This window comes from Oculina patagonica, chromosome 3 (genome assembly GCF_052425735.1).
Source record: "Oculina patagonica isolate OP01 chromosome 3, crgOcupat, whole genome shotgun sequence".
In the NCBI taxonomy this organism is placed as follows: Eukaryota; Metazoa; Cnidaria; class Anthozoa; order Scleractinia; family Oculinidae; genus Oculina; species Oculina patagonica.
The window spans coordinates 8582299-8822889 of NC_135760.1; the positions used below are offsets into that span (position 1 = coordinate 8582299).

Here is a 240591-nt window from a genome sequence, read left to right on the forward strand (position 1 = left end):
CTGAATTTATCAAAACCAGGTCAAGGAAATTTCCACCGTTCAGTGCGGTGTTGCGGTGATCTCAAACCCTGCGGTGTGCGATATTTGTCTTTTTAAACCTACGGTGTTCGGTGAAACGAAATTATTAGTCGTGTTATGGTTTCTTGTCTAACACTTGCGGAACTACATTTAGCACTGTTATCTTCGTCAATCCGTCCTTATTTGTTAAAAGCCGTTAATTTGTAACAAAATACAGTCAAATAGTGTCTAGTTAATATTTAACCCAATCCTAAGACGTTTTCATTGATTAGTAACTTGACTATATTGCGGTGTCGGTGTTTCGTCAAATTTTCTTGCGGTGATGCTGTGTTTGTGTATTATTTTTGCAGTGTTGCGGTGTTCAAGGTCCCCCCATTTCATTATATTTTTCATGTCGAAATGTCGTCCTTGGTACATGCTGTGAAACAATAGTCTCGTATACATTAAACTGCGCAGCATAATTAGTCAACAGCTCTTTGTTATTTTCCTTTGAAACTATTTAAATACCAAATCTAATTAAGCTATGATCAAGGCAAACGGCAATAAAGCAAGACTTTTAATGAAAATGAAAGCTACAAGGCAAATTTATAAACGGTAAAAGTTTGGCCCTTTCTCTGCGTTCATGCATGACTGGACTTGTCATCAGATTTGGGGGTAATCGTCCAGGCCGGCCGATCACGATCGCTTAAACATTGAACTTACCTGGAAATTACATTTCAGTGATTTATGCATTAGCTCGCCACTTGCAAACGCTGTATTACAGTTAGTACCACAACTTCAATATCACATAACGCCAATGAATCTGTGCCGAGCTTATCGTCCTTTGTCGTACCTATTTAAATTTGCCGAACCAAGCTGATTTAAGCGTTGCTTTGTTTGGTTCCACACATGAATGGAGCAGCGCCTAGACCGGGCCAAACCAACAATAGGCCTTTCAGCTGAGGTGTTAAATCAACCTGGGTATGCGAACGAGGCGAAAAGGTCAACACGTAGGTAAAAACAATGCAGAAGGCCTCGTTTCTATGTCAATCCGCTTAGAGCTGTATTCAAGGATACTGTATACATACTCATCTAATCGATAGTCTACCGCTTAACGCTTTCACGCTTCAAGGTACGTTAGGTCCATCTTTAATACATTTAAATATAAGAACAGCTTAAAAATTAGCTGAGTTTAGAATCAATTTGTGTACGGTAACGGTTCAGGATCGACTCTCGATCCTTTCGACTCAAGTCGCCTTTTCCAAGCTATTACCAACTTTTGGAGGATCACCGGTACCACTCTCGGGGGCTAACACGTGTAGAGTACATGGTGGACAAGAGAGAATTCATTAGTTTTAGTCATTATGTTCAGTGCGTAAAATAGTTGTGTAGTATCTTGTGTCTCTTTTGTTTTTCTACCCGCATAGTTCCGTTCGTTGCTTTAGTTATTTATGTAAATTTAGGCCTTTTTTCGTTTTCAAGTTGCATGTCAAGTAGATTATTATTCTTTCGGGTTTCAACGTTGGTTTAAGCAATATCGTTAGGACATTTTTCGAGGACATAAGGACAACTTCGTTTTGGACGTTTATTTAGTGTTTTGAATTAATCAAGTGCATGTGCATGGTAATCAGACATCGTGGAACGAACAATAAATGTTTCTTGTGAACACATGGGGCGATCGAACTTGAAGTATTTCAATTTCTTTTGTTTTCAACTCAACTACAATTGATTTGAATAATGCAACTTTTGTCCTTGCAGCAGTCTTCTTCCCCTAGATGTCAGTTGCTATTGGGTGGTAAAGTGAACCGCTGGAGTGAAATCGTTAAAACAGTTCTCCTGAGACGTCAAATATACAGAAAGTCAAGTTCGCTTCTTTCGAAGGTTTGTTATATCGCTAGCGCTACTTGATCGCATTCATGCCGACAACTGCGTGAAATTAATAAAATTATAATAAACGTTCTCTGGTTAAAAATATTTTAAAACTATCAGCTTTCGGCAGCTTAAACTTTTGTCGACGGATAAAAACATGTGGAAAATTGTTTAAGAGTTCTGGCTACCGTCGAAGCTCTAAGAACGTTGGCAAAAATTATAAATCCTGGTTCCGATCTTTCAATTCTCTTTCGCCACTATCGAACCCTTTCAATGTATGCACAAATTTAAAAGAAAAAAACAACAACAAGAGATCCCGGTCAGTGAAAGGATCCGGACTCACACACCTTTCTTTAGGGGCGAGAGAGAAAAATTGATTCCATTCTGTTGTATTATATATACCACAGGGGAAATGGAAATTTCAGCCCAACTGACTGCCTTTGAACGAAGCTATACTCCAACACGTTTCTTTAGAAATGAGAGAATAATTATGTTTAAACGAAACACATATATATGGAAATTTCAGGCCCTTCGGTCGCTTTTGCAGTCTTCAAAAGCATTCGCCGTTGTCAAGGCTTTGAACATAAATTAGTTAAAAGGCAAGTTGAATGAGCACTTTCGAAGTTCCAAAAACAAAATGCGTGCGTCGGGATAAAATTCATAATCCATGAAAGTGAAAAAAGGTAATAAGGTAATCAAGACAAATATTGAGGTCATGTTACCTAGGGAAATATAAGGGGCGCTTTCCATTGGACCAAAAATTCCGGTTTGAATTTCTGGAAATTTTCAGTAGCGAATGGAACAGCATTTTCCGGTTGACTGCACTAGAATGAAAAACAAAATTTCTATATTAGATGCATTTTTCCATATTAAATGCACTGTGGCAGGTATGCTACAAAAATAACTCAATATTTTCCCAAATGAAATACACCGATACACCGCCATGACCGACATCGTGGCCACAACAAGGAGAAATTTTCAAAAGCCACGCCAGCAACAAAAAAATCGCCAAACAAAAAAGTTCATGAGCATTACAAACGGCGTTTTAAATCCTAGTACGTACAGGAAATCGTATGAACTTGCTCGTGCATTACGTGATTTATGGGCACGAGTGATGTTTTAAAAGTTCTCAAAATTGCCCGAGCCGTAGGCGAGTGCAATTTGAGAACTTTTAAAACATCACGAGTGACCATAAATCACGTAATGCACGAGCAAGTTCATACGATTTTTTATTTATTATGTACTCAAAAAAAATTACTGCGTCGCGCTATTTGCACGCCATGCGTACCACATGAAACGCTTCAATGGTTTCCCAAATGCTCACATGTTTTATTTGAACCAATCAAAAAATATCATGTTGTGACAAGGCAAATCAAGCGTGAAGTTTTGAAAAGTTTCTGAGAAAATGTACGCTTACAAGCTGAACTCAAAAAGCTAAATTTCAGTTGTTAAAAGCGACAAGAATACTGGTTCACTTATCTCTTTTCAAATGTTCCTGAATGTTTTTAATCTCAATCGGACTCACTAAATAGCATTCGGATTCACAGACTTTGATGAAGTGCACTGTCCTTGAATCACATTAAATGTGACTTGGCAGTTGTGAAAATTGTTCACGGTGTAAGCATGGCTGCTTGTGTTCACCTGTTCACCTCTTGAAGTTGTAGCGGGAAAAGACGGCATTGCGGGTACACCTGCGAAACTGCTCGAAGCTGCTGACTGTGGAGGCATGCTGATAATGTTGGAGAGTTGTTGCTGTTCCTTCTCGCTACCTTCATCGTAGTCGTTAAGAGATTTCTCGCTTACGTGTCCAGTCACCTGGATTATCGACTGCCTCTCGACGCTTGCTGCCCTCAGTTTCTTCACAACCGTCTTCCTTGCGCTGTGGTTAGTCAATCTCTTCTTGCTTTTCTCCAGAGGTGTGTTCTTTACAACGCTCTTCATCATGTTGTCGATACTGTTTACGCCGAGGCGCTGCTTTTTGTACCAAACATTTGTTTTGGGGTTTTCAATTATGGCAAGGTAAAAAGGACCTTTTTCTCGCAGCTCTTGAGGACGTCTACTGAGGTATTGCTTCAGCAACTTCGGGGATGGAAGTGGAATAATGAATAATGAATAACGGACTAAAACAGAAAATGAATAAGGAATATTTGAGGTTTCAATGCTTGGAATAATGAATAAGTCATTTCCAGTAAAGGAATAATGAATAGTGGTTATTCACTGTGCTCAAACATTATCTTTTATCTTCGGGCCAAAGAGCAGGGTGGGACACTCAAAATAATTAATTGTATGATGGGCATCTAATAGCGTTTCTGGGGTTCAAAAAATGAAAATTTTCCTGGGGGAGCATGCCCCCCGACCCCCCTACTTTGTTATGCATCAAGAAGCATCAAGTCCATCCCACTAACTATTTGGTTGCAAACAATTAAAGCGGACCCACAGTAAATGACACAGTGACAATCACGTCCCATCAATACACTACAATATTTTTGTTATTAATTTAAACTGCAATTTTGTCTGATATTCAAAATTTAGCTTGCTTCGTTGTCATTTTTTGGGGGGAGGGGGGTCATATAAAAAAATAGGATTTACGAAGGGGGGCAGGGTAAAAATATCTGATAACGAAGGAGGGCAAACGCATTTTTCAGGCACTGTCGATCAAATTCCACCCCCATCCCATACAAAATGAAGGTTTACTTTATTTAGGCAATAGGGAATAATGAATAACAAGAAAAGTCTAAAAATAAATAATGAATAAGTCGTGAAAATTGTGAAGGAATAATGAATAAGTCACTTCCAATAATTCCTCTTCCACCCCCGAAGCAACTCAACGGGACATCTCTGACCGCCCGTAGCGAACATTTTTGGCAGAACACTACGATGTTTTGTGTTAAGTCCTCCCTGCCTCGTTTTTGTAGGATTCTCTTTAAATGTGACGTACTCTGTGCCGCTGTCGTCCACACAAAAACTAAAGTCCTCGACTTCCATTGAGTGGTGTTCCTGTCTTCCCCTCAGGCCAAAATGTTGAGTCAAGAGCCACCACATCGTCTGGGAAAGAACTCTTGGGCTGCAGTCACCGAGACTTTGTTCACTCCATAGCATTTCTTCTTCCTCGGTTGTCAGTGCGTTCGCGGCGTTGGGTCTTTTGCCTTTTCCTTGCTGTCGGAGACACTTCACTTTTCCTTCAAGTACCAATTTGGACTGGTGGAACTCTCGGTCTCTAATTATCGAGTCACACTTGTAGCCGTGTTCTTTTAAATAGCGGTCAAGGGCTGCCAGCATGGATTTTAAACTCTTAGGTTCGTATTCAAACCCGTCTTTTGTGCGTATTTCTGTGTAGAAGGTTTGCAACATCTCATCGAGTTGTTCGTGCTCGTATTCTTCCATTTTTGGGTTTACTTTTCTCTCTGTTGCCCATGTTTGACAAACATTCAACCAGGTCTGTGTAGCTTTCAACGTGTTTTTGTTTCTCGCATTTTCCTTAAGTTGCTCGACGATATTTTGGTTTGACAAAGCAAACCGGCTGTCCGCCATTTTTTAATTTGGTTTTCAAATTTGGCGCTTCCCCGGTGTTTCCATAGCAACTTCTGTATTGCACTCTATAACCCCAATTTGCACTCTATAACCTATTTATGCATTCGTCATTGACTAATCAAAAACGCGGTATTTTGTTGAGTATATAATAAATTTCTTTACCGCCGCCTGCAAAACAACATCGAAAAATAACCGAGTAAACCATGAGGGCTTAATTTTTTTGTGGAACTGAACGCTTTTTTAACACGTGTAGCTGGTGTAACTGCAGCTAATAATTCATGATCTTTCCTTCGTTCACATACATGAATATTTGATTTTAATCCGACGCAAGCATGTGTTTTCGAAACTCTGGTATCGCTTATACAAGAAAAGCAGGGCTTCGAAAACCAGTATGGAATGCTCTAAACATGCGCGAATTATCAAGCCAAAAGCAAACAAAAAGAATAAAATAAAATCAGTCGATAAAATAATCAACAAAATTAATATTCTCTTTCTTATCGTAATTTCTATTCAGGTCTATTCAAGGTTTCTTTTTTTATGGGAGACATATTACTTTGGAAACTCAGGATCATGGGACAAACACATTGTTCAACTAAGTTTTTACTCCTTTTTCACACTTATATACATGTAACACTTTGCCACTATTTTTAGAATTTGGGTCAAATATACTGGAAGTCTGTATGACATGGCTCGGAAAAGGAGCAGTGTGGCATGCACAGAGCTTGGAAAAGAAACAAATAAAGAAAAGGAAGAGGCTACAAGCGTTAATGACAGGGAGTCATTCTATTCCACTATAGCATATAGTTGGCTCTCTGAAACATTGAGTCTTGGATACAAGCGTCCTTTGGAACTGCCTGATCTCCCCTACACAGTGGGACAAGATCCAACTAGGGAGATTGCACAGACCTTTGAGACGATATGGTCCTGTGAGTTAAAAAACAGCCTGTCTGAAAATCGTCCACCCAAGCTGTGGAACGCTGTGGTCAAAAGTATTGGGTGCTGGAATCTTGCCCTTGTATTTTGCACGGCCACATTGGCTGGTGTGTGTCGAGTGATACAACAAGTATTACTAATCCACATTCTTGAGCTCATGGCAACTGGCACCCGTGATGGTCATCTATGGCTGGCTACATGTGGATTTATCGTAAGCATTTTTGTAGAGATTGTAGCAAAGAACCAGTACTTCTACCTTACCCAACAGGTTCTGCGAACCAGGATCACATGTGGATTGATTGCACTGGTCTACAAAAACGTAAGTACTTTAAGATGGCTCGTTATGGCTTAGACATTTCCGTCTTTGGCTTTTTGTCGCAGCTGCAGAAAACACTTTCGGTACAAGTCTGTGTAAGTATAATCAGTGAACAACTTGAAGTTGCTGTGATGACGTTAAAATGTGTTGTCCCGTCAAAAATGTTAAACATTCCACATATTTTACTTTTTAAGGCCTATAACGCGCAAGCTTATCTGTTTTTGTTTGTCACATAATTTTATTTCTCTTACCGACAAAACAAAGTTAATGTATGAAGGCTTCAGGACGGCTTCAGAGCCACCTTAATCTAAGAAAAAATACTGACACCAGTCGTCTTATTTTTTACAACGTGATTTGTTTTATCTAACAACAGCGCGGGAAAATTAATGGGTACGTTGCATCTGCTAATTATGCCACTCCGTAGTGAAATAATTTTTCAAATATATACAGTGGTTTTTAGAGGAGCCTTGGTTATCATTTGTGTTTGAGCCGTCTCTTGCAAAATCTGAAAATGCACAGAAGCGTCTGCTTGCATATAAGAAAGGCTTTCCACAGGCTTTTGCACTGAACGACCAAAATGGGATCCAACCCACAAAATAAGACCCGTGGAATATACTGCCAGATATGTAATGGTCGTGCAGCCTTCCAATTGACTGTATTCTTCAAGGCGTGGGATAAATGTATTTACCTACAAACTTCTGTTATCATAACTGAACAACTTGTTTTGTACATCTCTCCGGTAACAGCTTCTTTCTAAAAGATCATCCGAGCTGGCTGATGCCACTGCTGGTCACGTGATAAACCTCGTTTCTAAAGACCTGCAACCACTGAGGGTAGCCGTCAATTACCTCCCATTATTCATAGTAGGATGTCTGGAGTTTATAGCCATAGGAGCGCTGCTGTGGTATTTCATAAGCTGGATGGCTCTCACTGGAATGGTTTACTTGGTGTTGATTGCTTTGTGTCAATCCAGAACTACAAGTCCCATCTCGAAATTTCGTAAAGAAACACAGTCCATGGCAGATCAACGAATCGCAATGATCAAAAACGTAATTTCCGGAATACGTACCGTAAAAATGAACACATGGGAATCATTGTTTGAAAGAATGATCCAAGCTGTACGAAGGTAGGTTAACATGTATTCAACCAAGAGATTCAACTTAACAATTAGACTACGAGTTCGAGGTTTCTATGAGCGAACAGTCAACGAGGAGCAGCCGAGTTGACAGTTCGCTCATAGAAAACGAGGGCAAGTAGTCTAATTGTTTTAGTAGAAAGTCTAAAGGATTGCAGTCCAAGACCTTAAATTTTTATGTATTTTTAATTCAAAAATCAAGAATAATTCGGGCGATCGTGTTCTATCAGCGATTAAAGTTCACCACTAAATTTTCTCCGATTCTGATTGGTTTAAATTGATCACGTGACGCGATAGTGTTCATTCGCGGAGGGAAGTATCTGCCCATAGTGCTCGTCCGAGAAAAATTCCCAGATGGATAGTGCCCGCCCGTGAAATGTTTTGTAAACAAGTGTGCTTACAGACACAAAAACACAAGCAAATTCACTGCATTTAGTGGGTTTCTTGTCTGGTTTTGTTTCGTTTGTTTAATTTCGGCTGCAATTGAGTTTTTTATCCTGAAAGGTAAAAAATAATTCACGATGCTCTATTTTAATTCGCGCGGAAAAAAATTTAGTTGTGGACAATAAAAACGATAGAGTGTTTCAGTCTCGGGACTATCGGTCTGATAATTGCCCCTTGGAAATTTGATGTTCTTAAAACTAGCATATTAGCCCTCGAATTAAGCTTCGCTTCTTGGGTTAATATTTGTTTTAAGAACATTAAATTTCCGCGGGGCAACTATCAGCCGATAGTTCCTCGACAGAAACACTCTATTCTTTAAATAGAAACCCATGGGAAAACCAATATCAGATTCGCGGATTTCCAATAGAACACGACTGAGTTTCTACTAAATGTAGCTTTTTGATGATTTGCCGAGTGTCTATGATTATGCATACAAGACTTCTATGTAACTGTTCCCAACCTACCTCCCCTCGAAGGAGAAATTAAACGAAAGGAAACGTTTCTTTTTCTTTTACAGAAATTATACGTACACATTTGTTAGGTCATTCACTTTCATTATATCATTGACATGCCACTGACTGTTTCACCAAGATACAACAGGATCATTCCCCTCTTTACAACGTTAGTGTTAAAAATTGAAAAAGAAACCATAGGGATCGTTATAGATTAGAAGTAATAATAAATGATCTCTTATTTTAGGTGATCTTAGGTCTCAGCCCAATCGGCTGGTTGCCTCAAGGGGCGAGTTTGGGGAGGGGAGGAAAAAGAGAGCAGTTTAACCTTCAGAAGCCTGAAGCGAACTACATATTGTTGCCTGGAAATGGAACGTGCGCAGTGGCTTTCAAGGACTCTGACGTTCGTTTGAAATTTGGCCAAAGCCAGATACTGCAATCAATTATCATGCAAAAAAGAACTAAAAAAGAATTAGAGATGAAGAAAGATTGGAAGATTCCCGTATAACCCTGTACTGTGTTATGTATGCATTCTGTTCCAGGACAATGGAGCGATATTCGAGCAAATACGTATTGCTTTTTGACAGATTACATCATTTCAAACAAATTCAATTCCCCCAAGACGTTAGGCATTCGACCAAAAGTTTAATCAGGACTTTCGCTTTCAATTCCGAGCAAAATCTATGCTCTTGCGCAAAAACCGAAGGCTCTGGTGTTGAAATTACGATTTGTTTTCGCCTAGCACACAAAACATAAAAAGCAACATGAGGTAAAGTTTAAGGTTTGTGAAGAACATGGTTTCACGCTTCTTTCAGGAGCAAAAGAAATATTACGAATAGTAATAAAAATGGGCATTTTTCTCGGCGTTTCAGGGCGTTAAACTTGTTTCCAAAAGTGTCTGTCAAGCACCCCTTTCCTTTTTTTGGGAGTACTTATTGGTTTAATTGGTCTCTGTAACTGATAAACAAACAGCAGTAACTTATTAGCCTGTATTTTGATAAACCTGCCGTCTTTTTGCAACATTCGTCTTCAGAAAGGAGATCCGAGCTATTCAGAAAAAGAACATCATATATGGAGCCCTTACAGTCATCCGCACCTCGTACCCTGCAACAGCATGCTTTCTTTCCATCACCACTTTGTGGGGAGCTGGTATTAACCTGTCACCAGCGACAGTCTTCACGACTTCCTTGATGCTTGGGACGCTTGCCGCTTCTGTAGTTGAGACAGTCGTGCAGGGCCCTTACAGTTTTTCTTTACTTAAGGTGACGTTATCACGGCTGGAAGCGCTTCTCACGAGTAAAGATTCGCGTGGCAGCCCACAAGAATCGTGTGGTGAAGAACAACCGCATGAAAACGAATTCGAGCAACAAAGCCATTCGTTGGTGACTGAATTTGATATACCGGACAAGAGGTTTAAACAACCTTGCATGCAAATGAGAAACGTTTCCTGTCACATTAAAACAAAGAAAGACTCAAACATGTTTAGGATACTCAATGAAATTTCCTTACAGTGTCATGACGGTGAGTTGATTGCAATCACAGGCCCTGCTGGAAGCGGTAAGTCCTCAGTTTTGGGAGCAATCATTGGGGAGATACCAGTTACGAATGGACAAATTATAGTTACTGGAAAAATTGCCTACCTGCCTCAGAACCCGTGGTTGTTTTCCGGCACCGTACAGGAAAACATTTTATTTGGAAACCATTTTGATGAGAAAAAATACCAAGCGACAATAGAGGCTTGCGCTTTAATCGACGACTTTAAACAACTTCCGTTTGTAGATATGACCCAGGTGGGGGAAAGTGGGGTCAGCCTTAGCGGTGGACAGAGGGCACGTGTCAGCTTAGCTCGCACGGTGTATTCCGATGCTGACATCTTTTTGCTCGACAGCCCTCTGAAGGCGGTGGATGCTAAAGTAGGTGAGCAGATATACGAGAAATGCATCTGTGGGCTTCTCTCGACTCGACCGCGTATTCATGTTACCCACGACAGGAAATACCTTCGGAATGCCTCAGAGGTTTTAAAAATGGAAAATGGATGGATCGTTTCTCGTGATCGGTCACTATGCGAAGAGGACGAGGAGGATAAACAAACTGACGTTAAAGAAACAATTACTGATGAAGAGAATGCTGAAGCGAAAGTTGATTTAAATAAGCGTACGGTAACTAACAATGTACCGTCCTCTGGAGGCCAGGGGCTCTCCACAGCAGACGAGGACCGACAAACTGGTTCTGTACCTATCGAAACGTACATGAGTTACTTCAAAGCAGGAGCTTCTGTCCTTGGAGTTTTCCTCTGTATCCTTTTCGTTATTATTCCTGGAGGTAGGTTTTTAGACCAACCTTTATAATTAGGCTTAATCAGTTTACTATATCATTAATCCACTACACCAGATTTAGGCAGTTCCTTTCCAGCGTTGTTAACCTTTGTTAGGATATATGTCTCACTTATCCACGTTGTGTACACACTGTTTTTCTTAATTGGTCACATCCCATAATGTTTTTACATCAGTTATTGGGCCCTTGTATTGCGGAGGATCTGGTGCTGGGGCTAACAAGCTAAGCACAATGGTCTCTCCGTAACTATACAAGGCTTTATACAAAACATAAAATTCAGTCATCTATTATTGGTTAATTGTTTGCGTTTTTTTCATTCGGAGATGTTAGCAGTGTTGTTCGTTGTTTTGTTTGAAGTCAAATGAAGCTTATTGTTGACTTAATTAATAGATTGATTGATTGATTGATTGATTGATTGATTGATGATTGATTAATTGTTTTCCGATAGAAGCATAATTTTAAAGAACAAATGTCCGGTCACCATTGCTATAATAATTTTGCATTTTAACTTTCAGCCGTCAATCTGGCTCTGGGTTTCTGGCTGGCGGATTTATCAAGAAAATCCTTTCACGTGCAGCAGGAAAATGTCAACATTTATATCTATGCTGGATTTCAGTTTGGTCTCCTGTTGTCAAGGCTGCTGGCCGTGTACTTTCTCTTGCACCTCACTGTTAACTCCGCAAGGAACCTACACAATTCGATGCTTAAAGGAATCTTAAAAGCACCCGTGCTGTTCTTCGATACCAATCCCGCGGGAAGAATTTTAAATCGGTTTTCCAAAGACACAGAATGCTTGGACGAAACGCTGCCACAAACCCTGATCGGCATGAGTTTCTTTGTACCCGATAATATTTTTGCCATTCTGCTCATTTGTTTGGCAAATTATCGGATGGCATTGGCTTATATCTGCTGTCTGTTCCCTGCATTCCTGTTGGTGCGGTATTATCTACGATCTTCAGTGGAGATGAGGCGACTAGAGGCTATCAGTGCAAGTTCAGTGTATTCTTTTGTCGACGAAACCATTTCAGGCATTACCGTTATACGAAATTTTGGAAGGGAACAGCAATTCCAAGAGACCCTTTTCAGGTGAGTAGTTAAAGCCAAAAGAGCAGGATGCAAGAGTATTTTACGTCGAAAATTAAACGTCACATACACAAATAGCATTTAACGTGGAAACTCGCCTAGCTACATTTCGGTGCATCGGTGATAAATTAATTTCGGTGCAATTTCCATTTAACATAGTAAATGGTTTGAACCCAGGAGTATCAGTAGGTCGTACAGTGTGATCGTCCGGGTGAGAGTAGTTCTGAAAAGAGCTGTTGTTGGTGATTGACGTTTCGACAACCTGAGCAAAACCCATCTTCAGGGTCAAGTGGAAAGTTGTTGTGAGTCGATGAATTGTAAGTCTGGCCCATTAAAGCTGATTGGTCAGTTTGCCGTGATGTTATTGGCTGTCAACAGTAATTGGTCAGTTTCGATCCGTCTATTGTTAGTCAAATTAAGTCGTTCTGTTTGTGGTCCGTTTGTCAGCTTTGTTTACGTCCATATTTCCTTGTTAGCACTAGTAAAATTACTAATTTTAAAAACACGAAACAACTTTTTAAAGACATGTTTCGGCATGACTTATGCCATCTTCAGTTTATTGAGAATTTAAAATCTAGGGCTATATATATATACCCAAGCTACAAATACAAAAATAGAAATGTATACAAAGTAAAATTACAATAACAAAAGATAACGGTAAAGCCGTTACAAAGTGGCAGGTACTGTCTGGTACTGTCTAGAACAGTAATTACTCACAGTGTGAGCTTTAGACCGTACTAATAGAACAAAAGATTAAAATAAAAAGGTGTTGACATGCTGCACTTGAGTGTTTAAATCTGGTTTTAAACTATTAATGTAAAAGGCCTCTTTTAATTTAAGAAAATAAACGGTTTGAGCAGAATCCAAAATTTTAAAGCAATCAGATGTGTATAAATTTTTGCAATTAGATGAACTGTTAAGGTGTTTAAAAACATGTGAATTTTTGTCAGTTAAAGTATGCTCTTTGATCCTTGTTGAAAAATGACGGGAAGTCTCGCCAATATAACGGGAGTTACATCCCGCACAAGTAAATTGATAAACAACAGAGGATCTAATAGCATCAGGAATGGGATCTTTAAAACTGAAAAAATTCTTTATTTTAAAAGAGGAAAAAACTAACTTGATGTTTAAGTCGCTGCAAAAACGCCTAGATAACTGTTTAATTTTTATCTGGGTTATATTAGATACATTGCCGATGAAAGGTAGTTTAAAATAGCGAGTGCTGGTGTTGTTAGAATTACTAATACTAACATCACTAGAGGAATTAAGTCTAACATTATCTAGATAACGTTTAATGATTTTGTCAATTATGTGGGAGGGAAATGAGTTACGTTTAAGAGTTTCTGTTAATTTAGCGAGATCTTTGCGAAAACCCGTTATTGATTATTGATTTTAAAAGCTCTGTCAACTAAGGTATGAATTAAACCTATTTTATACTTAAATGAAGTAAAACTAAAGTAATTAGTAAGAAGACCAGTGTAGGTTTTCTTACTAGGTTTTCTTACTAGAATTTTTTCAGTTTTAAAGATCCCATTCCTGATGCTATTAGATCCTCTGTTGTTTATCAATTTACTTGTGCGGGATGTAACTCCCGTTATATTGGCGAGACTTCCCGTCATTTTTCAACAAGGATCAAAGAGCATACTTTAACTGACAAAAATTCACATGTTTTTAAACACCTTAACAGTTCATCTAATTGCAAAAATTTATACACATCTGATTGCTTTAAAAATTTTGGATTCTGCTCAAACCGTTTATTTTCTTAAATTAAAAGAGGCCTTTTACATTAATAGTTTAAAACCAGATTTAAACACTCAAGTGCAGCATGTCAACACCTTTTTATTTTAATCTTTTGTTCTATTAGTACGGTCTAAAGCTCACACTGTGAGTAATTACTGTTCTAGACAGTACCAGACAGTACCTGCCACTTTGTAACGGCTTTACCGTTATCTTTTGTTATTGTAATTTTACTTTGTATACATTTCTATTTTTGTATTTGTAGCTTGGGTATATATATAGCCCTAGATTTTAAATTCTCAATAAACTGAAGATGGCATAAGTCATGCCGAAACATGTCTTTAAAAAGTTGTTTCGTGTTTTTAAAATTAGTAATTTGTTTACGTCGCAAGTAAGTTGTTTGTAAGGTGCCGGAAGTTGTTGACATCTTTTGATAGACGTCTGTTCTAAGTTTGTGTAACAGCTTTTTAAAGTCAGTCGTTGAAACTAGTTAGTACTATAGGTTAAGCACTCAGCAGAGTCCCAGTCGATTTTTTTTATTAGTAAGTCGATGGTGTTCAGAAATGTTATTGTTGGCATCATCATTTTTCGTCGCTCGTTTGTGTTTATGTAGTCAGTCTCGTGTTTCGACCAGTCTCTCCGATGTAGGAGGTCTGGCAGTCAGAGGCCTGCACACTGTGCAATAATGATCCTACCACTGGCTTGATTTTGAATATACACAAGAGTGATAGCTGTCAAGTGAACATATCATGGATGTCAAATATTAAAGATTCAAGCCGAGATGGCAATCTTCTCCCCCACTCGGGTTGCCTTTTGACTCCCCACCCCCTTCACGAGATTCTGTAGGCGCGGGCGTACGCTCACTCGATAACCAATTTTTTTTGGCTTCATGGGTTACCAAATCTCCTTACCCATGGTGCTCCGCTATAACTACAGTTTCCCACGAGAAGTTATTGCATAACTATTTTATGCCCCTAAGTATTTGCATTTACGTGATTCAGGTTCGCGGCCTGGGGGGGGGGGGGGGGGGGGGAGGGGTGGTGAGACTCTTGGGAGCTAGCAATGGAAATGCAACTTGTGTCGTGTACAGCATCCAATGATGTTAACGTTATTGCTTACTTATAAAATATGACGTTTTATTTAATCAAAATGACGTGTATTGATAAAATATTTTAATAAATGGTTGAAGGCACTTACCATAAAAAGAGAACATTAATATAATGAAAAAAACTGAAAATTAAACTGAAAAATTCCAGACATTTGTAGAACAGCTTGTACAGACAGGCTTACTTTTCGCGAAAGTCAAGTAATTATGGCGTGCTATTTCTTTTTCATCTCATCCCCCCTCCTCTCTCCCCCCTCGAAAAAACGTGCAGAATTATCAGAATTTATGCACCTTTCCTCACTTACGCGATGTTTGTTTAAATTTTATTTCGATGCAGGCTTCAAGATAAGAACAACACGGCGTATATGTTCGCTGTCGGAGCTGGACGTTGGATGGCTATGAGGTTGGAGGGAATCGTCCTTTTTCTGTTCACTTCGGCGATAATTTTGGCAGTTTTCACCGCAGATGCTGGTAAGCTAGATGTTCGTTTTAATTTGTTTAGTTTGCTGTTGATAGAATTTCAGCGCTGATAAGAATACAAGAGTTCTCCATCCTAGTTTACTCTTAGTCACTTATAGCCAGTCATTAGCAAATATAAAACCAGTCTGTTCGATTTTAATCAGGTCGTACTCAAAATATATCTGATTCACAGTTGACGTTAGAGTCTCTCTGCCTTTTAACATTCAAATATACACTGATATATAAATACTCTAAAAATAGCCATTGACATCTCTCGGATACCACAGCTTTCTTCGAGCTTCGTTTTTAGAAAACTGTTCACTTTTCGGAACATATAAGAGGGCCCTGAAAGGGGGGGGGGGGGGTATAAATCCCATATCCCAGCCTATTGTTTTCCCAAACTCCCATAATCCCAGTACCAGCTCTATTGTTTTTCTGTCTGTGATTCCGATTCCCAGTTACAAAATCCCAGTCCTAGTAACCCAAACTCCTACTTACAATCTGTTTTATGGCTAGCTGACGTTAGTTTTTTTTTAAGTTGTTCTGTTCAACCCGTGGATAGGGAATTCTTTTTGAGTCAGTGAGTCACCTTGCCGTGTTTTTTCTTTCAGCTACAACTGGTCTGACTGTGCTGTACGCAAGATCGATGCTATTTGGCGTTTTTAGAATTGCCATTCTCTACACCTTACTCGAAACAGATGTGACCTCAGTTGAACGTTGTGTAAGCTACAGCCAACTGGAACCAGATCCCGGATACCTAGTTAAAGCCGTCTCACCACTAAGCTGGCCAGAAAAAGGGAGCATCCAGTTCAAAGACTGCTCTTTAGTTTACTATCCAGGAGGTCCCCGAGTATTGAAAGATTTTTATTTGACTATAAAACCCGGAGAAAAGATTGGTATCACTGGGCGTACAGGGGCAGGGAAGTCCTCCCTTGTATCCGCTTTGTTTCGAATGCCAGAACCAGAGGGGAAGATTTTTATAGATGGGATTCCCGTCAACACGTTGAACATCAGAGACTCAAGAAAGTCACTGACTATTGTTCCGCAGCAAGCCTTCTTGTTTGGCGGAACTTTACGACAAAACCTTGATCCAGAAGGAAAGCATTCGGACAAGGAAATCTGGGATATCTTGGAGAAAGTAACCTTAAAATCAATGGTTGATAAGAATCAAGAGAAGCTGGACTACTGGATAACGGAAAATGGATCAAACTTGAGTGGCGGTGAACAGCAGTTAATCTCCATTGCTCGTGCCCTGCTTCAAGACAGGAAGATTGTTGTATTCGATGAAGCGATGGCTAACATGGATTTCGAGGCTGATCAGCTTATTCAGAGCATCTTGAGAAAGGAACTGAAAAACCGCACGATTTTAACGATTGCCCATCGATTGGACTCCATCCTCGATTATGACAGAATTGTTGTTATTGATGAAGGTCAGATCGTTGAGGTTGGCAGTCCAGACTTCCTGCTGAAGAAAAAGGAAGGACAATTTTATCGTCTCTATGAACATTACCGTTTAAGCGCTTCATAAAAACAACGACAACAACAACGACAATTTTATTTGCATGGTTACATAGATGGTATTGCATGTTAAACAAAAGGGAAAAAATTATTACATAAATAACAAGATAACAGAGTGAATTTTTGATTTAAATGATAAATAACAATTATTGTTTTTTTTCCTGGAAGGCCTTAAAAAATAAAATAGCCTAATTTCTTTCAAACGAAGGAATCTATGTTATAAAAAAGAAAAATTATCTTATTAAAAATTGAACTGCAACCAGGATGAGACATATTAAAAGTGTAAAATAGCGTTCTCTGGTTTAAAAAGTTAAAAAATATGAGCTTTCGGCTATTTTACTATAGCCTTTGACGAATGTAAAAAAGATAAAGCGCGTGGTTGGAAATATATACAAGGGAGGGTGTGAAAATAATTAAAAACTAAAATACAATAGAAGTGTAAAAAGCTAAAAAAGGACAAAAACAGACAAATTAAGAATTACAATAAGATAGAATATTGTCTTGGTAACGGTTTGGAGTTATTGTCTGCGCCGATAGTTTTGGCAGTGTGCCAAGATTCTAGAGTTCTTCGAATGCGGTAATTGCCTTTGTCTATCACGGTAGCGCCATCAAAGTCAATTGAGTGATTATTTTGCCAAGCATGGTTAGCAACGTTCGAGCCTCTCGTATAGTTTTTAAGATTTCGTTGATGTTCCTTTCTTCGGGTTTTAAAACATCTGCCCGTTTCTCCTACGTAACTCCAACAGCAGTCAGCGCACGGAATTTTGTAAACAACATTACATTAGAGATCCAGGGGCTGCCTGAATTTAGGAGAAGGGAATTCTTGTTGCAGGGTTTTAGCTGGTTTGCTTACTACACGGATGTCATTTTTACGAAGTAAAAATGACTTACTTCGTAAAAATGACATCCGTGTAGTAAGCAAACCAGCTAAAACCCTGCAACAAGAATTCCCTTCTCCTAAATTCAGGCAGCCCCTGGATCTCCAATGTAATGTTGTTTACAAAATTCCGTGCGCTGACTGCTGTTGGAGTTACGTAGGAGAAACGGGCAGATGTTTTAAAACCCGAAGAAAGGAACATCAACGAAATCTTAAAAACTATACGAGAGGCTCAAACGTTGCTAACCATGCTTGGCAAAATAATCACTCAATTGACTTTGATGGCGCTACCGTGATAGACAAAGGCAATTACCGCATTCGAAGAACTCTAGAATCTTGGCACACTGCCAAAACTATCGGCGCAGACAATAACTCCAAACCGTTACCAAGACAATATTCTATCTTATTGTAATTCTTAATTTGTCTGTTTTTGTCCTTTTTTAGCTTTTTACACTTCTATTGTATTTTAGTTTTTAATTATTTTCACACCCTCCCTTGTATATATTTCCAACCACGCGCTTTATCTTTTTTACATTCGTCAAAGGCTATAGTAAAATAGCCGAAAGCTCATATTTTTTAACTTTTTAAACCAGAGAACGCTATTTTACACTTTTAAAAATTATCTTATCAGATCGAATTATCAAGGTTTTAAAGTTGGGATACTTACATCATCAAAGAACTTTTTTCATGCTTACCTCTTAATATAATTAAAGTGCATCAAGAAAAGAGAAAGCGGGATTAATTTTGTACCTTATTACGTAAACAAAATTTGCATATTGTAGATGTTATAGAATTTTTGGTATACAACGCCGGTCTGCCAGTTTCAATTCTTAAATCACGATTGCCTGACCTTAATTTGCTACAAATTATTTGAGTTGCACATTTTTCATAAATTTTTAAGGGACACTGTCACGGGGATTTTCTTTTCGATAAAAAGTACTTAAATTGGTGTCTTCTCGTATATGAAATGTACCTAATTATACATCAAGATGCATATATCCATACACGATGCATCCATATATCATCAACTGGATCATTAGCTTCCTTGGCAACCGCAAACAAAGGGTCGTTGTGGATGGAAAGATAACTGATTATGTTGATATTAACAGAGGAGTGCCACAGGGAACAGTCCTTGGGCCACTTTTATTCTCTCTGATGGTGAACGATATAAAGCTAGTTGATTCAAACAACGGGATCTCGAAATATGCCGATGATATCACTATTAGTTTACCTGTTAGGAGGAACTTTGACACGGCGCTCGCAGAAGTTAAGAACCTTGAGAGCTGGGCAGCCAACAATATGATGTCTTTAAATTTGTCAAAAACGTGGGAAATGCTACTGCATAGTAGAACTACTCAGCCTGCTCCTCCTCCAGTGCCTGGGATTGAGCGAAAAGAGTGGCTGAAACTTTTAGGAATTACCTTCCATGAAGATCCTTGTAATTGGGATCTTCATGTCCCCCTCTATAATCCTATGGCAGCCTTCTTGATCAGCATCCAAGTGACAGCAAAGAAGTGAGAAGAAAAAAGGAAGCGAATAAAAGTCTCGTGAATGTAGCAACACGTGATAATACAATTGTTTACCTGTTTGATTTAGAAAACGAAGCCAAACGAATTAACTCGTTAGCGTTTTGCGCCAAAACCAAACGCACATAAACCAAACCACGTGACCGAAATCGTAAATATTTTGCGCCAAAAATCAAAAGAATTAACTCAGTCAACTCTCTCTTAACGGACACCTTTATAAGACGGACACTTTCATAAGACGGACACCTGGTGTTGGTCCCGTCCCTGCCATTTTTCAGTCATTTTACTGTAACTTAATTCCTTATAAGACGGACACCTCTCTAATGGTGGATTTCCACTGACGCGTAATTTTTTACGTACGTGAAAAAATTAGAGACAATGTATGAACGGCTTGCGTACACGTTTACGCAGGCCGTTCATACATTGTCTCTAATTTTTTTCACGCACGTAAAAATTTACGCGTCAGTGGAAATCCACCATAAGATGGACAGTTGTAGCCGGTCCCGAAGGACTGTATTCTTTTCGTCAAAAACAAAACCACGTGACCTTTAAATTCTTTTCTTCGAATCCTGAACAAGTTTTCTTAGATTGATTTTGTAAGAAAAGTAAAAACTTAAATGAACGACGTTTCGGCCGTTCAACGGTCATTTTACTTACTTACCTTAATTTCCAGAGATGCTGCCAGCAAGATCTCAAGGATTTCACCTTTCTTAAAATGTATTTTTTATTGTACTTTTTTTATAATGTCTTCCACTACTAATCATTCCAAATCACGTGATACGTATTCTTGAGAGTTGTTTCTTTCATATTTGCATGTATTTGGTACTAACACGCGCGCATGAAAGAATTACGTTTTGGGGAGTGGAGGAACAATTATAATAATTCTCTGAAGAACGTTAATTGATCTGAAGTCAAAAGAGCAGTTATTACAATCGTGTACAAGGAAACAAAACGAAACACGATAAACGACCGAAAGGAAGCTGCCTAAACGGCCAAAACAAACGAAACGAACGAAATGACGAACGTCAGGTAAGGAATCGATTTCTCTTTAAATGTATTTACTTGCAGCCTACGCGTAAACCGGAAAACGAGACGACGTATTTATTTGCGTCGCATTTCTGGTTATGCGTATGGAGTCGGCTATTAAGCAAATGGAGTATGCGATTAAGCAATGGCGAAGCATGGCGAACTAATAAGGCAATATTGTTCTCGGTATTATTGTTTCCTTTATATGTCCTTGATAAATAACCCCAAAAGAGAGACTGATTGATAACCCATTGTATTCTCTTGGCAAAAGAACCTTATTTGTGCTGAAGATCAAGAGTTTAGGGCAGTGCAATTTTTCCTCTTGGTTGTTTAAGAAAAATGACCCAACAATTTGATTGGCGTGAATCTGAAGCAAGATTGACCCTAGAAAATATTACTCAGAATACGAAGACGCAATTTTTGACCACAGTTGTGAGCAAATTTGCAACCACAGGGTTGAAATGTACCGACTTGACTGCGATTAATCGATACGCTACAGATTAATCGCATAACTTCCATGCGTAACCAGGAATGTGACGCAAAAGAAGAGGTTCTCGAATTTTCAACTTTTTGTAATAAACTTACTGCGCAGCGAACTTCATGTATCTATACGGTCGCTAAGTCATTTACCGGGAAATTTTGAGGTCTCGTTTATTTCCAAATATATTTATTCCTCACAGAAATCTGAATGAATTCTAACATTCGCTACCCTGCGATGGACTAGCACCCCAACCAGGGGGAGTATAAATATTTCTAGCCGCTTAATGCTACCGAAACCGGGATAAGCTCAGGCAGTATAGGCCGCATGGCTCGAGGATTCCCTTCTTTAGCTTTTTTACCCTACTCTCTTAACTGATGCTAAGATTAAACACTATGTAAGTCTTATGCAACAAAAGTATATTTCACACTGGCAACACACTATTCGAAAATCTAAGAAATTAGAATTCTATAACACTGTTAAGGACGAATATACGACTTCCTGCTATTTGGATCTTACAAGAAAACTAAATAACAGGAAAGAATTAGTAAAACTTAGAATAGGTAATCATAAATTATTGATCGAAACTGGCAGATATGATCAATTCCCAAGGAATAATAGCCTCTGCCCTATGTGTGAATCAAACCAAATTGAAGACGAAGCTCATTTACTTTTCCATTGTACTAAATACTGTTGTTTTAGAGATGAATTTTACAAAAAAATAGAGAATCAAATACCAAACATAACACAATTACCTCCTATGCAAGCCACCAAAAAATTAACGAATTCTGATAATTATTATTTAAATACTCAACTAATGAAGTTCATTGTGAGATGCTAATCTTTACGAAATAATCTTCTATCGAATGAAAGTAATGTAACATACATAATTTCTTTTTTTCATTCCTATTACATGATTATTATCGTTATAAATTTCGCTTTAGTTTAATTTTACGCTTTTGCAATACTGTATTTACTTATAGTCATGCAAATAAAGCTTGTTGTTGTTGTTGTTTTTTTTTTTTTTTTTGCACCAATTGCAATTTAAAATTTCCTGTTCGGCAAAAATTCTGAAAAGCTTGAGATACAAAGGAATTTTTCCGTGATCGATTCCCATTACGCTTTCATTTCCTATTTTGCTTTTTTTTATCAAACTGATTTAAGATATGAAAGTATGAATAATTAGGAACCACCGGCGTACAACTGAGGCTGTTTCAGCCTCAAGTCCCTCCTCATCTATTTTCGTGTTTGAATCACTGGTCATATCAGCTTTGTCATATTCTGAAGAGATAGATTCCTTTTACCACTCGGTAAAACTTGTTCTGTGGTATTTTGTGGCATAAAGGCAGTACAGAAAAAAATTTCTCTAACCTGGACAGGTCTTTCAGTATGTGTCTTGGTGGATCCCAGGGGATTTGGAGGTCAATCAATCAATCAATCAATCAATCAATCAATCAATCAATCAATCAATCAATCAATCAATCAAACAATCAAACTTTATTTATAGAGGGTTACACGTGATAGTTTTACGAGTAATAAATGTGTGGCCCTCTCTGATGTACTAAAAAATTAAGAATCTACTATAAACAATAATCTAATTTAAAATCTAGTTAAAACCTAATTTAAAATCGAAATGTAAGTGCGAATTGATTTTGATCGTTAAGCACCCAAGGCAGTTCTTATATTATTTAGTTAGCCATTTATTTAATCATTGCTCCTACTCTGTTTTCCTTGTTTGTGTTGCTTTGGCTTCGGGTGGGGGTGCCCTTGCACTCATTCCTCGTGCGGGCTGTGGCGGTTTTCCCCTCACCTTTGCTGGGTTGATGCTTTTTATGTTTTTGTAATGTGATCTTTCTGTCACTGTTATGTAAATAAACGGCCACACCTGTGGCCAAAAAGATCCCAAAATGGCAAGTTTTGTTTTGTCCCAGCAAACAGAGCTCTGCCAAAGCAACACACACATGGTACTTCGAATAAGTAGTGTTTAATTAAGAAGGAGCAAGGATGCATAAATGCTATTTATTTGTAGAAATAAATAATTTTATGCAGCTTGCGACATATACATCTACCAACTTCCGGTCTGGGGATTAATTCCGGCCATACGGGATATTCTTCATGTGTCCTTATATAGAATCGAGGCAAGCGTGGCGAATTCTCTTTCGTTATATGTCTTAAACAAGCGACGACAATTTTCCCCTCCCACCACCCCCTGTTTTCGTTTACCCTTTGTAATGGTATGGCGGTTTTCCCCTCACCTTTGCTGGGTTGATGCTTTTTATGTTTTTGTAATGTGATCTTTCCGTGTCACTGTTATGTAAATATTAAAACGGCACACCTGTGGCCAAAAAGATCCCAAAATGGGAAGTTTTGTTTTATCCCAGCAAACAGAGCTCTGCCAAAGCAACACCCACATGGTACTTCGAATAAGTAGTGTTTAATTAAGAAGGAGCAAGGATGCATAAAAAAAGCTAAGGCTACGTTTACACGGACACGGTTATCAATCAACACGGTTTCATGACCTCGAAACCGCATCGAAAACGACACGGTTTCGAAGTGTTTACACGGAACCTATTTAACCATTTTCCAACTGTTTTCAAATGTGATTGTATAAGCAAGTGCTGCTCTCTATGCGCGTTTCACCATGTTTACCCTTCGTGAGCCAGCCAATTTGTGCCAAAATACGTTGCCGTTTTCAAATCGATGCGGTTTCGTCGTGTTTGACCGTTTACACGTCCAACGAAACCGTATCGTTTTGAAAACGCTCCACTTCCGACAGCGTTTTCAAAACGACCCGGTTTCAGTAGTGGTCTCGATCGGCGCCGTGTAAACGAAAGGCGTAACCGCATCGAAAGCGATGCGGTTACAAATGAAACCGTGTCCGTGTAAACAGTGCCTAAGCTACAATGTTAATTCATAGGTTATTACAAAATATCACAATCTAAAAATTGTTATCTAAAGAAGGAGGAAAAATATTATTCTTGGGCTGACTAAGTCATCGACGCATTTATTTGAAACTGGGCACGCGTTAGAAATGTAACATGTATACGCGTGTGTTGCAAATAAATACGCCCAAAGTAAACAAACTACAGAAACTTACATTTGCTATGTTAGCGGGAAAAGAAATAAAAAATGAAAACAACAATTAAATCCTTAAATAACGTTATGAATGGCTTGCGAACTTTGAAAGAATAATATAACAAACGATAGGAACACTAGAGGAACTGTAGAACTACAAAGTTAGGCCAGTGTTTATCTCCTTTAAGTTTGCTGCAGTTTGCTTAAGGATTTTAGTGTTGTTTTTCCAAATACATTTTCCTGCTTAAAAGAAACAACTGAGGAAACGTAAAAAAAGGAACAGTATCGAACTTCCTCACATACCGACATTCTGCTTATTTTTTAATATTTTTGGCAAGCACAGTAGTGGAAATCTACTCGTGTGCCTTTGAAGTGACTGACTGCAACCCCGATAATTGCCTTGCAATTTGTGAACACATCGTTCAGATTATATCTAAAAGAATCTATAAGAATCCCTCTACCGATTCAATACAATGTCCTTTTTTCATAAACAATAATGAATTAAAGGACTTTCTCATGAGCTGCTTAAGCGGTAGTGTTCATACAGGCGGTAAAATTGTCCATCTTCATTCTTTAGCAGGGACTCTGGACTGCCGACCTCAACGATCTGACCTTCATCAATCACAACAATTCTGTCATAATCCAGGATGGTGTCCAATCGATGGGCGATTGTCAAGATCGTGCGGTTTCTCAGCTCCTTTCTCAAGATATTCTGAATAAGCTGATCAGCTTCGAAATCCATGCTGGCCATCGCTTCATCGAATACAACAATCTTTCTGTCTTGAAGCAGGGCACGAGCAATGCAGAGTAACTGCTGTTCACCACCACTTAAGTTCGATCCGTTTTCAGTTATCCAGTAGTCCAGCTTTTCTTGAGTCTTCTCCACAATGGAATTTAAGGTTACTTTCTCCAAGATATCCCAGATTTCCTTGTCCGAATGCTTTCCTTCTAGATCAAGGTTTTGTCGTAAAGTTCCGCCAAACAAGAAGGCTTGCTGTGGAACAATGGTCAGTGCCTTTCTTGTTTCTATGACATTCAGGGTGTTGATGGAAATCCCACCGATAAAAATCATCCCGTCTGGTTCTGCCATTCGAAACAAAGCGTATACAACGGAGGACTTCCCTGCCCCTGTACGCCCAGTGATACCAATCTTTTCTCCGGGCTTTATAGCCAAACAAAAGTTTTTCAATACTCGAGGACCCCCTGGATAGTAAACTAATGAGCAGTCTTCGAATTGGATGCTTCCTTTCTCTGGCCAGCTTTTAGGTGGTACGGCTTCAACTAGGTATCCAGGATCTGGTTCCAGTTGGCTGTAGCTTATGCAACGTTCAGCTGACGTCACGTCCGTTTCCAGGAAGGTGTAAAGATTAGCAATTCTGAAAACGCCAAATAACACCGATTTCGCATACAACACGGTCAGTCCAGTCGTAGCTGAAAGAAAAACACGCCAAGGTAACTAAGAAAGATTCACTATCTATGGGTTGAACAGAACAACTTAATGGCAATTTATTCTTATCATTACGTACAGAAGAACAATAGCGCTTGCCATAGAAGAGATAATCGATGGAAGTATATAATATATAGATTTAGGCAAGCCTAAAGCGGAGCTCCCCATTTATTTAATTTTCACCGGAGTTTATAATGTTTTCATTTGATAAATATGCGGTCATTCAAAGCTTTAATGTATACGCTGGCCCATATATAGGTGTAAGACAAATTTAAATCGATCATGGTTAAAATGAATGTCTTAATACGGTACAACAAAAATAATAATCTCGAGGCAGAACAACTCATGGCCTAAAAATTATTTAAGATTAATTCTCTCTCTAAGAATAGAAAATAGTTTCGCGATCCTCTCATCTTTTTTCTTTATACAAAGAGACGTCAATATATTTCGTGGACAAATATTCCCGTCTCGCTTTTCTTGTCTTAACATCGGTGCACTCAAATGGGTTGCTTACGTACGCAAATTAAAACTTAACAAATTGGTGTTTATTTTTAGCTTTTTTGATTTCTTAAACAAATTTTAACATACACTAAATCATCTCCATTCAGTATAGTCATTCAGTGTAACAGTGAGCTTAACTAAAGCAAAAAAAAATGTTTGAACTACTTTAAGAAAAATATAAGTCAGTTTGTATTTTATACAGTTCGCGCTCTCTAGCTAGATGACGTAAACATGATTTTCAGAACAAGTTAAGTTTATAAAATAAATTAATTTTCCTCGAGCTTTCTGCTTTGTCGTCGTTCAGCACTTCAACAAACGTCACTTATACTGTATGAATTTCTTCTGCCGAGAGAATTTACGGCTTAAAGTCGAAATAAACTAACAGCAATATTAAAGAAATAAACTCTCATCTGACAGAACATCACTTCAAGGGATAAGAAATCGACTTTATACGGCCGAAGAAAATCAACTTACGCCAATAGATAATCAGTAAATCCATAGCAAAATAAGTCTAAAATAAAACCAACTCCAGCTGAACAAAAACAAAATAAGCGGCAAAGTATTTACAGAAAGATCTAAACCTTGCCGTCACTGGCGGAATTTCTCGAAACTGCGTTCAGAAAGTAAGAGCATTTTCTGTCATAAAATCAGGATCAGCAATTGAGTACAGGTTGTTAACTTGCATCAGAGTCCTGTCTCTTTCTTCAGCGGACATGATCCATGCAGTAGTAAGCTTCGTTTCAACACAATCATTTGAATTCTCGATGCATGACAGCCGCAGATTCAACCGCAAACAACAGAAACAAGCAAACTGGACTTGCACAAGGAATATCATTTGCAATTATTTCTGGTCACCTCGTAAACTTTTTTCGTTTTTCACAATTTCATGGAATATACTGTAGATGACTTTTTAGGTCATCATGCGAGAAATATTTCGGTAAGAAAGTTATTCTTTTACTGGCGATTTCATTCAGTCTACACAGTGAACACCGCGCAACAAATTTTCCCGCGTTTTCAAATCATAACTTCGTTTAGATCTAACTGAAACGTCCACATCATCCATTCGATAGAAGATCATAGAAGATAAAGGACCATAAAGTCAATTGCTCGTTTTACGGTTACGGAAAATGAATGCGACTAAAGACCAATAAAATTAAAATTTAACCGTGTAGCGATCGATCGCACATTTTTTTGCGTAAAGGCGCATAGAGGTTTCGATATACTCACACATGAAAAAAGACAAACAAAATAGAGCAGTTGGATAATAAATCTCTCAGATGTTTTGCTGTGTAGTGTCGCAGAGTAATTTTACCCGTTGTCTATATCTGCCTTGCCTCGAATCTTCGTTTAAGACCTTTAAAAATCTCGGATGACCATGGCCGCCATGTTGCACGACGTACATTGTTCGTTGTTCGTCGTTCGTCGTACGGCGCACGCGCCCGCGGACCATGCCGCTAGCCATGATGACCATGAAAACTTCAGCTACATGGTTCCTCTACTTGTAATTTTCTATGGCTATGGGGCTACGCTCAAGGAGCTCCGCTACGAAATGGAACGTATTTAGTAAACATGCAAGGCTACACCTAGAGTATAAATCGATGTAGTCATAATTGGTCAGGGAATCTTTGCCGTTTGCCATTTGTACTTGACAGATATCGTTTGATATACAGACACATTGCAGACATTGCACAGTGCTGCACATCAGCTAAGAATCAAGGGGGACTCCGCGCGATTTCGCGGGATAGTTCCCTAATATTTGATGCTAAGACTGAAACAGAGTGACTCAAAAATTAGTTATCGATACATATTACGAATATGAGTAGTTTGGAACCAATTAGATTAGTTTTTTATTTTTTTTTCTCAGCGCGGGAGCGGGCAAGATGAACCGAATCCTGCAATCTGATTGGTTCCGGGAGCGGGCGGAATTTTCCGATCTTGACCGCGGTCAACGGAACGGGATGCAGTTCCGCGCTAAATCAGTTTGCAGCGAGACGAATGAACACATGAAAGTTTTGCTCTCCAAAATCGAAATACAGTTGACTCCCGATAACTCGAACCTTCAAGGGAAATTGAAAATGGTTCGAGTTATCGGGAGTTCGAGTTATCGAGAGTTGAAAACAAATGACCGGAAATAAGGAAAAAACGGTGTTTGCTGATTTTCTATTCATACAGTGTAGACCAGTGTGCATTTTAAACAAATTTAATTAGAGTATAGAGAAGCCAAAAGAAAAAGGAACAATATATGTCTAAATCACTGTATAAACTAGAACGTAACGTAACGTAAAACAAAGCGAATCAGCTGCGAACGTTGCAGGTTTCAACAGAGAACAACACTATATAGGCTACTGCTGCAGATTTTATGCGATTTACTTTTTCGAGAAATGGTCAGTTAATTCGTCCTGATGATAATCCTTTAAAGTTTTCTAAAGTTGGATTAAAAAAAAAAATTGGTATTGACCTCCACAAACAAACTGAATGTATGTAGCACGTCAATGGCATGGCACATTTCGTGTTTTGAGGGGCGTTTCGGGGACGGCTCTGAATTGTGTACGTTTATATTTCGAAGCCTTAATTCAACGTTTTGGACTACAGTACACTGTTTGATTTGACTTGTTAGATATTGACAGGCATGGTTCGAGTTATCGAGGGTAAAATTATATGGAAAATGATCTGAAGGGAAACAAAAATTGGTTCGAGTTAGCGGGAGATTCGAGTTATCGAGGGTTCGAGTTACCGAGGGTAAAATTACAGTAAATGTATAACGGAAATCCAGGGGAAACCGATTTTGGTTCGAGTTAGCGCGAGGTTCGAGTTAACCTGTGATCAGGCTTTCTTTTTTTCGCGGTGGAGGGAAGGCAAAAAAAGGAAAGCCTGATACAATTACTTGTGAAGTCGTCTGCCGCCCCCTAATTAAAGTATCTGTCAACGTCGTCGAGAATGTCGGCGATGCCATCAGATAAGCGTGATTAGCGCCTTCAAATTATATTTTTACTCTCACAAACGTGTGTTTGAATAACCCTTTTGAACGAGCTGATCGGATGGTTTCTAAAATTTTTTTTCTGCAAAGGCTGATTTTGTGTAAGGCTCAGGCTAGACATTTCAAGGTTGTAGTTTTCGTCTCTGGCACGATCGTCTGGCTTCTTTGGTGGTGTGATGTAATAATCTTCGACACCATTGGTAATAGATCACGCTCTTGCCGAATTCCGTCGGAAGCACCGCCAAAACATCTTTTCTTTCACAAACTATTCGTCGAATACACTCCCTTTGTTCGTCTTTAAATGTTTTGTGAACAAAACTCTTGAGAGATTTTCTAAAAGCTAGAAGAACTCGCTCTCTACTTCATTCCGCTCAACACCCGCCATGATAACAATCATCTTCGCGTGATATATTTGGACCGGAAATTAGACTTGAACTCAATTAGCCAATCAGGATAGAGTTTTAATGTTGCCTTTTGTTTTCTGACCAATCAGAAAAAAGTCCAGATTCTGGACTTTTTACAGACGACTCGACAAGTAATTGTATCAGGCGTTCATTTTTCCGTTGACCCCTCCGCCGCGAGAAAAATTACGCCTGATCGCAGGTTAGGTTCGAGTTAGCGAGGGTTCGAGTTATCGGGAGTCGACTGTAGCTGCTCACCTATACTAAAAAGAACAAATTGTGTATCGCCATACAGCTACGATTTTAATAAACTACATAGGCCTTTCGACCGTAACGGTCCTCTTCAGTGTAGTAACATTTGAAATGGCAACGACCAGTAACATGATATTACAGTACAGATAGGGTGTGTCGAGATATTTATAAAATTAAGTAACGCCGGTGCGTAATGCACACGGATCAACCCTATTAAGGCCATCAGGCTCACTAGTGCGCAACTTACTTATCCAAATGGACTCTAACTCATTTAACTTCTCAGGAGAAGAATGGCTTAATACTACAAACTTAAATGTTTGGTTAAAAGTAGAATTATGGAAATCTAAATGAATTTTAAGGGCAGACTCCTTGCTGTTTCTATGCCCAGTTATGCGGTCACGCAACTTTTGGGTTGTGTTACCTACATATTGTTTTTTACAAAATATACATTCTGCCATATAAACTAAAGATCTAGAAGTACATGAAGATTTGCAATTAATACGAAAAGAATTCCCTGTAATGGTACTATTTACGGTGTTGATGGGGTTAATTAAATTACAGGATAAACATCGTTTAACCCCACATGGAAGTGTCCCTTTGCTCTCACCCGGAACAGACAAAGAAATAGCCTTACGTTTGTACAAAAGGTCTCTAAGATTGGATGCCCTGCGAGTGCAAATCATAACACGAGCTCCTAAATCCCTCCAAATGGGTGATTTGTCCAAGATCTTGGAGCCCTGTAGAACAAATTCCCTGGTTTGCTTAGCACCCGGGCCATATGTAATAACCCAAGGTACTATGTTTTTGTTCTCTTGATTTCTCATGTTGTACGACAGAACCCGGGGTTTGGAGGCTATCTTGTTAAGAATACGTTTAACCGACCCTCTGTTGTAACCACTGATTATAAAAGCATCAGCCAGCTCGTCTAATCTGACCAAAAGCTTGTTACCGTTCGTAGTTTGCCGTTGTTTGTGCATTTTGCAAATTATGATTTTCACGCCATTGCGGTAAACTTCACCGGTTTTTAGACTCTATATCTATGAGTTAAACAGCCTTATTTATCTGTCACGTTTTGCTAAAACAGAACACTATTTGCCACCATTCAAGGAAATGAGATTCTTTGATTAAAAACGGACAATGTAATTATCACAATATTGTGCCGTACGTATACACTACGCATTTCATTCAGTTTGGCACTGTTTTTCAGTGCCAAACTGAAAAAAGTGCAGAGATTATTAATTTGTTAAATACAAGTGTGAATAGCTTTAAATACTGCTTTCCAGTCAAAGAGTATTTTTGAGTCAGAGAAATAGGCTTAACACCCTGCGAGCAAAGATTATTTCAAGACTTTTCAAAACATTTATCGAGAAATGTTCGGGAAGCCGATTGAAATCGAATTAAATGTGTTAAGTTAAAATCGTGGCATATTTGTGCTATATTAATGACTTCATCTGCTTTTCTTGATTCTCTGCAGTGTAAGTTAAATTTGCTGAACCTTTTTTGAGTACGGTTCATTTTAAGTGAAGCTATTTTATTCGGAATAAAATTCAGATCAAATCTGCGCGTATACCAACAAAGATTTTGCGACACATTTTTTTCTTGGTTTCTTTTTCAAGCAAATTAAGTAGAAAAAAATAAAACGTTATTTGCCGGCCTAGGTCGGTCCGTACTGGGAAAAACTGTACCCTCGGTCTCCGTACTCAAAACCTCGGGTACAGTTTTTCCCAAAACAGACCTCCCGGCCGGCAAATAACATATATATAGATTACTTCATAGAAAGTGCGACGTACGGATTTTTATTCACGAGTTGCAAAACTTTGGAAAAACGAACGAGTGAGCGAAGCGAACGAGTGAGTTTTCCAAAGTTTTGCAACGAGTGAATAAAAAATCCGTACAAAGCACTTTCTATGCTGTAATTTGTTTATTATATATATAACGAGAATTCAACCATTGTAAACTTGACGCGATTTTTCTCGTAAGTTAATTCATAAACCTTTGACATATTACAGTTTGACCGTAGAGGGAGGAAAAACAAAGCAGCAAAATGCACATCGCTTTCCAAGCGAAATCACTTTTAACCAAATTCGAAAAATTACTGCCAACAAAATCCCCGAAAAAACTTTATTTAATTAAACGCATTGCGTTAATTTTTGAAAGCAAAACTTTTGGTATCGCATCGAGTAAGCGTCGCTACAAGCGAATCGACTATTAAAACACGCAGGCGAATTTTGAACAAAATTGTGATAACACAAGGAGTCGGTTAATTAAGCAATAATAGCGACGTAAATCCACATTCAGAAATACAATCTACTTTACCGTGGTGTTCCCAAGAGTGCTTGGATATTCTTAGAAAGTCTACGGATGCGTTGCAATTTGAAAGAAATTCTTGTCCGCCGGCTTCGCTTTCATTTATCGACACTTCGCTTGTCTTCGCTCCGCCTTTGAAGAATGATTTTTATCGTTATCATCTCATTACTGTATCCTTTCGGTTTTGCTTAGCGAGTTCCTGTTTGCTTGCCTTTCCATAAAGTTCTCCAAAGACCAAGGTTTAATTTATTAAGGAACAAATCGTGTAGCCATGTTTTCCAAGCATAAACTGCCGTCGGGAGCAAACTTGCCTCTCGCTGTTCAACCTTTTTGGAAAACCATTTGAGTTCGCGCGCTCTGATTGCTTGGGTCGTTCCACTCTAGATGCTGATTGGTTATATTTTTCACATGTGAAGAAAGCTATACGCGAAGCTGATTCGACGTATCGCTTTTCTCACATGTGAAAATATCGAATATAGAAATCTATTTGTAAGGTTTATTGCCCAAAATTCTCGCTATATATGTAATAAATATATTTACTCATGATTAGTTATGATTGGCCGAGGGTAATTCAATCAACGGGAAATTGAACAAAAATGAACACTGAACCTACCAGCATCTGCGTTAAAAACCGCTAAAACTAATGCTGCGATGAACAGCAGAAGAACGATTCCCTCTAACCTCATGGCCATCCATCGTGCAGCTCCCATGCCGCACATATAAGCCGTGTTATTTTTGTCTTGAAGTCTGCATTGAAAAATAATGTAAACACGCAGTTGAAGAAAGATCAAACAACTTTGATAAATCTGTACGTTTTGCCGGTGTGGATGGCAAAGAAACTGCTCGCCCTGTTTTCATGCCTTTTCCTAAAAGTAAACCTGTCTTTAGTGTACAAATATATAGAATTTTTCTATTCTATAGTTTAACTTTCTATTTTCGCATTATCTTAATGGGTTTTCCTCCTTTTTGGAGGGAAGTATCTTCTACCATAAAACTATTTAAAAGGCTTAATTAAAAGGCTTAAAATTTTTGTTTTAAAAACTATAAAAAAGGGAAAAAACCAAACGCTTTCGACTTAGACTGACCAATCATCAGGGTATAACTTACCACCGCAAAAAATGTCCATCAACTACTTGTTATGCGCATGGCAGAGACATGAGATATAATGATAATGCAATGTTTTCTCGTGAGAAGCCGTTAACATCCCACTCGATCGATTTTTTCTTTCTATGCACAGACGCCTAAAGACTCTTTTGTACATTGCAAAATCACGCCACACGTGGGAAATTTCACAGTATGCCACTTGAAATAACAATTAGTTGGAAATTAGTTTGTGTGTTTTGTTTTTTGCATCGAATGTTTAGCTATCTTCTATCCTGCTCACCTGAAAAGGGTCTCTTGGAATTGCTCTTCCTTTCCAAAATTTCTTATAACGGTAATACCTGAAATGGTTTCGTCAACTAAAGAATACACTGAACTTGCACTGATAGCCTCTAGTCGTCTCATCTCCACTGAAGATCGTAGATAATACCGCACCAACAGGATGGCAGGAATTATACAGCAGAGGTATCCTAATACCATCCAGTAATTTGTTATGCAAATCAGCAGCATGCCAAAAACATGCTCTGGTATAAAGAAACTAATGATGGCCAAGTTAGATGGCAGCGTTTCGTCCATGCATTCTGTGTCCTTGGAAAACCGATTCAATATTCTTCCCGCGGGATTGGTATCGAAGAACAGCACGGGTGCTTTCAGAATCCCGCTAAGCATCGAGTTGTGTAGGTTCCTTGCGGAATTAACGGTGAGGTGCAAGAGAAAGTACACGGCCAGCAGCCTTGAAAACAGGAGACCAAATTGAAATCCAGCATAGATATAAATGTTGACATTTTCCTGCTGCATGTTGAGGGTTTTTCTTGATAAATCCGCCAGCCAGAAACCCAGAGACATATTGAGGGCTGAAATTTAAAAAGCCAGAATTTTCTAAGACAGGTGACGTAACTACCGGTCATTTCTTCTTATCGCCATGATACTAAACAAGGACTAATTATGAAACGCAAGTTAATGGTAGGTTCTAAAAATTCCTTTATTAATATAGTCTTGTACAGTTATGGAGAGGCGATTAAACCTGTTTATGTTGATTAAAAGGAAAGGGGGGGAACCGGAAGGGTTCGTGTTGTGTTTCTAGTCTTTCACCGTAGAGACGTTTGAAAGCTTCTTTCGCAGTCGAGAAAGAATATCCAGTTGGATAAACTAAACAAATTGAAATTCAATAGTCTAATACTGGCTTTAGTCAAACAGGTTTCGATAAAGGCGATGCAGCTTTTTCGGGCCGGCGCAATTTCATGGTTGCTAAAACAAGAATCTTAAGTTCTAAACAATTGATGATAACGCTGGAAAGTACGAAACGACACTAATATCCTTTTCCAGCTCTTATACTTTGATGGGTCAGTACTAAAAATCTTTATAAGTTGCTGCTACAATAATTGTATCAAAAAACTGGTAAATAATTGGTAAACAAGTTGCGGTTATTTTCTTGACATCCTTGGCTACCATAGCAACATTATAACCTCTTAAAACATCCTTAATTTAAGCTTTAAGTGCTTACAACTCAAAAACAAGTTCAGTGTCCCCCTTTTTATTATTGAATAATGATCAGCATGTTAGGATACAACTTCTGACAAAGTTAAAATAATTCCTGGGAGCGGTTTCAGAGCCAACTGAATGCTTCGAGGATTTTTTTAACTCTGCAAAAAGTTCTATCGTAACATTTTAGAAATGGTGGTCACTGGACTCGTTTTTTTTGTTAGAAACACTTGAAGCTAAAACTAAGGAGGCTTTTAACAGGTTATACTGTTGCCATGGTTACAAGTAACGTCAAGAAAATAGCCATAGCTTGTTTACCAGTGATTGGGCATTTGTTTGATGCCGTTTTTGTAGCTGTAACTGGTAAAACTTTGAAGCACTGGCCCATCAAAATATAAGAACTGGAAAGCGATGGAAGCTGCTCTAATCTTAGCCTCAATTTTACGTGGACGTGGCTCCTGGCTGACTAGTGCACTTGTCACTTATCACTCATCGATAACACATTTTGAATTGGCATCTCTGGGGGGAGAAATCAATGCCTTCCAAATGGAGTCTGACTCATTTAGAGGCCTTCTAAAAAAAATCTTCGTCAATCTACATTGGAGTTCCACCGTGATTTAGATACTAATCTTTAGGATCCATCTTCCTACGGGGATAGTTCGGATTGTATCGGCCAAGATAAGGGGGGCTGTATAAAGAAACATTTTGGTGGGAATATGTACTTTCATCAAATCAACAGCACGTGCTCAGATTGAAACGGTTTTTTCTAATCGTTAGCAAATTAAAGATTTTTGTGATCACTTACCTTCAGGAATCATAATAAGAAGAAAGCAGAGGAGAACTCCAAGGACAGAAGCTCCTGCTCTGAAGTACCTCATGTACGTTCTGATGGATACGAAGCCAGTTTCTCGGTCCTCGTCTGCTGTTGAGAGCCCCTCTCCCCCAGAGGACGGTACATTGTTAGTGACCTGGCGCTTATTAACTTCAAATTCCGGTTCAACATCTTTAAGTGGTTCTTTTACATCACTTTCTACATCCTTCTCGTTATAGAGTGACTTATCACGAGAAACGATCCATCCATTTTCCATTTTTAAAACCACTGAGGCATTTCGAAGGAATTTCTTGTCATGAGTAACATGAAAGCGAGGTCGAGTCGAGAGAAGCCCGCAGATGCATTTCTCGTATATCAACTCACCTACTTTAGCATCAACCGCCTTCAGAGGGCTGTCGAGCAAAAATATGTCAGCATCGGAATACACTGTGCGAGCTAAGCTGACACGTGCTTTTTGTCCACCACTAAGACTAACTCCGCTTTCCCCAACCTGGGTCATATCTCCAAACGGAAGTTGTTTAAAGTCGTCGATCAAAGCACAAGCCTCTAGTGTCGCTTGGTATTTTTGTTCATCAATATGGTTTCCAAATGCAATGTTTTTTTGTACTGTGCCGGAAAACAACCAAGGGTTCTGAGGCAGGTAGGCAATTTTTCCAGTAACTGATATTTGTCCACTGGTAACTGGTATCTCGCCAATGATTGCTTCCAAAACTGAGGACTTGCCACTTCCAGAAGGGCCTGTGATTGCGATTAAATCACCTTCATGACACTGTAGGGAAATTTCGTTGAGTAACTTATACGCATTTAAGTTTTTCTTTGTCTTAATGTGACAGAAAACTTTTTCCATTTGTACGCCAGGGCGTTTAACCCTATAGGGGAAAAAATAAAAAAAACTTAATCCCTTGTCTGGTGTATCTACATGTGTCATCGACGCAGATCTTCGTTGCTTGAACTCGTTTCCGGCAGGTTTTCCCTCACCACTCGTAGCATCGTGGCAGGACAATGCTTTTGGAATGCCATGGTTATCTTTATTCGTGAGAAGCGATTCCAGCCGTGAAATGGTCACCCTTATTAGAGAAAAACTGTAAGCTCCCTCCACGACTGACTCTACGAACTTATCGGCAAGGGACTTAAGCATCAAGGACGTTGTGAAGACTGTGGCTGGTGTCAGGCTAATACCAGCCCCCCACAAAGTTGCGATGGAAAGAAAGCATGCTGTTGCCGGGTATGAGTTGCGAATGGCATTTAGGGCTCCGTATATGATGTTCTTTTTCTGGATAGCTCGGATCTCCTTTCTAAAGACAAATATTGCGGATAAAGGTTAAGGTTAAGTGTGCATAATGAGCCTAGTGGTCCATCAGGCCGGAGCTTATTCCGGTTTCAGTAGCATGAAGCGACCAGGTGTATTTCTGCTCCCCCCTGGATGGGATGCTAGTCCATCGCATGCAGGGTTAACTCCCATAACTCCCCATTAACTCTGATTACTACGAGTAAAGCATTTATCTTGCCACAGTTTTAACGTCATTATTTTTGTTTTGAGTTTTGCGTATGCTTGCAGTGGCCACTTAGGCAGTTTTTGATTACGATGACATAGAGCTCCCCGGAGTTTTGTGTCTTGCGCAATCAAGAAAGCGAAGGTCTGGTGTCGAGAATGCCTAGAGCTTTTCTCGCCTTTAGCTATGTGCAAAAGAGAAGATCTATCTCTATAGTTTGTTATTTTAAGGCTTATTGATACGAAATTATTCTCAACTTGTTGAGTTTCGCTTTCATATTCAATAACTTGGTAATGGTATACAGTCAACTCTCTCTAAGACGGACACCTTCGGGACCGGCCGCAGCTGTCCGTCTTAAAGAGGTGTCCGCTCTGAAGAGAGTCGAAGTAACACGACACCAGTAATTCTCAGATAATAATGCTAAACCTTTGCACAATGCAACAAACCTTTGCTAACTGCAACAAGACTAAAATAATAAAAGGAACGTATTTGCTTGTTAAAGCAGAAGTTGAGAGCTTCAACGCAAACTGTAAAACTGTAAGTAGAAAACGACCTCTTTAGTGCCCATACACGTAAGCAGAAAAGTAATGTTTATTGTTAGTAAGCTTGGCATACACGTATCCTTAGGTCGCTGACTAACTTTGCTTTAGGTCAATACGAAGTTTGGAAGTATTTTCACTAATAAAACATGATAAAGAACCCTTTTCAAGTGTCCGTTAATGATTTCAAAGTGTCCGTTGTCCGTCTTAGAGAGGTGTCCGTCTTATAGGGAGTTAGGGTACAGGAAAATGACTGAAAAACGGCAGGGACCGTCACCAGGTGTCCGTCTTATGGAGGTGTCCGTCTTATAGAGGTGTCCGTTAAGAGAGAGTTGACTGTAATAAGGGTAAGAGACCTTAACAGATGAGCTCGTCTTTCTTTATGTGTAAATGGTTTCCCTTGTTTCCTTCATCTTTTTGTTTGTTTTATAATAATTCTCTTTTGTTCTCCTTTGGAGGGAGGGAGGTTGAAAGCACTTGCATAGAAGTCCAATTGATTTAATGAGTATATTGACACCCACTTTGTAAATCACGGCAATAAGATTAAACCTACCTTCGCACAGCTTTGATCATTCTTTCAAATAGAGATTCCCAGGTGTTCATTTTTACGGTACGGATTCCGGAGATTACGTTTTTAATAATTGCGATACGTCGATCTGCCATGGACTGTGTTTCTTTACGAAAGTTCGAAAGGGGCCTTGTGGTTCTCGATTGACACAAAGTTAGCAGCACCAAGTAAAACATTCCAACGAGAGCCATCCAACTTATGAAATACCACATCAGCACTCCTATGCCAATAAACTCCAGACATCCTGTTATACATAACGGGAAATAATTGACTGCCTTCCTCAGCGGTTGCAGGTCTTTGGAAATGAGGTTTATCACGTGACCAGCAGTGGTATCGGCCAGCTCGGATGATCTTTTGCAAAGAAGCTATCACCAGAGAAATTTACAACATCAGTTAATTAATATAAAATATAATTAATATAATTAATAAAATATAATTAATATAAAAAAGGCGTGAGTACGTAAATCTCTGGCAGTATCCCAAGGGTCAAATTCAATGGCTTTTTTCATGCAAGCAGGTGATGCTGCAAATTTTATCATTTTTTTCCCTTGACACAGTACGGATTTTACGAGAGGAGGTTAAAACATGAATTATGAACCACGCTTAAATTTCTATTAAAGATGATTTCCAGTCCGTACTGCTCGACTACTTTTGACGTTGGCTTGACGTTTGCATGGCAACAAATTTTGATGTCAAAGCTACTTTTTATTGTTTATTTTTAAAACTTATACCAACTTGTACCAAAAGGTTTTCTGATGCTGTGATAAATTGCCAAATAAGGGAACGCTTAATCATCTCTAGCAACCTCAAAAGACTTACATTTTTGTAGACCAGTCCAATCAATCCACTTGCGATCTTGGTTCGCAAAACCTGTTGGGTAAAATAGAAGAACAGGTTTTTTGCTACTATCTCTACACAAATGCTAACGATAAATCCGCTTGTAGCCAGCCATAGATGACGGTCACGGGTGCCAGCTGCCATGAACCCGAGAATGAGGATCAGTAATATTTGTTGTATCACTCGGCACACGCTAGCCAATGTAGCCGTGAAAAATACGAGGATGAGGTTCCAGCATCCAATACTTTTGATCACAGCTTTCCACAGCTTGGGTTGACGATTTTTAGACAGGCTGTTTTTCATCTCAAGGGACCATGTCATCTCAAATGTCTCTGCTATTTCCCTAGTTGGTTCTTGTCCCACGGTGTATGGGAGATCAGGCAGTTCCAAAGGACGCTTGTATCCAAGACGCAATGTTTCAGAGAGCCAACTATATGATATAGTGGAATAGATTGATTCCTTGTCGTTAACGGCTGCAGCCTCTTTTTTCTCTTCATTTGGTTCTTTTCCAAGCTTTGTGTATGTCACGCTATTCCATTTTCGAGCCATGTCGTCAACTACGTATAGAGTAACAAAGAGCTAAATTAGTTGCTAAGCAAACTCTACAAGTGAGCAAGAAAGCGATTTCTATATATATTGGGATACCCGGGGGAAGGGACTATTCCCAAAAAAAATCCCGCAAAGAAAACTTGACTAAAAAAAATCCCGCAGGCGACAACAAAGAAAAAAACATCATGAAGAAGTAGGCTTTAAAAACAGTTCCTGCACTGAACGGTACAAGAGAACCCTGCGTGGTCATTGCAATGGACTTGAAAAGAAATGGTACATTGCCCATAGATCAAAGGACACGCCACCGACATTTTATTTCAATTTTAACGCGCGATAATTCAGATTTATCGTGCAAAAAAAATGTTAATATTGATCGCGCGAGAAATAGAAAAGTTATGCTTGCTCTTATGTCCGCTCCGACGCCCTTAATGGAAGCAGATCAATCTTCTCATCTCATCGTCGTTGCCAGGTCTTTTAATTTGCTGCTGTAAACACAACTGCATGTTCTTTATTATATACTCAACTCAGGTTTGGAGTTAGTTTTGTGGTTTTTAAAGGGACCGTGTCACGGATTTTAGCCAAACTTAGGCGTAGGAAATAACCATCAAATTCGCTTAAATATATAAAATAACCTTTTTAATCAGTGAAGGAATATTTAAATGACACACCAAATGCAAAAGAAGGTACGGATGGCCAAAATTGTTGAAGATTGAAACAGATTGCGATATGGGTTTTTGAAATATGGTCCGGCGGACCAGTTTTCAAACTTAATCTTGTCTGCTTGTAACTTTAAATTATAACGCCCAGGAGACACATTTGGCCGCAATGAAGCTATGGCTTTGTCAATTGGACTCGTAGAATTAATTTCTTTGCAAACATTTAGTATCATAGCGGATATTTGACAACATTTATTAACATAAAATTAACTTAGCCGTGACACAGTCCCTTTAAGCCGCAAGCTATGAACACTTTTTTCGCAATTGTCATGTTTCATTGCACCAAATTATAGCTTTTATCGCTTTTACATTTTGACTGGTTTCGCTCTTCACCGAAAGTGGAGCTCAAGTTTAGTTTCGATTGACAGCGGTTGTCGACTCATTAGCCAATCAAATCATTTGAAACATTCTAACAAAGCTGTGATTGGTTGAAATTAGCGTGCTTTATGAGAGAATAAAATATGCTTGCTGACGACACTTTTGAATAGTTTTGGAAGCAAAAAGTAAAAGATATTTATTGTTGTTTAGCAGAAGCAGTTGTTGTAATGTAGCATGTGCCGTTAGTGTTTGTAAGTAATGTAAGTTTCTTTTGTAAGAATGTCGTTGTGTTGCAATAAAAAAAAAAAAAAAAAAAAAAAAAAAAGCAAAAGGAAATCCGTCGGGAAAACGATGAATTCTTTATCATATGCTCTGTTCCTGTTTCTCCCTACACTTCTTTCGTGCACAGTCGAGGCTTCTTTGTTTGTTAAATAGTGAATGTGCTTTTCGCGCGCGCTGATTGGCAATAAACTCGGAGGTGATTAAAAAAGTACTATTAACCTCCGAGCAGCTAAAGAGAAACAAACTGCCTTCGCGTGTAGCTTTGTTTATCGAAAGTGATGTTTTGGTCCGCTTGTTACTCAAAAAAAGGCACCAAATTTAGTGTTCGTTTTTATTTTTGCAATTTCAAACCACTAGAGCCTTTATTAACTATCAAATGTTTGCGAAATCTAAACTCGCTTTAAGGGAACGCTCAAGCGTAACATTTATTCATGAAAAGAAAAAGAATAAATTTTACAGAGGTGATAAAAGTTGAATGCAATTTCCTCGCTAAACGTCTTACTCTAACTTCTAAGTACAGAAACCTAGTTTACTTGTCCCCATCTGATTTGTCTAATTCCCTCGCCTCGCTTTTTCTTAAGCGCAACTGACAATACTAATTAATCGTGTCTAATATAAAAAACACCAATTTTACTGTCCACTTTGCTTTTATCAAGACAGTTCAACATAACAAACCAATTTAGCTCCCTATTGCTTTGATCAATGGACTGAAGAACGCCTACTGTGGCGATTTGTTTCTCTCGATTGACTGGTTCCTTTGAAGGATTGTGATGCATGGCAGCACATATAAAGCTCTGTACTGTTCGGAAAACAGGCAAATGTAATAATGTACTTTCAAGGCACCAAATTTTGGGTTTGTGTCAAGTTTTGCAATTTGAAAACGCAAGAGCGTTTATTATTTTAAATTTTTGCGTGATCCAAACTCGCTTTAAGAGAACCGGCTGAACCATAACATTTATTCATAAACAGAAAAAATATGTATATTAACAGAGGTGAAAAAAGTTGACTGCGATTAATTTTGTCGCAATTGTTCTTACTCTAACTTCTTAGTACAGAGACCTAGTATACTTGTCCCACCTGATTTGTTTGATTTCCCTCGCTTTTTCTTGAGCACAACAATACCAATTAATTAGGTCTAATATATAATACGCCAATGTCGCTGTCCCGGTACTTTGCTTTTATCAAGACATTTCAAGATAACAACCCAATTTAGCTCCCAATTGCTTTGATCAATTGACTGAAGAACGCCTACTGTGGCAATTTGTTTTTTCTCGATCGACTGATTCCTTTGAAGGATTGCGATGCATGACAGCACATTTAAAGCTGTCACTGGCTGTGTACTGTTCGGAAAACACGCAAATAGAATAACGTTCTTTCAAGGCACCAAATTTTGGGCTAGTTTTAAGTTTTGCAATTTCAAATAATGGAGCCTTTATTAACTATCAAATGTTCGCAGTTAAGTCGCGTGATCCAAACTCGCTTTAAGAGAACGCTGAACCGTAACATTTATTCAAAAATAGAAAAAGAATAAATTTACAGAGGTGATAAAAGTTGACTGCGATTTCGTCGCAAAACTTCTTATTCCAACTTTTAAGTACAGAAACCTAGTATACTGTCCCCACCTGATTTGTCTGATTTCCCTCGCTTTTTCTTGAGCACGACTGACAAAAGCAAATTTAATTATGTCTGAAATAATAAAAATGCCAATTGCAATGTCGCTATCCACTTTGCTTATATTTTTGTCGCTGTCGTTTTGGCGGTCTCAAAGCCATGTCGCCTGTCGGAATTTATTCCTGACAGGGCTTCTTTAGTGGTTTACACCGAAATTCCTTGTATAGCGTATATTTGAAAGATTTCCTTCCAATTAAAAAAGTTCCAAAAGACGTCGAAAGAAGTTAAAAAGCTGTGGTTGAGGAGTTCAACAATCCAGCGAAAGACCGACAAAAAACCAACAAATCACCACCATACATGTATGCACGTTCACAAACAGAACCTAAAGTTACCTGGGAACTGAAAGATAATTATAAAATTAAAGGAGACTTACCTGTAAGGTGAAGTTTGATTTGGATTCTTCCTTGTCATCCGAAGCAACGAGCAAGTAATGAAGGTCGGACGCGTCCTGTTTTGCTCCGCACGTGTCGTTTTCTTATACTTGCTCCTACCAGGGTTCTTTTTGGGCGTGAACAACCACGGTGAATGTTTACTAACTCAGCATGAGCTACTGAGCAGTGGTAGCTGTAGATTCCGAGACAAGGCTACCTTAAATTGATTCGCCATCGATTTATTTTGCAGTGTTCGGAAAACACGCAAATAGAATAATGTTCTTTCAAGACACCAAATTTTGGGTTTGTTTCAAGTTTTGCAATTTAAAATAATGGGAGCCTTTATTACATGTTTTATTAACTATCAAATGTTCGCAGTTAAGTCGCGTGATTCAACTGAAGCGTAACAAAAAAAAACGCCAATATGTCGCTGTCCACTTTGCTTTTATCTTCGTCGCTGTTGTAGGGTCTTGTAGTTTCATTGGCAGTCTTGTCGTTCGTCGTCATTTCAGTTCTTTCATGTCGCCATTTCAAAGCCCATTGTGGCCTGTCGGACTGATTTATCCTAACAGGGCCTCATCCAACGAAGTGATAAAACCTATTTGTACTCCTTGCAGTTAAGTTTGTTTCATGCTCGGCATGGTTTCGCGTTTTTGGACGGTGTTGCTAAATAAATAAACTGCACTTGAAATTAAAAATTTAGCAACGTAAAAACGGGGTGGGGGTAGAGTATACCCCGCAAAAACACCTGTGGTCGAAGAGTAAAGAAGACAGTCGTGCACAACGAACGAAAGGACAAATGTTAAACAGAACCTAATTTGTTATTCTTGTTATTTCCGAGTAAGATGAAACAAAGTTCTTGTTGTACACCATCTTTTTAAAAGAAACAAAAATTAAAATATTATAAAGGAAATATGTTCAAGCTCTCAGCCCCATAATATACTACTAGAAATTCTCGCATAAAGCCAAAAAATGCTAAAATAATGCCTGATTTCTTTAAAAAAATGCCACTTGAATTCCAAAGAATGCTTCGTTTTATTTCAAACAAAACGTACAAACTCTTACATTATATGCTCATATCAACAACAGGTGATACTTAATGATTGTTTGTTTATAAAAATAAATTATTTAAAAAAATTATTTTAAAAAAAATTAAAAAATTAAAAAAAAACACACACAAGTAACACAACACAAGTAAACAAGTACTGACAAAACACAAACAGTCGAAACAGACAGAAAACAATCAAAATAAGTAATCAAAATTGTGAAACTTATTTTTTGATTATTTATCCTTCTGAGTTCTGAGTGCTGAAATCTGGATCGCATTCATGAAAAATGACAGAAAATGCTAGCAATTCTTTTTCAAGAAAAAACGAAAAAAAAATGCTCGTTTTCCCAAAAAATGCCGAAAAAAATGCTAGCATAATCGAGAAAGGCATAGTCGAATCCCGATAACTCAAACCTTCAAAGGAAATCGAAAAAGGTTCGAGATATCGGGAGTTCGAGTAATCGAGGGCAAAATTAGTTAGAAAATGACTTGAAGGGGAATTGAAAAATGTTCGTGTTGGCGGGAGGTTCGAGTTACTGAGGTTTCGAGTTTTCGGGATTCAACTGTATTATTGTTTTGTTGAGGAGGTACACCTAATTGCAATAACGTTGTCATAGAAAAAAGGAAAAACAAAAAACGGTTAATAGGAATTAATTGGTGTAGTTTCATTATTGGTAGCATTTACTGAAAATTCACGTTTTTTTATCTGCACACTTTGAGTCCACTTACTTATGCTGTCACAAGATAAATTGATTTATTGTATTTTGAGGCATTTTGAGGCCATTTGTACGAAAAAGTTTCATGCATGTGTTTGATTTATTCATATTTGACTTTTTCCTTTTTTCTATAACAACCTTATTGCAATTAGATGTATGCAAACAAGGCGAAACCGGCCTCAAGAGTCCTCATGGGCTCGATGAGGATGAGTGAGTGAGTGTGAACAAGGCGAAATGGTCAACTCGTAGGTTAAAAAAATGCTGTGTCAAGTACAAGGCTACTGTACACACACTCATCTAATGGGCCCTTTCCGAGTTACCTTTTTCCTCTGCTTCAAAACGAGTCTACGTGCGAAACCATTCATATGAAAATGAATTCCACCTACAGGTCCATTTTTATGCAAATGAAACTCATTTTCATTTGAATGGTTTCTCACATAGACTTATTTCGATACAGGGGCAAAGGGTAACTCGGAAGTCTTCACGCTTTGAGGTACGTAAGGTCTGTCTTTACTACATTTTTTTATATGTACGTTTGTAAGATTTTTCGTGTCGTGAAGTAATTTGGATACGGTAACGGTTTACAACCGATCCCTGCTACTTTCGGATCAAGCTGCCTTTTCCTTTGATCACAAACCTCTCGTGGGTGTTAACACGTGTACAGTGTAAGGTTCGATTGAACTTAAAGTTGTAAAAAATGACAAATGTGAAAGCAGGCAAAAAATTTTATTTTAGATTTTTTTTATTGTCAACTCAACCAAAATTTGATTTAAAACTAGGAGCTTTCGGCAATTTGAGCATTTGTCTTTGCCGGATTTAAACTATATTTAACCAGGGAACGTTCTATTTAACTATAATTTTATTGTACTGCTGTATGTCCTTGTGGCGTATAGAGTCTGTCAGTCTCCTTTAAGGACCATTGAAACCTCAAGTAAGACTTCGATACCTTTCTTTATGTGCAAAAGAGGAAAATTAATTTTAATTCTTTTTGAATAACATAAGTTTTGTGAATTAATTAAAGAATACAAAAAACCATATTAGCACGAAAGACGAACACACTGGCGGATTTCGTTCGCGCCAAACTCTTCACAAAACAATTCTGTACCTCAACACCCCTTATATATTTTCACACCACTTTTCCAAAATATATTTAATCAATTCCATTATGTACATAGGACTCGAAAATAATGAAATGCAGTCATCGAACGTCGTTTGACGAAAATATCGCTAATTTTATTCTTAAATTCTGTTTTATTATATCCACACCAATCAGATATGTAAATTTCAGCCTAAATGGCCGCGTATTGACAAAAAGCAGAATACTTAAACACTTTTTTTAGTTATCAGTAAGTGACGAAAAGTAAAGTATTTTATTGAGTTTATAAATCGAAACTAATCGCCGATTTGAAAACTACAAGCAAATTGACCACTTTTGCAAAGAACTATAATTTGACACGTTTTTGTAGTTAAGAGTAAGGAATGTTTATAATTAAATATGGAAATTTCGGCCTATTGCTCGTTTTGCAATCTTTAAAAGCATTCGCCGTCGTCCAGGCTTTATGAACACAAAAGATGAAAAGGCAGGTTGTACGGTGACCCATAGAGGACATGTCATGTACATTTTAGCTTAATTTTATCGCGCGGTCAAATTAAATATCGCGCGATAATTTTTTTTTTCATATTTATCGGGCGATAAATTTAATATTTTCGCGCGATAAAATTAAAATAAAACGGTAGGTGGTATTTCCTCTATTGGCTACCGTATCTATGGGTCACTGTACCATTCCTTTTGAAGTCATTTTCAGGAACCACGCAGGAGAGGGGGGCTGGGGGCTTTATCCCCACACGAACACACAAACTTTTTTTTTTTATAGAAAAAAAGAAAAAAGTTATCAGGTAATAAAGAAAGAAACGAGAAATAAAATAAGGAGACAAAAAAACTACTGAAAACTTTTCATTTGTGAACGCCTTTCCAGGAGCTGGTGATAAAAGACCTTTTAACCTACATGTTGACCATTTCGCCTAGTTCGTATACACCTAATTGCAATAAGGTTGTTATTAAAAAAAAGGAAAAAAAGAAAAATTCAAATACGAATTAATTAAGCGTATGCATGAAATAGCCTCGAAATACTCATAAATCAATTTATCTTTTGACAGCATAAATAAGTGGACTCAAAGAGTGCAGATAAAATTAACTCGTGAATTTTCTGTAAATGCTACCAATAATGAAACTACGCCAATTAATTCCTATTTACCTTTATTCTGTTTTTCTTTTTTCTATGAAAACGTTATTGCAATTAGGTGTACCTTCTCAACAAAACAATAATATATATTATCGCAGGCTCAACTGCAGCTGTTCCTAACAAGTGACCAAAATATTACATTTTTTGAGCGGGCATACTTGTCTTTTTCGTACCTAGTTAAATTTGCCGAACCAAGCTGATAAAAACTTTGCATAAAACGTTGCTTTGTTAATAATAATAATAATAAATAATAAATAAATGGGAATTTACAGTGGGATCTTCCACTAGGTGGCTCTTCTTGATCCCACTGATTCCAGAACGAATTGAATTGAAGTGTTGGTTTTTGTGGAGGGAGGAAAACCGGGGAACCCTTGAGAAAAACCCTCGGAGCAAGGACGAGAACCAACAACAAACTCAACCCACATATGGTACCGGGCCGGAATCGAACCCGGGCCACATTGGTGGGAGGCGAGCGCTCTCACCACTGTGCCATCCCTGGTTCCGAACATGAAGGGAGCAGCGTCTAAACCGCCACACTAGGCCTTTCTGTTGGAACCACAAAAGGGATAAAATGTTCTTTTTGATCTAGTTTAAAAAGGACAAAAGTAACAATAATTATGGGGTAGGGTGAGTTTCACTCAGTTTTTAGTCCTTTTAGCTGATTTGGCTATACAAAGTAACTTTTTTTATTTTTACGCATGAAACTTTAAACTGGATGGTTTGTGTAAATGGTAAGGATCGGTCTTCAATAGGCGATTTTCAAAAATACCATAATTCTCTTTGTTGTCCCTCAGAAATTTTGCATAAGCATTGTTTTCAATTTCTCTTCGGACAGCAAGAGAAATTGAAAACAATGCTTATGCAAAATTTAGGAGGGACAACAAAGAGTATTATAATATTTTTGAAAATGGCCTATCTCTTCGGAAAAACCTTTTACGAGTCCCAGCTCCTTAGCGTATGTTACGTCAGTTTATACCGAATAAGCCATGAGATTCAATCTACCCTTAGCCTAATATGCATATTTTTTTTGGGAGGGGGGGGGGGGGGGGCAAAGCTCATCATGGGGTATAAAATGAATGGGGCCTTGTTTTCGGAGGGTCGAGGCTAGTATCAGGCTTATATTTACGGTATGCTCTCTTTGACGTCATAAGAAAATAGTAAAATCAAAGATTGCGTTGTAAATGATGCAATTCTAGCCTCTTGATTTATCACTAATGATATATTACAATCTTGATCTTGCTCGCTTGGTAACTAATTGAGTATTTTCATACCCTGTAGTTGATGACATGTCTCGAAATCGGAGCAACGTTGCATACACAGAGCTTGGAAAAGAACCAAATGAAGATCAGGAAGAGGCTGCAACCGTTTATAACAGAGTGCCATTCTATTCGAGTATAACATATAGTTGGCTCTCTAAAACATTGCGCCTTGGATACAAGCGTCCTTTGGAACTGCCTGACCTCCCATACACCGTGGGACAAGAACCGACTAGGGAGATAGCAGAGACATTTGAGATGACTTGGTCCCGTGAGTTGAAAAACAGCCTGTCTGAAAATCGTCCACCCAAGCTGTGTAGCACTGTAATCAAAAGTATTGGATGCTGGAATCTCGTTCTCGTATTTTTCACGGCTACATTGGCTAGCGTGTGCCGAGTGATACAACAAATATTACTAATCCATATTCTCGGGCTCATGGCAGCTGGCAGCCGTGATGATCAGCTATGGCTGGCTACAGGCGGATTTATCGTTAGCATTTGTGTAGAGATAGCAGCAAAAAACCTGTTCTTCTACTTTGCCCAGCAGGTTCTGCGAACCAAGATCGCAAGTGGATTGATTGCACTGGTCTACAAAAACGTAAGTCTTTTGAGGTGGCTAGTAATGTTTTTTTATTATCGTTATTTATTATTATTTTGATTTTGCATATCACACAATTATGATTACATAGAAAACTTTTAAAACTCTACAGTGTCATTTAATTTTTGTTAGACATATGTTACTTTGCTTAAAACCATATTTAGTGAACAATAATGACTCTACAATATACAATGATAACTAAGCACACTAACATAACTCTTTTGGGGCGGGGAAGGGGGGGGGCAAAATGGAATGGAAACCATTGAATATTATTCGTGGGATACTGCTGAAGATGTAACGGCCTTCCAGCCTTCTTATTGGCTGTGTTTTTAATGCATGGGGTAGATAGATTTTATGTACTTACGGCTATTTTAAAACTGAATTACTGATGTTGTACATCTCTTTTGTGACAGCTTCTTTCTAAAAGATCATCCGAGCTGGCTGATGCCACAGCTGGTCACGTAATAAACCTCATTTCCAAAGACCTGCAACCGCTGAGGAAGGCAGTCAATTATTTTCCGTTATGTATAACAGGATGTCTGGAGTTTATTGGCATAGGAGTGCTGATGTGGTATTTCATAAGTTGGATGGCTCTCGGTGGAATGCTTTACTTGGTGCTGCTAACTTTATGTCAAGCGAGAACTACAAGGCCCCTTTCGAAGTATCGTAAAGAAACACAGTCCATGGCAGATCAACGTATCGCAATTATTAAAAACGTAATCTCCGGAATTCGTACCGTGAAAATGAACACCTGGGAATCTCTATTTGAAAGAATGATCCAAGGTGTACGAAGGTATGTTTAATGTTATTTGATTATTTTCAAAGTGGGTGTCAATATACTTGGACTTGTCTGTAGGTGATTTCAACCTCCCTCCCTCCAAAGGAGAATTATTATAAGACAAACAAACAAATAAAGGAAACAATGGAAAACCTTTTACCCAGAAAAGAGACGAGCTAATCTGTTAAGGTCTCTCACCCTTTTTTACCATTAACACGCTATGGGATAAAAAACTGCGAAATACAACAAGATGGGAAAAAGGCATGCGCGTTTAAATAACGAACTATAGAGATAATAACAATAAATGATCTCCAATGTTGGGTGATTTTGGCCCAGAATGGCTGCGAATTTCCATTAAAATGTGACCAGAAGATAGATAGACCACTATGAAAAAAATACAAAGATAAAAAAAGGAGACAACTAATGGGGAAGATTTCCTTATAACCCTATATATACTTCATTAATGTACATTCTGTTTCAATATTGTTCAAAGACAGCAAAAGCCCAAAACAGTGGAGTAAATTTCGAGCAAGCACGTATTGTGTTTAACTCCTATTTGCATATTTAACTCCTTTTAACAAACTTAATCTCCACAAAAGTTAAAAATTTGGCCAAAGGTTAATCTGGGTCTTACGCTTCAAATTGTGAGCAAAATACACACTCTTGAACAAAAAATAAAGGCTCTGCGGTTGAAATTGAGTTATTAGAATCATTTAGCATCAGGTTTTCTTATGAGAAACCGCAAAGCTGAGGACCGTTACCACAGTCTTGCGGTCGCGTTTGCAGTTCTTAGTTCACCTTTGAACGGCAGGAAAGGGCTTCCAGCGGTAAGTGATTTACGGCAAGGTTTTTTGCCATTAAAAATTGTGCAGTGGCCAGTGCAATAGACAGGATCTTGCATGGGTGGGTGCGAATGCCAGAGGCGTGAGCATCTCGGGGAGTCAGCGGATAATTCCCCCGGGAAATTTTTGAAAAAATCAAGATGTTTTAGCCTACATTTTCTGCATTCTGAGAGTCATTTTATACCTCACTTCCTAATTGGGTGGACCTTTCGAATTCTGGCCGGTGGGTGGGTGGATGCGTTTTCGAAGTGTAACTGGTGACAGTGTCCCTTTAATTATAAATAAACACCAATAACATCGATCAGTAGACTTTTAGATTATATGTTCATAAAACTAGTGTTTATCTGCAATATTTTTCTTCAGAAAGGAGATCCAAGCTATCCAGAAAAAGAGCATCATATACGGAGCACTAAATGCCATTCGCAACTCATACCCTGCAACAGCATGCTTTTTTTCCATTGCAACTTTGTGGGGTGCTGGTATTAACCTGACACCAGCCACAGTCTTCACGACGTCCTTGATGCTCAAGTCCCTTGCCGATAAGTTCGTAGAGTCCGTCGTGGAGGGAGCTTACAGTTTTTCTCTAATAAGGGTGACTATCTCACGGTTGGAATCGCTTCTCACGAATAGAGATAACCATGGCATTCCAAAACCACTGTCTTGCCACGATGCAACGTATAGTGAGGGAAAACCTGACGAAAATGAATTCAAGCAACGAAAGCCTGCGTCGGTGTCAAATGTAGATAAACCAGAGAAGGGATTTAAACGCCCTGGCGTGCAAATGGAAAAAGTTTCATGTCACATCAAGACAAAGAGGGACTCAAACGCGTTTAGGTTACTAAACGAAATTTCCCTACAGTGTCATGAAGGTGATTTAATCGCAATCACAGGCCCTGCTGGAAGCGGCAAGTCCTCAGTTTTGGGAGCAATCATTGGCGAGATACCAGTTACCAGTGGACAAATATCAGTTACTGGAAAAATTGCCTACCTGCCTCAGAACCCTTGGTTGTTTTCCGGCACAGTTCAAGAGAACATTGTATTTGGAAGCCATTTTGATGAACAAAAATACCAAGCGACAATAGAGGCTTGCGCTTTGATCGACGACTTTAAACAACTTCCGTTTGGAGATATGACCCAGGTGGGAGAAAGCGGGGTCAGCCTTAGTGGTGGACAGAAAGCACGTGTCAGCTTAGCTCGCACAGTCTATTCCGACGCTGACATCTTTTTGCTCGACAGCCCCCTGAAGGCGGTTGATGCTAAAGTAGGTGAGCTGATATACGAGAAATGCATCTGCGGGCTTCTCTCGACTCGACCTCGCATTCATGTTACTCATGACAAGAAATTCCTTCGGAATGCCTCGGTAGTTTTAAAAATGGAAAATGGATGGATCGTTTCTCGTGATAAGTCACTCTATACAGAGGATGAGAATGATGAAGAGAATGATGTAAAAGAACCACTTAAAGATGTTGAACCAGAAGTTGAAGTTAAAAGGCGCAAGGTCACTAACAATGTACCGTCCTCTGGGGGAGAGGGGCTCTCCACAGCAGACGAGGACCGAGAAACTGGTTTCGTATCCATCAAAACGTACATGAGGTACTTCAGAGCAGGAGCTTCTATCCTTGGAGTTATCTTCTGCTTTCTTCTTCTTATGATTCCTGAAGGTAGGTGATTATAAACGTCTTTTATTTGTTAACGATTGGAAAAAACCGTTTAAATCTGAGCACGTTTTTTTGATTTGGTGAAAGTGCATCCTCTCCCCCCCCCCCCCCCCCAAAAAAAAAAAAGAAAACATGTCTCTTTATACAGTCCCCCTAATCTTAGCCAATGCAATCCGAACGAACCCCATAGCGAGATGGATCCTAAAGATAAGTATCTAAATCACGGTGGAACTTCCATACAGATTGACGAGGATATAGCTTTGAGTGCTTATAACTTAAGAACGAGTAGGGTGACCACCATTTTTTATTATGAAATAATGATCAGCGGCTTTAAAAATGGAAAATGGATGGATCGTTTCTCGGGATAAGTCACTCTATACAGAGGACGAGAACGATGAAGAGAATGATGTAAAAGAAACACTTAAAGATGTTGAACCACAAATTGAAGTTAATAAGTGCGAGGTCACTAACAATGTACCGTCCTCTGGGGATAGGGGCTCTCAACAGCAGACGAGGACCGAGAAACCGGTTTCGTATCCATCAAAAAATTAATGGTGTTTTTAAGAGGTTGTACTGTTGCTTTGGTAACCAATGATGTCAAGCAAATAACCACAACTTGCTAACCAAAAACTGGGTATTTGTTTGTTTTATGTAGCAGCAACTGATGAAGATGTGAAGTACTGACCCATCAAAGCATAAGAGCTGGAAAGTGCTGTCGTGTCGTACTTTCCAGAGCATTGGCCGATTTTTGTTTTACCAACCATGAAATTGCGCCCGAAAAATCTGACCAAAAGCACGCTTAGACTATCAAATTTCAATTTGTTTAGTTTATTCAACTGGATATTCTTTATCGGCTGCTATCAAACGTCAATACAGTGAAAGACTAGAATGACAACACGAACCCTTCCCCTTTTTCTAATTAGCCACATCCCATAATGCCTTTGCATGAGTTCTGAATTAGGCCCTTCACGGCGGAGGGACTGAGGATGGGGTTAACTTTTACAGGTCTAATCGCCTCTCTACAAGACTATATCAAGACATTAATTTATTAATCCTATCATTAACTTGCGTTTCATAACAATTAGTCATTGTTAGTATCATGGCAGTAAAGAAGAAATGTCGGGTAGTTACGTCGCCGTACCTGTGAAAGAAATGTTTGCCTTTTTAAAAAATTTCAGCCGTCAATATGTTTCTGGGTTTCTGGCTGGCGGATTTATCAAGAGAAACCCTCGACATGCAGCAGGAAAATGCCAACATTTATATCTATGCTGGATTTCAATTTGGTCTCCTGTTGTCAAGGCTGCTGGCCGTATACTTTCTCTTGCACCTCACTGTTAACTCCGCAAGGAACCTACACAACTCGATGCTTGGCGGGATCCTGAAAGCACCCGTGCTGTTCTTCGATACCAATCCCGCGGGAAGAATATTGAATCGGTTTTCCAAGGACACAGAATGCTTGGACGAAACGCTGCCATCTAACTTGGCCACCATCAGTTTCTTTATAACCGAGCATGTTTTCGGCATCCTGCTGGTTTGTATAACAAATTACTGGATGGTATTGGGATACCTCTGCTGTATAATCCCTGCCTTCCTGTTGGTACGGTATTATCTACGATCTTCAGTGGAGATGAGACGACTAGAGGCTATCAGTGCAAGTTCAGTGTATTCTTTTGTTGACGAAACCATTTCAGGCATTACCGTTATCAGAAATTTTGGAAGGGAAGAGCAATTCCAAGAGACCCTTTTCAGGTGAGCAGGATAGAAGATAGCTAAACATTCGATGCATCTTACAAATCACACCAACTAATTTCAAATTAGTTCAGGTAATTTCGAGTGGCATACTCTGAAATGTCCCACTTGTGGCTTTTTCAAGATACAAAAGAGTATTTAGAGAAAATCGATCGAATGGGATATTAACATTTCCACACGAGAAAACATTATAATATCTCACGTCTCTGCCATGCGCATAACAGGTGGTTGACGGACATTTAATTTCTTGTGGTGGTAAGTTTATATTCAGAAATCTTGATTCAGATTATTTGCTTGTTCCAGACACGCGTTTTGCAATCCTAAGCTGTTTTTGGTTGCCGTTTGGAAAGTTTCTCGTCTCCAAATACAGAACGTTTTGCCTCTCTTATATACACTTATTCTGAAGCTTCCAAAAAAATAAGCATTTTCTCGAAAAATATGAACAGAATTGAATAAATAAAACTTGGAAGACGGGATGATAACCGAGAAACTTACATACCGCAAATTATGCAACCGTTTTGGGGATAAAATAAAAAGGCCTAACTCGTGGAGAAAGATAACATAGATTTTTGGGATTCGTGGGATTCATGGGCGCTATCTATGGAAGTGTAACCTGTATTGTGTGCAACTGACATTGTACGATGTTTATTTTATTGGTCATTTGTCAATTATTAATTCATATCGAAACAAGATGACGTGTTAGGAAGGAATACTTTTAAATGGTTACCCTGATGGTTACCCCCGGCTTAGTCTAGGTCGAAAGCGTTGAGTTCTTTATTCATTTTTTAAAACAAACTTGTAAGTCTTGTAAATGTATAGTTAATATATGGTCGAAGGTACTTTGCATAAAAAAGGAGAAAGACTCAGAACAGACAAATTCTATATACTTGTACACCAAAGACGGATTTCCCGGCTTTAAGGAAAAGCCATGAAATCAGGGCGAGCAGTTTCTTCTACATCCACACCGACAAAACGTACAGATTTATCAAAGTTGTTTGATCTTTCTCCAACTACATGTTTAAATTTTCTTTCGATGTAGACTTCAAGACAAGAATAACACGGCTTATATGTGCGGTTTCGGAGCTGCACGATGGATGGCCATGAGGTTAGAAGGAATCGTCCTTATGCTGTTTGTTGCAGCATTAGTTTTAGCGGTTTTTAACGCAGATGCTGGTAGGTTCAGTGTTCATTTTTGTTTAGTTTCTTGTCAATTGATTTGCCGTCGGCCAATCATAAGTAAATATAAACTAATCTCATTTGTTCCAAACTAGTCATAATCTTAATATATATCGACAATTAGTGTTTGAGTCACTCTGTTTCAGTCTTAACATCAAAAATTAGAGAATTACCCTGCAAAATATTGCGGGGTCCTCCCAGATTCTTAGCTGATGCACATCGCTGTGCAATATGTCTTTTAAGTTTTCTTGAACGCACTTGGGAAAATATGTATATTTTAACTATTCGCCGAAGGCGAAGTAAGGAAGTCGAGAGGATTATTTAACAATAATCACTGAGCCTGAGGCAAATAATTGTTTTAGTATAATTTTCAGAGGTAAATAACAAGAGCTGCAAAATTAGAGTAGAAAACACGAAAATACAGACATAAGTGCCGAGTGAATCTGAAGTTCAAGCAACAAAACGGGACAAAACAAACACTACATACGGAGAAGAAAGATGTCTGAAGAGTCAAATTATATTTGACGAGTTCTATCAGATTCAGTTAACAGTTACCTTTACATTCTTTTTATACATTAAGCCTGTGTAAACAATTACCAGACCGCCTTTGACTTTGGTCGCTCGAGAGAAGTATCGTATATCGTATATCAGGCTTATAGCAGATGTCACGCTGCAAGAGAACGCAACTTTCATTGAACAATCATTCAATACATAAGTTGTTAGCTACTTTAATTTAGTAAACGTTAATTTTTTGACAAATTTCCTGAAATTTATTTAAGAACCCCTCGGGAAACGTCACCGCTTCTGCATGCATTGCGTGCCGTTTATTAAGTAACCTAAGCGTGTTTTGTGTTTTGTTTTCAGCTACCACTGGTCTGACTGTGCTGTATGCGAAATCCGTGCTATTTGGCGTTTTCAGAATTGCTAATCTCTACAGCTTCCTGGAAACGGACGTGACGTCAGCTGAACGTTGCATAAGCTACAGCCAACTGGAACCAGAACCTGGGTATCTGGTTGAAGACGTCCCACCTAAAAGCTGGCCAAGAGAAGGAAGCATGAAGTTCGAAGACTGCTCATTAGTTTACTATCCAGGAGGCCCTCGAGTATTGAAAAAATTTGGATTGGCTATAAAACCCGGAGAAAAGATTGGTATCACCGGGCGTACAGGGGCAGGGAAGTCCTCCGTTGTATCCGCGTTGTTTCAAATGCCAGAACCAGACGGGATGATTTGTATCGGTGGGATTTCCATCAACACCCTAAATGTCATAGAAACAAGAAAGGCACTGACCATTGTTCCACAGCAAGCCTTCTTGTTTGGCGGAACTTTACGACAAAACCTTGATCCAGAAGGGAAGCATTCGGACAAAGAAATCTGGGATAGCTTAGAGAAAGTAACCTTGAAATCAATGGTTGTTAAGGCTCAAGAAAAGCTGGACTACTGGATAACTGAAAACGGATCGAACTTAAGTGGTGGCGAACAGCAGTTACTCTGCATTGCTCGTGCCCTGCTTCAAGACAGAAAGATCGTTGTATTCGATGAAGCGATGGCCAGCATGGATTTCGAAGCGGATCAGCTTATTCAGAGTATCTTGAGAAAGGAGCTGCGAAACCGCACGATTTTAACGATTGCCCATCGACTGGACACCATCCTGGATTATGACAGAATTGTTGTGATTGATGAAGGTCAGATCGTTGAGGTAGGCAGTCCAGAGTCCCTGCTAAAGAAAGAGGATGGACAATTTTACCGTCTGTATGAACACTACCGCTTAAGCACCTCATGAGAAAGACGTTTGACACATTGTTTACGATAGACGTGTGACCCATAATCCTTTAAGCAACATTGTATTGAATCAGGAGAAAGGAGGGAGGCAGGAGGGAAGAAGGAAGGCTACTTAATCATTCATCAGAAATAGTCTGAAAGATGTTCTCATAATTTACAAAGCAATTTATTTTATTTTTTCGGAGGGGGGGGGGGGGGCTAGGGAGGTACTTAGCGATTACCTCAAAAGCACATCAGTAGATTTTTCCCTTTTAAGTTCGATAATGTTTTTTTTTAAGCGGTTGACGAAGTGTCCTCGTTCGTCTTAAAAACAGGAAAATATCTTCAGAAATGTTCTTTTTATCAACATCCTGAAGTTGTTGTTAAATCAAACCAAGGCGGCAATGGCAATGAAAACGTGGCGATCAAAATTTTCACGTGCGGGTTTACCTCCGTGCCGTAATGACCTATGAAATTTCTCTTTGCCTTTTGACCTATTTGTTTTGGTGATTTGCAGTTTGCAGTGGTCGTTTGCAGTTCAGCGCTCAATGCAACCACGTCATCACTGCCGTGGTTGCCTACCTCGTAAGAAAGATGGCCTGCTAACGGACCATTTGAAAACCGCTGACTAGGACGTGAATTGATCGCGTCGCGAGTTGCAAGGATACGGTTAAAATATCCCAGAGTTTCTTTCTTACTCCCTCCCCCCCCCCCCCCTCCTCCCATGGGCATTTATGAGGTTTAAGGGTTGTTTATAGTTTTTTCCCTTTTATTTTATTTATTTTGAAGGTCTAGTTGATTTAGGATCTTTTTTTAAAGGCCTAAAGCATGTATTAGCGTAAAACAAAAAACAAAAAAGAATCAAGAGCAAACGAGGTTTGCACTAAATGGTCATCGGCGCAGAAGGAGACTTCCAAATGATATTATTATACATGTGTCACCAGCTTGATGATTGCAGACGCAGCATCTCGCCCACGCAACCTACAGACAAGAAAATGAGAAGTGACGCACCACAAAGAGAGGAGAGTGAGAGGCGCGCGCGGGGACAATGACGCGAGCGAGGCGCGCCCCCAGCCCGGCCGGCAGAACGACGCCGTACCACCCTCATCCAATAATTGTTAATTGGTGGTGTATGAATTATGTATTTTATGAAAGATGGCCTGAATTATGTATTTTATGGGTGATATTACGGGTATTTCTCGAATTAACACAGAGTCACCATCAGCGTGAGGTGGAGTTGTAAATAAGACCCTCAATAACTCTACCAAATTATTGCCAGATAAATTTTAAGAAAACTCAGAAAGTTTGGCAGCGTTTGGTTGAATCTTAAAAAAGTTAATTATAAGATAAGTCTCCGCGGACCTCAAAAGCCTCCGGGTCTGAATAGGGTTAATAAAGTGTAAGTAACGATGATGATGATGATGATGATGATGATGATGATGATGATGATCATGTTGTACGAGATTGCCAAGTGGGTTGTCAATTTAGAACCAAACCCTTGGGTGACATTTGGCAATATTAGAACCCACAAACAAAACAAGCCACTTCGTCGTACTGCATTGTGTTGCAGTACGGCCATTATTACGAAATCTTTCGTTAAGGTGGCTGACAACGGTTTCAAGTATTTTCCAGCCTTATTATTTGATTAGTCGTTACTACAACTCATTATCAGTTGCTGTTCCAGTAATGGTATGAAAAAATTCCTAATCATTCGTCAACAAGTTGTGATCATTTCCTTGACATTTGTGGTTAGCATAGCAACAGTATAACCTGTTTTGTATTATTGAGTTATGATCAGCATGTCGTGAAAATCTTTTAGCAAAGTTATAAAAAATATAACAGAGGGGTTCAGAGCCACCTTCAATTTTTAAAATATTCAAAAAATGTGAAAAAAATGCTATGGTAACCACAAATGTTTAGAAAATCATCACAACAAAAAAGTTTTATACGGGGAGGCTCCGAATTGAGGTCCAACCCCTTACCATTTTGTATACCATTTTGACAGAAATTGTACCCCTTTCATATACCTTTTATTGAAAAAGTACTCCTTTCATATACCTACATGACATGACATGGGTTTTTTTGTCATTTTCATGTAGCGCTTAATAAATTAAAACGATGTAAATGTGGTTTATTTACCCACGTGACACGGAAGAGCTCAGGAGCTCGTTAAGACGTGTACGTGCATCCAAGATCGAATTGGAATTTGGAGTGTTGGATTTTGTGGAGGGAGGAAAACTAGAGAACCCGCAGAAAAACCCTCGGAGCAAGAACGAGAACCAACAACACACTCAACCCATTTATGGCACCGGGCCGGAATGCCATATGTTGCGTCTGTTCGCAATAATTTAGTTAAAGGCCTTTTTAACCCTTTTTAGAAATTTTGAAAAGAGGATTAACTCAACAATGCTGAAACTTTCAGTAGCTGTTCATTCTTCCCTTGCGGAAAGTTTGGTTTGTCAACCATGTGTCCACGATATTTGACGTTGCCATGGCAAGGTCATAATTACAAGCAGGTCTGGTCGAAAACCGCCATTTTTAATATTTTTCTTTTTTTCCAGTTTTTTGAAACGAAATCGCACAATTTGTTTATTTTTTACATTCTATAAGCATTCTTTCCGTTATTTTCTGACTTTCTAAGAAAATGGCGAAATCCAAGATGACGGATCCAAGATGGCGGCTCTAATGTCGTCATATGACGTCACAGCCAAATTAAATTATGTCATCTTGGAGACGGTAAGCTACCGTCTTTCTACACAGAATTCTGAATGCAAAATTGTAGGCACTTATCAAGTATTTGTTTCTTTAATATCCTACGTTATTTTGACATTTATTAAAAATCAATCAACCCTTTGTTATCTGTGTTTACAATTTTTCGGTGTTCCAGGGGTGTTTTGCGGTGTTCCTGGTTTAACAGATACCCCAACAAGTTTCCTATATAAGCTAAAAGGTCTCTGAAGAGTAAATTTGAAAGCAGAGGCGGATACAACGTAGAATGATAAAATTTGTTTTGTACCATATTTCGGCTGGCCGGCCAGCCAGCCATCGGGATCAATTGTTCTGCCTTTTAGAATTAAAAAAGGTCTCCTGGCCTTACTTGGTGTAAACTGCATAAGGTAATATGGGTAGCATAAAATGTCATTGATTGGGGGGGAGAGAAGTCGGCGAATCAACTATACTCGAGTTGTCACGCATGCACAAATCGTCTCGTTTTAATTCGACTCAACTTTTTGAAAATAGATTCACAAGAGACTGGCTTTGCAAGGTGGTGAACTACATAAAACTCATCAAATTGCGAAGGAGGTAGAGTCCGGCATACGTTTGCATGCCCCTTTCCTTTCCTTTCCTTTTCATTCTTGTACATATTAATTTTTTTATGATGTGTGTCTTATAACACTGGTGAACTACAGTGAAATTCCGATTTCTGGAAACCTTCAACTGTGCAAACAAGTGGGGGGGGGGGGGGGGGGGAGATGTGAGGATGCAACTTCATTAAATCTGAACGATGTTTTACAACTTGCAAAGCAATCATTGGGGCAGTAGTCAGCGGGCACCTTAAATGCGCATGAGCCGATTCTCTCTTTCTGAGCCTGCATCCTCGTACCCAGGGTCTTCGTTCCCTTTGACCAACGGCCAGGAAACAAGCGACGAAGTCCGAAAATATCCGGGACTTTCGGTTGAACCTGCACATGCCTAGCTTCCAAAAGCATGACTAACGAACTTTTTGGTGTTTACTTTCGGCCATTTTTATTGTTTTTAAAGCCAATCAAATTCGATCCTGCAACGGAACTTTCGAGAGTCGCTTGTTTCGTCAAGCTTGCACAGTAAGGAACGAAGACTGGAAGTACTAGATTGTCTGAGCTTGCCCAAAATTTTAACAACAACATCATGGCGGCCAGTGGGAAAGTTTGATCCTGTTCCTTTTTTAAAGCAGTTGAAAATGTTTTCTCAGTTGTGGTTGAGGTGAAATGTCTTCAGAAAGGGTTTTTTATCTACAGTAGATGGATTCTGCACTTATTCTTGAGAACCCTCTTAGTAAAGGAAAAATTATAAATAATAATAATAAAAAGTATTTTTATAGCACCCAATTCCACTAATTGTCCATGGCATGCTTTACAATAAAAATATTAATAAAATGATGTTAAGGAAATCCTTTAGTAAAACTAGAAATGAAAACTCCACAATTGAATTAGTATATTAGGAAAGTAAAACATAGAAGATATTTAATATTTACTGGTGTTGCATGGCCGGGCACTAGAAGGTTTGGCAGCTGGGACCAGCACGAAAATTACGGTGAATAGCCTGGTGAGCCCATTCACGCTAAAAAAACGTATGCTTATATGAGCACCCAGGACAATCCACATCCTTGGAGGGACTTAGCCAGGATTTTTCTATAGTTATATAAGTTGTGTATTCACTTACAACTGGAGAAATAACCCTAGCTGCTCGCACTCGGATTTCGTGAAAGTAGGGCATGCTTATAACCAATAAGATTCGAGAATTTTTTACAGCTTTTAGTTAATACTGCAGTGTGCAGTTCAGATACATGTAAATTTTAAGAGGAAATCCGCCAGGACTTCGAGTAGTTATTGGACAAAATTATGTACCAAAACTATTTACACCTGATTGCGAGCTTTTGTGTTACGCTTTAAATATCTTATCGAAAGAAATCTTTTCTAACAACACCACACACCGAAAACACATTTTGAAGTTCCGCTGAATTCCACTGAATCTCTTAAAAGATGTAAGCTTTTGCCCATAGCTTGTGAACTTTAAATAGTATTTTCTCAGACTCTGATAAGAAATTGTTCTACCAGAATTATTTCCACCTTATTGCAAACTTTTTTTGTTACTGCTTCAAATATCTTATCAAAAGAAATCTTTTCTAACAACACCACACATCGAAAACACATTTTGAAGTTCCGCTGAATTCCATTGAATCGCTTAAGACGAATTTACAAAATGGCTACACGTGAGATTTTGCCCATACCTTGTGAACTTTGAAATTCATTTTCTCAGACTCTAATAAGAAATTGTTGTTGGTGTTATCACGGATAATTACTTACATCTTTACCTTTTATTAAGGGTAGGAAATAACGCAATAGGATTTAAATTATTCTGGAAATTGATTTTTGTCCAACTTTAATAAATATTACTCGACTTCCTAGTGGATTCCGTCTTTAAAAGTAGTTGTTTCTTCTCTTATATATTAATAGAAACGATATGAGACTCGCAGTCACAGAAAAGCACAAGATAGGACATTCCAAAATGAACGTTTAATTAATATTATACATTTCTGATTTCACCAGCCAAGTCAGATATCAATATTAGATATAGTGCATTGACAAAATAATAATGGATCAAATAATACAATACTTATCACAAAATAAATACTGTAATAGCTGATTTTTAAAAGTATCACAGTACAATGTTTGTTAAATAAAAACAGCCTCATGGGTACACAAACTTGGGCAATTTTCACCAGTGTGAGCCACCTGTTGAAATCAAAGAAATGTAGAAAAAGAAATTAAGAAAGAAAACATAAGATTTTTTATGACCTTCATGAATGTCGCTCGTGCCTTATTGTTCATTCTTCTTCTTGTTCATTGTTGTTGTTGATCTTCTCAGCTACTCTGCGAATGCAGGAAGATTTTCGCGTATTTATTTCGGACATACGAATCCATCTGTGTCTAGCATTCAGTATACATTACGTTGGAGGTGCCACAAGATTTATTGACAAGTTAGTTAACGCTACCTACCACTGTTCATCAAGGGTCTGATATTAGGATTGGTAGACTCGGGAGATCTGTTTCCATGTCATCAAGGGTCTGATATAACGATTGAGACACGGGAGATCTGTCCATGTCTCAAGGGTCGAAAGATGTAGACACGGGAGATCTGTATGTCTAGGGGAATAGATGGAGACCGGAGACTGTCATGTCAGGGAGGAGAACGGAGATCTGGAGGGTAGGATTGGAGACTCGGAGATCTGCATGAAAGGGGAGGAGAGACACGGGAGATCTGATGTAGGGGAAGGATGAACACGGAGATGATGCCAGGGAAAGGGAACGGAGATCTGATGAAGGGGAGCGAGAGGAGATGTGAGGGCGATGGGGGACGAGGACGGAGACTGATGAGGGAGGGGGACTGCGAAGGGACAGCAGGACAGGAGACTGTGCAGGGAACGAGAGACACGGGGACTGCATGCTCAACGGGAGGATGAGACACGGGAGATCTGCCATGATAAGGGGAGAGGACCGGGGACGTGAAGGGAGAAGGGGACCGGGAGATCTGCATTGTGGATGGAGAACTGGAGGTCTGTGCCCGTCATCAAGGGTCTGATATCAGCACTGGTAGACTCGAGAGGTCTGTTTCCATTGTCCATCAAGGGTCTGATATCAGCACTGGCAGACGCAGGAGGTCTGTCTGCATTCTTCATCGAGGGTCCATAACTATTAGCCCGAGTCTTTGGCCTGGTGGCACAGCTTGTAGGTACAGGAAAACTTGTGTCGCAAGAATTCTGTATCGACAAAAGAAAACAGACATTTTGCATTTTTTTCTGAAGTCTATATATCAGAAAATAGTGCAAAATGATGTTTGTTTTCCTTGGTTGTTACAGAATTCTTGTGACACAAGTTTTCCAGTACATCCCAGTTATAGAATGTTTTAAAATAAAGTTATATGTAGGAGGGATTTTTAGTGTTTTTTATGCAGGTTCATACGTTGCTCTGAAGCTGGATTAAACGCGAAACTGTCTCTTATGTAGCCTGAGTTATTTGCCTGTTATCGTTAGTCGATGCGGTATATATTATTATTCAACAAAATGCGCGCGCTGCCCATATATGGTCAAAATGTTAACGTTATCTGTCATCCGCACGTAACAGATATCTTGCGATATACGTAGGTTGCGAAGATTGGTCCAAAGTCTTGTACTGCATAATAACACTTTTTCTATCTGCAAAATGTGTTTCATTGACAATTTGTTGAATAATAAAACAATTATCCTGCTCAAGCTTGCGGAATATCGTCTGATTTTAGCCAACTCGGCCTACGACCTAGTCGGCTAAGTATCAGGCGATATTCTGCGCGATTTCGCAGGACCCCTCTTCATTCAAAACCTCCCTATCTATTCACACCCAATTCCTGCCCCCCGCCCCCACTCCCTTGTACTTGCGAAGTTTGGTCTCTTTTTATTTTTTTATTAACAGACTTCGCCTTACGTTGTCTTGTGCCGTGCGCTCGCAAAAGAATCGAACAAGACAGGACCAAACCGTTCTTTGCCTGAACCGAAATAAGCATGCTCAGTAAAAGTTCTTTATCGTCTTTTTTGTAATAGAATCGGTTTTCCTTACTGTTTGGGAATGATCGCAGCGAATAGTTCTTCAACCAATTTAAATTTGCCTTAAAATGTTAAACATGAACACTTGTCTGGGTTGTTCGAAAGCCAATGAACACTAATCCAAGATTAAAATTAAAGCTGGTGGGGGTTTTCTTATCCCTCTGATATAAAAGTGGTTTTCATCGCTAATATTTCACGGAATTTGATATTGGTCAACGTCAAAACTGTAAATAAGTAAATAAAAACAGAAAACCTCACTGTAAAGTTATTAAACTGAAATCGAAATTTGCACTGATACCGAATTAGCTTAACTGTGCTTTGGAAAACTGGGCCCTGAACAGTTGTTTTACTTGAAAATTCAAAAACGTTTTCTTTTTAACAACTTCCAGTTAAAACAAAAAACAAACAAAGTTATCTATACGTTGTTTTCAAATTTAGTTTGGACTAATTTGTCCTCATCCATAAAAGATAAAGTCCGCGATCGAGCCTTGTGGCCCATATACGGAATGCGCTTACTGCCGGCTCATATTTTGCGCGTTAATCGTTCTCTTGACCTTATATGGTGATTCAGAAATGGGATTAATAGTGGAAAAATAAAAAAATCTTCCTTCCGTTTTACCGGGATAAAATGACGCTTACGCATGTAATACGCATGTAAGTTATCCTGGACCCTTCATTCTCTTGCCTGGTTTCAATAAGGCAGTGATTGGATGGAGAGTTGAGGGACTGGACTTGTGGACAGTTCAATCCATAGTCCACCGAATTAATCGTTATGCCACAGCGCCTCCCTGACGTCCTCGCCTACATAAAAACGCCTTAATCTGTCTACTTACTTGAACCCAAATTTTGACATTAAAGAATCAGACTGAACCTTCGTAAGAAGTTTAAACCCTTGACAAAATTTCATGTCAATGAGATATCTACTTTTTGAGAAAGATCATTGCCCTTTCCCCTCCCATTTAGTTTAGGATTTATATCAACTGAAATGGTTTCATGTACGCAACATTTTGTCCTATGCGCCAGCATTCATCTTTAGCTAGTGTGCGTCTCTAAAAGAAAGGAAAGCTCTTTTCATCTGGAAAGCTAATGGCATGAATTGCTTACCTCTACATTTTGTGTGCTGTAGTTATTCTCGTCTGATAATATTTCACTGCGAAAAATAATAATTACATGGAAGTTACATTGTTATTTTTTTTAACTGCCTGGTCGTGATTGAGTTTCATTTGGAAAGCGTGGGCGCTTTTCACTTTAATATTTTGATTGGTTTTTCTCATTTTTCCTTTTCGCTGCACGATTCAGTTTTTGTAGTTTATTGCTTTCCGATCCTCAGTTCAGTTAATTGAAGTGAAAGTAGAATAATAAAATAATAGAATATCAAAACAACAGTTTGTTTAGTTCTAAAACACACGAGCGCATCACGTTTTTTCTTTCTTCATTCGCTTGTTGTCGTTCAGGTCAAAAAAAATAAAAACCTAACTTACCTTCGTTCAACATTGTTTCTTGGAGTTTCCGAATTATTAAGGTAAAGATAGCAAACCAGTTCTTGAGCGGCTAAAAAACTGCACAACGCAGTTACAAGCACCATCTTCACATTTCGTTCGAAAAGTTTCAACTTTCCTTTGTTTCATCACAGAGCGTGCGACGTCATTTGAATTATGCGTAACGGTAATTGCGCGCGCAGTCGTCCAGTCTTCAAGAACGCGGACGTCAAATAATAATGGTAATAGGACTGAGTGGAGTCCAATTCGGTCTGTAGTCATACGAGTAATTAACAATTCGCGGTCGTCCGATTTGTTTAAACACGAACTATGATTACAGACCGAATTGGACGACACGAAGTCCTGTTACCAGTTAATCAAAACTATAACAAAATTCAAGAAACTTTACCGGCGAAATGATGACAAACATAACAGTTTACTCAACAAAATGTTAAATAAGTGTTCTTGGAGTGCTAGATAGTTGTTTTAAAAACAGACGTTTCGGAGAACCCCTTCATCAGTGTAAATATGATGTCTTAAAAGGAACGCTTGAGCTTACGTTAAATTTTAGCCAAGGGAGCTACAATTCCATCCACGACATGTCAGTATCTGTTATTAAGCAAGTTGCTGGACCGGCGGCCCAAAGACGAAGGGAGGAGATGAGGATGATTTTCACTTACAGGACCCTAGCCCCTAAAAGCATGAACATTGACTTAAAATTTTAAATTCACATTTGTACAAATATTCAAATATTCTGATGTTCATTTAAATTTTTGTCAATGCGATAAGCGCGCGCGCAATCTCGCGCTCTGTTTATTTTTAAACTACGCGCACGCAAGACATTTAACGTAAGCTCAAGCGTTCCTTTTAAGACATCATATTTACACTGATGAAGGGGTTCCCCGAAACGTCTGTTTTTAAAACAACTATCTAGCACTCCAAGAACACTTATTTAACATTTATTGCAACTATTGAGTGCTACGCAGAAAACTCTTTTTATGTGACATTTACTCAACAAAATGCACAACAGCGCGCACAAAAAGAAGCGTACTGTCCATCATGGGTCCAATCCACCGTACGGAAAAAGATGACGCCACGCGCGGAACTCTGGGTAAATGTACCAAATCAGGTCAAGGTTATGTCAACAAGCATGGCCGCGGGTCAAGAAGGTCGGCGCGTAGCGCCTAGGCCTTTCTCGATTATGCTAGCTAGTAAAACTGGCAGTTTAATGCTACTGGAAATTCTCGCATAGAGCCAAAGAAATGCTAAAATAATGCCTGATTTCTTTAAAAAATGCCACTTGAATTCCAAAGAATGCGTTGTTTTATTTCAAACAAAACGTACAAACTCTTACATTATATGCTCACACCAACAACAGATGACACTTAATAATTGTTTGTTTATAAAACTTGGGTCAGAATTAAAACTTTTCCAGCCAGCAGCAACTAAACAGTCATATTTGAAGCACTACCATGCGCTGGGTACACACAACCTAGACTAGCACAATTCTGTTCAGCTTCTATTAAACTCATATAAAACGTTTACGTTTCAATATACTGTAAGCAGTTGCGAGCGCTAGCTTAGCGCTTGTTGTATATTTGTGCCATCACACTGGCTTGAATGTAATGAGAGCACAATCTTGCTGCTCATTGAATGAGGCTTTCATGATTGAAAACACCCTTTCTGCGGCTGCAGAAGAAGGCTGTATTTTTTTCGTTGGTGTACACACACAAGTAACACAACACAAGTACACAAGTAACACAACGCACAAACAGTCGAAACAGACAGAAAACAATAAAACTAAGTAATCAAAATTGGGAAACTTTAGGATTATTTATCGTTCTGAGTTCTGAGTGCTGAAATCTGGATCACAGTCATGAAAAATGACAGAAAATGCTAGCAATTCTTTTTCAAGAAAAAACGAAAAAAAAAAAATGCTCGCTTTCCCAAAAAATGCCGAAAAAAAATGCTAGCATAATCGAGAAAGGCCTAGTAGCGCCAGATGAAAACGCAATTTACGGGGCTAAATCGGCGAAAGACATCGACCTTTTAACTAAGGCTGAAGCAATAAGGCCGTTGAAGTGTAGGGCTTGTCGAAATTTGAGCGGCCTGACCTTGAAAGAGCTAAAAAGCAAGTAAGTTTTCAGATCGCTTTGCGGCTTCGGTTCACTGTTGTAAATTCGATCACTAATTAGGCATTAGGTACACTTGAATTTAACAAGGTTTTACTTATTTGTGACCATAAATAATTTAGGAATATATCAAATATGGCTGGGACCAGAAGTTGCTGGTGGATTCAGACGGGAGAATTTCCGAAGAGAGAAGAAAACAGGTCCAAAGACAGCTCGATAAGGCTACGCAAAATTTTACTAGCGCGATGGTGATATGAGGGAATCCCCGCCTGGATGACTTCATTACAAGGCATTCCTATCTTTACGTATGCAGTTGATTAAGATTTCTTCAGGCAGACCGACGACAAAAGGCATATCACAGAAGAGTATACATTGTCAAAGACCAAAAAGTTTGAGATGTCGGGAAAACCGATTAAACTGAACTTTCCGATTAGTACTCAGAGTACTCAGCTTCGAACGCTCTTCCCCATGTGTTAAGCTATAGAAGACCGATTGTGGCTTTTGAACTAGGCTTATGTTATATATATCCTTCAAACAGTTATGATTTGAATGTCGATTTGATACTTCAAACTTTTATTTTAACTTTAGATCGCTCTGAAAAAATTGCTAGCCCTGCACAAGTTGCCTGTTAGCAAGGTAGTAAATTTCAATCAATCCTTAATTAATTATTCAAATCGCGCATTGAAGACCGCGCGGTATGCCGGAATCTATTTGTCCAATGAAATTTGTCCAATAGCCCAATTTTGTTATTTTAAAATTCAGCCTAAAACAATAGTCATCACTACGAGGCTCCGGGGAATAAACCCCACAAACTCTATAGTTTGGTCCCCGGAACCTCGTCCTGAGGTCTATTGTTTTAGGCTGAATTTTAATATATCGAAATTGGGCTATTAAATCCACGAATGGTTCCCCGATCAGCTGCCATTTTTATTTTCACGCCTGTGTGCGCCCTCCGTATCTGGAGATCTCCTGCGAATTAAACAAGCGGATTGGGATATGTATATTTTAACGCACGGGTACGATGGAAATTTTTTCTTTGTTTCTTTAATAGCTTCCATGCACAAGCGAAAAATCCTAATAAGCCTCCCGGCATAATTCTTTTAACCAAAGATCAAAATCACACTGCTGTTCGTCGCAATGATTTCCCCTTGAAAACAATTACAGTGCCACATCGTTGTAGTTGCGTCTTCCGCATTAACAATGTTTATTGTCAGTAAAATAGCTCCCGTAAAAGGCCACCTATTTCTTAAACGGCAGTGGCAGCTTATGTGAGATCATTAAGCGGTCAACTCCAGTGTTAAACATTTGATCTGTCTTCCGATTTGTGAAATAAACTTTTTTTAACTCTAGATTTGACTTGGCCAGTTCTTGTTGGAACGCAGTGGCTTAGGCCAGCCTTGTCCCAAGGCTTTGTCGCAGAAGAGGAAACTGGAAGCGCAGGGGTTTAGGGTTAGGCAGCGAAACGCAGGACATGCAGTTTTCTGAGGACGAAAGTCTAAAAAATGTCCTTTGTTCAGCCTAGTTACAGTTCTTAGCATGTTCTTGGAATTTTGGTCAATCAACAGCAACAAACCAACCAACAAACAAACAAACAACAAAAAGAGCCCGTTTCAAGTCTTAGCTGTCACGCAAAGCTTCTTGTTTGTGGAAAGGCATAGCGTGACCGTATTGCGTGACTACGCAAAAGGCCGCTAAATTATATAAGCGCACTTTTTTTGTGAAATGTGATGCTACAAATGCGTCAACACATGTAAAGTAGGTTAAGAACTAACAAACACAGCACAATCATAATTAATTATCAAATTTTTATGAGATGAAAATATTAACTTATAAGTTAATTAAAATTAACTCTAAAAGGCTGCTACCTTAAAGCTGCGTGTGATAAGATCGATGAAGTTAATCCATCCTGTTTATTCTATTTTTATCTGCCGTCGTGATCTTTTACTTTCTTTTAGCCATCTTGGCATCATCATCGTATCCTTTTCTTCTGAGCATATCTTTCACAGACAATGATATGGCTCCAAGCAGTTCCCGTGTCGTCGAACTGTTTCAGTTATTGTCCAACATAAATAGGTATCCGAAAAAAGGATTACACTTTGAACCCGATGGTTAGAGACACCCTCTACTATATAATATATAACTTCCCCTTTTTACACTCAAACTGTTAACACTTGCAATATATTGAGCTTTCGAATTTGCATTGAGATAAATCCTTCTTTGAGTCAAATGAAGTTTTTGCGTGTACAAATATTTTTTTTTTAATTTCAGTATTTGACGCCCGAGTATGAACAAGACAATGAATAAAAGTTTAACTTTTGTCTACGTTCGAATTGCTTCACGTTCATACCGTGGTTTCGAGCAGCACGTCCTGATCACGTGCATGTCCAAGGTCAGTTAGTGAGTTTTGTTCGCCAGTTATACAGTTTTGACGAGCGTCACGTGTTACGTTCTCGTCCAGAAGAAAACTGCATTACCATGGCATTACAGTTGGGGGGAGGGGGGGGGGGGGGTGTACAACAATACCGTTTTATTACCTACATTAGAAGTCCCATTTATTCTACCATGATAAGAAACATAGCCCTTTCTAAGATGGCAAAAGCCCTTGCCAATTTAGTCCGAAAAAAAGAAAACGAGTGTATATTTAACAATTATTCCACTAGCGCGCATTGGATATGAGATGGTAGATAGCCAACGAGGCGCGTAGCGCCGAGTTGGCTATAACAATCTCATATCCAACAAGCTCGAGTGGAATAATTGTTTTATTAAAAACGCCCCAGCTGTTTTCGTTGACGCGCGGCTACCATTTATGTTGTCAATGGTATATGAGAAGTATATGAGCTCATATACCATTGTCTGTCAACCAATCAAATCTCTGGACTTGTAATATACCCTTGCTAGTTTTTTGATAAAAACAGTTTTCTAACACAAATTTGTCTTAGTAAAATACGCTACCCATATATCCTTCCTGTCAAAAGGCTTTAGAAAGAAATGAGAGAAAAGTAAAGATTCATGCAAGGCTTTTTTTACAAAAAAAAAAAAAATAGATCACTTTTTCGAACAACGCATGCTTCATCGTAGGAGACCATGAAAAACAGGAACCCAATATCCATGGAAGCATTTTATAAACGGCTTGAATATTGAGCATTATAAACACTGCATTATCTATTTTTAAATGTTTTCTTTCACTTGATCAAGGAATTGGAGTCACGAATGGCATTTGGCAAAAGCCCATGAATGAATTTACTAGCTACTTCACTCATTTCGGTCGCTTTTTGCATGTATTCTGTTAAAAACCACGAAACTAGAGAGAAAATTCCATTGCATAGTGCTCTAACGCAACATTTCAAATCGTCTAAGAACTAGCGCTCTTTTAAAAGCATCTTTTTTTTCAAATCGTGCAACGTGCAAACATGCGAAAGCCGAACGCTTAGTTTAGAATAATTTGTTTTGTTGTTGTTCTTTCCGCAAAAACATCTTTAAAAATATGTAATCTATCACATTAGTCATGTTGTCTTTGGCACACTGCATCAACAAACTACAAAGGTGAATATGTCTGGCGAAAATCAGCCACGTATTGCTTGTGAATCATGGGATGGTGATCTTCAAAATACTGGAACCAGGATTGGACTACGGAACCTTTGGGTGAGCTTCCCCATGCCGTCGACTGAGAGCTATACTTATTTTTAATCCGGTAATCTCGCGAAAAATTGGTATTTTTCTTTCTCCTCAAAATTTTTTATTTAAAAAAAGAATGTACTTTAACTATTCGTTCGCAGTTTCGCTGAGAGCTGGTAGACTTATTGACTCTATATTTCCTATTTCATGCTTCGGTCTGTTTCCATGCTTAAACTATGATGATTTTGCAATTGATAACAAACTGCATTTTATTTTTTAACTATGCCTAGCACGCGTTCTACAAGCAATTGAACTTTGATTTGAGCAAAGTGGCTTAAAAGACTTAAAATAATTCCCGGTATGTGAATTTGCTAAATGCTAAAAACGGTAATTTTACAACCGAAATAGAAACCGATCTCATAGGCCTCCGTTTGAATGAAAGCTAGTACATTCAGTTTTCTTAGCTAGGGCTCGAGATAGCATAGCTGAAAATACAAGCAGCCCTGGGATATTTTTTGGATATTACTGATGGATGAAGAAATTTTTAAGTGATAAGTTGACAGCAGTCACTTCAATTTGCAGGTATGGTGATGGCCACGGAATTTTTCAAGTCGGAAAACATCACGCACTGTGCGCGCGATACGATCATCCCGCATACCAGACAGAGCTCAAGTAAATCTGAAGAGCTTATCTGTTTGGTGCTAAAGGTTATCAAAACCTGCTACTTCATTATATCAATTTATATCGACCTATTTTCCGGTTTAATATATATCGCCTCTCATTGCATATCATGACACGCTTGTAAACTGGCTATTCAGGAAGGAATAACAAATTGCTTGAACGCAATTTGCGCACTGATAACCTTGTACCTAAACAATACACTTTTTTATCCGCAACTGTGCATCTAGTGATCTTGCGCGCAATTTTGCAAAAAAGCACGGCTTAAGGTTTCAACAAAATCAGGGCGCTTTTAAAATTGCTAACCTGAGTAAAAAAATAATGGTTGTAAGGCAGTGTGCTTCGAAGAAAGTTGGAGGGATTGCCCGAGTATAACTGTCACGGCGGTCATGAATCTCGGGTCCCTCGAAATTTCGCAGTGCTCGCAAAATTAGGCTTCTGCTCAAAATTCTCGTAAAAAAAAAATTGGTGCCAGTTTGCTCGTCGTCGTATATTTTTACAAGTGCCCGCATACTCGGTTGTCAATGGATGTAGGTTTTTGAATATTTCTCCTTGTCGTTGCTCGCAAGGCTAACTTTTGTCAACACTCGCGCTCGCAAAGAAAAACCATGTGCTCGCATGCTTCGCAAATGCTCGCAAAGACCATTTGATACCCCTAACTCTTATCGAGGTTTTCTTACTTTGGCTTATCAATATTCATGTAACGTAAAGCGAAGAGATCGAGCTTGGGAATCGGGAAAAGGTTTCAGCGGTGCTTTTCTGTATATAGTACTTTTTGTGATCATCTCATAGTTAATATAATCCAATTCCGACTTTGGCCGGATAAAGATGTACTTCGAGTAATTTAGTCATCCTTTCCTACAAGGGGCATCAAAAATATTATCACAAACTCAGTTTTAAGACTATCCGGTTAGCCATAGTTCAAAGTTGAGTGAACTGAGCGTGAGAACTGAAAGAAAAGCCGTAAAGCGGCTTCTTTGACAGAATCTCATGGACAAAGTCGCTATCATATCACTTGTTCAGCTATATTTCTGCCCTTGGGGGAGGGGGGAGGGAGCCCTCCAAACCCAAAGGTACATATCAGTCTGGGTTTGAGCTAAGTTTTGTTTTAACAAGTGTTATAGATCTTCCTTAATTTTTTCTTGTCGGGGATGAGGCACAAATCGTTGTAAGAGGGAAACTGGGAGAAGTAACGAAAACTTGAAAGTTGTAGGATGGGTAAAGTATCGGAACCCAAATAAGCGCAGATTTTAAGAGCAAGTCAAAATAGAGTTAAATTCAAGTGAATAGACCCGACAATTCGCACCGTAAATAGCTCGAACGTCCCGCTAACAGGAACCTTTTTCTATTCCTCCTTAGGTCATTTTCTTAATAACTCGAACCATTCACATTAATTACGATTTCCCTTGAAGGTTTGAGTTATCTGTTGTTTGTTTTTCGATATCCTTGGCCGGGACATCCTGGCTGTGCCAAAAATGATCATAGGCGTACAGTGCAGTCACGAACAGGACATACAACTATGTCTATTATAACTTAGTCTAGTTGTATGCAACGATTAACAACTAAAAATATACATTTTGAATTACCTTTATTTTAATTCTGGATTAATTCACTCCCGCAATCGATGTAACATTTCATTAGCTGGAAAACGTTGTATTATAATGAGTGCCTGATCAAGGCATATTTCAAAACGAAAGAAATTTTAAACGATTATTTTCATGACAAAATATGCGTCAATTAAAACGGCATCCCGAATTGAAGATAATTATTTTTTTAGCCTTGATAATCAAAGCAGGATCTCGATGAGTTAAGGCATAAAATTTCAATTGGATGAAGACTTTAGGCGGCCGTCAAACAAAAAGAAAGACTTCTTAGGAATGCTACACGCAGCGATATCTCTTACCTGCTTACGTCATTATCAACTGAGGTATTCGGGAAGGGTCGAAACACTTTCTCTGTATCATTGCCGCAGTACTTTGAAGCCAAAAATGTAGTATTTTTTTATCGCGAGATGAAATTATTCGCTAGCAGAATGCAGGCCACAGTTGACTCTTTTACAGTCAATTTCGAGCAAATTCCGTAAATCAGTAAATGTGCTCCTGCGCAAAATTTGTTGTCAGAGTCTTCGAAAGAAATAAATCGAAATTAGAATATTTTGCTTCTTAGGAATTTTTACTTTCGTGGGCAAGTCAAATAAATTAATAGGTCCATGATATTTAGTTTAAAGACAAGGATAAAAGGCCCAAAATACCGACCCTTAGGGTATATGCAAATCCCTGCTTGCATGCACCTGTATTAAACCTCTAATATATCATGCATGGGTTAACATGGCGTGACTTATCTGGTAGTATTCGATATTCTCGTAGTCGATTGACATTTTTAACGTACTGTTGAAAACAAAATTTCACTTGCTTAGTTTTTACCGACAAAAGACTCCATTAAGTATCACGGATGTACAATTCAGAATGGATGCTTAAAATATCCGACATTCTAATAAATGTTTTGTCGCCAAACCTTGTTGTTAGAGAACAATGGCTATTAACCTCAGACAGCGAAAATAACCAAAATAGCATTGTAGTTTCAAGGAAAGAAACATTGCCAATTTCCTTCCCTTTCATATCGTCGTGTGTTTCAATAATATGAGCTATTTTGAGAAGGATATTATTCAAATTCATTTATGTTTATTTTCGGTTTAGTTTCCGGCAAATTGGAATCATTTCTCTGTTTTCAACCAGTTTCTCGAACCTTTATAAATAGCCATCAAGAGAGTCTCAAATCAGCCTACGTTCGTATATGAATTGCATGCCATTTAAAGGAACTAATTTACTGCAAATAATTAGGAGTCATTCCTTATGCACAACAAGGAAGGAAAAAGATGTTTAATTGTAATGTAGTTTGTTTAGTTCCACTTTCGATTCAGCAATCGGGGAAATTCTAACCAGCGCCCGGCCGGAGGAATGTCGCGTGCCTTGAAAATAGATTTTTTTGGTTTGCTAACTGAATAAACAGACTACAGAAACATCGGTTTGTTTTCCGAAGCTGTTCAACTTGCTTTTCTAAGCTTTCTGTGCAAACAAATTAAAAATGATCTGTCGCGTTTACGTCATGAGAGGAGCAGAAAAATAAGCAAGTTATTTTTACGTCATTGAAGACTAATAAGTCAACTGGAAGGGCGTCACCCATGTTCGTATACACTCGCTTGCGGCGATGGCTCCTAACTGTCGCGGCACTTTAAACTTGTTTTGACCTCGTTATATTGTTGCTTCGATCGTGAAGCAAGATTATTATCATTATTTCTTTTTTCTTGGCAACAATGTTTAAAATCAGCGAGCCGTTTTGTTTCGTGGCCAAGAATCGCAGGCACGTCCCTTTCAGAAATGCGCCTTAAATTCGCGAGAGTAGCATTGCCGGTCAAAGGCTGGCAGTGAAGTCAATCGCAGGCCGGTTTGCCGGTATTCAGTGAAAGAGCCCTTTAATTATATTAATTAACTGTTACTGTCGGCAATAAGCTACTCATATTCAGAACCTCTTATGAATCGTGTTAGCTTCTTCCGTTGTCAGATTAATTGTACTAGATGCTAACAAAACGAGAAGGTTTCTGTTGGGAAATTAAAACGATAACATAAAATTAAAAAGTTCCCGATCAACTAGAGCGGATATGCCCCCGTTTCCTCTTCAAATTTGGGTTCCATTTCTTCCCGGTCCTGTCCTTTTCAAATTTTCATTGTTTGCGGAACTTCGGTGATTTCGTGCTTACAAGCTTGATCTTTGGTTTTACATAATCTGGATTATCCCAAACGCGAACCTGTTCTAATCGTCTCAAATCTGGCCACAAGCATCAATCGTTTGTTTGAGTCCTAGCAGGCGGTAATTTTGCATCATCCCTTGCAAAAACACGTGGCTTTCTTGATTTTGACTTGCAGGTATTTCACCAAAAGCTATTAAAAGAGCATTGCTTCTGGGTACGAAATATTACGTTCTAATATCGTTTACGGTGATATTGTTCAATATTACAAGTGTGTAAACAAGGACTTCCATTTCTCTCGTACCAAGAACACATATAAAATTTGAAATGTTTTTCCGTGATTAAAATTCACTTCAGTCGGTCGCTGATACAATATCAGCCACTAAGCTCGGCGCGCAGCACAATGGATGTCAATTATCATTGAAATTTCAAGAGCGCGCGTGTTTTTATCAGGGGGGTGAGGGGAGGGGACACAGGTCGAACAATGCATTTCAAAGTTTTTATTTTCTTGGTTTTTAGTTTCTAAACATCCGTTTTTTATCAGAACCGCAGGTTGTCGAGTGGTTTTCAAGGTGAGCCCACCAAAGCCGAAAAGGCCAGCCAGCAATTGACGTGTTTTGAGGCGCGTCAAACATTCTCCTCATCCCTACCCGGTGGAATTTCCTTTTGTGGGATGTTTCGCATGGTTTCTTTCGAATGCGAGTGTTTATTTGGAAGGGCTCTGATTTCATGCACACATTGGCCAAGGGAATTCGAAAGACAATCATCGACTCGCTGATGAGGCTTAGTTCAGTACGTGATTTAATTCAGAACTGAACAGCGCGCCATTTTCTAACAAGAACTAGATCGCTCCTAGTAGAGATCGCAACTTATCCGAGAATCAAGCTCTGGTCTTAGCGTAAACGCAGTTTTCGTTTCTTCGCCGAATTACTACGTACTCAAGCGCTAGGAAGCCATGAATTTCGTAACAAGGATTGTCGTGGTTCTGATTTTCATCTGCTTGTGTGAATTGAGTGATGCAAGGAGAGGTAAGCTTTTCTAAGGCCAATTCACTTTGATTGTTATACTATTGGTTGTAAGTGCGTAAAATTTCGCCGATTTACTACGAAGGAATTTCATTGATTTGAACACCGGATTCTCTAAGCGTAGGTTTTCCATTTCTCCCGCCTCGAACCACAACAAAAGGGTGTCCACACGTTAATTTAGCGATTCATGAAGTGTAAAGACTTTGGTATTACAATCTAGCTAATGTAAGGGGTGAGTCGAAATACAACAAGCATTGAAATGAACGGAATATTCTTGAGAAAACTTTGGCTACGTGATGTACACAAAAAACAACAGCTAGCTAAGAAGTACGTGGGCAGTGCGAGACAAAGAGGTCCAAAGATCAAGCATTGTTAAAACTGATCCCGCGTAAATATTTCAAACCTTTTACAAAGTGATCTAGGAATCAGACATTGGCAAATTAAATCCGTGAAACTATGCCGGTGGATCGAAAACGAAATCCTGCGTATTAATAAATATATTCTTTTGTTTTCCTTTGTGCGTAAAGGTTCGAAACATCGCAAGCATCCGGAAAAACAGACCCCTTCGGAAGTGGACGAACAGAATTCCGCAAATGGATCGGTGGCTTTTGGAACCAAGAACATAACCGCGACAAAGCAGCCGTCCACAGCTTCACGACGTGTTGTTAAAGACAACCTTGCGCCGCAAACGCTAAGCAGACGGCATATCGAGAAGCGGTGTTGTAGAATCGGCTACAAAGCTGCCAAACGAAGGCTGTATTGCATGGTCGACAGTTACTACAGCGCCAAATATACGAACATGGAGCATTACGCCAAGCAGCGGTTCCAGTCGCGGAAGCCTTCTCGGGCAACTCGCCGTTTTATGCACCATTTGGACCGGTTCTGCATCAAACCCCAGCTCAAGGGCGTTTTCTACAAGTGCTGCCTCGACGGGATTCTCACCGCTCGCGAAAAAGGTGGACTATGAATTTTTTTTGAGAACAATAGAGTTGCAACCAACAAATGTATAGCATATTAATTGATGTCTTGTGAACAATGTCCCTAAGGAAAACAATATGTTAGAAATGTAAATGTGTTTAAACGGTGGTCGTGTATAATTTAATGCCACAGACGAAAGATTGGGCATGGGGCATGCAATTATCAGACTCGTTAATCAAATTTGAGAGTACATTGTTTAGTTTTTAGAATTTATCGCGTTTCTAGAATTTATTCAGTACTTATTTGTTTCTCGATATAGACGCGATCCGTGTTTAATTCCTTGTGGAAACACTTAGCATTTGTCCCCCAAATGAAGACAGTGTAAATTGATATGTACATGTCGTTTTTGAGTGAATATTTTTAGCAAAACTATCAAAAAGCAATTTTCGTGTTTTTCTGTCAAACAAATCTGATTCATTGATAAATAGTTCTCAAGATTTCTGCTCGGGGCGAAATGTATAAATACAAAAGCCTGCAGATCTGCATTTGTACATATATATTTTAGGTGTGCTAGACACAAAATATTGTAAAAGAAATTATTGTAAGTTTATTGTCGATATTGAAATATCGGGTGTCGTCAAATTTGCATTTTTATTCATCTTGGCTGTAAATCTAAGGCTAATGTTTTCAAAGCATTCATTTAACCTGTAAATAAAGAAATTTGTATTTTATGATGTTGTTTATGTTTTTTTTGTTTACTATACGTCTTTTGAGTAGAACAGGCCATTTTTCGTCGTTGCGGGAGCGAGCATTTTTAAATGCCGGTTTTCGAGAAGAACTGCATGCAATGTAGATAAGCGAAAAAAAAATAATCGATTATTAAATGGGATAATACTGACAAAAATCGCCAAGAAAGAGAGAGAAAGAGATCTCACTTCGAAGCGTACCAGCCGGAACAAAAAAACTCTAAGCCATCCCGAAAAAAAGAAACTGCTAAAAAAAATTCGGATGAGCAGAATGGCTAAATCCAGGTAGAAATATGTACGGAATAGGCCCTTGCAAGCACTACCGACTTGTAGAATGGCCAATTAATTTACGAGTAACCTGCGATCAGGCGTTCTTTTCGGAATTTTTCCCGCCTTTTTTCCTGCCAAAATCATCGATCCATGGCCGGGCGGGATTCGCGATGCTTCCTAAACTAAGACAACACATTTTTTAGATTTTTAACGCGAAATATTCAAGTAACGACGAAATCGTAGCTACTAAACGAAACAAAGAGGATTTAAGAGCATTATAAAACAAGTTCTCATGTAAAACTGACTTTGAAAAAAATCTTTATTAATGCTTCCGTTTCGCGTTAGCTTGACGGGAAAAAAAGTGCCGATTTTGACCTGGAACCGGTTCTCCTTTTCCTTTTCGCATAAAAAAATAACGTTTCTATCGTTTCAAACGAATTATCGGTTTAATTTTGCCGGTTTAATTCGATTTTGAGACAATTTTGTAAAAGGTGTTATTATCTTATAAGGACCTTGAGTGCCGCAATCTAAAAGGCAGTGGAATTAACAAAAGTCCGATCTAACTTGAGCAAGTCATTGGAAAACTTTGACCGGGTAGATTTGTAGTTGCTCAAGGGTTCTCAATGGTGGATTGTTATATGTTACACCCGTGCCACGAATAAACAAGATAGTGATTTGTAAATGTCAACAGTTTGATTAGCTTTCAACGCAGACTAATCATGCATGATCGGCATACACGCTGAATACTTCGCAATCCGTTTCTATTGAGCTGTTAGACAGTTTCTAAGGCAAGGCTTACAGACCCCTTGCAGCGCAGTGATAAGTAGATTAATGGAAAGATTTACTGAGTATAATGGTTGCATTTGATGTGCAGAAAGATCCTTTCAATAATGTCATATTCCGAGAAAGGGATTAGAGGTAAAATATGCGGGTAATGAGTTCTAGAAAACCTTCTTTCCATATTGCTATAATCGTAGCCAGTTTCAAGACAGAATTTCTTGAACCGTTTTTTCCATGCCCAACACATATCGACTGCATCATTAAGATTTTAACCCAATCCCCTGAATCCTGATCTTTTACCCCTAGAACATCGCTTATCTCTCTCTTTAGCAGCTAAATCGAGCTCCAGCCGACTAGGGGTGGGTTTAATTTAAGATCGTCCTGGAAAAATGTAAGATATCATCGCCGAAATTCCCCAAATCAGTGGACTTCCTAAAGAAGTAAATGTCAGTATAGTAATACAGTGTTCTAAACTCTTCTTATTTTGGTTTTACATGTGCTTTTAGTGTTTGCAAATTCCCAACAAAGTCTGCATTAAAAACGCAATTGTTAGAGTTTTCACTGTTCGTTTTGGGCTAGCTAGGTGATCATTTTGTTTTCGTGCGTAAGCATGAAATTCGTCGATATAACCACACAAAGCTTTTCTGGTATGCAAGAAAGCTTTCTTGAGCAGTATTTTTAGCTTATTTGCGATTCACGATCAGCTGGGATCATTTCAGTTAGTTATCATGATCAGCTTCGCCATTTATGACAGAAACTGGGGGTTGAAAACATGGGATGGGCTCGCAATCACGGCTAGGCTGTCTGAGAGGTGAAAGTTGAAACAGGGATCATTTGGACAGCCTACAAAGCACTCCCCATTCCTCTACTGCTGTAGGACCTCCCGTTCCCCCATCAATGTTGGTCCCTCACTTAGTTATAACAATCTTGTGAGTGTAAGGTCGCTTTTCGCTCAATTAACATTGGATAGGGAACAGCCGGGAGGGGAAGACCAAAAGGGCCAAACTTTCCAAGTCTTTTGTCAGGGGTTAGGATAAGGGTTTTAAAAACAAGAACACAAAATTAACATTTTTGTGGAGTTACCTTACAGTAATGCCATATAACTTTTGGATTGTCGAGATTTAAGTCGTGTCAATTGCTCCTGGCAATGTTAAAAACAGTACTGCGAAAAATGCTGATTGATATGGCCATGCCATTCAGGTGCAATTTAGCCCAATCAATCAAGATAATAATTCGTTAATAGGGTGGGGCATGTATGGTTAGGTTGCTTGACAAGATCCAAAGTTAAATTCTGTCTTCACTTTCTCGTTGACGTTGACACTTTCCGCTCATAGACGACAGGGCCCTCTTTAGACTCTTTAAACCGCGTCCCTCGTAACCAGCTGAGCTGTCCCCTTGGAGCGCGGACCGGCTTATAAATACAGTTACGCGCCAACCGAATGACTGGAGATTAAACGTATGTTACAGTTATAGATCAATATTTGGCTGCCAACCATGGAAAGTTCCTTAATTTCAGTTTTAATGTAGAAATTAAAATAACACTTCTTACTAACATTATAGGGGTGTCGAATGGTAAAAAGCATTTGAATGCGAGACTTTGCAAGACGGCGAGACTGATATCTTTTCTGCGTTTCCGAGACCTTTTTAGCCTCGGCAAAAGAAATTGAGACTCAGAGAAGGCGTCAAAGAAAACTTTGAGAGTACTAGACCCTTGAAATTTTGCAAGAATTTCGCGAGACACGCATTTTTTGAAGGACCATTAACTGCAATTTGTATATCAGGCATTTGCGCATGCGCTGTGTGTGCGTGGGTGTGAGCCGAGCCCTCGCTCCTCCCACGCTTCTCCGAAGAGCTCAAAGCTCCATTCAGCGAGTGAGATATGAAGGCTTATGTATCAACTTTTCACACGGGAAACTTAGGTGTTGTTGCGGTAAAAGATTCTTTAAGTGCTTCAAAAGGTGGGCGGGAAAAACAGAAACGGATTCACCACACGCCATTATAAGCTGCAACCAAATATCAGCCGATCTTTGATCTGCACACCTCAACATCACTGCATATAGGACTGTCTACACAACGCATTTTTTTTTTACAGATTTGATATAATTTAATTAAAGTAACAAGTTACCCTTTCTCGAGAAGTCAAGATATAAACAATGCTGAAAATACATCAGTATTTAAAATGAACGTCTGTATAGGGTCACAGTTTCCAATTAAATTAACAAGTTAACCTTCTCGAGAAGTCAAGGCAGGGGGAAAACATTGTTGAATATACATCGGTAATTTACATAGGCAAAGGACTGATGCGGTTCACTGTCGCCTGGCGAGAACGTAGTTTAAAGGAAACACTATGAAAACGAAACCACATAAAGTTTGCAAGGTTGCTGTTGTGATTTTTGCTGTTTCACCTTATCGCCCTTTAATACTGAGACATTTCTACCGGTGTACTTTGAAATGAGTGTTCCTTTTAAGACTGCCCCTTGCCCATTTATCAACAAATCTGCAAAGTCTTGATTGTCTAACCCGCACGGCGGGGAAACTGACTAATTCTGATACAATCCGCCTTATATTACAAAAGAAAAAGAACACACAAAAATATTGATTTAGAACTCTTTGTGACAGACAAAATGAAGTTATTATTTACTTAGGACTCTTTGTGTTATGAATACGAAACACGCTAAGCTGCAGGTGCTGGTCGCAGTGGGGTCAAGGTTAATTTTTCTGGTTTAGCCGGTTTAACCGGGAACGTATTCTAAGGATGAATATCGTTAAAACCACAAAATGCATACATACTTGCACCGGAAATTTAAATGATTTTTAAGTGACTCTGATTTCGAATTCAGTTATATTGACAACATTCCCACTCGCACGGCTAAGGTACAACGGTGGCTGTCTTAGCTTTATTATCTACTGGCGTTCTACATGATCATATATCAGGGTACAGTCTGAATTCGATATGAAAAAGCTAAACTTAAACTATAGATTGGGTTTGAAGAAAGGAATGACAAGTTTGACATGGGCGCATCAATGCCTGAGGGCTAGTATATTTCATGGATGTTGAGATTTTATAACAAATGATCCCGTTGATCCGTGCAGGGTTTCATTTCTTACGGAACAGTTCAAAAGAAGCTTTATTGCAATTGCGTGTTTAACTAAGTTGCGTATACGTAAAACACAGGACATCCATGACTATTGCGTGCAGCACAGGGCATCCATCCTTAGCACTTTAATCATGGTGGCCGGAACTGCGCATTTCCTTGGTTCTTCAAATCGTTGTTACTTCCGGCCCCCTCTCGGACCCTTGAGCTCCCTCCCACACAGGTAGGGCTTTCCACAAGTTGCTCGGCAACTTTTTGGCAACTTTTCATGTTTCGAGCAACTTTTTCCCCTTCGAGCAACTTTTTCTCTCTCCAGCAACTTTTTGCATTTTAAGCAATTTCCAGACCGAAGATCTCCGAAGATAATCCGAGTGTTGTTTAAAGGCAATACGAACGTTTCCGAAGATTTACGAAGTTTGCCGAAGATTTTGGAGGAACATCTGAAGACGTTCCACCTTTCGGCTCATTCTGCATATTAAAACATTACAACATTTGTCACAAACATGACGTCATTGATATCATCACGATTTTTCTCAGTTAAAGAATTCCTTGTTATTTAACAAATTTTCCCCCTAATATGTTGTTTAGATACTTCTTTTGCTGTAAAAGTGCATAAAACTGCTTAGAAATCTTACTCTCAAAGGGAAATTGGCATATATTAGAAATTCTCTCGATTAGAAGCAACGTTTTGGATTTTTTGGAGCAACTTTCGAGCAACTTTTATTATCAGAAGCAACTTTTTTGTATTTTTGGAGCAACTTTTGAGCAACTTTTTGAGAAATTACGGGCAACTTTTTTGGAAATCTCGAGCAACTTGTGGAAAGCCCTACACACAGGGATACCAAAGAGCTCCAAAGGACAACCTCGTCCCCATGACGCTTTTCTCTTCCCATTTTGAAGGGAAAGCGCCCTAAGGACTAGGTTGGCAAAAATCCCTTCGCCCCCTCTAAAATTAGAAACAACTATGAAATTTGGACCGTAGTTAAATTATTAATATGTTATTTTATAATCTTAACAGTTTATTTTGCGTATATTTATAAAAATAATATTATCATACAGTATTCAAGAATTCAAGTAAAAACAGAACGATTCCGGTGTCAGGTGTTGGTCCAAATTGGTCAACTTCTACTCTTTTAATAGAACTGGAGAAGGAAGTTTTAATAATATGTGAAGATTTGTAACATGATTTCTTTGTGACGGCTCTCTTGTTTTACATTAAAAATAGGCGAGCTCAGCGAAATTTGAACCCAGTGAACTGAAGTGTGTGCATGGCATGTCTTCCAGAAGATGTTCGAATGTGGCGTGTAAATCTTCTGTTAGAGTATCATTTGTTAGTCAGCGAAGACTTCTCTTTAAATTCCGGACTTAAATTCCCTAAAAAAATACAGAAAAATATCTGATGGTAAATAAAATTGGAGGTGGGTGTGTTGGGTTTTCCCGGGAACATTTCACAAGTAATAGCCTTTGATAATTATAACAGGTATTGACAAATAACAAAATATCCGGCCGGAGATATCTGTCATGATAATCATGACAAATGGCTCCGGTCGGATATGTTAATAACCGATTTCATCGTGTCCTATTTCCTAGTATCTCATCAGTCTCTAAACGTCCGATTATGTAAATCTAAACATGATAAATAGCCTAAAATGTTTCGAACGAAAAGCTGACATTTGCAAAAGTCATCCATGATTAGTTCAGTTTTGACCTGCCATAACGAAAAGGAGGTTAAAGAATGATGCAATTCTGATCATGAGAAAGCATCATTACTATAATTACGAACAGAAAATCCACAGTACATTTTAATAGTACTGTCAAACAGGGACCAGATTCGACTCTAACATGTTATCTCGGCGGGATAACATGTTAGAGTTAGAGAATCTGTTTTGCAGTGCGTTTATTAAATAAGATTTAAACAGGACATCTTTTCTTCTTTTAATGTTTATATTTCTTTTATCTAATTAGAAGATTATCTAGACTTTAGCCGACCCAGTGAAGAATAGACTGCAAACAGGAGCCATAATCGATTATGTCTCCTGACTGCTAAACAGTCGTTTTATCTCTAAAGTCTTCGGAAAAAGCGCTCGTTCGAAGACTGAGCGCGTTCGCAAAAGATACGACTGTTTTGCAGTCAAAGTTAAGAAAAACTTCCCCCGCTCCCAATTTTATAACCGCCCTCTACAAGAGCCCATTTTGTTTCTCAGTTCTGTTCACTCTCAGTTCTTCCCCAGTCCCCGCGGGCCGGCCGGGTCGGGTCGTCCCGCGGGTCAAAAAAAAAGGTATTTGAGCCTGCAAGCAGACAAATTGCTGATAGCGGTATTCAGAAAAGCCCCAAAAGAGACTGGAAACGAATGAGAGAAAGATGGCGGCCAACGAAAGGTGATTTCTGAGTACATGAAATAGTTTGGCAAAAATGCAGGTTTCACAGCCGAATAATGTCAAAATTTATAACTTATCAGCTGGAAAATCTTTGCCAGAGGTAAGAATCAAATACTATCCTATTATCTTGTGTATTTTTCAGACAAAATAGATACAAGTTTGCTCCAAGAGAATAGCACGTGTTTAGTGTTTACAAGTCGGGTAATCTACATGTACTTATTTTGTTCTGTGTTGCAGTGGCTTTCTGAACGAAAGAGACGTACACTGCAAAAAAATGATATCAGTAAGTATAAAAATGGTTATACATTTTGTGGATCGAGAAATTTTTATAAGAAGTGTAGAGAGATCATGATATAAAGCGGTGGTACTATTTTGTGTTCAACGTTTACTGGATCGAATGCATGCAGGACGTAACAAATCGATAATTCCGATACTCTATAAAAATCAATAAAAATCGATAAACATCGATAAGTAATTAACTAATATATCGAAAATCGATCAAATCGATGACCCAATTTTTGTGATTATCGATTTTGATCGATTTCACTAATTAAAGTTCGATAAGTTCGATTGCATCGAAAAGTATCAATCACCAATAGTATCGATTTCAACGATTTTATCTTGACGGAGAAGAAAAGCTACTTTTTTTTGTGTGTGTGTCCAATCAATCCTGAAGTGTGACGTTGAAAGAAATGCAGTCGCTCGCCTTCAAGTTTTTTCTAATGGCCAGTCAGGTCAGTTCGGCACGTTGAAGAAGAATAAAACAGGTCAATGCATCCTATAAAACAAAGAATATCAGTGTCGCACGTAACCAAAGACGTTCGTCAGCGGAGGAACCCGTTATACCCGCAAAGGATTCCATTTTACACTTCATATTAATTACGTTTTTTGAACAATCTTTTTTTTATGATCAGGTCACAGGAACTGAGATCCTTCAGTTGACGTTAATTACTATCTCATTGTATTTATGTCTCAATAAGTAACCAAGAAACTGGAAAAACTTATCGTGGAGAGAGAAAGCCGAGAAGCACGGAACCTTTTCAAAACACAAAACAACAGTCTTCCATTCCACCCGTGGCGACTAATTTCGAATCGATCAATTAGTTCTGATGGAGAGAGCCTGATGCATGGTAGTCAGTCTCAGTTATTTGGATAAAAATAATTGATTTGGTTTGATTATTTTCAGTGGCTTTGATTAGTAACATCTTGAAGCTAGACACCATTTACCTCTTTAAAAACTGTTAACATTTACTGTTAATGGCACTGAAATTTCATGTGTTTATTTTACATTGTACAATTTATTCAATTTATTTTTTATTCTTAGACATTAGAAGAAGAATCGAGCTTCTTCAAGATTTTGAGATGCCAATTGCCTCAACCAATGTATGTGTTTCTGCCGACAAACAGTACATAATGGCTTCAGGTAAGGATTTCTTGCTATTAGCAGTTTTACACACAGGTCACAAGTGGACAAAAACAGGGACCCGGGCCTGGCCAGCAAAACAATAAAATAAATGCTTTGTCCAAGTCAGCAAAATACCAGTGAAGGTTGCAGCTGGCTAAAAAAAATAAATAAATAAATAAATTTCTTTTTTTAGGGAGGACCCGGTTTTGGGGGCTTTGGGCCGGGTTTTTTTGTTTATTATGATTATAATTGTTGTCATGGATAACGATCATCTCATCACAATCTACTGATACTGTTTTTGGCAGAAAAAAGTTAACAAAAGTGAATTTAATGTGTAAATTGGCAACTGTACTGTTCAGCACTCCTTGTTTGATGAGTCTTAAGTTTTAACTTACAATAATTTATGGTCATTTTTTTTTGGCTGGTGACAAATCATCAGGAAATATTCACCTGGCTGGCAACCATACTATAAACCACTTCTGCCACATGTTGCACTAAATTATATTGTTGCTGGCTGAACTTGACAAAACTGGGGAACACACACTTTAACAGTCAGTTGAACAAGTACATGGACCAGTTGACAGGGAGTTATTGTCTCTCAGACTTGACTGACCGACTGAGCCCACAGTTTTCATGTTAAAATTGCTAAGCAACTGATTGCACAGTGGTGATTGACATGATGGTTTTACATCTTTCAGAGTACCCTCAAATGCTACCAGTACATGTAGTACTATTTAATTCTTTGATTTGAAACTAAAAATTGGAAATGTGATAGTGTTTCAGAAAAGATGTTCCAAAAATGACACTTGTCCCCAAGCCCAGCTGTTACATATAATGGTTCACATCATCACCTGTTTGCTGCTTACAATTTTTTTTTTTTGAATTTTTCTTGCAGGGGTGTATAAACCTCGGGTTCGCTGTTATGAAACATCAGAACTTTGTATGAAGTTTGAAAGGTGTCTTGATGCTGAAAGTAAGTTCTCTACAGTACATATTTCAACAAGAACTTAAAAAAATATCTTAAGCAACCTGCCAATAACAAGGAGTTTAGAAGGAGTAATAAGGAGTTAATCGGCGTAGGGGGGGGGGGGGGAGGGGGTGTCGGGGGTGCTGGTACACATAATAATATAGAAGTAGAAAATGTAATACAATAAATGGGTAATGAATTTTTTGCGATACCTTAAAAAAATGCTGGGTTATGAATATTCGAGACCGCCTTGTTTCTCGATCCTCAAGACTCGAAACTTGAGTCACTCGAACTTTGAGACGCGAGGATCGAGTCTCGAGGATTGAGTCGAGACTGTCAACTTACATTTGAGCGGTACTGTAACATGTGATGGATGTGGAGTACTGTAGGTCTTGAGTTAAGTAATCAATCCATTATTTATTTATTTACTCTGAGAGTACTACGTGACTGCGTGATGCAGTTAAATGGGTGTGTTCATTGACATAATGTGATTTGCGCGATGCAGTCGTTGTGTCAGTAACCCACAAATGACCACTGCTCACCATTAGAGTTCTCAGTAGCTCAGTGGTTAGAGCGTCCGACTAGTGTACGGAAGGTCATGGGTTCGCTTCACATCTGTGAACTCAGAATTTTTTTCTGAGTTCATTCTCTCCACACATCAATCCATTATAATTATTTTTTATCGGGTACCTGTTGATAACAAGCAGGATCGCAACAGAGTTACTGCCCAACAAATTATGCTGAGGAATGCCCCTTTCTTTTTCTTTACAGTTGTGAAGTTTCGCATATTGTCAGAGGATTATTCAAAGGTAGAACTTTATTATAATTAATTTATTATTAAATACAATACTGTGAAATTGATGCAACTTGTGAACCTGTGATATATATTCTCCAAGTGATTAATTTACAAACCAATGAGATCTCAAGGCAAAAAATGAAAAAAAATGTGACTGCATGGTGCCATGCACTAACAATAGTTAGATTAACTAGTACGATTGCCTTACAAACTCACAAATTGATGATTTTTTTTTGCCCATAACTACAGATGGTGTTTTTAACATGTGACCGGCATGTGGAGTTTCATGCACAGGTAAAGCCAACAATTCCTTACAATGTAACTATATGTGGACATGTTACCTCATCAAGTGTTCCATTACCTTGCTTACTTGTACATGTATAAACTATAAAATAATAATAAAAAAATATTGTTTTTGTGCCACTTTTGATGTGAAATGTAACTCAAGTTACCCCTATAGCTACATGTATATTGTGTTTATTACTGGTACACAAAATGTTTTTTAATTATTAAAATAAAGTTTTTCAAAAATCAAGATTGCAAATTGTGTTTTACTAATAATAAAAGGAAATGTTAAGAAATTCTCCAAGTTTGCAAAATAATTAGTGCCCTGAAATTTATTGCACAAGATTCAAAAGATGTTGCAAGAATTTTGTGTAACAAATTGCATACATTTGCACTCCCCTTTTAAATGATACACTGACAACAAATTGTACATTGTGTAATTATGTGTTAATTACTGTACATTAATGATTCTGTTAGTACTCTATGGTAAGTGTCTAACTTTTACTTCACTCTTTTTACAGTATGGGCGGTATTATCGCACCAGGATTCCCAAGTTTGGGCGTGACCTTGTTTATCACTACCCATCTTGTGATCTGTATCTGGTAGGAGCAAGGTAAAACCTGTACATAAGCATACCAGTATCTTCCGAATCTGCAAATTCTGAGATAATGCCAAAAAAAGGAGCTGTTTCTAATTCAGTCTGCTGTTATTTTTTACCAACAGTTCTGAAGTGTACCGACTAAATCTTGAACAGGGACGATTTCTGAATTCTCTTCAGACTAGTGCTGTGTATGTCCAGAAGCAATTTTAATAACACAATTTGTGGGTGACTGGTCTATTAATTTAAATTTATCTTAGGCTATCCCCTTTTTTACGCTGTTTACCGTCGGATGCGTTTCCTAAGTTTGGGTCGGTCTGTCGGATTAAAAAAAAATTGCAAAAATCAGGGGCAATCTACTAAAAAAATGGGAGGTCCGGTTCCCAAACATCATTGCCACGGAGGCTGGAAACAATGAAATGTTGTTACAAAATCAACCTGGCGGCAATAATGGAGAAAGGAAAAGTCAGTAGACCCTATGCAAATATGGCGGCTGTTAATTTTCGGCTCCCAGAAGAATAAATTACTTTAACTTAAAGATGAAGTCAAAGTAAATCAGTGCATAAAGTTTCAAGGCTATACTTTCATCTAATGGGAAGTTACAGGGAAATTTTTATTACCAAAAGCATGAAAACGAGGTTAGGCAGGCCAGAGTGACTTTTTCCATACAAATCTCTTAAATTTGAATGAGTCATAACTTTGCAGCCATTTAACCCAAAACACTGAAACTTCTCAGAATAGCATAATATTTCAGGCATATTTAAGTGCCACCATCAGCATTTTAAGAAACTTGACCAAACAACAGAAATGAATGACAACTGTTTTTGCATACATGTAGGGTCTATGCCATGCTGAGAAAAGTGAAAAAAAGATGAACCACCAGTTCGTAATCTGCAGGCATCCATGAGTTTTTTGTTTTTGGAAAATGCCAAAATATGGGTCAGTCAGACGATGGTAAATGGGGCATAAAGAGGGCGGTTGGCCTTATAAACTGCATGAGTATGAGGGCTGTGCTTGGAAAACATCACACAGTCATTCTGGTATAGACCAAGCAAAGCAAGGTCCATACAAAAAAAAGAGTGAGGGCCAGCCATGTGTCATGGTGTGAATTTTTCTTTGGTTTAAAATTTTTCAGACCAGATCAATTTTTGATTTTCTTTGTCTTATAAATATTACCATAATTGGAAAAAATTATAAACAAGGTACATATAGGTACTATAAAAAAATCAAACAGGTTTTTAAATTTAAAACAGATTTGAGCCAAAAAGTACTTTAAACCACTACAGATATCAGCAAGGTCCTGAGCCAGTGGGTGATAATAACAATTTTATTACATGGCTCTTTTTTTGCTGTGCTGTTTCGCATGTTTTTCCATCCAGTGGGCCTTAGCACCACAAGTAAATGGGAAAATATACCCCAGGCTACTAGCTATTTACAGTGTGTAAATAATAATTATAAATTAACAAGCCCTAATCTTTCAATCTATGTTGTTGTTATTTCAGTGAGATAAACACTTGTGACATCAATCCAGTTCATCAGCTTTTTGCTGCTGGAACAGCAGAGGTACAGTGTAACTTCATTTGAATGTTTACTGTGTATAATTTTTGTTTTGGTCAATTTTACCCTTGGTAAAATTTGAGATTTTTCCTTTGTTCTAGTGAAGCAAAACCAAAGAAAACATGAATATTAAATTACTTTGAATTCATTATTCAATGCTTAAGCTATTATAAATGAAGTCACTTTTTATTTCATTTTAAAATTTCTGTCTGTTTCAGGGACATGTAGAATGTTGGGATCCAAGGTCTCGTAGCCGAGTTGGTCTGTTAGACATTGGACTGAGTGGGCTTGATTACCAAAGGTACATGACCAGTACATACATCAATAAGTCTGTACAGATTATGTTTGGATGCTGGCCAAACGAATTAACAGTGGCCTGGCAGATCATGTCCCCAGTGGGCGGATATCAATTGTTTTGGCCAGGGTTTATACTCTTGTGTTTTTCTCTAAGTTAAGACAACTGAGCATTATCCTTGCTGAGCATTTTTTTTTTTCTTGTTAGCTTGGACAAAGTACCAGCTGTGACCACACTACTGTTCAGGGATGGACTGACAATGGGTCTTGGGACCAGTACAGGACATGTGAGTTACACAGTCATTCAAATGATAATGTTTTAATCTTTGATTAATACACATACCCTTCTTCCTTCAACAACAATTTACCTTCTGTTTCTATCTTGAATTACTAGGTGCATTTCATGTACGGGAAGACCTATTTGCCAATTTCAGTACTTTTTGCCAAAAAGCATTAAAATCCCTGTGTCAGTGTCCTCTTGATCTTTCCAATCCTTAAAACAGAGTAAAACAAAGAGCCCTGCCAGTTCAACCGCAAAATGTGTCAAATATTTAAGAAATTCCCCCTCCCCCCAAATTGTGTAAAAGTACATAACTTCAAGCACTTTCCTTGGTATTTGGGAGAATTTGTTGACCGGTAGGACAGGAGACCTAGAGCTTTGGTCTGTGTTCAGAAGACTCCCGGATAATCTGCAAGAGTTGACCTACAGTACAGTCTGTAACTGTACTTGAGTTTGAGCTTCTGAGCTGACAAGCATTATGTAATCCATCTTTTTCACCAGGTCTTGCTGTATGATCTTCGCTCCACCAAGCCTTTACTTGTGAAAGATCACCAGTATGGCCTGCCAATCAACAGTATTGCTTTCCAAGATAAACTGGATGTTGTGCTTTCCTCTGATTCTAAGATTCTCAAAATCTGGGACAGAGAAACAGTGAGTGATGATCATTAACTAAAGAAGAATTTTTGGCTTAGACTTCTTTTAAGGCAATTTACTAACACCATAAATTACCTTGTTTTTATTTGACAGGGAAAGCCATTTACATCCATAGAGCCATCCACTGACATCAATGATATGTGCTTGTATCCAGATTCGGGTAAGAACAAATTAGGTATACTGAGTGCCTGCGATGTCTCAAAGACATTTAGTGATTTATATCTCAACCTGATCGACTTTGGACATTCAAGTGATAAAAGTAAAAATAAAAAAAATAATCATTAGATATTTGTAGTGGCAGTGGCTGTTTCCAGATCAAATTGGAAGTTACATGTAAAAGTAGTGTTGGTTTTTATAAAGGGAGGAAAACTGTAGAGCCCAGAGTAAACCCACACAGAGCAAGGACATGATGAACCAACAACAAATTACTGTCCGAATCCAAATTACCTATAGAAGAAAGCTGCAGTTGCATTTTCTGTTGACTGTAATTTTCAAAGACCTTTTTAATTGTAATTTTAGCTTCATTTTTAATTAAAATTGTAATTTTTTAATGAACTTTTTATTGTAATTTTAGATACCTTTTTAATTGAAATTGTAATTACCTTTTAACTAAAATTATATTTATATAGATTTCTATTTATTCATATCATAATCACAATTTTGTACATATACACTTTTTACCTTTTAACCGTCTTTTATTTGTAATTTTTAGACCTTTTTTATTTCACAAGAGCGTTTTAACGAGCTACAACTCCTGAGCTCTTCGTGTTTAAATAAACTATGTCTATGTCTATGTCTAAACTCAACACATTGTGATGCTTGGTTCAGGATTCAAAACCAGGTCACATTGGTGGGAGGCCTCTCTGTGTCATCCCTACTCCAGAGTCATACATGTACAGGTGTACATCCAAGATTTAAGCTGAAAACTTTGTACCGATGCCAGATTGTTCTACATATATTTTCCATGTACATGTACATAGAAGTCTTGGATTCAAAGACACCATACTGCATCTCTGTACAGTACCTGTATGACAGTATCAAAACTACTTACTTCTCAGTAGTTTGTCTTGTGTGGTTACATGCTACAGGTAGCACCTCAATAGACATGTCTGTAATTTACTTGGCTAAAGGCATAGGCATTCTTATCAATATTGGCTGTGTTAATGTACATGTAGTGTAACTTTAATAACCTGCATGGTGTAAGTTCAGGGCTGTGCTGTAAGGGTGCCCGCGCCGGGTGCCTCAGGCGACTAACTTTTGTCTTTGGGCGACCAGATAATCTTATTTCTTTCATATTTAAGCTTTATGCTGGGCACCCTGGATCTCATAGTTTGGAACCTTTGGGCTCCTTATAATTTTTCTTAGAGCACAGCCTTGAAGTTAATTGTTGCATTTTTTTTTTCTGACAGGCTTAGTTTTCATGGCAACTGAATCACCCAAAATGCTGGTTTACTATATCCCAGTAAGTAACAATACACTGTATGTTACATAATATTCAAGCCATGTAAATTAAACACAAGAGTACCTGATGACAGTTCATTAGCACCAACAGGAGAATTAAAAAAAAAGAAATGTAGTTAATTGTTTCTGGATGAATCTCGAGGTTTTAGATGTTGTTAGTAGCATATATTATTAAGTAATAAGCACCCTTTTGTCACTCTCATCATTAGTCTTTAGGCCCAGCTCCCAGATGGTGTTCCTTCCTGGACAACTTGACTGAGGAGTTGGAAGAAGATCAACAGCCAACTGGTAAGTTAACTTGACAAACACTGTTTGTATACCCCTGGGGAGATTTGGGGGGGGGGGGGAAGGTATACCTCTGGGGGTTGTTATCATCTTTACCTCCAGTTCACAATACAGACAGTAAAAACCAGAGTTTTGACTTCTCGAACTTCCCAAAAACTCGAATCAAAAGTGTTTCCTTCACTCACTAGGTGAACACTGCAATTTTACCTCCGATTTGTCAAGCTTTCTGATTTCTTGAACCTATTGGCTTTTCCCTTGGAGGTTGGAAAAATCGGTATTACTCTGTACATGGATTTATAATAATTACATTAGAGCGGTTTTCACTTGAGTGTCGAAAGTAAATTGCGTTTGCTTTGGTTTTGAATTACTACGCTTAGTGATTGGCTTAAAAATCTCGCGCCACTTTCTTAGCCAATCAGAAGTAAAACCAAAACCAATGGTGACTAGCTCGCGCACGTTTTCCCGCGCTTCGTGTCGGCTACATGTATTTGCTTCGAGTTTTGATTGGTTCACTTGATTGTCTGTGTCCTTTGTGATTGGCCAGAGTAATTACTTTGGTTTTGGTTTTACGACACTCAATTGAAAACTGCTCTATCACAGGCATTGCCATCATCAGGTTGCATTGTCGCATTGTGTTAACACTGTAACAACTTCAACTATTTAACCATGCCTACTGTATTTGCCTACTTTGTATCTTCTCAAACATTTTTTTTTAATAGTGTATGATGATTACAAGTTTGTCACCAAACAAGAGCTGGAGAGTTTAGGTAAGCAGCTGTATATTGTTAGTAATGGATAGCTTATTCCCTTTTGGACCAAGTAAGAGAGTATCCCAGTCAGTCAGAATACTTCAGTCTGCATCATACTAATCTTTGCCAGTGTCCATGTGCTAACTAAATGTAATAACGGCTATATCTACTTGAACTCGAAATTCCAACTCAAATTCGGGAAAACTATACACTTTATTTCCTAATTTAACATTTTATCAAATTGCATTAATTTTCTTTTTTTTTTTTTGTAGGGTTATCACATTTGATGGGCACAAACCTACTGCGAGCCTACATGCATGGCTACTTCATAGACATACGACTTTACCACAAGGTGATGAACTGATTTCGAAACACTTTAACGTTTTGGTTAACTCAGTGAAAAATGCACGGCAAGTTTTTCCAGTAACTATTGCAAGTTGCATAAAACGTTCAGCTTTACCTTTAAATTGAACAAAAACAGGTGTACTATGATACAAGCGGCCTGAAAATTGTCGTTAGGCCAGAGTGGACAGGGGTGTGTGTTCTATTCAAATAAATAGTTCTCAGTGTTGATTGATTCCTTTTTCAGGCCAAATCTCTAGCGGAACCGTTTGCATTTGAAGAGTATCGCAAGAAACGAATCCAAGACAAGATCGAGGAGGAACGCGCTAACAGAGTCAGGCTAAAGGTACGAACAAACAAATAAAATTATTCTTCTGGCCCGGGATAACAGATGTGTCCTGTCACGTGCTCCGTTCATCCCAGCGCTCGAGAGACGTTTGTGATTGGAGCAAAAATTCCATACTGATGACGCAGCTCTGTAGAGATCCGTGCATTGGTTCTGATTGGTTGTTGCTTGGTTACAATTTTTTGACGCAAGTAACAACCAGTTAGAGATGCGACATGGAATTCTGTAGCTCCGGTTTATCGTATAATTTTTTATGACTTTTTGCTTGTTGTGGACTCGAATCTCATGTCTTTCACTGACATCTCACTGCTTACCGACGCACAAATGTACCGGCTTATCTGAAAGATCTTGCATTTTCAAGAATAAGAGAATGAAAAGAAAAGCAAATGGTTATTTAAGTCATATGACACTTATTCTCGAATGCATGTGTGCAATTGATGCCAGAAATTTAGTTTTGCTAGTTTATTCCAGATTTCAATAATTATTGAAGCAGTTAACACTTTACATGTATGCATCTATCTTTTAATCCCTGATTCACCATTTACTGTTCTGCTCTTTCTTCAGAAACTTCCTAAAGTGAACCGAAGTTTGGCTGAGAAATTGCTAGACGAGAAGAAAGACACAAGAAAAGAAGCATCCAAAGTAAGTTGATATAAAGTTGTTATAAGTTATTTCTCTGGGCTGATATTTGAATCTACTCGAGATGAGTAGCCGGCACGCCGGCTTCGACCATAGTACAACACTCGAGAGTGCGGCCCGCTTGAGCAATTTTATTCTCGAAGGATTCAAGCGACAAGCTCATTATTTTTCTTGACTCGAGACTCGATCCTCGAGCCTTGAGACTCGAAACTCGAAATTTTCGAGGATCGAGTCTCGAGGCTCGAGGACCGAGGATCGAGGCTCGAGGGACTGTCAACTTACATTTGAGCGGTACTGTACCAGTTTATAAGCTGTATGAAATTCCCAACTTAGTTGCTTCTGTGCAAGCGTTAACATTTTGTTTTCTTTCAGACTTCAGAAGTTAGCAATCCTCTGGGAGATGACAGGTTTTCAGCCATGTTCCTTAACCCAGACTTCCAGGTGGACAAGGAAAGCGAGGTAGGGACTAAGACGAACTCGGACTTGCAGTATTCAAAACTTTAAGGCCGTGACAAAACAAATGTTTTGTTTCCATGCTGAGCAAACCGGGAAAAACAAGTTGCAGACGCAAAACGTTTCTGAAAAAAAACAAACACGTTTTTTGTGTCTCGGACACAAACTTTGTGTCCACAACAAATGTTGCGCATGCGGGCAAACAGGGAGACATTTGCGTCTTCAACAATGTGTCCTCTTTTGCTAGGGCCTTCATTTGCATGGCATGCACTCTGTGGTAGCGGCCTCCGTAAAAATGAGAGTGCCATTAGTTTATATGTAGGATCTTTGTGAGAGAAGAACTTAGTATACTAAGGCCCGGTTTAGACGCCGTTCTTTTCATGAGCCGAACTCAATTCGAATTTGGACCGACCCAAATTGACAAAAGTACGCCTCTTGATTCAAACGCCGTACTTTTTGGCCGTTCCGAGGCCGTTCCTTATACAGTTGCAATAAAACCAGTCAAAATACATTAAAATAATTTATGAATTAGGATCGGCACATGAAAAGTACGGCGTCTGAATCAAAGCCGTTCCATAGGCGTTCCACAGGCGAAATTCTCGGCCAAGCCAGGCGGGAAGAACGGGTGAGCCGTTCCAAATTGAAATAGCCGTTCTTATTTGATTCAGACGCCGATCTTTTCATGTACTTAATTCAAGGAATTAGGTTCGGCTCATTAAAAGATCGGCGTCTGAACCGGACCTAAGAGACATTTTGATACTCTTTCTGTTGTGATCGGTTACTTGTCTCGGTTTTATTAAATTCGCTCTTTTATTGCAGGAATACAAACTTCTTCATCCAGTAGTCTCCAAGCACGACAGAGAAAGACAGAAAAGGGAAAAGAAAAAGGAAACATTGCTGGACCAATTTGATGAAGTCGAGGTACATGTAAGCCATAAACCTTAAGATTCGTTTTATTAAAGTTTTTGGACGTAATATAAAGGAAAAAGCCCACCCGGCGCTATTAAATTGGGTAATTTCCAAGTTGTGATAATCAAAATCGTTTCCTGACACCATTCTGTAATCCATAACGCGGTCCGGCGTTTTGGGGGGACATGATTGAAAAAGAGGACCTAAGTTCCTCCTGTAATGAAGCAAGAACTGGGCACGAATTACGTGAGAGGGATGCACAATGTGTGGCTTCACTATTAACTGCACGAACGATGTGGAGCAAATGGTGTCTTTCTACCCATTCTTCATTTCGAAATTTGTTGTCACGAATATTGTTAAAGAGTGTTTCTCCGAACGCCAGCTAAAGAGTTCTTCTTGTTTTGCAGGAACCAGAGGGACGGCCAAGCGAAGAGGAAGAATCGAGCAGCTCCGAAGATGAACGAGAATGGCGAGCAGAATTAAAGAGACAACGAAAAGAGGCCAAAATTAATGAAGAAAAACACGCCCCTAGCAAACCAAAGTTTTACGAACTGAAATCTGGAGAAAACTTCAGGACTGTGAAGTCGACCAAAACAGCATCTGCTGCGAAACATAAGAAGTAAGTAGGTTGAATGTTGGAGGTGGAGGTAGGGATTATATTAATACTGTCAGTGGTAACCTCTCTACCTCTGTGGCATTAACAATTTCAAATGATTTGGCCGAGCTCCATTTATGGTAAACGTGTTGGACACTGGATCGAGGGGTCTCGTTTCGAGCTCTGCCCCAGAACAATGTGTTATATTTTTGAGCATAGACTTAACTCCCACAGTATCTCTCTCCGCCAAGGTTTATACGGGCAAATTGTTCAGTAGACCTGACCAATTGCCGGGGGGAAACCGGTGATGTAGTATTTGTCATTCATGGGCCGGGGGGTTGGGGGCAATACTACTCCTAGTTGCTTCACGCTACAGAAACCGGCGTAAAAAGCCAAAAACGGGCAGTAAAACCAAGAAGTTCTAGGCAGAACATACCCAGAACAAAGCTATAGCGCTTGTTTCCTTGGCAGGGTAGGCTCATAGAGGCCCCGAGTAACAGAATTAATAACATTGGCGATAAGTTGCAGTGAAGTTAAGAAATTGATTTTCCGAAACTAGGTACTAGTCTCGGGCAACTGTAAAACCCGCAAAGTGGTATGCGGTTATGTGTGGTAGTGGTACCAATCAATCTAAAGACTTCTGACATGAAGTTGAAAACAGGAAGCACTTAGGGGTAAAATTAATGTACATAGATAGCACAAATACTGTAACAAGTTTTTACGTTGGTTCATTTTCTTAGAGTATCGCTTGGAGAACGTCTTCAACACGAGCAAAGGTCTGGAGTAATCAAATCAACAGGCTCAGCGTTAGGCGAAAAGGAGATTACTTTCCAACTGAAAAAGGTACGAAGAATGTTTATTTTTTATTATTTTTTTTCATTTTCACATTCCAGTGGCTCGCTGTCCCAATGGTTAGAGCGCTGGCACTGATAAAGTCTTTTTGCCTGGCCAGAGTCTTTTTGACAAAATGCAGGGGAGGGGCTAGGAGTGATAAATAACCTGTTGTGGACTGTACAGGACGCTTTGAAATACTGTTTGTTGTCACTAGGTTTATGTAATAACTAAATACTCCTGACAGATTTCTGGGGAATCAAGTAATACATGTATATATCAAACACCGGAGACAGTGTTTTATCAGACAAGAATAAAAACACGACACGCAGTGAAGTGTTTTTGACGAAATTTAAGGTGTTTAGAAATGTGATGAAACACTTTTTCGAGTGTTTTATATATCTCCTCAATCAAAACTAAACTAAGGAGTGAACGGAGAAATATAATCGTAAAGAGCTACTAAATTATATCTAAACACCGGTGCCGTCATGGTTGTAATTTTCCTGTGTTCTGTAACTTGATGGATTACTAAATAAATGAGTTTCATAACGTGGGGAAAAAGATCTGAATTGACTCATGTGAAGTTGAGCCTTATTTGCTAAAAATCCTGATGCAAAATATAATGTCAATGGTTAAGTTACTGGTTTCTGTTTTCTCGGTAGAGTAACAAAGAGACACAAAGAAACGAGGAGATTCGTGCTCATGTCAACGAAAGAAAAAAGCTTCGTCGGTCAGCCAGTAGTGTTCTGGGAAAGGAAAAACGACGGGGACCAGTGTTTTGGAGAGGAAAAAGAGTTAGATGACAGAGGAGGAGATTGAAGAAATAGGATTATTGTCGAGAGGAGAGGAGATTCATGCGCATGAGAACAAACAAGTTATTAGACTTTGCGTGTACATGCGAGAATGAAGGACTGAAATTAAATGCGGGATAACGAAAACTAGGATCGAAACATGAAAGTGCGAAGAGTTTTCAATCACTTAAGAGAATGACAGAGGCAACACTGCCTCCACAGGCAGTGTACAAGTATGGCTTAGTGGCTTCGTAGCTCGCTTTAAAGCATTTGTATGGGATTGGATTAGTATATCTCTTCCCGGGCGTTCCGGTTCACTATTGCATTACTTGCACCACAGAGCTGCGAAGATCAATTTCAATTTTATTATCTGAGAAACTGTACTTAAAAAATCATTAAAAGAATAAAACAAATAACTAGTAGCAGAACATTTTATTGCATGGTAAAAAACAACTACATTTACAATCATTAATAAATTTATAAAAAACCTCCAAAAGTAAAAATTCGGATTACAGCAGTAGCCATCTGAGCAATCGCCTCATGAGTGTTATATTTTACTCAAAAAATTTCGATATTCGATTTTTTTCGGTTCTGTGCAATAATTAAGGCACAGTCTGGCACAGCAAAGAGAAAAATCTCCCTGATGTAATAAGTTGTTATGATGGCTTCTGTGCAACTATAACCTAACCCTCGCAGTATTAATTCTGTTTACAGTATTACGTAGCGTTATAACAGTCCCAGCACAGAACGAAAACGTTATTTATTATTTTGTCAAATACACTTTGTTTGATACAAGTATACATTTTATTGCCCCGAGAAATGATCTCGTGCTTTGTGTTACGACCAACTCATCAGCTTCATTGTTACAGTCTAGGGATCAAGTACTGTTTGTGAAGCTCATGACTATTGCAAAACACTTAGTTTGTACAATAACGAAGATTACAGCCTGGAGTGGGTTTCAGTTTGTAGACATAGAATGAGCCACAGTTGCGTACCGTTATGTATGTGGAATAGGTACAAGGATAAGATAAATACGAATATGAACTCGATTTATAGCCAAAACACACTTTTCGAGTGACCCTCCCCTGTTCAACTGACGGATGCCCCCCAGTTAACCACCCAGTGTAATATGTGTTACAGTTGTTTTTATAACCACACACGGTACTCATTTGTTTTCCGTTTAGAAACTTGTACCAGCCCTCTTCGAGATTGTTGTCACATCTGTCAGAAGTACCTGGGCTATATGTCCTATATGACACTCGCCTTGTGTCATCAACTATCACTGTATGATCGACGCATTCCGGATAAGTACCTAAAAAAGTCAGTTCAAAGATTAGAAAGAGAATTTTAACCATACAGGCAAGTGTTAGATGGAGAGAGCATAAATTTATCGGCAATTAACTGCAAATTGGGGCAGCTGCCGGTTAACTTGAAAGTTTGGCCATAACTGATCACGCAGTTATCTCTTCGTTTCATAGCAAGGTGAAAAACAATTTAACGAAGACCAAACTGATAAGTTCGAAAGAAACCGTGCTTAGTAAGTCATAAAATCACGTCGTGGTTAAAGGAAGTAAAATATCATTTCTTTTAATTGTTTTATTACCCTAAGCCTTGGAGCCAAGCTAGCCACAACGGTTAGCTGTTGAACTTTCCAATTCTGTGCTATTTGTCTTTTGTCAGTTGAAATTGAACCATTTGCCACGTTCCAATTAATTCTTTAAGCAATGCATTTGTCAACTACCTGCAGCTTCTATATACTCGATTTGAATTCCATTTGAGTGAAAATCAAAAAAGAACCCTGACTCATTTTCACTGTATCAAATTCTTACATTGTACTGCATTTCCGCTCCAGTTACCGCTGGGTAAGCATCGTCTGACTGCGGGACCAAACATTGTATATCCCGGATGACAGAGATATCTGACGTATTCCCCTACCCAGTGGTTGCTGTCGATAAGCACCGCATTCTCTGGCCTACCTGGGTTGCCACAGTTAATTAAAGCTGCAGGAAAAACAACAGTAACAACAACTAAACTTTGAGTTACTACTCGATTAATAATATTGCTTAGTGCCGTCATTGGTGATGGGGATCTTATTTCGTTTTTGTCATTACTAAATGTGTAAGGCTAAAGAAGCATCTGGCGTAAAAATTACAGTCGAGACACATCTCTTTTGTTATACGAGAATGATGTAAACACCGGACTTGGAGAGGGTTATCTCCAAATTTATCCAAACGGTCCGGAACAAGCCCTCAAACGAAAACGGGTATCCAAAATTTTTAAGCCGTGCGAATGCGTAGTACCAAGCGAAAACGCTATTCTCCAGCCTCTTTCTGATTGGATACAACTGAACAATGGTCGTTAAAGATTTTGTTTCGTGGATAGGGAGGCAAAGGCAAAAGCAATACTCAATAGTATAGGGAGTGATGTCAATGGTGCGTCACAACCTTAGGACCCTCGCGCAAATGACAATTACGACGGCGATGCCAAAAGCGACGCATTGTTATTATTTTAATGTGCGTCGTTGTAACTTGTATGCGTCGAAGTAATTATGAAATATTCATACTGACTTAAAAAACAAACGGCGCATCGTTGGGGAATAGCGATTCCCTTTGGCACCACAAATTGGTGCTACGCATTCGGACGGCTTAAAAATTTTGGATACCCATTTTCGTTCGAGGGCTTGTTCCGGACCGTTTGGATAAATTTTCGATCAAATGATACGAGAAGATTCGTCAAGCCTTCCTCTTTTCTGGTGCGTAGTTTAAAAGCTGTGCGATGGGATTATCAGGCCGAAAATCGGCTCGGCGCTGGAAGTGTTCTACTTTGGAGCTGTTGGAGTTTCCACCCTTTCCATATAATTAGATGTATAGTAAACAGCAAAAGCAAAATACCCTTCAATCGACTCCAATTCGCCACTTCGAGCCGGAGCCAACAGAACGACACTACATAAAAGGTAGGAAACTTAACATTTTTTCAGAACAAATTTGTTAATGTTTTGCAGCATTATACGCAATTCTACAAACCATTTAGTAAATTCCATACATTCTCTATAAAAATGTAAATGTGCACAGTCCATACACAAACAGTTTGTCTGGGCGCCCTGTGGGCCCACCTGGAAATATCACCAAAGTCCGATCACCACTAATCTTTCTTAAAGCTTACTTACAGCGCCAGTGTGCAAAAATGGCACTAAAGTTGTTGTGGTATTATTGGGCCATAAAACAGGCAGATGCGAACAGCAACACAACAGTTTTAATCAAGCGAGTAATAGAACATTACATGGTCGACCACGAGGTCGCAACACCGTGCCGCAAAGACTACTGGGAAATATTGTTACATAACAGATTACACCACATCTCCCCTTAAGTTAGAAATAAGCTAAATCCTAAATAATCAAAGTTCGCTCTCAAGTCTGGAGACAATCAGTTCAAATCATTAACTCATGAATAACTGCAGTAAATGAACAAAGTTTACAAGATCAACGCTTAGGTTCACAGTCACAAGTCTCTAAAACGCTCCGGGGGTCTTATCTCACGACCACTTCGGGTGGTTCTTGAAGGGGCTACAGGGGTCGAGGCAGCTGTAGCTGGGACATTTGGGTCTGGGCACTTAGCAGTCTGAACATCAGGAGAAGACAAGCTAAGGGCTGTGCTGGTATCTGCATGAGGTGTTTCTGGAAGACGATTCAGGTGGCGCCTGTTTCTCCTTAGTTGTCCCTTGGGAGTTTCGACTATGTAAGAACGTGGGGGACCAGCTCTGTCCACCACAGTCCCTTCAACGTTTTTGCCCGGTAACCAGACACGCTCTCCAGGAAGGAGGTCAGGGAGGGTTTTTGCAGAATGACGCCTGTCAAAGTCTCTCTTCTGTCTTTCTTTCAGTGAAGCGTCTTTCTCTCTAAACTGCTCAAGGTATGGCCAAGAGGGCTTCAGGTTACTTGGTGAAGTAGGGACTCTAGTGCGGATCTTCCTTCCCATCAGCAGTTCTGCTGGACTTAAGCCGCTTTCAAGGGGTGTGGCACGGTAAGCCATGAGTGCTTTGTAAGGATCTGGGGATTTCTTGAGTAGATTCTTTACGGTCTGAACTGCGCGTTCGACCTCGCCATTCGCTTGCGGGTATCTGGGGCTAGTAAGAATGTGAGTAAATCCATAGTCCTCAGCAAATTTGGAGAATGAGGTTGATGAAAATTGCGGCCCATTGTCCGAGATGAGTTGCTCAGGAATACCATGTCTTGCAAACATAGACTGAAGGTGCACAGTCACATCTGGTGAAGTAGTATGTGAAAGTTTCGCCACCTCGACGTAACGAGAAAAATAATCTATGACAAGCAGGTAGGGATGACCTTTTAGTTCAAATAGGTCAGCTGCCACTTTCTGCCAGGGTCGATCTGGTAATTCGGATGGGATCACTGGTTCTGCTGGATTTATGCGTTCCTTGATGCAGGTAGGGCATTTCTTGACCACTTCGTCAAGTTGTTGGCTCAGGCCAGGCCACCATACAGATGCTTTGGCTCTCTCACGGCATTTCGTAATACCCTGGTGTGCCTCATGTAACCTTTCAAGGACATCTATTCTCATGGACAAGGGGACAACCAGTCGATTTCCCTTCATCAACAGGCCATGTTGTACTGTGAGGTCGCTCCTTTCAGGCCAGTACACTTTAAGTGGACCAGGAAGCTGGGATTTCTCTGGCCAACCTTCAGAACAATAAGTGATGAGTTGTCTTGTAATCTCGTCCTGTTGTTGCTGGGACTTGAAGTCTTCCAGTCGGTCGTCAGTTGCTGGTAGGTACTTAACGATCGAGTCGACATAAGCTCGTACCTCCGCCTCAAACTTCTCTTCGTCTCGGTCAAGCGGTCTAACTAAGGGTGCCCGGGAAAGGGTGTCTGCTGTGTAAAGGGCCTTCCCAGGTACATGCGAGATAGAGTAGTTGAATCTCATCATTCGCATACGGAATCGTTGCACCCTAGCTGGTAGATCCTCAAGGTTTCTGGTACTCAGCAGGGGTACTAAAGGCTTGTGGTCGGTCTCAACATGGAATTCCAGGCCAATTAGGTAGTCTGCGAAGCGCTCACTGGCCCAGGTGATCCCCAAAGCTTCCTTTTCTATCTGAGCGTAACGCTGCTCAGTGGGGCTCATGGCTCGCGAGGCGTATGCGACGGTGCGCCACTCGCCATCATCTTGCAGTTGCATTAACACCGCTCCAAGTCCATATGACGACGCATCAGACGAAAGTTTCGTTTGGCGACCTGCGTCATAGTGGGCTAGGGTTGGGGTGGAGGTGAGACTCTCTTTCAGGGCTGCAAATGCTTGCTGTTGGGCATCACCCCATAACCAGTGACTTTTCGAACTCAGTAGGTCTCTCAGTGGCTTGGATAGCTCTGCAATTTGTGGCTGGAACTTGCTTAGTTGGTTTACCATGCCGAGGAATCTTCTTAATTCTGTCTGGTCTTGAGGTGTTTTCATCTTCAAAATGGCTTCAATTTTCTTGGGGCTAACATGCACTCCTTCAGCGTCGACGAGTGTCCCCAGAAATTCAACTGACGGTTTTGAGAATTCACATTTGTCTTCATTTAGAGTAAGGGGAGCCTCCTGTAACTTGTGAAGAGTTGCTTCCAAATGCTGATTGTGGTCTTTCACTGATTTGCCATACACGAGGATATCATCCATCTGACAAAGAGCACCATCAGTTCCTTCAAGAACTTGCGAGATTCGCTTCTGGAAGTGTTCAGGGGCTGAACTGATTCCAAATGGTAGGCGGTTAAAACAAAACCTGCCAAATGGCGTGATGAAAGTGGTGAGTTTAGCTGACTCTGGTGATAAGCCGATTTGCCAGAATCCTGAATTGGCATCAAGCTTACTGAAAATGGTTGCTCCAGCGAGTTGAGCTAAGGTGTGGTCGACACTGGGAAGGGGATGATACTCCCTCAGGATGCTTTCGTTAAGCTTGGTTAAATCCACGCATATTCGAACTTTGCCATTGGCTTTTGGGACCACTACCATCCCGGCGCACCATTCCGTTGGCTCATCCACTTTAGAAATAATTTGCATTTGCTCCATCCGGGAGAGTTCTTCTTTGACTTTCGAAAGAAGAGGAACAGGTACTCTCCTTGGGGTACTAATTGCGTGTGGTTTCGCGTCAGGTTTGAGCTTGATGAGGTAATCGGGACCATCAAGTTTTCCAAGACCTTTAAAGAGATTTGGGAATTTTTCTTTAACTTCCTCTGCTTTCACTGCATTGACCTTTTGGACGATTTTTAGCGTCTCTATAGCTGGACGGCCAAGGAGAGCTATGCGTGCTCCAGTCACCACAAATATTTCCTGCAATGAAGATTCTTCTCCTCTCTTGATCACTCCCATAAAGCAGCCAAGAACGGGAAGGGATGTATGGGCTGGGCAAAACAGGGTCTTGCTGGATTGAATGAGGGCCGGAGTTGGTTTCAGCTTTTTGTAGACGCTCTCGGGGATGACAGTGACGTCAGCTCCGGTGTCAATTTTAAAGCGGACAAGAGAGCTATTTAGAGTGAGGTCTACAGACCAAATGTCTTCGTTTCTCTCAGTCCCAATAGCTCCGAGAAAGGCATAATCTTCTTCGATTTCTCCGACAGTGTGCGTGGACTTGCAAACAGATGACCAGTGACCTTTTTTCGAGCACTTGTGACATGTCGCGGAGCTAGCCGGGCAGTATTGTCGCGCGTGACCCGGCGATCTCCCACAGCGGTCGCAGCGGTTCAATGGTGGACGAGTCGGCGGTTTCTTGGGAGTTTCGCTCGGACTTCCAGACGAGTCGTCTTTTCTAAATTTCGGCGTCTTCTCCGCTTTCACCGCATCGACTTCATTCTTTGTTCCCGAAGATTCCTTGAAGTCATTTCGCATTAGGATTTGTTGCTTCTTGACGGCTTCGCTCTGTCGCGCGTGATCGATTGCTTTTTGCAGCGTTAATTCGGGGTCGAGCTGAAGTTTCTCCGACAATTTCGCGTCTAGAAGGCCTACCACAATTCTGTCTCGGATCATCTCGTCTGTCAGAGTACCAAAATTGCAGCGTTCGGCGAGCGTATGCAGTGCTGTGATGAATGTGTCAACTGTCTCGCCTTCTTCTTGGCGGCGTTGATTGAACTTTGCCCGCTCGGCGAACCACGAAATGCTCATCAAACTTCGTTTTAACGGTGTGGTACTGCTTCAATTGTGAAGCACTCAGCTTGAAGGAGTTTAGAATATCGTCAGCTTGATCTCCCATCGCGTAGATCAGCGTGTTTATTTGACTCTCTTCGTCTTCTTTCACCAGACCAGATGCTTGGCGAAAGCGTTCGAATCTTCTGCTCCATTTCGGCCACTCTTCTTGACGACTAAAGTCAAACTTTTCTGGTAACTGCACTCGAAAAGACGTCATGGTTCGTTGGAAACCGCTTCTGACACCATGTGGTATTATTGGGCCATAAAACAGGCAGATGCGAACAGCAACACAACAGTTTTAATCAAGCGAGTAATAGAACATTACATGGTCGACCACGAGGTCGCAACACCGTGCCGCAAAGACTACTGGGAAATATTGTTACATAACAGATTACACCACAGTTATAATGGCAATAAAGGTATCGTTTGGATTCTCTCAGAGGGCGGGCCATTTTCTTAGTAACGTTCGATCGCCAAAAGCGAACGCGAAACAGAAACGCGAAAGAAGAACAAACTAAGGAGGTGAGTCTCGGTTGCCATGAATTGTTTTGCCTAAATGCCGCTGTTCATAAGGACTGCTGGTTTAATACTGGACGAGAGATTTTAAGATTTATCAAGGTGAATAAACAGACAGTCTAATATGTACTTGTAATGGCGACTTACATATTCTTGAACTTGCTTCCACTGTGTCGTTGTACACGTTACGAGCAACGCATTTGTAGGTGGCCTGGTCTGCGGGTTGAAATTCACCAATCACAAGCTCGCTGGTAAACTCGTCTTCGGTGACGTTATCGATGACGTGCATGCCGACGTTATTCTTATACCACGTGACTGTTGGTAGAGGTGATCCTTTAGCGGAGCAGCTGACTCGGAGCGATTCTCGAATACCGGATACATTGATTGAAGACGGCGGTGTTGTGGAGAACATAGGGAGCACTAGGAAAAGCAGAAATACAACTGCTAGTGTTGAATACCAATTGAACTCTAACCATATAGAATAAGACCAAATTTTGAAAATGCTTGTCCCGTAGGCATGAATAAAAATTACTAATTTGCACTTTCAACTAAGATTTGTACAGATATACTTTGGTCGTAAATCACACGGGATGTTAAAAAAACACCAAAAGACGAATTGCTTGCAAGCTTTATGAGCGTCTTACAACATCCCAAGTTGATCTGATAGCGCCAGTAAGGTAGTTAAGAACTGGAAGACGAGAACTGTGTCCCGGGGGGGGGGGGGGTACTCGAAAAAGTTTTGTACGGGGAGGCTCTGCCCGGAGATCCAACCCCTTACCCTTTTTATATACCATTTTGATAGAAAAGGTACCCCTTTTGTATACCTTTTATTGCAAAAAGGCACCCCTTTCATATACCTACACGACATCACATTTACCTAAAACGGGACGCTTTCTTGTTATTTTTATGTAGCGCTTAATAAATTAAGACAATACAACCAAAAGTTGCGTCTGCTAGAAAGGCCTTTAGAAATATAATTATGGCAGATTTCACTACCCTTTCATATACCTAAATTTATGAAATCCCTTCCCTTTTATATACCTGGAGCCTGAAAAAGGTACCCCTTTCGGGCGGAGCCTCCCCGTATAGGCCATTATAGGGAGAACCCCCCCCCCCGGGAACTGTGTGTAAATCTCAAACCAAGCTAGCATAATATTATTATAAGAAAAAAAAACTAACTTTAGATAATTAGGGTTCAGACTTCTGACTGAATGTGACCGAGTTTCTGCGCCTTCCGCTTAAACGATTTGCTGTATATTGGCCACCTTATAAAAGTACCGAAACCATTGTCAGTAATATACTGTAAATAAACGCAACAGCAAATAAGGTTACGACTGATAAATACATTTAAACACAAGTCTTTCATATTAAGTTATTTACATTTTTCCATGATTCTGTTCCAATCGCTTTTGTATTCAAATAAAGTGAAGTTTCTACCATATATCTGACGAATTCCTATTGTGCGGCTGTTGGCTATTTTCAGTCAACAGCCTCGAGCGTTACCGCTAAATGGAAATTCGACGATTATTCTAAAAATAAAAGGGAAGCGACAACCTCTAGTTCGAGAAACACCGAAAAATTCAGTTGCATCTGCCCAAGTACTGAGTAGCTGAATCATGACTTACCAATAGGCTCGACTTTCAGGAACGTCCCATGAATGATCATTCCATGTTTGTTCGTCACAGTACAGATGTAAACTCCGCCATCGCCGTTTTCAGTGTTGTTAATATAAAGACTGTCTTTATTCAACGCACTGCGACTCTCGGGGAGTGGTGCGGCTGGCGTCCTGTTCCATTTGATCTCAGGGGTAGGGTAACCTACCACATTACATTGCAGTTTTGTTACTTTTCCCAAAAAGCCGATTACTTGCCCTGGAGGTGAGGTGGCGAATCTTGGTGGTCCTATAGTCACGACAAGAATGATTAATAATCTTTTGATTGAGGCTAGACCAGAGCTGAGACAAAAAAAGCATCGGGGGGATATGACAAGGGGTATGTCCTGACCAACCAACCAACCAATCAATCCTTCAGTCAGTCAGTCAGTCAGTCAGTCAGTCAGTCAGTCAGTCAGTCCGTCCGTCCGTCCGTCCGTCAGTCAGTCAGTCAGTCAGTCAGTCAGTGAGTCCGTCAGTCAGTCAGTCAGTCAGTCAGTCAGTCCGTCAGTCAGTCAGTCAGTCAGTCAGTCAGCCAGCCAGCCAGCCAGCCAGCTAACCAGCCAGCTAACCAGCCAGCCAGCAAACCAACCAATCAATCGGTCAGTCAGTCAGCCAGCCAGCCAGCCAGCCAGCCAGTCAGTCAGTCAGTCAGTCAGTCAGTCAGTCAGTCTAGTCTAACAGCCAGTCAAGCCGGCAGGCAGGCAGTCATCTCAAACTTACCAAAAACAATAACTTTCACATGTGCCACTCGAATACCAAACAAATTCTCTGCATGACACGTGATCTTTCCTTGATCCTCGAAGCGGACTGCCATGATCTCAAAAGTTTCAGCGGTAGCCTTAAATCGGCTTTGGTTACCATGGTTTCTAGTTTTTAAAGACCACGTAATCTTTGGAACGGGATTTCCAAATGTAGAAAGGTTAAGTGACAGCTTGCTGCCCTCTCTGATGGAGATGGACTGTGGAATCTTGGACGTGAAACGAGGAGGAGCTGGGGACGAGAGAAAGTATGTGTGATAAGTTCTGAGAAAGTGCACGACTGGTTTCACGGAGACATGTGTCTACAGTTTTACACGAACCAAAACCATATAATTGGTAAATAAACAAGGTTCAAAAGGGCTATAACTTAACAGTCACTGTTATACATACCCTTTTAAAAAAGAACAGCTTAAAAGCCCCATTACTTTTGGGGGAATAGAGTTGAGTTTGGACGTACTTACCAAATTTTGTCATCTCTCTCTGGGTATAAGCCTCTAATTGTTTGGTAAGCTTCTCGATGAATGTTATGTTCAAGCTAGAGCTCTTTCCTGGAGACCCACGAGGACCTCTTCTTCCAGGTGGCCCAGTTTTACCAGCGGGGCCTGGACGGCCACGACGTCCGCGGGGTCCTTGTTCACCAGGTGGACCCTGAGGACCTAAATTTTAAAAGGGATCCAATTATTAATAACTGTGTTCAAGTTTTTGGTACCATGTTCTTCACTGGTACATTCTTAAAAAAGATTAATAGAAAGGTTATTATGGAAGGCAGAAGGAAGTACTGCTAATTCTCCAATAACAAGGTGGGAGTCTTGTCATTTGCACCTCCCCACCCCCCGTGGGGGGGGGGGGGCACTCACAAGTATGAGCTATATAGGTATGTGCCGCTGTGAAGGGTATGGTTTTCAAGCAGTTTAGTGTGGAATAGGGTATAGAAATCAGAGAGTTTTGGTCTAGAATAGGGTATCATTTGCCGAATAACTGATTAGTAGTATGAGGAATTAAGTCCAAAATCATCACACCAACGTTGTTGACAGATGGTTTTCCATTAAAAACACAAATAGTGGCACAGTTCTGAAAACGGCAGGTCTGGGATAGGGTAGGAATTTCCGGTGTTTAGTCTAGAAAAGGGTTGCAAAATTAGCTGAACAGGGTCTAGTATAGGGTAAGGGTTTCAGAGTCCTAGCGGCACACCACCTGACCCCAAAAATATAGAGTACCCCCTTCTTCCCGCCAACCCAGGACCAACGCTAGTATTTTTACGACTGAATTTTCAATTCAGGAGTATAGTGAGTAGCCCAACTTCACTCACATGGTTGGTCGGTCGGTTGGTTGGTTGGTTGGTTGGTCCATCAGCTGTAAACATTTTGCTAAGAGAAGTAAGAGTGTAGCAAAGCGACCGTAATAAGGCTATTTTTAAGGTTTAACAAGGAAGACAAAAGGAAAGAAACAAAATGCGGCTGAAAATTACATGGAGAAGGTACTTGACCGCCGAAAAAGTGGACATTAAGAGCCGCAAAAGCGTTGCAACATGCGATATTTGCATACATTACAGCTGCTTGTAACGCACGCAAACGCTTGATAAATAAAACTGACACTCGCATTCCTCGCATAAGATAAATTCCTATTGCAAAGATAACGCCAGAATTTTCAACTACGATAAACAAGTTTATCTACCACATTAAGAGCCGCAAAAGCGATGCACCGATCGATCTCTTTCGTATACTTACCTGAATCAGTCTATATGTTCTGATATATTTATTTACAGCGTTATTACTGTACGGCTTACATGTAAATGCTTTTATTCTCCAATGTATCCCTATGGAGCGATATAATAAACAAACCATTTCACTGCTATGGGGTAAAAACAGAAAAAAAGGGGGGAAAAGCACAGACACCTGAGTTTTAAACTCACGACCTCTCTCGCTCCATCCTGAAACCTACACGACTGAGCTAATCCGACAATCTCAGTCACGTGGAATGAAAAGATCTTATTTCAATGTAATAGACATTGTGGGGTCAGCCGCCGATTGTCTGCAATTGTCACGCAAGTTCCTCGTTTTTTGCTTTTTTAATTGCATCAAAGAAATGTTTGAACATTTGCTGCTCATATATATTCAAGATATGAAAACCAAACGTAAAACTTGGTGAAAAAAAATTCAGTCGTGGCTCGAAGAGCTCTTTGATTTCGCTCAGGTTTCTCGATACCCATTTATGCTTATCTGGTTGCAGAGAGGCATTGTGCGAGTAAGATGTTCTTCCCCAAGAACACAACACAAGTGTCCCTCTAACAAATACCAAATTCCCCCGACTTCTGCGGGAATCCAATTCACTACCCCAGGTGTTAGGCCGCATTCGCGCCATTCTTGAAACCGACCCCGATTAGGTGAAAACCGGCGTTCAATTTCCTTATAAGGAAACAGCTGATCTATACTGACCTCTCATGCAGACAAGCTTGCCAGTTCCGTTCACTGTGTTCTTTACCTTTAGCAATAAAAAGAAGACATTAAATAATTTCAGAGTAAATTTGCTACAAAATTGCTACAAAATTCTCAATCAGCTCTTCGCCGTTTGAACAGCCAAGAGAGACTTTTCAATAGACTTTTTACAAGTCGACCTTTGCTTAATCAATTATATTAATGCCCTCTCATGGGAACATAATTGATAAAGTCGGAAATATTCCGAATATTATTAGAAATGACTTTTAAAAAACTCAGTGACTCGCCTACCTGAAAATAGTTTAGCGCCTTCTGAAGGCAATCTTCGTTTATATTTTGCTTTGTTGCAGTTGTTTTAGACGTTTTCTGGCTGAGGCGACCATTTCCATCACTTCTGCGATCACGAGAATGCTTATCAACAGTCGCAGCTGCAGAAGATGGAATCGTCTCAGTCATGACATTGTTACTGTCACGAGTGGACAATTCGTGTCGAATAAGCGACAGCTCACTCTCAAGGAAGTAAACTTTGTAAGAAAGAACCGCAATTGAGAGGATCGTGAAAACAAGATGCAGACTTTGCACGACACTGGAGGATTTTGTAGAAGCTTTACTCGCCGCCATGTTTCGTTCAGCAGTGTTGTGAAGAACTAACCCTGTGAACTATGTTGTCTTATATAACAGTGGCGTAAAGCCAAGGTGAAATTCTAGACTCAAGCGTACTTTACATGCCTCAGAACGGTTCTCAGTTTAATATGTCAGCTTGAATCTGAAATCTATATCAACGAAGTATTCAAAGGTGGCCTTTTATGGGGAAGGGGGCATCACATAAGATTACCAACGCAGCTGGACTCAGTAATAGTATGAGACTGATTGATTGATAAAAAAAGTTTAAAAATATGACAGAGTATAAAGTTCTCTTTTGAGTTTGTCGTTTGTCATCCGTCTCAATTTCCTTACCCATCTCCTCGTTTACTTTCAGGTTATCATTTCGACGTTGGTGATTTTCTTCTTTAGAAAACTACCTCTTTAAGGCTTCCTCAATTTGAAAATACTTTTAATTATTTGCCTCTTGTTTTTTCGGCATCGAAATGATCACAGTTGGGAAAAATGATCACAGTTGGGAAAGGGGCCGAGGCATTAAATCCGGATATCACTATCAGAAGTTGAAAAACGTAACCTGAGGGAAAAAAAAACATGTTTTCTTTTTCTACATTTTTTTATTTTGTCAGGCTGTGTGTGGTCTATTTACATTATGATACGTTTACCGGCTGGCCTTGCAGACAGGAAATAACAATTTTTTTTTTTAATTTGTGGCGGGTAGACATATAAACGAGAGGCTACATCACGCAAAAAAAAATCTAAAATGAAATAAAGTTTACTGTTTTTGCTACTCTGCTCAAAACATGTTCTCCTTTTCTTTCTGTCAACCTCAATATGTATGGTATGTTAGCCCAGTCCCTGAACTCTCCCTTTCGCGCCCTTTATAGGGTTTGAACCCAGGTGCGAGAAGATTTTCGCGCCTTTCTTCTCGGGACTGGGTTCAACCCCTATACTAGTATTGGGCGCGAAAGGGAGAGTTCAGAAACTGGACAACTGGCATGTGAGGCCAAGCAAGGAGTTGTAAACATACCTGAACATGTGTTGATGTGAAACATTGCTTAAGTTAATTTTAAAACTGTTATGCTCTTAGCCTGTTCCAGACGTTCGCTTCGTTGGGGAGCACCGCGAAAGACGGCGTTCGGCGAGTGCCGGAAAAATAAGGGGAGGGGCGGACTCTCTCGCCCCAAGCCCCCCTTGCCACTTTTCAACTCGTCTTGCCTTTTCTAGTTTTTCGCTCTGCTCCCCAATTAACTAACCGAATGACTGGAATAGGCTGTTACGCTCTATTTAATCATTCCAAACATTATTCTTTTGCTAATTCATTTGTTTTGTTTTTTTTTTTAACTTCAAAACGTAAGCCTTCAGGCGATTACGTCTAAGAGTAAGGAAAGTTAAATAGTAGGGTACAATTATGCGAGAAACACGCGTGCTTACCTCTCGCGCCGCGCTTGCCTCGCGTACCACGCGAGTTCTCGCGTCCCTTTTGTTTTGCTGGCCTGTTTTGCTCGTTTTAATAGAATTGTGGGAAATCGATTCAAGATGGCGGACAAAAGAACGTCTGTAAGGATTTTATATTCAAGATTCTTGCTGTATTTGACGAGGCTTCTTTCATACTGGTAAGTTTGTAGATGCACAGAAGGCAATTTTAATAAGACCACAGAAGTTTTGAAAATATTTATTGGGTATAAATTTACGATTTCAAAAAACTTGCTGTGATTTGTTGCTGGCTTAATCTTACATGAAAACTGCAAGCTGAGTGAATGATCAATAAAATCCATGATTGCTTGAAATCAACCAGAAATCAACAGAATAATTATAAGTGGTGGGAAACTATCCATATACCCTAAAAAGGTTCTCTCAAATATCCAAACTTGATAGAAAAGTATACCAACTTAAAATGAAAAGCTTAAGCTTGCGGTCAGTATAAAATACGGACTGCGGACTACGGACTACGGACGACGGACTGGGAATAAAACACGGACTGAGGTATAAAATGCGGACTCAGTCCGCGGAATAGGTATAAAATACGGAATACGCTATAAAATGCAGACTAAGCATATTAAATGCGTTTAAAAGCGAACCAAAACTGTGCAGGTGACCGTATGTAAACGTAACGCAACGGCTGTATAAGACCTTTTTTTATTGTTGTCGGTTCGTATTACGTTGATGTTTGTTATCTCATCGGGATATCGAAGAGAGTGAAAAAAACTTAAAAATGTTTGGGTTGTAGCCAGGCATGTTAAAAATTCGAATTAATAAGTTGATACTGGCTAAAAATATTGTTTTTGGACGTTTCGGCCACTACTGTTGCCTTCTTCAGGCAACAACTACTGTTGCCTTCTTCAAGGCAACAGTAGTGGACGAAACGTACGTCCAAAAACAATATTTTTAACCAATGTCAACTTATTAATTCAAATTTTTGAAAAAAACTTGTTCAAAGTTTACCGTTTCGAACAATTATAATTATGATCTTCCTCGGTAAAGTACCTTTAATACAGTCAAGGAGATTACTTTCCAACTGAAAAAGGTGTGAAGAATGTTATTTTTTTTTTTTTTTGCTTTTCACATTCCGATGGCTCGGTGCCCTAAGGGAGGGGCTAGGAGTGATAAATAACCTGTTGTGGACTGTACAGGACGCTTTGACATACTGTTTGTTGTTTTGGCAGATACACTGTAACAAGTTTTACTTTGGTTCATTTTCTTAGAGTATCGCTTGGAAAACGTCTTCAACACGAGGTTAAAATTTGGAGTAATCAAATCAACATGCTCAGCGTTAGGCGAAAAGGAGATTGCTTTCCAACTGAAAACACAAAGAAACGAGGAGATTCGTGCTCATGTCAACGAAAGGAAAAAGCTTCGTCGGTCAGCCAGTAGTGTTCTGGGAAAGGAAAAACGGGGACCAGTGTTTTGGAGAGGAAAAAGAGTAAGATGACAGAGGAGGAGATTGAAGAAATAGGATTATTGTTGAGAGGAGAGGAGATTCATGCGCATGAGAACAAACAAGTTATTAGAATTTGCGTGTACATGCGAGAATGAAGGACTGAAAGTAAATGCGGGATAACGAAAACTAGGATCGAAACATGATAGTGCGAAGAGTTTTTAATCACTTAAGGTCGCGCAGGACCCTTGCAATCATTAGTATGTATTTATTTAAAGAGTATGCACGAACTGCCGGACGACTGAAGCCGACAACAAATGAAATATTCATGAGAATGTTTGTTTCTAAACTCTTTTGTACAAGTAATTACTAGTAATTGTTTTCAGCTTTGTGCACGTGCGCTGGAACATAGGGAATTATCATAATTAGATTCACAGCTTTGAATATATCACACGTTGTTGTAAACATTGACTCGGAAGGTCTTCGGAAGCCTCAAAACCTGCAAATTTGTGTCCAAGTTTTCTCCGTCGATATACAATTTCAAGAGTTGATTCACGAGGAACATAAACTTGGTGTACTCTATTGTGCTATGACTAGAGCGAATTTTTAAATTTCCTTCTCAAAATGAAGATAGCACGATTTAAAGTTTAGATTTCACATTTTTGCTCTCTTAGAAGCGATTAACTTGTAGCAGTTTTTGAAATCGAACATTTCGTTCTAGTGGTAGCACAAAAGAGGTTCTGATTTATCACTAAGCTATACAATCATTAAATTTGGTGTGCTGTTCTAGCTGAAAACTTGGACACAAAATCGCATTATCTGCAGTTAAACTTTTAAGGGCTTGTAACATCACAGACAACGGTCATCTCTTAGTAAAAGGACAATCATGATGTAATTCTATCATCCCCGAATATCCTTGTTAAATTTTAGAGGAATCGATGTTCAAAATGTAGTGAATTAAAGCTATACAAGATAGCACTCCGTCAAGAAATTTGGCTAACGAATTTATTAATGAGCAAGGGTCCCGCGCGACCTTAAGAGAATGACAGAGGCAACACTGCCTCCACAGGCAGTGTACAAGTATGGCTTTGTGGCTTCGTAACTCGCTTTAAAGCATTTGTATGGGATTGGATTAGTATATCTCTTCCCGGGCGTTCTGGTTCACTATTGCATTACTTGCACAACAGCTGCGAAGATCAATTTCAATTTTATTATCTGAGAAACTGTACTTAAAAAATCATTAAAAGAATGAAACAAATAACTAGTGGCAGAACATTTTATTGAATGGTAAAAAACAACTACATTTACAATCATTAATAAATTAAAAAAAACCTCCGAAAGTAAAAATTCGGATTACAGCAGTAGCCATCTGAGCAATCGCCTCATGAGTGTTATATTTTACTCAAAACATTCGATATTCGATTTTTTTTCGGTTCTGTGCAATAATTTTAAAAGGCACAGTCTGGCACAGCAAAGAGAAAAATCTCGCTGATGTAATAAGTTGTTATGATGGCTTCTGTGCAACTATAACCTAACCCTCGCAGTATTAATTCTGTTTACAGTATTACGTAGCGTTATAACAGTCCCAACACAGAACGAAAACGTTATTTATTATTTTGTCAAATACACTTTGTTTGATACAAGTACAGATTTAATTGCCCCGCGAAATGATCCCTTGCTTTAGTGTTACGACCTATAGATGAGCTTCATTATTACATTCTAGGGATCAAGTACTGTTTGTAAAGCTCATGACTATTGCAAAACACTTAGTTTGTACAATAACGAAGGTTACAGCGTGGAGTGGGTTTCAGTTTGTAGACATAGAATGAGCCACAGTTGCGTACCGTTATGTATGTGGAATAGGTACAAGGAAAAGAATATGAACTCGATTTATAGCCAAAACACACTTTTCGAGTGACCCTCCCCTGTTCAACTGACGGATGCCCCCCAGTTAACCACCCAGTGTAATCTGTGTTACAGTAGTTTCTATAACCATACACGGTACTCATTTGTTTTCCGTTTAGAAACTTGTACCAGCCCTCTTCGAGATTGTTGTCACATTTGTCAGAAGTACCTGGTTTATATCCCACTCGCCTTGTGTCATCATCTATCACCGTATGATCGAAGCATTCCGGTTTATCAGTACCTAAAAAAGTCAGTTCAAGGATTAGAAAGAGAATTTTAACCATACAGGCAAGTGTTAGATGGAGAGAACATTAATTTATCGGCAATTAACTGCAAATTGGGGCAGCTGCCAGTTAACTTGAAAGTTTGGTCATAATCACGCAGTTATCTCTTCGGTTCATAGCAGGGTGAAAAAATAATTTCACGAAGACCAAATAATTTCGAAAGAAACCGTGCTTAGTAAGTTATAAAATTACATCGTGGTTAACGGAAGTAAAAGATCATTTCTTTTGTTTTATTCCCCTAAGCCTTGGAGCCAAGTTAGCCACAACGGTCATCTTTTGAACTTCCAGTTTTGTGCTATTTGTCTTATGTCAGTTGAGACATTTTGAACCGTTTGCCACATTCCAATTGATGATTTAGTAATACATTTGTCAACTGCCCACGGCTTTTATATACTCGATTTGAATTCGGCCTGAGTGAGAGTCGGATTAGAACCCTGACTCATTTTCACTGTATCAAATTCTTACATTGCACTGCATTTCCGCTCCAGTTACCGCTGGGCAGGCATCGTCTGACTGCGGGACCAAACATTGTATATCCCGGATGACAGAGATATCTGACGTATTCCCCTACCCAGTGGTTGCTGTCGATAAGCACTGTATTCTCTGGCCTACCTGGGTTGCCACAGTTAATTAAAGCTGCAGGAAAAACAACAGTAACAAAAAACAACTAAACTTTGAGTTACTACTCGGTTAATAATATTGGGTAGTGCCGTCATTGGTGATTGGGATCTTATTTCCTTTTTGGCATTACTGAATGTGTAAGACTAAAAAAACATCTGGCGTAAAAATAACAGTCGAGACACTTGAAAGATCATTTCATTTGTTATTCGAGAATGATGTGAAAAGTTCAGAGGAAAATAAACCATGAATTATAAATAAATAATATCTAAATGTACTCTGATGGCTCTGTGATCTGTAATTGAAATAGGAGAAGGACGCTTATTGTTGAAGGGGGCACTTGTTAGAATAGGGGCATTTATTGGAAATAGCGCCCTAAAGTGAACCTTTTTTTTAACTATGATATATAATGTCCGAAAATATCAGCCCACCCGGGCATATCACCAAGCATGCATAACTTATTTTCGATTACAATGTAACCTAAAATGTCCGATCACCACCCATATTAAAACTCATTTCAGTACAGCGGCAGTACCAGTGTGCAAAAATGGCAGAAACAGGGCAGTAATAATGGTAATATAAAGTGGCATCGTTAGGATTTTCTCAGCGGGCGGGCCATTTCCTAAGTAACGTATGATCGCCAAAAGCGAACGCAAAACGGAAACACGAGAGAAGAACCGTAGTAAGGAGGCAAGTCTCGGTAGTCAAAATGCGTTGAAATTTCCAAACATTCTTAATAACCCAATATCTAGGTTGGTATGAATTGTTTGGCCATAAGGACAGTGGCATTTAATACTGGACGAGACATTTTTCTTGTAAAGCCTAGTAAACGAGAAGCGATATTACGCACGAAGCCGGAGAATATTAAAAAACTAAGTCGGTTTTGTTAATTACTTGATCATGATATCAAGGTGATTAAACGGACAGTCTAATATGTACTTGTATTGGCGACTTACATATTCTTGAACTTGCTTCCACTGTGTCGTTGTACACGTTACGAGCAACGCATCTGTAGGTGGCCTGGTCTGCGGGTTGAAATTCACCAATCACAAGCTCGCTGGTAAATTCGTCTTCGGTGACGTTATTGATGACGTGCATGCTGACGTTATTTTTGTACCACGTGATTGTTGGTAGAGGTGATCCTTTAGCGGAGCAGCTGACTCGGAGCGATTCTCGAATACCGGATACATTGATTGAAGACGGCGGTATTGTGGAGAACACAGGAAGGACTAGGAAAAGCAGAAACACAACTGCTATAGTGTTGAATACCAATTCAACTGTAACCATATAGACCAAATTTGAAAATGCTTGTCCCGTAGGCTATGTAGAAACGAATTTTAATAAAGCTGTGACTTCATTGAGAAAAATAATTACTAATTTGCACTTTCGACTAAGATTTGTACAGGTATACTTTGGTCGTAAATCACACGAGATGTTGAAGAACACCAGAAGACGATTTGTTTGCAAGCTTTATGAGCGTTTTACAACATCCCGAGTTGATCTGATAGCGCCAGTAAAGTAGTTAAGAACTGGAAGACGAGAACTGTGTCCCGCGGGGGGGGGGGGGGGACTCGAAAAAGTTTTGTACGGGGAGGATCTGCCCGAAGATCCAACCCCTTACCCTTTTATATACCATTTTTATAGAAAAGGTACCCCTTTTGTAAACCTTTTATTGCAAAAAGGCACCCCTTTCATATACCTACACGACATCACATTTACCTAAAACGGGACGCTTTCTTGTCATTTTTATGTAGCGCTTAATAAATTAAGACAATACTGCCAAAAGTTGCGTCTGCTCGAAAGGCCTTTTGAAATATAATTATGGCAGATTTCACTACCCTTTCATATACCTAAATTTATGAAATCCCTTCCCTTTATATACCTGGAGCCTGAAAAAGGTACCCCTTTCGGGCGGAGCCTCCCCGTATAGGCCATTATAGGGAGAACCCCCCCCCCCCCCGGGAACTGTGTGTAAATCTCAAACCAAGATAGCATAATATTATTATAAGAAAAAAAAAACTAACTTTAGATAATTAGGGTTAAGACTTCTGACTGAATGTGACCGAGTTTCTGCGCCTTCCACTTAAACGATTTACTGTACATTAAACGATAACTCTGATATTGGCAATCTTATGAAAGTACCGAAACCATTGTCAGTAATATACTGTAAAAAACGCAACAGCAAATAAGGTTACGACTGATAAATACATTTAAACACAAGTCTTTCATATTAAGTTATTTACATTTTTCCATGATTCTGTTCCAAACGCTTTTGTATTCAAATAAAGTGAAGTTTCTACCATATATCTGACGAATTTCGATTCTGCGGCCGCTGGCTATTTCCAGCCCCGAGGGTTACCGCTAAATGGAAATTCGACGATTATTCTAAAAATAAAAGGGTAGCGACAACCTCTAGTTCGAGAAACACCGAAAAATTCAGTTGCATCTGCCCAAGTACTGAGTAACTGAATCATAACTTACCAATAGGCTCGACTTTCAGGAACGTCCCATGAATGATCATTCCATGTTTGTTCGTCACAGTACAGATGTAAACTCCGCCATCGCCGTTTTCAGTGTTGTTAATATAAAGACTGTCTTTTTTCAGTGCACTGCGACTCTCGGGGAGTGGTGCGGCGGGCGTCCTGTTCCATTTGATCTCAGGGGAAGGGTAACCTACCACATTACATTGCAGTTTTGTTACTTTTCCCAAAAAGCCGATTACTTGCCCTGGAGGTGAGGTGGCGAATCTTGGTGGTCCTATAGTCACGACAAGAATGATTAATAATCTTTTGATTGAGGCTAGACCAGAGCTGAGACAAAAAAAGCATCGGGGGGATATGACAAGGGGTATGTCCTGACCAACCAACCAACCAATCAATCCTTCAGTCACAGACAGTCAGTCAGTCAGTCAGTCAGTTAGTCAGCCAGCCAGCCAGCTAACCAGCCAGCCAGCAAACCAACCAATCAATCGGTCAGTCAGTCAGCCAGTCAGTCAGCCAGCCAGCCAGCCAGCCAGTCAGTCAGTCAGTCAGTCAGTCAGTCAGTCAGTCAGTCAGTCAGTCAGTCAGTCAGTCAGTCAGTCAGTCAGTCAGTCAGTCTGTCAGTCAGTCAGTCAGTCAGTCAGTCAGTCAGTCAGTCAGTCAGTCAGTCTATCAGTCATTCAGTCAGTCAGTCAGTCAGCCAGTCTAGTCGAACAGCCAGTCAAGCCGGCAGGCAGGCAGGCGTTTTAAAGGTAATCAGTATTCCGTTCAGCATTCCGTACACTTCAATCCAAGTATATTTACCGTAACTGCAAGTGAAACGGACTCACCAAAAACAATAAGTTTCACATGTGCCACTTGAATACCAAACAAATTCTCTGCGTGACACGTGATCTTTCCTCGATCCTCGAAGCGGACTGCCATGATCTCAAAGGTTTCAGCGGTAGCCTTAAATCGGCTTCGGTTACCATGGTTTCTAGTTTGTAAAGACCACGTAATCTTTGGAACGGGATTTCCAAATGTAGAAATATTCAGTGACAGCTTGCTGCCCTCTCTGATGGAGATGGACTGTGGAATCTTGGACGTGAAACGAGGAGGAGCTGGGGACGAGAGAAAGTATGTGTGATAAGCTCTGAAAAAGTGCACAACTGGTTTCACGGAGACATGTGTCTACAGTTTTACACGAACCAAAACCATATAATTGGTAAATAAACAAGGTTCAAAAGGGCTTTAACTTAACAGTCATTGTTATACATACCCTTTTAAAAAAGAACAGCTTAAAAGCCCCATTCCTTTTGGGGGAATAGAGTTGAGTTTGGACGTACTTACCAAATTTTGTCATCTCTCTTTGGGTGTAAGCCTCTAATCGTTTAGCGAGCTTCTCAATGAATGTTATGTTCATGCTAGAGCTCTTTCCTGGAGACCCACGAGGACCTCTTCTTCCAGGTGGCCCGGTTTTACCAGCGGGGCCTGGACGGCCACGACGTCCGCGGGGTCCTTGTTCTCCGGGTGGACCCTGAGGACCTAAATTTTAAAAGGGGTCCAATTATTAATAATTGTGTTCAAGTTTTTGGTATCATGTTCTTCACTAGTACATTCTTAAAAAAGATTAATAGAAAGGTTATTATGGAAGGCAGAAGGAGGTACTGTTAATTCTCCCCGTGGGGGGGGGGGGGCACTCACATGTATGAGCTATATAGGTATGTGCCGCTGTGAAGGGTATGGTTTTCAAGCAGTTCAGTCTGGAATAGGTTATAGAAATCAGAGAGGTTTGGTCTAGAATAGGGTATCATTTGCCGAATAACTGATTAGTAGTATGAGGAATTAAGTCCAAAATCATCACACCAACGTTGTTGACAGATGGTGTTCCATTAAAAACACAAATAGTGACACAGTTCTGAAAACGGCAGGTCTGGGATAGGGTAGGAATTTCCGGTGTTTAGTCTAGAAAAGGGTTGCAAAATCAGCTGAACAGGGTCTAGTATAGGGTAAGGGTTTCAGAGTCCTAGCGGCACACCACCACCCAAAAAATATAGGGTACCCCCCCCCCCCCCTTCCCGCCAACCCCGGACCAACGCTAGTATTTTTTCGCTCAGGTTTCTCGATACCCATTTATGCTTATCTGGTTGCAGAGAGGCATTGCTCGAGTAAGATGTTCTTCCCCAAGAACACACCACAAGTGTCCCTCTAACAAATACCAAATTCCCCCGACATCTGCGGGAATCCAATTCACTACCCCAGGTGTTAGGGCCGCATTCGCGCCATTCTTGAAACCGACCCCGATTAGGTGAAAACCGGCGTTCAATTTCCTTATAAGGAAACAGCTGATCTATACTGACCTCTCATGCAGACAAGCTTGCCAGTTCCGTTCACTGTGTTCTTTACCTTCAGCAATAAAAAGAAGACATTAAATAATTTCAGAGTAAATTTGCTTCAAAATTGCTACAAAATTCTCAATCAGCTCTTCGCCGTTTGAACAGCCAAGAGAGACTTTTCAATAGACTTTTTACAAGTCGACCTTTGCTTAATCAATTAATGCCCTCTCACGGGAACATAATTGATAAAGTCGGAAATATTCCGAATATTATTAGAAATGACTTTTAAAAAACTCAGTGACTCGCCTACCTGAAAATAGTTTAGCGCCTTCTGAAGGCAATCAGCGTTTACATTTTGCTTTGCCGCAGTTGTTTTAGACGTCTTCTGGCTGAGTCGACCATTTCCATCACTTCTGCGATCACGAGATTGCTTGTCAACAGTCGCAGCTGCAGAAGATGGCGTCGTCTCAGTCATGACATTGTTACTGTCACGAGTGGACAATTCGTGCCGAATAAACGACAGCTCACTCTCAAGGAAGTAAACTTTGTACGAGAGAACGGCAATTGAGAGGATCGAGAAAACAAGATGCAGAATTTGCACGACACTGGAGGATTTTGTAGAAGCTTTACTCGCCGCCATGTTTCGTTCAGCAGTGTTGTGAAGAACTAACCCTGTGAACTATGTTGTCTTCGATAACAGTGGCGTAAAGCCAAGGTGAAATTCTAGACTCAGTCGTAATTTACATGCCTCAGAACGGTTCTCAGATCAATATGTCAGCTTGAATCTGAAATCTATATCAACGAAGTAATCAAAGGTGGCCTTTTATGGGGAAGGGGGCATCACATAAGATCATCAACGCAGTTGGACTCAGTAATAGTATGAGACTGATTGATTGATAAAAAAAGTTTAAAAATATGACAGAGTATAAAGTTCTCTTTTGAGTTTGTCGTTTGTCATCCGTCTCTATTTCCTTACCCATGACCATCTCCTTGTTTATTTTCAGGTTATCATTTCGACGTTGGTGATTTTCTACTTTAGAAAACTACCTCTTTAAGGCTTCCTCAATTTGAAAATAGTTTTAATAATTTGCATCTTTAAGATCTGTTTCTTCGGCATCGAAATGATCACAGTTGGGAAAGGGGCCGGGGCATTAAATCCGGATATCACTATCAGAAGTTGAAAAACGTAACCTGAGGGAAAAAAACATGTTTTCTTTTTCTACATTTTTTTATTTTGTCAGGCTGTGTGTGGTCTATTTACATTATGATACGTTTACCGGCTGGCCTTGCAGAAAGGAAATACCATTTTTTTTCAATTTGTGGCGGGTAGACATATAAACGAGAGGCTACATCACGCGCAAAATTCTAGAATGAAATAAAGTTTACTGTTTTTGCTACTCTGCTCAAAACATGTTCTCTTTTTCTTTCTGTCAACCTTAATATGTATGGTATGTTAGTCCAGTCCCTGAACTCTCTCTTCCGCGCCCTTTATAGGGTTTGAACCCAGGTGGGAGAAGATTTTCGCGCCTTTCTTCTCTGGACTGCGTTCAACCCCTATACTAGTATTGGGCGCGGAAGGGAGAGTTCAGAAACTGGACAACTGGCATGTGAGGCCAATCAAGGAGTGGTAAACATACCTGAACATGTGTTGATGTGAAACCACAGGGAGACCACAACAGTAAAAAAAAAATAAATAAATAAAAGAATATTATTCACGTGGTTTCGTTCGTTTTCTGCGTTGTTTTTCTTTATGCGTAGTCGATAGACACGACAGCACTGTTGTCGTATGCTGAGCTGTCTTGTGCGCGAGCGGATTTCAGATATGCAAATTTTCTCTTTTCTTAATAATAATTGACAAGGGTGGCAACTCTTTCACCAAACGATTTGAACACGCTTTACGAAATCGCTTTGAACTCTTTTCTTTCTCGCCTTTTTGCGACAAAAATCGACACAAAAGAATGCTGGATAAATTTTGAATACGCTCACCTGTCTGTTTCCTGAAAAGAAGCGTTTTCCAGAGAGAATTTGAGCTCCCTTTTAGATGTTTTCCTCGGGGGTTTTTTTCGTCACAGCTGCGGCCAGTTACCTTGGCACATTCGTCAGCGATTTACGCGCCATCAAGTGCGAATCAACTACGCTCCCTCCCTCGCAGAGATTTTTTGCGCGAACACTTACTTTTCCCGCTCGGTTCAAAATTTTACCCGATCGAACAAACAATCTATTTAATCGTTTGTTTTGTCCATTAGTAAAATAAATATATAAAAAATAAAAGCTTTGACCGTGTAGTTCTTAAGTTATTAGCCTCGAATGGTTCGCGCAAAAAATCTCTGCGAGGGAGGGAGCGTAGTTGATTCGCACTAGATGGCGCGTAAATCGCTGACGAATGTGCCAAGGTAACTGGCCGCAGCTATAACGAAAAAAACCCCCGAGGAAAACATCTAAAAGGGAGCTCAAATTCTCTCTGGAAAACGCTTCTTTTCAGGAAACAGACAGGTGAGCGTATTCAAAATTTATTCAGCATTCTTTTGTGCCGATTTTTGTCGCAAAAAGGCGAGAAAGAAAAGAGTTCAAAGCGATTTCGTAAAGCGTGTTCAAATCATTTGGTGAAAGAGTTGCCACCCTTGTCAATTATTATTAAGAAAAGAGGAAATTTGCATATCTGAAATGCGCTCGCGCACAAGACAGCTCAGCATACGACAACAGTGCTGTCGTGTCTATCGACTACGCATAAAGAAAAACAACACAGAAAACGAACGAAACCACGTGAATAATATTCTTTTATTTATTTATTTAATTTTTTTTACTGTTGTGGTCTCCCTGTGGTGAAACATTGCTTAAGTTAATTTTAAAACTGTTATGTTCTTAGCCTGTTCCAGACGTTCGCTTCGTTGGGGAGCACCGCGAAAGACGGCGATCGGCGAGTGCCGGAAAAAATAATGGGAGGGGCGGACTCTCTCGCCCCAAGCTTGCCACTTTTCAACTCGTCTTGCCTTTTCTAGTTTTTCGCTCTGCTCCCCAATTAAATAACCGAACGACTGGAATAGGCTATTACGCCCTATGTAATTATTCCAAACATTATTCTTTTGCTAATTTATTTGTTTTGTTTTTTTAACTCCAAAACATAAGCCTTCAGGCGATCAGGTCAGGTACAGGTACAATTATGCGAGAAACACGCGTGCTTACCTCTCGCGCCGCGCTCGTCCCGCGTACCACGCGAGTTCTCGCGTCCCTTTTGTTTTGCTTGCCTGTTTTGCTCGGTTGAATAGAATTGTGGAAGATCGATTAAAGATGGCGGACAAAACAACGTCTGTAAGGATTTTATATTCAAGATTCTTTCTGTATTTGACGTGGCTTCTTTCATACTGGTAAGTTTGTAGATGCACAGAAGGCAATTTTAATAAGACCACAGAAGTTTTGAAAATATTTATTGGGTATAAATGTACGATTTCAAAAAACTTGTTGAGATTTGCTTGATGGGTTAATCTTACATGAAAACTGCAAGCTGAGTGAGTGATCAATAAAATCCATGATTGCTTGAAATCAACCAGAAATCAACAGAATAATTATAAGTGGTGGGAAACTATCCATATACCCTAAAAAGGTTCCCTCAAATATCCAAACTTGATAGAAAAGTATACCAACTTAAAATGAAAAGCTTAAGCTTGCGGTCAGTATAAAATACGGACTGCGGACTACGGACTACGGACGACGGACTGGGAATAAAACACGGACTGAGGTATAAAATGCGGACTCAGTCCGCGGAATAGGTATAAAATACGGAATACGCTATAAAATGCAGACTAAGCATATTAAATGCGTTTAAAAGCGAACCAAAACTGTGCAGGTGACCGTATGTAAACGTAACGCAACGGCTGTATAAGACCTTTTTTTATTGTTGTCGGTTCGTATTACGTTGATGTTTGTTATCTCATCGGGATATCGAAGAGAGTGAAAAAAACTTAAAAATGTTTGGGTTGTAGCCAGGCATGTTAAAAATTCGAATTAATAAGTTGATACTGGCTAAAAATATTGTTTTTGGACGTTTCGGCCACTACTGTTGCCTTCTTCAGGCAACAACTACTGTTGCCTTCTTCAAGGAAACAGCAGTGGCCGAAACGTCCAAAAACAATATTTTTAGCCAGTGTCAACTTATTAATTCGAGTTTTTGAAAAAAAACTTGTTCAAAGTTTACCGTTTCGAACAATTATAATTATGATCTTCCTCGGTAAAGTACCTTTAATACAGCCAAGGAGATTACTTTCTAACTGAAAAAGGTGGGAAGAATGTTATTTATTTATTTATTTTTTTTTTGCTTTTCACATTCCTATGGCTCGGTGCCCTAAGGGAGGGGCTAGGAGTGATAAATAACCTGTTGTGGACTGTACAGGACGCTTTGAAATACTGTTTGTTGTTTTGGCACATACACTGTAACAAGTTTTACTTTGGTTCATTTTCTTAGAGTATCGCTTGGTGAACGTCTTCGACACGAGGAAAGGTTTGGAGTAATCAAATCAACAGGCTCAGCGTTAGGCGAAAAGGAGATTACTTTCCAACTGAATAGGTACGAAGAATGTTTATTTTTATTTATTTATTTATTTTTTTATCATTTTCACATTCCAGTGGCTCGGTGCCCTAATGGTTAGAGCGCTGGCACTGATAAAGTCTTTTTGCCTGGCCAGAGTCTTTTTGACAAAATGCAGGGGAGGGGCTAGGAGTGATAAATAACCTGTTGTGGATTGTACAGGACGCTTTGACACACCGTTTGTCCTTTCATGCTGAAACTGTTGTTGTCATTAGGTTTATGTAATACTCCTGACAGATTTCTGGGGAATCAAGTAATACATGTATATATCAAACATGGAAGACAGTGTTTTATCGGACAAGAATAAAAAATACGACACGCAGCGAAGTATTTAAGGTGTTTAGAAATGTGATGAAACACTTTCTCGAGTGTTTTATATATCTCCTCAATCAAAACTAAACTAAGGGGTGAACGGAGAAATATAATCGTAAAGAGCTAATTATAACTAAATCATATCTAAACACCGCTGCCGTCATGGTTGTAATTTTCCTGTGTAATTTAACTTGATGGATTACTAAATAAATGAGTTTCATAACGTGGGGAAAAAGATCTGAATTGACTCATGTGAAGTTGAACTCTATTTGCTAAAAATCCTGATACAAAATATAATGTCAATGGTTAAGTTACTGGTTTCTGTTTTCTCGATAGAGTAACAAGGAGAGACAAAGAAACGAGGAGATTCGTGCTCATGTTAACGAAAGAAAAAAGCTTCGTCGGTCAGCCAGTAGTGTTCTGGGAAAGGAAAAACGGGGACCAGTGTTTTGGAGAGGAAAAAGAGTTAGATGACGTAGGAGGAGATTTAAGAAATAGGGTTATTGTTGAGGAGGATTGGAGATGCGCATGAGAACAAACAAGTTATCAGACTTTGAATGTACATGCAGAAATGAAAGTCTGAAAGTGTGGGATAACGACATCTAGGATTGAAGCATATGAAAGTGCGAGGAGTTTTCAATCACTTCAGAGAATAACACGGGCAAAACTGCTTCCACTGCTGGCGTTGTAGAAGTATGGCTTAGTGGCTTTTGAGCTCGCTGGTAGAGCATTTGTACTGATATCTCAAGGATCATGAATTCAAAGTCCGTTAAGGGATTCGTATTCTCTTTTCTGGGCATTCCGGTTTGTTACTGCATTACTTGCACCAGCGTTACTTGTTTTATTATCGAAGCAACTGTACTAAAAAAACTGAAAAATAAAAATAAAAAATATTTTTAATGGTATGATGTTTATTAAATGGTAACAAACAGTACAACTACATTTACAAGCATTAACAATATAAACAAGAAAAAAAGAAACACGTACAAAATTAAATTATAAACACTGAGCAGGAAAAGAAAAAAAAAGAAAAAATTAAAAAAAAATACGGGATACATTGGCTACACTGTTTTACCCAGAAATCTGATTTTGCCCTGTTAGCCATGTGTTGCTGATAATGAAAAGTTATATACTTGCCAAATACAGTTTCTTTGAAACTAGTAGACAGTCTTATACCCCGTGAAGTTATGATTTGTATTGCTTTTTAAGACCTACATCTCACCGAGTTGCGTTTTAGTCTGAAGAGCAAGTGCCGTTTGTGAAGCTCAAGGCTATTAGACACACTTAGTTGGTACAATAACGAACATTACAGTCTGGAGTGGGGTTCAGTTTGTAGACATAGAATGAGCCACAGTTGCGTACCGTTATGTATGTGTGATACATGCAACAAGATGGACCCGATTTTCGGCCAAAACACACTTTCCGAGTGACCCTGCCCTGCTCAACTGACGAATGCCCTCCGGTTAACCACCCAGGAGAATCTGTGTTGCATTTGTGGACCTCAGCACACTGGGTACTCATGTATCTTCCGTTTAAAAACCTGTACCAGCCTTCAGCTAGATCTTTGTCACATTTGTGATCAGCGAGTCCATAGGTCACTCGTCTTGTTTGATCAGTTATCACCTCGTGATGGAAGCATTCTGGCCATGGTTTAGTGCTGCCTGAATTAGTAAATTTAAGATTAAAATTAAATTTTACACTGCAAGTGGGTTATGCCAAAGTTAACATATAGCAAACATTAAGAAGAGAATTGATGCGCAGTGCTGTCACGAGGAACTTCGAGCTGTTCGAGAACGTGATGAATTCTTTCTCGTGTTTGATACATTATAATTTCCTAATCAAAACTGAAACTACGGAGTAATTGCTAATTTCGATCAGATGTCTAAACCACCGTCAAATGTCGGGGATTGAGAAAGGTGGGAGAGGGTGTTTACTTGCCGCCAGTCAATGATTATCTAACACAATTACCGTCATTTTTTGGTATTTGTATGTTAGCCATGATAATGACTTTTTTCACCCAGTATTGTTCAAGAAAGTTTGCCGTAAATGATCTAATAAACGCCCACTCTCAAATAAACGCCTCGTATGTAATAAACGCCTCCCCTGAAGTGTAAAGTTTGTATTAGACGCCCCTCTCTAATAAACGCCTCGTGTCTAATAGACGCCCCACTCCAAGAATCATCTCAAAAACCAAGGAAATGGTCCATAGAGTAAAATCACGCAATAAAGTTAGTTTTTTGCTTGACTCGGACATCGAAGAGGCCAACAACGCCAACATGGTTGACCCCGATGACGATAAAAACGTTGATATCGAACTATGAACGACATCTTTAGACTTTGCATTAGCGCAGATTAGATTATTCTCCTACTCACAAACTCTGTTATGTATCTTACTCCACTAGAAAACAACCCATCCTATTTGTTGTTTTGAAGTTGTTACTGTTAAATTGAAATAAACGTCTCTCTCTAATAAACGCCTCATATCTATTTAACGCCTCCCCTAGGACCCTCAAAATATAATAGACGCCCGGGGCGTTTATTATATCATTTACGGTAAGTTGTATCAAATTCTTACATTGTACTGTATTTCCGCTCCATCTGCCGCTGGGCAAGCATCTTTTAACTGCGGGACCAAACATAAAATATCCCGGTTTACAGAGGTACCTGACGTACTCCCCTACCCAGTAGTTGCTGCCGATAAGCACCGCATTCGATGGTTTTCCTGGGTGGCCACAGTTGGGTAGAACTAAAGCATGAGAACAATGCAATGAGTTACATACACCTAATTGAAGAAACGTTGACCATGTGAAAAGCGTAAACAATGAGGAGTATGATCCAATGGTATTCTGGGTAGACGGCTTAGCTAAGTCAGTAATCAAGATATTTTCTTTCTTTGAGAGCCTTAAGAGCATGATTTATGCAACCTGTCACTATAATGTTTATTCTGTCACAGAGGACTATTAATTTTTTTCTGATTTCCCAGTAAACACTTGCGTTGTATCGTTCATGGTTTATGCTTTTAATGGGTCGACGATTTTTCAATCAGGTGTATGTAGTGTTCTGTCAGTAGTTAATCTGAGTATCATTAATGCCCGAAAACAGACCCACCCGAGAATAAGCACATCAAAAAAGCGTTTTGAACAAAACTGAGCTCAGGACTTGGAATTTAGGTAAACCAAGCATAGCTGGTTTTCTTCCGATTATTTAGTAGGCTAAAACGTCCGAACAACACTTATCTTTCTAAAAGCTGAATGTACAATTATGGAAAACGGTTCATAGTGGGCAAGATTGTTTTGCTTCCTACTTGACTCTCAAGATCAAGGTGAGGGAAAAAGGACGGACTGCTAACAGTCTGGTTAATTTATACAATGGTGACTTACATATTTTTGAAGTTGTTTCCACTTTGTCGCTGTACACGTTACGAGCAACGCATCTATAGGTGGCCTGGTCTGTGGGTTGAAATTCACCAATCACAAGCTCGCTGGTAAACTCGTCTTCGGTGGAGTTATTGACGACTTGCACTGTGACGTCATTCTTGTACCACGTGACTGTGGGTAAAGGCGAGCCTTTGGCGGAGCACTTGACTCGGAGCGATTCTCGAATACCCGACACAGAGATTGAAGATGACGGTGTTGTGGAGAACATAGGAAGTACTAGGGAAGGTAAAGTAACTGTCAATGGTAGTGCACTGTAATTCAACTCTGTCAAATTTCGTGCCAAATCAAGTGGGTAACGCCTGGGTACTGGCAGTTACTGGCATTATAAACCATTAAGAATAGAAAGCACTTCTAAAGTGCCTGTACTATAGGCTACAAAGAAACGGACTCTGATCGAGCTTTGACTAAACACATTTGCATTGTGAAGTTAACGATTCTTTTCATACTAGGCTTCGTTCTTTCATTTTTCGAGGTTTTCAGCATATAGTCGAAGCACAAGTATACTAAGTTTAATATTGACTACATTCAGTAGCTCACCAACAGGCTCCACTTTTAGGAACGTTCCATGAATGATCATTCCATGTTTGTTTGTCGCAGTACAGATGTAAACTCCTCCATCACTGTTTTCAGTGTCGTTAATATGAAGACTGCCAATTCTCACTGCACTGCGATCTTGGGGGAGGGGTGACGGGGGAGACCTGTTCCATTTGACCTCAGGGGTAGGGTAACCTACCACGTCACAATGCAGTTTTGTCGCTTTTCCCAGGAAACCGATTACTTGTCCCGGAGGAGTGGTGGGGAATCTTGGTGGTCCTATACAGCACAGCAAGAACAAATATAATCAACGGCTAAATTAATTGAGGTAAGACACAAGGCACAAATAATTCAGGGCCTAAAATGTTCTACCCGAGAGGTCTGGCCCTGACTGATATCGGCATATGTTGGGTATGATAAAGGGTATGGCAATCAATCAATCAATCAATCAATCAATCAATCAATCAATCAACCAACCAACCAGTCAGTCAGTCAGTCAGTCAGTCAGTCAGTCAGTTAGTCAGTTAGTTAGTCAGTTAGTCAGTCAGTCAGTCAGTCAGTCAGTCAGTCAGTCAGTCAGTCAGTCAGTCAGTCCGTCAGTCAGTCAGTCAGTCAGTCAGTCAGTCAGTCAGTCAGTCAGTCAGTCAGTCAGTCAGTCAGTCAGTCAACAAGTAAGTAATAAAAGAAACCAACAAAAGAGCAGTCAACCAACTAACTGCACGTGATGTCGGCTTCTAAATTCAATTTCCTCGAAGTTTTCTCTGGTAGCCTAGTCCCCCGCCCCCCCCCCCCCCAAAAAAAAGGAAAGTGAGGGAAAAATAGCCGTTGGTGGCTAAAAAAATTGATTTCAGTGTTAAAACCATGTCTCCATTCGCTTACTAAACTTAAATATGCTCCGTTAGAGAGACCTCAGTATGCTCTTTTCCTTGCTTTTTAAAGGTAATCAGTATTTTGTTCACCATCCCTTACACTTCCTAATTATATCTAAAGTAACTGAAAGCGAAACAAACTTACCAAAAACAATAAGTTTCACATGTGCCACTCGAATACCAAACACATTCTCTGCGTGACACGTGATCTTTCCTTGATCCTCGAAGCGAACTGCCATGATCTCAAAAGTTTCAGCGGTAGCCTTAAATCGGCTTTGGTTACCATGGTTACTGCCGTGTAAAGACCACGTGATCTTCGGAGCTGGATTTCCGGAAGTAGAAACATTAAGTGACAGCTTGCTGCCCTCTCTGATGGAGATGGACTGTGGAATCTTGGACGTGAAACGAGGAGGAGCTGGGGACCAGAGAAAGTTTGTATGACAAGTTCTGAGAAAGTACACAACTATACCTTATATGAACTGATAAATGCAAGGGATATTTTAGCTACTAATTTCACGAAAACGATATATACCCCTAAAATGTTAATATTTATACAGTTCCACACAAACCAAAACCACACAATTAGTAAATTAATAAACATGGCTCAAAAGGGCTATAAGAGTACAAAAATGTTCCCCGCGAATCATTTCCTAAAATTCTATATTCGCTATTTTCACCGTTCCTATACTACAGCTTGTTTTCCCCGAAAAATTTTTGCATAAGCATTGTTTTCAATTTCTCTTGGGATTTACAATGACCTACAATCGTCCCAAGAGAAATTGAAAACAATGCTTATGCAAAAATGTTGGGGGTAAACAAGGTGTATTATGGGATCGTGAAAATAGCGAATCGGCCATGTCGGCGAGAAAACTTGAACAGAAAATTGCAGGTTTTAATGCTTCCAAAGACCTTCCGAGTCATTAGAGAGATTAAGCATAACGTTATACGGCAAACGGCAAACACGAGCTTGCCTTTCATTTTGTTACCTAATTATGGAATTCTAAAATTAATCCCACATAAAAAAAGGGAAAAACTCCCCCATTCACGACAAATACAAAACTACTCATTTCCGCGTACGAACGCTAAAATGCAGACGGCAGACTTTGATTTTTTGCCATTTGCGGGAAAAATAAAGGTCATGTTTAATGTCTCTAATGTTTACAACAATGTGTGCTATATTCAAAGATGTGAATCTAATTATGATAATTCGCTATGTCCAGCGCACGGGACACAAAGCCGAGAACAATTGCTTGTAATTACTTTTACAAAGGACTTAAAAATAAAACGGAAACTTCGTGCCCTTCTCTTTGCGAATAGTGTGTGGGTTCTTTAATGTCCACTTCTATCAGACTGAACCATCTTTAAACAACAGCAACAACAACAAAAACAAGAACAAACGAAAGCCTCCGTTCCTCTTTAAATAAATGGAAGCAAGGTTCTGAGTTTGTACGTACATACCAAATTTCGTCATCTCTCTTTGGGCATGTTGGGTGTAAGCCTCTAATCGTTTGGCAAGCTTCTCGATGAATGTTATGTGTACGCTAGCGCTCTTTCCTGGAAACCCACGAGGACCTCTTTTTCCAGGTGGCCCGGTTTTACCAGAGGGGCCTGGACGGCCACGACGTCCGCGGGGTCCTTGTTCACCGGGTGGGCCCTGAGGACCTTAAAGTGTCCATGTATCAATTGTGTTTAGATTTGCGTTTAGGATTATAGGAGTGGTTTTTAGGGAAGCTAGAAGGAAGTTTTGCGTATCCTCCTGAGTGGGAGACTAGCCTTTTGCAGCCACTTCCTCACCCAGCCCGAGTTTCACCCGTCTATACCGATATGGTTGCAGAGAGGCATTGTGGAAGTTAGATTTTCTTTCCCAAGATCGTAACACAACACAAGTGGCTATCAAACATTTAATACCAAAGTTCCACATCTGCGGGAATCCAATGGATTGCGCTACCCCAGATCGAGAAGTTAGCCGCATTCGCGCTTTTTTTGAAACGGATCCCGATTTAGGTAAAAATTCGACAGCAAAACAGCTGATTGATACTGACCTCTCATGCAGACAAGCTTGCCTGTTCCATTCACTGTGTTCTTAACCTTCAGCAATAAAGAGAAGACCATGAATCATTTCAGAGTAAGCGCACAGTAGTAAATAAAGAGCGTTCGCCGTTCGAACAGCCACGAGTGACTAGACTTTTTCTATAGACATTTTACAAGTCGATCTTCGCTTAATTATTGCAATGCCCTCTCACGGGAACATAATTGATAAAGTCTGAAATATTATTAGAAAGGACAATAACCTCAGTGACTCACCTACCTGAAAATAGTTTAGCGCCTTCTGAAGGCAATCTTCGTTTATGTTTTGCTTTGTTGCAGTTGTTTTAGACGTCTCCTGGCTGAGGCGATCATTTCCATCACTTCTGCGATCACGAGAATGTTTGTCAACAGTCGCAGCTGTAGAAGCTGGAATCGTCTCAGTCATGACATTGTTACTGTCACGAGTGGACAATTCGTGTCGAATAAACGACAGCTCACTCTCAAGGAAGTAAACTTTGTACGACAGAACCGCAATTGAGAGGATCGTAAACACAAGATGCAGAATTTGCACGATATTGGAGGATTTTGTGGAAGCTTGACTTGCCGCCATGTTTCGTTCAGCAGTAGTAGTAGTACGTGTTGTAACAAACTAACCCTGTGAATTAAGTTGTCTTCAATAACAGTGGCGTAAAGCCAAGGTGAAATTCTAGACTCAGCGCATGCCTCAGTGAATGCCTCTTGAATCCCTCTGTTCTCAGTTCAGCTTTTCAGCTTTTGGCAGTCAACGAATTAATAACAAAGCTTGCCTCTCATGGAGAAGGTGACATCACATAAGATGACCATGACCAACGCAGTAGACTCAAAAGTAGTGTGACACTGACCGGATTGATAAAAACACTCCTTGTTTTCCCTTTTTCTTGAAGTTTGTCGTGGGGGATACCTACAGCATGAATAAATTCATGAAGGGAAATTTTGCTTGACCTGCATCTTTTAAAACGCTTATTTCTCAGCTGTTATGGTGCGATTAAGCTCAAATTTTACAGAGACATAAAGAAATGATGAAAGATTGTGAATGTCGTATTTTATTTGGTAGATTGCATTTAACGTCGATGTTATAGCCTCGTGAGTGCCAAATTGGGAAAAACATGATTTTGTGGCAGAGTTTGCGGAACGAGTAGGAGACAGCACACTGGGATCTTGTCAAAAACTAATCAGTCAATACCTGTAGAGTGTAATTTAAGTTGAGTGTAAGTTAATTTAAAGTTTGCCAGCAAACTACGGCGGTTTAAGTGCGCAAATTTGAATTTAATGTCTTCTACCTCTTTCTAAAAGCGCTCTTTTAAAATTCCGCTTCTGTTATGACATACTACAGTATTCATAGTTTACCTATCTGCAGTGGCAAGTCATGAAGTTCTGTATCCGTGCTGTATTCTCTGCCACAAAATTGTCGGAAAAGTCAAAACTTTGAGATTTCCGAAGGTGTCCCGACCTAAATACGATCATTTTGCCAAGGATAGATGTAATTATGGTAATTATATTCCACGCTTTTATGGCGAGAACAATGCGTTTTTAAATAGGACACGATTGTTTATGCCGAATATTTTTGTGATTACTCTGAGTTGCAGAAATATTCAAATTTAAATGAAAACAAGCTCAAAGACTTCCTGCAATCTATATGAACGTATATCGCTAAGTGTTGTTTAAATTGGTTAAAATATCAAGGAAACAGGATTTTTTTACAAATCACGCGCACGCGCCCATATTTTTATCCAGTCATAAATATCTCGTAAAGTTGTCGATGTCAGTCGTTGTACGTACTTCGTGCATACGCTTTAAATAAATGCATAATGATGAGCCTAAGGTGTCCCCCGCGACCTTAAGCCAGTGAGCAGCACCTCTGCGAACTACTTGAGTTGAAAAACTTTGTTATTCTCATTTACGTGTTTCGTGTGACAAACCCGAAAACTCGAACTCCGTTGATGGATTAGTATTTTTCCTGGGCGTTCCGGTTGGCAACTGCGTTACTTGCATCACAACTGTGAAAATCAATTTCAATTTTATTATCTGAGCAACTATGCTAATAACCAGTTGTATTTAAATGGTAGAATATTTTATTGAATGGTAACAAACAACACAACTACATTTACAAACATTTACAATATCAACAAAAAACTGAAAAAGAAATTCATACTAAATAAATAACAACAGCAAGAAAAGAAAAAAAAAAATCAAAAAGTAAAAATGTGGATTGCAATAGTAGCCATCTAAGCGGAATGTAAATATGGGTATGACTCTATCACTCCAAAAATCTTTTTCCCTGTACGCCATGTGCTGTTAATAATGAATAAAATAGAATTAATTTTGTTGTGGTTCGGTGTAATAATTAAGGCAATGTTTGGCATAGCAAAGAACAAAATCTCCCTGATGTAATACGATGTTCTGATGGCTTCTGCGCATCTAGATCCGGACGCACGCAGTGTTCTGTGTATTGTAAAAGTAACATTAAAAAAGTCCGATCTCACATTGTAAACGTTATTTGCCAAATGCATTTTTTTACACTAGTTGACAGTCTTATACCCCTAAAGTTACGGCTTGTTTAAAGACCTGCACATTAGTTGCATTATAGTCTGAAGATCAAAAACCGTTTGTGAAGCTCAAGGCTATTAAACACACTTAGTTTGTACAATAACGAAGAGAACAGCCTGGGGTGGGTTTCAGTTTGTAGACATAGAACGATCCACAGTTGCGTATCGTTATGTATGTGAAATAGGTACAAGGACAAGATGAACCAGATTTTTTGCCGAAACACACTTTTCGAGAGACCCTGCCCTGTCCAACTAACGGATGTCCTCCAATTAACCACCCAGGGTAATGTGTGTTGCATTTGTGGACCTCGGCACAACTTTCGCTCAAGCGTCTGTTTAAAAACCTGTACCAGCCCACAACTAGACCACTGTCACAACCGTCGTAAGTATGTTTAATGTTCACTTGTCTTGTGTAATCATCTATCACTGTGTGACGGACGCATTCTGGTTTATTGGTACCTAAAAAAGTTCAATAGAAGAATTAGTATATTTTAAAGTGGGAGGTGCAGGGTCATACATAGCCTCCTCCGCAGGCAATTCCCTTTGTTACAGAAGGGAGACTGGGACTCAGCAAAAGAGCAAAAAAGGCAAGGGGGAGCGACAATCTCGAGCCCAGAATGTCCCACGGCTCCTCCGTCAGCGGTTGGTCAGCAGTAGCGCCGGGACACAGAGTCCATTCCTTACCGCTGACCGACGGACTCTGGGCTCAAGATTGGGGGGAGCGAGAGAAAGAAAACTCCCTCGTCCCAGTCTTCCTCTCTACAAGTCCCAGTTTTCTCTTTTTTCTCTGCTACCCCAGGAAACCCAATATTAAGGATTACAAGAAGTAGCCTGCGAAGGAGGCTACGGATCATACAGTGAAATGTATTGAAGGGGAGTTTTATCGTGTATCAAATTCTTACATTGTGGTCCAGCATATCCACTCCATCTACCACTTGGCAAGCATCGTCTGACTGCAGGACCAAACATAGTATATCCCGGATGACACAGGTACCTGACGTACTCCCCTACCCAGTAGTTGCTGCCGATAGGCATCGCATTTGAAGGTGTACCTGGTTTGCCACAGCTGGGTAGAACTAAAGCATGAGGACAATACTGTGAGTTACATATGTAGTGTACTGTTGTTAATCTGAGTATCATCAATGTCCGAAAATAGACCCACCCAAAAATAAGCCCACAAAAAAGCGTTTTGAACAAAACTAAGCGCAGGACTTAGAATTTAGGTGAACCAAGCATAACTGGTTTTCTTCGATTATTAAGTAAGTTAAAGCGTCCGATCAACACTATATCTTTCTAAAAGCTGAATTCCCACCCGAGTGTGCAAATATGGCATACGGGTCATTTACTAATGCTGTATCACGAAGCGAACGATAAATGATAACACAAGGAAAACAAAGTAAGTTTCTGTAGTCAAAATAAGTTTAAATTTTCATCATTCTTTAGCAACCCACTAGCTTGGTTGCTACAAATTATTTCAATAAAACAGTAGACTGTCCGTAAGCTCGACAGGAAAACGAAGCGGCGAAGCGTGTTTTGCTTCCTACCTGACTATCATGATCAAGATGAGGGCTAAAGAACGGACTGTTAACAGTCTGGACTCATTTGTTTGAAGGGCGGATAATGGTATCCACCGGATAGCGTTATCAGACCCTTGAACAACTGGGCCCTGGTTTGTGCAATGGCGGCTTACATATTTTTGAACTTGTTTCCACTGTGTCATTGTACACGTTACGAGCAACGCATATATAGGTGGCCTGGTCAGCGGGTTGAAATTCACCAATCACAAGCTCGCTGGTAAACTCGTCTTCGGTGGAGTTATTGACGACTTGTACTGTGACGTCATTCTTATACCACGTGACTGTGGGTAAAGGAGAACCTTTGGCGGAACACTTGACTCGGAGCGATTCCCGAATACCCGACACAGAGATTGAAGACGACGGTGTTGTGGAGAACATAGGAAGCACTAGGAAGATAAAGTTATTGCCAATGTCAGTACACTGTGTAGCGGCCAGTGCTCGAATAAACACGAAAACGACGACTACTGGAGTTTACTCGAGGTATTAAAGGCACCAAGAGGAATTAAGTAGTTTACGGACAAGAGTTTTAAATTGATCGGAAGTTTGTTGTCAGCAAAATCCAAGATCCTATGGTAAACTGAGATCAACAATACTAGAAAATCAAACCTAATATTCCGATCATTCCACGAAAAAGTTGCAAGACGATAGAAACCTCGAGCTTACCGTCTAATTGTTAATTAGCTAACATCCAGGGCACCGTCGTTACACACTGTAACTCAACTCTGTAAGATTTCGCGCCAAACCAAGTGAATACCGTATATACTCGAATAAGCGCTTATTAAATTTTTGGCGCCTCAAGTGCGGCGCTTATTCGGGTGCGGCGCTTATTTGAGGGCGGCGCTTATTTAAAATTTGGACGCCACAAAGAATCTTATCTTTTACAGTTATTGAAAAGAGCGTCTTTTGACCGTCAGTATTTGTCTCTTGCTGAGACAGAAGTGGCGCTAGCTGTCGTGGCAAAGTTTGCGGCCTTCACAACATTTACAGAACTACGTATTGTAAGAGTGTTGAATAGAAAAACTAATGGGCGAGCGATTAAACAATCACTCATACCTGCAAAACATCGCTTTTGATGCAAAGAAATGTTCAAGCTTGTTTTAGAGTTGTTTTGTAGTGCCGTTTAAAGTTAAACGAAATAAGAGCGCCGCATCGGGACTGCCGCGCTTATTCGGGGGCGGCGCTTATTCGAGTAAATACGGTAGCTGAGGAAGGGAACGTCTGATCGAGTACTGGCAGTAACAATTAAGGATGAAAAGCACTTCTAAACTGCCTGTACTATAGGCTATAAAGAAACGGACTCTGATCGAGCTTTGACTAAACGCATTTACATTATAAAGTTAACGATTCTTTTCTTACTAGGCTTCTTTCTTTTACTTTCGTAGGTTTTTAGCATATAGTCGAAGCTCAAGTATATTAAGTTTAATATTGACAACATTATAGCTTACCAACAGGCTCGACTTTCAGGAACGTTCCATGAATGATCATTCCATGTTTGTTCGTCACAGTACAGAAGTAAATTCCTCCATCGCTGCTTTCAGTGTTGTTTATGTGAAGGCTGCCATTACTTACTGTACTTCGGTCCTGTGGGAGTGGTGCGGGGGGAGACCTGTTCCATTTGACCTCAGGGGTAGGGTAACCTACCACGTCACAATGCAGTTTTGTCGCTTTTCCCAGGAAACCGATTACTTGTCCTGGAGGAGTGGTGGGGAATCTTGGTGGTCCTAAACAGATAGTCACAGCAAGAATGATAATCAACGGGTGTTGATTTAGGTTAGCCCAGCGGCAAAAAGAGGTGCTTAAAATTTTCTAACCCGAGAGGTCTGGCCATGACTGATATCCTTGAAAGATGTAGCCAGTTGGGTATGATAACACGTATGTCCAGGATTGAACGTACGCAAATATTGTTTATTTAGTACTTCATGTTTCACTGGGGTATTTGACATTTTATTATTACTTCATATTTGACAGAATCTTGTGTTTTGGTGAGCTTTTATCAGTGAGGACACCTTGTGATGCCTATCATAAAGAGCGTGCATCTCATTAGTGTTAAGCGTTAGGGACAAAGAAAGGAGAGTGGAAAAAGAAGCGAGGTATGTGGCGGCTATAAAAAAATAAAAAAAAAATTAATAACTTCAGTGTTAAAACCATGCCTTAATTCGCGCACTCCACTTTAGACCTCAATGTGCAATTTTCTAGCTTTTTTAAGGTAATTCTGTACAGCACTCTGCACAGCACCATTTACCCTCCCCTATTGTATCTAAAGTAACCGAAAGCGAAACGAACTTACCAAAAACAATAAGTTTAACATGTGCTACTCGAATACCAAACACGTTTTCCGCGTGACACGTGATCTTTCCTCGATCTTTAAAGCGCACTTCCATTATCTCAAACGTTTCAGCGGTAGCCTTAAGTCGGCTTTGGTTACCATGGTTTCTGCCGTGTAAAGACCACGTGATCTTCGGAGCTGGATTTCCGGAAGTAGAAATATTAAGTGACAGCTTGCTGCCCTCTCTGATGGAGATGGACTGTGGAATTTTGGACGTGAAACGAGGAGGAGCTGGGGACCAGAGAAAGTATGTGTGATAAGCTCTGAGAAAGTACACAACTATACCATATATAATGTAGCCTGCACAACAGGCGGTTTATTTTGCGGGTCGCGAGACACAGCGAACGCGAAGCGCGAAGGAAAAATACTTTTCATTAAACTGATGGGTGCAAACGATAGTTACTCGGCTACTAGTTTTATTGTTAATATTTCTACAGTTCCAGACGAACCAAAACGATACAATTATTGTTCAAAAAAAGGTGATAACTGACACGTTAGTTCCTTTACAGAGGTATCTTCAAACCGCTATAACTAGTATTAGAACAACAGTGACTATAACATCTCACATCATCAGCAAGAACAACAGCAAAACCAACAAAAACCAGTGAAAAACAGTAACAGCAGCAACAACAACAACAACAACAACTGGAAACCTCCACCCCTTTAATTTGTACTGTAATGGACGTACTTACCGAATTTCGTCATCTCTCTTTGAGTGTAAGCCTCTAATCGTTTGGCAAGCTTCTCGATGAATGTTATGTTCATGCTTGAGCTCTTTCCTGGCGACCCACGAGGACCTCTTCTTCCAGGTGGTCCAGTTTTACCAGCGGGTCCTGGACGGCCACGACGTCCGCGGGGTCCTTGTTCCCCAGGTGGGCCCTGAGGACCTAAAATTAATGATTGTTCAATTACTGTCAATTATTAATAATTGTGTTTAGGATTTTAGTATCATATGATTCACTGGTACATCCTTACAATAGCTTGCAAGCTAACTATCTTTCATCCATCTTCAGTTCGACATCGTCTTTCGATGTGCTGTTTGAATTGAGCCAATCAAAACCGATGCATACCGCGGCGGTGTTGGTTAACCCACAAGTTGGAAAGGTCATGCTTGTGGGCTGTGATTGGCGGATTTCAATCCGTCTTGTTTGTTTAGCACGTTGAAAGATGGATGTCGTTCAAAAACCGCTAAGCACGTAACACTGAAAGTGGGTGAAATTAAAAGACAGGTTATTAGGGAAGAGAGAAGAAAGTATTGCCTATTCTCCTAGGTGGGACTAAGTCTTTTCCAGCCACCCCTCTCCCCCCACCCTAGTATTTTTTATTCAGGTTTCCCAAAACCCGTTTATGCTTATCTGGCTATCTGGTTCAAGAGAGGCATACATTGAGGGAGTGCGTGAGGTTTTTTGGGGCAAGAATCCAACACAAGTCTCTATCGAACAAATACGAAATTCCCCGACATCTGTGACTACCCCAGGAGTTAAGCCGCGTTCACGCAATTCTTGAAACCGATCCCGATATAGGTACAAATCGACATTCAATTTCCTTATAAGGAAACAGCTGATCTAAACTGACCTCTCATGCAGGCAAGCTTGCCAGTTCCGTTCACTGTGTTCATAACCTTCAGCAATAAAGAGAATACCATTAATTATTTCAGAATAAGCGCACAACAGTAAGAAAATAGTGTTTTAAAACAGACTTAAAGTCAGCTTTTCGCCGTTTGAACAGCCACGAGTGAATAGACATTTCTACAGACATTTTACAAGTTGATCTTCGCTTAATCAATGCCCTTTCACAGGAACATAATTGATAAAGTCGGAAATATTCCGAATATTATTAGAAATGACTTTTAAAAAACTCAGTGACTCGCTTACCTGAAAATAGTTTAGCGCCTTCTGAAGGCAATCTGCGTTTATATTTTGCTTTGTCGCAGTTGTTTTAGACGTCTTCTGGCTGAGTCGGCCATTTCCATCACTTCTACGATCACGAGAATGCTTGTCAACAGTCGCAGCTGTAGAAGATGGAATCTTCTCAGTCATGACATTGTTACTGTCACGAGTGGACAATTCGTGGCGAATAAACGACAGCTCACTCTCAAGGAAGTAAACTTTGTACGAGAGAACCGCAATTGAGAGGATCGTGAAAACAAGATGCAGAATTTGCACGACACTGGGGGATTTTGTAGAAGCTTTACTCGCCGTCATGTTTCGTTCAGCAGTGTTGGGAAGAAGTAACCTCAAACTAACCCTGTGAGCTGAGTTGTCTTCAATAACAGTGGCGTAAAGCCAAGGTGAAATTCTAGACTCAGCACTTCCTCATAATTTAAATGCCTCAGATCTGTTCTCTCAGCGTGTCGGGATGAAAAGCAAAGAGATAATCAAAATTGGCCCCTCATGCATGGGAAAGTCAGGAAAGAGGGCATCACATAACAGTTCAGCGCTGCCAACGCAGCTGGACTCAAATAACAGGGTAGAATAAAACCATTAAAATTTCAGACTGATCATGAGTATGAAGATCTCGTACATGCATGGCCATTTTTTTTAGTTTGTCGTTAGTAATCTGTCTTTATCTAATTCCCTTAGTCATAATGATCTAGGCTATCATTACATCATTGGAGTTTTTTGTTTAGAAAACAATCGTTTAGGGGTTTTATCCAATTTGAAAAGAATTTTGCGCGACAAATAAATTACGTTTTGACAACTTTCCAATTGTTAGCATTTTTGCTAATTTATTTTCTTTTTCCTTGTAGTAAATTGAAATCAGATTCAATTGCAAACAAGTTCAAATAAACTCAAGGAAAGTACAATAATTGGTTTCCACAATCAGCGCGAGAAACACGCGTGTCCTCTCGCGCCGCGCTCGTACCGCTTATATTACCACGCGAGTTCTCGCGTCTCTTTGTTTTGTTCGTTTGAATAGAATTGTGGGAAATCCATTCAAGATGGCGGACAAAACAAGGTCAGATAGGATTTTATATTCAAGATTCTTTCTGTACTTGACGTGGCTTCTTTCCAATTGGTAAGTTTTTTAGATGCACAAAAGGCAGTTTAAATGAGTTAACAGAAATTTTCAGAATGTGTATTTGCTACATATTTTCGATTTCAAAACTTTCCGGGATTCAGCTTGCAGACTGAGTCCCGGGCCGGGAGTCGGAAATATGAGATCTGCAAGCGATCAATAAAATCCATGATTGCTTGAAATCGACAGAATCAGTGGTGGAAAACTACCTAATATAACCAAAAATGTTCCTCAAAATATGCAAAATTGATAGAATCATAGAATTTTGCATGCCCATTGCCCAAGAGTGTCGATTCACGAAATCGTGCCCTTCATAGTGGGGTTAAAAAAAAATGGACTGTCCCAATAAAGCAGATAAAGACGAGCTTCTCCTTACGGTCACCTCTCTAATACGGATACCTACTTATTACCTACAATTTCCTATGTCACAACAAAATTCTCATATATTTTCTTTTAAAAAGAAAAACCTCTATAATGCGGACCCTTTACACTAGGGGAAGGGGGTACATTACAAAACAGTAACAACTAGAAGCTCCATTTAGGATCCCAAGGGAAGCAATACTGCTCTTAAGTTGGCTTGAAAGGGTATTCAGCCACATGTGTGTCAACCTGATTTTTCTATCGAAAAGTGGTGACTGCTATGACGTCATAATCACCATGTTTTCCTAATAATTATAGTCTCGCATAGATATTCTTGAGTTGTCTGTATCTGTTGCACTAGTTTTCAATCTTTTATAATATTGGAACCATTATTGGGGAAAACTCTTTCAAGCCTGGTTGAGAGTCACTCCTTACAATCCATAAGATTGTAACCATAACCTTATAAACTTAATTTTATGTAGTAGATAAAATATGAGCGGGAGATCTGTATGGGCGTTTACAATGGCGAGCCGATAGGCGAGCCATTGTAAACGGCCATACAGATCGGACGCGAATATTTTATTCTACTTGTGAAACGAAAACAATAAATTGAATGCAAAGTATTGTTATGTGAATCAGTACAGATCTGTATCAAAAGTTAATGAATACTAATTAGCTGAGCAGGAGTTTGTATCAAAAGTTAATTCTATTGTTTGATTTGTATTGGGGTTTACAGTTGTGTACATGTGATCTGAATACTGTGCTGGGATTGGTTTGCACGCGCATGAATATTTAATGAATTTTACAAGTCATATATATTGTTTATTTCAGTTGTTATGTAGGGCCTCAAGAAATTCCACTTCCTGATACATTCATTAATCCCTCATTTCAAGTTGCGCATTATTTATGGTGAGTCAGAAGTGATCTTTACTTTGTCTGTGGTAATATCCTTCATTTATTTATCAATCATGTAATTTAGCATCCTCGGAGACCCAGGAGCAGTTAGTGGGGCAAATCGAAGGAATAAATTTCTGCCCGGTTATTCCTTCGTTTCGCCCCACTATCTGCCCCTGGGTCTCTGAGGATGGTAATTTAGATGTATGTTGACCAATACTTAATCATCATGAATTTAAGGAAATTATGAACTGGTTCTCCCCTCTCTTTAAAATTAATGATTTTTTTTGTATAAAATTATATCGGGTCTGACCATTTCTCTTTAAATGAAGTACCAGAAGTGAAAGCTCTCATACATGTATTTTTTTAGGGAAGGAAAAACAACCCAAATAATAAAAGAACTTGACAAGGTACACAAGCCCTCATACATTTTGGCAACACCACAACACACGTTATACATATCAAGGTAAGAGAACATTGAAATAAAATAAGCATATTCAATTTGACTCAATGACTTATCTCTTTATGCTCCTAATTATAATAGTTATTATAATTTCAATTTCCTGTTCTTGAATTTAAGTATAATTATATATTTCTGCAATACCACTGTGTTGGCAATCCACACTTTCCCTGGTTTTGTTAATTCCTGAACAGCTTTTGTTTGTGAAACCCCTAATATCTCCTGTGCATGCTTTCCTTGCCCCTCAAAAATCCACTGTTGCTCCCTGCAGTTCGCAGAAAATCAAATTTGTTCCATTCAAAAATGGGGCCCTTTATTTCCCCTTCTTCTTAAATAAATAAGCGCTGCCAGTTCAACCACCATGAATTTGGTTTAATCATCTTAAAGCATTTAAACATCCACATTGATTTAAACATCTTACAAAAATAAACAAAAACTAGACATGTGAAATTTTCATATGAGTAAAGTATGTTTGGGAGATTTCACAACCTTTCTGGGTGACTGGGAGATTTAGTCCATATCCAGCAGATAGCCATTGAGAGTATCTGGGAGATTTGGCACTACCATCTAAAAGAACCTTACTTGAATGTATAACTCTGAGTTATATAGGCTGGACTAACATCTCTGAATTTCATTTCTTTCTTTTTTCATGCAATGGTGATTCAATGACAGCTTTTTACTCGACCAGGTAGGCAAATTGTTTTGATCATGTATTTAATCTTCCCTTGGACTGGAAGAGTTATGATCATGATCACTTTTAAATTTAACTCACAAGCCAGGTGATGCTGTACCCTTTGCACACATTGCAGGCCTACATGATGACTGTCGTGGAGTTGCTGTGATAAACTGGAAACGAGTTAGAAGGCTAGGTTACCTAAAAAACTTGTGACTTTAGAAAATGTGTTGAGCGTACTTTTTGGACATTTCGTAGTTAAATATGGACTTTTTGTAGTAAACTTTGGACCTTTATAGTTAAATTTGGAAATTCCAGAAAATGTCCATACTCCCCCCACAGAAGTGGGGAGGACCAACAAATTTTAAGAAATTTTTTGAAGTTAAATTGGAATTTTCCCGAGGGATGGGGGGTTCTTATAAAAAATCCCTTCCTTGGAGGAGGTATGGATATTTTATGGAACTACACATTTGTATGTTTTAATATTCTGCAGGTTTTGTATGTGGCTGACACCAGACAAAAAGGAAGTCCAGCTGTTACATTTACTCAGGGTCACGGGCTTGATGGGCCATGGGGGATGGTTGCTGGTAAGAAACTGGACTGACTGTCTTAATTTGTAAATTATATGCAAAATGTACTTACTGTTTAATAACAGTATAACGGTTACAATCATTCGACTATATATGCCTAAGTTTTTATGACACCATGTCTTCGCGGCCGTGTAAGAAAAGATAATCCTTCATCGACTTTTAGGGCCACTTAAAAATTTATTGTCTCTCCTTTTCTTTTTAAGCCCCAGAGATGGAATTTTCCATTTTCAGAATGAAAACCAAGGCCATGGAAGTTTGAAAATTTGTGCCGTGGGAAGTCTATGACGTATTTGGTATATCTGGTTCTTCAATGACCGTCCGTCCACAAAATCCAGTTTTCATTCTCCTAAATGTTCGGCCCAGGCCTCTTGTAGGTTGAGTTTGGGTTGTGTTCTCCTAATGGTGAACACAATGATTATTATTACAAAGCTCTTTTCATGGCCTTCCTATAAACAGATGTTAGCCAATTTATTTATTATTAATAATAGGTAATAAAGATCATCAGGTTCATAAATTGTACATGATTTATCATGGTTCTATTTCAGATGACAAGTACCTGTATGTAGCGAGTTTTACAACAGATCAGATACACAAGTATGACTTAAATACAAAAAGGTAAAAATTGAATATAATTTATGTCATTTACAAAGCTACAGCTGTACTAGCCTGAATCTGCAATTAGGGCACTTTAAATGACAGGTCTATGGCATAGGAAAACTGGATGTTTATTCTGCCTTATTCCACTGAAAATAATTTAACAAAGTCTGAGTCAAAGGGAGGTACTAAACCATGTTTAATTGGCTAGGTAATCAATAGTTTATTAATTAGCACTCTAAATTAGCCATTTATTATGAACACAAATCTTGTATGTCTCTCTCATGGGGGTTGGAAATGATAATTCAATGAGTTAATGTCAGAGAAGAAAATTTTCTCAAGTTTGCCCTTGGCTTCACCAGCAACCTTTAGCTTTGTTATGTGCCCGGGATTCTATGAATTCAAGCTCTTTTAAGTTCTTTCCATGTATAATTTATCATGGCTGACTGTTCACATGGTAAGCCAGTTGACACTAAGTTCCTAAAAAATGTGTTGTGTGTTGTATCTGTTGTAGTTTTGTAGGTGCGTTTGGTAATGAGAGTTATCTTGATTGTCCAGAGGGCATGGCTGTTGGTCCTAACAACACACTTTATGTAGCAAGCTTTCTGAATGATAAAGTTGTAAAATTCTCAATCCCTGATGGAGAGTATCTTGGAGTGGTGAGTAGTGACTAACAATTGATGTGTGCAGAATGAACGGTCAATTTAAGGGGCTAATCAAGTAAAAAGTTTAGAAAATACAAGTAGGTGCAGTAGGCATGTACTAAAACTAGAAATAACAAAATGAAACAACCGAAACAACTGAAACATAGTGTACCTTTCACTCCCGTTAGCCTGAGTAGCACTCCGGTTAGCCTATTTACGTTTAGCCCTCAAAAATTGAAATATGTTTTGCTTGTTTCAGTGATTTTGTTTCGTTTCGGCGGTTTCGTTTCCGTCGTTTCGGTGGTTTCGTTTCGTTCACTCATGTTTCGGGTTTTAGTACATGGCGGTGCAGTATCCCATTTGTGTGAAAGGGCCACCATTTTCTGTTGAAGGTATATGAAAGGATTACCTTTCTGTCAAAATTGGTTCACCAAAAAAAAAAATAAAGAAAAGAATAGAAAGAAAAAAAGAAAAAAAGGTTAGGACCTTGAGACAGAGCTTCCCCATAAAATGTATTTAAGTAGACCCCTCCCCCCGCGACCTTTAATAATTAAGATTACTTTGGTATACAATTATATTTCTTCCTCTTGTGATTAATTCTTGATATTTTGCAGGTTGCTGATAAAAGCCATGGCCTAAAGGGGTATGGATATTTTTCTGTATTAATTCATTTTATCAAACAGTGTTTACCTGTACTACAGTTTAGACTAAACACTGACAAGAGAGTTGAAAATAATTTGGTGCACAGAGGCCAGAGTATTTTTGACGAAATTGAAAACTCGGTTTTCTCAATTGAAACTTACATTATGGAGCGAACGCCAACGGTAGCGTTTGGGTAACGCTAGGTACATTGTAAGTTAATTTTAGCATTGTCAGTAGTTTAAGTAGTGTAAGCAGTAAAATAGTGATTGTATAGTGATTGTAAAAATATATGCAGTGATTGTAAGAACGAATAAAAAGTTGATTAAGACGGAATCCACTAGGAAGTCGAGTAATATTTATAAAAGTTGGACAAAAATCAAGTACCAGAATAATTTAAATCCTATTGCGTTATTTCCTACCCTTAATAAAAGGTAAAGATGTAAGTAATTATTCGTGATAACACCAACAACAATTTCTTATCAGAGTCTGAGAAAATGAATTTCAAAGTTCACAAGGTATAGGCAAAATCTCACGTGTAGCCATTTTGTAAATTCGTCTTAAGGGATTCAGTAGAATTCAGCGGAACTTCGAAGTTTGTTTTCGATGTTTGGTGTTGTTAGAAAAGATTTCTTTTAGTAAGATATTTGAAGCAGTAACACAAACGTTTGCAATAAGGTGTAAATGATTCTGGTACAACAATTTCTTATCAGAGTCTGAGAAAATGATATTCAAAGTTCACAAGCTATGGGCAAAAGCTCACATCTTTTAAGCGATTCATGGGAATTCAGTGGAACTTCGAAGTTTGTTTTCGATGTTTGGTGTTGTTAGAAAAGATTTCTTTCCATAAGATATTTTAAGCAGTAACACAAACGCTTGCAATAAGGTGTAAATAGTTTTGGTACATAATTTTGTCCAATAACTACTCGAAGTCCTGGCGGATTTCCTCTTAAAAAAAAAAGGTAGCGTTTGTGTATGGCTTTGACCAACTGGTACTGTTTGATTTTCAGGCCTGAAGACGTTGCCTTTCTAGAAGATGGTACCCTCCTTATCTGCAGCCATTACACAGATGTCGTGTTGAAATTTAACTCTTCTTCTGGTCAGTAAGAAAACGTTATCTACAGCACCTGTTACATTAAGGTTTTTTGTTCCATTATAGAGAAACAGTGATAGGTTTTACCAAGAGGATGTACTGGTCTATAACCCCAGGGGCCACTCCGGCTTGTAAATGACGGGGATGATCGAATGGAGGCAAAATTCAGGACCCAAAAAAATCCCTAAGTCTTCCGACATTACCCAAAAAAATCCCTGAATCAAAAATAACCCCTAAAAAAATCCCTTGTCAAATTACCCCTAAATTGCCAGGAGGTGCAATAAAATAACACAAAGAACGCTCGTTTTGTTTATTCATCATACCATAAATACGCCAAGGCTGCGCCAAGGCACATTAGTTCGTTTATAATAACCCAAAAAAATCCCCTATCTGAATCAAGATACCCAAAAAAATACTAGCCAAATTTTCCAACCCAAAAAAATCCTTTGATCATCCCCGTCATTAACAAGCCGGAGTACCCCCCCCCCCCCCCCTTGGGTCTATAACATGTGGTTAGGTTGGCAAAAACGTCTAACGCCCGTGCGCGAAAATAGCGAGGAAAGTGCGCTCGCCGCTCGTTTCTCGCACTGTCCTCGCTATTTTCGCGTTTGTTCCCACAGATTTTAAAGCAAAAGACAGACTGCTCGCAGTCTAGCATTGCAAAGCAATAGGCAGCTTTAACTAGTGGGTGGGGAGGGAGAGACAGGGGAGTCTGTACTTTCTGCTTCCCAACCCCTCCATATTGGTTCCAACCTCTCTGTGCTATTTGTATTGCAAAGTATTACAAAAATAATGTTGCAAAATTTTTCCCAATTTCTCCAGTTCCCGCCACTTAGGGCATCCCGCTTCTCGCCCTCTCTTATTCCACCCCCCTCCCGTATCCCTTTACCCCTTCTGCCCCGTGTTTCCTAGCTAGCCCCCCCCCTCCCCCCTGTACAATTCTTATTCATCCTCTGCAAAACATCAATAGTCCATTTTACAGTTGCCTGCCAAGTGACATGGGCTTTGAATGGTAGTGAGGCTGGAGGTGACCTTGCATTGATACAAACCTTTCTGCTTTATTATGTAAATGCAAACTAGTTAACATCAGAACAACATGATTAACACAACAAAAGCAGTGAGGTCTGTATCAAAACAAGGTCACCTTCAGCCTCACTTCCATTCAAAGGCCAGGTCACTGAGCAGACAACTGTAAAATGGCCAATTGAAAGAGAACTGCCCAGTGTTTATCTTCATCTACATCTGCATTTAAAATGTCGGTAAAAAGTCCATACGGATATCACACCAACGTCTAAAAAGTAAAAATACAATATGTACATATATAATAACTGAAAAATTCTAAATTAATTCTAAAAATCTAAAAATTCTAAAATTATATGGGTAAACCACTAAATTAATGAAAATGCTTGCGCAGTCCAGACTGGAAAGACGGAAGAGAGTCGGACTCAACAATCGCCGCAGGGAGTGCATTCCACTCTCTTATGGTCCTCGGAAAATACGAGTGAAAATACGCGTTTTTCGTCGCTCTATATTGCGTATATTTGAAATTATGGCTGCCGCAAGTTCTGTATTCATTATGTCTACTAAAAACGATATGTTTATGGATTCAGAGCAAAGGTTATTATACGTATTTTAGAGAACGTGAACATGAATACAAATGTTAAGTTCCAATGGCGACTTAAAGCTTATATATTTTTTAAATGCCTAGCTAGGATATTGATTATAAACAGGTCAGGTTTTGTGGGTTACTAAATTAGTCACGTTATACATTTCACTGTAGGTGAACAGCTTGGCGTCTTTGCTAGAGTGGAAAAACCAGTTGGTTTGACTGTTGGTTCAGATGGGTGAGTGTTGCACTGAGTTTCTACTCACCTCTCCTCTCGTCGATCGCCTCGCCTCGCCTCGCCTCTCCTTGCTAACACTCCCTTCACTTTTCCTTCCCTGCTTTGCTCTGTCCCACCTGGAGAGGTTTGACCAGTCGGTCCTATTTTTTAACTTATTTTTATTTTCTCATTTACAGAAACGTTTATGTCACAAGCTACGTCTCAAATAGCATTCTTCGATTTGATGGACGAACAGGTACAACCATGTAACAAAATGTAAACTACAAGAAATCTCTGTAGGTCTTACGGTAAAACCGCGTTAGTGACGCGTCACCGTGAAAGCGTCGCAGAAATACGCTTATTGTAGTAGGTACTGTACTAACAATGGCGGGGCGCTCTTGGACTGCTCTTTTTAGGTATATCGTTATTACGTGACTTACAAACGAGCTCTGTAGTTCTGCCCACTATTAAAGGAAGACCAAAATACGCTAAGCTGTGCAGTCTTAGCTTATATTTAGTATGATTTATTCATCTTTTAACATATTTATTCTGCATACGTTAGTTATTCATATTCTATTATTTCTAGTAATTTATGTGTCTTGTCTGTTTTTTTGAACGTGTCAGTGACCAACACGATAGCATATGCTTCTTTGGTCACTGAGCACATTTTATTTTGGTTTTGTATGTACTGTATATTTTCCTTATTTTAATTATTGCATTTTCTGTTAATAGTGTTAATATTGTTAAATTTTTGTAAATAGTGTGAAATAATAAAAATCTAAAAATCTGAAATCCATGTAGTTCTGAGGAGTTATCACGGCGTAATTGTTTCGCATAGTGTTAAGACGCTCAACAAGTTTCAGAACAAAGAAAAATCTTTGATATTACCGTGACTTTTTTTATTTATTCACATATCTATTAATGCTCACAACAATTCAATACAAACAAAGGACAGAAATGTTTTTAAGGGTAAATAAATAAATAAAATAAAAAGAAACGATGCGTTACAAAACTCTACACTGCTTAGCAATAAAAAATAAGTGAACCATTTCGCGGCGGAAACCTCTCTAAGGCCCCGTCCACACTGACCCGGGAAAATTTGAAAACGCCGCGTAAAATGTTTTCCGTCCACATTAACCCGGGTAAATTTGAAAACGATACGCTTCATTAGTAAGTAAAAGTAAAAGTAAAGTCTTTATTTAACGAGGGTAGCACTAAAATAACATAAAAATACTAACAAACCAGTGGCCCTCTAAAATTATTTACAATAAAATATAAAAAATACACTATTTCACGCTCCAAGTCCAAACGCTCATTGGTGAGCGTTTTTGAAAAGCTCCGTTTTCGGTGACCGAAAACGCCGTTTCAGTGTGGATGGTTGGCCTAACCGGAGAAAAAAAGATGCGTTTTCAAATTTACCCGGGTCAGTGTGGACGGGGGACTAAGAGGGACATACGGCGCTGGTTCCAGCGTCACACAAACGTAACATTCTGTGAATACGTCTTTTTACTGTGAATGTGTTCGTGCTTTTTTCAGGTAATTTCATCGACGTTTATGCAGCGGGTGGTGGCCTTGAAGGACCTTCTAGCGTGAGGTAAGTTAAAATGACCACGCTATGATTTTATAGACAAATTTGATCAACAGCGTTCTCTGTTTGGCAGATTTTAATTATTAAAATCGACGATTTTAAGTTCCTTCTTGCTCTGAGAAGTTAGTCCTTTGTCGATACGAGCGGTGGGACTCTGTTTAAACGCAGCTTTAGATTCAGGAACGGACAGCTCATTCGGTCTTATATTTCGACACCTTCTTTGAAGTAAGACAGTTTCCTCTGCTTTGTATACAGCTATTTCGAGAAACGTTGTCGGAAAAAAGCACAAAACTGCACAAGCCAATCCCTAAAGGTAGTATGGGTAGACGTATTGAGCTACTGCACGTGTTGAATACTAATGAGATATAACAACAAAATAAGCGCATTTAGAAACAAGGTACGTTTAGACCCTCTGAAGTTCAGAAGAATTTATTCTCACTCAAAGACATGCCACAGTAAATGTAAAGCTACAGATATAGGCCTGCTGAGAAGAAAAACAAATTCTCCACGTGCAAAAATACAAACTTGTAAATTTCCTCTAGGCCAATATGCAAAACTCCAGTGAATACCCAGACCACATTTCGGTCTTGTCTCGTGCACTTTGAAGTTTTTTTTCCGACAACGTTTCTCGAAATAGCTGTAGAGCCAGACAGTGGTGTCAACTAACAAACAGTTATGCTGCAGAAGTAGCTAGAAGGTTAACCCTCACCTTTATCAACCATTGTTTTTGTTTTGCACAGTTTTGCTGATCTTCGAACACTGTACGCAGCCAGTTACGATAGTGACCGAGTTGTGTTGTACAACAGTACGTCAGGGCTCACCTACACTCTCCCAGGAAAACGAAACGAACATCCTGGGGATGGTATGTATAGAGACCACTGATAGTCCATCTCGCTCGTTTGCTCACGCACTAGAATAACACTGGGTGAAATGCGAACTACTCATAGTCTGTGTAACTAAGGCATCATGTGCGCTTTGTTCACTTTTGTAGGAAAAGCGAGGCTGTTGTGCAGCCCAAGAGGGGAGGGGGGGGGGGAGGGAATTGGTACTCGGAATTTCAAGTGACGGGGATGATCGAAGAATTGTTTGGGCTTGAAATTTTCGATTCGGGGATTTTTGGGGTAGGAAAATTTGGCAAGTATTTTTTTTTTTCATTTAGGCAGGGATGTTTTTGGGTGTTATAAACAATCTGAAGATTCGTGTTAGTGCCTTGGCTGCGTAGTTTTGCAAATAAAGCACCAACTAAAGTGTTTTGTTGTTGATTTTTGAAGAGTCAATTTTTGATCTAGTAGGGATTTTTTGGGGTTATGTTGGAAGCCCTGAGGATTTTTTCGGGTCTTGAGTTTTGCGCCCATTCGATCATCCCCGTCACTTGAAATTCCAAGTACCCTCAACCCCCCCCCCCCCCCCCTTGCAGTATGGCCTAGATGTAACGGTTCGCAACCAAGAGTTGTGTATAAAGGGATGGATCGACAGAAATATTTCGAGTGTGAGAGATTTTTTTCTGTGTTGGGCTTTTTCTATCCCATAAACAGTGGGGTACAAAGTGCTTGAAGGCATTTAAGCCTGGTTTTCACTAGCGACGCAAGAACAAGCGTAAGAACAAGCGCGATCACGCAAAAAGGACAAATTTTGACCCTTGTGCTTGTGCTTGCCGCAAGCACAAATGCAATGCGCTTGTGCTTTTGCTTGAGTCGAAGCCTTTTTCACGGGGAAATAAGAGCCGTTATCCTTGCGCTTGTGCTTGCGTTTGTGCTTGCGTCGCTAGTGAAAACCAGGCTTTAAGGATTTTTTGGGCGTATGAAGTTTCAGAGGGATGGTATTTCATTGGTCTGGTGCATCGATATTTACAGTTTTCGGTTATAATCCCTGTAACTGTATTTGTGACTTTTGTGACTGGAAGTTTATAGATTTTTTTTAACAATAATTATGGAGTATTTACAGCAAGGCGCCCAAAAGTGTGACCACTTTTACTTTATTCACATTCTTTTCGTGCAGATTTATTCCAATCAGAAGTCAACTGCAAGCTATCCACGGCTTTTGATTGGATTAAATCTGCACGAAAGAATGTGAATAAATTAAAAGTGGTCACACTTTTGGGCGCCTTGCTGTAACTCTAAATTCCTACTTTTAGTTTCTTTTTTTTTTTTTTTTTTGCGTTTCAGGTTCTTTCAGGAATTTAACACTAGATAGATAACAATGGAATAACAGACAACCATATCAATTTTCTGAGATGTCAGATAATTTTTAGTATGGGAACATTTTTAAAATGCACATTTGCGAGGGATGCACATATTTTTGAAACATACATCAACTTAGTGGATTGGGAAATGTTGTAGAGAATACGATGTAAATACAAAATAAAGGCAAATCTTTATGCAAGTTGTCGTTTTATTAGGTCATTGCTTTGTCTCTGCTGAAATTTCAGACTAGCGTCCAGAACATTTTCCACTGTTTAACAGGCAGCGGCCAGAATTTGATATACAGTCGAACCTCGTATTACGACAGCCGCCTTTAAAAAAAATTTGGTCGTATTCACAGGTTAGGCATCAAATAATAACACTAGCACCAACCACATTTACCTGATGTCATGTCTTGTATGATTTAAATCTGACTTCCAATTCTTTTTTTTTTCTTTCTTTTTTTACGAAGAACTATGTCCACGTATTGCGGGGACGCGGTGGCCTAATGGCCCCATGTGTTCTTGGGCAAACCACAAGTTTTTATCTCACAATTCCCCCCGCCACCCAGGTGTATAGATGGATTTACTGCTGGCAGTTAACCCTGTGATGGACTAGCATCCCATCCAGAGCGGGGGGGGGGGGGGGGGGAGAGTAGAAATACTCCTAGTCGATTCATGCTACAGAAACCGGGATAAGCTCCGGTCTGATGAGCCATTTGGCTCGAACACAGACGTGGCTGTTCCTGTTACCGAATCTTCCGATTAGGTCGCGCATTCGAGAGCACCTATCATAACTTTTGGTCCCGCCAATACATGTAGCACAAAACATTACACTAACAATTGATGTGAAATAATTTATTTTTTATTCATTCCACTCATTTGAAAATAACTATTAAATAAATATTCCATCATGACGTATTGAGGTGCTTTATATTATTTATTGCAGTTTTACAACTGCTCCATGGTACCACGTGTACTTCAATGAATTTTGCTTTTCTTTACTGGCAACCGATTTGCTTACACGAGCTGGGTCATCAGTCATAAACTGTAATACGATTCAAAGGGCTTTTGGGTAGCATGCCGGAAAAAAATGCATAGCTTTGGTTCTCGTTTCTAATTGGTTTAGAAAGTGCATCGCGTTCAAACAATCGAAAAACACGGTTTCTTTTAACCAGTCAGGAGTAAAATCAAAAGCAAGATGCTTGTTTTCCCGCTCTTTTTACCAGTGATATTTCCCGCGCTTATTAAACGATGGTTGCATGCATGTTTTCCCGCTCTTTTCACCGGTTACACTGATATTTCCCGCGCTTGACGCTGGTTGCATGCTTTTGCTTCGAGTTTTGATTGGTCCATTGTATATTTGCTTTTGATGTGATTGGCCAAATGAGATTACTTTGATTAGTTTTGGTTTTATATGGCCTTGGTAAACCGAGCTGCAAGTAGTCGCAAGTTGAACTTGCATACAGAATTGTGCTGGGTGGCTAAACGGCCTCGCAAGTTTACTCGCAAGTTGAAAAAAAAAAACATTTCAAGGATGTCACTATGTAGCCAAAATGCGACCGAACTTGTGCTATCAGTTTTGTGTATGTGTTGCAATAAAAATTGAAAAAAATATCTTGCGTTGATTTGCGTTGGGTGGCCAAACGGTGAACAACTTCTGTCGACTTCTGTCGACTGAAAATTTGATCACGGCCAAGCCCCCTCCTATCATACGCTTACGGTTTGGAGGATGTTTCAAAGTTTTTGTGTGAAATTTTAGGACGTTAATGAATGACTCAGCCTATTGTAAACTGATTGGTGAAGCCTTCCTCGATGTTTTTAAGAATATTAGCTCCTTCAGTTTTAACTTGACCATATCTTAGACGTATTATTTAACTTAAATCTCGCATGTTACCGGGGCGTTACATATCGATGGTTTTTGACAAAAAAGTTTCGGTTTTGATTTCGATTGACAATATACTCGAAAAATGTTAATATTTCGTACTGATATAATGTAAACAATAACTGTAGGTTTTTTCCCATCTTTTTTGATGGTTTGTGCTTGCTTCTCCAGGCAGAGTTCTCGCATCACATTGATGCAAAATTAAACTCGGCAGTTAAACATTCTGTGATTATCGACTTTTATCGACAGATAATATACTTGTCGCGATCGATTGCCAACAATCTACAAATATTGAGTACTGTCGACTTCTAGACTAGCTTTTATCGATTTCGATCGATATGTAACGCCCCGGTATTACACTTGCTGAATCATAGAGGTGAGGATACACCAGTTAATTTGTCCAAGCGTGTTCAACAAGTAATCTCTCCGTACAATTTCAATAGATTGCCAAGGAGGCAGGTGGGGAGAAAAAATAAATCAAGTGTACTATGTATTAAGTATAACACGACTTTGGCGTGTTTCGGTACTGGTTTGGTTCTTAGTCGATGATCATCAGAGCAGTTGATAAATGGGTAACTACATCAGTTGGTGAAACTAGAACGGAGCTTGGTTATCTAGGCCTTCTTCACTCTGATTCCTGGCGCCTCGGCCTTCGTCTCATATGACGGTACCTTTTTCGAAGAAATCCTCGTGGTCCTCAGAAGGGTCATTATCTATTTCGCACCTCTAGCATGATGGACCAGCCGTCGTTAAGGATCGTCTGAGTGGCCCTGTTCTACAAGATCTTTAGGATCGGACTGGATCTCCGCACAAACTGGCGCCTCAATGGGTCCCGGTAGATCTGGGTTATTCTGAGCCACTTGTTTGTACGTATGGGCGGCGGCTAAGACAAAAAATATAAAAACTTCCCTTAATGAGATATACACCTTTAAACGCTATGTTTTTTCATATGTTTCATAAATAAAAATAAATAAAATAACTTTATTTAAGTGTCAATGTATTTAGCACTGTTGTGCTAACTGTGGACATTGTAAATAAATAAAAAAATATTGCAAATCGAACATAAACTTGTTAAAAACCCCAACTGGAAGAGGCTAACCAGTTGGCTATTTACAAAGCATGGAGGAGTCCATCTACTGGCAGGGAGGTGGATTTGAACCCTGGGCCTCCGCAATCCCGATCGAAAAGGATCGCCTCCTTTTGTTTCGTTTTGTATCTAGGTCACTCGTATCCCGCGCAGGGTGAGACTTGGGTACGAAATTAAGCAGAGTCTCCCACTAACCTCAAATCTAAAAATGCCGTTATTGGTGGGAAGTGGAAGGTTCCAGAAACTTTTAAAAACTTTGGTTGTTTTAAACGATGTTAATAGAAGAGGAGAAAGAGATGAGGGATTATAACATTGAAATCAACTAGGGAAGATGGAGATTTGAAATTTGATTTTTAAATTAATAATTCAAAAGACGTCGAGAATTATATTTTTTATAACATTTTATCAGTTTCCACCGAGTTCTTGATTCAGGCGAGTACGTTTCCCGAAAATACGTTTAACGAAGCATTAAGTTCCAATGTGACTCGACGAATAATTTCGCAGGTTATTAAAGGTTATAACTAAGAAAAAAACGGTCTGCGCGCCAAATTGCTTAGTGCTGACGTTTGTTTCGCGTGATACCACTATGGTGGTTAAATATTTATAATAATCATGAAACTATCGTAAACAAAAATCACGAAAGCTCAATGTAGTGTGCTTATAGCTATATCCCACGATATTTGTACAATAAAAAACCTTTTTTAACATGTTTAATTTTCTGCAGAGTCTTATTCGTTTAAATGGCACGAAAGTGTAAGACATAGTTTTTAGTCTTGATTTCGGGAAAGAGAAACATTGAATGATGAATATGTTATTAGAATTTTTTAGTGTGAAGTATCGCTCTATGTTTTGTTTGTCATTTGCACTTTGACTCGCTTGTATTTTGGCTCATAAACACGACACTGTAAAACCCGTTATAAATACAGCGACTGCACACTAAAATGCCTAATAACTAAGATGTAAAACTGATCAACATGGAAAACTCTCCCAACTACAAAGATACGAAATGCGCGTAAACCTATAAAGAGAATCTGTTTGTGAATCAGTATCAGGTCTTGCTAAGGCTACAAAACAACCAAAAATTAATGAGTCTTGTGAATAGTTTTGATGGCACAATCTATGATATGAAACCGCGATAATAAAAAGACGCGAGTAAAAATGCTCAAGGAAGGAAGTTGTCTTTACGTATACTGAAAAAAAAACTGCTATCTATAAAATCTTTTGGAAGATAATGTCAACATTTGATTAAAGAAGAAAAATTGATCAAACTCACGAAGAGATTAAACTCGCACGAGAAATATTAAACAAGCTTAGCGTTTTTAATAAACGTTAAGTAATCTAAGGCGGCCTTATAATCGAGTGGTAACCTACTCTTTAACGCTAGCATGTTGCAATGTAAACAAAGTGTTCCATTTTAAAATTTCAAAATCAATTATACACTTTGCCTAGAAAATCTATCGATGCTAAATGGATTGTAAAAAAAGAGAAATGCCGGAATTCAATGCGAGCTCAGATATAGCATTGGATGTTTGAACGTTTTGCATCTATGTTTGGCGCCGTGGTGATAAATCACTCGACGGTCTGACACAAGATTTATTGACTTCGAAGTCGAGGGGAGGTAAACAGGTGAAATACTGCAATTATCAATACTAACTAAAACCGCACACAAGGAGATAATTAACGAGTCAGGTCAGTGGGGAGGTAAATTTTAATTTCGATGATGCACACAGCGGCGAGCCGACGTTATGTCGCCAGTTTGGCGCGAAATATCTTTCCAGGCAATTTTCGTGCTAGTGATCTTCAATTTTCACATAGTTAGTCTGCGTTAATTTTCGTGAAAACTGAAAAAAAAAGTCGACGGTATTCAGTCGAAAACGTCAATAAGAGGCCTTGAAAGTACTCAAGCATCACTCACTTTATCTTGAATAAACTGTGTACAAAACATTATACAGATAGCTTATTCCAGGTGTTCTGCAGTAAGTTGGAAAGCAGTGGATTGCGAATGAGTCATCTTTTTTCTACTCGCCGTTCTTTATGAATCCCGTTTTTGCGCTGTTCCACAACAAACCGAACGCTTGGAACAGGCTAAAAAAGACGTCAATGGCAGATTAAGGAGAAAAAATAAGACTAAAACTTTTCGTGTTGAACCACTCACCACGCGTCTCACGGATAAGGTCTATAATGTTTATTAATCGATAATTTTTCTCTTTCTTTTTCCAACTCATCACGCAATCCGATCTTTCTAAAATGTTTTCCACATCACAAAGCACAAAGGTTTGAAACATTAAGATGCCGGCGTTTATTACATCCTTTAGCTTACGAATTTTCTTTGATGACAACATTCTAGTTATATCGGTGGTCGGAAAACGCCGAATGGGCTAGAAATAAAACCATATGTAAAAAAGGCCATTAAGGTTTATATTAAACGGTTAATGGTCGGTCAAAAAACGGTTTTTTTCGTGGCTATTATAAAAAATAAAATAAAATAAAATAAAATAACAAAAAACAGAGCTAAAAACGATTCAATTCATGAACCTTCTTGAAAGAATAAAAAACAGACTGGATTTTAGATCAGAATTTAACTTTTTATTTTATGAAAATAGCAGAGCTTTTATAGGAAAACGGAACCGGTTTGCTAATAAAAATAGACTGATTAATAAATGGCACATTTGCGGGTTCGACAGTGGATCTGTAAAAAAAGGTAATTCTTAAAATAGCAAACTGCTTATTATCCGAGAAAATTCACCGCCCAGAGAACAATATCCTACCAAATTTGAATTTAAAATTGCAGCTGTAAAGTCGTTCCGTAAAAGCGTCGTAAAGACGATCCTCGCAAATTTTATTTTTTCACACCAATAAAAGAAAGATTTTTTTACTTTTCAGAAACTTGCTAAGTCATTCATCAGCTAATAGAACTTACGCATTTTTCAAGCCATGAATTCTTTTTAAATAGTTAAATTATTTCAGTAGTTTTCGACCATGTTACTGCCATAGGTCGGCAAGGTATGATCGATACATGAAAACGTTGCAAACGGAAATTTAGTTCATAGATGGTGAATCGCGAAAAATTCGTTTTGTGTTCGCAATCCATTTTAATCTCACTTAATCTTTAAACATCCTTGTTCCTGTTCGGCTTATTGCTAATCCTTTGATGTTTCTACGCCTTACAGAACTATTATTTTTAAAGTTTCCTCTTTTTTATCTGTCACAAAACGATTTAAAAATTCAATGCAACTTTTCTTTAAATTATTTTGAACTGCAACGTCAGTTGTATCTTCTTTCCTTGACCTAGACCATGCGTATTGGAAGTGGAGACGACTAAAAATACAGGCTAAAAATATTTACGTTATGTAAATATAAAGAGAGGCGCGGTGGCCTAATGGTTAGTACGCCGTACTCCGGATCGAGCGGTCCGGATTCGAGCCCTGGCCGGGGCGGCACTGCATGCGTTGTACTCTTGGGCAAGACACTTTACTCTTATAGTGCCTCCCTTCACCCAAGTGTATGAATAGGTTCCAGCGAATTTAATGCTCGGGGGTAAACCTGCGATGGACTAGCATCCCATCCACGGGGAAGTAGAAATACTCCCTGTCGCTTCATGCTACGGAAACCGGGATAAGCCTTGGCCTAGCTGATGGGCCACTAGGCTCGTATACAGACTTTACCCTACCTTTACTTTAAAATATAAATATAAAGCAATCTCAACTTACAAGATTTTCTTCTTGAAGTTCGCATGGAAGATGACCTAGCAGATGATGACGATCGACTAAACGAACGCCTGGATATAGAGCTGATCCGAGTTATTGCTGAACGGAACATGCCTTCTTCTGAGGGCTTGAAACATGAGAACACCTTGCCTAGCGAGGATGCGTAGCCATCGCGGTATTTTCTCATAGTCCATAGACAGACACAGTGATTTATAAGAGGGTCCAGTGTAGTCAGAACCAGCACCACTTGATCAAAGTAAATGTTATGCCAGTTATAAACGTACAGGATTACGATCCGCATCTGAAAATTAACAATAAAGGGTTATGAAATGAATGAAATGATTCTTAGCCTGAAAATAATTTCAAGGCTACAACGGGATTTGAACTCATGATCTCCGCGATACCGGTGCGGTGCTCTACCAACTGAGCTATGAAGCCTTGACACGTTGGGAGCAGGTCAATTGTGGGTCCTAATGTCCCACATGTGGAGTAGATGACAAAGTGAATATGTGAAAGACATATATGTGAACTGCAGATTAATGATGAAATGATCCTCGCAGTGTGTTAGCAATTAAAGCAGTTGCATTTTTTAGCCTGAAAAAACTTCAAGGCTACAACGGGATAAAGGGTTACTAACAAGAACGTCTGTGGGAGGCGCGGTGGTTAGCGCGGTGGCCTTATCGTTAGCGCGAAAAACTCCGGAGCGAGCGGCCCGGGTTCGAGCCCTAGCCGAGGTCACTGCGTTGTGTTGTTGGGCAAGTCATTTTGAATGTGAGCGAAAAACAGGGCGACAAATACGATCCGATGTCATCCAAGTAATTTGTAGGTAAGGTGTGATTTTTTGAAATTCACACTGCAGTCTGTAAACTGAAGATTCCTCAAATGAGGGGAGTGTAGATTATGTCGTTGCGATTTCGGTTTTCCATAATTCATCATTTTTTTCGGACTAAATCTATACCCGCGGAAACAACGACGCGAGTTTAGGAACGTGTATTTTCCTCAACACTCAACGGCTGCCTCCAGCGAGGTCAAACGAGCTGAGAGGACGCTGGAATTGACTTTTTCTGTCCGACTGAAAATGTTACTTAAATTTTTCAAGTTTCACACTGTCATTTATAATCCGTCATCAATCAAAGAAGTCCTTGTTTCTTTTATTTTATTATTTCTTCTTTACATTTTTTATTCTTAGTAAACTTTTATTCTTGCTCAGTTTAAAGGTAATTTTGCGCATAACAAAAATAGCAGAATTTACCCCATACAGGCGTATTTTTAACCTGCATCCGATCGTAAGGTATAAAGAACATTGCACAATATTCAGTTTAAAAGACCGCAATCTTCTCTTCAATTATCCGGTACTTGCTTCAAATAGCAATTTGAAATTTTTAAATTCATCCGTCTTATAGTTTTGCGTTTAGCAAAAGGGCGTACTCTAAAAAGAGGGAAGTTGTAGAAAAATAGTATTTTAAGTACTTCACACCCCACGCTTTGCTGACGCTCTTAATTTCCGATGTTCATTTTCCTTTGTCTTGTGGCGGATTCAAACGCGATTATGGGACACTCAACGACGTTTTATAGCGTCGAAAGTTATCGAAACAAAAAACGCCTGCTGGTCTGATAGCAACTTATAAGGAAAGCTCTCGTCCTTTTAATGTAGCTCTGAGATGGCACGTACCATTTTTCATTACGGTGAAATAGGACATATTTTTAGCTCAAAGATCTTTCCCGAAAATCGAAACCTCATTTGTAATCAGTAAACTATTGAAAATACAGGGTTTTGTTATCCGCGCACTCTCTTGTGCAATTTTATGCACCTGGTTTTCTGAAGAAACTGACCCTTCTTCCCTTACCGTATTTGTCTCATTTCAAAAGCTGCATTGTTATTAACTGCGCTCTCACACTGGTACACTAATTTTACCAGAATAAACTCTGTAAAGCCCCACAAAGCCTTACATTCATTAGTCAATGTAGTTCTCAATTTGTACTGTTCATTATGTTGTAAAATGTAGTTCTTACTTGGATGAAACCCTTGTGTGTGACCATTCATGCAGAAGCTATTCAGCAGTTCTTTCACGTGGTAATGTTTATTATGCTGTATAAGATGGTTCTAGCTTTAAAGTCTCTGGATGAAACCCTAGTGTGTGACCATTCAAATACAAGCTACTAAGCAGTACTTTCATGTGGTACTGTTAATTATGCTGTACAAGGTGGTTCTTACATTTAAGTCCTTGGATGAAACCCAAGTGTGTGACCTATTATATAAAAACTACTGAGCAGTACTTTCATGTAGCTTTTTGTGGTACTGTGAAGTATACTGTACAAGGTGGTTCTAACATTAAAGTCCTTGAAAGAACCCTAAGCTGTGGCCATTCATATCAAAGTTATTGAGCAACGCTCTTATGTGGTACTGTTCGTTTTACTGTACAAGGTGGTTCTAATATTAAGTCTGTGGATAAAACCCTTGTGTATGACCATTTAAATGAAAGCTGTTGAGCAGAACTTTCATGTGGTACTGTTTATTATGCTGTACAAGATGGTTCTAACTTTTAACTCTGCGGATGAAACCCTAATGTGTGACCATTAAAATAAAATATATCGAGCGTACTCCAATGCGCTATTATTAGCTTTACTATATTTCGCAATTTCGTTCAATTTTGAGTTACCACCCATGGGAGCGGAAAGATTTAAATGTAACAATTCCAAAATTGTAGCTGATTTGATTGAAATGACTGCAATAAAACTACAAATATTAACTACAGTCGAGCGTCAGTCTTCATACGTACACCACCATAATACGGACTCTCACAGTACATTTGGTCGGCTTTTTTCCAAGTCAAGGTTCCAACGGATTTTTTAGCCTCTTCCAGATAGGTGTTTCATTACCTCATAAATTCAGAGCGATACATACTAAATTCTCCTCACAACAACATAACAATGTCAAGCATTCAGGTTATGAGAATAGAAAAACTATCAAAAACAAACAGAAAAGAAATGCATGGATAGCATGCAGTCAATAACAAGAGTAAATATTTTGATCTCGGGTTTTTTTTCAATGGACGAAATGTTTCGTCTAGGAGATCTGAGCGACTTTTGGGGCATGCAATTAATCTGTAGGACGTATCCATATTTACGAAACTTTGATCTTTTTTAATTGCGTCTTTGTACAAACAAATGTGTTACTTAATTGCTTGGAAAGAAACCTTGGCAAAAACATCGACTTTTCATGGTAAAAATCTTCCAATTTGCTGTTAAATATGGCAAATAAAAAGGACTGGTACAAAGTATATATTTTTTCGTTTCTTCTTAGTTGTGTTGTATTTATTTTGTATGAAAGTCATGTCAATAATATTTGTTCAAAGACAAAACAACCCAAGTCTTCTCATTAACGCGATAAACAACAAACTCGCGCCTATAAATTTTCTGATGTTTTTTTTCTGTATTCAAGTTTTTTTTTGTTTTCAATTCCCTTTGAGCGGCTTAAAAGAGTGGAGTTTTTGAGATCAAGAATACAATTTTTCAATTCTACAGCGAGATCCAATATCAAGTAAATAAAATTAACATTAAAAAAATGCATTTTAGCATGTTTTTTCTCTTGGCTCAGATCGGAGTAAAACCTGCAGTTTGCCAAGCTTTCATGCGAAAACAGCCCGCGTTAAATTCTAGCGATGAAAGCAAATTGAGTAAGGTTTTCCATTTGCCATTCTACATTTTCTGAAGCAATTACATTGATCTGTTAGCGGATATTAATACGCGGGAACTGATGTGAAAAAAGGATATTACATTGTACGTGTTTCTGGCCGTGATTTTATCGAAACTTGAAACAGAATTTGAAAAAGGTACTGAAACAAAACAAAAATGGTCGTGTTTTCTCGAAAAAATTTTCACCTCTGCTTTCCGCCTTTCAATTTGGAATCTAGGTGAAAACACGCTAAAAAAACTGTCCCGTTATTCTAGCCCATAGACAATTAACTTGCATTAATTATTGAGAAAACAACCAAAAAACAAAATCATTATTGATGTGAGAGTTGCAAAAAAAATAAAATAACATCTCAAATTTCGATCTTTTGGTCAGTTTTACTCCCGTATTCTAAATTCGATTCATATATTCTTCGTGAAATGCCATAAAATATTCATGTGTTCCACGAACGATTAGCAATTACTCGGCTAGTTTCACCGCTATATTTTAATGCCCTGTTTTGACAAAACGTGTAAAAAACATTGAAAAAAATCCCATAAAATTTCTTGTAACAATATCGACAGAAAAGTTAACAAGAAAATTGCCAGTCAAGATTTTTTTCCATCGAGAACTGATCCCAATTCATTCACATCGCATGCAAATTTATTGTAAGTTGCGAGAAAATCAAAGTATATTTAGAATATTAGTATTCGATGGATTTTCGCCGTGGCGGGTACTTTATAAATATATTGCAGTGGGGCCGGACTTTTTCACCATCATTTAATGGTCAAATGAGGCGGTAGTTTTATGTCATGGCTTCGCGAAAGACGAGTGTAAACCGCATTTATAAATACTTCAACGAAAGAATAACATGAAAACAATTGGATATTAAGGCGATTCCGCGATCCAGCTCGAACGACCGGTATTAACAATTTTCGCATTTTGCGAACTATCTACAATAAGCTAGCCTTGTGAAAACTATCATTGCCTGACAACTGATGTTTGAGACACCAATTAAAATTGCTTCACCGAAAACACGAGAAAAGAAATTATTCAATTTCTCCAGCCAACCAAGAACTCTGTATGTAATAAATTTGTCAATGAAATCTTGGCTTCATCTTTTTGAGGAAGTAATTTGGCGAGCCGCACGACATGCCTTGAACTGCTGCCCTTCGCTTATTCGCATTGGTATTCTGTTAGCAGGCGAGAGGTGATAAAAATTAACCTTAATTATTAAGGGAATGTACAGTAATTCGGATTTTTCTGCGCTGAGAAATGGAACGTTGTCGCTATTTGGCGAAGGGCTTTATAATCAAACTTCGATTCGTTATTTTACTGACGCACGAAGTATCTCGATGCGATAGGCGATTACTTAACGCGAGATAAGCAATTCCTTGCGGACATAATTATGCAATTTCTTGTTTTATCACGGTTTTAGCTCACGAATTGGCATTTAGGAAACATATTCATTCATTCGATCCATACGCTTTTGTTCCACAATAGCACCGATCGTTTTCAGTGTTTTTTACCACACACTTCAGCTGCTAGCGAGAAAATTCGAGACTCGCAACACAAAACAATATTACTTTTCACTGATCTCAAAAAAGTTCCATTTAATTATCACTCGCCTCTGCGTTTAAAGAAGAAACAAAACAAACACTCACACACAAACAAAAGCGCGCCTTCAGTTTAATAGCCTGTGAGGTGTTTATCAGAGATGATAGAAAATTCAAATCGTGTGAAATTTACGGCTCGCCGTTCGGCCGCAGCGGGTTTACCCCGAGGTTCCTGATGTGTTTTTTTATTGTGAATTTGTTTTGTGTTTTTGTCTATACCAATTCGACATTTACAGCAGCTTGCATTTCGCCTCTTATAACAATCAGCATATTTTAAACAGTACGCCCCAATTTTATTTTAACGTATCTTTACTTGATCTGTTTTTCCTGTCCTTGGCGCCCATAACTACCTTAATTCTACACATCACCTAAACAAACCGCCAAAAACAACACGACGAACCCGGCGAAATTTCGGCTTAAGGTGGTTTATTTTTTCCTTATTTCCGAGCTTGAATTTCCGGCCACTTAAAGCGAAGCAGGTTGAATTTTATAAACTAAGCGACAACAACTAAACTAGGCAACTCTCCGCAGCGCTAAATTAATAAAAGAAACATTTTTTGGTGAAAACAATCTAACCAAACTTGAGCGCGCAAGGGAAAGTTACAATAACATTAACGAGATGGAATCTATAATAACATTAGCAAATAAACAAAGTGAAGATATCCAAAACCCGCGCATTTCTATCAAGGGCGCGCGCAAAAATAATACTCAATTTACGCATAAATTCACCGGTCAACGGAGGTAGCCGGCTATACACTGATCATTAAAAGATAGTCAGTACTTACCAATATTGTAGTCCAACAAATTGAATAGCAAACGGCCATCAACGCCACCATCTTGGCAAAACTTACGCAGGCAGAAGTTCCTGAGCTTTTCACGCGCGTTCCTTTTTCGGGTTTAGAGTCTTGATCGTAGACATCGGAGAGCGACTTTTTCTCTAAGACGTGCAGTGTGTAGACCACAGTGATATTGGAAAGCACCATAACTAGCACTGAAAGAACGTAATGCGTCGACATTACATACACAACGACTTTAGTATCCGTGTTGTACGACTCCACCGCGTAGCTGCACACGCCGGTGGAAACATTCAGTTCGACTTTCTTCAGCGCCTGAGGTAAGATGGCGAGTACGAACGAGTACAAGACCAACAGGACTACAAGCACCACACACTTGTGAAATGTGACGCTCTCCTTGTAGTAGAAAGGGAAGACGATGGCGCCAAGTCGCTCTAAACTCATTACAACCACGAGGGAGATGGTTAACGTGCCGAAAAACAGAACGCCGAACGCGACGAAATGACAGACTCCGGCATCGCGCGACCACTCACCGGCAAACCGAGACGAAATAAACGGAATGTATTGAAAACAGGCTATTCCGAGTCCAGCCAAAGAAAGCGCGCCCACGAAAAGATGCGGGATCTTCTTCAGCGAAGGCTTGCGGACTTTGACATAGGTGTAATGAAGGGCCAGAAAGTTCAAGACTAGAGTAATAGCAAATATGATAACAACAATCGCGCCTACAAGCTGGTCTTTCCATGATATATGATTGCCGCCCTTTGACATCTTCTTTAAAGGCCACTTATCAAAGAAAACCTTCTTTTACCCGGCTCAATACCACAGCCAGAGACCAGTTCAATAATTCCCCTTTTTTCGCTAGTCTTTTACTCATCGACGCCGGAGTTACATGACGCTACGAAGTTCCGCTGCCAACCGAGAATGAATTTCTCCGCCATCGGTCCGCGACGGAAGATTTTCTGATGCTTCGCGCTTCTCTTAAGAAAAGCGCATTTGTGTCAGCATCTTGTTTGGAATAGTGATATGAGTGAAGTGTTCAGTGATGGCAGTTTTATGGCTGTTACACGGATTCATTCCGTTTGTATATATTCTTTTATTGATAATGCGCGCGCTTGTCGTTGAAACTTGAGTGACGTGTATTATCCACCCACGCGTGCAAGGCACATTAACATGAAGCATTGTTCAGTGCGACAGAATTTTAACAACACTTAGATTTTGTACAAGAGAACACAGGCAATCATAGCTTGTCTGATAATTTCCAAAATAAAAAACCGGCGTCCGTTTAACTTCTAATCTACAAACTGTTCTCATCCAAGTTGTCTAACACATTTCCCGAGCGTTGCTTTACTACGAGAAATATTTCGGGTTTGCAACAAAAGATATAAAATAAAATAAATACCAAAATATAAAAATGGTTTTTAGATATAAAAGCTAAAACACTTTAATCGAAAGTCAAAACATTCTTACAATAACACGTCATTAAGCGCATTAAGAACTCCATTTCGGAGACACGACCGCAATTCAATTTGTAGCACTGTCGCGAAAACATACCACGAAAGAGACACGATTTAGAAGGCGCGAGCATGAATATTACTTTAACGCAAAAAAACGTGTATTGTTTGGAACGCGAACAACATTTGCCACTGATAAACTATTATCATGCAAATTTTATTCTTCTTGGAGTACAAAATGTGTTTGCACATTGCTAAAGCGACCGAGGAGTGGGATTTTATATTGTGATATCACAACGAGCGCACCTGCGAGCTACAAGCAACTCGACCCGGAAATAACAACTTCATTCTTTTTTGTTTTTAAACTGAAAACACTTCCCAAAATCCGCAAAGTTATACCTCGAGAAATACACCACCGAAATTCTCGCGCAAAACTGAAGTGAGGATATATTATTTTCTTGTGAGCTTACGGAATATAAAATTTACCGAATCGAAAGATTACTAATTAGATTTTTTTTTCTGTGATGAGCTGAACGAAACTACAAACGAGTGTTAATATCGAAAAATAATGGACATACGGAGTGAGAGTGGGCGGCGATAGCGAATTATGAAGTATATTAGAACGTAAAACTGCTTAACCTTTTACTCAGGCATGGGTTGTATCATTAGATTCTAACAGAATATTGCCTTTTTCCGCATAAACATCACGACGTACTGTGGAGATAATAACGAAACCGAAATAAAAATTCTTCAAAAACGATTTCAATTGGCAAACACTAGATAAACTACTCCTCCGCAAACAGCCACAAATTACCTCGAGAACAAGAACACCAGATGGGTTTTTCCATTTCAATTATTTCGGTTCTACCCTTTTCAGCTAATTTGAAAGACATTTTTTAATGGAAATTGGTTTGCAAGGTAAATATCCTGTGGCATAGACACCTAACTTCAATAAGAAACAACTTTTAAGCTGTAAATTCTGTTTTACGCATTAAAGTTTAATGTTGACCGAAATCTTTGAGTAAACAGTGTAATCGAAAGTGATGATCACAAAGCTCTATCGGTGAAGACTCCAGATAAGACTGCATTGTCTGCGTTTTCCTCTAGACTGCAAATCGCCGCTATTAAAGTTTGTGAGCTAAAAGAGAAAAAATCTTTGCGAGCTCGGCGGCATCTCAAAGAATTCGCCAATCTATCTTTCTTGTTAGTAATAGCAAAAGTACTTAGAAACCAAAACTAAATAAAAATATAAATATAAAAATATTGTTGGGAATTCCTCATTGGAAATCGTTCCCGCAATTTTACATATCAACTGGCAAAATCTTCGGATGTTGGAAACATGGTTTTTAATTCATATAACTCCTACAGTTTTCAAACAAGGAGCTTAAATTTATTCACTTCAAGAGTTCTTATTTGAGCCCTTGGGCTATGCAATAAGTAAATACAATACAGCTGTTATCGACCGGTAAATTTCCATATCGCGAAATAGTTTGTGAAAAAAATATAATAAATGGAATAGAAGACTACATGCATGCAATTCTGTATGCTTTTTATTCTTTTTAGGTATAAACACATGAGCTTTCCCCTGAAATCACAAGTAATTATAATAAGTCTTTCCTTGGACAGAAACTACTTCTTCGTTCAAACATGCTTGTTGCTAGTTAGTGGCACAGAAATTTCACAAAATTTACATTTACACGTGTATTGGAGTAAAAACAAAAAATATCGGTATTTTTAGCGAAAATTAAACAAGAAAACAAATGATAAGGATGTCAGAGATTCGTATCGTTTGACACTTTTGGTGACCAAGAAATCCTACAAGAAATTATTGGGCGCTGAAAGTATTTCTTGCTCAGCTATTAATTGGTACACAGAAACATGCAAAATTAACTAATGATCGTGGAAAGCACGCCTTTAGTGTTTACAAATGTCTTATTGACTCGGAGAGCAGTGAATAATTGCGATATTTTTTCAGGAGGAATTTGAAATGTAACAAATTAAACCTTGGGGTTGTTAAAATTACAAATGAATACACTTTCCGACACATGGGATGTTTTCGCTCTGGCCGGAAAGAACGAAAAATTACGTTCATTAGCCAAGTAAAAAAGAAACTGAAACTGATATAATAGATTCTCCATTAAATTGTGACACAGTTTTATGCAACTAATACGGCGGGAGTTACTTTGACTCGTTCCAATCTACAAAACACAAAGCTATCTTTAAGCTGGATAAAAATTTTAATATGCATGAATGATCAAAGCGAAGCGCTGGCAATCAGAGCGCGGTTTTACAAACGACGTTCGTTTTCCTGAAATCTGCTAAACTGATCTGAATGATCGCAGAACATCCAATTTAATTCTCTGCTTCCATTTGACACGAAAAGTTAAATGCAAAGATTACAAAGATTTCAAATGACAAAACGCAAACTTTCTCTAGCTAGGATATGTGAACGCCGATTTGTGTGGTTAGATTACCTAGTGTTCCACTGAAATCGTTTTTGAGGATTTGTGCAATAAAAACTGTGGCTGACCCAGAAAGCGCTTAGAATCATCATACATTAATCTACCAGACAAATACGTTCTGCTTTCAATACATTTTGCGTACAAGGAAAATTGTTGTGATAAAAAAAAAACTCGCTTACTAGAAGTTTCATATTATTTCGCGTACCGAAAAAGCGAAACAAAATCTTGAAGTACGGATAGGTTCAAAAGGGGCGTCAGAGTTTTAAAACCATTCTTGGCGTTTGTTTGATGTGAAAAAGAAGAATGATAATTAGGAATAGAAAGTAAGCTTAATCGAACATAAAAAAGTAGGACAAAGGCTGTGAACAAATGGTCGACAACAAGGAAAAAATACAAAAGAGCTAAGATCATGTAACTCTTGCCAATTGCCAATGTTCCCATGCGAAGACAAAATGCTGCTTCCATGCGCTGTAAAAATAAATATTAAACAAATAAATAATAATAAAAATAAAATCGTGAAGCCGTCACCACGGTTTTATCTCAGTATAGGCAAGCGGGATGTCTTCCTTTCCCACGCATTGCGATTCAAACCAAGATGGCCGCCATGTTGAATTTGAGTGCAATTGTTTTTTTAGACAAAACATTTCGAAATACGCGACCGATTGAATCAGCATGTTGCCCCCTTTAAGAATAATTTTGCGTCGTCAGTTTCGGAATTCTAGGTGATATAAAAGTTGATATTTTAAGAGCTTTAAGGTAAAAGCTAACACTGTACATGACCCCATCGCCGCTAAAATTTGGGAAATTTTTTCTCCAAAACTGATAATCAAAAATCTCCAAATTTGTCGTTAGTTTCAAGCAATCTAAGGAAATCGATTTCTATTTACTATTGGTCATGCAAGAAGAGGGGGCCGGGGGACGTTGCTCGAGCCAAATGGCCCATACTGCCGGAGCTTATCCCGGTTTCGATTGCATTAAGCAGCTAGAAATATTTCAACTCCTCCCTGGATGGGATGCTAGTCCATCGCAGGGTACCCCTCCCAGCATTATTTCGCCGCTGTGTTTAGAGCGCTTTTCACTGAGTTGTCGATAGCAATCCACATTTGCTTTGGTTTTGCATTACAATGCTTAGTGATTGGTTTAAAAAACCTCGCGCCACTTTCTCAACCAATCAGTAGTAAAACCAAAACCAATCGGGATTCGCTGGCGCACGTTTTCCCGCGCTTCGCGTCGGCTACATGATTGGTTTAGTGGATTGCCTGTACCCTTTGTGATAGGCAAAGTATTATTTGTTTGGTTTTACGAAACTTGGTTGAAAATAAAAGGGGAGAAAAAAAATAGGAAAAGAGCGCAGTGTATCTATAGTGTGATTGAAGTATTTCAAGATTGTTGTAACGTAGATCCACGCAGTCAAGTACCGCCTCTAACTCAGAAAACGACAAACTCGCCACTTACGAATGCACTATTTACAAACTTTTATTTAACGACACTACTTTCCTTCTACACGAGAAACGGTCGGTCTTGCTAGCTTCTGCAACATTAACGCGAGTAATAACTTAAAGCAATACATATTCTTAGTATACTGATGTACACGTTTGTGTCAGGTAGTCCACATTTGAACCAGGCAAGAGATCTGTCTGCAGTAACTGAATACAGCACAAGCTGGCATCTCTAAAAGTACAATGAGATTCATCGAGTAAAATTCCAGTTCTTCACATCATCAGCATCATTACATTTCGCCTCAACAGTGCAAGGAGAATTGCTAGTTCTTACTCCAGCTAACGTCAAATAATGAACAAAGTTCATTAGGCCAGAACGAAGAGGCTCTTTAGCCACCAGACGATTGAACAAATTTTTGCTTATACTCTTTAGTCGTCTGTTTGTAAAACAAGCGTCTTCACATGGTAAACAATGTCGATCAGCAGCTAAATATCACCAACTGCGCGGCGGAAGAAACTAAGCACCATCTCCAGACGTTTTGTAGTATCCGTGACTCTGGATGTAGCAGTGCGTGACACCTATTTGATTCAGCGTCACGCTATCTACCATACTGAGGTTCAAGCTATACAAACACTTGTTACCAGGAGTTCGTTACCGCACGTTGAGCGCATCAAGTTGTTCTCTAAACTCCGTGAAGAGCCTTTGTAAACGAATGTTTGTCCCTGAAAGCCAAATACAATGATAAAGTTACTGAAACAGTTTTTACTGAACAGTGTATATAAGAGCCCACTTCATTTTCAAGTAGTAAGTTAGGTCTGATCGCTCGAAAACTCCTTACGGAGACCGGTGGCGGGGGGGCGGGGGGGATTCAACATTAAAAGATATTGTTAAGGAGGTTTTTTTTTTTTTGGGTGCTAGCTACAGCACTTTCACCGCAAATATGGTAGGTGTACTCATCAGTGATAACAGCCAGGGAGCTCAAATATTGCAATTCTCTGGGTGTTTTTAATAAAACAATTATTCTACTCGCGCTTGTTGGATATGAGGTAGTTATAGCCAACTCGGGGCTATGTGCATCGTTGACTATCTTCATCTCATTTCCGATGAGCGCCCACGGAGGCGGAGCTGCGAGCTCCGCTTTTAGGCTAGCCTAAATTTTCTATATATATTTCTTAACATTCTCTAGGTATGTTTTAGTGTGTTGTGTTTTGGGTTGTTGGGGGGGGGGGGCAAAGAAAAGCACTATTCTAAACGGAGGGGTCTATACTGTTTTGGTGATAAAATCATGGCCCTCCGTGATATTACACTGACGCCAGGGCGAGACGCCGAGGAAGCTAAGAAATCAGGAAATACCGTGACCTTACAGCTTAGTTCCTTCTTCCCTGTGGGGGAATAGAACTGGATAAGAGACACTTTACTAACCGTAACTTATTATTATTCTTACCGATATGGGGTAACAGATCGCGTAAAAGGTTTCTCTTTTGGTATCCCTGAAAACAGAAATACATCTTAGTACCACTAGCTAAAAAAAGACTTAAAAATAGTGTCCCGTTGTTAAAAGTGTTAAAGTTAACGCCTCTTGGAATTAAAAATTCGCGATAATTTCACGATTTGTTAATTTCCTATAGTAAGGTAACTCGCAATTTGGTAGGACCATTTTGTTAATTATTACCAGTATAGACGGATTCCAACTAGAGCTCTTGTCCTGAGGTCCTACCGATCTGTAATAAAAGGAAAACCACAATGAGAAATGAAATATTTAAAGTAACGTCTCTCCACAAATATGGCAGCGAGGTCAGGCGTTAAAAATAAAGTGCAGCTGGGGGGTGCCAAGCGCGGGAAAAGATGCAACTGGTACAAAGTGCGGGAAAAAATGCAACCAGTGCCAAGCGCGGGAAAACATGCAACCAGTGCCAAGCGCGGGAAAACGTGCGTAAACTAAATCGGGATTGATTTCTTCTACTAACTATGATTTCAGTTGTAGTCCTGATTGGTAAAAAAAACATGGCATTTGGCTCTGATTGGTTATAGAGCATGTTGCAGAAGCTTTTCAAACCAATTAACCATCCAACAATAGAAAATGCTTCATAAATACCTGTGGGGCGGTCCAAGCAACTCCTCGCATACTTCTCGTAACCGTGATTCAAAGCCTGAATTTAAAAAAGAAAAACATAGTATACATTACATAGAACCGAAACAGTCACGGACACGTAAATTGGTGAATGAAAGAGGTAACAGCGATTTGAAAAATTGTAACACTCACTAACCTGCTTGGGAAAGATACCGCACGTATGTCGTCAGCCAAAAATAGTACTCTTTACCAGATCCCAGCGCGACGCACGATGACAACTGGTTCTAAAGAAAGATAAAGCTGGCGTTAATAGATTGCACGCTACAGCTTAATAATTTAATAAGAAGGGAAGCGGATGGAGGTGATATAAGTACTAGCACTCTTCCGAGTGGACTGTGACGCCCAGGATCTTCTTTAGCACTTCTACGATCTAACACTGCAATTCTGTTTTAAACACAGACATGGCTACGTAATCCATCACGCACATTTTCGGTTTACGCTTGTATACACACTTGTATGAATTGATTTGAAAAAAGGTTGGCCTCATGGTACAGACAAACCCTTTCCTAGCACTAACAGCGGCTTCTTACGTTACCACAGTGAGGAAGCTCTCGTAAGCTTGGCAGTGGCTATTGTTTTGTGGGCTAGGGGCATTGTTCCTGTTGTTTGTTTTATTGTTCTTTCGAAGGGTAGCAAGCCATTCATTTGAGACCTTGCAGAAACTGTGACCGACCCTTCTTACCACTCACCTCTAAGTGAACAGCTGTCGCAGACTGTTGTCTTCCTGGATTTGAACGAAAGATTCTCGTGGACTGACGTCCGAACCTGCCAAACACAAAACAAATTTCAAATAACATTTAACTGCCTAATAGCTCAATACAACGTTAAGTATTGTTAGAAAGGTCTTTCCCTTTTAGCTAACAACGCTAAACGACCTTTCAAAATTCTCTAGCAAGGAAAGACGTGCTTTTGTTAGTCTTAAGCTATCTTGACGTGGTTGTCGTGGTACAAACATTTTTTCTCAAAGCTTTTGAAAACTTCAAGTTCTAAAATGAGCACGCTCTTCTCAATCCAAGAGCTCTCGGGAGCAGGGATGGCGCAGTGGCGAGAGCGCTCGCCTCCCACCAATGTGGCCTGAGTTCGATTCCCGGACTCGGCATCATATATGGGTTTAGTTTGTTGTTGGTTCTCGTCCTTGCTCCGAGGGTTTTTCTCCGGGTTCTCCAGTTTTCCTCCCTCCACAAAAGCCAACACTCCAAACTCCAATTCGATCTTTGATGCGCGTACACTTTCAAACGAGCTCCTGAGAGCTATTTCGTGTTACGTGGGTAAATAAATTACATTTTCAGCGGAGACTTGTTTCTTGTGCTTAAGTTGACCAAAAAAGCGGGCTATGGGAACTTCAACGAGTTAATTTCGTGGCTATATTTTAATTTAACGGCGAGATTTCAATGCAATATCAACGAGAAATCTACCGACCTTGAGCTCTGTCCTTGGAGCTGGGCAAGAGGTCCCTTGGCTTGCAAAGGATCCTGGGATGGCGCTACAGATTGATGATCGGAGTTGATTGACAGGAGGTCGTCGGCACAGATCAGCTGCACCCTGAAAAGAAATCGTTAGATCGAATTAAGATTACTTACAAACAAGCCTCGTGTGCAGCCAGAATGTACATTTCTTACCAAGCCCCGACGGATGTGTCGAAGGAGTAAGAAGCGTGATTAGACAAAGTGATGATGGGAAAACCTCGTTCTGAGATTGAGGCTCGGGTGATTGTGATATCAGGACCTGTAAAAAACAGAAAGCATTAAAAAAAATAAAAATGAATTTGCAAGCAAAAATATTTGCTATTTTCCTTTAATCGAACTTGTCGGGAAAAAGGCAGACAAATAAACAAAACGAAAGAAAGGCTTTAGTGGATGAATAGATGTTAAAATAAATGATAGATGTTAAAATAAATGATAAAATAGCGTTCTTCATGTCATGTCTTACCTGACAAAAGTGGGAGAACTGGCTCGTTTTTCAGCACAGCAGTTACTCTTTTCGTGTCCCTGTTGAAAATGAACGAAATCAAAATTTAGCATCGTGCAAACAAGTACTCTATCAGTATGGATAGTACGTGAACAATAAAACAAATATGTTTTCGTCGCCTCGTCATACCTCAAAAAAAGAAAGAAAAACTAATAAAATAAAGCGCCTTTTAGGAGGACAGTTACCTGATATTTGTTAAAAACGGTACCAATTGCTCGCATGGAATGTTTTCATTTTCTTAAAAAAAAAATCTGGAAAAAATGGAGGAACCGGTTTTATAAAGAGGGCTTCATGTAACACTCACCAAACGAACACTCCTCCAGAAGATGTGACGATCATAACGTAATGGCGACTACACTGCAGAATGGAGGCAGGCGAGTCTAACACCATGGACGGCAGGATTCTATGCAAAACAGCAATGAAGCTACCTCAGTCATGGCGCACCTTGAAAACTTCAGGCTGTATTCAGTTTTTGAGCACCGCAAAATTTCGAAAATAACTCCCATCCGAAAAAAATGTGGTATTCTTGTATACACCAAAAAATTCTAGACACAGTATCCTGCCCAACTAGAAACCCAAATACTTTTGAGACACAACCCCCCCCCCCCACCCCCCCTCCTCCTCTCCCCCGTATATAAGCCTTCCCCGAAAATAAGACATCTAAAAGGGACGTTGTGTAAATATAAGCCTAGGGCTTATTATTACAAATTTATGGTACTAACGGAAATCCTTCTAAGTCTTCCTTAATCTTGACCTATTTAGTGTAAACGATTACTTTGAGGTTTATTTAATTAATGGAGGTTACTTTGCACATCGCAATGAAATGACTTCATGTATGGTGGTAAAGCTTCCTTAAGGCAGTGTCACCCAAGCTTACACAAATAACTGTGACAGAAATGTAAGGTTGAGGCCAGGAGACGGTTACTTACTTCCGTCCAGTGGATGAAAACATGTCAATACTTCGGTTTTCACACGCCACACAGATCACTTGTCTTTACAGAAAATGAAAACAGGAAAAACTATTAGCAAATTAACACGAAATGTTTTTTGGTGGACCTTAAAAAATGGCATGCACGAGCGTTTTCTCTTTCAGCCTTTTTTTTAACTTGGTCGATCAAAACAAGACCTTATGCAAAAATGGTGTCATTCATTTCTGTTGTTTGGACAAGTTTCTTAAAACGCTGATGGTGGCACTTAAATATATATGAAATATTATGCTATTTTGAGAAGTTTCAGTGTTTTGGGTTAAATGGCTGCGAAGTTATGACTCATTAAAATTTAAGAGATTTGTATGGAAAAAGTCACCCTGTCCTGCCTAGCCTCGTTTTCATGTTTTTGGCAATATAAATACCCCTGTAACTTCCCATTAGATGGACGTATAGCCTTTAAACTTTATACACTGATTTACTTTGATTTTATCTTTAAGATAGAGTAATTTAATTTCGTTGACAAATGATTTTTCTGGGAGCCGAAAATTAACAGCCGCCATATTTGCATTGGGTCTGACTGTGAACAGGCCAGCAAGTTTTATCTAATGTTTCATTACAGTATCAATACAGACATGTGATAAGATTAATTAATGATCGCATTGTCTTGAGAAACCATTGCATTCTCAAGATTGGAAAAAACAACAATATCTTGAGATAAAGACTTCCTAAGTTTTTCAAATTAGCTTTTGTGTTCTGGAGTTATCATGTCAAGGATACAGCCCAACACAAATACATGCAGAAAACAAATTATACACTCACCGATTTCCAGCCAAGGCTATACCAGGACTCATAACAACGGTCTCCCAAAGAGACTTGCCAGCGGTACAGCACTTCAGGACATGCACTCTGGGACCTAAACGAATCAGTGTATTTAGGTTAATGAGGATACATAACATGTAACTGCCTAATAGGTCAATACAACGTTAAGTATTGTTAGAAAGGTCTTTCCCTTTTAGCTAACAACGCTAAACGACCTTTCAAAATTCTCTAGCAAGGAAAGACGTGCTTTTGTTATGTCTTAAGCTATCTTGACGTGGTTGTCGTGGTACAAACATTTTTTCTCAAAGCTTTTGAAAACTTCAAGTTCTAAAATGAGCACGCTCTTCTCAATCCAAGAGCTCTCGGGAGCAGGGATGGCGCAGTGGCGAGAGAGCTCGCCTCCCACCAATGTGGCCTGGGTTCGATTCCCGGACTCGGCATCATATATGGGTTTAGTTTGTTGTTGGTTCTCGTCCTTGCTCCGAGGGTTTTTCTCCGGGTTCTCCAGTTTTCCTCCCTCCACAAAAGCCAACACTCCAAACTCCAATTCGATCTCTGATGCACGTACACTTTCAAACGAGCTCCTGAGAGCTAAACGATCAGTGTATTTAGGTTAAAGAGGATACATGTAGCAACAGAATCCTCCTTTACAAGTGAGGCAAATGCATTATTGTTTCAATACTGAATTCATCCAAAATGTTCATGAAAATTTGGAAAGCGTGTCTGAGCAGTCTTAGAGCTTCGCTTTTTCGCTGACGGTTTTTTAAAAACCTAAGAATGATTGGATCTGTGCTAAAAAGGTACAGACGTACACACGTAGTAAGTGCGGTGGACAAATGATTGGTGCGAGTGCTAAGAGTTTCAGCAAGACCATTGTAATTGAGTTGCGTTCTTAGGCACGACTTTTTACTATTACAGTGCCTCTCTCAACCAAGCTGTCTGAGAAGAGAAAGCGAGAACGAGAGCAAGCAAGCGATCGACCTAGCAACGTTTGAGAATCGGTCTGCTCTCCAGCCGAGGGGCTAACTATGATGGACTACCATCCCATCTAGGAAAGTAGCAATACGCCTAGTCGCCCACTGCTATAGAATCCAGACTTAAGTGACGGATGTATCAGCTTAAACAGTTCACCAGTTTACAGGTTTTGCAGGGTGACTGTTCTCGTTCACTAAAATACCTTGACTGGCCAAGTTGTTATCTAAGTCCAGTGTTAAGGCAGGTTCGCCTCCAGAACCTTTGATCTGCAACAGAGATTGAAAGAAATTTTAAGAGGGTTACCACAAATTACGCTGTCGAACAGTAACTTTGTTCTTAAATGTAGCAAGTGCAAAACGACAAGAAGCTTTAATCATGAACATTAACCAAGTTGGGAGGCGCGGTAGCGTAATGGTTATCACGTTTGTCTCCGGATCGAGCGGTCCGGGTTCGAGATCTGGCATGGGTCACTGCGTTGTGTTCTTGGGCAAGACACTTTACTCTCACAGTGCCTCTCTCCACCGAGGTGTACAAATGGGTACTGGCGAATTTACTGCTGGGGAGTAACCCTGCGATGGACTAGCATCACACCCAGATAGGAGTGGAAATACTCCTAGTCGCTTCATGCTAGGGATCCAGCGATATATATGAGCTACTTGGCAAGATACAGGCTTTTAGCAGACAAGTTACCTGAACTGTAAGGTTTTTCTGTGGAGTCGGGTAGGGAATGGCGACAGAATGTCTCGCGTGTGAAGAGGCGTCAACACTTTCCTCTTGGTCTGTTCTATCATCGCGCTGTTTGGACTGTGAAGAAACGATAGTGATCAAAATACAATTTATCTGCACTGTCAATCAGACAGGTGATGAGAATTGAGAAAATCGTCAACAAGGAGTATTTTGCCGATGCACTGCTAAATTCTCAAACGAACATTAAAAGAAAATGTATCAAAATGAGTAGGGAGAATTCATCGACGCTGACTCGTCTCCGCCTTTTAGCCTCACCTGGTTTTAAATTGGCCAAGCAGCGGGGAAGCAAACACAAAGATTAAAAAAAAAATCTTTAAAAAGTTAGCAAGTAATGGCTCTTCTAGCAAGTAATGGCTATTTTAAAGTGCGCTTCGCTTTAAGTTTAGAGCGAGGTTTAATCAAGGTTTTGTCAAGAAAATTTTAGAATTGTGAAAACTGCATCGCGCAAAGGTACTGGTCATTTACTTCGTTTTTTAACCATATCATGCTTTTCTCAGCCTGCATTGCAGACGAAATAAACCTCGGCCTATACCGGGGTTTAGTTCGTTATGTAAGCAGGCTAGCTTTTCTATAAGCTTCTAAAAAGTACTTACAGCACTCGAGCCACTTGAACTCTTTGAGCCTGAAAAAAACCATCGAATCAAATTAATGATTAAATTAAAAAGTCATAAGTACTCTAAGAGTTGGACTAGCTACCAACACTGAAAATAGAAAAAACATTTTTTTAACTGGTATGTCTTGACAACCAGCAAGTGCTGTGAGAGATTAAAGGGAGTGGGAGTGGGGTAGGGAGGGGTGGGGACTAACACGCCAATATGGACTGTCATGACTGTAGGTCAATAAACTTAAGCCTGACAAGACAAACAAGTAATTTTTTTTTGGATAAAGCATTAAATTAACATGAGGGATACAAACCAGAAGTGCTTCCATCTTTTCTTGCTCGTTTAGAGTGTGATGTTGTAGGAGTATTGGATTTTCTCTTCACCGCAATGGTGGTAGCTGTGGTAGTTGCAGCTGTTATTGAAGCTGTTGTTGTCGCTGTGGAGGCAGTCTTCGCAGCATGGATGGGTTTCATTGTCGCTGAGAAGGCTTTTACAGGCAAAATCTCCACTCTTTCTGGAGTCTTGTCTTTAGATCTAAAGATGAAAAAATAGAAGTACAATTTGCGTAACAAATTTCGTCAATATAAAAGTCGCGTTGTGCAACATGGAATCAAAATTGTTGCATTTACGGCTTTATATACTACTTCGTGTAACATGACAGTTAGTTGAGAGGCAAACACCTGTACTGAATGCAATTATCCATGTTCGAAACGAGCAGGGGACTGGGTACGAATATTCAGTATCGATTGAATTTAAAAATGAACCCTGTCATCTGAAAGAGCATCCAAATATTAGTTTACTTACAAAATTTGATTGTTATTGGTTTAAACGCATAGGTATGGTTCACTTTTACAAATAGTTAAAATAAGAGAGCTAAGTATGGATTGGATGGACAGCTGCCCCTCCAATCCATACTAAGCTTTCTTATTTTAACGATTTTTAAAAGAGTACCATGCCTTTGCGTTTAAACCAGTAACTCTCAAATTTGGCTAATTACTAATTTTTGGATGCTCTTTCAGATGACAGGGTTCATTTTTCAATTTAATCGATATTGAATATTCGTACCCAGTCCCCTGCTCGTTTCGAACATGGCTAATAGCAACGGTTTAATGATTCTTACTTGCTTGTGAATCCAGTTGTCGCGTTTTCACCAATTCTGGAGTCCAAAGCTACCAAGGTCTAATTAAAATCACAATGAGCAAAACATCAGCACGTTATTCCTAACCTTGTAAGATTAGCAACAATTATGCTGTGGAAATCTGAGCAGGGTCATCACTTTTACTCTAAGAAGGCTTAACTGTTCTCCCGGTCGTAACTTTCAGGTGTTTATTTATCTCAAGAAATCAAATTTTGTCTACATTAGTTGAGTCTTGACGACTTTGTCAAAAGTGTATCATACATGTAGTTGAAGACAATGCGTCCCGCACGTTTACACACAATTTTTATCAGTGTTAAAATAACATTTTACTAATTTTTAATCGGTAGCAACAGTTGAGACTATATCTGGAAAAGATCGTTATATTACTTCTAGGGTGCATTTTAATTTTCCGAAGGGATCGTTGCTTTGGGGAATTATTAGTCAGAGGGAAACCAAACCAAAACTAGTAACACTATTGTGTGGTCACTTTTGGCACGTGCTATTTTAATTTGTAATCTACAGTCCAGCATAGATTTACTATATGACGTCTGATTAGAAAAAAAAAAGTGCAGCTTGTTACCTGTGATGTGGTTGGAATGGCGGAGGAAGACTGAGATGCACTGCTTAGGTTTGAATTACCCGGTGGCGAGATCGCCGCTGAAGAGCCTCCAAATGGAAGAGGTGAATCGCTGTTGAACAGACAAAAAAGTATTAATAAAACACACAAATAAGCGTACAGTGTAGAAGCTTTGTTGGACTTATGTTCCGAAAGGAGCTAAGAAGCCTAAAGAAGAAGAAGGAGTAAAAGCTAAAAACAATTTTACTTATAAACGGTTTGTTCTTTGAAAGAAGACACAAGCAACAAACCTAACTTCCATGGACGAAACCAAAAGTGGAGTTATACGGCGGCGACCATCTTTTGTCCTTGTTTCCACTTGTTTTTCTAGCACATTCTTTGCAAAAATAAAAAATGCAAAATGTTAGAAAGTACATGTTCAATGAAACAACTTTAAATAAAATGTTCACTAAATGCTTCAGGTGATAAAGACCTAGCGAACAGCTGAACAAGGAATTGAAATAAGATCTTAGATGCATGAAAAACATCGGATGGACATGTTTTGTGGGTATCCTTCCACAAAGTAAGTACTAAGCTTTTAAGGAAGTTAGTATTACCACGTTGGTGGCGTTGGTTGGTGAAATTGGGGGGGGGGGGGGGGGGGGGGGAATTGAAGCATGAAATAAAATGCAATTTTGTTTACTCTAGATTGAACGTACGTACAAAGTCATGTACACTTTATAAACTTACAACAGGATCTGCTGGGCTTTTTGTGACTGGACTGGTTAAACAATATGTAGGACTTTTACTGGGAGTACCTGAGAGACAAAATGTAAAATTAACATCAACACGAACCTGTAATTACCATGCAGACTGGTGAGGAGCACAACAAAAAACTCAACTTACAGGGGGGATACTGTCTTGACGTACCAACAATTTCTCATAGCAAACATTTAAGGAATATATGGAGATCCCCAGGGAGAATTAACAATTTGAGAATAAGGATAGGAAGGGTTAAAGACTAACAATCTCACTAGCCTGTGAGCAGGCTTTCCAGTCGAGGGTGGGGCAAAAAGAAAGCGACTCCTTCTTCGTGTAGAAGCACAGAACACGTCACAATAGAATACTGCATCGCAAACCTTTTGTTTTTATTATATTCCTCGTTCTTTTGTCCTTTTGTTCTCTATTGTTATAGGTGAACTGTGTCTTCTACACGAAGTAAGAGCCAAGAAAGCGGGAAAAGAAAGGGGAGGGGTGGGAGAGGAAAAAGGTGGGGGAAGGGGTTTCTTTCTCCCCCGAGCCCTTCTCTTTTTTGCCCTCCCCCACTTGGGAGCCTTTTTACTGGCTACAATCACACCTACCATTCATTGTCGATGATTCCTGCTTGGTCGGTGTTCCAGATGGGATCAGTGGTGGGGGTGGTGCAGGTGGTTTATTAGTGTTGGCCAGTGTTTGCTGTTTCATTACATGTCTTTGTTGGATCTTTAACATCTCAGGGTTTTCAATGATCGCACTGGCAAAGTTGGACTTGCTGCTACTGATGCTGATACCATACACCTGCTTGTGAAACTTTTCCTGTGCAGAAAAAATATATTTCAATTAAAATTTAGATGTAGCCTGCATGTCAGTCCTATCCTGTGTTCGGCCTTACCCCCAGGGGAGCTGAAGACTTCTCAACCTCAAAGAACCGGAAATCTGGAGATCGATTTGAGGTAAGGGACTGACCATTATTTTTTTGGAGGGGGGGGGGGGATGAAAAATATTGACAAAAATTGTTTGCAGGGCCTAAAAAAAAAAAAAATTGCAAACACGATACGTATAACAAAAAATAGTTAGAATTTCGAAAAAAATTGTTTGCAGAGGTGCATAAACTGAAAAGCAGAGGAAAATTTTTCATCCCCCACCCCCTCCAAGAAAATAATGGTCCGTCCCTAAAATAAAATTGGGAGATTGATCATCTGGCGGACAAAAATAACTAAAACCAGGTGTAAAGCAAGAGAAAGTGTTTGTTTCCTGTTTTTCCAACACAAAAATTAACATTATTTTTGCGGCTTGTGTCTTCTTTATATGGTCATCGATTGTGTGTCTAGCGAACAAACAAATGAAATACCTCTACTGTCTATGGATTTACAGACACTGTACACAGAATTGGTGCAAAACAATCGCCTCAGTAAGCCAAAAATGACATTATACATTCAAGAAGATTGTATCCTTACAGCTTGTGACTGTTTATCGTGAGAATTTTGGGTCTCATTGTGAGACCGTGAGATTTAACAAAAAATCGTGAAAATCGTGAGACTTGAGAGGTCGGCAGCTGAAGGCAAGAGGCTAATGTAAATTCAGGCTAATTTGGATGGTGTATGCTTCCTTATTACACTCTGGTAGGCATGTACTTTTTTCAATCTGATTAAAAAATACCTTCTCCTCCTCTGACATTGGTCTTCCAACTTCCTCTGCTGTGAAATCTGCGTAAGCCACAGTTCCATCCCAGGAACAAACCAACAGCTGAAATCCTGAATCGCTCCTGTGGAAAGCAATTAAAAAACCCTGAGTACAACAAGAATGGCTGATGTGTTCCAATAAGTAATATTTTGTTTCACTTGTTTTTTTTTGTTTGTTTCGTTTCTTCCTTTTTTCCGGGGGGGGGGGGGGAGAGGTGGTCTAATAAATACCAAGCTTCAACCATGTGAATGTTTGTTATAGTACAAAAGGGATAGAAATGAAGCCAAAAACATCCAAACACCGTTTCAAAGTGCCCAAGTGTACACACCATCATCATTCATTCTGATACAAATTTATTTTTGTGGCCAATGTACACAAATGTAGCTGGCAAGGGTTGTCACCCTGAACCAACCTTAGATTGGAGGGAAGAGTGCACATTTCATGATTAAATTTCCTTGACAATTGCATTCAAGGCACTTTTCTCGATTGATTCACGAAAATGCACACGCTCACAGCATGGCTAATAATAATTTTGTATGAAAATTAATTGCGCTCTTGTATGGTAGCCATCAGATGGCTGGTTTACCAACTGTTTGTTGGTGGGTTAATATACAGTCAACTCTCGTTATAGCTGACACGCTCGGGGCGTCGTTTTGTGTCCGTTATAGCGAGAGTCCGTAATAGCAAGAGTCATTTACAGTCAAACCTCTTTCGCCGGGGATCTGGATATTGCCCGTAATAGCGAGTGTCTGCAATAGCGGGGTGTCCGCAAGGCGAGAGTTGACTGTAAATGCTAATGAGATACATGTACATGTAAAGAAGCCTCACCAGGATACATCCATGATTGAATGATTGAATAAGTCATGCATTACAACCAGGGGCCTCTTCAGAGATGTTAACTGTCATCACAAACAACACACAATCAGTTGTAATGGCATTTCAATATTATTGTATTATTATGACACCAATGAAATATAATTATTATACCCTAGTACAGGTATTATATGTATACAGCATACATAAACAAGTTCTAAGAGCCTGCTTACATGGAAGGAGGGTGCCCCTGCTAACCAAGTTACCAAGCTAACAGAGGTACAGCTGTACCCCGGGCGAGCCAACTTTTCATACGTTTCCTTAGAAAATGCACAGAAGCATTTACATGTACAGGCTTGACAGGGTAACCTGCCTTCCGAGGGCACCCTGTCTACTTGCCCATGGCACCCATTTAGGCGAGCTATCTTTTCCCTATGAAAACAGTTATGAGGGTAGCAAAGGGTTCATGCATGACACGTGAAAAGGGAAAAAATAAGTCCGTGACGCGTGAAAATAGGGCAAAAATTACACCATGACACGTGAAAATAGCGAGAAAAGATACGTGATTCGTTAATTTTGCTGTTTCAAATATACGTGACACATGAATTTGGTTAAAATTTGTGCGTGAAACGGGATCACAACACCCCCTTTGCTTCCCTCAGTTATGCCAAGAATATCCTGGCTTCCCAGGATAAGTCTTAGCATGTGTTCTTACATTAAATTTGAAGTTTATGGCATAAAGTGTATAAATTCTCAAACCAAACAGTGCCATTTATGAACCAAAATTACTTTTATCTGTCGACTAGAAAATATTTCTTTGAGCAACAGCTAATTAATTCGCCATTTTCTTTCTTATGATAATTCACGCAACAGCAAATTTAATTTCAATTTGGTGGCCAAAGACTGTTGATTCCCTAGAAAATGAATGCGGTGAATTTCTTATCTAGAGCTTGGACATTAAAGTAAAATAGCTTTGAATATGGCTAGTCATGATTATTCAGTAAAAAGTAATGTTTTTTCAATCTTTTGGAGCTACATTGTTTTCCCACGCTGTGACACACTTCAATGATGCTGTCTCAACTCAGGTAGATTACAGCTGTGAATTCTGCATGCAAAAGGGGCTATGTTCAAGCCCTTCTAAGCGGATGACTCCCTAAGCCCAGGCATCCTCCCACCATGTAAACAAGCTAAGTAATTCCAGCTCAAACTGGTGAACCAAGTGAACAAGGTGAAAGAGGGAAACCAGGTGAACCAGGAGAACTAGATGAACCGGGTGAACAAAGAGAACCAGGTGAACCATGAGAACTAGGAGAACCGAGTTGAATTAAGAGAAATAGGTAAACCAGGTGAACCAGGAGAACAAGGAAAACCAGGAGAAAAACGAAAACCAGGTGAACCATGACAACCAGGTAAACCAGGTGAACCAGGAAAAACCAGGTGAACCATGAGAACCAGGTGAACCAGGAGAACAAGGTTAACCAAGAGAACCACGTGAACCCTGAGAACCAGGTGAACCAGGAGAAAGAGGTGAACCAGGTAAACAAGGGGAACCAGGTGTATCAGGTGAACCAGGTGAACCAGGAGAACAAGGAGAACCAGGAGAACCAGGAGAACCAGGTGAATCAGGAAAACCAGGTGAACTAGGAAAAACCAGGTGAAACATGAGAACCAGGTGAACAAGGTTAACCAAGAGAACCACGTGAACCATAAGAACCAGGTGAACGAGGAGAAAGAGGTGAACCAGGTGAACAAGGGGAACCAGGTGTACCAGGTGAACCAGGTGAACAAGGAGAACCAGGTGAACCAGGTGAGGTGAACCAGGTGAACCAGGAGAACAAGGAGAACCAGGTGAACCAGGAGAACCAGGTGAATCAGGAAAACCAGGTGAACTACGAAAAGCCAGGTGAAACATGAGAACCAGGTGAACAAGGTGAACCAGGAAAAAGAGGTGAACCAGGTGTATCAGGTTAACCAGGTGAACAAGGAGAACCAGGTAAACCAGGAAAAACCTAGTGAAACATGAGAACAAGGTTAACCAGGAGAACAAGGTTAACCAGGAGAACCACGTGAACCATGAGAACCAGGTGAAAAAGGTGAACCAGGAGAAAGAGGTGAACCAGGTGAGCCAGGAACCCCAGGTGTATCAGGTGAACCAGGTGAACAAAGACAACCAGGTAAACCAGGTGAGGTGAACAAGGTGAGCCAGGAGAACCAGGTGAACCAGGAGAACCAGGACAACCAGGTGAACCAGGAGAACAAGGAGAACCAGGTGAACCATAAGAACCATGAGAACCAGGTGAACCAGGAGAACCATGAGAACCATGAGAAGCATGAGAACCAGGTGAACCATGAGAACCAGGTGAACCAGGAGAACCAGGAGAACAGGAAGAACCAGGTGAACCAGGTGAATCAGAAGAACCATGAGAACCAGGAGAACCAGGTGAACCAGGTGAACCAGGAGAACCATGAGAACCACGAGAACCAGGTGAACAAGGAAAACCATGAGAACCAGGAGAACCAGGTGAACCATGAGAACCAGGTAAACCAGGAGAACCAGGTGAACCAGGAGAACCATGAGAACCAGGTGAACTAGGTGAACCAGGAGAACCATGAGAACCAGGTGAACCAGGAGAACCAGGTGAACCAGGAGAACCAGGAGAACCATGAGAACCATGAGAACCAAGAGAACCAGGAGAACCAGGTGAACCAGGAGAACCATGAGAACCAGGTGAACAAGGTGAAGCAGGCGAACCAGGAGAACCATGAGAACCATGAGAACCAGGTGAACCATGAGAACCATGACAACCAGGTGAACCAAGTGAACCAGGAGAACCAGGTGAACCAGGTGAACCAGGAGAACCATGAGAACCAGTTGAACCAAGTGAACCAGGAGAACCGAGAGAACCAGGTGAACCAAGTGAACCAGGTCAACCAGGAGAACCATGAGAACCATAAAAACCAGGTGAACCAGGTGAACCAGGAGAACCAGGTGAACAAGGAGAACCATGAGAACCAGGTGAACCAGGTGAACCAGGAGAACCATGAGAACCATGAGAACCAGGTGAACCAGGAGAACCAGGAGAACCATGAGAACCAAGAGAACCAGGAAAACCAGGTGAACCAGGAGAACCATGAGAACCAGTTGAACCAAGTGAATCAGGAGAACCGAGAGAACCAGGTGAACCAAGTGAACCAGGTCAACCAGGAGAACCATGAGAACCATAAAAACCAGGTGAACCAGGTGAACCAGGAGAACCAGGTGAACAAGGAGAACCATGAGAACCAGGTGAACCAGGTGAACCGAGAGAACCATGAGAACCATGAGAACCAGGTGAACCAGGAGAACCAGGAGAACCATGAGAACCAAGAGAACCAGGAGAACCAGGTAAACCAGGAGAACCATGAGAACCAGGTGAACCAGGTGAAGCAGGCGAACCAGGAGAACCATGAGAACCATGAGAACCAGGTGAACCATGAGAACCAGGTGAACCATGAGAGCCAGGTGAACCAGATGAACCAGGAGAACCAGGAGAACAAAGTGAACCATGAGAACCAGGTGAACCAACTGAACCAACTGAACCAGGTGAACCAGGAGAACCATAAGAACAAGGTGAACCAAGTAAACCAGGAGAACCAGGTGAACCAGGAGAACCAGGTGAACCAGGAGAACCATGAGAACCAGGTGAACCAGGTGAGCCAGGAGAACCATGAGAACTATGAGAACCAGGTGAACCAGGAGAACAAGGAGAACCATGAGAACCAGGTGAACCAGGTGAAGCAGGCGAACCAGGAGAACCATGAGAACCATAAGAACCAGGTGAACCAGGTGAACCATGAGAACCAGGTAAACCAGGTGAACCAGGAGAACCAGGAGAACCAGGTGAACCATGAGAACCAGGTGAACCATGAGAACCACGAGAACCAGGTGAACCAGGAGAACCAGGAGAACCAGGTGAACCATGAGAACCAGGTGAACCAAGTGAACCAGGTGAACCATGAGAACCAGGTGAACCAAGTGAACCAGGAGAACCAGGAGAACCATGCGAACCAGGTGAACCAAGTGAACCAAGAGAACCATGAGAACCAGGTGAACCAAGTGAACCAGGAGAACCATGAGAACCATGGGAACCATGAGAACAAGGAGAACCAGGAGAACTATGAGAACCAGGAGAACCAGGTGAACGAGGTGAACCAGGAGAACCAGGTGAACCAGCAGAACCAGGAGAAGCATGAGAACCAGGTGAACCAGGTGAACCAGAAGAACAAGGAGAACCAGGAGAACCATGAGAACCAGGTGAACCAGGTGAACCAGGAGAACCAGGAGAAGCAGGAGAACCAGGAGAACTATGAGAACCAGGAGAACCAGGTGAACCAGGAGAAACAGGAGAACCAGGTGAACAACGAGAACCAGGTGAACAAAGAGAACCAGGAGAACCACAAGAACGAGGAGAACCAGGTGAACCAGGAGAACAACAAGAACCAGGAGAACCAGGAAAACAACAAGAACCAGGAGGACCACAAGAACCAGGAGAACCAGGAAAACAACAAGAACCAGGAGAACCAGGAAAACAACAAAAACCAGGAGAACCAGGTGAACCACAAGAACCAGGGAAACCAGGTGAAACCAGGTGAAACCAGGAGAACCAGGATAACAAGGTGAACCAGGGGAAGGAGAACCAAAAGAACCAGGTGAAACAGGTGAAGCACGAGAACCAGGAGAACCAGGTAAAACAGGAAAACCACAAGAACCAGAAAAACCAAAAGAAGCAGGAGAACCAGGAGAACCAGGTGAACCAGGAAAACCACAAGAACCAGGAGAACGAGGTGAACCAGGAAAACCACAAGAACCAGGAGAACCACAAGAACCAGGAGAACCACAAGAACCAAGTGAACCAGGTGAACCAGGAGAACCAGGTGAACCACGAGAACCAGGTGAACCAGGTGAACCAGGAGAACCAGGAGAACAAGGTGACCCAGGTGAACCAGGTGAACCAGGAGAACCAGGTGAACCAGGAGAACCAGGTGAACCAGGTGAACGAGGAGAACCAGGTGAACAAGGAGAACCAGGAGAACCAGGTGAATCAGGTGACCCAGGACAACTAGAAGAACCAGAAGAACCAGAAGAACAAGGAGAACCATGGGAACCAGGAGAACCAGGTGAACCATGACAATCAAGTGAACCAGGTGAACCAGGCGAACAAGGTGAACCAGGTGACCCATGAGAACCAGGTGAACCAGGAGAACTAAGAGAACCAGGAGAACCAGGTGAGCCAGGAGAACCAGGAAAACCACAAGAACCAGGAGATCCAGGTCAACCAGGAAAACCACAAGAACCAGGTGAACCAGGTGAACCACGAGAACCAGGTGAAACAGGTGAACCAGGAGAAACAGGAGAACAAGGTGACCCAGGTGAACCAGGTGAACCAGGAGAACAAGGTGAACCAGGAGAACAAGGTGAACCAGGTGAACGAGGAGAACCAGGTGAACAAGGAGAACCAGGAGAACCAGGTGAATCAGGTGACCCAGGACAACTAGAAGAACCAGAAGAACAAGAAGAACCATGGGAACCAGGAGAACCAGGTGAACCTTGACAATCAAGTGAACCAGGTGAACCAGGCGAACAAGGTGAACCAGGTGAGCCATGAGAACCAGGTGAACCAGGAGAACTAAGAGAACCAGGAGAACCAGGTGAGCCAGGAGAACCAGGAAAACCACAAGAACCAGGAGATCCAGGTCAACCAGGAAAACCACAAGAACCAGGTGAACCAGGTGAACAAGGTGAGCAAGGAGAACCAGGAAAACCACAAGAACCAGGTGAACCAGGAGAACCAGGTGAGCCAGGAGAACCAGGAAAACCAAAAGAACCAGGAGATCCAGGCCAACCAGGAAAACCACAAGAACCAGGAGAACCAGGTGAACAAGGAAAAATGGAGAACAAGGTGAACCAGGAGAACCAGGAGAACCAGGTGAACCAGGTGAACCAGGAGAACTAGGTGAACCAGGTGAACCAGGAGAACCAGGTGAACCAGGTGAACCAGGAAAACCAGGTGAACCAGGTGCACCAGGTGAACCAGGAGAACCAGGTGAACCACGTGAACAAGGAGAACCAGGAGAACCAAGTGAACCAGGAGAACCAGGTGAACCAGGTGAACCAGGAGAACCAGGTGAACCAGGTAAACCAGGAGAACCAGGAGAACCAGGAGACCCAGGAGAACCAAAAGAACTAGGAAAACCAGGTGAACCAGGAAAACCAGGAAACCCAGGAGAACCAGAAGAACTAGGAGAACCAGGTGAACCAGGTGAACCAGGTGAACCAGGAGAACCAGGAGAACCAGAAGAACCAGGTGAACCAGGAGAACAGGAAAACCAGAAGAACTAGGAGAACCAGGTGAACCAGGTGAACCTGGAGAACCAGGTGAACCAGGTGAACAGGAGAACCATGAGAACCATGAGAACCAGGTGAACCAGGAGAACCAGGTGAACCAGGAGAACAGGAGAACCATGAGAAACATGAGAACCAAGAGAACCAGGAGAACCAGGTGAACCAGGAGAACCATGAGAAAGGTGAACCAGGTGAAGCAGGCGAACCAGGAGAACCATGAGAACCATGAGAACCAGGTGAACCAGGTGAACCAGGTGAACCATGAGAACCAGGTGAACCAGGTGAACCAGGAGAACCAGGTGAACCAAGTGAACCAGGAGAACCATGAGAACCAGGAGAACGAGGTGAACCAGGAGAACCAGGAGAACCAGGAGAACTATGAGAACCAGGAGAACTAGGTGACCAGGTGAGCCAGGAGAACCAGGGTAACCAAGTGAACCAGGAGAACCATGAGAACCAGGAGAAGAGGTGAACCAGGAGAACCAGGAGAACCAGGAGAACTATGAGAACCAGGAAAACCAGGTGACCAGGTGAGCCAGGAGAACCAGGTGAGCCAGGTGAACCGGGTGAACCGGGAGAACCAGGAGAACCAGGTGAACCAGGAGACCCAGGAGAACCAAAAGAACCAGGTGAACCAGGTGAACCAGGAGACCCAGGAGAACCAGAAGAACTAGGAGAACCAGGTGAACCAGGTGAACCAGGTGAACCAGGTGAACCAGGAGAACCAGAAGACCCAGGTGAACCAGGTGAACCAGGAGAACCAGGAGAACCAGAAGAACTAGGAGAACCAGGTGAACCAGGTGAACCAGGAGAACCATGAGAACCAGGTGAACCAGGTGAACCAGGTGAACCATGAGAACCATGAGAACCAGGAGAACCAGGAGAACCAGGTGAACCAGGAGAACCAGGAGAACCATGAGAACCATGAGAACCAAGAGAACCAGGAGAACCAGGTGAACCAGGAGAACCATAAGAACCAGGTGAACCAGGTGAAGCAGGAGAACCAAGAGAACCATGAGAACCATGAGAACCAGGTGAACCAGGTGAACTATGAGAACCATGAGAACCAGGTGAACCAGGAGAACCATGAGAACCATGAGAACCAGGAGAACGAGGTGAACCAGAACTACCAGGAGAGCCAGGAGAACTATGAGAACCAGGAGAACCAGGTGACCAGGTGAGCCAGGAGAACCAGGTGAGCCAGGTGAACCAGGTGAACCAGGTGAGCCAGGAGAACATGGTGAACCGGGAGAACCAGGAGAACCAGGTGAACCAGGTGAAGCAGGAGAACCAGGTGAACCAGGAGAACCAGGTGAACCAGGTGAACCATGGGAACCAGGTGAACCAGGAGAACTAGGAGAGCCACGTGAGCCAGGAGAACCAGGTTAACCATGAGAACCAGGTGAACCAGGTAAACCAGGAGAACCAGGTGACCCAGGTGAGCCATGAGAACAAGGTGAACCAGGAGAACCAGGTGAACCAGGTGAGCCAGGAGAACTAGGAGAACCAGGTGAACCAGGAGAACCAGGTGAAAAAGGAGATCCAGGAGAACCAGGTGAACCAGGAGAACTGGGAGAACCAGGTGAGCCAGGAGAACCAGGTGAACAAGGATAACCAGGAGATCCAGGAGAACCAGGTGAACCAGGAGAACCATGAGAACACGGTGAACCAGGTAAACCAGGTCAACCAGGAAAACCACAAGAACCAGGAGAACTAGGTGAACCAGGAAAACCAGGTGAACAATGAGAACCAGGAGAACCAGGTAAACTAGGAAAACCAAGTGAACCATCAGAACCATCAGAACCAGGAAAACCAGGAGAACCAGGAGAACCAGGAAAACATGGAGAACATATGAGAACCAGGTGACCCAGGTGAACCAGGTGAACCAGGAGAACCAGGTGAACCAGGTGAAACAGGAGAACCAGGTGAACCAGGTGAACGAGGAGAACCAGGTGAACAAGGAGAACCAGGAGAACCAGGTGAATCAGGTGACCCAGGACAACTAGAAGAACCAGAAGAACCAGAAGAACAAGGAGAACCATGGGAACCCGGAGAACCAGGTGAACCATGACAATCAAGTGAACCAGGTGAACCAGGCGAACAAGGTGAACCAGGTGAGCCATGAGAACCAGGTGAACCAGGAGAACTAAGAGAACCAGAGGAACCAGGTGAGCCAGGAGAACCAGGAAAACCACAAGAACCAGGAGATCCAGGTCAACCAGGAAAACCACAAGAACCAGGTGAACCAGGTGAACAAGGAGAACCAGGAGATTCAGGTGAACCAGGTGAACCAGGAGAACCAGGAGAACCAGGTGAACCAGGAGACCCAGGAGAACCAGAAGAACTAGGAGAACCAGGTGAACCAGGTGAACCAGGTGAACCAGGAGAACCAGAAGACCCAGGTGAACCAGGTGAACCAGGAGAACCAGGAGAACCAGAAGAACTAGGAGAACCAGGTGAACCAGGTGAACCAGGAGAACCATGAGAACCAGGTGAACCAGGTGAACCATGAGAACCATGAGAACCAGGAGAACCAGGAGAACCAGGTGAACCAGGAGAACCAGGAGAACCAGGAGAACCATGAGAACCATGAGAACCAAGAGAACCAGGAGAACCAGGTGAACCAGGAGAACCATGAGAACCAGGTGAACCAGGTGAAGCAGGAGAACCAGGAGAACCATGAGAACCATGAGAACCAGGTGAATCAGGTGAACTATGAGAACCATGAGAACCAGGTGAACCAGGAGAACCATGAGAACCATGAGAACCAGGAGAACGAGGTGAACCAGGAGTACCAGGAGAGCCAGGAGAACTATGAGAACCAGGAGAACCAGGTGACCAGGTGAGCCAGGAGAACCAGGTGAGCCAGGTGAACCAGGTGAACCAGGTGAGCCAGGAGAACATGGTGAACCGGGAGAACCAGGAGAACCAGGTGAACCAGGTGAAGCAGGAGAACCAGGTGAACCAGGAGAACCAGGTGAACCAGGTGAACCATGGGAACCAGGTGAACCAGGAGAACTAGGAGAGCCACGTGAGCCAGGAGAACCAGGTTAACCATGAGAACCAGGTGAACCAGGAGAACCAGGTGACCCAGGTGAGCCATGAGAACCAGGTGAACCAGGAGAACCAGGTGAACCAGGTGAGCCAGGAGAACTAGGAGAACCAGGTGAACCAGGAGAACCAGGTGAAAAAGGAGATCCAGGAGAACCAGGTGAACCAGGAGAACTGGGAGAACCAGGTGAGCCAGGAGAACCAGGTGAACAAGGATAACCAGGAGATCCAGGAGAACCAGGTGAACCAGGAGAACCATGAGAACACGGTGAACCAGGTAAACCAGGTGAACCAGGAAAACCACAAGAACCAGGAGAAACAGGAGAACTAGGTGAACCAGGAAAACCAGGTGAACCATAAGAACCAGGAGAACCAGGTAAACTAGGAAAACCAAGTGAACCATCAGAACCATCAGAACCAGGAAAACCAGGAGAACCAGGAGAACCAGGAAAACATGGAGAACATTATGAGAACCAGGTGACCCAGGTGAACCAGGTGAACCAGGAGAACCAGGTGAACCAGGTGAAACAGGAGAACCAGGTGAACCAGGTGAACGAGGAGAACCAGGTGAACAAGGAGAACCAGGAGAACCAGGTGAATCAGGTGACCGAGGACAACTAGAAGAACCAGAAGAACCAGAAGAACAAGGAGAACCATGGGAACCCGGAGAACCAGGTGAACCATGACAATCAAGTGAACCAGGTGAACCAGGCGAACAAGGTGAACCAGGTGAGCCATGAGAACCAGGTGAACCAGGAGAACTAAGAGAACCAGAAGAACCAGGTGAGCCAGGAGAACCAAGAAAACCACAAGAACCAGGAGATCCAGGTCAACCAGGAAAACCACAAGAACCAGGTGAACCAGGTGAACAAGGAGAACCAGGTGAACCAGGTGAACCAGGAGAACCAGGAGAACCAGGTGAACCAGGAGAACCAAGAGAAGCAGGTGAACCAGGAGAACCAGGTGAACAAGGTGAACCAGGAGAACCAGGAGAACCAGGTGAGCCAGGAGAACCAGGAGAACCAGGAGAACCAGGTGAACAAGGAGAACCAGGTGAACCAGGTGAACCAGGTGAACCAGGAGAACCAGGTGAACCAGGAGAACAAGGTGAACCAGGTGAACAAGGTGAACTAGGAGAACCAGGAGAACCAGGTGAACCAGGTGAACCAGGAGAACCAGGAGAACCAGAAGAACCAGGTGAACCAGGTGAACCATGAGAACCAGGTGAACCAGGTGAACCAGGAGAACCATGAGAACCGTGAGAACCAGGTGAACCAGGAGAACCAGGTGAACCAGGAGAACCAGGAGAACCATGAGAACCAAGAGAACCAGGAGAACCAGGTGAACCAGGAGAACCATGAGAACCAGGTGAACCAGGTAAAGCAGGCGAACCAGGAGAACCATGAGAACCATGAGAACCAGGTGAACCAAGAGAACCAGGTGAACCAGGTGAACCAGGAGAACCAGGAGAACCAGGTGAACCAAGTGAACCAGGAGAACCATGAGAACCATGAGAACCAGGAAAACGAGGTGAACCAGGAGAACCAGGAGAACTATGAGAACCAGGAGAACCAGGTGACCAGGTGAGCCAGGAGAACCAGGTGAGCCAGGTGAACCAGGTGAAGCAGGGGAAGCAGGTGAGCCAGGAGAACCAGGTGAACCAGGTGAACTAGGAGAACCAGGAGAACCAGGTGAACCAGGTGAACCAGGAGAACCAGGTGAACCAGGAGAACCAGGTGAACCAGGAGAACAAGGTGAACCAGGTGAACAAGGTGAACCAGGAGAACCAGGAGAACCAGGTGAACCAGGTGAACGAGGAGAACCAGGTGAACAAGGAGAACCAGGAGAACCAGGTGACCCAGGACAACTAGAAGAACCAGAAGAACCGGAAGAACAAGGAGAACCATGGGAACCAGGAGAACCAGGTGAACCATGACAATCAAGTGAACCAGGTGAACCAGGCGAACAAGGTGAACCAGGTGAGCCATGAGAACCAGGTGAACCAGGAGAACTAAGAGAACCAGGAGAACCAGGTGAGCCAGGAGAACCAGGAAAACCACAAGAACCAGGAGATCAAGGTCAACCAGGAAAACCACAAGAACCAGGTGAACCAGGTGAACAAGGAGAACCAGGAGATCCAGGTGAACCAGGTGAACCAGGAGAACCAGGTGAACCAGGAGAACCAGGTGAACCAGGAGAACCAGGAGAACCAGGTGAACCAGGAGAACCAGGTGAAATAGGTGAACCAGGAGAACCAGGAGAACCAGGTGAACCAGGAGAACCAGGTGAACAAGGAGAACCAGGTGAACCAGGTGAACCAGGTGAACCAGGAGAACAAGGTGAACCAGGTGAACAAGGTGAACCAGGAGAACCAGGAGAACCAGGTGAACCAGGTGAACCAGGAGAACCAGGAGAACCAGAAGAACCAGGTGAACCAGGTGAACCAGGTGAATCATGAGAACCAGGTGAACCAGGAGAACCATGAGAACCGTGAGAACCAGGTGAACCAGGAGAACCAGGTGAACCAGGAGAACCATGAGAACCATGAGAACCAAGAGAACCAGGAGAACCAGGTGAACCAGGTGAACCAGGAGAACCAGGAGAACCAGGTGAACCAGGAGAACCAGGAGAACCAGGTGAACCAGGAGAACCAGGTGAACAAGGTGAACCAGGAGAACCAGGAGAACCAGGTAAGCCAGGAGAACCAGGAGAACCAGGAGAACCAGGTGAACAAGGAGAGCCAGGTGAACCAGGTGAACCAGGTGAACCAGGAGAACCAGGTGAACCAGGAGAACAAGGTGAACCAGGTGAACAAGGTGAACTAGGAGAACCAGGAGAACCAGGTGAACCAGGTGAACCAGGAGAACCATGAGAACCGTGAGAACCAGGTGAACCAGGAGAACCAGGTGAACCAGGAGAACCATGAGAACCAAGAGAACCAGGAGAACCAGGTGAACCAGGAGAACCATGAGAACCAGGTGAACCAGGTAAAGCAGGCGAACCAGGAGAACCATAAGAACCATGAGAACCAGGTGAACCAAGAGAACCAGGTGAACCAGGTGAACCAGGAGAACCAGGAGAACCAGGTGAACCAAGTGAACCAGGAGAACCATGAGAACCATGAGAACCAGGAAAACGAGGTGAACCAGGAGAACCAGGAGAACTATGAGAACCAGGAGAACCAGGTGACCAGGTGAGCCAGGAGAACCAGGTGAGCCAGGTGAACCAGGTGAAGCAGGTGAAGCAGGTGAGCCAGGAGAACCAGGTGAACCAGGAGAACCAGGAGAACCAGGTGAACCAGGTGAACTAGGAGAACCAGGAGAACCAGGTGAACCAGGTGAACCAGGAGAACCAGGTGAACCAGGAGAACCAGGTGAACCAGGAGAACAAGGTGAACCAGGTGAACAAGGTGAACCAGGAGAACCAGGAGAACCAGGTGAACCAGGTGAACGAGGAGAACCAGGTGAACAAGGAGAACCAGGAGAACCAGGTGACCCAGGACAACTAGAAGAACCAGAAGAACCGGAAGAACAAGGAGAACCATGGGAACCAGGAGAACCAGGTGAACCATGACAATCAAGTGAACCAGGTGAACCAGGCGAACAAGGTGAACCAGGTGAGCCATGAGAACCAGGTGAACCAGGAGAACTAAGAGAACCAGGAGAACCAGGTGAGCCAGGAGAACCAGGAAAACCACAAGAACCAGGAGATCAAGGTCAACCAGGAAAACCACAAGAACCAGGTGAACCAGGTGAACAAGGAGAACCAGGAGATCCAGGTGAACCAGGTGAACCAGGAGAACCAGGTGAACCAGGAGAACCAGGTGAACCAGGAGAACCAGGAGAACCAGGTGAACCAGGAGAACCAGGTGAAATAGGTGAACCAGGAGAACCAGGAGAACCAGGTGAACCAGGAGAACCAGGTGAACAAGGAGAACCAGGTGAACCAGGTGAACCAGGTGAACCAGGAGAACAAGGTGAACCAGGTGAACAAGGTGAACCAGGAGAACCAGGAGAACCAGGTGAACCAGGTGAACCAGGAGAACCAGGAGAACCAGAAGAACCAGGTGAACCAGGTGAACCAGGTGAATCATGAGAACCAGGTGAACCAGGAGAACCATGAGAACCGTGAGAACCAGGTGAACCAGGAGAACCAGGTGAACCAGGAGAACCATGAGAACCATGAGAACCAAGAGAACCAGGAGAACCAGGTGAACCAGGAGAACCATGAGAACCAGGTGAACCAGGTAGAGCAGGCGAACCAGGAGAATCATGAGAACCATGAGAACCAGGTGAACCATGAGAACCAGGTGAACCAGGTGAACCAGGAGAACCAGGAGAACCAGGTGAACCAAGTGAACCAGGAGAACCATAAGAACCATGAGAACCAGGAGAACGAGGTGAACCAGGAGAACCAGGAGAACCAGGAGAACTACGAGAACCAGGAGAACCAGGTGACCAGGTGAGCCAGGAGAACCAGGTGAGCCAGGTGAACCAGGTGAAGCAGGTGAGCCAGGAGAACCAGGTGAACGAGGAGAACCAGGTGAACCAGGTGAACCAGGTGAACCAGGAGAACCAGGTGAACCAGGAGAACCAGGAGAACCAGGTGAACCAGGTGAACCAGGAGAACCAGGTGAACCAGGAGAACCAGGTGAACCAGGAGAACAAGGTGAACCAGGTGAACAAGGTGAACCAGGAGAACCAGGAGAACCAGGTGAACCAGGAGAACTAGGAGAACCAGAAGAACTAGGAGAACCAGGTGAACCAGGTGAACCAGGTGAACCAGGTGAACCATGAGAACCAGGTGAACCAGGTGAACCAGGAGAACCATGAGAACCATGAGAACCAGGTGAACCAGGAGAACCAGGAGAACCAGGAGAACCATGAGAACCATGAGAACCAAGAGAACCAGGAGAACCAGGTGAACCATGAGAACCAGGTGAACCAGGTAAAGCAGGCGAACCAGGAGAACCATGAGAACCAGGTGAACCAGGTGAACCATGAGAACCAGGTGAACCAGGAGAACCAGGAGAACCAGGAGAACCAGGTGAACCAAGTGAACCAGGAGAACCATGAGAACCATGAGAACCAGGAGAACGAGGTGAACCAGGAGAACCAGGAGAACAATGAGAACCAGGAGAACCAGGTGAACCAGGTGAACCAGGAGAACCAGGAGAACCAGAAGAACCAGGTGAACCAGGTGAACCAGGTGAACCATGAGAACCAGGTGAACCAGGAGAACCATGAGAACCGTGAGAACCAGGTGAACCAGGAGAACCATGAGAACCATGAGAACCAAGAGAACCAGGAGAACCAGGAGAACCATGAGAACCAGGTGAACCAGGTAAAGCAGGCGAACCAGGAGAATCATGAGAACCATGAGAACCAGGTGAACCATGAGAACCAGGTGAACCAGGTGAATCAGGAGAACCAGGAGAACCAGGTGAACCAAGTGAACCAGGAGAACCATGAGAACCATGAGAACCAGGAGAACGAGGTGAACCAGGAGAACCAGGAGAACTACGAGAACCAGGAGAACCAGGTGACCAGGTGAGCCAGGAGAACCAGGTGAGCCAGGTGAACCAGGTGAAGCAGGTGAGCCAGGAGAACCAGGAGAACCAGGTGAACCAGGTGAACCAGGAGAACCAGGAGAACCAGGAGAACCAGGTGAACCAGGAGAACCAGGTGAACCAGGAGAACCAGGTGAACCAGGAGAACAAGGTGAACCAGGTGAACAAGGTGAACCAGGAGAACCAGGTGAACCAGGAGAACTAGGAGAACCAGGAGAACTAGGAGAACCAGGTGATCTAGGTGAACCAGGTGAACCAGGTGAACCAGGAGAACCATGAGAACCAGGTGAACCAGGTGAACCAGGAGAACCATGAGAACCATGAGAACCAGGAGAACCAGGAGAACCATGAGAACCATGAGAACCAAGAGAACCAGGAGAACCAGGTGAACCAGGAGAACCATGAGAACCAGGTGAACCAGGTAAAGCAGGCGAACCAGGAGAACCATGAGAACCAGGTGAACCATGAGAACCAGGTGAACCAGGAGAACCAGGAGAACCAGGTGAACCAAGTGAACCAGGAAAACCATGAGAACCAGGAGAACGAGGTGAACCAGGAGAACCAGGAGAACCAGGAGAACTATGAGAACCAGGAGAACCAGGTGACCAGGTGAGCCAGGAGAACCAGGTGAGCCAGGTGAACCAGGTGAAGCAGGTGAGCCAGGAGAACCAGGTGAACCAGGAGAACCAGGAGAACCAGGTGAACCAGGTGAACCAGGTGAACCAGGAGAACCAGGTGAACCAGGAGAACCAGGTGAACCAGGTGAACCATGGGAACCAGGTGAACCAGGAGAACTAGGAGAACCACATGAGCCAGGAGAACAAGGAGAACCAGGTCAACCATGAGAACCAGGTGAACCAGGTGAACCAGGAGAACCAGGTGAGCCATGACAACCAGGTGAACCAGGAGAACCAGGTGAAGCAGGTGAGCCAGGAGAACTAGGAGAACCAGGTGAACCAGGAGAACCAGGTGAACAAGGAGATCCAGGAGAACCAGGTGAACCAGGAGAAGTAGGAGAACCAGGTGAGCCAGGAGAACCAGGAGAACCAGAAGAACCAGGAGAACCAGGAGAACAAGGAGAAGTAGGAGAACCAGGTGAACAAGGATAACCAGGAGAACGAGAAGAACCAGGAGAACCAGGTGAACAAGGAGAACCATGAGAACGAAGAGAATCAGGTAAAGCAGGTGAACCAGGAGAAGTAGGAGAACCAGAAGAACCAGGAGAACCAGGAGAACCAGGAGAACAAGGAGAAGTAGGAGAACCAGGTGAACAAGGATAACCAGGAGAACGAAGAGAACCAGGTAAAGCAGGTGAGCCAGGAGAACCAGGAGAACCAGAAGAACCAGAAGAACCAGGAGAACCAGGTGAACAAGGAGAACCATGAGAACGAAGAGAACCAGGTAAAGCAGGTGAGCCAGGAGAACCAGGAGAACCAGAAGAACCAGGAGAACCAGGAGAACAAGGAGAAGTAGGAGAACCAGGTAAACAAGGATAACCAGGAGAACGAAGAGAACCAGGTAAAGCAGGTGAGCCAGGAGAACCAGGAGAACCAGAAGAACCAGAAGAACCAGGAGAACCAGGTGAACAAGGAGAACCATGAGAACGAAGAGAACCAGGTAAAGCAGGTGAGCCAGGAGAACCAGGAGAACCAGAAGAACCAGGAGAACCAGGAGAACAAGGAGAAGTAGGAGAACCAGGTGAACAAGGATAACCAGGAGAACGAGAAGAACCAGGAGAACCAGGTGAACCAGGAGAACCATGAGAACCAGGTGAACCAGGTAAAGCAGGTGAACCAGGAGAAGTAGGAGAACCAGGTGAACAAGGATAACCAGGAGAACCAGAAGAACCAGGAGAACCAGGTGAACAAGGAGATCCAGGAGAACCAGGAGAACCAGGAGAACCAGGTGAGCCAGGAGAACCAGGTGAACAAGGATAACCAGGAGATCCAGGAGAACCAGGTGAACCAGGAGAACTAGGAGAACCAGGTGAGCCACGAGGACCAGGTGAACCAGGAGAACCATGAGAACACGGTGAACCAGGTAAACCAGGCGAACCAGGAAAACCACAAGAACCAGGAGAACCAGGAGAACTAGGTGAACCAGGAAAACCAGGTGAACCATGAGAACCAGGAGAACCAGGTGAACTAGGAAAACCACGTGAACCATCAGAACCATCAGAACCAGGAGAACCAGGAAAACATGGAGAACATTATGAGAACAAGGTGAGCCAGGTGAACCAGGTGAACCAGGTGACCCAGGAGAACTAGGCAGAGTTTTCATTAAGAAAGTGTACTAGTGACCTTCAAGGAAAAACTGACAAAATGCTTGGGTGTAACCTACAATGGTCTAGTATCCCATCTAGGGGCAGTAGCCACATTCAAGTAATATTACATGAACTCCAATCATACACTGAAACTTAAAGAGATACATGTATGCAGTCTACTTACAAAGGCTAATATTATGAAATCTCTGTACATATACTTCTTAAATGTAAATTGAAATGCAAACTTACCCATACTGACAGAGATCTGTCTCTGCTTCCAATCGCACAACAAGAATATTGCTAGAGACAAAGATAGCAAAGTATTAAAAATGTACAGGTGAGGCGGACACTGACATTAACATTCCTCAAGAAGTTCTATGTTGGAAGTAAGATAAAAAATAAAAGCAGATACATTTGTACCTTAAGCCTGGGGGAGTCCTCACTCATCTTCTTCACAAACAACTTGGGGTTGAATCGCTGTTCAATATTACAAATCATAAAGTAAAGTTAACTTGATTTACATTACTATATATGTGTGTGTAATTGCCTAGAGTAAATAACAAATTAAAGCTTGTGTATTGACCATTAACATTATCCTTCCAGCGGCTGCCACCCTTACCAGTATCCATTATCCCCCCCCCCCCCCAAACATGAAATCCATTCACTTACATTATGGGTACTAAACATACAGATTGAGCCCAATGCAATTTGTTTTGAACCTCTTATAACAAATACTTTTTTGTACATGTACATTTCTGTTAGCTACAGTCAGAATACAAATGTAAAACATCAAAAGGTATAATTAATAATTGAACCAAAATACAGGTACATGATATGTTGTGGATTAATTTAATCTTTGTTTTTAAATTTTTCAAACCAGTTTCATTATTATTTCCCTTTGTTTAAGATTATGATAATGAATAGTGGATTAAGATTAAGATAATAAATATGAGACAAAGAAAAAAAAATTAAAATCAAACTGGTTTGAAAAATTTTAAACTACAGTGTAAAGATCAAATTAAACCACAACATATAATTATAACTGTTGATTTTTTTTAAACCTTACCACACATGTGATTGCTTTCCTGTGTCCAACAAAATCCATTTTCATTTTCCAACCATCCCTCTCCAGGATTTTTGCCACAGGACCAGAATTATTCATGGCATGTGCCGACACCACATAGTGACCATCTGGAGACCAGCTGAGCCGCAGGACATGTGTTGTGCCACTGCATTCGGCAAAGGGTTCACTTACGACACTCTCTTGCTGCCAATCAGATGTGCGCCACACCCGCAAGGTCTTGTCATCTGACTGAGATGCCAGATATTTACCAACTGGGTCCCATGTGACACCTTTAACCATTCCACTGTGTCCCTTCAATACAGCCACAATATCTGAAAGAATCGTATGTAAAGGTACATGTAAGGTAGGAACCGACTTGACCACAGCCTGTATGGGCCGCTATCCCGGTTTCTGTAGCATGAAGCATTTAGGAGTATTTCTACCCCCCCCCCCCCCCCCGGATGGTCCATCGCAGGGTTACCCCCCATTATTTTACAGCTTGAGAGAGGGTGAGAGTAGAATGTCTTGCCCATGAAAACAACACAATGACCCAGGCCAGACTCAAACCCGGCCCCTCAATCCAGGTAGCCCTGGATGTAAAAGTCTGTTTCTATCCTACTGTTGCAATCAGATGAGCCAGATGGCACATCATTGATGACATGCAAACCAAGTTTCTAAGTAGTTAGAAATGAAGAACAGTGAGACATTGTAAAGTGTAGAAGTGGAAATTTTGATTAGTTTTAGCCACTAACATGGTCACAAACCTGGGAACCTTTGGGCATTCCATATTGTGATTGTGTTGTCAACACTTCCTGATGCAAGAAAGCTATCATCTGGTGACCAGGCCAGGTCCAACACATCTAACACCAAATGAAACAACGTAAATACCGTATTTATTCAATTAAGCGCCCTGGGCGGTTATTCAATTTTTGGACCTTGAGAGTGGGCACTTATTCAAGGTGGGCGCTTATTCGAGGCTGGGCGCTTATTAAATTTCCACGATTTTCAGTAATAGTAAGTTTATTTTTGTAACAAAACAATAACAAATAACACAACGAAAAGGTGTACCAAAGCAGAATTTTAACTGTTTATTGAAAGTTTCTGTAAAATACTAAGAAAACTCGGTCATGGGAAAGCCTTTTTTAAAGTACTTAGTCAATTTCAATAATCAATACTCCCTTTGTGCACTTTGTTTTTTGTTTTTTTGTGGGGGGGGGTGGGGGGGGGGGGTGGGCGCTTATTCGAGGCTCCAGGCGCTTATTAACTTTTTCTACCTTCAAGGTGGGCGCTTATTCGAGGTTGGGCGCTTAATCGAATAAATACGGTACATGGAAATAAATTAATGCACTTCAAATAATGAGGAATGAAACCAAAATCAACAAAAAACCTACTGTAATGATACAAGTAGCATAAAAACAACATGCCGAATTAGACTAAGCTATTTACTACTTTTCATAATAATTGTAAAAATCTTATAAGATTGTAAAATTATATTCTATTAAATTATAAAATTATTGTAAATACATGTGATCTCAAATTGAACTCACCTCCTTGGTGACCTCCTAATGTGTAAACACATCTCCACTGCTCTACATTCAATTTGCCACTGTTCCCACCAAACGTTGCTGTTGGACCTAAATGCCTTTAGAACAAACATTTGGTCAAATTGGAAAATATTCAATTTGAAAAGCTGTTCTTTAAATTCATTTATAACTGATATTACAGTGGAACCCTGATATAACGATCCTCTGTATAACCATATTCCCGGTATAATGATGAATATTCTATCCGACTATGCCCCGGCAAAAGTTACAGTAAAGTGTATGGTTCAGAACCCTGATATAACGATCTTCAATATAACGATATTCCCGATATAACAATGAGAATTTAGCGGACCTAACGTAAAATCTTTCCCGATATAATGATATTATCAGTACTCAGTCACAATACAAACAAAAGATTGAATTTAACACACTGTCTAACACTACAGTAATCAAGTAATCTCTACAATTTCTGTCAACAGCTTTGTACAATATACGAAAATGGTACTGTGTTCTAAGCCTCTTTATCATCTTAATCCTCTTTATCCTTTATAATAATAATAATAATAATAATAATAATAATAATAATAATAATACTTTATTCAAAACACACAAAAGGTATCACACAAGTGGTATCTGAAAAGGCGGACCATGAGGTCATCCCTATTTAGGTCCCCTAAAAAACTATTACATAAATAATTAACAATCTAAAAGTTAAAATCTAAAATATCTATAATATCTGGTACTGTGGCATATAATTTATGAATGTTCATCCACTTTTTAAGGTTTGATTTATAAATATTTACATTAATGTCGTGTCCGAACAAATAGTTTGGCAAATTGTTCCATTCCTTAATAATTCTAACAAAGAAGGAATACTTGAATGCGTTAATTCTAACTTGCTGATTTCGTTTGGATCTTAAACGGATGATTAGCTCTAGTGCTTTTACTTCTACAACACTCGAAATAATCGTTAAAGTCAAGACCATTTAATCCGAACACTGTTTTATAACATTCTACTAAGGACAGGTACTCTCGTCGATGCTGAAGTGAGTTCCAGTTTAGTAGTTTGCGTCGTTCTTCGTATGGCATCTAGCGGGGTTTTTGCCCAAGAGCAATTCTTGATGCTCTTCGTTGTACTTTTTCAATAGCTAGTATATCTTTAACTAGATGTGGTGACCATACAGGACATGCGTATTCTAGGATCGGTCTCACCAATGACTTGTAAAGCATGGAAACAATTTCTTTGTTCTTATTCCCAACTGTACGCTCCTCTTCGTCATTCAATCAATCTCTTAGTTTCAGTAACTTTTACTAGGTTTACCCCGATATAACAATATTTTAAGTTATTTTGAGGCCATATCGTTATATCGGGAGTTTCAATATAATGGTTCCTTGATATAACAATATAACTTTACTGCTCCCTTGGCATATAGTTATATTGGGGTTCCACTGTATTAATTATAAAATTGATACCCATAATAATTGGTAAACACTTAAACTTGCTGGCTATGCTTGGTGGTTTGCTCCATGTAAATTACCTTAAGGAATCATACGTAGGTCTCGACCATTTCTCTATTTCTTAAGTTAAACTCTATTTTAGTACTTTGTTTTTAGTCATTTTAATTGTATAATATAATGAGGGCCACTAGTTTCTCAGTTTTTAACTGTAAAGTGTTTTTACCCTCGTTAAATAAAGTTAAAAAATAAAAAATAAAAAAAAATACGTACATGCACATTTATCTTTTTCAAATCAGTTAACTCTCATAACAGTGTACATTGGTTGTACATAGTTTCTTACCTTGCCATTTGCCAAATCATAATGAGTTTGTCATCTCCACCAGTAGCAAGATATTTGCCACTGCAGGACCAGCGGACACAGTTCACACATGCTGAGAAATGGAAAAGTTCAAGAAAATTAACATACAAATTAAACCGTAAGGCTGTAGGTGTATATACATACCTGTAATAGGCCTATATCACGGTTTCGACGCCATCTTGACGAGTAGGCAAATGTTATAGACAAATGAATGGGATATTAAAAATGTAACTGAACGCTTTCTAGCCCAGCTACATCCTTCAAACTTGACAAATAAAAACTTTTGCCTAGTATCTTAACTTTGCAATTCATAAGTTGCCCAAAAATCAATTTTTGTTAAAGATATTTGCCGTCAGATTCCCATACAAACATTGTAATTTCTACCCGCTTTGCCTACTCATCAAGATGACGTCGAAAACCGTGATAAGGCCTATTACACTTCTACAACTGTACTTCTGTCTGATGAACACAAGATGAACTGTAAACCAGTTGTGGTTGGCAGACAAAGAAAAGAAAAAAAACAAATGTACAGTACATGTATTATTATGCAAATTGGCATTAATCTCCTATAAGTACATTTGGGTAGATATTATCTCTCACACAGTGTTAATCTATAGTCCAAGCGACAACTCAAAAGAAGAACTGTACTGTTCCAGTTGTATTCTGCTACAGCTGTATAGTGTATGAGAAACTCATCTAAAGCCAGGACATTTAGCAAACTCTTCTGACTAGTTTAATTTGTCAAAACAACATGGCGTCCTGAGCATGAGATTGACCACACTCTACATCATGTAGGAATAATGAAATGTCAATGGTTTGGTCCATCATGTACATGTATAAGCAATGAACAGTCTGTCACAAACCTCAGCCTCAACGATAAATAGAACACACTCACTCATTCAATCCTCTTCCTGCCCTTGGGCACATAAGGCCGTTTAATACAACACAACAAAGAACATTATACCGGTAATTAATAAAGAACAAAGTAAAATATAACTCACCAAGATGGTTGTCCATTTGACACAATAACTTTGGAACATTTTCATTCATTTCATCTTCCTCATTTTTAACAGGTGCCATGTTCCAGATTGTAACCTTCCCTGAGTCATCTCCTGCCACATTCATGATAATAATAATAATAATAAAAAAGCAATAGAAATGTTTTTCTTCTTTTGAAATTTCATTTATAAATTCAAAGCTTCAAATCATACATGCACAAACTACTATCAGCACTACATGTAGTACCAGTGCTAGGTACTAGTGTATACATAAAAAAGACCCTGTCAGGATAGCTTAAAGGGACGAAGATACATACATGCATGTGACATTTACTGTAATGAACATTTATGTTCATTACACTAATGACAAGGAAAATATTTACCCTTCCATTAAAACCCACAAACTTGTCCCTTCACATAACTATCACAGAGAGGCTAAATATTGTTCTGACGATTCTTCTTTTTAGGAGAGATAAGACTGACATTACTAAACTTGTTTTGAAATCTGGCAGAGTACATGTATGTTAAACTTTATATTCTGTTTCCTAATTACCATGAACAGATATTCACCCGACCCAATGCAATAAATGGTGAAAACAATAACAGAAGTGTGCAAGGCATAACAGTATTTAAGAGCATGTTGAAAACATAAAGTATTTATCATATAAGCGTATGCACTGTATAGCATTTATCATTGCTTCATGTAAAGGTTTTATAAAGAGAACACTGCATACACCCACCTTGACCACCAATAACAAAACGTGATCCATCAGGATGAATGTCAATAGAAAAGAGAGGTCTCCCTAAGAAAACCGTTACCATTGTCATTGAAAGTTTGAATAGACAAAATAAATAATAATCTGAAAATTAAAACGCATGCAATACATAATACAATACAAAAATCGGTTAAAATAATTAGTATATAAACCATTAATTATATGCTTACCGCAGGTCTATGAGGAATGTAAGTGAAATTTATTTTGCAGTTAGTTATGAAGTAACTTAAACGAGATTTGTAAAACAGCTGAATTCGAATTCGCAGCTGAATTAAGGAAAACTTGATCGAAATCGAACACAAGCATTTTTGTGAAATTAATTTCGAGCAGAGGACATTAAAAAAGGTATTAAACTTAATTTAAAAAAAGCAAGCTATTAAATCTGCAGCAACGCATAGCACAGCTGTATAAACCATACACCAATGTACAAATTATCACATTTTCATTTTACAACGATGCAGCTAGCAACAACTTTTAACTGCTTAGTGCTAGCCCACGCTGTGCAATGTTAACATCAAACAATGATTGCCATTATTAGCCTTGGAAAAACGTACCTTCATGTGAAACCCAGTTCGGTTTTAGCAGTCTCATCGTGGCAAGAATCAAGGCGAAGGTTGTCAAATTTTCAGACTAAACTTGCACGCCGCCATCTTTGATACTTATCATTCATGGTGGATACCGCTGGTGACACCGCTGTCACTTGTGCCCAGATTACCTGACCGCGGTTTTAGGAGCCGACGCCACTGAAAATTTCTGAATCGGCCAAAATATTAGCTGAAAAATACTCCAAATTGTTTTAAAATACCACCTGACCATTATACCTCACTATCCAGGTTATTTTCAGTGAAATGCCATATTCTTTCGATAATCTTGTTAAGATAACTACAGTTAAAAAAACACAATTCCAAGTTTCAATTGTTCCACCGAGTTCGCGTAACATCTTCGTAGTTCAGAATTTCAGTCATTTCTTTCCTCTTGAGCGTCATTATCTCGGACAATATTTGGCGTATTATTATCAAATCATACATATTTTTAATTATCAAGCCTGAGAGAAATCAAACTTGGTGCGCCATTAGATAAATATTTTCATATATATTAGTCATCACACGATGACGAGAATTTATCTTTTCTGATTGGATGAGCACCAGTCCGCACTGAATAAACACCTGTTAACTTATGTTCACAAATTTTCACAAGAATGTCAACAGGGCCATATTTTGCGAGTTTTAATTATCGTTATCGCAGGAAAAAATGGTCTCCAATAATAAGGCGAAAATAAGGCCCGGTTCAGACGCCGATCTTTTCATGAGCCGAACTTAATTCCTTGAATTAAGTACATGAAAAGATCGGCGTCTGAATCAAATTAGAACGGCTATTTCAATTTGGAACGGCTCACCCGTTCTTCCCGCCTGGCTTGGCCGAGAATTTCGCCTGTGGAACGCCTTTGGAACGGCTTTGATTCAGACGCCGTACTTTTCATGTGCCGATCCTAATTCATAAATTATCATAATGTATTTTGACAACTTTGACTGTTTTCATTGGAACTGTATTAGGAACGGCCTCGGAACGGCCAAAAAGTACGGCGTCTGAATCAAAAGGCGTACTTTTGTCAATTTGGGTCGGTCCAAATTCGAATTGAGTTCGGCTCATGAAAAGTACGGCGTCTGAACCGGGCCTAAGTCTTCGCCTAATGGTCATTTAAAACAATCTGCCGTCCTTGGCATTTAAAGTTTTCGATCAGAAAAGTGTATATTAAATAAAAACAGGTATGGTTTCTACATTAATCATAAATTGAGTAAAAAGGAGAGAGGAAGTATGTCTAGAAATAGATGTCTAATATCACAGAATGAAAAGAATTTTTTTATATATATTCCAGGGCTGCAAACTTCAATTTATTGACTCGCCTCCTCGCTGATATCACAATTATGTTAATTTTGTTTGTATGATAGGGTATTAAAATTCACCTTTTTTAAATTCTGCGGCACCTTTACACTGAAATTTATCGTGAATATTAATTTTCGGAATTTTATTTAATCACAAAAATGAGGCCTTAATTATAAAGACATCTCACACAGTGGTTTTACAGTTTATTATTCTTTCATTTGACCAAATATGGTCAAGAGAACGCGTAAAATAATTATGATAAAGAAATAAATGGTATTGCACTCTAGTATTCTGTATTTCACTATACTGACTATAGTGCCCCATTTTGGAACTTACAACAAGAAAAGGTAGTAGAATACTAAATCACTTTGCCCGAAAGTTCAAAAGAGCTCACTTAAAATATCCCTGCGTATTATCTGTAAGACCATCGAATAAGATGTATATAATTTTATACAGACTAGACATCTGTTTTGCCAGGGGATAAACACTGGAATAAAAAATGAACAATTGTCAGAAAATTGACTTGTCGTAATATCTATGCAGTATCTGTACCGAAATCATCTTTTAGTGTAGGAAGCAGTTATTAAAATTTTTATTAGAAAAGTTTGGAACGGTCACGCCTTATTTTGACTTCCGAAAAACGCAAGATGGTTTTTTTTTTCCTTTTACAAAAACGCTCGTACATCTCGCATTCAAGTGAATTATTTATTGGAATGGTGTAAGAATATCATACCTGAAAAAATCATCGGTTTATAAAGAAATTGGCTGGATTGCCCGATTTTAAGCTGTTTACCCCCCTAAGCCTTAGAAGCGTCGAGTTTAATATGGCAACTATCAGTTTGTGAAAACGATTGACAGTAAGGTATATGAAGCGAACGAGTGACAGATGACAAGACTCAAACTTCAAAAATTTAAATTACGTTGTACTGCTTTGAAATATAGTTCTTTTTCGATATATAACAAAAATAGAATTAAAACCTTGCCAAACGACTAAAAGAAACCGCATAAACTTCTTCTTCATTTTACAGGGCCGCGTTGGGGGTGTCTAATATAAAATGTACGCCATATTAATATTGTTGAAGTGTACAAGGCAGCCGGTTTCCGTTGCAGAAAGCAAGAGTATAAACTGGAATCCCAATTTTTCGAGCCTCCAAGAAAAACGAAAATTCGTTCGAGAAACCGGGGCTTAGAATTGCAGTGTTTGGCTGAGCAAAGTTGGTTCGAGTTATCGGAAGGTTCGAGAAATCGCGAAGGGTTCCCATTCGAGAAATCGGGATTCTACTGTATTTCCGGCTTTTCCTCCTTGATAGAATTATAATGTATTGGAGGCTAGATATCTCCAGATAGAGAGTGGCACTGTGCGCCAGGCGATTAAAGGGTCTTGCTCAAAAACACATAACAATGATCCCGGTCAGGGCTAAAAAAACGTAAATCTTAATTTCAAACCGAGTCGAGCGCACTTAACTTTAGGCCGCTATGCCTCCCGCTGGATTTTAAACAAGCCCATATTTTGTCTATTACCCCCTAGGTTGCTGCAGTATAAAGACATAAAATACTCGTCTGGTGCAATAAAATGTTAAAAGAACTAGAAAGAAGATTAAGGGTGTAGAGTAATGTATTGCTTTTGTAAGTAAACGACGAAAAAAAGCGAGGGCGTTAAAAGCGCCTACTTAAAAAATTAATAGCATGGTTGTTAGAGGCTGAATTGTTGACACCTTTACTTGTTTGGTGTGCTTAAGTAAGCTTAAACAAGCTAATTTATCTTTCAAAGAAGTATACATTGCTACTTATCTTAAACTCTGGGTAGAAAGAGGAATCGTACGATAAAAGCTAGGGACCTAAAACACAACACAATGATCTCGGCCTGAGTTCCGGCGTTCCTGTTAGTTTTGGCAAAACAGGAACTCCGAAACTTAATCCGAAGACCTACGCAGTAGCCACGGCCACCGAGCTTCCCGCTGAATCTTAAATAAACTTTTATTATTTTATGTCTTTGAACCCCTGGGATGCCTAAGTGTTTTTAATAGTTCATTACGGTCATAATATTTTCACCTAGTGCAGTGCAAATGTTAAAAGAGAACGAGAAAGTTAGAGGAAAAACGAATAACAATTTACGAGGACGAAAACATGGCGCACATGTCGAAAAGCCGTTAGCCGACAAGAGTCTTGAGTAGCGCTGAATAAAGTGTCACTTGTATATTTGCATGTAAATTAATAAATGTGTTTATATTTGAATACTGAGTTCAATTAAACAAGCTAATTTACCTTTAAAAGAAGTCTTTCAACTCCTTTTTAATTACACGCCTTTTAAACAGGTGATACTAGTAAAGAAATAATAATTATTTGTCAATGCGCTTTCATCATCTCGCTTCGCAATTCGTTAGCTGACAAGTTAAACATCTATATAACACACTTAAACACATCTCCGTGTCTCAATTTGGTATAGTCAGCTTCGACTCAACATGGAAAACCGTGTGATTATATGTGTCGCAGTCTTTGTTGCTGTGGTCGTTATTAGCAGCGTGACGGCAATGCCTACAGTCGACAACTGGCCATCGAATCAAAACTTCGAAGAAGGTAAGTTTTGTTATCTTTTCTTCTTGAAGTCAGAAGTTCACTTGGCTTCATAACAACGTCAAACCAATCTTTTCAGACGCAGCTTTAAAGTCTTTTAAAGGTACAAGTTGAATTATCATAACAAATTAATAAGCAAAACGTGAAAACTCAGTAAAGCCTTCACCAGAATGAAAACATACGTTTAAGCTGAAACATATGTCGATATCGGAGGCGCGTTTTTGAAGAGAAAGAGTAAACTTATGTCATATACGATTCTACTTTAAAGGAGTAGATATTCAGTTGTTTTTTCTTATGTGAATCACAATTTTGAACATTAAGGGATATAACTTTTCGTTATAGACTACGGAAAAACGCATTTTTTAAAAAAATTAAAAACTACAAATAAATTGCATGTTGAGGCTTGAAGACCGATGTTTAATTGATAAGAGACGTTCTAAAATGTGCTACCTTTACAAATGTCAAGACCGAATTAATTGCAACGATAACAAATTCAATAGACAGCGTGAACTGCTTATCATCACCGAAGGAATTAAAGGCACATTTTTTTTTCACTCTTTACTAATCCATCGCTTAATCCACATTTTATTTTATTTTACTTTTTTTCAGGGGAGAACTTAGCTCTTACGAAGCGAGGTAACGAATGGATTCCACTTCAGTTATAATTTACTTCAAAGCGTAATTTGCTAAGTTAACAGATGTTTTCAAGGCCTATATATGGCAATTAAAACTTACGTAAAATTAAAAGTCCCACTATAAGCCCTCCCCCTTTTTCTAAAAAGAACCCGTCTAGAACTTCAATTTGAAACTTTAGTTGATTTGAGCCATTGATAAAAGGAACATCGTCAATAGAAGTAATTTCTTTGCAAACACTAAGTTTCATAGCGAGAATTTGGCAAAAATTTATAAAATAAACTTAACTTGGCCGTGACACAGTCCCTTTAATTATATAAATATAATAAATAATGAACAAAAGGTCAGTGGTGGGAGGGAGGGAGTGGGGAGGGGGAGATAGGTTAATCTAGTGGTTATTGCGTTTCATTCCTGACTAAGAGCCCGGGTTCAAACTCTGGGAGGGTCCTTTTTTGTGCGATCTAGGGTAAGACAAATGACTCTTACAGCCTACTTATCTTCCGCCCGAGAATAAATGAACTGTGAAAGAACTGTTAAGAAGCAGTGGACAAGCACGGATCGATATCTCATACAGAAGACGTGGTTGTGTTAAACTCGTAGCCACTTCATGCTGCAGAGATTGGATTTAAGTGCATGGTGACCTTTATTGAATTAATATTGTTTTTTTATGATGATAGGACTGACGCATATATATTTTTATTTTTTCAACAAATTCATTTGCAGGCTGCAGGGATCGTTATCGCATGTGTAGCAAAGCGAGATACAGAAACATATGCCATAACAGGGGAAGCGCGAGCTTTGCTTTTGTTCGAACTCGATGCCCCAAGACCTGCGGGAGTTGCCGCTAAGGTGAGTGAATAAAAAACAATTAAGACTTAAGCAGTATTTAGTTGCGTACAGTGGCTTTCAACGTACACTTGTTTCCTCTTTACACCAATACGCAATTTGCATTTGCACGACCCCACCATATGGTACAAATCTGTGCCATGCTGGGCGGCAATTCTCACTGTGAGACATGCAAAGAAACGAAACTCAAGCTTGATTGGTGTTGGTTTCTTAATTTGTGTTAGCCGAGAGACTGCTGTATTTTTTTTCGGCCTGGCGCGGCTGATTTTGTTCCATGTGACCGGGTTACGCATAAGGCCTATAGCTTGAGTACATGCCCACATTCCTCTCTCCAACGGAAGAAACGTCTAAGGTCTCAACGGAAAAATTCCAAACAGATGACAAAAAGGCGTAGCTTCAGGGCCGTAACCAGACCTTTGGCATAGACGAGGCAAGATCTGGCTAGAAGATTCTGGGGGCATGGCCTCCAGAAAATTTGGAAATCTAAAAGTTCTGAAACTCTTTCTTGGACATTTTCAGTTCATGGTGCATTTCTTGCAAAAAATACTCTTGTTCAACTGGGGATTATTTTCACAACTTAACATACCTTTTTAATTTTGGGTTAAGATCTAGACGAGGCAAGTGCCTCGTCTTGCCTCTAGCTACTTACGGTCCTGAGCTTGACCTACCTAGCTTCACCTAAATAGTGTCTGATTGACCTGATTGGCCGTTTCGCCGTTTGAGCTTGGTCGGTAAAAAGTTAGAATTAGAAATTTTAGTTTTTTGTTATTTTTCGCTTTACTCTTGACGAACTGAGGGAAGGAGGTACTGTTCGTAGTCTCCAGTCATGTTGGATGAAGACTATTCACAGTTCTCTAATTTCTCGAATCTTTCTACAATCATATCGTTGAACGCGGTGCGGGACTCGGAAAAGAATTGCGAGAGAACTTGCGTCGGTTGGCAGGAAGCGAGAAAAATAAATCCACTTTCCAGTTCTCAAGATGCAGACAGCTGCTGTATTTTTCTTTCCTTCGCTTGCTTCACTCTTGCTATTTCTCTGGCGTTCTTTTGCGTTGAAAAATAGAAAGACTGTGAACAGCCAATGTTAAATGCAGTTTAAGTCACGTCTTTGATAAACTTATTAGGAATATAGAGTACCCGTAAATTAAAGTCATAGCAAAATCTTAAGCCTTAAGAAAACAGAGCTGACTTTTATTAACATATTTTTAATATGAACAGAGGCTCCCTTCATACGAAGTTTCAGACGTATACACTTTTCTGTTTTCCAAGTTACAGTTAACTAAAAATGGCTTTACGGGCCCGAAAAGTTTCTGGGACTTTCAAGAAACGGGCCCAAGCCTAATTGAAAACTTATTGCTCGCTCTCTGGTATATTTTTTAAGCAAAGCGCCGTTTTATAAAAAAAAAAAACATGTACTGACTGACCTGATAACTTCGTTAATTAAATTTTCTTGTCTTATTTTTTGCAGATGGAATTATGCCCATTTGAAGAGATATGAAAGTCGAGGTCTCCCTTCACATGGCTAGTAGATAATATTCTCATCACACAGATTGCACTCGCAAAATTACTTGTAGATCACTCAGGTTCTTGAAAACCGAATGGAATAAAAATAAACAATATGTAAAAGAACTGACTCCAGTTATACAATATTGAGCGCAAAATTGAAAACTTCTGCTGTGTCTTTTGAATAATTATTTGTAATATTTACAAGTCACATAGCTCACTGGTATTGGTCGGTTGTAAATCTAGGGTGAAATTCGACACAACGCAAACTTACAAATTGAAGCTGCTTCGACACTTTTCCCAAGCCGATCTCGTCTATATTCTCCGGCCAGTATTTATACATATTTAGTTTAAGAACATCATGACGTGCTTTGAACAAAGAAACCTGAAATTGCTTTCGAGATGAGTAGCGTCTGTCTCGTCCCGCATTGGACGCTTGCTCGAAATGTGAAGTAAGCGGAAAAATTGGAATTGAGTATTTCTTGTTTCTCATAATCTCTTTCCCATCAACCCTCACTCGCGCTCTTTCGCGCTTTTCGCGAGCGGGCTCTCGGCCCTTCGCGCGTTTTTTCTCAGCGTGTCTGATCTGAAGGAAACAGTTGTATGGTTATCGTTCTCGTAATGTCTTTAATAATAGTAGTTATAAAACGCCCTCTTCACAATTATTATACCGCGTTGTTTTACGAAGTACTGACATTATTGTGGTGCTTTTATAGCATTTTACAGCTTTCTTTTATTAGTAAACTAGCCTGCAAGCAGGCTCTCCATTCCGAGTTGAATTTCTTCACAAACGATTTAGTTAAATATATAAATTGTTTGTGAAGTAGTTCAACTGGGTTTACCAATATGAACCAATGCAAAGAAAGTGAATACAATAACAGCACCGCAAATAATGTCTATTTTTCGGTCGTGTCTTCAGCGAAGAGGTGGCAGAAAATGATATTTTTCTTAGCTTCCCCACAGAATTTTCCAAGTCGCCCCAAGGGCCAAACAAAATGTTTGCGCCCATCCTCGTGCTATGAGTTTGTTTTGGTGGAATAATGGAATATTCTAGGCCAAACTCCACGAACCACAAACAGAAAAATCACATCTCACAGCATGAGTTTTGCAGCGCCTAGTGAGCACATTGCTTCGATGAGTTTACAAATGATAAATAATTGATAAACTGAACTGAGATCACCGAGCGACTCACGGAGATCACTTTCGTTAATAGCTATCGTAATCACCAATATGAATTGTTCGATAATCACGAAGGGTAAACAGCGTTGCTCAGGATGCCTTTGCATGGGCTAGTTATGTCTACAGCTCACTGCGGCGAGATAATACGCCTATTCACGCCCAAGCGTTGATAAAACGTCACGAAGCCTTATTTTTTTTAATCAACTCCTCAGTTTAATTAATTCATGTCATAATACACGCAGGTGACACCGCAAACATTATAATCACTCATTGAAAACACCCAAGCATAACTCATCTCACTTCGTTAACTACAGAAGTCTGCTTGTTACGCTGCTCGGGTTTGTCTTTTAAAACTGCCCGAGATTTGCTCAAAATGAATGGCCGTATGAGTTTATGTTTGGTTATCTTGGCTGTGATGTTTTTTAACAGTCTTATTGCGATGCCTACAGCCGATGAAGCACTATCAAGGTATTACTTCGATGATAATTTCGATGAATATTTCGACGGAGGTAAGTTGTTTAAATTTTGTGTTAAAAAAGAGACTCGAATTCATAAAAATTCCGAGTTCACATGTAAAGTTATTCAATACTTATAGTGAGTATTTGAAAAACTCCTGCATACCAACAACAACTTGACAAACTAACTTTGAAAACTAAAACATTTTATTCGACTTGCGCGTTGAAAAGCTAAAATATTTGTAAAGTTGAAACTTAATTGGAAATTTTGAACTGTGAAAGAACAAGAATCTAAATAATTCGTAGCGCGCGGTAAGGGCTGGCCACATATGATTTTTATAGCTCCGTTGGGAAAGCATTGAAAGAGTCGAATACTTTTGAAATTTCCGATCTTTTAGTAATTTAAACAGTTACCTATACTTTGCGTTTTAGTTTGCATAAAATCTGTTTTTTTTTTTAAAAAAAAACATTCTCGTTTTAATTATCTTTCTGTCTGTTATTACAAAATATGACAATCATTATTAAGAAGTGCGACAACCATTTTTAAAAATGCGACGTTATTACAAAACAAATGACACCTAAAAACCAGAAGCCGCTTAATAAAAAAAGGCCTGACACCTCCTTCTGTCACGACTGCCAAAAGTCTATATTTTGTCTTTTAATACAAAGAGCGAACACAAAAATTTAGCGTGATCTATAAGCGGCGAGTTGCGAGGAGGCGAGCGTGAACAGCTGCGTTTAGTTGATGCACGCTATAATAAAAACCCATTTATATGGTTTTCGGCAACAGGCTGAAATTCAGCCTGGAGGTTCATAATCTGCAGGTTTATATCTGTGAGTTGTTACTGTACTCGCAAAGTACTTTTCTAAGACGATTTTGCGCACAAGCTGGTGAATTTAGCAAATTGGTATCCAGTAGTATATAATCTTTAAACATTTAGAAAAATTTCCTAAAGTTATAAACGTATGTTCTTACTTACCTATTTACTAGCTTACTTGCTTACTTTCTTGTCCTTATTTAACTTATTAATTAATTTTAATAAGCTGAAACTAATTTTAAGCTCTAATCAGCTTGTATTCTGTTCATTTTACAGGGAAATACGATGAAATCAAACGAGGCAAAGGTTTGAAGATATTTATGTTCACTAAGCGCTTCTTTTTTTTCGAAAGTGTTTGTGAAATTCAGAGATGTTTACAAAGTCCACGAAGTAAAAGTAGGCCGTGGTAATAGAATGACGTTTCACTCGCTAATTTGTTAACCAATCGAAACAAGCTTTGGTGCACTTTTCGTGTTGATTTTGGATTATTTGAAAGAAAATCTAGTCTAATACCTGAAGTCCATAATCCCTGAAAGGTTTTTTTTTTCGCGTAACAGTGACTGTTCTTCTTTTAGTATTCTCGGTAACTGAATTATCAAGAAATATTTCTTAATTTTCCTTCGAAACTTCAGAGAAACAGGAAAACGTCGGCATTTTGTTTACGACTTTAAGCCACTGCACAGTGATGGCTCAGTGATGGTGTACGATAGCTCATTCAATCAGATAATATGAGATTGCAGCATTTGCATTAGAGAAGTAGTGAGAGTTCTACTAATTTTGGATATAGAGTTAAGAAGATAACCAAAAAATGTTTCTAATTACAAAACAACACTTTTACCTCTAAGCCTTTTCAAGATTTTGTCTAACATATGCGAGCTCGAGATCACTCGTGCTTGAAACTAGCTCAATAATGAAAGACCATGACTTAATAATTCGATCAAGGAATGGCTAGCTTAACGGTAAAAAATTATTTCTCAATATATATCATATTACCACCAATTTATCAGCGTTTTATGTAAGTTCTTGTTAACTTAATGATCAGTTTCAAATACTGTCAACCTTTGATTCTTGTCAAGCACTGATCACCTTAACAATGAATAACTTGTAATTTTTCTTTGTTCCTATTTTTACAAAATACAGGTGCAGTCTGTCGGGATAGATCACCCTCCTGGTATTGTAAGAAATATAGAGTATGCAAGGGGAGCCGCAGTCGAAAGTACGCTGTGGCTCGAATTCGCTGCCAAAAGACTTGTGGGGTTTGCTCCTAAAGTAAGTGATTCATCAAAAACATACAGCTATTAAAAGAATTGTGTCACAGATCAGTCAGTTAGCCAAATTTGGGCATAGAAAATGGTCATTACATTGAGTAAAATACAAAAAGAACCACTTTAGATTTAAAATGTATGCCAATTCTTAAATTTTTCTTCTTTGGCGCCAAATAATAAAATTTACAGAGTTGGTACGCAAAAAAAGCGAAATTTTTCAATGAAGGTATAACTTTTCTCTCTATATATATTTTTAGATTATTCTATTGTTGAATCAACAATTCAATTTCGTTGAAGAATATACATTACATTGCTTTACTTTTTAACTGCCAATAGATATTTCTTCAGTATTGCAAGCGCACTTTTTCCTCTTGATTTTACATCCAGACACAAAGCATTCAAACGCTAATAAGTATTTTCTTGTCTTATTTTAGAAGAAGTGCAAGAAGAATTGAGGAAGGATGCTCTTGCATGGACTGAGTGACTTGCTACTTAAGTTTAAATAAAATTTTTCACCAGTTGTAATCACAAAATTAACTTATAAAAATAGCAGCACTGTCATTAAAGTAATCATTGAACAAGAAAAGAACTATAATTTATTTGGCTACGCACGCACTGAGGAAGTCTGAGTTAGTTACCTTAAGGTTACTATGGTTAGCTAGCGGCTACTTATTTTAGCGATTTTAGGGAGTAAACCAAAAATCGCTAAATATAGTACTCGCTAAAATTTGTCTCGGTCAAATTTAGTACTCGTTAAATTAAAGCACCCCTCGCACCCCAAAGGGAAACAAAATTAAGCATAGTCGACTTGTAAAATTCTTATAAAAGTAGATGCCGGTAACTTTGTTCTTTCTGGCAATGCTAAAGTTCGTTCAATTTCAAGTGAGTTTGCTCTTTTACTTATCATTTCATTCCGTCTGAGCTATATGTTTATTCAAAATCGGTTTACATGATATTACTAACTTGTTAAATTTGTCGGAAAATCGCTAAATTGAATTGTCGCTAAATCTTGCTCTGAAAAAATCGCTAAAATTAGTAGCTGCTAAAAATAGTAACCTTAAGGTATTGGTGACATTTTCGACGATTTCTCGGATATTAGTTAAAATTTCATCCCATTTCTCAGCTATCAGTAAAGTTTGCAGATCTCAGATCTCAAATTTTATTTTAAAAGGGAGTTATTTCTTAGTTGACAGTAAAAATTTTGACCAATTCTCACTTATCAGTTCAGTAAACACCATTCAGACCCTTCATATAGGATCGCGGATCCCGTCGCGTTTGTGAAACCTGCAAAACGCCTTCGTGATGACTATAGGCGAGAAGTCCATTCTTGTCCCCCAATACCGCGATCCTTTAGACCAGCACCACGAATAAGTACTTTATAACGGTTCCTTTTTGATAAAGTCCGCCACAACCTCGTTCCCAGTGCTTTTCTCTTGGTAAGGAAAAAGCTCTGGGAACGAAGTTGAGTCCGCCATTCATGGACTTCAGCTCAAATCTGATAGGCTGAAACTCGTAACCGGCAGAGGTCATTGTCATTTTGGTGCTGAGCAAAAGGTTCGCAGCTCCAGGAAATGAGAATGCGAGAAGTCCTGCGCTGGGCTATTCTACTCATGAGTTGTGGTAGGATCTTTGTAAATTAGCTAAGTATTGAAGTATTCGCTGCCTTGAAACTGTTTGTTTATTTATTTCTTTTTTCATTGAGGCCTACATGGCATATTTGACCTTTCTCTCAAATAATAATCAAATCTAGAATATAATGAATCCGATGATCTGTCAGGTTTCATTTGTCCTATTTGACTGTTGTCACACCAGTTCCAGGAAGCGTAAGCCGCCGGGGGCGGGGGGTATTGTTACTGAAAAAAATAAAAAACAACAAAATGAAAACAATTAATTCAATCACTGCAATGCAACTCTAGCTCAAAATATCCATTCTCCTATTTGAATTTAATGCGTTTATTTAAATGTTAGCTCGGAAAATTTGGTGATATATCAAAGCAATCGAAATCCCTATAGCTGTCCACTTAATTTTTACATTGTCATCATCTGTGTTTGATAAATCAAAGTAATTTCTATTAAATTTTTTTACTAATAACTGATGAAGTACTTGAAAGTATACTTGTATTCTGCTTTGTAAAAGGCCCATCGGCCCGGAGCTGATCCTGGTTTTAATAACATGAAGCGGCTAGGAGTATTTCTGCTCTCCCTTTGGATGAGATGATAGTCCATCGTAGGGTTACCCCCAGCATATAACTTTCCAGCGCCCGTATGGGTTGAGAGAGGCACTGAGAGTAATATGTGTTGCTCCTGAACAACTCAGGTTGCGAGGCCGAAACGCTCGGCCCGGAGTCCAGCACAGTCATCATAAGACCACTGCACCTTCCACAAATAGAGGATAATACATGGTTGCGCGAAGATATGAAATTTATCTTCGAGTGTTCAAATCGATAGCTCACGATCGAGCGCAGCGAACGAGTGAGATATCGTTTTTGAACACGAGAAGATAAATTTCATATATCCAAGCAACCATGTATTATTCTGTTTATTATATAAACCTACTAATTACGATGTTTTCGACTATTTTCCGAAGATTTCCGACCATTTTCTGAAGATTTCCGAAGATTTTTAAAATGTTGTCCGAAGGTCGTAAGAATGTTTTCCGAACATTTTCCGAACTTTTCCAAAAATGTCCGTAGATTACCGAAGATTGCCGAGGAAGATCAGAAGATGTTTCGACTTAGTATCGATAATCTTTGATTCATTGAGCATTAAAACATGGCAAACTCTGCGGATGATTGGTCAAAAATGATATCACACATGTGTGGATATCATTTTTATCCACACATGTGTGATTCCATTTTTATCGATTTGCTACCACTCGCTAAAACACTGCAGTTTATATAATAAATATAAAGAATAACACATGTATAAACACAACTCACCAACTTATCGACACAGCTTACAGGATTTGTGACAGTGCTTTATAACAAAGTCATATAAACTGTGCTCGGTGCTCCAACACAGCTTCTGAAAGTAGCGGCAGGCTGGTAGCTCTGGACATGACACTTCATCTGGAGCTGTCGAGTTATTTGCAACAATAAAGGAGAATGAGTACATGTGTATTGCATTGCGCATAATCACCGCACATAATTTCACCGTGTTTAGCGCGCGCGCATTAAAAATGCTCCTTTTAATTTCCGTAAGCCCGGGCCAAACGAGAATGAGAGTTGATGACAGTTCAAACTCTCGCACTCTCATCGACTCTCATCGAATTTGAATGTGCTCAATTTTTTCATGAGAGTCGATGAGAGTTTGACGGACTCTCGTTCTCTTTCGGCCCGAGTTAATGATAGTCGATGAGAGTTGACAAAAACTCTCATGAGAGTCAACTCTCGTCAACTCTCACCCTCATTTGGCCCGGGCTGTATGCGCCAGAGAGGTAAATCACCATTTTCTCATAAACGAGTACGGTGACCAATCATTTGTTTCTCTTGGTTTGAATTTAGGAGTAACTTTCTTTCTGTAAAATAAATATAGACCGATTCCCAGTGTAGAGCAGGAAACAATCGTTGGAATTGAATTTAGCAAGCAATTGTGAATATAATCTGATGATAATTATTATAAAGAATGCTGAGTAAATCACAAGGTGCTATTGCTCCTAAACGAGTATGGGGACTCCTATTTTATTTTCAAAATTTAATTTCTTATAAGATGAACAACAAGGGAATGTCCATTCATATTCTTTTGATAAACAGTGCAGGTTCTATTTGAGAGAAATGGCCTGGACTTATGGTTGTCCTCAGATCCCTCGCAAATTTCAAAAGTGCGTTTCACTCGGGTTTCAAAGTTGTTGCACTAGGGGACAAGAAAGTTTTTCAGGCATGGTGTTGTTAATGATGGTAGCCCTGAGTTCAACTTCTCGGCTACGTTTGCAAATTGTCAACTGGTCTGCCTTCTGCCAGTTTGGTTTTCTAACCATGTTATGTTCTTTGAAAATATTTGTTTCAGTGTTTGTTCACATTAGCCCTGAAAAGCCCCACTGCGGGAGTGGTCAATTAAAGTAGATTTGATTACAACATATCCACCATACAGTAATCCTATTGGGTATTGTTAACGTAAATATAGTACTGCTATCACACAAATAAGCTCAATGAAAAATGGAAACTAGGGCAATTTATTTAAGTTGCCACTACGGGATTCTCTCGCAATTTTCTACAACTTAATTTTGTCAGTAAATTTGGGGTTATTTTTGCGACCTGAATGAATCGTTACTTTCTGTACATGTGTCTCGGAATACATATTCAGTAATTTATCGCTATTTGCACATGATAACGGTTATCTCTCGATGTATCTTCATTAAACAGATCTTATATTTGATACTCTGTATAGTGGTTGTTTCAAAATTCCTAGTGAATCGAAACGAAATAATACATCTTTTTACCACAGAAAAACTTTTCATGCAAAATAATGTTTATTCTTGGACTTAAAGACTTTTTTCAGTAAATATAAGGCTATATGATGTTCTCAGAGAAGGAAACATGCATTGAAACATCTTTTTGTTGACATCAATGGTTTTACCTTCCTCGATGTGTGGATCTTCTTTCATCCCAGTGTTTTCGCCAACTGATTGTACAATGAGTAAGAAAGCAATAAACGCTATCACAACCTCCATCTTTCGGTATGCTTTGCATTTCTGCTTTTCTTTCCAAATGTCTAAGCTTTTAACGCACATCGCAAAATGTTTGTTGGGTCTTGCCGTAAAGTTGTTCTCTATTTTTCTCGATTTCGGTGTAATGTCACAATTTCAATTTTAAAAAATAACGTACATTTTCCAAGAGGGCACGGTAACGAATCCTGCAATCTGATTGGTTCTTAGCGCGGGCAAGATTCTCCTATCTCTGCCCGCTTCCACGGGCCACGGTAACGCTTTCGTGAGTTTAATTTCGCGGCGAGACGAACTAGTCCATGACAGTTTTGCTCTCCAAAATCGATGTTGTTGCTCACCAACCGTTGTTAAATTTGTATGGGAAAATTAGCAGTGGAATTAAAGGCCTTGAAGTTCTCCAAAAGGCGAGTATTCATGATCTTTATTGACAAAATGAAGTTATAGTTTTATGGTCGTGGTTTGTCGATCGAGGTTTGTGCATTCGCACTGATTTTCACGCCATGATTGCGGTTAACTGCAAGTCGGCGGGTATACAGACTCGATTTATCCGTTCAAACACCTTGCTTTTCTGCTACTTTTCTCCAAAAACGGATACTGCTTATCGCCATTCAAGAAAATGAGATGCTTTATTAAAAAACGGTCAAATTAATTCTCGCAATATTGTGCCGTGCGTAGGCGACCAAACTACACATTTCAGTTTCATTCAGTTTCACTTTCGCAAACTTTTTATCAAAACAGAATAATGAACACAGAGGTTTTTGACTCGTTAAATACAAATGTAAATAGCTGGAAAATATGTGTTGTAAGTGCTTTCCAGTCCGAAAAGTAAGTTTAATTAACTGAAAGAACTCACAAGCCGCGACTCGCTGATTTTTTATGCTCTGTTTTGGTTCTACATTGTGCTTTTTATTATTTCAGATGCTTTTTTCTTGCTTTTCTGATGAACTTTTCCTTGAGTACTGTTCATTTTAGCGAATTTAATTTGTTTGGCAGTAAGCTCTTTAATATAGCAGTGAATATAGCAAACGAATCATTCTTCACTCTTGCCGTAGAATCACTAGGATGCGCGCGGATAATAAAAACACATTTTGCAAGAAAATCTTTGTAGGTTTTTTTTAATCAAACACATTAGAGGTAGGAAAAAAATAAATAAGTTATTTACCGGCTTAGGGTCAGTCCGTATAGTGAAAAACTGTGACCTTGGCCTTGAAAATGCTGCCCTCGGCCTGCGGCCTCGGGCAGCATTTTCAGACCTCGGTCACAGTTTTTCACTATACGGACCTCCCAGCCGGCAAATAACATATATATCTTACCCCGATATAGTGTCTAATTGTATTTATTTTAAATTTAGTTTGATTGTCAAGACAAATTGCTCGTTTATTTATTCCAGAAATTAATTTCTTCATAAGCCTTTACACTATTACTTTTTACCGCACTTAGCATTACAATGTCTTTAATTTCAAAACTGATTCTGCGTCTAATTTAAACTGTTAATTCGTGACACGATATCTATTTCTTGCACACTGATTTGTCAACATTAATCAAACTATCGTTTTAATGAACCGAGAAAGGTTATATATTTTTGGAAAGCAATGGAAACGCTTCTTGTGGTGAAACTTAGTAATGTAACAACACGGAAATCGAGCTAACTAGAAACACACCAAGTAACACGTTACTTGCAAACTTTTGTTCATGTTTGTCTTAGCGGCGACTTCGCTTCAGATATCACGATATTCAAAATCATTTTATATTTCTTGTCTTGATTTTGCAACCACTGTTAATTAGGCCACCACCTGTTTTATATCACGGGAAATAACGGATTTACATTAATCAACAATTTGTTTTTATTTTCCACAGATGTTAGTCATTCAAAAAAAAAATATGTTGAATTTTTATTAAAGTAAATTTCCAAGGTATTTGTCTCTCGTTAATCCTCAAATACTATTACTTCGTACATCATCTTGTTAAAATTAACATTGTGTTACCAGGGCTTTATATTGCTTTAATACCAGATACCGTAATGATTCGATTTAGCGCCCGGGGCGCTTATTTACTTTTGGCACCTCAATGGAGGGCGCTTATTCGGAACAGGACGCTTATTTAATTTTTTTAAGAAATAACAAAATGTTCAAAAAAACTTTAATAAATATTAAAATAACTAACAAAAAGAGAAACTGTAACAGTAACAAATTGTTGGAAGTTCAGCTACTCTTAAGAGAATTGTTCGTTTTTATAGCAGTAAATACATGCATGTACGGTACGGTAAAAATTCATGAGTTTATATATTCGACGTCGATGACTTCAGTACGAGCAGCTATCCACAACAGGGCGCTTATTTGATAGGGGTACTTATAAAAATAAGGGCGCTTATTAGAATGGGGGCGCTTATTGGAATAGGGGCGCTTATTGACAAAAACACGCTCGAAGAGGGGCGCTTATTCGAAAGGGGGCGCTTATTTGAAGGAGGGCGCTAAATGGAATCATTACGGTAAGCAAGGTTTGTGGGAAAAGGTTTCAATATAAAATGAGTGAGAAGAATAAACAACGTTTAGTCTTTCTACAGTGGAGAGGGATAATAAAAGACCAAGAAAATAAACTCCAAAAAATTTCATATGCAGCACACAGTTTATCGGGGGTAAATTCATTTTCAAGCTCATATTGACACACCACCGTTCTTAACCAATAAAACCTCAGACACTTCGAATTTTTTTTGGAAATGAACAAACAAGTCAATTGTCTAATATTATTTTTGTCCAGCTCGAAGCCGGGTTTTGCTTCAGTAAGCGACTTTAAACAGGACTTGAAAAAGGCGTGTATTGAATTTCATTGTGCATAGCCGTTCAACTTTATTATCACAGAATGACTGGTGTCACGTCACCTCGACTCTATATAGGCGGACACCTGTCTAAGACGGACAGTCGGGGCCGGCCCCGATGGTGTCCGACTTAGACAGAGTTGACTGTAGAAAGAATGCAGAAGAGAGCACCTAAAAGCTACAATTAGTTCTCATTTTATCGTGCGTGAGATCGATCTTATCAGTCTAACACTTGCACAATAAGTTGCACTGGTGTACATAGGACATATGTAGGCTAGTGTAAAAACTGTCACGATCAACAATGGAGACGAATTTAGCCCAATTTAGCTCGAATTTAGCTTGCATAAATGGCGCCCAAATTTGCAAAACAATTCTTAATACATCCTTAGCCTCATGATGATGTTTTTGGACAAAGAATTTTTTAAGTGAATGTGAGACTTAGGATGTATATGTTTTGTTATTCAAATGCAGACGCCATTTATGCAAAGGGTCTATAGTATCCCGACCCACGCGTTATATCTACGTGACTACATTGAAAGGGTAAAATTAGTAGCAGTAAGGGTTGGTTCGCACGAGCGATGCAAACGAAACGCAAATGTAAGGAAAAACACGTGTGAACTAACGCAAATGCAAGCGCTAATGCAAGCGCAAGGAATGGAGAATTGCCCATCTTCTTGCACCTGGCTTGCGCTTGCATTTACACTTGCTTCACGTGTGAACATTGCTAACGCAAGTGCAAGTGCAAATGCAAGCAAGCGAAGCGTGTCTTGTCCGCTATCTTGGAAAAAAGACTTCAACTGCGACCGCGTATCTTAACGGCGTCAGCTAGTCTATGCCAGCAAAGCAACTCTGACCACATTCGACACCCTGACGACCTCAAACCACAATAACGTTCCTTGCGTCTACGTTCTACTTGTGAGCGTCGCTTGAATTTACTTCTGCATCTGCGTCGCACGTGTGAGCCAGGCTAAGGCATCGTGCGTTGCACGTGCCCTGAATGCTAATGAGATACTACAGCACGAGCTTAAACATAATTTCTCACGTGTCATTTTTACAAAAAAAAAAAATGAATAAGATAGCTAATTTAATTCGAAGTGTATTTTAGCCTCCGTACTAAAATTTTCCTAAACCTCGAGTTCCAAGCCATACAGTATAAAAAAATGTACAAAACAATATATAGAATAACTCGACAAACATCGATATGCAAATTTCGAATCAGAATGCGCAGACTACCAAGGGTATAAGTTCATTCAAACTTGAAATCGTCGGCCCGATTGAGTTTTTCAAGTCTTAGGCCACCGTCATGTTCCCTTGTATACATCGAACACTGGACCGACCTTTCTACATACTCTTTTTTTCTCTCTTTCTAAAAAACATATGCGTACTGTGTAAGGGTGGAGAGAATAATAATCGTAAATAGGACAAAAAATAATTTGTTAAAGGGGTAACTTAAAACTGATCCTCTGGAGTGCAGCGGTATAGTAGAGAGACGTGTGACTAGAGAGAGAAAGTTAAGGGTTTATGTATCGGGGGGAGGGGGGTAGGGCACGGAGAACGAAACGAAAAAAGGATGACGCACGATAGTGGCCTAAGGAGAGAGCGGAGTACCACATGTACCAGAGAAAACGGAGAATTTTATTGCGTACGTTGGTCAAAATATTCTGCCGTGTAAATGAACCTTGGATGACACAACTACTTAAAAAATACTGAACTTAAAGTTGAAGCTGTTTTACAGTTTCTTTAAACAAATGATAAACAATTTTTTTACACTTTTGATTGATCGACGATACCACTGACCCGTTTGGTAATAAATGTGAGGGCGGAGACACCAATACTGCTATTCAAACGGATAGAATTAAAAGACAAAATCATTTGGCATATTAAGATTCGATGTTTTCGTAAAGCCACCAAACAGACAACTATATGGCTGCCGTTAATTTTCGGCTCCCAGAAAAATCATTTGTCAACAAAATTAAATCACTTTAACTTAAAAGATCAAGTCAAAGTAAATCAGTGTATGAAGTTTCAAGGCTATAGTTTTATCTAATGGGAAGTCACAGGGACATTTATACGGCGAAAACATGAAAACGAAGCTAGGCTTGCAATGAGGGCTGATGTCTGTTCAATGGTTTTGGTTTATTTTGCGTGATCTTTGAAAAGCGTTAAGGAGATATTCATTTTTTAAAATTAACTATTGGAGTTTTAAACTTGATTCCAAAAGGAATTGTTAAGTCTCCACATGAGGTTATTGACAAATAAATATATTTGATATCCTACTTTCGACCTGGGTGATAATTTTAAATGAAAAAGTGATATCAAGTCCAGCTGTTATCCTTCCTTGTCATAGCTTGAGGTGCGAAAACGAGTAGTGAGAATCTTATGAGTTTTACACGGCACGAGCAAGAAACATCACGAAATATTAAAATAGAAACTAAAAACATTAAAATACACGGACGGAAAGAGAGCAGATAGCTTCCTGTATGCTGTAAATAGATAAAAGCTCAAATAGCCCTTTGAAGCAGGTTTCTTCAGTAATCGAGTATCTAAAATAAAGTCATTGTAATGCAATTCTAATTAAAACAATTAGCGACACGTTGTACACACAGGTAGTGGGTAATGACAGGAATTCTCTAGAAGGCTTGAACTACGGCAGGAAAAGAAAAAACTTCAGAAATAATGTAAGTCCATGAAAAAAAAAAAAATGTTGAGAAGGTGAACATTTCTTTACTGAGTAAAAGCGTATTTGGCTTATAACTTTTAACAAAAAAAAAAATATAACAAGATTAAAACACTTGAGACAATGTAATAATCATTGCTTTACACACGGTAACAACTCACGGAGCTCCACTGCGGGGTATGTCAGAGGGTTTTGGAAAAACGTATTTATTGCATGCGTGCAATGAATAATGCTCACTTCCTTCTACGTTCACAGCAAAAGTTGGGGAATATTTCACGAGGTAAGCGAACACACTTGTTGAAATGAATATTAAAGTTATCTATCTTTTAAACAAGCTTGCAAAAGACCTTCTCCAAACAATTTCGTAGTTAAGTTTTACAAGATACTCGACACGGCAAAATTGCAATTGAACACAACGTTAAATAAATTTATGTATAATGTCGGCTTTCTGACGCATTTCGTTAAGGATCGTTATGCTCTATCTCAAAAACAAATGAAGGGAAAAGAAAAATTTGCCAGACTTTTGGGACAATTTAAAAATATTAAGCGTTCATTTCAAGTTTTTGTCAGTCAAACAACGAGTTTTGTAGAAGTAACGATAATTACGGTGCTTACAGCATCATTTCTAGTCTTTTACCGCACGTCGATATCTTTATTCTGAAATGGAATCTCCGGAGGATTTTTTCTGATTTCCGATGTCCCTGGCTTTGTACCGAGTAGGAAACTTTCAGTGCATGAGATATCCGGCTTGATCAGGCAATAAATTGCTTACAAACTTAACAATTCTAAGAGGCTCATATGTTTAACAAAACACCTTCCACGCTCGAACCTAGATAAACAAGCTGTAATAAAAGATGATCAGATAAATAAATAAATTAACAAAAAAGCGATCAGATCATGTGTAAAATCTAAATAATTTGTAGGGTTTTTGCCTGTTTAACTCCGGCTAAAGGATCAAACATTTCTATCCAACATCATGATGAACGGACCGGCTAGATGACTACGCAAATATTAAATGCAAATGCAATTTACACTGCATCTAAAATTTAAAGAACTTAATTCCTAACCTCGAATTTTGTTACTGATACGATTAATTAGTAATTGGACCTCGTGTCATACAATTCAGAGAGTAATCGTTCTCATAATTTGATTGGTTCTGCGCGCGCCTATTTGTCTCGTAATCGGCGCGCGATCCCGTGGGTGTCCAATTACAGGTATTCAATTTGAGCAACCTCAATTTGGATACCTGTAATTAAACACCTACGCCATCCGCGCGTCAATCATGCGCATTTGAATGGGTTTTTTCTTGCTGTTTTCTAACTTTTTGTGCAACCAACTGAATTTACCTTTGACTTTTCCTCACAGAAAAGGTTCCTAAAGACTTCCTAACCTCGAATTTTGTTATTGACACGATTAATTATTAATTTTCGATTTTGATTGGTTCTGCGCGCGCCTATTTGACGCGTAATTGGCGCGCGATCACGTGGGTGTCCGATTACAGGTATCCTATTTGAGCAAATTCAAATTGGATACCTCATTGGACACCGCACCTACGCCATTCGCGCGTCAATCACTTGACTTGGAGCAAGTCTAGTGTGAACATTGCTAACGCAAATGCAAGTGCAAATGCAAGCAAGCGAAGCGTGTCTTGTCCGCTATCTTGGAAAAAAGACTTCAACTGCTACCGCGTATCTTAACGGCGTCAGTCTATGCCAGCAAAGCAACTCTGACCACATTCGACACCCTGACGACCTCAAACCACATATTACGTTCCTTGCGTCTACGTTCTACTTGTGAGCGTCGCTTGAATTTACTTCTGCATCTGCGTCGCACGTGTGAACCAGGCTAAGGAATCGTGCGTTGCACGTGCCCGGAATGCTAATGAGATACTACAGCACGAGCTTAAACATTATTTCTCACGTGTCATTTTTATAAAAAAAAATGAATAAGATAGCTAATTTAATTCGAAGTGTATTTTAGCCTCTGAACTAAAATTTTCCTAAACCTCGAGCTCCAAGCCATACAGTATAAAAAAATACAAAACAATATATAGAAAAACCTTGACAAACATCGATATGCAAATTTCGAATCAGAATGCGCAGACTACCATTCGGTTTAGTCGCGTAGGCTTAATATAGCAGGGGTTTGTAGAAAAAAAATGGATTCTAAAAATATATAGTCAGTATTTTGAGGTTTCTTTCTAATTGACAAGAAAAAAACGTAACGAAATATTTCTGGAATCAGACAAATCTGGGTTTTATTTTCAATATGGCAGCCCTAAATAAACCTTTGCTTTGAGGGCGTTTGATTTTTATTCGTTGACGCTATAATTAACCTGCTGTATGCGAAAAAGCAATAAAATCGAAAAGTAAGTGTTGAGCAACTTTATTTATCATGTGAAAATTTATTTTGAATCACTGGTTGACACTGTCGTGTCAAATATCTGATATTTACAGTTAGGGAAAGATGTATAGGCCAAATAAAAATAAATAACATGATTGTGCAAGTTGCTCAAGTAACTCAAAAAGAAAAAAAAGAGATCTTTGTTGTGGGTGGGTTTGCGAAGAAAAAAAAAATGTAAAATTGAAATTTTTACTAAAAGCTTTCCGCCATGGAAAGACTCTATTGACTTTAAAACAGATAATCACCTAATAAAAAATCCCAATGTGAAAATTGTGTCTATAGCTTTCCATCGATCATCGCAATTACACGGCAATCTATTTCCTTTGTTGATAAGGTAAATTTCATCTGGTTGTAATTGTTGAAAGTCGGTAAGATGCGCGGATTATAATCACCAGCGAAAATCTCTTTAGATTGCTGCAATCCGTTCGGCTCGATAAACCGACTGATGGCATCGCAAAAAAAGAGGAAATCTAGGCTTAAAAGGAGTTTTGCAGGTGCGTTGCATTTGTATTTGGTATTCAAATTACATTGAAAAACAAAATTAAATTGGCGATATTAAGCAAAGCGATGGAACAATAGCTCTTAGGCAAGAAGAAAGCGAATAAGAGCTGCCAACCATTGCACTTTGGTTTCCAAGGCTCGCATCGTTTAGAGTGACATATTTGCTCGATTAAGGCAATTGTGCCTTTTTATTGTAATGATGTCATAAGCAAGTTACTTTTCGAGTAAACAATCAGTTTTCATTCGACGCTAATCCCTAAAACACTTTGCCATGTTCAGGCTATTTTAATGCGATTCTTCCGTCTAAAAAGTGGAATATCCTGTAAACGGTAAACTGTCGACTATTCTGCGCCGCAGATTTGATTGTCTTTTCTCAAGAGTTAAAATTTCCTTCTAAAGCGATTTCGGCTTCTTTTATCGTTCCGTGACAAAATCGACACTAAATTCACAAAAACTTCTCGTGTTATTTCTTACTTTCTTTATTCCTTCAGTAAAAATGTCACCGAAGGTGTTCAAAATGTTTCTAGTTTATCATAAGCTTTGAGTACAAACAAAAAACAAGTAATTTTCCTAGCTCAGGAAAACGTGCGCGATGGCTTTGCTTCCTTACAACGAAAACATCAGCAAAACATACGACTTTATTAGCTCATACACGCATTTTTTTTTCGCGCAGGCATCAGAAATATTTAATTTACAAACACGTTTCTCTCTCCATGTATGTCCCAGCTATCTGCGAGGAGTAAGGCTCTCGCTTCGGATCTGGTATCTCGCGCGGAATACTAGATGACCTTCTTAAAAGGGACGAGACAAGAAAAGATCCCATATCTCGGTTTCGTCTGGTTGCAAGATACTTCAGTCTTGCTCGCATTAGATTCGGTTTCTGGCAATGAAGAATATCTGTTATGGCTTTCTTGAACGTTCTACTGACCATTGTAAATAAAAGTGGGTTTATACACGAATTAAGATACGTTAGAGACTTTAGAAAGTCTAGTACCGCTGGATTTATCGTAGAAGTCGTAGACTTTTTGGTGGAAAGTATCAAAGTCAACACAAAAAATCCGACCCAACATAAAATAAACACACTAATAACCAGGACCATTTGTTTTGCCGAGCGAATGTCTCTTTTGAGTTGGGTCCCTCCGCTTCGTCGCAAAACGCAGGACCTTGTGGTGACTTGATAAATCTTGACGTAGGAGAAAATGATGATAAACAGTGGTAGAAAGAAACTGATGAATGTGATAAGGATTCCCTTGTAGCTCCAGTCCATGTGGAGAATTCCTGAGACTCCCAAAGAGCTTGCCCAGACAAGCACAATAACTGCCTTAGCACGAGCTGGCGTGAGAATCACTAAGTGCTTAAGCGGAGCGGTAACTGCAAGAAATCTGTCTAAACTGACTAGGCAAAGATTCCAAATGGAAGCCGTACCGCAAATGATGTCCAGCGATCGCCAAACATCGTAGAAGACTGCTCCTCCGGGAAACAGGCTGCCTTCCGCCGTGATTCGAGAAGCCATGAAAATCGGCATGGCCAACAGAGCCGTGAGCAGGTCCGCCAGACTCAGCGACACGAGAAAGTAGTTGGTGATTGTCCTTAGTTCTTTGCAAAGACAAAACGCGGCCATAACAAGAATGTTACCAAGCAGCGTCAATATTATCAATATTGCTATCAGAGTACATGTGATTACAATGAGATAAGTCTCTTGTTTGACTGCCAGTGACGCTTCCATAGCTGACTGATTCAAGGAAGACATTTCTAGATTGTGTTCTTCTTCCTCATTGCCACTGTTAAATGTTTTGTGTTTGACAGAAATTTACATCCATAATGAGCTAATGCAAATCACTCTTCTGGGCGCTTACTCAATTGGATACCTGTCAGTTAAGCCTCATTGTTCATCCAACTACAATTATAATCCACTGCACAAAACATTCACTTCACAAAATACAACCTTTTTCTTGCCTCCATTTCCCGTACTTTCCTCATGCTGTATTCAAAATGTTTTTTTCCAGGATTTCTTTGTGTTTTAAGCCTTCTTTTTGTCAGGCAGGCGATTTATAATTTATAGAAAAATTTCAAGTGCGGTCGACACTTTCAAACATTCAAATTGTTGGGATGTCTGAGATAAGCTTTCTATAAAGATGCGTTTTAAAATCAGGAGACAATCATGATGTGTAATATATAAAAACTGTTTGAGTGATAGCGACTTGGGTCGATGTCTGAGGTCGAGATATCATTTCGACAAACGCCTACAAACTGATTTGTTCAAACTGAACTTTGACGCTGTAGGTAATTAAGTGCTGTCGATTTAAAAGAGATTTCGTTTCGCACGTGATTCAGAATCATGACATAAAAGCGGAATTAGCTATTCACGTCATAATGCCATTTCTGGATTATTATCTTCAGGTCATTGTACTTGTCCATTTGGCTTATTTAGCTCGGTAACCAGTTTCTTCTTTAAGTTTTGTTCGGAAATTGTACATGAAACACTTTTTGATCTGCCGCGCGCACTAAAATTCTTTATAATAAAACAGAAGGTTACACATTTGTTTAAGAGGTGATAGATTGTACTTTCATGTTGTATTGTATTGTGATGTACACTTTAAGCTCACATTTGCTGCTTTTGTCATGAATGTTTTTTAAGTACAAATATCGGTCGGTGATGGCCTTTGATCGGATTTGTAAGCCGAGCAGAGTATTTATTGTATGACAGGCAAAAACCTTGAGCTTAAACAATTTTTCCTTTGTGTATCAGGTATTCAAATATTCAAAATTAAGGCCTTGAAAAATCGAAATAAAAACACGATCAATGGGCATATTTTTGTTCGTCTTATCTTGATATTCGGCTAATTTGCATATACAATATTACAGGAAAATTAAAGTGGAGATGCTATATCACAGCTGTACACGAAACTGTCAAATGCAGAATAGTTTTTATTATTGTATTTTAAAACGTAAGCGTACAAAACAAACCAGAGATGCGTGCTCAATGGCTATGTTAGCTTATTCGGGGTGCGAGTATATAATTACTTTCAATGTTTGCTTCCAAGTGTTTTATGAACGACAGATTCAGTAGCTGCCATGCAATTTAGAATTAGTTAAGCTGAATTTTATATTAAAAAGGTTTTTACTTATCTATTCCAAATCTATACTGATAACAACTGGTTATTTTGCATTATTCCTGGTTGTTCGGCAATATCGCACTGTTTAAATCAGAAATCATCAGTGATTTCCTTGCTTTAAATTGTCTAGTCATATCTTCTGATAATTGCCCCCGTCTTGAAGCCACCATATTGCATATAATGATAAAGGCTTAATATGATTCAAGAGGGAGGCGTGGTGGCCTAGTGGTTAGCGCGCTGGACTCCGGATCGAAAGGTCTGGGTTCGAGACCTGGCCGGTGTCACTGTGTTGTGTTCTTGGGCAAGACACTTTACTCTCAAAGTGCCTCTCTCCACCCAGGTGTATAAATGAGTACCGGCAAAATAATCCGGGCTGGGGGGGATTAAAATTATTCCTAGCCGCTTAATGCCACAGAAACCGGGATAAACTCCGGCAAGTATGGGCCACTTTGGCTCGAGGCTTCCCTTTTTATGATTCAAAAACGTATGCACATGAAATATCTTTTTTTGTAGGAGAACGTACCACCTGATGCTCTTTCAAACATTTTTAGAACATCAACAGTCTTGAACCTTGCACTCGCACCAGGACGGCCTGCCAGGGAATACTGACCTACCTTTTTTTTTTCTCGAACCACGTGACCTAAAACGAATAGCAAAGCGCGCGAGGTCTAAAAGAGAATGCAAATGAATATTATCCCCACGATGCTCAGAAAACATCAGCGTGTTCTGAGAAAAATAGAAGGAATCTAGGCAAAGTTTTCGTTTTATGAAAGTGTTTTAGGAACACCGGCTGTTTTAGAAAGTGTTTTAGGAAAATCGTCCACCATTTCGGTTTGTTTGTTTGAGTCTTGTCTGAGTCGTGACGTCACTTGTGCGCTTCGCTATTGACTGCGATAAATTATAAAGGCCTAAGAACGCTCGTGTGCCTTGAGACCACAATGATGCTGCATGAAATTTAGAAACCAGGGGAGTTTACCATCTGTCATGAAAAATCAGAATTTTTTTTTGTGTTTGACTTAGCTTGTTAATTGTGCTTAAGCATTTATTTGGAAATTTCGCGTAGCTGCAGTTTTCAAGGCCTAGGACTTTGTACTCTCCGTTCGGAACCGTTCGTTTAGTTTGGGCCTAAAAAGGGTATCAATTTTCGATTTCCATTTTCTTGAGCAAAGGTCAACCTCGTTCCCAGGGTTTCTCCCCCAGAGCGAGAGAAGAGAGAGGATCTCTCTTCTCTCGCTCTGGGGGCGGAGAGAGAGACCTTGGGAACAAAGTTAAACCGAGGTTTAGGCACACACCTATTCTAAATTTATGGAATTTCACCATTAGAGACATTGTGTTGGAGGGGGAGGGGGGGAGGGGGGGGGTGGAAGGTAAGGGAGCCTGAACTTCCCGCTTCTCCTAGCGTTTCCCGCATATATTATAAAAGTGGAAATGTAATGGTCAAGAGGCCAACTCCAAGATTGCTAAGTTGGTTTTATTCGCTCAACGTTTCGACCATCACGGTCTTCATCAGGAGCGTTAGAGGTATAAACTGCTTACATCAACAACATACAAAATTCAAATTCAAATTCGTGTCAATATATATATATATATATATATATATATATATATATATATATATAATAATGGTCAAAAGTAGAAGATTTCAATTCATCGTTTTATTGCGACAACGCTGTTTCGTGTGATCAAGGTATGACCACACTCATCAGGCAACATCAACGAATGACCGTTAAAATACATAAACTGGCAATAAAAGGCTAACTTAAGGTTGCTATGCGATATAAAAACAGTTGCTATGATATATAGGAGGTTTTCACTGTCACGCTGCGAAAACATAAATCCAAAACTATTGAGTCAAAAAAATCAAGAATACTACAGGTTGTAGAAAACTGCAATATAAACTACTCGTCCAAGTCTCAGGTTTGAACGTTATTCCGTACTCGAGTTATCCGTCAAAATGTTTCACGCAAATTTAGAGAGCACAGTATGGAATCGCCATGTTGGAGCCCAACTGCTTGGGCTCCAACATGGCGGCCGGAAATCGACAAAAACATCTGGCATTCACTTCTGCTACAAAAAGCGGTCAGATCACCATCATGAACAAATAAGCATTCAGATAAACACTTCTCGCAAAATTTCAACTGTTCAGATTGTTAAAAATCACAAGATAAAGCATTTTTTTAAGTATACGTGACACCCTTTTGGCGGCCATCTTTGATCTCGTGTGGCGTGAAACTCCGAAATTCAAAATGCTCTATCTTAAAGACGGCGAATGCTATCGAGCTAAAAACTTTCAAAAATATATGTGTTTAGGACGTCTAATAGCCAGGAAAGGATAAAAACTCAGGGGCCTTGCGATATTGGATTTTATAATTTTGATGACGTCACGTGAAAACCAAGAATAAAAGCTATAGGGTTTGAAAACAGAAATTGCGTATACTAAAGATTGCGTTACTTAATCACAAAGTTCTTGAGAAGGAATCTGTTTCTGTGTGGGCACGAGCTTGCTAGTTCATTTCGCTTGTTAAGACTGCATAAATTCTTCTTACAAATGATTACAAATTTTTCAAAAAGACATAGACTACATTTGTTGTTAATGTTATTGTAGGGTCTACACTGCTTAATAATTCTCCACTTGATACTGAAAGGTTTGTTGGTGTCTTGGAGTGTCCAAACGTGTTTAGACAGTTCAGTCTCGTTTCTCTTGCTTTCGTGTCGAAAAGATGCTGTGTGGTTTCTGTAGCGGTCTTTGAAATTACTAGCGAGGCCTACGTATGATTCTGATGATGTTTGTGTTGTGACTGTGGCTTGATAAACTACATTTTGTGACAGGCATTTTCCGTCGAGTGGGCATTGATCTTTCTTTCTACAGTTGCATTCTTTGTTGCATGTTTGTGTTGTTTGCGACTGGTGGTAATCTGATAGTACTGCTTTGTTGTGTGACGAGATGATACTTTTCATGTTAGGCATGCAGGAGTAGCTGAGCTTTAGTGTATGTTTGTTGAAGATCTTGTGTAGGGGGTGTCCGCTTGGGAAGCATCTGTCAATGATGTTTAGGAACTTCCTTCCCAGGTTAGTTTTCACGTTAGCATCCCATGGGGGGTTGTACCATACGATTTTTCGTTGGCGATTTCTGTTGCGCTTCGGCTGAGGGTTGTACGTGAGCTTGTGGTTGTAGCCGCTCTCGTCAAGCGCTTTCTGGTACGGCGGAATGGCTTCGTCGAAAACTTTCTGGTTAGATGAAATGCTGGTTAGTCGTTTGTTGATATTTTCTGGGATGTTCTTTAGAAGTGCGGGTGGGTGGTTGCTGTGACGGTGGACGTAGAGGATTTTGTTGTTGGGTTTCATGA

At 39.9% G+C, this 240591-nt stretch overlaps 16 protein-coding genes and 4 long non-coding RNA genes across 22 annotated transcripts; 7 read left to right on the forward strand and 13 right to left on the reverse strand.

Moving 5' to 3' along the window:
- Nucleotides 1-1863: 1863 nt before the first annotated feature.
- LOC144646390 (ATP-binding cassette sub-family C member 4-like) lies at nucleotides 1864-17155 on the forward strand. Its single transcript, XM_078505954.1, has 7 exons — nucleotides 1864-1878; nucleotides 6049-6649; nucleotides 7393-7772; nucleotides 9711-10999; nucleotides 11527-12097; nucleotides 15274-15407; nucleotides 16007-17155. The coding sequence occupies exons 2-7, from the start codon at nucleotides 6083-6085 to the stop codon at nucleotides 16921-16923; spliced, it is 3858 nt and encodes a 1285-aa protein (XP_078362080.1). The 5' UTR covers nucleotides 1864-1878; nucleotides 6049-6082; the 3' UTR covers nucleotides 16924-17155.
- LOC144645818 (uncharacterized protein KIAA1958-like) lies at nucleotides 3391-5397 on the reverse strand. Its single transcript, XM_078505357.1, has 2 exons — nucleotides 4710-5397; nucleotides 3391-3986 (listed from the first exon to the last, which is right to left on the reverse strand). Exons 1-2 carry the CDS (start codon nucleotides 5395-5397, stop codon nucleotides 3391-3393), a joined length of 1284 nt encoding a protein of 427 aa, XP_078361483.1.
- A 7050-nt stretch (nucleotides 17156-24205) lies between the features above and the next one.
- On the reverse strand, nucleotides 24206-36054 carry LOC144646405 (ATP-binding cassette sub-family C member 4-like). The gene is made up of 4 exons (XM_078505981.1): nucleotides 35169-36054; nucleotides 33165-33735; nucleotides 32394-32527; nucleotides 24206-25326 (listed from the first exon to the last, which is right to left on the reverse strand). Exons 1-4 carry the CDS (start codon nucleotides 36040-36042, stop codon nucleotides 24410-24412), a joined length of 2496 nt encoding a protein of 831 aa, XP_078362107.1. The 5' UTR covers nucleotides 36043-36054; the 3' UTR covers nucleotides 24206-24409.
- Nucleotides 36055-37776: 1722 nt separating this feature from the next.
- LOC144647482 (ATP-binding cassette subfamily C member 4-like) lies at nucleotides 37777-39181 on the reverse strand. The gene is made up of 2 exons (XM_078507287.1): nucleotides 38615-39181; nucleotides 37777-38160 (listed from the first exon to the last, which is right to left on the reverse strand). Exons 1-2 carry the CDS (start codon nucleotides 39179-39181, stop codon nucleotides 37777-37779), a joined length of 951 nt encoding a protein of 316 aa, XP_078363413.1.
- An 8651-nt stretch (nucleotides 39182-47832) lies between these two features.
- LOC144647483 (ATP-binding cassette sub-family C member 4-like) lies at nucleotides 47833-56383 on the forward strand. Its single transcript, XM_078507288.1, has 6 exons — nucleotides 47833-48399; nucleotides 48813-49192; nucleotides 50383-51680; nucleotides 52856-53426; nucleotides 54466-54599; nucleotides 55467-56383. The coding sequence occupies exons 1-6, from the start codon at nucleotides 47833-47835 to the stop codon at nucleotides 56381-56383; spliced, it is 3867 nt and encodes a 1288-aa protein (XP_078363414.1).
- Nucleotides 56384-61615: 5232 nt separating this feature from the next.
- On the reverse strand, nucleotides 61616-62221 carry LOC144646476 (uncharacterized). The gene is made up of 2 exons (XR_013569423.1): nucleotides 62121-62221; nucleotides 61616-61856 (listed from the first exon to the last, which is right to left on the reverse strand). It is a non-coding gene; the product is annotated as an uncharacterized LOC144646476 (long non-coding RNA).
- Nucleotides 62222-62569: 348 nt separating this feature from the next.
- LOC144647484 (uncharacterized) lies at nucleotides 62570-65317 on the reverse strand. Its single transcript, XM_078507289.1, has 3 exons — nucleotides 65182-65317; nucleotides 64805-64850; nucleotides 62570-62881 (listed from the first exon to the last, which is right to left on the reverse strand). The coding sequence occupies exons 1-3, from the start codon at nucleotides 65283-65285 to the stop codon at nucleotides 62570-62572; spliced, it is 462 nt and encodes a 153-aa protein (XP_078363415.1). The 5' UTR covers nucleotides 65286-65317.
- A 10722-nt stretch (nucleotides 65318-76039) lies between these two features.
- LOC144646462 (uncharacterized) lies at nucleotides 76040-78022 on the forward strand. Its single transcript, XM_078506061.1, has 2 exons — nucleotides 76040-76376; nucleotides 76901-78022. The coding sequence occupies exons 1-2, from the start codon at nucleotides 76304-76306 to the stop codon at nucleotides 77338-77340; spliced, it is 513 nt and encodes a 170-aa protein (XP_078362187.1). The 5' UTR covers nucleotides 76040-76303; the 3' UTR covers nucleotides 77341-78022.
- Nucleotides 78023-84519: 6497 nt separating this feature from the next.
- On the forward strand, nucleotides 84520-128013 carry LOC144646415 (nucleolar protein 10-like). 2 transcript variants are annotated; one of them, XM_078506003.1, is made up of 24 exons: nucleotides 84520-84661; nucleotides 84799-84844; nucleotides 85886-85984; nucleotides 86862-86939; nucleotides 87705-87742; nucleotides 87979-88023; nucleotides 88536-88627; nucleotides 88738-88803; nucleotides 90115-90175; nucleotides 90388-90470; nucleotides 90672-90750; nucleotides 91245-91394; nucleotides 91491-91557; nucleotides 92807-92859; nucleotides 93068-93146; nucleotides 93863-93910; nucleotides 94165-94244; nucleotides 94482-94580; nucleotides 95145-95222; nucleotides 95592-95678; nucleotides 96492-96593; nucleotides 96989-97200; nucleotides 97917-98019; nucleotides 127641-128013. In XM_078506003.1, exons 1-24 carry the CDS (start codon nucleotides 84596-84598, stop codon nucleotides 127776-127778), a joined length of 2049 nt encoding a protein of 682 aa, XP_078362129.1. In that variant the 5' UTR covers nucleotides 84520-84595; the 3' UTR covers nucleotides 127779-128013. The 2 variants fall into 2 exon arrangements, with proteins under 2 accessions (XP_078362129.1, XP_078362128.1); XM_078506002.1 differs by lacking the exon at nucleotides 127641-128013 and adding an exon at nucleotides 98670-99613.
- LOC144646419 (uncharacterized) lies at nucleotides 99653-111982 on the reverse strand. The gene is made up of 8 exons (XM_078506007.1): nucleotides 111622-111982; nucleotides 111331-111376; nucleotides 109357-109551; nucleotides 108858-109127; nucleotides 108109-108384; nucleotides 106631-106903; nucleotides 100628-100798; nucleotides 99653-100110 (listed from the first exon to the last, which is right to left on the reverse strand). The coding sequence occupies exons 1-8, from the start codon at nucleotides 111949-111951 to the stop codon at nucleotides 99716-99718; spliced, it is 1956 nt and encodes a 651-aa protein (XP_078362133.1). The 5' UTR covers nucleotides 111952-111982; the 3' UTR covers nucleotides 99653-99715.
- On the reverse strand, nucleotides 116071-123400 carry LOC144646421 (uncharacterized). The gene is made up of 8 exons (XM_078506009.1): nucleotides 122721-123400; nucleotides 122435-122480; nucleotides 121425-121619; nucleotides 120926-121195; nucleotides 120097-120372; nucleotides 118572-118844; nucleotides 117463-117633; nucleotides 116071-116954 (listed from the first exon to the last, which is right to left on the reverse strand). The coding sequence occupies exons 1-8, from the start codon at nucleotides 123048-123050 to the stop codon at nucleotides 116575-116577; spliced, it is 1941 nt and encodes a 646-aa protein (XP_078362135.1). The 5' UTR covers nucleotides 123051-123400; the 3' UTR covers nucleotides 116071-116574.
- A 197-nt stretch (nucleotides 128014-128210) lies between the features above and the next one.
- Nucleotides 128211-134952, reverse strand: LOC144646420 (uncharacterized). The gene is made up of 8 exons (XM_078506008.1): nucleotides 134453-134952; nucleotides 134187-134232; nucleotides 133603-133806; nucleotides 132290-132559; nucleotides 131279-131554; nucleotides 130685-130957; nucleotides 129880-130050; nucleotides 128211-128965 (listed from the first exon to the last, which is right to left on the reverse strand). Exons 1-8 carry the CDS (start codon nucleotides 134780-134782, stop codon nucleotides 128589-128591), a joined length of 1947 nt encoding a protein of 648 aa, XP_078362134.1. The 5' UTR covers nucleotides 134783-134952; the 3' UTR covers nucleotides 128211-128588.
- Nucleotides 134953-136279: 1327 nt separating this feature from the next.
- Nucleotides 136280-143005, reverse strand: LOC144646424 (peroxidasin homolog). The gene is made up of 8 exons (XM_078506011.1): nucleotides 142535-143005; nucleotides 142236-142281; nucleotides 141353-141547; nucleotides 140622-140891; nucleotides 139780-140055; nucleotides 138448-138720; nucleotides 137660-137833; nucleotides 136280-137216 (listed from the first exon to the last, which is right to left on the reverse strand). The coding sequence occupies exons 1-8, from the start codon at nucleotides 142862-142864 to the stop codon at nucleotides 136846-136848; spliced, it is 1935 nt and encodes a 644-aa protein (XP_078362137.1). The 5' UTR covers nucleotides 142865-143005; the 3' UTR covers nucleotides 136280-136845.
- Nucleotides 143006-143442: 437 nt separating this feature from the next.
- LOC144646445 (uncharacterized) lies at nucleotides 143443-155418 on the forward strand. The gene is made up of 14 exons (XM_078506037.1): nucleotides 143443-143678; nucleotides 144870-144947; nucleotides 145303-145398; nucleotides 146065-146080; nucleotides 146559-146652; nucleotides 147201-147270; nucleotides 147764-147908; nucleotides 148508-148536; nucleotides 149543-149631; nucleotides 151406-151469; nucleotides 151646-151704; nucleotides 152985-153042; nucleotides 153777-153898; nucleotides 155202-155418. The coding sequence occupies exons 1-14, from the start codon at nucleotides 143602-143604 to the stop codon at nucleotides 155231-155233; spliced, it is 1029 nt and encodes a 342-aa protein (XP_078362163.1). The 5' UTR covers nucleotides 143443-143601; the 3' UTR covers nucleotides 155234-155418.
- Nucleotides 155419-156064: 646 nt separating this feature from the next.
- LOC144646435 (uncharacterized) lies at nucleotides 156065-169697 on the reverse strand. The gene is made up of 3 exons (XM_078506025.1): nucleotides 167969-169697; nucleotides 161898-162195; nucleotides 156065-157983 (listed from the first exon to the last, which is right to left on the reverse strand). Exons 1-3 carry the CDS (start codon nucleotides 168743-168745, stop codon nucleotides 157850-157852), a joined length of 1209 nt encoding a protein of 402 aa, XP_078362151.1. The 5' UTR covers nucleotides 168746-169697; the 3' UTR covers nucleotides 156065-157849.
- Nucleotides 169698-173341: 3644 nt separating this feature from the next.
- LOC144646394 (protein HIRA-like) lies at nucleotides 173342-210781 on the reverse strand. Its single transcript, XM_078505959.1, has 32 exons — nucleotides 210467-210781; nucleotides 209877-209939; nucleotides 209140-209250; nucleotides 208121-208211; nucleotides 206326-206420; nucleotides 205543-205638; nucleotides 204782-205110; nucleotides 204136-204192; nucleotides 203965-204015; nucleotides 186466-186536; nucleotides 185614-185719; nucleotides 184557-184770; nucleotides 183946-184013; nucleotides 183507-183592; nucleotides 183220-183328; nucleotides 182622-182680; nucleotides 181815-182035; nucleotides 181493-181521; nucleotides 180843-180956; nucleotides 180355-180418; nucleotides 179178-179271; nucleotides 178359-178421; nucleotides 177734-177832; nucleotides 177391-177449; nucleotides 177081-177186; nucleotides 176881-177003; nucleotides 176151-176226; nucleotides 175598-175685; nucleotides 175426-175480; nucleotides 175003-175051; nucleotides 174775-174820; nucleotides 173342-174052 (listed from the first exon to the last, which is right to left on the reverse strand). Exons 1-32 carry the CDS (start codon nucleotides 210501-210503, stop codon nucleotides 173982-173984), a joined length of 3000 nt encoding a protein of 999 aa, XP_078362085.1. The 5' UTR covers nucleotides 210504-210781; the 3' UTR covers nucleotides 173342-173981.
- Nucleotides 210782-214142: 3361 nt separating this feature from the next.
- On the forward strand, nucleotides 214143-217478 carry LOC144645619 (uncharacterized). The gene is made up of 4 exons (XR_013569310.1): nucleotides 214143-214373; nucleotides 214980-215006; nucleotides 215727-215852; nucleotides 217318-217478. It is a non-coding gene; the product is annotated as an uncharacterized LOC144645619 (long non-coding RNA).
- Nucleotides 217479-218787: 1309 nt separating this feature from the next.
- On the forward strand, nucleotides 218788-221658 carry LOC144646364 (uncharacterized). Of its 2 annotated transcripts, none has more exons than XR_013569397.1 (4): nucleotides 218788-219040; nucleotides 220081-220110; nucleotides 220945-221073; nucleotides 221507-221658. It is a non-coding gene; the product is annotated as an uncharacterized LOC144646364 (long non-coding RNA). The 2 variants fall into 2 exon arrangements; XR_013569396.1 differs by having other exon boundaries at nucleotides 218795-219040; nucleotides 221504-221658.
- Nucleotides 221659-222750: 1092 nt separating this feature from the next.
- On the reverse strand, nucleotides 222751-225881 carry LOC144646363 (uncharacterized). Its single transcript, XR_013569395.1, has 3 exons — nucleotides 225645-225881; nucleotides 224009-224143; nucleotides 222751-222922 (listed from the first exon to the last, which is right to left on the reverse strand). It is a non-coding gene; the product is annotated as an uncharacterized LOC144646363 (long non-coding RNA).
- An 8702-nt stretch (nucleotides 225882-234583) lies between these two features.
- Nucleotides 234584-236079, reverse strand: LOC144645620 (histamine H2 receptor-like). Its single transcript, XM_078505186.1, has one exon. The coding sequence runs from the start codon at nucleotides 235876-235878 to the stop codon at nucleotides 234820-234822; it is 1059 nt and encodes a 352-aa protein (XP_078361312.1). The 5' UTR covers nucleotides 235879-236079; the 3' UTR covers nucleotides 234584-234819.
- Nucleotides 236080-240591: the final 4512 nt, after the last annotated feature.

Coding starts and splice junctions, on each gene's coding strand:
- LOC144646415 (XM_078506002.1), top strand. CDS start 84,596: ATGCAGGTTTCACAGCCGAATAATGTCAAAATTTATAACTTATCAGCT. Junction 84,845..85,885: donor ACTGCAAAAAAATGATATCA/GTAAGTATAAAA, acceptor TTTTATTCTTAG/ACATTAGAAGAAGAATCGAG. Junction 92,860..93,067: donor TGCTGGTTTACTATATCCCA/GTAAGTAACAAT, acceptor TCTCATCATTAG/TCTTTAGGCCCAGCTCCCAG.
- LOC144646435 (XM_078506025.1), bottom strand. CDS start 168,745: ATGTCAAAGGGCGGCAATCATATATCATGGAAAGACCAGCTTGTAGGC. Junction 162,196..167,968: donor TTTGTTGGACTACAATATTG/GTAAGTACTGAC, acceptor GTTAATTTTCAG/ATGCGGATCGTAATCCTGTA. Junction 157,984..161,897: donor AACTTCAAGAAGAAAATCTT/GTAAGTTGAGAT, acceptor TTTTTGTCTTAG/CCGCCGCCCATACGTACAAA.
- LOC144646405 (XM_078505981.1), bottom strand. CDS start 36,042: ATGGAAAAAGTTTTCTGTCACATTAAGACAAAGAAAAACTTAAATGCG. Junction 32,528..33,164: donor TTCCAAGAGACCCTTTTCAG/GTGAGCAGGATA, acceptor TTTTCAATGCAG/ACTTCAAGACAAAAATAACA. Junction 25,327..32,393: donor GGTTTTTAACGCAGATGCTG/GTAGGTTCAGTG, acceptor TTTTTCTTTCAG/CTACGACTGGACTGACCGTG.
- LOC144646390 (XM_078505954.1), top strand. CDS start 6,083: ATGGCTCGGAAAAGGAGCAGTGTGGCATGCACAGAGCTTGGAAAAGAA. Junction 6,650..7,392: donor TTGCACTGGTCTACAAAAAC/GTAAGTACTTTA, acceptor CTCCGGTAACAG/CTTCTTTCTAAAAGATCATC. Junction 15,408..16,006: donor AGTTTTCACCGCAGATGCTG/GTAAGCTAGATG, acceptor TTTTTCTTTCAG/CTACAACTGGTCTGACTGTG.
- LOC144646445 (XM_078506037.1), top strand. CDS start 143,602: ATGGCGGACAAAACAAGGTCAGATAGGATTTTATATTCAAGATTCTTT. Junction 148,537..149,542: donor AAAAGCCATGGCCTAAAGGG/GTATGGATATTT, acceptor TTTGATTTTCAG/GCCTGAAGACGTTGCCTTTC. Junction 151,705..152,984: donor TCGATTTGATGGACGAACAG/GTACAACCATGT, acceptor TGCTTTTTTCAG/GTAATTTCATCGACGTTTAT.
- LOC144646424 (XM_078506011.1), bottom strand. CDS start 142,864: ATGACGGCGAGTAAAGCTTCTACAAAATCCCCCAGTGTCGTGCAAATT. Junction 141,548..142,235: donor CAAGCTTGCCTGCATGAGAG/GTCAGTTTAGAT, acceptor CATTAATTTTAG/GTCCTCAGGGCCCACCTGGG. Junction 140,056..140,621: donor TGTTAAACTTATTGTTTTTG/GTAAGTTCGTTT, acceptor CTATCTGTTTAG/GACCACCAAGATTCCCCACC.
- LOC144646419 (XM_078506007.1), bottom strand. CDS start 111,951: ATGGCGGCGAGTAAAGCTTCTACAAAATCCTCCAGTGTCGTGCAAAGT. Junction 109,552..111,330: donor CAAGCTTGTCTGCATGAGAG/GTCAGTATAGAT, acceptor TTTAAAATTTAG/GTCCTCAGGGTCCACCTGGT. Junction 100,799..106,630: donor GGAAGCAAGTTCAAGAATAT/GTAAGTCGCCAT, acceptor TTTTTCCTGCAG/CTTTAATTAACTGTGGCAAC.
- LOC144646394 (XM_078505959.1), bottom strand. CDS start 210,503: ATGAGACTGCTAAAACCGAACTGGGTTTCACATGAAG. Junction 209,940..210,466: donor GAACTGGGTTTCACATGAAG/GTACGTTTTTCC, acceptor CGGTTTTCTTAG/GGAGACCTCTCTTTTCTATT. Junction 209,251..209,876: donor TTTTGTTATTGGTGGTCAAG/GTGGGTGTATGC, acceptor TGAATGTGGCAG/GAGATGACTCAGGGAAGGTT.
- LOC144647484 (XM_078507289.1), bottom strand. CDS start 65,285: ATGGTGCTTGTAACTGCGTTGTGCAGTTTTTTAGCCGCTCAAGAACTG. Junction 64,851..65,181: donor AGAAACAATGTTGAACGAAG/GTAAGTTAGGTT, acceptor TATTTTTCGCAG/TGAAATATTATCAGACGAGA. Junction 62,882..64,804: donor ACAGCACACAAAATGTAGAG/GTAAGCAATTCA, acceptor TTGTCGATACAG/AATTCTTGCGACACAAGTTT.
- LOC144647483 (XM_078507288.1), top strand. CDS start 47,833: ATGTCTCGAAATCGGAGCAACGTTGCATACACAGAGCTTGGAAAAGAA. Junction 49,193..50,382: donor ATGATCCAAGGTGTACGAAG/GTATGTTTAATG, acceptor ATTTTTCTTCAG/AAAGGAGATCCAAGCTATCC. Junction 53,427..54,465: donor TTCCAAGAGACCCTTTTCAG/GTGAGCAGGATA, acceptor CTTTCGATGTAG/ACTTCAAGACAAGAATAACA.
- LOC144646420 (XM_078506008.1), bottom strand. CDS start 134,782: ATGGCGGCAAGTCAAGCTTCCACAAAATCCTCCAATATCGTGCAAATT. Junction 131,555..132,289: donor TGTGAAACTTATTGTTTTTG/GTAAGTTTGTTT, acceptor TGTGCTGTATAG/GACCACCAAGATTCCCCACC. Junction 128,966..129,879: donor GAGCGGAAATACAGTACAAT/GTAAGAATTTGA, acceptor TTACTAATTCAG/GCAGCACTAAACCATGGCCA.
- LOC144646462 (XM_078506061.1), top strand. CDS start 76,304: ATGAATTTCGTAACAAGGATTGTCGTGGTTCTGATTTTCATCTGCTTG. Junction 76,377..76,900: donor ATTGAGTGATGCAAGGAGAG/GTAAGCTTTTCT, acceptor TTGTGCGTAAAG/GTTCGAAACATCGCAAGCAT.
- LOC144645620 (XM_078505186.1), bottom strand. CDS start 235,878: ATGTCTTCCTTGAATCAGTCAGCTATGGAAGCGTCACTGGCAGTCAAA.
- LOC144646421 (XM_078506009.1), bottom strand. CDS start 123,050: ATGGCGGCGAGTAAAGCTTCTACAAAATCCTCCAGTGTCGTGCAAATT. Junction 121,196..121,424: donor AAGAGAGATGACAAAATTTG/GTAAGTACGTCC, acceptor TCTCGTCCCCAG/CTCCTCCTCGTTTCACGTCC. Junction 118,845..120,096: donor CCTGAAAGTCGAGCCTATTG/GTAAGTTATGAT, acceptor TGCTTTTCCTAG/TCCTTCCTGTGTTCTCCACA.
- LOC144645818 (XM_078505357.1), bottom strand. CDS start 5,397: ATGGCGGACAGCCGGTTTGCTTTGTCAAACCAAAATATCGTCGAGCAA. Junction 3,987..4,709: donor AAAAATGTTCGCTACGGGCG/GTCAGAGATGTC, acceptor TTTCTGTTTTAG/TCCGTTATTCATTATTCATT.
- LOC144647482 (XM_078507287.1), bottom strand. CDS start 39,181: ATGGCTCGAAAATGGAATAGCGTGACATACACAAAGCTTGGAAAAGAA. Junction 38,161..38,614: donor TTGGACTGGTCTACAAAAAT/GTAAGTCTTTTG, acceptor CTCTGGTGATAG/CTTCTTTGCAAAAGATCATC.